The sequence below is a fragment of the Dipodomys spectabilis genome, unplaced genomic scaffold (genome assembly GCF_019054845.1).
Source record: "Dipodomys spectabilis isolate Male_0828 unplaced genomic scaffold, ASM1905484v1 ptg000163l, whole genome shotgun sequence".
Classification (NCBI taxonomy): domain Eukaryota; kingdom Metazoa; phylum Chordata; class Mammalia; order Rodentia; family Heteromyidae; genus Dipodomys; species Dipodomys spectabilis.
The window spans coordinates 19,357,316-19,636,818 of NW_024870840.1; the positions used below are offsets into that span (position 1 = coordinate 19,357,316).

General features: G+C 49.1%; 6 protein-coding genes, 2 long non-coding RNA genes and 1 other non-coding gene across 13 annotated transcripts; 3 read left to right on the forward strand and 6 right to left on the reverse strand.

Annotated features, from left to right (window-relative positions):
• Positions 1 to 8,386: 8,386 nt before the first annotated feature.
• On the forward strand, positions 8,387 to 39,100 carry LOC122119266 (apolipoprotein L3-like). 3 transcript variants are annotated; one of them, XM_042693301.1, is made up of 6 exons: positions 19,666 to 19,744; positions 20,401 to 20,512; positions 22,556 to 22,633; positions 24,275 to 24,401; positions 25,843 to 25,935; positions 38,068 to 39,100. In XM_042693301.1, exons 3-6 carry the CDS (start codon positions 22,570 to 22,572, stop codon positions 38,825 to 38,827), a joined length of 1,044 nt encoding a protein of 347 aa, XP_042549235.1. In that variant the 5' UTR covers positions 19,666 to 19,744; positions 20,401 to 20,512; positions 22,556 to 22,569; the 3' UTR covers positions 38,828 to 39,100. The 3 variants fall into 3 exon arrangements, with proteins under 3 accessions (XP_042549237.1, XP_042549235.1, XP_042549236.1); XM_042693303.1 differs by lacking the exons at positions 19,666 to 19,744; positions 20,401 to 20,512; positions 22,556 to 22,633 and adding exons at positions 8,387 to 8,392; positions 19,262 to 19,270 and having other exon boundaries at positions 24,273 to 24,401; XM_042693302.1 differs by lacking the exons at positions 19,666 to 19,744; positions 20,401 to 20,512; positions 24,275 to 24,401 and having other exon boundaries at positions 22,555 to 22,633.
• On the forward strand, positions 32,574 to 38,061 carry LOC122119267. The gene is made up of 4 exons (XR_006149525.1): positions 32,574 to 32,676; positions 34,490 to 34,567; positions 36,167 to 36,293; positions 37,978 to 38,061. It is a non-coding gene; the product is annotated as an uncharacterized LOC122119267 (long non-coding RNA).
• A 1,969-nt stretch (positions 39,101 to 41,069) lies between the features above and the next one.
• Positions 41,070 to 45,194, reverse strand: LOC122119101 (apolipoprotein L3-like). Its single transcript, XM_042693043.1, is given in 4 exon segments — positions 41,070 to 41,134; positions 43,492 to 44,150; positions 44,152 to 44,382; positions 45,154 to 45,194. Coding segments are annotated over 4 exon segments (996 nt in total).
• A 324-nt stretch (positions 45,195 to 45,518) lies between these two features.
• LOC122119317 lies at positions 45,519 to 54,632 on the reverse strand. The gene is made up of 3 exons (XR_006149529.1): positions 54,547 to 54,632; positions 52,022 to 52,109; positions 45,519 to 45,638 (listed from the first exon to the last, which is right to left on the reverse strand). It is a non-coding gene; the product is annotated as an uncharacterized LOC122119317 (long non-coding RNA).
• Positions 54,633 to 60,413: 5,781 nt separating this feature from the next.
• LOC122119316 (apolipoprotein L2-like) lies at positions 60,414 to 75,766 on the reverse strand. Of its 2 annotated transcripts, XM_042693392.1 has the most exons (4): positions 68,134 to 68,287; positions 64,403 to 64,471; positions 62,622 to 62,748; positions 60,414 to 61,679 (listed from the first exon to the last, which is right to left on the reverse strand). In XM_042693392.1, exons 2-4 carry the CDS (start codon positions 64,455 to 64,457, stop codon positions 60,803 to 60,805), a joined length of 1,059 nt encoding a protein of 352 aa, XP_042549326.1. In that variant the 5' UTR covers positions 64,458 to 64,471; positions 68,134 to 68,287; the 3' UTR covers positions 60,414 to 60,802. The 2 variants fall into 2 exon arrangements, with proteins under 2 accessions (XP_042549326.1, XP_042549327.1); XM_042693393.1 differs by lacking the exons at positions 64,403 to 64,471; positions 68,134 to 68,287 and adding an exon at positions 75,762 to 75,766.
• LOC122119102 (apolipoprotein L2-like) lies at positions 71,189 to 88,971 on the reverse strand. The gene is made up of 3 exons (XM_042693044.1): positions 88,896 to 88,971; positions 72,990 to 73,116; positions 71,189 to 72,227 (listed from the first exon to the last, which is right to left on the reverse strand). Exons 1-3 carry the CDS (start codon positions 88,969 to 88,971, stop codon positions 71,360 to 71,362), a joined length of 1,071 nt encoding a protein of 356 aa, XP_042548978.1. The 3' UTR covers positions 71,189 to 71,359.
• A 5,857-nt stretch (positions 88,972 to 94,828) lies between these two features.
• Myh9 (myosin heavy chain 9) lies at positions 94,829 to 189,194 on the reverse strand. Its single transcript, XM_042693094.1, has 41 exons — positions 188,995 to 189,194; positions 154,602 to 154,953; positions 149,239 to 149,395; positions 136,531 to 136,558; positions 135,712 to 135,805; positions 131,722 to 131,814; positions 131,115 to 131,178; positions 129,996 to 130,094; positions 129,460 to 129,603; positions 128,572 to 128,667; positions 127,324 to 127,442; positions 124,868 to 125,020; positions 123,637 to 123,810; positions 122,348 to 122,521; positions 119,802 to 119,916; positions 117,306 to 117,499; positions 116,862 to 116,983; positions 116,067 to 116,136; positions 114,315 to 114,475; positions 113,475 to 113,583; positions 112,188 to 112,319; positions 111,167 to 111,373; positions 110,573 to 110,710; positions 109,483 to 109,606; positions 107,578 to 107,749; positions 106,095 to 106,307; positions 105,581 to 105,725; positions 104,249 to 104,455; positions 103,937 to 104,041; positions 103,545 to 103,697; positions 103,089 to 103,337; positions 101,922 to 102,134; positions 101,590 to 101,802; positions 100,895 to 101,056; positions 99,827 to 99,955; positions 98,861 to 98,949; positions 98,643 to 98,766; positions 98,156 to 98,364; positions 97,547 to 97,655; positions 97,289 to 97,461; positions 94,829 to 95,993 (listed from the first exon to the last, which is right to left on the reverse strand). The coding sequence occupies exons 2-41, from the start codon at positions 154,932 to 154,934 to the stop codon at positions 95,876 to 95,878; spliced, it is 5,883 nt and encodes a 1,960-aa protein (XP_042549028.1). The 5' UTR covers positions 154,935 to 154,953; positions 188,995 to 189,194; the 3' UTR covers positions 94,829 to 95,875.
• LOC122119335 lies at positions 181,717 to 181,821 on the forward strand. The gene has a single exon (XR_006149542.1). It is a non-coding gene; the product is annotated as a small nucleolar RNA U13 (small nucleolar RNA).
• A 66,911-nt stretch (positions 189,195 to 256,105) lies between the features above and the next one.
• On the reverse strand, positions 256,106 to 267,060 carry Txn2 (thioredoxin 2). 2 transcript variants are annotated; one of them, XM_042693203.1, is made up of 5 exons: positions 266,991 to 267,060; positions 266,116 to 266,375; positions 263,690 to 263,813; positions 256,779 to 256,895; positions 256,106 to 256,564 (listed from the first exon to the last, which is right to left on the reverse strand). In XM_042693203.1, the coding sequence occupies exons 2-4, from the start codon at positions 266,373 to 266,375 to the stop codon at positions 256,782 to 256,784; spliced, it is 498 nt and encodes a 165-aa protein (XP_042549137.1). In that variant the 5' UTR covers positions 266,991 to 267,060; the 3' UTR covers positions 256,106 to 256,564; positions 256,779 to 256,781. The 2 variants fall into 2 exon arrangements, with proteins under 2 accessions (XP_042549137.1, XP_042549136.1); XM_042693202.1 differs by having other exon boundaries at positions 256,106 to 256,895.
• Positions 267,061 to 279,503: the final 12,443 nt, after the last annotated feature.

Genomic DNA, 279,503 nt, shown 5'->3' on the forward strand with positions numbered 1-279,503 from the left:
CCTCAGAACCCTTCTGATTCTTGCTAGAGTTGCCAGGTAAAATACAGGATGCCCAGTTAGATTCAAATTTCAAGTAGCACTGGGAAGGTGGCTCAGTGGTAGAGCGCTTGCCTTGCATGCATGAGGCCCTGGGTTCAATTCCTCAGCACCACAGAAGCAGAAAAAGCTGGAAGTGGTGCTGTGGCTCAAGTGGTAGAGCGCTAGCCTTGAGCTGAAGAGCTGAGGGACTGCGCCCAGGCCCAGAGTTCAGGCGCCACAACTAACAACAACAACAACAACCACAAAAACAAAAACTAGCCAAATTTCAAGTAAATGACAAATTGTTTTTAGTGTTAATTTCTCTCTAATATTAAATCAGTAACAACTAGTAAATTAAATAATATGACCCCCTGGGTGAACTCCTCCTTGAATTTTGATCCTGATCCCAGGAACATTTGGTGGGATTTATGAAGGTTCAACAGAGAACACACAAATCCTTACCACTCAGTGGGATATGCTTGTGGACCTTGCTGGCAAATAAAGTCCGACCCAATGTACCTCACCAACATATTACCTTAAAAGGAAACACGCACCTGACACTCAGATTGGGTTTTGTTTGATTTTCTTTGAGTCAGAGTCTCACGATATAACCCACACTGGCCTTGAAGTTAAGAGCATCAGCCTTTCAAGTGTTGGGATTATAGTATTCTGTAATGTGGCTAACACTGACTCTTTACTTGGGACTCTTGAAAATTATCAGAGGGCAGTGATGATGGTAGTAGTGAAATATGGAATATTCAGCTATACTTCTTAAAATTCTCTGTTGGGGGTTGGGTCAAAATGGCAGGCTGAGCACATGTTGTTACAACTATCTCGAATCCTCAGCAATGACAGAAGAGATACTTTTTTTTGGTCAGTCACACATCTTGAACTCAGGGCTTGGGTGCTGTCTCTGAGCTTTTTTGCTGAAGGGTTAGCACTCTACCACTTTGATCCACAATTCCACTTCTAGTTTTCTGGTGGTTAATTGGCAATAAGAGTCTCATGGATTTTCCTGCCTGGACTGGCTTTGAACTGAAATCCTCCAATCTCAGCCTTCTGAGCAGCTAGGATTATAGAGGTAAGCTACCAGTACTTGTTAAGAGGCACATTTTAAAATAACGAACCCATGATAGGTCTGGAAGAGAGGCAGTCATAAGCTAGTAATATTGCCAAAGGACAAAAAACATAAAGAATCAATCTGGTGGAGGAAATCACAGCCTAAACTTTATGCAGAAGGAGATGGCTATGGGTAATAGAAGTTCTTGAAAAATGAGGGTCACAACAAGGCTTTGGGCCCCCCATGAAGGTGGTTATTTAACAATTCACATCTAACGGGTCACTAGTGGCTCATGCCATGATAGGTCTGGAAGAGAGGCAGTCATAAGCTAGTAATATTGCCAAAGGACAAAAAACATAAAGAATCAATCTGGTGGAGGAAATCACAGCCTAAACTTTATGCAGAAGGAGATGGCTATGGGTAATAGAAGTTCTTGAAAAATGAGGGTCACAACAAGGCTTTGGGCCCCCCATGAAGGTGGTTATTTAACAATTCACATCTAACGGGTCACTAGTGGCTCATGCCTACAATCTTAGCTACTCAGGAGGCTGAGATCTGAGGACTGCAGTTCAAAACCAGCTCAGGCAGCAAAGTCTGGGAGACTCTTATCTTCAATTACCTACCAAAAAGCTGGAAATGGAGCTGTGGCTCAAAGTGGTAGAGCACTAGCCTTGAGCACAAAAGCAGGGACCTCACCCAGACCATGCGTTCAAGCCCCAGGACTGGCAACATACGCCAAAGAATTTATGTCGAGAACAATAAAACAGGTAGAGCCTTGCCTTCACATGGTGCTAAGCAAGTTGCAATGGTATTTGGCTCCAGGTCACAGTGGTGTGTCTTGAACTAGGGTGGGCAAAGCAAGAGATAAACTTAATGCCCCAGGCAGCTGATGAACCGCAGGAATAATGGGGGCCCGATGCACTCCAAAGACAACTTCTAGAACATATTCCCACACATTTTCTCATCACCATCACTGGCCCCAGTCATGCAACAAGTTTCCCTCAAGTCAATAAAACCAAAACCATTAAAGAGAGGCACTAAGTCCCACAGAAGACAGACCAGCATTTAAGGAAACAGAAGGGAGGTTTCATGGAAGATGATATGGCTTCAAAGGAATATGAGATGAATAATGAAGTCATAAAACGAATTGTAGTAGATGGCCTGTCCACATCTCCTCACCCTTCCCTCTTCAGGGACTTGATTTCAGCCATCAGCACCCCAACTCCCTCTGCCCCATCCCCAGAGCTCTCCGATAGCCTCCAACAGGATCTGGTATAAATACTCATGTTCTACTCTGTCTTCCAGAGTACCCAATATGATTGATTATGGCTGCTGGTGTGGCAATTTATCTGCCATCAGCTGCCTTCTTTCTCCATCTTACTGCATCATTCCCCTTCTCTAGTGCCTGGTATCATGTCCCAAACAAGGTGCAGGGTTGAACGGAAGACCTTGTAAGGCAAGCATTCTACCACCAAGCCACCCCCTCAGCTCAAATTCAATTTAAGAGTTTATTAGAGAACTCAAACTAAGCCTAAGCAACATTCAGCTAGGAGAGTGGGTGGATAACTGAACAGCGCAGGGAACACAGACAGAAAGAACACCCAAATATGGAAAATATAAAGGAAAAGTTGAGTGACATGAATGATAAATCCACAGACTCCATTACCTAACTTAAGAACAAATTATTCAGAGATAGAAATAACACAAGAAATAATAGTAGAAAATCCCCCCAGGATAAACAAACACATAAATTTTTATAGGGTATTGATGACAAATAGCTGCTCCTGATGAAATTCGTCAGTGTCAAGAGTGAGAAAGAACCTCAGTGTTATTTTTACAGGTTACAAACAAATCACCCACAAAGAAAACAAGTTTTGATAGGGTCCGAAATGGCATTAGCCACTCCAAATGCCACAAGACAATGAAACAATCTGTTCAAATCTCTGTGGGAAAGATTTTGGAAGTTAAAATTCAATGTCAAGCTAAAAAACAATAGATAAGAGGGGGAAATTAAAGGTATTTATAAGCACCTGACAGCCTAGGTCTAAATTCTCTCTCAAAATGAATCTAAGAATAAAGCTTAGCAGTACCCAAAGCGGGAATCCAAATCTTACCCATTCTCCAGGTCTCTGTTTAACATCTATTCCTATGTGTCAGTGACTCTCACAGAATCCATGAAGTTTCTTCTCGAATTATTTTGCTTTTATTTTCTGTTATGTCAACTGGACATTCAATCATGCAGTGCCTGGAGAGCTCACATTACTGTGATTGAAATCATTTTCCTCTTGTTTCACTGCTTTGCTATTCATGTGTCTGCATTCCTTTCTGCCCAGATTATAACAATCCTTCAATAACAAGGACCACATCTTAAACGTCAACAAATATTCACTGAGCTTTAAAACAAATCAATCACCTTCTTATCCCACATAGCTGAGCATCCCTGCTGCTCCCATTTTCCTCTTTCCCCATCAAAATTGCCCTAAATGCCTTCTCAAACACAGTCTGCTGATTCTCCCCTCCCTTCTTCTCCCAGTTCTATTTCTTTTCTCTCCCTCACCCCCTCAGTTTCACACCATTGTAGGCAGTAGCTCAGTGACACAGATGATAGACACATCTCTCTCCCTGGGGCACTGAAATAGGAGGTAAACATTGCCACAGAATGATGAAATACTATTAAAGTTCTGCAAATGTTTACTTATAATGTTTTATTGCAGGCACCCCTTTTAATTTTTTTAAGCATGTTGAGATGGTGGGGACCTCGGGTAATTTGTCTGCCTATTTGACTGCTCTTAGAACCTTCCCTGATACCCTGGCTGCCTTAAATGAAGGACCATCAGCCAACCAGCCCTTGGAACTGCTTGCTCCTCCCTTAGAGGAGTCTACATGTCAGAGCATAACTCTGCTCCTCCTAATGGCACTGTCACTGTCCCAGCAAACAACTGAGGCACAGGACTTTTCGCATTACATGTCTAGACGAATGCATCTGAATACATCTCCACCCAGGCCAGAGGAACAGAATTTCCTCTGATACTGCAACTGAAGACTTGTGATTGGTGTAAACACAGTCCTTCATTTGCATAAGGGGCTACCTTGATTGGTGCAGACAGAATTCTTCATTTGCATAAGGGCCCTGACCCAATTAATGCTGTCACCCTTCTCTCACCCTTGGAGCCTAGCTGGAGAAAGTTTAGGACCCTGGGAATATCACCTTGGCTCTGGTCCATTTGTTTTGCCTCCTGGCCATTGTGGAAGTGAACAGCTCTGCTCTACCACGTCCTTCTGCCGTGGTGCCCTGCCGACACCACAGGCCCAGGAACCTAAAACCAACCAAACACGGACTGAAACCTCTGAGATCATGAGCCCAAATGAATCCATCCTCTCATAAGTTGTTTTTCTCAGGTATTTGTCACAAGGACAGAACAATGGCCCACCAGCTACTAGTGTCCCCTCTTGTCAACCAGTACTGCCCAGACATCAGAACCTGAGTAGGAGATATTCAGAAGACAGAAGGGGAGGACACCAGAGCTGAACTGGAGCTAATAGGACACAGATGATGATTAGTTTGGAAGGCTGGGTGTATCATCAACCAGGAACACTTGACCAGCAGCCAGCTGTAGAGTCTCCACATCTTAGCTTCTGTATGTTCACTTTAACATCGCTTTGTTCTGATAGCAATACTGAGGGAGGGTTGAAGGAAATCACTGCCCCTGCCCCATTTTACAGATGAGGCATTTGAGGCTCAGAGAAGTTAAGCGACTCACTCAGGTCACACAGCTCACTAGGGCTGCCTCATTCTAGGCAGGCATACCTGGAATGGAGCAGCAGTGTTTCAGTAATAGCTGCTAACTGAGTCTGTGCCATAACAAAACCTGCCATTTCTATTAATACCTGGGCTGTTTGCCTTCTAGACAGAGACTCACTGTATATTTGGCCAGGGTTTACCGGGGAGGGATTTCCAATCTGCGCAGGTCCATGTTTGGAATAGGTGCTAGGCAAGAAAGGAGATGAAGGAAGGAAGGAAGGGCAGAGAGGCCTGGACACTATTTTCCTGGGCCCAGGTGCTGTGGTCCCACCCACTGGACCTGGAGGCCCTGCAATATGTTTCTTTTTCCGGGTGGTTGGGGCCAGAGGTCAGGAGGAGACTGAGGATTGGGATCCAGGCCAGCGCCCACCCCACGCTGCGAACCTGTGCAGGAGGCTTGTGTTTTCAGAGAGGCTTTTGGAAAACAATGGCCTGCAGCCCACTGGAACCGGGAGGCAAGACTCCGAGGGCACCCTTGCCATCATTCCCCTGCCTCTGCGTGGGATAGGGGGCGGCGGCCCCCTGTGCCAGGTCACGGGAGGCTATGTAGCTAGTGCAGCTGCCCAGCTTCCCTGACCCACTTCCTTTCCAGCCACCCCGGAAGTTCCTTCTGGCAGGGTTTCCTGAGTGTCCAGGCCTTGCCTGACCCCAGGGAGGCCCAGAGGAATGGGCCTGGTCCTCGGTGAGGGAGGAATGCATGCATCTCACTCCTGGAGCGTGGCCGGAAGCAGGGCATGAAACAGTAAAGGCCTCTGGGACCGAGTCATAGCTCTGCAGCGTCCTACTTCGGTTTTGTTTCTTTGTTTTGGTGCCAGTCTTTGGGCTTGAATTCAGGGTGTGGGGACTGGCCCCTACCTTCTTTTTGTTCAAGGTTAGTGCTCTACCACTTGAGCCACAGCTCCACTTCTGGCTTTTTTTTTGTGGTAATTTATTGGAGATAAGAGTCTCACAGACTTCCCTGCTCAGGCTGGCTTTGAACTGCAATCCTCAGATCTCAGTCTCCTGAGTTGTGAGAATTACAAGTGTGAGGCCAGCTTAGCTTCCTAGTTCTGAGCTTAAGCAAACAATTTGATTTCTCTAGGTCTTGCCTTCCCTGCTGTGGAATGGGGAAGCTAATAAGACTCACCTTAAGGGGAGGGGGGCTTGGAGAAGACAGAGACACTTTGAAGATGGGACAGCTGTCTACCCATTCGCTGTGGCAATATGATCACTGCCCAGACCAGTGGCCAAACTGGACGGGGAGCCTGGGAAGGCAGCAATGCGGAGAAGAGAGTAAAGGGTTAAGGGAACAGAAGGTCCCCTCTCCACACCTCCCTGAGTGGCTGGGAGCCAGAGAAAAGGAAAGATCTGGAAGGGAAGGGAGGTAGGACAGGCCCAGAGGGAGAGAGATTGGGGTCAAGACTCCCTGGGCTAGACAGCCTGTGGACCCTTCTTTGGGCCCAAGCTGCCCTCCCACCTCTGCCGGGTTGACAGCCTCCTGCCAGGTTCAGAAATTGTTTTGGACTGGAATTTTTCTACTTGGGGGATGTGTTTGTAGATCCAGGCTCTCTGTGAAGAACCTGCAGTCACTGACATTCCTGAAAAAGACCCAAAGAGGCTGGCCTGACTACAGAGCAAGGGGCTGGAGGAGACGGCTGCGTCAGGCAGCCCGGTCAGCAGTGCGGCCTTCTCTGTGGTCCTGCAGCCAGTCTTGAGGACAAGACTGAAGCAGATAAGGTCACAATGTACCAGCCTTCATGTGAGCCTGGCCCTAGGGTGCCATGTTGACAGGGACCCCCCGGGGGCTTCCCCTGCCCACTCATTTCACAGCTGAAGAGGAGCAAAAGATCCACCTGCACGTGACAAGCGGCACAGAGACCCCCATCTTACCCTGGGGTTCTGCCACAGATCGGAGAGAGCCAGCCGTCCGCCACCGGCCTCCACGGTGCCCATGATTTCATCTTCAGAGAATTTTCTAGAACGATGCTGACCTCAAGGGCAGGGGATATTATGGCCGCCATTTTCCCAGTGAAAATATGAGTGGTCAGAGAAACCAGGTATCCTCACCAACCTGCCAGCTGCGGCTGACTGAGTTCTGGTCATTTGACTTGAGGATCCTGTTCCTCTCCCAGCTCTGAGGAGAGTCTCTGAGGAGTCTTAACCAGGCTCTGATCTTACAGATTTGGGGTCCCTCTGAAAGCAGCTCAGCTCCCAGCAGGCTGCTGAGGGCCTGTGGCCTGGGAGTGGCAGGTGTGAGAGGCACGTTGTCCCTGGGGATTCCAGATCCTTCTTTTATGGCTCAGCTGTGTCCGAGGGGGTTGATGTGGGTTACATTGGTGGATTTACGCCACCTCTGGTGAGGTGGGGAATGAGGTTCAGGTGCTGCAGATCTGGATTTGAGTCCTGTCATTGCTTCCTATCACTGAGTGACCTCATTAGAGCAGTTAAAACAAAACAAAAAACCCCAAGTCATAAAAGCGCACACACTTGGTATGTAAAATGGGAAAGAAATTCTTCTCCCAACCCTATTCCCCAATCTCCCAGTTTCCCTTCCTGGAGGAATGACTTATCCTGCCCAGTGTTTTCTGCAGGTATTCATTGAGTTTGCAGGTGTACTATGCAGGGCTGGTCACATGCCTCAAATGGACCAATCAGATGTAGCGAATGTTTCCGCGCCGTTTCTAGGTTGATACTTAAGGAGCTGGCAATCTCTGTCTCTACCCTTGTAGAGGGGCCTGGGTGAAGAAATCCAGGCTACTCAGATGAGAGATGTCACAGGTGGAAAGAGAGGCCCTGTCCAGCCAGCCAGCGCTAACCCAGCCCCCATGAGAGATACCTTCCTGAGCCTTCCTGCTTTAACCAGCCCAGCCTCTTTTGGAACATGGTAGCATGACCGCCCAGCTGAGTTCTGGTCTGAATTCCCACCCACAAAATCCTGAGAAAGTACAAATCATTGTTGGCTTAGGCCACTGAGTTTGGGGATGGTTTGTTATGCAATAGATAACAGACACACAGTTATCTATGGGGAAAACACAACTATGCCCACCTTGACAGCTACTCCACTACACAGTCAGCTTGAGACATGATTTTTTTTTAAATGAAGCCAAGCACTGGTGGCTCATGCCTGTAGTTCTAGCTACTCAGGAGGTTGAGATCTGAGCATCATGGTTCAAAGCCTTGTCAGGAAAGTCCGAGAAACTCTTATCTCCAAAGAACCACCAAAAAAGCCAAAAGTGTAGTTGTAGTTCAAGTGGTAGAGTTCTAGCCTTGTGCAAAAAGAAGCTAAAAGGCAGTGGCCAGGCCCTGAGTTCAAGCTCCAAAAGAAAATTAAAAAACAAATAACAAGGCTTCAATTTGATTCAAAAGCCAGGCTCCTGGTGTGCTTCAGAGAACATAGACTGCGGGCATCAGTTCACCATAGCTCTGGGACATGCAAGGGATATAAACTACACAAATCACAGTAAGACACTTTCTGAGGATTAGTCTACAAAAGGACACGCAACCAAGTTATGTAAATGAGACATGAATCTGGTGTGTGTGTGTGTGTGTGTGTGTGTGTGTGTGTGTGTGTGTGTGTGACTTCAGGAATGGCTTCTTAGTTAAGAGAGACAGCAAAGCTGTTTGCTGCCCCTGGACATAGATCTGTGAAACTGACAATTGGTTAAATAACGGGAATGTAGATGCTGCTGTTGCAGAAAACTGACTCCCCAGTGGGGCTTGCGAATGTCTGAGAATAACTAAAAGCCAGATAAAAGCCTGGCATCCCTGCCTCCGTTTTGGATCTATCCTGGCTCTGGGCCATTCTCTCCTGCAGCTACCTTGCAGCCTCCCCAGTTTCCAGGAAGGGCAGGACTGAAGGACGCCATGTTCTGACAGGAGTTGAAGTAACAATGACTTTCTTTTTTTGTGTTGTCAGTTGTGGGGTTTGAACTTGGGGCCTGGGCACTCTTCCTGAGCCTTTTCACTCAAATCTAGTGCTCTACCACTTTGAGCCACAGCACTACTTCTGGTTTTCTGGTGGACCATTGGAGATAAGAGTTTCACAGGCTTTCCTGCCCAGGCTGTCTATGAACGCGATCCTCAGAACTCAGCCTCCTGAGTAGCTAGAATGACAGACATGAGTCATTGTCATCTGGCTGGACTTAATTTTTGCTGGCCTGTGGGAGGTAGTTTCATATTACCTGACTTGACCCTGTTCTTGGTGCTCTTCTTCGATGGGACCGGCCTGCGTTAACACAGACTCCAGCAGGATAGTGTACGCTGGAAAGAGCCGCCATGTGGGTGCAGAGAGTGTGTTTATTCACTTTAAATGGACAGTTTCTCTGTTCTTCCCTGAAATGGTGCCTGGGGGGAGGAGTTGCCCCTGCAGCTGTGGTCCCTAGGGAAGGGTCAGTCTGATGGAGGAAGGGAGGGATTGGCTGTAGGGCTGTGAGGTAGCAGGCTTTCCTCACAGTGCAGTGCAGACGTCATCCAGGTCCAAAGCACCATTTCCCTGACTGGGATTGAAACTCAGGCAGGGGAGGTTTGCTGTAGTTACTAGGTGACACTGTCTCTCAACATATTTTTTGTCATCTATTTAAACACAGATTAAAGGCCATTCCTTTTACTTTGTTATAGCTGTCTTACAAATGGCCTGTATGCAATGGTTCCATTGCCTGCGATTCTTAATTGTTCATTGTTGGCTTCCATCCCTCCCTGACCACAGGCTCAAAGGAGGATCACTTGAGAGGAGCCACATTGCTTTAGATATCGAGGGACCCCCCTCCCGTTCTCACATAGGTCTCCCCAGAAGGACAGCATGACCTTGGCAGGTACCTCCTCTGTCCTGGCCTTGGCCTTCAAGTGGGGAGCCAGGACGATGCTGGAGCCGATGACCTCCACGGGTCCCCGTACAAGGATTCTCTGACTCGCTCTGATCTATTTTTACCTGACACTGTTCCCAGGGGCCTGTGGGCCTGAGCTAATTTCCCTGGCTGGCCTGGATCCAGGCAGCTCAGGTGAAGAGTGCTGAGCTAATGAGGCCAAGGTCATGGGCCAGTTAGAATCCCTGGGAGGAAAGTGTGGCTTTGTAGCCGGACTCTGAGCTCCTCCATCAGCCACTGGACCCAGGCACAGGCAGGCCCCGAGGAAAGCGAGGACAGCAGGGCTGATTCCTGCAAGTCATCTCTGTCACTAGGAGTTGCTGGGAACCCCGGGCTCCAATGTCCCCCCACACACACCATGACTCCAGGGTATACCAGAGTGACTGGCCCTTAGGTGGAGATGAAGAAAAGAAGGATCACCCTCCAGCCTGCAGGTTGACACTTCCTTGGTCAAGCAGGGAAGATGAGAACCAATCCTGACATGTCTGCCTCCTCCCAAGGCCATCTGCTTCTGACACCAGACCCTCCTCTTTCTAGGAGTCATCTCCACCACCTTGTCATCAGAGGTGGGAGAGCCTAGGGTTTCTTCTTTTACACCATTACCTGCCACTAGGGCACAGGGTTGTCTACGTTCTTTTCTTCTGTATGTCCCTGACCCTCAGACCAATGTCTAGTAAATATACACTAGGCACAGTAAACACTGTTGGAACGAATCCCAGCTCTATGCACCACTGTCTCGAGTGAGATGGTAGCTGCATTTGAATGGATACAGCATCGTCAATGGGTTCTGCTGGGCTGTTTTCAAATATTTTTATTTCAAAGAGTCTTGGAAGCTCAGTGTTTAGAGGGAAATTGTGTGCAGGCTCTGGAAAAATAGCAGGATAACGCCTTTTTGTAATGTGTTTTCAATTCAGTTCAGTGAATGTATATTATTATTATTGTTATTGTTATTATTATTCTAGTCTATGATTGTCAATTCCGTTCTTACTATCAGCTAGTTGTGGACAAAACACATGCAACTGATGGATTAATTTCATTTTCAAAATAATCACACAAAGGGATGGAAGGGGAAAAACAAAGGAGAGGGTAACACTGCTCCATAGGCAATGTCCTCATTACCTTCCTCATGTCATTGTAACCCCTCTGTACAGTATCTTTACAATAAAAATATATTTTAAAAAGTCACACAAGATGGCCAGTACCACTAGTCCCACATTACATATGCAGAGACTGAGGCAGATGGGGGTGAAGACATTTGCTCAACCTCCTCTCTGCCCACAGAATCATCACTCTTTTGTGTGCCATGTACAAGGCACTGGTGAAAAATGAAGGGGGCTGAGTTAAGCAAATGAGAACATCTGCAAATTTACTGGTGCATGAAATAGCCTGAATGACTCTCCAGAAAATCATGCTGAGTATAAAAAGGCAATCCCCCAAAGCAATGGGCTGTGTGATTTCCTTCATGTGACCTTATGGAAAAATAAAATTATAGAAACGAAGACTACACTGGCAGTGGCCGGCAGTTCAGGAGAGTGGGGTAGGAAGGAAGTGGGTGTGCCTATTGAAAGGCAACACCAAGGATTTTTGATGGCAATTATCTATATACCACCTTTATCAATTGTCGATATCCTGCCTGTAGTAGTGGAGAGGCAGTGTTTGGTGTAATCACATGCAATTACTAGAAAATGGGCCGGTCATATATGCATTTAGATAAACGCTCTGAAGAATCTAGGAACAAAAGGAATGTATTTCAACATCATATTAAATGGAGTAAAACTGAAATCATTTCCTTTAAAGCCAGGAATGAGACAAAAGTATTCCCTCTTTTCACTTCTATTCAATAAAATATTAGAATTCCTAGTCAGAGCAATAAAACAAGAGGAAGAAAGAAAAAAGAGAACCAAATAGAGAAGGAAGAAAACAAATTATTTCTATTTGCAGATAATACAATTCTTTACCTAAAGGACCCTAAAGATTCAACCTCAAAACTTACAGATCTGATAAATACCTTTAGCAAAGTATCAGAATAAAAAATCAGCATACACAAATCTCTAGTTTTTCTATACATTGACAAATGAACAGGCTAGTAAATTAGGAGAATCATTTCATCCACATTAGCCTCAAAATATCTAGGAATAAACTTAACAAAGGAAGTGAACACCCTTGCAATGAAAACTATTAAAAAAAGTTGAAGAAGAAAATTGAAGAAGACATCAGAAGAGAAAAAGACTTTCCATGTTTATGGACTGCAGAATTAATATGATAAAAATGATTCAGGGAGGCTGGGAAGGGAGGTGAAGGGTAAACAAAGGAGGAGGTTGCAATGCTTGGTAAGAAATGTATGCATTATCCTGCCCATGTAATTGTAACCCCTCTGTACAGTATGTTCACAAATAAAATTAAAAAAATAAAATAAAATAAAATGATTCAATGCAATCGCCATCAAAATCTCAATGCCATTCTTCACAGAAATAGAAAAAACAATTCTAGAAATCATATGGAAGCACAAAAAAGCCTAAATAGCCAAGGCAATATTGAGAAGAAAAAAAAAAAGTAATACTGGAGGTATCACAATGCTAAACTTCAGACATGAAGACCAATAGGTCAGAACAGAAGACTCAGAAATAAATTCACACAAGCAATAAATGATGCTGGGAAAACTGGATTTCCATATACAGAAAACTGAAGCTAGGTACTTTTTTTTCCTTCCAGTTATGGGGCTTGGACTCAGGGCCTCAGTGCTGTCTGTCCCTGAGCTCTTTTTGCTCAAGGCTTATGCTCTACCACTTTGAGCCATGGTGCTACCTCTGGTTTTCTGGTGGTTAATTGAAGATAAGAATCTCACAGACTTTCCTGCCTGGGCTGCCTTTGAGCCATGATCCTTGGATCTCAGCCTCCTGAGTAGCTAGGTTTACAGACATGAGCCACCATTGCCCAGCTAGATTCTTATTCTGCCCCCTTTCCCCCCGCCACACACACCCCTCTACTAATATAGATTTAAAGTGGATCAAGGACCTTAATGGAAGACATGAAAATTTGAAATTACTACTAGAAAGACTAGAGAATACACTAGAACATATTGGCATGGGCCATATCTGTCTGAATTGAATTTTAATAGCTCAACAAATGCTCAACAAATAGCTCAAGCATGGCTTGAATCAAACTAAAAAGCTTTTGCACAGCAAAGGAAATTGTTAGTAGGTTGAAAGACAACCTAGAGAATGGGAGAAAATCTTTGCCAGCTACACATTTGTCCAAGGATTAATAATCAGGTTATTCAGGGAGCTCAAAAAAACTAAACACCAAAAGAATCAACAACCCAGTTAATATAAGGGGCAAAATGAATTCAACAGACAAGTCCTGCAAGAAGAAATACAAATAGCCATTAAATACATGATGAAATGTACAACATCCCTGGTCCCTGTAAATCAAAATACATTGAGTCTTTATCTTATTCCAGACTAGCCAGCATCAAAAACACAAACAACAAATGCTGGTGAAGATGAAGGAAAGAGAAGATCTTATACACCATTGGTAGGAATGTAAGCTAGTGTAGCTACTATTGAAGTCAGTCTGGAGGTTTCTCAAACAACCAAAAGCAGAACTACCAGATGATCCATTAATCCTATCGTTTTTTGGGCCTATATCTGAAGGAATGTAACTCAGGATAGAGTAGAGGCACCTGCACATCATGTTTATTACAGCACTGTCCACAATAGCCAAAGCTGCAGAAACAGCCCAGATGTCCTAACTGATGAATAGAGCAAGAAATGGTGATATCTATCTATCTATCTATCTATCTATCTATCTATCTATCTATCTATCTATCTATCTGTGTGTATGTGTGTATAATATATATATATATATATATATATATACACATACACATACAATGGAGTATAATTGAGCTATATATAAGAATTAAATGGGTGAAACTGAAAACCATGATATTAAGTGAAGGAAGCCAGGTCTAGAAGGACAAAGTGCATATATTTTTTTCTCATATGTAAATGTTAGACCTAAAAGATACACTTATTTGTGTGGTGTGTGTGTGTGTGTGTGTGTGTGTGTGTGTGTGTGTGTGTGTGTGTGTGTGTGCATATGTAATGCGTGCTTCTAATTGTGGGACTGTTTGAAGAGATTAGATTGTGGAAGAAAGAGAGAAGGTTAGAAAGTGAAGAATACAGAAATACGTTGCATGTATGAATGCAGGTGACAGGATGAAGTTCACCAAAACTTATTGAATAACAGGGAATAGGGAGGATGGGGAAAGGAAGAGAGGATGAGAGGATCAAGTTGATACAAGTACAGTATATATGTTAAACACCACAGTGGAAACTCTTTGAACCATTCACATACATTTAAGAAAGAGGAACTGGTAGGAGAGAGGAGTGAGAATGGAGAGGGTGAATGTGATCTCAATACTTGATGCCCATGGGTGAAAATGGAAGAATAAAGCTTGTGGAGCTGGGCCTGGGAAGGGGGGAGAAGGCGTGGGGAAGGGAGACAGTGGGAATGTGTGTACAGAGTCTGAGCAAGGTACACACTGTATGCACATATAGACATGCCAAGCAAGGGACGGGGACTTTTCATCAGGCTCTCCTCTCCCTTGAAGCTCCCACCTCCTGCCAGCACTGCCAAGGCTCGGGAACCACACCCTTGGCTCACGAACAGTTCATTCTCCAAGTGTATTAAAATTTTAACCCATTAACCAATGTTGAAAACTTGTGCAATACGGTGAATCTAGGTAAAGGGTATTTGGGATTACTTCATGTCATTTGTACAACTGAAAAATAAAATGTTTAACTTTAAGCAAGAAGATGGTGCTCCAGCTCTCAGGAAGCTCTCATGTGAGTGAAGGAGCTCTGCAGCCTTTCCATGGGTCACGGCGGTGGTGACAGAGGTCATCAGGGTGGGCAGGGAGGGCATCCAACGGAGCAAGGCTGGGGCCCAGTCCCCCAAGTGGGCAGGCAAGGGAGGAGGAAGAGGGAGGAGGAGGAGGAAGATGCCCGAGGCACAGTGGGAGATCTAAAGCCATTCCTTCCACTATGCAAAGATGTGCAATGCAATTATTTCCCAGCTTGCTCACAAATATGTCAAGTGACAGACAAAGTGATCTGTCTGAATTTTTCTTAAACCTTTCACGTTTGCTGGTAAAGCACCTAATCAGAGGAGACAATGAATGGTCCATGGACAGATCTCACGCTGGAGAGCAAGCGTCTGTTCAGTGAATCAGTGTCATCTTCACGTTCAGTCGAGTCAAAAGCAGATGTGAATGTTTTTCCCATTAAGAAATCATTTCTTCTCTTAGGGGAGGAACCCAAAGGCGTAATTCCTCCGAACATCTAAAATACTATTTATCAAAACAAATCCCAGGAAATGGAAATGTGGGTTTGTGGTTGGTGGTGTTTGTTTTTGCTTTTTTGTTTTCTTTTTTTGGGGGGGTGGTGATGAAGGAGGGGCACAGAAACGGAGGGATGGAGGGCAAACAAAATGGACAGTAAACAAAGGCAGGCATGGTACTCAGGAAATACGGTGTGGAAAATGAGCTATGCAATTTGTGGGCAGGCAGGGGAGGAGAAAACTATGGGAAAGCGAAGGGAGGGGTGACATTATCCAAAAGAAATGCATTCATTACCTGACTCACGGAATGGTAACCTCTTTGTACAACACCTTAATGATAACAATAAAGTTACATTTTAAAAGTCATTTCTTTTATTTTAAAAAATCACTTCTTTTTTTCTTGGAATGCCTAGTCCCACTTTATATAAACCATCCAGCTGGGGGAAGCTTCTAATATGAATATTAATTTTACCACACATTAGTTATGGTTGGGGACTTTGGCATATCTCTGCAATGAGATTAATAATAGTGAACAAAGCCGGGCACCAGTGGCTCATGCCTGTAATCCCAGCAACTCGGGAGGCTGAGATCAGAATTTTGTGGTTCAAAGCCAGCTCAGGCAAGAAGGTCAATGAGAGTCTTATATCCAATTAATGATCCAAAGAACTGGAAGTGGAGCTATGGCTCAAGTGGTAGAGCACTAGTCTTGCGGGGGGAAAGCTCAAGGACAGCACTCAGGCTCTGGGTTCAAGCCCTAGAACCAGCAACACTCTCTCTCTCTCTCTCTCTCTCTCTCTCTCTCTCTCTCTCTCTCTCTCTCTCTCTCTCTCTCTCTCCTGAACAAGAAAATACCAAGTCCATAGGCTGTGATGTGAATTAATGACAAAACATCCACAATTCCCAACTACTTGTAGCTGCTTCATAAATGATCATTTCTGTTAATAATTGTCTGCCAAGACTTTGCTTGTATCAGCTAGGAGAGTCTAGTTTATGTGACAATAACAATTATGCCCAAATTTTTGTCGTTTACAACAACAGAGGTGGCTATTTCTTGCACATGCTGCATATCCATCGTGGATCAGGCGCAGCTTTGTTCCTGATTCTTCTCTCCTAGACCCACAGCTGTGAAGGACCAAGTCCCTGGGACACTGCTGGCTGCCATGATAGAGGAAGGTCTCCTATCTCATCGAATATTATGGCTCATACATGAAATATATTATTGACATTCAGAGCTCATTGGCCAGAGTCTATTATACATTCTCTAGAGAAGCTCAGGAAGAATAAACACACCAGGTACCTAGAAAAGAAAAGAGCTGGGAAAATGTGGGCAGCATCCCTGTGAATCTCACAATGCATTTAAAAATCCATGGCCCAGACCAGAGGGATAGAGGCTCAGCAAGAGAATGGGAAGAAGGGAGGAGGCAGTGGGAGCAAGGAGGGCCAGGGGGACTCAGTGTGGGGGACGATCTGAGCTGAGGTACGGGACTGGAACACGGGGCACCTTTCTTAGCACGACCTGAGCTCACACAGCCCTTAGGCCATTCTGTGCCACAGGCAAATGAGCTGGTCCTGTTGGAATAGGGCACCGTGGGCTGTCAATCAACATGGATGAAAAGCTGCATGAAGCTCGTGTTTTCTTGGTTCTCCGGCTATGGGCAGAACAGGCACCCAGCACTGTTTCCCTGGCTTTGTCTTTCCTACTCCATTGGCTTCCAGAATCTATTCAGTTCCTGTCATGGTTTGGGAGAGAAGCTAGTGAGTGTTCTGGGGTGTTTTTAGCTAACCCTCTTCTGCTCCTGCCTTGGAGACCAGGCATTTATTCCTCCCTGCTTCAGGCCTCGCACGCACATCCTTTGTTACCACTGACGTAAGAAGCAGCTGCTTTGCTGGCTGCAGCCTCCGAGGGTCCCCTGGGGCCGCAGATGCTCAGCTCTAAGGTGGATACCTGTGCCAACAGTGCCACCTTCTGTCCGGGATGAGGCTGCTGGCAATGAGCAAGGCTTAGTTCCCACTGGGGGATCCTTCTGGTGGTTTGAACCTGGTGTGGGGACTGGGTGAGGCTTCTCCCTGTGTTCCCCAGGGCCCGGACCACTGACTCCATACAGCCAGGTGACAATCAGTTATCTAGACCACCCTCCTGCTAGAACAGTGAATTAGAAGGCAAGGGAATTGGAGGGAAGAAGGGAGTCTAGGGTAAGGATGAGAGAAGGAAGGAAGAAGCTTGATGTAAGATTTTAGGCAAGAAAAGGACGAGTAGAATTACATTTAGATTTAGAATGGCTAAGAGGTGGACACAGCAATGATAAACAATAATGAAGCTAATTAAAGCCTTTCCCCTCATAAATCGCTGACTTTGGAGTTCACAGAGCTGGCAGATGCCTGCCTGAGTTTACCCACTCCCTTACGGCAAGTGACACTTCTGCCACAGGTTTCATGATGGCAGCACTTGACAAGGTTACTTTCCAGGGACACAGAGGACACTTCAGCTGAACATACTGGCTGCTGAGCCTGAAGATGTCCCCTCGGGTCACTGGATCCGGATGAAAATCATGGCATGAGTCTTCATATTGGTCTGTCTCCTTTGCTTTGCGTCAGACCCTCCTCAACTCTGCATGCAGACACGCAGGGCATTTGAGAAAGGTTTTCTCTGGACTACAATTCAAAGTGGACATGACCTAGACTGGTCTAGCTGCTCTCTTCCTCCTTCAAGACTATCAGCACTGGCCCACCACTGCGGCAGGAAACACCAAGCCTTCAAGGAGCAAAAAGACGCGACACCCATGTTCCTACAAGACCCCAGTCTCTTCTCCAAAAGAATATGAGTATTTCTCCCTCCTATTAGCCTATATTACCCATTATTCCTGTTCTATATCTGACTCCTTGGCCCTTGTGGGGTTGAGACATTGATTTCCTTCTCCATTCTTTGATTTTTGAATAAAGCCTTTCTTTCCTACAACACGCTGATCTCTGACATTGGATTTTCCAGGGAAAGAACTTCCTAAACTGAATTCAGTAACAGAGCAACCATATGACCCAGTCCTGACCAATGAGAGACAAGAGAATTTCTGTCTGGAAGTCCCCTGAGTTTGTGATAGGCTTCTTCCGGCTGATGTGGGATGGGGTTCCTTCCTGCTTGATTTGCACACGGTGACCTCGGGACTCTCAATTCCTGGAAAAGCTGTCAGTGGAGAGAAGAGGTGGGTGCTGGGTGGTACCCCAAATGGCTCCTAGCTGGCTCTGCTCATAGCCAAGTGCACAGCTCATGTTAACAACTTCCTTCTCCCTTTCTTGCTGGTTAAATCAGAGGAGCTGAAAACAGAGATGAGATCTTTCTAACAGGTGTGATAGTAGCAGAGTAGCACCAACAATATGATATTAAGTGCAAGACTTGAACTGGAATTTCTGTGTGAAGACTGCAAGTCAAGGTCTAACCACAAACCCAGTGAAATGCATGAGCCTACTGGCACTGCAGCCGCAGGCCTGGCTCACTGGGAGAGCACATGCACCTACTGCAGGATGCGGCCTGGCAGCTGAGGGGAACGGACTGATGGGACTTAGCCTTGAATTCACTGCTGTGGCCACCTTCAGTCAACATCGACTGATCGAGAGCAGGTGACTGTGCCCAGAGTGAGCTCTGCTCTCCTCAAGGGTAGGAGGGAAGGATGCTGAGCCTCCATCTTCCACCAGGTGCTACTACTCTCTTCTAGAACCTTCCAAAGCAGTTTCAGGGCTGCTTTCCTACGGATTAGGATCCCCTAGTCAGGAAATCAACATGGCCCATGATCAGAGACTTTGGTCAAGACCCAATATGGAGCTGCAGACATCCTTGTGACTTGCGATGTTGTAGGCAGGCTGAGCTGTTCTAGAACAAGCCATCCGATCTCCTGGGGGACCATCTGTGCTGGCATCTGTGCTCAGAGTCCTCACTTCCATCCTCAGGTCCAGTCTGCAGCCCTGTTCCCTGGGTTGCTGCTCCTGACACTGTGCTCAAGAGTCTCTGAATGTTCCAGGGATTCAGCATTCAGGGATTGAGCACGGGGTCCTCACTCTGCAGAAGGGCGGCTCCTGTGCACAATCACCCGATCTGCATCTCAGCATGGCTCTCTGGCTGTGCAGAAAAACCCATGCTGATCCCAGGGGGAAGAATGGAGGAGGGAAGTCCAGGAGGAAAAATGACCAAACAGTAGCCTTAGCAAGGACCCACCCGTGGTCTGGGTATCAAAAGCTCAAACTGGAGACTTGGCTCCTCCTGTGAGTTTTCAGGTGAAGGCCTCTGGCCCTGCCATGGCCTCGGCTTCCTCACCTGGAGCATCAGAGCTCACACTCCACAGATATGTACAGTGTTTTATGGCAGTGTGAAAAACAGGGAGAAAAGGTGATAGTTAGGAAATGATTATGAAACGCCAATCAAGTAGGGAAGGAGGTCCACCGAGAACTTTGAGAGTTCTAGGCCACCCACCATCTTACCTCAGAGCTCCAAGCAGGTGACAGTGCCATACAGCCTTGTCTAAGATGGCGATCTCAAGATGGAAAAGGCCCAATCAGAGGCGTCAGGCTGACATCCGGAGTCCAGCCCCAACTGCAGCTCCTCTGCCAGGAAGGCAGCTGTGGGGCTCAGAAGTTTTGGAGCTGCTGTGGACTTTGTCCCCTCTTGACAAGGTGCCAAGGAGGCCAAGCAAGGTTGGTGGCCTCGGGTGACCTGGGGGGGGGGGGTGAGTGGGGGTGGATTTGGTGGGGTTCAGCCAGGAAGCAAGGCATGATGTTTCCAGGTGGCAGGACCTGGAGATCCTGGCAGAGGAAGCCATGCAGGCCACTGTCTAAAAGCTGTGTGGACAGGACGCCCAGCCACAGCCCAGCAAAGAGCCTGCAGTGAACTTGCAGGATGCGGGGAGAGGGGGGAAGAATAGGGAGGGGGTTGTGCAGGGGTGAGGGGCTGAATCTAAGCCCAGTTCCCATGGGGAAGTCCATTGTATTTCTGTGGCACAGCTTTTCTCCTAAAGACCATGGAGACACACTAGGGAGATGGTCTCTCTCTGTCTCTATCTCTCTCTGTCTCTCTGTCTCTGTCTCTGTCTGTCTCTGTCTCTGTCTCTCTGTCTCTGTCTCTGTCTCTCTCTCTCTCTCTCTCTCTGTCAGGTGGTATTGGAGTTTGAATTTAGGGCTTTGTGCTTGGAAGTCAGAGGCTTTACCAAGGAAGCCAGTTCTCTAGTCTAAAATCATTCCTCTGAGAGAGTTAACAGGAAAGGTGATCGGACCTTAAGCACATATTTGGTATGCTGTCTGATTAATCATGCTTCCTGGAAGCCAGAACTTTCAATTTCATTTTCCTTTGCTAGTGCCTGAATATATATAGCCCGAGTCTGCATTCTTGTGTCTGAGAGGCACTACTGGATACACACAGTCAAGGACCACGGGTCACCAGCAAACCCACCAGAGGAAGATTCTGTGGTGAGTTGGGCGTGACCTGCTCTCCCCATCCAATTCCTCACCATCTCCAAAAGGGCTCTCCATTTTATAGATGAGCTCAGAGACGTCAGGCAGTCAGCCCCAGGTCACACTGTGGGGCAACAGCAAAGTCCAGATCCACCCACAGGGTTGTGTCTGCCTGCTCCTCCCTCCCCATGGTTTCTTAAACAGAGCATCAGCAGGAACTGCTCAGGTGAGTTCACAAAGGTCCCCAGGATGAGAGGGCTGCAGGCGAGCTGGCACATGGCCAGCAGGACTGAGAGGAAAGGTAACTGTTGTGGTGCTGCCATTTTGGAAAATGGAGGACACAGAGGAGGTAGAGAAGATCAGGGCACCCAGCACCTAGTAGTCCTGGTGTCCTGGCCACCCTGGAGCTGGCCATGGGTACTGCTGTTAAGCCCTGAGGGAGGTGAACATTTGCTTATGAGAATCAAGAAACCCAGAACTTTTCCACTCAACCTGCCCTTGAACACGGAGACTGTGCCAGGACCTGTGGGGAAACTGAGGCCCCAGGAAGGGACTGGCTGGCCCAGAGTCCTGGGAAGGAGGCAGAGCGGGCAGATGGCCTGGCTCTGCCTGTGGGAGATGGAGGAAGAGGATGGGGTATCCGTGTGTCCAGATGCCAAGGTGACCAGGTCTGGGGACAGCATGCCCAGCACCATCCTGGTTTGCAGTCTTACAATCAAAGGCCTGGCTCTGGCTCTGTGCAGTGGACCTCTGTGTGTGTAGAGGCAGAGGAAAAATCCTAGAAACTTCTGGATTTCCTCCCCCCCCCCCCCCCCCACAGTCCTGGGCTTGAATTCAGGGCCTGGGATCTATCCCTGAGCCTCTCTGTGCTCCAGGCTAGCACTCTACCACTTGAGCCACAGCACCACTTCCCGCTTTTTCTGTGTATGTGGTTCTGCGGAATCAAACCTAGGGTTTCATGCATGCTAGGCGAGCACTCTACCATTAAGCCACCTTCCCAGCCCTGAACCTTCTGGATGTTTATAGTCACACATTTTGCTTCAATTCAGAATGAGAGGCCGGTGCTAAACTCCACTCTGCTCTCCAGAGCTGTGTCTCACTAGGGAAGTCACTTCCCTTCTTGAGCCGCTTTGTGTCATCACTGGTGGATGGAGTGAGGATCTTGCCATGTTTGGTCCATCTCTGGGGTGGTGGGAGGTGGGGAGAGGCAGTTCCAGTAAGCAGGGGAGTGGGGGGAGAGGTAGGAAGAATGGGGGCTGGGCTGAGCTCTGGCCCTGGTGTTGGCCTGGGGAGTGGGGGGAAGGCTTTTTCCTAGCTAAAACCCTCATCAGACTAGCTGGATCCTATGGTCTGGGAAATGTTCTCTTGTGCTTTGTCTCTTTTCTTCTCACATGAAAAGGGTCAGGGCTGTAGGATGCACTTGGGCCAAGCCCTGTCTCAGCACAGTGGAGAAGTCGGGTGCCTCCCCTAGGAACTTACACACACATATAAAACACGCCCATCTAGATCTACACTGAAGAGGCCAGAGCACAGGCTGCACAACAGAGGACTTGTGTCAGAACCACCGGGTGCGGGTTCAGCCTTGTGCACCTGGGGGAGGTGGGGGGAGGGGAGGCATTGTGCTCCTTCCCTCCACACTGCAAGGAACCCCAGGTCCTCATCTCTGTCTGTGTGGTCGCCTCAGGTGGGGCAAGGAAGAGGCCTGTGTGACAGCCACACCCAGTCCATGCTAGCTACTGTCATGGCTTCCCATGCATGCTCCCTGCCCCGGTGTCTGCTGGCCATTCCTCCACCCTTCCTTCTGTGCAGATTCTGTCTTTCTCCATGGCTGTGTCCTCGTCCATTGTCTCTAGGAGGACAGGAGGCCTCTGCCTTGGCTGTGCTCAGGGCAGAGGGAGCTGGAACAAGATGACTAACTTTCTATCCATAGCCACGGAGCACAGGGGAAGAGGGCCAGGGTGGGTTGTGTCCTGGTACCCTGGAGGGAAGCCAAGGAGACTGGCCCCTGCTGCCACCTTGTCTGGAGCTTCCATCCAAACTGTGTTTTCCCTCCTGCAGCTTGGAAAACAACCATGAGTAGAAGAAGTTTTTTGAGAAACATCTTCGGTGGTGCGAAGCATCTGGCCACCTCCCCAGGTAATCATGGTCCTCTTCTCTGTCTGCCTCATACTAGAGGCCTGCCCTGAGGGGCAGCTCCAACCAGAGCTGGCCTGCAGAGGAGTCAGGGCTGGAGGAGGGAGCCTCAAGAATCTACATCAAAGTTTACATCCACCAGTGGGCTTCCTGGCCCTCCCAGAGAGCGGGGCCCTGCTATTCACTTCCTCCTGACTGTGCCTCCCTAGATGAGGCCAGGAGAGGCCTGCAGATGGGGAGGACAGCAGGGGAGAGGATGAAAGGAAGAAGAGGACAGAGGGCAGCAAGAGATCTATACAACCTATATATGTCCCTTGTTCTCCACCTCCCCTACTTCTAAGGTAACTTCATGGGTGGCTCAGGATCTCTGAAGGGCTCAGAGCAAGAGTGACTCAGAATGGCACTGGACTGGGCCCCAGTGTGACCTTGGTGCCCCTGCCCCCACCGGTGACATGAGAGCAGCTTTTGCCCATGTTGCTCTGAGGGTCAGAGGTGATGCGCCTAGGTCCCCAGGCCAGGACCTGCCACACCCCAGCGCCCCTAGTGCCAGTTCCCTCCCTGCACCTGCACCTGCTCCTGTCCCATGCAGCCTCCCCATCCCGCCTGAAGCTGTGGCAGGTGCCCGCCACACTGCAGGGACAAGCACCTGCTTACAGCGGTGACGGCCCCAAAAGGGCTGGGTCTACTGACCATGTGGAAGAAGAGCCTGAAAGGGACAGAGAGGGCAGAGGCCTCCTCCCAGGACCGCACCCACCCACCCACCCACCCCACATCCCTCAGGCCTGCTTGCTCCCCTTGCCTCCCCTCCCCCACCTGCCTTCAACCAGGTCAGTCCTTCCCAGGAGCCAGCCCTGCAGAGCAAGGAAGGAGAGAGGGGGAAGATTCCAGGCCCCACTCCCCGCAGGGCCTGGGATCCTAGAGGGAAGCCTGGGTGATGGAGTCGTCAGGATAAATCTCCCTCCTTTGAGAACTGCTCCGGAGCCAGGTCCTTTGAGCCGTGGAGAGTCATAGGACTGAGCCGAGGCCCAGCAGTGCCACCTCCATCTCCACCGCTGTCCCAGAGCCTCCGCCCTCCGCAGGAGGCTGCTCTCTGCACCACCAGATCACTCCACAGCTCCCACTCATGATCCTCACCTCATCCAGCCCCTCGGGCTCGGGGAGCGTTCCAATGCAGACTTCACAGCAACGTGAAGTGTCCCATCGGCGATGTCAAAACTGATGTCCAGCTGTCCATTCCTGCACAGGGTCTCCTGCTTCTTTCAGAGACCAGCGTGAGACCATGGCCTTCTGCCTGTGTCCCAGTGGAGCTCAGGTCTGCACCACTAGGCCTCATGTGTTTGTTGAGATGAGGTCTGGCTGATTTCTTGTTCAGGCTGACCTCACACTGTGATTCTGTCTCAGACTCCAAAGCAGCTTTGTTACAGACGTGTGCCACCAGGCTCAGCTTTGATTCGTCTTAATTCCTGTACTTCCTTAAGGGACCTGTGTCCACACACAGTCACTGGGGTTAGGACTTTTCCTGTGAACTGGAGGGCGGGCTCAGTTCCACGCATAGTCTCCCATGGGACAGGTCCACACAGGGTGACTTCCTACACCCCTGAACTCCACCCTGCCTCTGACCTTCCCTTTATCCTCCTCAAATAGATGCCAGACAATTCATTGGGAAAGTCACTGATTTTCTTGTGGACCAACTGGGCCCAGAGTATGCCAGCCTCCTGGTGACTGAAGACCAAATCTGGGAGGTGTTTGTGGCTGAGGCTGGACTGTCCAGGTGACCTGCAGTAGGACTTCCCTCTTCTCCCCCTTGTCTTCTCCCCGCCCTCCTCCCCATCTTCCCTACCTCCCTCTCCCCCACCCGCACCCATTGCATGGTGTCCAGCTCCTCCCGTGTGGCCCTCCTCCCCCAGGTCACTGGCCCAGAGGCCAGTCATCTCTGGAGACTCGCCGTGGGGCACAGGCATACTGTGCTTTATCATCAAGTTCCCAGGCGCATCTCCAGCCAGTCAGGATGACAACCAGATTCCATCAAGAGGCTTAATCACACCCTCCTCCTGTCTACCCTGCAGCCTCGCTCCCTCCCAGAGCTCAGTGCCTTTAGTCTCTAGTGCCTCTAGAGGTCAGAAATGGTGTCAAAGCACCCACCCCACATCACCCTTACACTGCCAGGGCCTGGCATTCTTTACCCAGAATCAGTGAGGCCAAATGGGTTCTGGTTATTTTCTTTTGGATTTTGACACATGTACAGGTATGTAATGAAATACCTCGGGGATAGGGTCTGCACTTGATGTGAAATTCATAAAAGATTTATTTTTTGTACATGACACACAACCTGCAGGTGATTCCATAGGCTATTTTACGGCAATCTCTCTGCTGAGGTCATGTGTAGGACTTGCCATGTCTGGCTCCATGGTAGTCCTGAGAGGATTTCAGATTTGGGGTCAGGCGATGGCAGCCCATCCCAGTTTCTGGAGAAGAGGATGTAGGCGATCAGCAGTAATAACAGGCCCTCAGCACACATTCAGGACTGAGCTGGGGTAGGACAAAGTTTGTACAGGGTCTCACCTGAAGCAAAAAACAAAAGGCTAAAGGACCGGAGCTTGCAAGGTTCATGTGGGAGAGGATTTGACCTGCAAGGCCTGAGTCCAATCCCCAGAACTCAGAAATTACGGGTTCACCTTTGGAGGCATTTTGGAATTGGGGATTTTGAATCAGAAATGTTCCACCTGTATGGCCTTGTAGCCAAAGTCTGCAGGATAACACAGCCACTCCTGGCTGGCAGGACTTCCCAGGAGTCTGCAGATCCTTTTCCAGACACTGAGCAGCCAAGGAAGGCTTTGGTAAGGCTGGTGGTTTAACACACTGGTCTTCTAGGATGTAAGGCTCTTTGTTCAATGTCAGAGCCTCCTACTGGCAGAGGCCTTGGCTGTCAAGCATTTATCTTGAGAGGGAGGTTTCTCTCAAATGCCCTTCATGAAAGAACATTCTAAGTTGCCTTTTACTCTTTGACCCTTATTGAGTATGGACCACAGAGCATCTGGGACCTACTAAACTCGTTCATCTTTGAAAGAGCAATACTGAATATCTGTTCCATCCTAGTGAGCCTTGTTTCAGTCTAGTGAAAGCATTGTGACTTGTGCAGGAAAGAAGTTACGGAATCCATTTTGCAGCAAAACAAACTGATGCTCTCCATCCTGTGACATTGACTTTTGCAGGGAGGAGGCAGGGGCAATGAGAGAGGATCTGAAGAACGTTACAGCAGACATGATCTGGAAAGACCAGCAGGATAAGAAGATCTTCTTGCAGAAGTTTCCTGAGATGAAAACAGAGGTTGAGGGGCACATCAGGAGGCTCCGGGCCCTGGCAGATGAGGTCAGCAAGGTGCACAAGGACTGCACCATCTCCCACGTGGTGGCCGACTCCACTGGTGTTATCTCTGGGATCATGGCCCTCTGTGGCCTTCTTCTGACACCTTGCACAGGAGGACTCAGTATGGCACTCGTGGCAGGTGGGATCGGGCTGGGAACAGCATCTTCTGTGACCAGTGCTGCCACCAGCATTGTAGATGGGAGTAAAATGTCTTCAGCCAAAGATGAAGCCATGAAGCTGTTGTCCACAAGCAAGGATAGATTAAAGGAATTAATAGGGATGTGTGTTAGGTTTGCACTTAAAGGTTCATTGGCAATGGATGAGTTCATCCAGTGCCTGAGAGAGCTGGGGCCATATGTCTCTACCTTAAGAGGGGCCAGAACCAACCCTCATCTACCACATGAGTTGGAGGGCCGATTGAACAGGGTGGGATCTTCAAACACCTTTGAGAATGTGGAGAGAGCCTTTCAGGGCCCTGCACAGTCAATGAGCAGAATAACCCGAATCTTGGGGGGAGTCTCCACAGGGATCTTACTTGGGTTAGATTTTACCAGTCTAGTGCAAGATTCACAGCATTTATCTCAGGGGGCAGAGTCAGAGTTGGCCAAAGAGTTGCGCAGGGTAGCTCAGGAGCTGGAGAATAAGTTGATGTTGCTTGTCAGGGTCTACAAGGCTCAGTAGGAGATGCCACCTTCCTAAGCCCTGTCACCACAGAGCCACACCCAGGGAGACTTCCTTCACCTCTCTGCCCCAGCCTTTGTGTGCTCCACAAACCTTCACACAACCTCCTCGGGGGATTCCTGAGACGTAGCATCTGGCTATTTCTATGCCTCCAAACTCCATTCTAAAATGCTCTGCTGGACTTTCTCTTTGCAACTCTCATGAAAACACAGACTGCCTTTACCCTATATGTGTACTGTGGGGCTCTGGGGGCCTCAGGGGCATGATCGCAATCAATAAACTCATCATATGCTACCAGTTGTTGGATGCACGTAAACTTCTCCATGCTGGGTTCTGGAAAGGCATAGCTGGATAACCTTTAGGAGTTAGTAATCTCTAGAGCAGAACTATTCTTTGTCTATCACTGGGACTCTGCTCAACAGCTCCCTATTCAAGTTAACTGCCGCCAGAGCTGTGTTAAAGCAGACTTTCCTACACTTGTGGGAAATAGGTGAAGCTCCACTGTGCGTCAAAGTTGAGTGCCCCTCTGGACTTGGGTGGGAAAATCTTACCCAATAATCCTGATACTGTGACTGTAATGATGGAGGATGAACGTCCAGAATTCCTCATCCCCACCCCCACAGCTTCCAACTATGGCGGTGGGGTTCTTTTCTACTCCCGACCTCATCTGTCACCTTCCACAGGCAGAAGTCAGGAAGAAGGGCACAGGAGCTGGGCAGCCTCCAGCCCACACCAAAACTCAGAAGATGCTCCTGTGACCAAGAAGGAGGAGGAGAGGTTGGAAGCGTGGTTCAGGTGGTAGAGCACCAGTTAATGAGCAAAAATATCAGATAGCAAGTTTGAGTCCTGGTCTTGGACAAAAAGAGAAAAAGGAGGAGCATAATAGAAAGAAGTAGCTGTTTAGAAACTTCTAGTTTTATTGTTTTACTGCATTGAAAAAAATTTAAGTGCACAAAAGTACAGACTTAGGCTCTCAGTCTTTCCTGGGTCACTAATGCAGAATATCCAAGGCAGCATTTGGGGGAGCAGCACAAATTGGCCGGTGTTTATTCTTTAAGCATTATAAACCAAGCGCAGCCCCTGGTGGTCATCTCTCAGATCTCTTTCCCCTGCAGCAGAGTTTAAACCTTTAACCAGAAGCCAAGTCCTTGAGGTTTCCCAGCACCTTGCTAGGCCATCAGAGCTCCCGGGCCAGGCCGCACCATCTCCCTTTCTCTGAGTGTCCTTCCGCTCACACGTGGAAAGACAATGGTGTGACATCGGCACAGATGCGACTCCATACTTTTCATTCTTCAGGGGTGCTTCCTGAGCATCTCCCCAAGAGCCTTCCATCTCAAGGAACCAGAGCTGAGGACAAAGAGATCCCTTTGACTTTGGGTTCACAGCCATGGCCTGGCTTCAAGACTTGGGATTATTTGGGGAAAGAAAAGTTGAGCCTAGAGAGGAAGAGGTCTCTAATGCCACCAATGAAAGAAGGCCAGCGGGAAAGCTAATGCTGACAGCCCAGTGCAGGCAGGGTGGAGCGGAGCCTATGCTGGCTCCACAGTGGCTGGAACATCCAGGGGCTTAGATATGGCCGCAGGGTGGTCACCCAGGATGCACTGGAAGCTTAGTCTGTCCTGCTCCATTGGTTTCCAGAACCTATACAATTCATGTCATGGTTTGGGGAGAAGCAAGGTAGTGTTTCTGGGGTGTTTTTAGCTAACCCCTCTTCTGCTCCTGCCTTGGAGACCAGTCATTTATTCCTCCCTGCTTCAGGCCTCGCACGCACATCCTTCGTTACCGCTGATGTCAAAGCAGCTGCTTTGCTGGCTGCAGCCTCTGAGGGTCCCCGGGGGCTGCAGATGCTCAGCCTTACCTTCCTTCCCGGATGAGGCTGCTGGCAATGAGCAAGGCTTCCAGATCTCCTCCTGCAGTCCCCACTGGGGGATCCAGCACACATTTGGACCTGGGACCTGCGAGTGACTGGCGCTGAAGACAGATTATTTTCTATTCTGCCTCCAACTGGTCTGTGTCCACATTCTGTTCCTGTCTCCTTCTGGCCTCCCCAATCACAGGCCGTTCTTATGCTGCCTGGAACAGCTTGGGCCATTTTCTGCTCCAATCTCCTTCGGTCCTTAGTGGACCTTCAAGTCCTAGCTTGAATGTCTCTTCTGCAGAGAGTTTTCTCACCCTTTTTCCTTTTCTTTCTTCTTTCTTTCCTTCTTTCCTTCTTTCTTTTTTTTTGTCATTTGTGAGGCTTGAACTGGAGGCCTGGGTGCTGTCCCTTAGCTTTTTTGCTCAAGGTTAGTACCCTACCACTTGAGCCACAGTTCCACTTCTGGCTTTTTGGTGGTCAACTGGAGATAAGAGTGTCACAGACTCTCTTGCCCAGACTGGGTTCAAGCCAAGCCTTCAAGGAGCAAAAAGACGTGACACTCATGTTCCTGCAAGACCCCCGTCTCTTCTCAGAAAGAACGTGAATATTTCTCCCTCCTATTAGCCCATATTTCTCCCTCATTATTCCTGTTCTATATCTGACCCCTTGGCCCTTGTGGGGTTGAGACATTCATTTCCTTCTCCACTCTTTGACTTTTGAATAAAGCCCTTCATCCCCAAAATACTCTTATCACGGACGCTGGATTTTCCAGGAAAAGAACTTGTTAACTGGATTCAGTAACATAGCGACCATGTGACCCAGTCCTGACCAATGAAAGACAAGGGCACCATGCCAATGGGCTTCTAGGGGCTTTTGCTATTCAAGACAGGTGTGACAGGAGAGTTGTTTCTCCTTGTTTCTTGCTTTGAAGGAGGCATGAATCCTGAGACAGAGTGACATTTTGAGATTCTGAGACATGAGGACCATGAGCCAACTCGGAGAGGAAGGAGGGCGGACAGACAGAAAGAGCAGGGGCCCAGGGTAACTCCATATATGGGTTAAAGGGCTTCGCCCCAGACCTATCCTTCCTTGTCACCCTTGGTCTCACTCTGAGCTACTCCTTCCTTCCTTCTGTCCTTCCTCCCTCCCTCCTTCCCTTCTCCTTCCTTCCTTCTGTCCTTCCTCCCTCACTCCTCCCCTTCTCCTTCCTTCCTCCCTCCCTCCTGCCCTTCTCCTTCCTTCCTTCTGTCCTTCCTCCCTCCCTCCTTCTCTTCTCCTTCCTTCCTTCTTTTCTTCCTCCCTCCCTACATCCGTCTTTCTTTCTTTCTTTCTTTCTTTCTTTCTTTCTTTCTTTCTTTCTTTCTTTCTTTCTTTCTCTCTTTCTTTCTTTCTTTCTTTCTTTCTTTCATTTACTAGATTGAAAAAAAGGGGGAAAGGAAGTAAAGAATAGTTTTAAAAAAAAAAGGAAGGAAGGAATAGTTGGAGGGAGCAAGCTTCCTAAAAAAGAAGAGAAGCTCTGATTGGGCGTCCCCTGAGTTTTTCAAGGACTTCCTCTGGGGCTGATGTGGGTTGGGGCTCCTTCTTGCTTGACTTGCACAGTGTGAGCTGTTGGGATGACATCTGGGCCTCAATTCCTGGAAAGGCTGTCAGTGGAGAGAAGAGGGTGTGTGCTGGCTCCTATCCCAAACGGCACCTGTCTGTCTCTGCTCATGGCCAAATACACAGCTTGTATACAGAACTTCTCTTCCCACTTGGGGCCTGAGCTCTGCAGGTGCAGCAGAGCAGAGGCTCTCAAACTGTGCCTGAGTTACAACCAGAGCCATCATCCAGGCTATGATCATCATCCTATCGACCTACACACCCAGTGCTGTGGGACACTACCCTCAACCTCACCTTTCTTGCTGAACAATTCAGAGGAGCTGATCATGGAGATGGGTTCTTTCCAATGGGTGTGAGAGTAGCAGAGTAGTGCCAACAATAGGATATTAAGTGCAAGACTTGAACTGGAATTTCAGTGTGAAGACTGGTGTCCAACCCCAACCACAGAGGGAAATGCAGATTAGGCTGCACTGCAGCCTACTGGCACCACAGCCGCAGGCCTGGCTCACTGGGAGAGCACATGCACCTACTGCAGGATGCGGCCTGGCAGCTGAGGGGAACGGACTGATGGGACTTAGCCTTGAATTCACTGCGGTGACCACCTTCAGTCGACATCGACTGATCGAGAGCAGGCGACTGTGCCCAGAGTGAGCTCTGCAGTCCTTAGGAGATGCTGGTCACCTCCTGGTCCTCACTAAGAGTCAGTCTGAGGGACTTGGCCAGGTGTGGAAAAGAAGAAGATGGGGAAGCAGGACAGGAGGGAAGGATGCTGAGCCTCCATCTTCCACCAGGTGCTGCTGCTCTCTTCTAGAACCTTCCAAAGCAGTTTCGGGGCTGCTTTCCTACGGATTAGGATCCCCTAGTCAGGAAATCAACATGGCCCATGATCAGAGACTTTGGTCAAGACCCAATATGGAGCTGCAGACATCCTTGTGACTTGCGATGTTGTAGGCAGGCTGAGCTGTTCTAGAACAAGCCATCCGATCTCCTGGGAGACCATCTGTGCTGGCATCTGTGCTCAGAGTCCTCACTTCCATCCTCAGGTCCAGTCTGCAGCCCTGTTCCCTGGGTTGCTGCTCCTGACACTGTGCTCAAGAGTCTCTGAATGTTCCAGGGATTCAGCATTCAGGGATTGAGCACGGGGTCCTCACTCTGCAGAAGGGCGGCTCCTGTGCACAATCACCCGATCTGCATCTCAGCATGGCTCTCTGGCTGTGCAGAAAAACCCATGCTGATCCCAGGGGGAAGAATGGAGGAGGGAAGTCCAGGAGGAAAAATGACCAAACAGTAGCCTTAGCAAGGACCCACCCGTGGTCTGGGTATCAAAAGCTCAAACTGGAGACTTGGCTCCTCCTGTGAGTTTTCAGGTGAAGGCCTCTGGCCCTGCCATGGCCTCAGCTTCCTCACCTGGAGCATCAGAGCTCACACTCCACAGGTATGTACAGTGTTTATGGCAGTGTGAAAAACAGGGAGAAAAGGTGATAGTTAGGAAATGATTATGAAACGCCAATCAAGTAGGGAAGGAGGTCCACCGAGAACTTTGAGAGTTCTAGGCCACCCACCATCTTACCTCAGAGCTCCAAGCAGGTGACAGTGCCATACAGCCTTGTCTAAGATGGCGATCTCAAGATGGAAAAGGCCTCATCAGAGGGGTCAGGCTGACCTCTGGAGTCCAGCCCCAACTGCAGCTCCTCTGCCAGGAAGGCAGCTGTGGGGCTCAGAAGTTTTGGAGCTGCTGTGGACTTTGTCCCCTCTTGACAAGGTGCCAAGGAGGCCAAACAAGGTTGGTGGCCTCGGGTGACCTGGGGTGGGCGGGTGGGAGTGGAGATGGTGGGGTTCTGCCAGGAAGCAAGGCATGATGTTTCCAAGTGGCAGAAGCTGGAGATCCTGGCAGAGGAAGCCATGCAGGCTACTGTCTAAAAGCTGTGTGGACAGGACGCCCAGCCACAGCCCAGCAATGAGCCTACAGTGAACTTGCAGGATGCGGGGAGGGGGGGGAAGAATGGGGAGGGGGTTGTGCAGGGGTGAGGGGCTGAATCTAAGCCCAGTTCCCATGGGGAAGTTCATTGTATTTCTGTGGCACAGCTTTTCTCCTAAAGACCATGGAGACACACTAGGGAGATGTTCTCTCTCTGTCTCATTGTCTCTCTCTCTCTGTCTCTCTCTCTCTGTCTCTCTCTCTGTCTCTCTGTCTCTGTCTCTGTCTCTGTCTCTCTCTCTCTCTGTCAGGTGGTATTAGAGTTTGAATTTAGGGCTTTGTACTTGGAAGTCAGAGGCTTTACCAAGGAAGCCAGTTCTCTAGTCTAAAGTCATTCCTCTGAGAGAGTCAATAAGGAAAGGTCATCAGACCTTAAGCACATATTTGGTATGCTGTCTGATTAATCATGCTTCCTGGAAGCCAGAACTTTCAATTTCATTTTCCTTTTCTAGTACCTGAATATATATAGCCCGAGTCTGCATTCTTGTGTCTGAGAGGCACTACTGGATACACACAGTCAAGGACCACGGGTCACCAGCAAACCCACCAGAGGAAGATTCTGTGGTGAGTTGGGCGTGACCTGCTCTCCCCATCCAATTCCTCACCATCTCCAAAAGGGCTCTCCATTTTATAGATGAGCTCAGAGAGGTCAGGCAGTCAGCCCCAGGTCACACTGTGGGGCAATATCAGAGCCCAGATCCATACGCAGGGTTGTGTCTGCCTGCTCCTCCCTCCCCATGGTTTCCTAAACAGAGCATCAGCAGGAACTGCTCAGGTGAGTCCACAAAGGTCCCCAGGATGAGAGGGCTGCAGGCGAGCTGGCACATGGCCAGCAGGGCTGAGAGGAAAGGTGACTGCTGTGGTGCTGCCATTTTGGAAAATGGAGGACACAGAGGAGGTAGAGAAGATCAGGGGACCCAGCACCTAGTAGTCCTGGTGTCCTGGCCACCCTGGAGCTGGCCGTGGGTGCTGCTGTTGAGCCCTTTGGCTTATGAGAATCAAGGAACCCAGAGGTTTTCCACTCAACCTGCCCTTGAACACGGAGACTATGCCAGGACCTGTGGGGAGACTGAGGCCCCAGGAAGGGACTGGCTGGCCCAGAGTCCTGGGAATGGGCAGAGCGGGCAGAAGGCCTGGCTCTGCCGGTGGGAGATGGAGGAAGAGGATGGGGCATCCCGTGTGTCCAGATGCCAAGGTGACCAGGTCTGGGGACAGCATGGCCAGCACCATCCTGGTTTGCAGTCTTATAATCGAAGGCCTAGCTCCGGCTCTGTACAGTGGACCCCTGAGTGTGTGGAGGCAGAGGGAAAATTCTAGAAACTTCTGGATGTTTATAGTCACACATTTTGCTTCAATTCAGAGTGAGAGGCCGGTGCTGAACTCCACTCTGCTCTCCAGAGCTGTGTCTCACTAGGGAAGTCACTTCCCTTCTTGAGCTGCTTTGTGTTTTCACTGGTGGATGGAGTGAGGATCTTGCCATGTTTGGTCCATCTCTTGGGTGGTGGGAGGTGGGGAGAGGCAGTTCCAGTAAGCAGGGGAGTGGGGGGAGAGGTAGGAAGGATGGGGGCTGGGCTGAGCTCTGGCCCTGGTGTTGGCCTGGGGAGTGGGGGGAAGGCTTTTTCCTAGCTAAAACCCTCATCAGATTAGCTGGATCCTATGGTCTGGGAAATGTTCTCTTGTGCTTTGTCTCTTTTCTTCTCACATGAAAAGGGTCAGGGCTGTAGGATGCACTTGGGCCAAGCCCTGTCTCAGCACAGTGGAGAAGTCGGGTGCCTCCCCTAGGAACTTACACACACATATAAAACACGCCCATCTAGATCTACACTGAAGAGGCCAGAGCACAGGCTGCACAACAGAGGACTTGTGTCAGAACCACCGGGTGCGGGTTCAGCCTTGTGCACCTGGGGGAGGTGGGGGGAGGGGAGGCATTGTGCTCCTTCCCTCCACACTGCAAGCAACCCCAGGTCCTCATCTCTGTCTGTGTGGTCGCCTCAGGTGGGGCAAGGAAGAGGCCTGTGTGACAGCCACACCCAGTCCATGCTAGCTACTGTCATGGCTTCCCATGCATGCTCCCTGCCCCGGTGTCTGCTGGCCATTCCTCCACCCTTCCTTCTGTGCAGATTCTGTCTTTCTCCATGGCTGTGTCCTCGTCCATTGTCTCTAGGAGGACAGGAGGCCTCTGCCTTGGCTGTGCTCAGGGCAGAGGGAGCTGGAACAAGATGACTAACTTTCTATCCATAGCCACGGAGCACAGGGGAAGAGGGCCAGGGTGGGTTGTGTCCTGGTACCCTGGAGGGAAGCCAAGGAGACTGGCCCCTGCTGCCACCTTGTCTGGAGCTTCCTCAGTCCATCCACACTGTGTTTTCTCCTCCTGCAGCTTGGAAAACAACCATGAGTGCAAGAAATCTTTTCAGAGTCACCTCAGCTGGTGCGAAGCATCTGGCCACCTCCCCAGGTAATCATGGTCCTCTTCTCTGTCTGCCTCATACTAGAGGCCTGCCCTGAGGGGCAGCTCCAACCAGAGCTGGCCTGCAGAGGAGTCAGGGCTGGAGGAGGGAGCCTCAAGAATCTACATCAAAGTTTACATCCACCAGTGGGCTTCCTGGCCCTCCCAGAGAGCGGGGCCCTGCTATTCACTTCCTCCTGACTGTGCCTCCCTAGATGAGGCCAGGAGAGGCCTGCAGATGGGGAGGACAGCAGGGGAGAGGATGAAAGGAAGAAGAGGACAGAGGGCAGCAAGAGATCTATACAACCTATATATGTCCCTTGTTCTCCACCTCCCCTACTTCTAAGGTAACTTCATGGGTGGCTCAGGATCTCTGAAGGGCTCAGAGCAAGAGTGACTCAGAATGGCACTGGACTGGGCCCCAGTGTGACCTTGGTGCCCCTGTCCCCACCGGTGACATGAGAGCAGCTTTTGCCCATGTTGCTCTGAGGGTCAGAGGTGATGCGCCTAGGTCCCCAGGCCAGGACCTGCCACATCCCAGCGCCCCTAGTGCCAGTTCCCTCCCTGCACCTGCACCTGCTCCTGTGCCATGCAGCCTCCCCATCCCGCCTGAAGCTGTGGCAGGTGCCCGCCACACTGCAGGGACAAGCACCTGCTTACAGCGGTGACGGCCCCAAAAAGGGCTGGGTCTCCTGACCATGTGGAAGAAGAGCCTGAAAGGGACAGAGAGGGCAGAGGCCTCCTCCCAGGACCGCACCCACCCACCCACCCACCCCACATCCCTCAGGCCTGCTTGCTCCCCTTGCCTCCCCTCCCCCACCTGCCTTCAAGGTCAGTCCTTCCCAGGAGCCAGCCCTGCAGAGCAAGGAAGGAGAGAGGGGGAAGATTCCAGGCCCCACTCCCCGCAGGGCGTGGGATCCTGGAGGGAAGCCTGGGTGATGGAGTCGTCAGGATAAATCTCCCTCCTTTGAGAACTGCTCCGGAGCCAGGTCCCCTGAGTCGTGGAGAGTCACAGGACTGAGCCGAGGCGCAGCAGTGCCACCTCCATCTCCACCGCTGTCCCAGAGCCTCCGCCCTCTGCAGGAGGCTGCTCTCTGCACCACCAGATCACTCCACAGCTCCCACTCGTGATCCTCACCTCATCCAGCCCCTCGGGCTCGGGGAGCGTTCCAATGCAGACTTCACAGCAACGTGAAGTGTCCCATCGGCGATGTCAAAACTGATGTCCAGCTGTCCATTCCTGCACAGGGTCTCCTGCTTCTTCCAGAGACCAGCGTGAGACCATGGCCTTCTGCCTGTGTCCCAGTGGAGCTCAGGCCTGCACCACTAGGCCTCATGTGTTTGTTGAGATGAGGTCTGGCTGATTTTCTTGCTCAGGCTGACCTCACACTGTGATTCTGTCTCAGACTCCAAAGCAGCTGGGTTACAGACGTGTGCCACCAGGCTCTGTGTCCACACACAGTCACTGGGGTTAGGACTTTTCCTGTGAACTGGAGGGCGGGCTCAGTTCCACGCATAGTCTCCCATGGGACAGGTCCACACAGGGTGACTTCCTACACCCCTGAACTCCACCCTGCCTCTGACCTTCCCTTTATCCTCCTCAAATAGATGCCAGACAATTCATTGGGAATGTCACTGATTTTCTTGTGGACCAACTGGGCCCAGAGTATGCCAGCCTCCTGGTGACTGAAGACCAAATCTGGGAGGTGTTTGTGGCTGAGGCTGGACTGTCCAGGTGACCTGCAGTAGGACTTCCCTCTTCTCCCCCTTGTCTTCTCCTCACCCTCCTCCCCATCTTCCCTACCTCCCTCTCCCCCACCCGCACACATTGCATGGTGTCCAGCTCCTCCGTGTGGCCCTCCTCCCCCAGGTCACTGGCCCAGAGGCCAGTCATCTCTGGAGACTCGCCGTGGGGCACAGGCATAGCTGTGCTTTATCATCAAGAAGGCAAGACTATTCGTAATAACCCCACAAAAAATACCTAGGAATTAACTTAACCCAAGAAGTGAAGGACCTGTATGATGAAAACTTTAAAAATTTGAAAAAAGAAATCAAAATAGAACTTAGGATGCAGAAAAACCTCCCATGCTCCTGGATTGGAAGAATCAACATCGTGAAAATGGCAATACTTCCCAAGGCTATCTACAAATTCAGTGTAATACATATCAGTATTCCCACCTCATTCCCAGGCGCATCTCCAGCCAGTCAGGATGACAACCCAGATTCCATCATGAGGCTTAATCACACCCTCCTCCTGTCTACCCTGCAGCCTCGCTCCCTCCCAGAGCTCAGTGCCTTTATCCTTTATTGCTTGTAGTGGTCAGAAATGATGCCAAAGCACCCACCACACATCACCATCACTTGGCTAGGACTGGAGGTCCTTTACTTGGAAACAGTAAGGCCAGAATGGTTTGTGTTCTTGTTTTGTTTTTCTCTGATTTTGACACATATGCAGGTATGTAATGAAATTCCTTGGCAATAAGATCAGTGTTTGACATGAAATTCAGAAAAAGTTTTATTTTCTATACATTACACATGCATCCTGCATCCTGCAGGTGAGTCCACACTCTATTTTAGAACAATCTGTCTGCTAAGGTCAGTTGTAGGGCTTGATATGTCTGTCTCCACACCAGTGCTGAGAGGATTTCAATTTGGGATCAGGCAATGGCAGCACACACCTGCCATCCCAGCTACCGGACAGGAGGATGTGGGTGATCAGCAGTGATACCAAAGTGCCCAGCACAGGTGCAAGTCTAGAGCAGGGTGGGCAAAGTTTGCATATTGTCTCATTTGGAATACAAAAGCCAAAATGACTGGGAGCTTGCATGGTTCATAGGGGAGAGCACTTGATTGCAAAGCCTGAGTCTAATTCCCAGTACTCAGAAAATCCAGGTTCACATTTGGGGGCATTTCAGAGTTGGGAATTTTGAATCAAAGATACTCAACCTGTATGGTCTCAAAGCCAAAGTGTATAGGCTAACTCAGCCACTCCTGGCTGGCAAGACTTCCCAGGAGTCTGCAGATCCCTTCCCAGCCACTGAAGACCCAGGGAAGCCTTTGGGGCAGGCTGCTGGTTTAACACACTGACCTTCTCTGACCTAAAGCAGAGCTTCCTATTGGCCAATGCCCTGGCAGCCATGGATGAATCTTGAGAAGGAGGTGTCCTTCAAATGCCTTTCATGAAAGAACTTCTTAGGCTGACTCTCCTTCCTTGCCCTTTCTTCAATATGGGCCACAGAGCATCTGTGATGTACTAAACCTATTCACCTTGAATAGAATAATGTTGAATATCTGTTCCATTCTAGTAACTCCTGTTCCATGTTAGTGAAAGCTCTGTGACTTGTGCAGCAAAGAATTTATGGAATCCATTTTTTTTTTTTTTTTGGAAAAAACAAACTGAATGACATTTACTGTTGCAGGGATGAAGCTGGGGCCCTGAAGAAAGCGCTGAAGAATGGCACCGCAGACACGGTCCAGCAAGGCCAGCTGCAGAGGAAGATCTTGCAGAGGTTTCCTCAGGTGAAAACAGAGGTTGAGGGGTACATCAGGAGGCTCCGCGCCCTTGCAGATGAGGTCAGCAGGGTGCACAGGAACTGTACCATCTCCCACGTGGTGGCCGACTCCACCGGTGTTGCCTCAAGACTCATGACCCTCGGCGGTCTCGCTCTGGCACCATGCACCGCAGGACTCAGTCTGGGGCTGTCTGCAGGTGGGATTGGGCTGGGAGCAGCAGCTTCTGTGACCAGTGCTGCCACTAGCATTGTAGAAGGAAAAAACATGTCTTCGGCCAAAGATGAAGTCACAAAGCTATTGTCCGTAAGCACGGAGAGGTTGAAAGAGTTATCAGAGATGGCGGGTAGTTTATCACTCAAAGCCGTGTTGGCATCTGATGAGTTCATCCAGTGCCTGAGAGAGCTGGGGAAACATGTCCGTGCCTTCAGACAGGCCAGAGCCAACCCTCAGGTTCTGCGACAGGCGAGGGGCCTAATGAACACTTGGAGATCTTCGAGAGGCTTTGAGAGTGTGGAGAGAGCCTTCGGTGGCACTGCACTGGCGATGACCAGAGGAGCCCGAATCTTGGGGGCCGTCCCCACTGGTGTCTTCCTTGGGATGGATGTGGTCAGCCTCGTGCAAGATTCACAGCATTTGTCTAAGGGAGCAGAGTCAGAGTTGGCCACAGAGCTGCACCGGGTGGCCCAGGAGCTGGAGAGCAAGTTGGAGTTGCTTGTCAAGATCCACAGGAAATTGTCATCAGGCCAGGCTCGGTGAGGTGACCCCCACCTTCTCAAGCAGTGCAGAGGTTAGCGGAGACCAGTGGAGCAGAAGTGTGGGCAAATATTGCAATGTGTTTGAAGATGAGTCTATGCAGTGAGGTGGAAATGAATTAAGGATTTGTGGGAATAGCCACGAGAAGAAGGTCAGGAAATTGAAGAGCTGAAGGAGAGAAAGCCAGAGCTGGAAGTTGTTAGAATAAGGAGAAAGAGATGGGGTCCCCACGGTCTGATGTCCCAGCAAGAATAAAGTCTTTCTCTGGTTTCTCCAGTCCTGTTTCTCTAATACTGATTCATCTTCGTCTTGTTCAGGAAATGATATCTTGGCAACAGTAATGACAATGACAATGAGGATGGTGGTGGTGGTGGTAGCAGTAAAGATGAGGAGGAGGAGGGTGAAGGTAGTGGCATGAGTGAGTAGAGCACTGGCTGGTGGCCATTCCTCTTGGGGCAGAGGACCTCCGAGGGATCACTATAGCCCCACTGACCCTCAGATGCTGTGTTGAACAGTGGTTGATTCATGGCATGGGTGGGGGTGCTGACAGATTCAAAGAACAGGTGAAAGAACTTTGTCGTGGTCGACCTGATGGGAGTGAACAGATGCACCTCTCAGAGCCTGTTTCTCATTAGCCTGGAAGGGGTGCTGGCCTCAAGGGTATCCGAGATCCATCGGGTTATTCCCCTTTGATCATCTAAGGACTTTTTCTCAGTAACTATTAACTGACTACTCTGGGGAAATTGGGCTGTAAAAGAATCTAGTACCATAGTCAGAAGATGACCTGAGATGAAAGAGCCAGAGAGATCTAGCAGTACACAGAAGGTGTGTGGACATCTACATCTACATTAATGTATGTGTATATTTATGTATATATGTATCTATATATGTATGTATGTATGTATCTATCTGTGTGAATCTATCTCTGTCTAGCTAGCTATCATCTATCTATATCTATTGGAACTAGAGATACATGGGGAAGGGAAGAAGGAAGGCTAGTGGCTGTCTACCATCAAGTCACAAGCAGGGGCTAATAAAGTCTCAGAAGCACTTCTATCCTAGCTGAGATGGACTTGGTTATATATTTCTGGCATGAACGGTACCGACTCAGTTTAAGGACTGCATGTCACTTTCACAGTTCATCCAGAGTCAACTGGCAAATGAATCAGGGGAACACACCAGGGTCTCTCAGGGGCCTTCATGGAGGGTGTGATCAAGATGGCCCCAGCCAGGCCAAGTGGGGTCCTGACACACAGAGCCTTTGCTGTGCTGACTGACCAGCTCACAGGATTGGGCACAGGAGCCTTCTGCATCCAGCAGTTGGGGCCCAGGATAGATGAGGGTCAGAAGGCCTGAGGGCATCTCTAAGACCTAGAGTCCAATGCATTTCCTCCTGCCATTAGTGCAGCAACATCGGTGAATTTCTCTTACTACTAAGATGGATTAGCACTTCTAACCCAGCATCCTCCTTGTTATCCCTACATCCAGTAACCCAGGTACATAATACTATCTTTTCAGAGAGCAGTTTTGGTGAGCTCTGCGAAGCATTCCAGCTTAGAAACATCAAGTCCTGAAGTTTGTAAAACCATGAGCAGGGAGAGCAAAGTGTTTGAAGGAGGTGCATTATGTGAGATCGTCAATACGCTGGACAATTGCCTTCCAAATGGAGAGGTGGGACAAGACCACCTGTGAGGTTCTATGGCTCTGTGGGAAAACATCTGAATTCCCTTGCTGGTAGGGAACTTCTCCAGTTCTGACAAGCAGATGGGCCATCTCCATGCTTCCTGCATCTCCCGCCACTGTTGCGATGTACAGCAGGTGATGGAGATTTTTCTATGTAACCTTTTATAAACCCTGTGCCCGTGAGTCACCGCTTCCTGATCTCTCCAAGTCTCAGATTCGTGCCTTTATCCTAGATCTTTTTCTACAAGGTAACTTCTCTGACTTTCCAGGACATGAGCTCCTTCCCTTCCTCCTCCAGCCAGAGATTCTTTAGCTTTTTCTGTCACCATGGGGCCACACCCAGGGAGACTCCCTTCATCCCGCTGCCTCAGTACTTGTGGGCTCCGATCCTTCACACATCCTCCTTGGGGGATTCCTGAGACGTAGCATCTGGCTATTTCTATGCCCAAACTCCATTCTAAAATGCTCTGCTAGACTTTCTCTTTGCAACTTTTATGAAAACACAGACTGCCTTTACCCCACATGCATATCATGGGACTCCGGGGGCCGAAGGGGCATGATCTTAATCAATAAACTCATCATATGCTACCAGTTGTTGGATGCACGTGAACTTCTCCATGCTGGATTCTGGAAAGGCATAGATGGTTAACCTTTAGGAGTTAGCAATCTCTAGAGAAGAATCATTCGTTGTCTATCACTGGGCCCCTCTGCCCAACTGCTCCCTATTCAAGTTAACCGCTGCTGTAGCTGAGTTAAACCAGCCTTTCCTACTTACTGGAAATTTCCCTTATGTGAAACCCTCTATTTCACTTGTGGAAACTATAGGTGAAGGTGCACTGTGCATCAAGGCTGAGTCTTGTACTGAGTCCAGATACTGAGTCTTGGTACTGCGACAGTAATGATGGAGGATGAACGTCCAGAATTCCTCATCCCCACCCCCACAGCTTCCAACTATGGCAGTGGGGTTCTCTTCTACTCCCGACCTCATCTGTCACCATCCACAGGCAGAAGTCAGGAAGAAGGGCACAGGAGCTGGGAAGCCACCAGCCACACCAAAACTCAGAAGATGCTCCTGTGACCAAGAAGGAGGAGGAGAGGTTGGAAGCGTGGTTCAGGTGGTAGAGCACGAGCTAATGAGCAAAAATATCAGATAGCAAGTTTGAGTCCTGGTCTTGGACAAAAAGAGAGAAAGGATGAGGATAACAGAAAGAAGCACAACAGTAGCTGTTTAGAAACTTCTAGTTTTATTGCTTTACTGCATTGAAAAGAATTTTTTTAAATTGTATTGTAAAGATACTCTACAGAGGGGTTACAGTTGCATGAGTAGCATGTAACTGTACATGAGTACATTTCCTATTGAGCATTGTTACTCCGTCCTTTGTTTTTCCTCTACCATCCCTTCCCTCCCCACCTCTCCTATCCTTCCTCTTCCCCCCACCCCCTCACTCTGAAGTTGTAAGGTTTGTTTTCAACATAGTATCTTGTACATCCCATTGTTACAATGGGTCAACCTGTATCCTTGTCTCAGCATTTTATTATTTCCCTTCTCCTCCTCAAATTAGCGAAGTGTCTATACAAGATTCAGGGCACCGAAATCAAGTACAGTGACAACAGGGGTTATACCATGGGGGAAGAACATACCAAAGGAACAAAAAAAATCACATAGTACATTAAAAACAACAGCAACAAAGAAAAAAACCTCATGTCCATTTTTTGGGGTTCATTTCACTTAGCATCATCTTATATGGTCATCTGGACATAGCTTTTGACCTTTTCTGCTTGTCTGGTAGGATTATCCTAGCTATATATGAGTTATTGCAAATAAGGGGAACCATGGGACCTATCTTTGGGTCTGGCTTAATATAGTTTTTTCCAAGTCTTTCCATTTCCTAAGAAAAGAATTTTTTAATTATGTAAAAGTACAGACTTAGGCTCTCAGTCTTTCCTGGAGTCACCAGTATAGAAAATCCCATGGCAGCATTTGGGGGAGCAGCACAAATTGGCCGGTGTTTATTCTTTAAGCATTATAAACCAAGCGCAGCCCCTGGTGGTCATCTCTCAGATCTCTTTCCCCTGCAGCAGAGTTTAAACCTTTAACCAGAAGCCAAGTCCTTGAGGTTTCCCAGCACCTTGCTAGGCCATCAGAGCTCCCGGGCCAGGCCACACCATCTCCCTTTCTCTGAGTGTCCTTCCGCTCACACGTGGAAAGACAATGGTGTGACATCGGCACAGATGCGACTCCATACTTTTCATTCTTCAGGGGTGCTTCCTGAGCATCTCCCCAAGAGCCTTCCATATCAAGGAACCAGAGCTGAGGACAAAGAGATCCCTTTGACTTTGGGTTCACAGCCATGGCCTGGCTTCAAGACTTGGGATTATTTGGGGAAAGAAAAGTTGAGCCTATGGGCTGGGAAGGTGGCTCAATGGTAGAGTGCTTGCCTTGCATGCCTGAGTCCCTGGGTTCGATTCCTCAGCACCACATAAGCAAAAAATAAAAAAAGCCAGAAGTGGCGCTGTGCTTCAAGTGGTAGAGCGCTAGCCTTGAGCTGAAGTGCTGAGGGACAGCGCCCAGGCCCAGAGTTCAAGTCCTATGACCTGACCCCGCCCCCCCCCCAAAAAAAAGAGAAGTTGAGCCTACAGAGGAAGAGGTCTCTAATGCCACCAATGAAAGAAGGCCACGGGAAAGCTAATGCTGACAGCCCAGTGAAGACAGTGAGGAGCAGAGCCTATGCTGGCTCCACAGTGGCTGGGACGCCCAGGGGCTTAGATATGGTCCAGGGTTGGTCCCCAGGACGCACTGGAAGCTTGGTCCTTAGTGTGGCATAGTGGGAGGGGTGGGACCTTTAAGAAGAGGAGCCTAGTGACCGTCGGAAGTATAGGCCCTCCCCTGCTCTGCCTTCATTTGTCCCAGATCATAACGTGGTGAGTGTATGTTGGGAGGGGTCCTCATTTGTCCACACAGTCACCAGCCCATCTCTCCTGACCTCTCTGCTGCTCTAAAGAGGACATCCAACTCACATCCGACAGCACTCTCTCGTGAATCTGCATGAGCTCCTCCAACTTCTTCTCCAGCTCCAGAGCCTCCTGCCGCAGCTTTTCAGCGGACTCCGCCTTTGGGCCCTGGAACAAACGCTTTGACTCTTTCACGAGGTTGACGACATCCATCAGAAGGAAGACACCTGCAGTGGTGGCACCCATCCTCCGGGCTCCTTTGGTCATTGCCAGAATGGTGCCTCCAAAGGCTTTCTGCACCTGCTTAGTGCTTCGGGCTGAGATGGTCCCCGTGGTCATGAGAGTCCGGGCACTGGCTGCTAAGCGAGGGTTGGCTTTGGCCAGCCTTATGGCTTCCATGTTCTTCTGAAGGTGTGGCAGGTCTTGGAAGTACTTCTTGCCTAAAGCAGCAACTTTGGGTGTGGTCTCGGTCAAAACCTCCTTCACTGTCTTCCCTTTGACCATGCTGGTTGACAGCAGGTGAGTGGCTTCCGCTTCCACAGACCACTTCCTCACGCCTCCCACAAGGCTAGAGGCAGCACTGGTCAGAGCGGACACCGCCTCCAGCCCCAGCCCCGAGACGAGGAGCGTCGCAACGCCCCCTAGTGTCACCGGGGCCACAGCCAGGCCGAGGATCCTCAGGACTCCAGAGGGTGGAGCTGGCCACCACACGGGAGATGGCGCAGTCCCTCTGTACCTTGTCCGCCTTGTCTGCAAGCTCACGAAGCTTTCTTATTTGCTCCTCGAGCTCCATTTTCACCTGAGGAAATGTGTCCAGAAAGCTTTTCCTATCCTGCAGCTCTGTGCACAGCCTGTCCGTGTCCTCCATGGCTGCATCTGCCGCCAGCTGCTCCAGAGCTTTGCGGAGCGCAACACCTTCATACCTGTAACAGCGAAGCCCACAGAATCAAGAAAGATGGTGTGCGTATCTGTAAAACAGGCTTCTTAAGATCCACCACCCTGTCCCAATCATGGAGCATTTTTTTTTTAAATTTCACCAAGAATCAAATACCAAAGAATTTTGCTAATATGTAAATTTTTTCATCCGATACTGAACACCTTTGGGAAAGCCACGGTTGCTCTGTGGTCCTTATGCAATTAAAGGGGCAATGCATACAAGTCAATGTGCTTTCGAATTGTAGACAGTTGATAAAGGTGACTTCTTACTCAAGGTCGATGCCAGTATCACCACGCTATATAGAGCAGGAGTGCTGTAGGTGAACAAAAGACATTCAAGATTGGGAGCACACAAACCTTTTAATTTAGAGAATAGCAGCATGTCGTAAGAAAATAACTTCAAAGCCTTCAGGGAGAAGCCTTCTTTTTGGCCAGCATCCTAGACCCACTCCTGTTACTGTTCTTGATTTTTTGTGGGTTTTGTTGTTGCTGTTGGTGGTGGTGGTGGTCCTGGGGCTTGACCTCTGGGCTTGGACTCTGTCCCTGAGCTTCTTTTTGCTGAAGGCTAGCTCTCTACCACTTGAACAATAGAGCCACTTCTGGCTTTTTTTTTTTTTTAGTAGTTTATTGGAGATAAGTATCTCGTAGACTTTCCTGCTCGAGCTAGCATTGAACTGTGATCCTCAGATCTCAGCAATAGGCGTGAGCCACCAGTGCCCAGCTCCTGTTCCTCCATGACCCTTGGTTCTGACCCTCACCTCAATCTCTGGGTTTTGGAAAGGTGCTGGGTGTCCACCATACACCCAGCACGTTGCTGACCTATCTTATGTTTCTCACCATAAAGTACAATGGATGAGGGAACGAAGACACAGTAATTAAGTTGCCAAAGTACAAAACTAGAAGATGGTAGAAATGATTCTGGCCCCTAGGTGGACTGTCTGCCTTTACTCTGAGATTAGTCTCTGTCAGGGAATAACCTTGAGAAAACACTAGTGAGTTGTTTACAAGGGACGTCCTCAACTCCAACCACAGGGCCTGTCTGGGAGGTGGGCCTCCTGAGCAAACGAGCCCAGCAGGAGCGAGGCACACCCACCCTCAGGGACTTCCCCTGAAGGTCACCTGGACAACACAGCCCCGGCCATAAATTCCCAGGCATCATCTTCAGTCAGCAGGAGCTGCAGGTAGTCCCAGTTTGCTGGATCCTGGAGATTGTCAATGACAAACTTAAAGAAGTCTTTGTTTTCTAGGTAGGAAGAGAAAAGAAGAAGGTTAGGAAAGGGTATGGTAAAGCGTGAATGGTATCAAGGACAAAGGAGTTAACTATGTTGCTGAACATCTGTTGCTGAACACACACACATACACACACACCTGGTCATTCCTTGATCATGAAATGGAAGTTGGTTGCAGAACTGTAAGGAAACAATTTGGTTCATAGTGTTGTATTTTGTGATGGCATCTGGAAATTAATGCACCAAGGAAGTGTGCCATGGAGGTTGTCAGAGAAATCAGTCATTCTGACTTTCAACTTGCCTGAAGTGAGAAATGTATAGATGAATAAAATACACATACGCACACGCCTAAATGTGTCCATGAATGTATTTCCAAAGAGAATTAGATCAAAGGGTTTCTGACCTAATGAGTGGGTTCAGCCATTGATGGAGTCAAACCTTGAGTAAGCTGTTGGAATGTGACTGAAGTTGGAAGGCTGGGCCTAGTTGCAGGAAATGGGTCACAGGGGATGAATGTCCCAAGGCTGCATCTTGCCCCGCCCCTTCCTGCTACTCCTTACATTGTTTCCTGACAACTATGTGCGATTGTGCCATGTGCACAGCTTCTCAACAGCTTCTTCACACATGATGGGGGCCAGCATCTCAAACTGATCAAAATTAATCTCTCCTCCCTTTAGTTGTTTGGGTCAAGTATTGGGTCACAAAGATGATAATACTAACTAACACAAGTGTGTTTGGCACTAGTTTATTGGAGGAAAGAGAGAGAGAAAGAAAGAGAGAAAGAGAGAGAGAAAGAGAGAAAGAGAGAAAGAAAGAAAGAAGGAAGGAAGGAAGGAAGGAAGGAAGGAAGGAAGGAAGGAAGGAAGGAAGGAAGGAAGGAAGGAAGGAAAGGAAAGGAAGGAAGGTAGGTACCAGCCAGGTACCAATGGCTCACATCTATAATCCTAGCTATTCAGGAGGCTGATATGTAGAACTCAAGTTCAAAGGCAGCCAAGGCAGATAAATTGGTAAGCTTATCTTCAATTAAGTAGCAAAAAATGGGAACTGGAAGCATGGCTCAATTGGGAGAGTGCCAACCTTGAGCAAAACAAAACAAAACTGAGCCCTTGAATTCAAGCCTTGTACTAGCACACACAAAGAAAGGAAGGAGGGGGGGAAGGAATTACTACAATGCCAAAGTGAAATTAATATAATGTTGACTACACTTGAATTATTACATATGTACAGTTGTACATATTCCATATGTACATGTGTGCATGTGTGTGTGTTTAGTTAAATTCCTGGGACCTAGATATGATTTGGAATTTGGATCTTTTTAATATTTTGAAAAGACTCCTTGATATCTTTTTCATTGACTTACTATAATTGCGTATCTTTATGGGGTACAGTATGATATTTCAAGGTAATTGGTATCACATCATCTTAAGCATTTATCATTTCTTTGGCCAGGGACATTCAAAATCTTCGTTACTAGCTATTTTGGAATATGCAATTAGGTTTTTCAATGTTTTAGAAAATGAAGCCTAGAGTGATAGTTGTAGCTCCTGGTAAGCTAAGGCAGGAAGATTGTGACTTCAAAGCCAGGCTAGGTTGCACAGTGAGTCACAGGCCAGACTGTGACTACAAGAGAGAGGGTGGGGAGAAATGGAGAGGAAGGAAGGAAGGAAGGAAGGAAGGAAGGAAGGAAGGAAGGAAGGAAGAAAGGAAGGAGGGAGGGAGGGAGGGAGGGAGGGAGGGAGGGAGGGAGGGAGGGAGGGAGGAAGGAAGAGAGGGAGGGAGGAAGGAAGAGAGGGAGGAAGGGAGGAAGGGAGGGAGAGAGAGAGGGAGAGAGGGAAGGAAAGAGGGGGAGGAGAAGGGAGGGAAGAGAGAAGGGGGGAGGAAAAGAGGGAGGGAGGGAGGAAATGAATACCAGACTCATAAAGTGTTGCTTGCCCACCCAAGTAACCCGAGTAACTAAAAATATTAATGCTTGACCCTGAAGCAAATGGATATTCATATCAATGAGATAAATAGTATAATAACTCCACATAGCATGAGCCCAGCGGTGGTCAGGACAGTGCTTGCCTATGTAGTTTGCAGTGACGTGGAGATGATGGGATGGCAGGGCAGGAACTGAGACCAGGACATGCTTATGGACATGGTCTGGAATGTGCTTCCTGGTGGGTACAGGCAAGGGAGGCAGTGTGGCCTCCTTCCACAGGAGACCAGGAGTCTCGGAAAGGAAGGGGGTGGCTTCACAGCAGAGCCTAGAAAATCCCAAGATACGAACCCAAGACCGACTAGACAACAATTTTTAACATTACTTTCAAGGCTCATGTTTTCTAAATTCCAGTGGTTCCTGAATTGTGTTCTATAATATCAGCATGGGAATTTTAAATTTGATTGGAAAAAAAAAGACATTTCAAGTTTACACTCTGGAGAAAACTGGTCACATAGAAAGGCTCCTCCTGCTAACGATGGAGACAGAGGCGGGCAGTGGAAGGGGGAATCTTCATGTGGTGGTGATGGTGGGGCCCAGACCCTCCTCTCAGGGCCTGCAACCTCTCCGTGTCTTAGACACCTGGCTTCCAGTAGCTCCTGTGACCCCCATGCTGGCCCACTTACTAAATGAGGAAGAATATATCCTGAGGACTCCATCACCCAGGCCTCCCTCTGGGATCCCGGGACCCGCAGAGAGCTACCAGTGTCAAATCTTGCCCTTTCTCTTATTCTTCTGCATGACAACTGAAGGCACATTTTGCTCTCCAGGACCAGCTCCTGGGAAGAACTGACTTGCTTCAAGGTAAATAGAGGAGGAAAAGTACGCGGGGCAGAGAAAGCAGGACTGAGAGGACATAGTCCTATGTGTTAGGTTTTTAAAAAGAGGTAACCGAGTAAAAACTGCACCAGCACGCAAGTGGTATTCAGGTAAGGGGTAGGTTTATTCAGTAGACCTGCTGGGACCAGGCAAGGTTGGCACTCCACGTGGCTGGGAAAGAGAGAGGAAAGAGCTAGAGCAGAGAGAGAGCAGAGAGAGCTAGAAAAGAAGAGCAAGAGCAAGAGAGCTAGAAAAGAAGAGCAAGAGCAAGAGAGCTAGAAAAGAAGAGCAAGAGCAAGAGCTAGAAACGAACAGAGAGAGAGAGAGAGAGTCTGGGCCTGGGCTAGGCCTTATGTAGGGTATGGGTGGGGAAAGGTGTGGCCACATCAAATTCAGATGTGACCTCAGCGGATGCAGATGTGACCTCTTCCAGGTGTCCCAGTTGCCTAGGTAACGCAGGTACTGGGTGGAGACTTTGCTGCGAGGAGGGTGGAGTCTGCTCGCCATCCAGGAGGGAACCTTACATTCCAGCCTTTTAATAATCATGAAATAGGGCGAGGATTCTCTCTGGCTACTTCCTGCTGACAAGGGGCGTCGACAATAGGGGTAAAAGGCTGGAATTTGGTCTCCTCCCAGAGAAGGCAGCGAGCAGCAGCTGTCCCTTGGTGGCGTGAGTCCTTAGGTGAAGTATGGAGAAGTCTCATGAGCATTGAGGGGCTGGAAAAAAAAATACTAAGCAGCAAATAAATGACAAGAGGAAGGACTTGGGGCTGAAAATGTTGGTAGAAATGTCCCTAGATACTTCTGACATCTGGCGACTAGGTAGAGAAGTCAGGGGACAAAGGCAAGAATATAAATTCCTGTTCCATTAATAGGTAGACAGGTATAGACATTGGCTGGGTAGGCTTCTTACTTCCACTGACCTCCCGGCTCTGGTTAATTTTGAAAGGGCAGGCACAAAGTAGCTGATGTGACATTATCTCCTCTTACTCTTCTCCATGTTCCCTTGTTCCCCAGACTGGCTGAGTCTAGGTGCTCATTGCTGGGATGGCTTGTCCCAGTTGGTATTCAAGATTTGAACTCAAGGCCTGGGCACTGTCCCAGAGCACTTCTGCTCAAGGCTAGCACTGAAACACTTTGAGTTATAGTACCACTAGTATTTAAGGAGGTTTGAACTCAAGGCCTGGGCACTGTCCCTGAGCACTTCTGCTCAAGGCTAGCACTGAACCACTTTGAGTTATAGTACCACTTGCAGAGTTTAGCTGGGAGATGGAGTCTTAGGGATTTTTCAGCCTGGGCTGGCTTTGAACTGCAGTCTTTGCCTCAAAAGCCCTTTATTATTTCCAATTAAAGCAACAAGGAGATCAAGTAGAATAAGTAGAGCTTACCTGGTCCTTAACAAGAATTGCCAACAAATATTCTGAAATGACAAAACTCATTAGATGTGATGATAATTTTAGCACAGATATGCCCAGTATTTTAGAACCATGTAGTCAGTAGTAGAATACACAACACAAAACACAAAAGGCAAAACTCAAAACCTAAAATTTTGACAACGTTTAGACATCTTTGCTAACAAAGCACATCAGATGGTTGGGCCTCAGTTACCAGGGCCTGTGAAAAGAGCAACTTGTTAGCAAGGCACCTTAGAATAGATGGATGGAGTAGTAAACTTAGTGGAAGGTTAAGGGTCAGATGGGGCCAAACCCTTAACCTACCACGTGGCCAAGATGGCGAATTCAAGATGGCGAATTTCTGAAAAAATGCAAAGAAAGCCTGAACAAATAGATCAAGCCTACATTGGCTAGCCTTTGAGAGGGAACCTAGAGGGGGGTCCCTGGGACCCAGCCTGCGTCACACTCTTCAAGGCACAAGCCAAAAAGTTGTAGAAAAAAAAGGGTAGAAACTTGCCCATGAATGGCAGAGAGAGAGCAAAGAGAGCCCGAAAGTAAACAGACTTCTGATCATTTACCATTGCAGTAGCAAAAACTGTACTTCTGAGAATGGCATAAAAATGAGGCTCTCTGGCTTTCCAGGGAGCGCAGGAGACATTTCAAAGGGGTTTCACGGCTCAGGCATGATTCGTAGCACCCCATTAAATGAGTAGAGTCAGTCTGGTGAGTGAGGGAGAGCTGACCAGGCAGAAGCGGCGTCCCAACTTCCCCCAGAGCCCTCTAGAGAGAAATGGCCAAGCCCCCAAAACCAAGCGTCCTCGGCTTCTGAGGTGACCGGCCTTTCAGCTAAAGGCCGTAGGAGCTCTCTGGCGTGGCACCACGTCTGGACAGAGACTGAGTAACAGAGAGCCGTAGAGTAGTTTCACTCACCAGAGTAGAGAAGTGGTGTGGACGTGGATGTGAAGGCAGCAATGGTATCGATGCGCTGATTCCGCCGCAGACAGACTGGTTCGCAAAAGGCCGTCAGAACTGTGGGTATTCCTCAGAGCAAAAAGGGAAGAACAAAAAAAGAAAAAAGAGGAAAAAAACAGAGAGGAATCCCAGCTATTCTGACTTTAAGCCTTTATCCGAGTCACGGCACCATTTATGTTAGGTTTTTAAAAAGAGGTAACCGAGTAAAAACTGCACCAGCACGCACGTGGTATTCAGGTAAGGGGTAGGTTTATTCAGTAGACCTGCTGGGACCAGGCAAGGTTGGCACTCCCCGTGGCTGGGAAAGGCCTGGAAAGGAGAGAGAGCTGAGAAAGAGAGGAAAGAGCTAGAAAAGAGCAGAGAGAGGGGTAAGAACAGTAGCACTCACGTGGTATTCAGGTAAAGGGTAGGTTTATTCAGTAGACCTGCTGGGACCAGGCAAGGTTGGCACTCCCCGTGGCTGGGAAAGAGAGAGGAAAGAGCTAGAGCAGAGAGAGAGCAGAGAGAGCTAGAAAAGAAGAGCAAGAGTTAGAAACGAACAGAGAGAGAAAGAGAGAGTCTGGGCCTGGGCTAGGCCTTATGTAGGGTATGGGCGGGGAAAGGTGTGGCCACATCAAATTCAGATGTGACCTCTTCCAGGTGTCTCAGTTGCCTAGGTAACGCAGGTACTGGGTGGAGACTTTGCTGCGAGGAGGGTGGAGTCTGCTTGCCATCCAGGAGGGAACCTTACACTATGGACTGGGTGAGTGAAGGAATAGAGCTGTTTCCCTTTGTGTCATGTTCAGACTTTTCTTCCACATGAGGTAAGTAGAATCGTCACACCTCTGAGCCACTCAGAGATGCCGGGACACCAAGCTAAAGGTGTCCTGGGGACTTCTTCAGGGTCAACCCAGAGAAGAGGGGAAGGTGGGAGGAGAGGAGCAGCCACAGTGCTGTCTCCTGAATCCTCCACTCCTGATCCCTGCTCCCGCTTCATTTCCCCATTGCGTCGCTGGTGTCCTCTCCCTGGCCCTACCTTTGGACTAGCTCCACCAGAGGAGACAGAGGAGACAGTGAACACCTGGGCCATGACTGTAAACAAAGGTCAGATGGGAAGCCCCACAGACAAGGGTTTAGGGAACGCCTCTTGTTCCCTCATGGGGCTCCCCTTCTGCTTTTCTGACTCCTCTGAAGGGTGACTCGCCTTGGAGCTAAGCATTGAACAGAACTCAGTCAGAGAAGAAGATGTGACTACCTGGGAAGGCCTCAAAGAATTCTGGTTCCATGGGTCCAGCGGTGCAATCGCTGAGAGGTTTGCCTTCTCGTCTCGGGCGGTGTCCAGGCTGTAGGAAGAAAGGACACATCATGAACGCATCATGTGAGGCACATCATGTGAGGCAGGTCCAGCCACAGACTTCTTGCGCCTCGGGGTGTTCGCATCCGCTCTATGAGATGAGGACCCCTGCTGGCTCCTGCTTCCCTGCAGAAGGCATGACCACAGTGTCCGAAGACAAGAATGAAAGAGCCAGACTTGAATTCAACTCCTTCTGATTGAAATCCCATGATCTCAACGACTATACTCTGCTTCTTCAAATATACAAAAAGTAATTACTCACATCTGCATGTGTATAGCAAAGAACTCTCTCTTTCCAAAAGGTGTACAGGACCCGTTTCCCAAGCCACTATCATAGAACATTCATTAGTGTGCCTGTGTTTCCCCAAACCCTGAATCTTCCTTCAGCAGGATCCTTTCTTCCACCAGGGCCTCGAAACAGACCCTGTCCCCTGCTCTGAACTGCCCCTTTCTTCTGCGGTCCTGCCCTAATGGTCAGCTCATACTTGCTTCTAATCCCTTCAGGAGTAGAAAAACTTTTTCCTGCGACAGTCCATTTGTATACTTCTAACATCATTTTTGGACCATACACAATGATCAATACAGGCAGAGCAGTTACAGGCAGCAAACAAGAATGCACGTCTGTCCTGTTTACGCAAAAATGAGTTTGCAGGCCCTCTATGGCCCATAGGTCAGAAGTTCCCCACCCTTGATTATAAATAGTAGTGCAATTTACAAAACTGACTGAGAGAAATGTGGGGAGCAGGGCAGGTGTGGGGGCGGGGGAGAGGCAATCCAGCCGTGGCAAAAGGCAACAAGTCCATAATAATAGGTCTAATGGCTGAGAAGCAGAATTTCTTGGGGAATTCAAAAGAATGACCAATAAAATGATCAATGAACAGGAGGAATAAACGTCCTCTCGAATGAATTCTGAGAAACAAAAAAACTGAATGAAATAAGAAAGACGATGGAGGAGCTGAAGAGGAGTTCAGTTGAGATAGAGGATCTTGAAAAAAAAAACATTAAAATTCTGGAAAAGATTAACTCAGTAAGTCAAATAGAAACTCAGTCTTGGAACTGCTGTGGAGAGCAGAGTCTGAGGACTCTGCTTGCCGGGGATGGGGGTGGAGGGAAGCTGGGCGGATTCTGCCAGGAAGCAAGGCATGGTGTGTCCAGGTTTTAGCCAGGAGGTCCAAAGTCCCTTCTGCCCCAGGAGACACCCCAGGCCCTGTCTCAGGCTCCACCCCTGTGAACCTCACTCCACTGGGATCACAAATACAGGAAAGGGTGGAGGGTGGAATGTCCTCACTGCCCCGGCTGCTCCCTTCTCCCCACCCCTCACACAAAAGCAGGAAATGTAGGTTAATACTGAGAGGTGTAATTTGAAAACTTGCACATTGGCCAGACTTTAAATGACCAAATGCCGCCATGTCTGGCAAGCCGTGGACAGCGCATCAGGTCTGCTGTCAAGTTTCCAGAGTTTTAAAGAATAATCACCAATGCCCAGCTACCCTGGCAATGTGCTCCAGACATGGCCAAGCACCCTCCCCTGCAGGTCTCTAGTACACACAAAGTAGCACACAGGCAAATAAGAAACCATGAGTGAGTAACTGGGCATAGCAGACCACCCTTCAACACAGGAGGAGAAGCAGCCTGGGGGAAGAGACCCAGGAGGCCGGCGCAGTACGGATTGGGCATGCATGGAGCCCCGTCTGCAGCAGGAGTGTGTAGACCTGCATGAGCATGTGTATATGTGCGTATGTGTTCTGTTGGCGTATATGTGAGGTTTAGATCTTCCCCAGATACCGTAATTTAAATGTAATTATTGACCATTTAACACCAAACACCCAGTAACACTTGCTCTGGCAATCTAGGCTTAGTCTATTACCACAGCACATCACCAGCATCTGAGAAAGGGACCCAGGCCTCCTGCTCCCCTGGCATCCCACAGCTCCTGCGGCTCCGGTGTTCCCAATGCCTGATCCATCCTCACTGCCCCTGCACCTCCCACCCACCCTAGAGATGGGCAGAAGCCTGCTAGGGCTTCAACAGGGCTGGGTCCTAACTCCATCCATCCACCAAAGTAGCTCAGAGAAGGGAAGTGACTTGCTTAGTGAGACACAGCTCTGGAGAGCAGAGTGGAGTTCCACACTGGCCCTCTGACTCTGAATTGAAGCAAAATGTGTGACTGTAAAAATCCAGAAGTTTCTAGGTTTTTTCCTCTGCTTCCACACACACAGAGCCAGAGCTAGGCCTTTGATTGTAAGACTGCAAACCAGGATGGTGCTGGGCATGCTGTCCCCAGACCTGGTCACCTTGGCATCTGGACACACGGGTGCCCCATCCTCTTCCTCCATCTCCCACAGGCAGAGCCAGGCCATCTGCCCACTCTGCCTCCTCCCCAGGCAGGGAATTGGGGGGGGGAGAGCGGGTCATGCCCAACTCACCACAGACTCTCCCCCTGATGGGCTTGCTGGCGACCCAGTGGTCTGTGGCTGTGTGCGATGTGTGGTCAGCTGTTCCTCGGTCACAATAACGTAGACCCAGGCTAGATATGCACAGGGAAGGGAAAGGGAAATTGAAAGTTCTCAATTCTGCGATGACTCACCCAAACGATCCACTCAGCCTGACTTTCTGGGCCCTTCACAACCCAAATCATCCTCCCAGGGTCTCCTTAGTCTTTAGGAGGAAAGCCTTGCCATACCACCTAGACTTGGTTCAGACCCTCGCCCCTGCACAATCCCTCCACCCCTCTCCATCCTCCCCACCTCTCCCTGCACCCTGCATGCTCACTGCAGGCTCTTTGCTGGGCTGTGGCTGGGCGTCCTGTCCATACAGCTTTTAGACAGTGGCCTGCATGGCTTCCTCTGCCAGGATCTCCAGCTTCTGCCACCTGGAAACATCATGCCTTGCTTCCTGGCTGAACCCCACCAGCTTCGCCCCCCCCCCCCCCAGGTCACCAGAGGCCACTGACCCTGCTCAGCCTCTATGGCACCTGGTCAAGAGGGGACAAAGTCCACAGCAGCTCTAAAACTTCTGAGCCTCATAGCTGCCTTCCTGGCAGAGGAGCTGCAGTTGGGGCTGGACTCCGGAGGTCAGCCTGACCCCTCAGATGGGGCCTTTCTCACCCTGAGATCGCCATCCTAGACAAGGCTGCAGGGCTGTGCTATCACCTGCTCAGTGCTCTGAGGCGGGATGGTGGGTGGCCTAGAACTCTCACACTAAGTTCTCAGTGGACCTCCTTCCCTACTTGGCTGGAGTTTTAGAACCATTTCCTAAAAAATCAATATTTCTCCCTGTTTTTCACGCTGACATAAAATACTGTACATATTTGTGGAGCTGTACATATTTGTGGAGTGTGAGCTCTGATGCTCCAGGTGAGGAAACTGAGGCCAAGGCAAGGTCCGGTGACCTGCCTTACTTTTCACAGTAGTGCTGGTGCCAAGACTTGAACCAAGTCCTTCTGATTGAAGTCTCATTTTCTTGATGACTATGTTTTGTTCCCCTAAATAGATGAAACTATGCATTCATGTATATATGTTGATTATAACAACTCCCTCCTTCCAAATCAATGTCTTATACCTGATTCCCGGGTCTCTGTCTTGTTATATTTGCTGGTGACACTGTCTTCCCCAAATCTGCACATTCCTTGCTTCTACAGGATCCTTCCTCCCAGCTAGAGTGGGCTGCCCAGGCCCCTTAGCTGTCTTCCTGTAATTGTTGGGTATTAGATTGTTTCTAGTCCTTGAGAGAAAATGTAAACTTTCTCATATCTAAGCACACTGTTATACAACAAATTGTACCAATTTACATCCACTCAGGCAGTATATGAGTGTGTCTATCTTTTGTTATTGTTGGTGGTGGTTGTGGGGCTTGAACTCAGGGCCTGGGCACTGTCTCTGAGCAATTTTGCTCAAGGCTAGCATCCTACCACTTTGAGCCACAGCTTAACTTCTGGTTTTTGAGTGATTAATTGGAGATAAGAGTCTCACAGGAACTTCTCTGACCAGGCTGGCTTTGAGCCACAATCCTCAAACCTAAGCCTCCTGAGTAGCTAAGATTACAGGTGTGAACCACCAGCGCCCAGCTTCCTTCTCCTTCCTTTGTTTCCTCCATTTAGGGGCCACCTAAGAAATCTGTCTGCCTCCAGGATGCCTTGTCTTAGCATGGCACTGGAACTGCACCCCAGGCAGCCTTGTGAACCACTTGAGTGGTTTCTCCACCTTCTTTTCTGTACAGGGAGATGGAGGAACAATCAGACTCAAACCTAGCTATAAATCCAAGTTCTCCTACTGCCTAGCACTATGGCCAAGAAGCCGATTGCCTCACTTATCTGAGTTCATCTATAAGATGAGAACAAATCCTTCTCTGTCAGAGCGCTAGTGGGGATGAGGAGGGTGGGGATGAGGAGGGTGGATCATACCATCTCCAACTTACCACAGAATCTTCTCCTGGCTGAGTTTGGATATAGCCCAGCTCTCCTTAACTGTTTGGGTCCAGTTACAAGCTCTATGTCTGAGTTGGGAGCTTCATCTATCCTCTGTGGTACCCCAAAATGAAAATCTCAGCTTGTAGGATGCCACCCTCAGCCTCACCCACTTTGCTCATCTACTCACAGGAGTGACTCGGGCCCTGCATTTCAAGTCCTTCTCAGTCTATTTCTTAAAGATCTAATTTTTCCATTAAAAAATCATTTGGTTTTTTTTGTTTGTTGTTTCTCAGATCCAAGATTGACCTCAGGCCTTTGAGCTCTGCTTGGCTTTCTTGCTCATGGCTGACCCACTACCACTTGAGCCATGCCTCTAACCTAGATTTTTCTGCTATTTAGGTGGAGGTAGCATCTCAGGACGTATTGCCCAAGCCTGGCTTTGAACAGTGATCCTTCAGATCTCAGCTTCATGAGTACCCAGGATGACAGGTATAAACCACTATCTCTCAGAATACTTCATTGCTCTGTGTGTGTGAGTGTGTGTGTGTGTGTGTGTGTGTGTGTGTGTGTGTGTGTGTGTGTGTACATGCCATTCCTGGGGCTTGAACTCAGGACCTTGGTGCTGTCTCTGAGCTTTTTGCTCAAGGCTAGCAGTCTATCACTTGAGCCACAGCTCTACTTCTGGATATTTTGGTGGTTACTTGGAGAGAAGAGTCTCATGGACCTTCCTGCCTGGGTTGGCTTTGAACCACAACTTCAGATCTCAGCCTCTTGAGTAGCTAGGATTACAGGCATGAGCCACTGTGCTTTTTGAGACAAGAGCTTGCTATGTATACTAGGCTGCCCATAACTCCATGTCCTCCGGCCTAAGCCTCTGATGTCCTAGGAGTCCAGATGTGTGCCACCATGATGAGCAAAACAGTCTACATATTTTTGAAATTAACTTGTAAAAATTGGTCATACATTTGGGGTATGTGCTCTGATTTTCCAGATGAGGAAACTAAAGAAACTAAGAAGGGAAACTTCCACAGGGAAATCATCCCAGAATGGACAATGGACTGTTGACCAGGCCTGCCCTTAACCTACATACAGCACCAACCCATACTTCAGGAATAACTTTTCCTCTCTCTGAGCAGTGCATGGAAGCAGACCTGATGCCCTGAGAACATAAGCAGATGTCTGGCTACTGAGATAGATACCCCCCTGGTCCAGTAGGAGAAACCGCACTTCAATCATGTCACTACTCAGTCCTGTCTGAACACTGAGAATAATTCAACTAAAGGAATACCAGTAACTGAAACGTCTATGACATGGATACAGACGTAGAAATTCCAATGCAGAAACAAGAAATAGAAAAAGCAGTGCAATATGACTCCTCCAAAAGTTAATGCTTTCACAGTGATGATATCCCAGTGATAATGGAGAAGATGAGATCAGAGACAAAGAACTCAGAAAAAATGATGACGAGAATAATCAACAAATGTAAAGAGGACAGAAGTGGCGCTGTGGCTCAAGCGGTAGAGCGCCCGCCTTGAGCTGAAGAGCGCGGGTACAGAGCCCGAGCCCAGAGTTCAAGCCCCACGACTGACAAAATAAAAACAACAACAAAAACAAACAAATTCAAAGAGGACATACATACACTTGAATGAATCCTAAGAGAAGAAAAAGACTACAAATAAAGCATGGAATGAAATAAAGAAGATAATGCATGGGGCTGGGAAGGTGGCTCAGTGGTAGAGCACTTGCCTTGCATGCCTGAGGCCCTGGGTTCGATTCCTCAGCACCACATAAGAAAAAAGAAAAAAGCCGGAAGTGGTGCTGTGGCTCAAGCAGTAGAGCGCTAGCCTTGAGCTCAAGAGCTGAGGGACAGTGCCCAGGCCCAGAGTTCAGGCCCCATGACCAGGCCCAAAAAAAAAAAAAAGAAGATAATGCAGGATATGAAAGAGAATGTCAATAATAATATAAGAATCCTGGGGTGGGAAGTGAAATTCTAGAAATGAAAAGCTCAGTATCTCAAATTAACATCAATTTGAAAATCTAAACAATACAGTGCATCAAACTGAATATAGATTATCAGAGCTTAATAACAAGGTAGATGAATTGCACCATTCAGAAAAAAAAGAAAAAAATGAAGTATGAATAAACATACAAGATCCCTGTTACACCAACAGTTAAAAGACAAAAATTATAAATCATGGGCAGAAAGAGAAGAGGTGAAAGCTAAGGTATAGAAAAATATATATTTGGCAAATTCATAGCAGAAAATGTCTCAAATCTTGAGAGAAAACCAATTATCCAGGTACAGGAGACTTTTAAAACACCAAACACGCAAGAACAAAAAAAGAACTCTCCAAAGCAGATTGTATTTAAAACATCAACTATAAAGAAGGAAATAAACTAGAAAGCTCCAAGAGGAAAGTGAGGGCTTACATACATAAAAACAACAGGACATGCATCAACACAAACTCTAAACATACGGAGTAGGATCTACTTCAAGGCCTGAAAGGAAATACCTACCAACGCAAACTACTGAACCCAGCAAAGCTATACAACTGAGGATGAACTAAAAATGGTCCACAATAAAGAAAGATGTTTTAACCACTAAGCCAGAACTGAAGAAGATTCTTAAAGGAATCCTACACACAGAAAAGGAAGATAAAATTGACAGAATACAGGAAAAAATAAATACACTTGGGTGCATTGTTAAACAAATGAGGAGTAAGGCAGCATCAAATACAACAAAAATAGCAAAATAACAGGTATTACAACAAACCTTTCGACAACAGCTGAATGCTAACAGTGCATATCTTTCAGGTTCCCGGTAGTCAACTGAAATGTGTCTTCTCAGAAGTTGAAGGTCATCAGCCAGGCTACTCTAGTAAGATTGTCTAAGAGAGGCCACTGGATATTATGTCTTTACCAAAACATCAAAATAAAAGTCAACACTTGTTTTAGGAGGACTTAGAGATCAGTACCTATCACCGGGGGCTCACCGGGGTCTGAGTATGGACAGCCCTGGCCCACAGTTTTACTGCTCCAATCTGTCCAATGGCCAACAGTCAAACACTCTTCTTAATTCTGCATCTTTCCATCTCTTTCCTTGGCCTCAGCTGGTGCCTGCCTGTGGGGATAGATTCTTTCCTGATCATTTTCCTGACATCATCAGTTACTACTTATTGAAATGGGGTTTCCAGAAAACAAGATGGAAGGAAGCAGATGTATTTCTGATGTCCAGCATCCCTTCCCTAGATGAAGAGAAAATTGTAGCTCTGAATGGTGCATCGACTCACCCCAAGCTGTCCATCTCTAGAGTCCACAAAGTTCTCTGACATTTCCTCAAATCTGGCGTCACTAACCACCTCAACCAAACACTGTTCAACACAGCATCTGGACTTTCAAGAGGGATGGCCGCATGCCTGAGCCCCACCCACGTTACTGACAGCACCCTCATCATCATGATCATCATCATGATCATCATCTCCACTCCATCATCTCCATCATCATCACTTTTGCTGTCACCAAGAAGTCACGGCCTGAGCCAGAACGAAGATGAGTTGATATTGAAGAAACAGGATGAGACCCCAAGGCAAGCCTTTATTATTGCTGGGACATCAGACAATGGGACTGTCCTCATGGAACCACGGTGTCTTCCTCCTTATTCCAGCAATTCTTTTTTGTTGTTGTTGTTGGTCATGGGGCTTAAACTCTGAGCCTGGGCACTGTCCCTCAGCTCTTCAGCTCAAGGCTAGCACTCTTATTGCTTGAGCCACAGCGCCACTTTTGGTTTTCTGGTGGTTTATTGGAGATAAGAGTTTCACAGACTTTCCTGCCCAGACTGGCTTTGGACTGTGATCCTCAGATCTCAGCCTCCTGAGCAGCTAGGATGACAGGCGTGAGCTACCGGTGCCCAGCTTATTCTAGCAATTCTAACTCTTGACTTTCTCTCCTTTCAGCTCTTCAATTTCCTGACCTTCTTTTCATGGCTATTCCTATGAATCCTCCATCTATCCATGCTCCTGTGTGTTCTTCCATCCCCAGTAAACCATTCCTCCTGTTCCCCATGCTCTTGGGGCCTATTTTGTCCCCATCTTAGGCTCCAGGCTCTCTTCCACCCACTTGCTAGCTGCACTCCCTTCACTGTGCTCAGCCCCCGTGTTGTCCAACTCCTTTCCACCTCATCCCATAGACCCGTCTTACTCCCATTCTCCCTCTAACACGGTGCCTGTATTCGCCCATACCTCTGCCCTGCACTTCTCCCTTGACCTCTGGGCTGCTCAGGAAGGTGGGATCATGCCACTGAGCTGGTCCTGGACCTTGACAAGGAACTCCAACTTGCTCTCCAGCTCCTGGGCCACCCGGCGCAGCTCTTTGGCCAACTCTAACTCTGCCCCCTTAGACAAATGCTGTGAATCTTGCACGAGGCTGGTCACATCCATCCCAAGCAAGACACCTGTGGTGACGGCCCCCAAGATTCGGGCTCCTCTGGTCATCACCTGTGCAGTGCCCCCAGAGGCTCTCTCCACACTCTCAAAGCCTCTCGAAGATCTCCAAGTGTTCGTTAGGCCCCTCGCCTGTCGCAGTACCTGAGGGTTGGCTCTGGCCTGTCTGAAGGCACGGACATGTTTCCCCAGCTTTGTCAGGCTCTGGAGAAACTCATCAGATGCCAATACAACTTTAGGTGTGGTCTTAGCCGCAGCCACTAAATAATCATTCAGTGTCTCCAGGCTGACTGACACCAGGTTGCTGGCTTCATCTCTGACGGATAATATATTTGTTGCTTCCACAGTGCTGGTGGCAGCACTGGTCACCGAAGCTGCTGCTCCCAGCCCTATCCCACCCAGAGACAGCCCCAGACTGAGTCCTGCTGTGAAAGGTGCCAGAGCAAGACCACTGAGGGTCATGAGTCCAGAGGCAACAGCTGTGAAGTTGGCCACAATGCTGGAGATGGTGCAGTCCTTGTGCACCTTGCTGACCTCCTCTGCAAGGGCCCGGAGCCTCCTGATGCACCCCTCAACTTCTGATTTCACCTGAGGAAACCTCCCCGCAAAGATCTTCATATCCTTCAGGTCTTTCTGGAGCCTGTCTTTGTTGTCCATGGCCATGGATTCTGGAAGCTTCCTCAGAGCTTCTCGTAGCTCATCTTCTTCATCCCTGTAAAAGTTAAGGTAATATAATTAAGAGCATTTGCAACTGGGTGCCAGCGGCTCACACATTAACCCTACTGCTAAGGAAGCTAAGACCTGGAGGACCATGATTTTAACCAGCCTGCAGCAGAAAACTCTGTGATGCAGTATTGTCAATTAACCGGCAAAATGTCAGACTAGAGGCAGAACACCAGCCCAGAGCAAGAAAGCTGAGCGGAAGCACAAGGCCCTGAGATCAAATCCTGATAGTGGCGTGCGCGCACCCACGCACGAACACGCACACACACACACAAACACACACACACACACGGACCATTTGCTTATCTGTAAAATGGACATACACAAGTCACAACACTTTTTACTAGGATGGAAAAGGAGTCTATAGATTTCCAGCATCATTCTTTCAAAGGTGAATATGTTTAGCATGTCACAGATGCTTTGTGGCCATACTCAAGGTATTTTATTACATACCTACACAAGTGTCAAAATCAAGAAGAAGAAAACAACCCGAACCCAAACCATTCTGGCTTCACAGTTTCCAGACAATAGACATCCAGTCCTAGCAGTGTGATGTGGTGCGTGCTTTGGCATCATTTCTAACATACAGAGGCACTAGAGACTAAAGGCACTGAGCTCTGGGAGGGAGCGAGGCTGCAGGGTAGACAGGAGGAGGGTGTGATTAAGCCTCATGATGGAATCTGGGTTGTCATCCTGACTGGCTGGAGATGCGCCTGGGAACTTGATGATAAAGCACAGTATGCCTGTGCCCCACGGCGAGTCTCCAGAGATGACTGGCCTCTGGGCCAGTGACCTGGGGGAGGAGGGCCACACGGGAGGAGCTGGACACCATGCAATGTGTGCGGGTGGGGGAGAGGGAGGTAGGGAAGATGGGGAGGAGGGTGAGGAGAAGACAAGGGGGAGAAGAGGGAAGTCCTACTTAGCAGGTCACCTGGACAGTCCAGCCGCAGCCACAAACACCTCCCAGATTTGGTCTTCAGTCACCAGGAGGCTGGCATACTCTGGGCCCAGTTGGTCCACAAGAAAATCAGTGACATGCTCAACAAATAGTCTGCCATCTATTTGGGGGGAATAAAGAGGTCAGAGGACAGGGCAGAGTTCAGGGGTGTAGGAAGACATGCTATGTGGACCTGTCCCATGGGATGCTATCTAGCTTGGTACTGAGCCTCACCCTCCAGTTCACAGGAAAAGTCCTAACCCCAGTGACTGTGTGTGGACACAGGTCCCTTAACGAAGTGCAGGAATTAAGATGAATCAAAGCTGAGCCTGGTGGCACACGTCTGTAACCCAGCTACTTTGGAGTCTGAGACAGAATCACAGTGTGAGGTCAGCCTGAGCAAGAAATCAGCCAGACCTCATCTCAACAAACACATGAGGCCTAGTGGTGCAGGCCTGAGCTCCACTGGGACACAGGCAGAAGGCCATGGTCTCACGCTGGTCTCTGGAAGAAGCAGGAGACCCTGTGCAGGAATGGACAGCTGGACATCAGTTTTGACATCGCCGATGGGACACTTCACATTGCTGTGAAGTCTGCATTGGAACGCTCCCCGAGCCCGAGGGGCTGGATGAGGTGAGGATCACGAGTGGGAGCTGTGGAGTGATCTGGTGGTGCAGAGAGCAGCCTCCTGCGGAGGGCGGAGGCTCTGGGACAGCGGTGGGGGTGGAGGTGGCACTGCTGCGCCTCGGCTCAGTCCTGTGACTCTCCAGGGCTCAGGGGACCTGGCTCCGGAGCAGTTCTCAAAGGAGGGAGATTTATCCTGACGACTCCATCACCCAGGCCTCCCTCCAGGATCCCAGGCCCTGCGGGGAGTGGGGCCTGGAATCTTCCCCCTCTCTCCTTCCTTGCTCTGCAGGGCTGGCTCCTGGGAAGGACTGACCTGGTTGAAGGCAGGTGGGGGAGGGGAGGCAAGGGGAGCAAGCAGGCCTGAGGGATGTGGGGTGGGTGGGTGGGTGGATGGGGTCCTGGGAGGAGGCCTCTGCCCTCTCTGTCCCTTTCAGGCTCTTCTTCCACATGGTCAGGAGACCCAGCCCTTTTGGGGCCGTCACCGCTGTAAGCAGGTGCTTGTCCCTGCAGTGTGGCGGGCACCTGCCACAGCTTCAGGCGGGATGGGGAGGCTGCATGGCACAGGAGCAGGTGCAGGTGCAGGGAGGGAACTGGCACTAGGGGCGCTGGGGTGTGGCAGGTCCTGGCCTGGGGACCTAGGCGCATCACCTCTGACCCTCAGAGCAACATGGGCAAAAGCTGCTCTCATGTCACCGGTGGGGGCAGGGGCACCAAGGTCACACTGGGGCCCAGTCCAGTGACATTCTGAGTCACTCTTGCTCTGAGCCCTTCAGAGATCCTGAGCCACCCATGAAGTTACCTTAGAAGTAGGGGAGGTGGAGAACAAGGGACATATATAGGTTGGGGTAGATCTCCTGTCTCTGTCCCCTTCTGTCCTCCTGTTCCCCTCTTCCTCTCTTCTCTGTCCTCCCCATCAGCAGGGCTCTCCTGGCCCCATCTAGGGAGACACAGTCAGCAGGAAGTGAGCACCCGGGGCCCAGCCCTCCAGGAGAGGGCCAGGAAGCCCAATGATGGATGTAAACTTTGATGTTCACTCTTGGGGTGCCCCTCCTCCAGCTCTGATTCCTCTGCAGGCCAACTGCACTTGGAGCTGCCCCTCAGGGCCAGGCCTGCAGCAGGAGGCAGACAGAGAAGAGGACCGTGATTACCTGGGGAGGTCACCAGCTTCATGGCGGTGTCTATGAAAAGACTTCTTGTACTCATGGTTGCTTTCCAAGCTGCAGAAGGAGAGAAGAACACAGTGCGGATGGACTGGGGCAGCTCCAGCTGGGACCAGGCAGCAGGGGCCAGGTCCCCTCGCTTCCCTCCAGGGTGCCAGGGCCCAAGCCACCCTGGCCCTCTTCCCCTGTGCTCCGTGGCTATGGATAGAAAGTTAGTCACCTTGCTCCAGCTCCCTCTGCCCTCAGCACAGCCAAGGCAGAGGCCTCTTGGTCTTTTAGATCCAACAAAAAAGAACATATAGGACTATATACACATATACATTTTTATGGTGCTTGGGTCAAACCCAGGGCTCCATGAAAGTTAGATAAGCATTCTATCACTGAGCTATACCCCAAGTCCCAATCGTGGTCTTAAACTATACCAGTATATTCTAAATAAAAAACTATGAAAAAAACTATGAATTAAGAAAGGTAAATGTAGTAGAGGATTTTAGAAAGATGTAAGTATATTATTTACAATTACAAAGTCCATAAATAATATATAGATTATGATTTTATGGTACTAGAAAAACATATACACCAAGCACCGACTGCTCATGCCTATAGTTCTAGTTATTCAAGAGGCTAAGATTGTGGTTTGAAGCTAGCCTGGGCAGGACAGTCTGTGAGACTGGTCTTCACTAAAGTACCAAAAAAGCTGGAAGTGGAGCTATGGCTCAAGTGGTAGAATGCTAGCCCTGAGCACAAAGAAGCAGTTAAAGGCTGGTGCCTAGGTCCTGAGTTCAAGCCCACAGACCAGCATATTGAAAAAAAAAAAAAAAGAGGGAGAAAAAGAGAGAGAGAAAGAAAGAAAGAGAAAGAAAGAAAGAGAAAGAGAGAAAGGAAGGAAAACATATGAGAAGAAATGAAATCCTTATCTGTCATAGTAGTAAATAAAATAACAGCAAAGCATCAGAATCAAGAAAAAGAAACATGGAAGAGCTGCTATATCTCATCCACCGACTTCACACAGGCACCATTGTAAGAGCTTTGAAGGCCCTGACTAATCTTTACTTCTCGCATGAATCCTGTTAGAAAAGCACAATAGTAGACAATAACTTCCCCAGTAGAGCTTCAGTAGCTCAGGAAATAAGCCAGAATTGACAAATGGGATCACATCAAACTAAAAGGCTTCTACACAACCAAGAAAGCAATTATTAGAATGAAGTGACAGCCTACAAAATGGGAGAAAATCTTTGCCAGCTACTGATTTCACAATGGATCAATAACCAAAATATAGAGGGAGATAAGGAAAAACGAAAACTCCAAAAGAACCAAAAAGCCAAGGAATAAGTAGACAAATAAATTGAACAGACAGTTCTCAAAATAAGTACAAATGGATAGTAACTGTGAAGAGATATTCCACATCCTTAGCCAGGAAGGAATCACAAAGCAAAACAAGAGAGCAACTTTGAGATTCCATCTCAGCACAGAATGGCCACCATCAAGGATACAAATGACAATCAGTATTGGTGAGGATGTTGAGATGGAAAGGAATCAGTGCAGTCACTATGTAAATAAGTATGGAGGCTCCCCAAAATATCCAAAAGAGCTACCCTATAATCCTGTGATATCCCTCTTAGACATATAAAAGTCAGGGCAACATCCATGTTTATTTCAGCACTAATCATAATAATAGGCCTAGGTACCTGTGAACAGATGAGTGAATAAAGAAAATGTGGGATACATACATATATACACATATATATGTTATACATACATACATATGTGTGTATATACACATATATATACAGTGATTGAGTGACCCAGCCCTGACTAGGGAGATCTGCTGAGGAACTTAGGGGTGGGGGGAGGTTGTTGCTATAGAGACAAGTTCAACAGGAGAGCCTGCAGCCCCTCCCTCTCCATTCCTGCTCCAGTCTACATGACCCCACACCAGGGCACCATTTTGAGATCATAAGATGCAAGAAACATGAGCCCACCCAGAGAGTAGAAATGGGTGGTCAGGAAAAAAACACTATGGCCTTGGGCAATGCACCCCACACATTGGGAAGTGTCTGTTCCCTGCTTCTCAGCCTTCCTTGCCATGCTGGTATCTGTCTGGTATCTCTGTCTCTCTGTCTCTGTCTCTCTGTCTCTGTCTCTCTCTCTCTGTCTCTCTGTCTCTCTCTCTCTCTCTCTCTCTGAGCTTTTCTTGGGTCTCAACTGAGTGCTGAGGTAGGCTAGTCCTCCTTCCAGCTCAGTGACAGACTTGCTTAGTCCCAACTGGGAGAGAAGAGGGTGTGGGTTGGGAGGAGGCACTGAGGGCTCCTGCCCCACCCTGCTTCTAGACAACTGTGCAGCCCGGATAAGGATCTGTGGTCCCCAGCTGGGCCCCAGCTCTCCGCCTGCAGCTGCCAAGAGGTGTCCTGAAAGGCCTCTCCCTCCCAGAGCTGCAGGATGTCCTTCCTGGGGCAGGAACACAGGGTTAGAGCTGCACGTGCCTCCTGAGGAATCCTTGATGAACTCCCAGGGCTAAGTGCAAGCCTGTCACCTAGCACACCTGCTCTCTTCCTTGCTACAGCTCCTGCTCTGCACCCTCCCTCCCCCCAGCTCCCCTGCCCTGTGTGCACCTTCATTCCAGGCAGCTTGGAAGCCTGGATATCTCCTGCTCACCTCTTCCTGAGGCTGCTTAAATGCCTCCCCACCATGTGAAATGTTTCCATGCTGCTCCTTCACATTGCCATGGCTCCTGCGGCATCTGGGTTCCCAATACCTGCTGTCCCCTGGTTCTCAGAGCACTGCCTTCCGCCCAAGCCCAGAGGTGCGGCAGCTTCTGCCTGGGGCTCAGCAGATGAGCAAATCCTAACTCCATCTATCAGATGATAAGGCAGAAGCTCAGAGAAGGGACGTTGTCTGGACAACGTCCAGACATAGCCTTGGTGGGCAGTTTGGAGGCCGACACTGGCTCCCTGAGTCTGAGGCTGAAATGAAACAAGTGGGATTTGAATACCACAGGTTCTAGGTTGGCCTTTACTTGTATACATGGAGTTCTCCCATGACACCCCCAAGTCAGGCTGGTGAGCAGAGCTGGGGGCAGCAGCCTGCAGCTTGACCTTCTCAGGGCCACCCTCTGGCCACCCTTCACACCAGACACCCAGGACCACCCCCACTTCACCCTCCATCTCCTGCAGGTTGAGCCAAGGCCGGCTGAGGACAAGGAGTACAAGCCTACCTTTTACCTGCTCAGCCACTTTCCAAAGACTCTGGGAAAGCCACTCCTGACCTAGGACCTCATTTTTCCACAGAGAAGGTGCTCAGAGACAGTCTGGGTGAGAAACTGCTGGCTTTCTTATACACACTCAACCTTTGCCCCCAGCAGGCCTCCACATCTCAGGACCACAAGGACTGCTGGATTCTGAGTGCCCTGCCCTCCTCTACCCATTTCCCAAAGAGGTGGTACCCCTGACAGCCACCTTCCCTCTGAGATCACTTGACCATGTTTTGGGCAACCTGACACCTGAGCGGTGAACTCATATGCTTCTGTACTAGGATACTAGGGGGGGAACAGTGAGATATAGCCTGGGTTCTGGCCCTGATTCTGTTGCTGCTTAATATCAGGACCCAGGGCAGATTGGCTGAGCACCCTTGAGCTCCTCTATAGTACAGAGGGAATAATCCTTCTCTTCCAGAGCCCTCTGAGGATGAAGAAGCAGGTGAGTCAGACCACCCCAACTTACCTTGATCTTCCCCTGGCTGAGTTTGGTGTGGTCTGCCTGTCTTGGCTGTGTGGATCCTGTCACCACCTGCACATCTGAGCCACGACCAGACACATCCTCTGGGGTAGATACAACCAAGCAGGAGAGTGAAAGCCCTGGGTTTGGACCAGCTTGCTATCAAACCGCCACTCTAGATAGGGTGCTCCTTGGGAGTCTCCCTCTGCCCACCCTCTGACCCACCCTCCCCGCTGAGTGGTTCACAAGTGTAACCTTAGCCTGACATTCCAGATCCTCAGATAAACCAAACCAAACAAACATCTGAACATTTTGGGAGAGAGAGGAGTCTTCAGGAAGAAAAATCCACCACCTATAGACTGTGGGGTGGAACTCTACAGATCATTCCCTGCACCCCCTGGACTTGAACCCAGCCCCCTGGGACAGCTCAGCCAACTTTCCACCATCAACAACAGTCTCCCCCGCATCCTAGGCACTCACTGTAGGTTCACTGCTATGCTGTGGCTGAATGTCCTGTCCACAGGCCTTCTAGACAGGTGCGTGCATGGTTCCTCAGCCAGGATCTCCAGCTCCTGCCACCTGGAAATATCATGCCATCTTCCCACCCACCGGCATCCCTCCAGGAGAGTATAAAGCTATATGCCCTGCATCCATGGCCCCTTAGGCCGCCTTTGGTCTACAGTCCCACAGCTAGTAAGTCACACAGTTGAGTTGCTGTCAGAATTCTCAGCTTGGTCCCAGGAAGAAGGGGAGCAAGCAGGGCTGGACTGCAGAAGCTAATATGGGCCTAGTGTCTCCTGGCCAAACAGCCATGGGACTTTACGGCCTAATGCTTGCTTCCTGTTTGGGAAACACAACACTGCTCAGTGCATTTATGTCTTCATTTGATTAGAATTTTATGATCATCCTTGGAAGAGCAACACTTTTCCTCTATACTTATTTGTTTATTGTGTTGGTTTGCTGGGTCTTCTTTTGAGACAAGTTCTTTCTATGAAGTCCAGACTAGTGTGTTTATGGAGCTCCTGTGGCCTCAAGAGGAAGAGCCAGAATGTTGTCCTTTGGATATTTTACCCTGCTTAAGGTTCATTTTGGGTCATTTTTCTTCTATAATTCTACCCCTCCAATAATTGTTTTTTGGCAGTCCTAAGGCTTGAACTCTGGGCCTGGGCACTGTCCCTGAGCCTCTTTTGCTCAAGGCTAGTGCTCTACCACTTGAACCACAGCACCACTTCTGGTTTTTCCTGAGTAGTTTATTGGAGATAAGAGTCTCACAGACATTCCTGCTTGGGCTGGCATCAAACTGCAATCTTCAGATCTCAGCCTCCTGAGTAGCTAGGATTACACGTGAGAGCCACCAGTGCCCAGCTTCCATTGATTCTTTCCCCCTTTTCCTAGTAAGTATGCATCAGATTGACAGCCATACAAAGCCACAGCAAGATGCAGAACTATGTCAATGTATTTGCTAGAGTGCCACCCTGTGGTGATGTGGATCCTCTGGTGACAGAATGGACTGGGACATTCATAAACTCTTGAACACGGCCTCAAGCTACAGCAACCAGGTTAGAGTTGCAGATTCACCTTAAGAGTAGAAATTTGGGTCTTAAAGATTCCATCACCTCAATCTGCTATAAAGCTGTTCCATGACCACAAGAAAAGCCAGGGAAGGTAAGCTAATGCAGTCATGGTTTTCAATATACATGGTGTGAAAAATGAACTAGGTAACTTGTGGGCAGGGGCAGGAGGGGGAAACTGGGGGAAAGTATAGGAAGGGGTGACATTATCCAGGAAACATTGTATTTATTACCTGACTTAAGGAATTGTAACCCCTCCATACAACTCCTTCAGAATAACAATAAAGGCCAGGAGTTGGTGGCTCACGCCTGTAATCCTAGCTACTCAGGAGGCTGAGATCTGAGGATTTCAGTTCAAAGCCAGCCCAGGCAGAAAGTCCATGAGACTCTTATCTCCAGTTAACCACCAGAAAACTGGAAGTGGCTCTGTGGTTCAAATGGTAGAATGCTTGCCTTGTGCTTAAGAGTTAAGGAACAGTGCCCAGGCCTAGGGTTCAAACCCAAAGCCCAACAAAAAAAAAAAAAAAAGGAATTACATACATATGTGTGTGTGTGTGTGTGTGTGTGTGTATTAGAAAAGATGACAATTGGGCAGTGGGAGGATTCTCAGTCTCTCCTAAAGATATGGATGTACAAAAGCCATGGCAGCACTTGGGGGAAAGCACAAAATACGACAGGATCACTGTTTTAAAGTTTATTTTTTTTTAAATTACAGAATAGGGCTGGGAAGGTGGCTCAGTGGTAGAGCACTTGCCTTGCATACATGAGGCCCTGGGTTCTATTCCTCAGCACCACATAAGCAAAAAAGAAAAAAGCCGGAATGGCGCTGTGGCTCAAGTGGCAGGGCACTAGCCTTGAGCTGAAGAGCTGAGGGACAGCACCCAGGCCCAGAGTTCAGGCCCCACGACCAGACCCAAAAAAAAAAAAAATAAATTACAGAATAAGCGCAGCCTGTGGTGGTCATCTCTCACATCTCTTTCCACGGCAGCAGAGTTTAAAACTTTAATAGGAAGCCAAGTTCTTTTTATTTACCAACAAGCCTGCTAGGGGAGCAGAACTCACGGGTCAGGCCCTGCTGCTCCCTCAGCTGACAACTGAGGCAAGTCTCGAGGCCTGCGCAGAGGTGACCCTGCCATCTGTACTTCAGTGGAGCTCTGCAGCATTACACTGAAGACCCCTGTCACCCCAAGGAAGCAGGAATAGACAGTGACAACAGAAAAGCTTGGCTTTTAGGTTCACAGTCATAATCTGGCTGAAAGATCTGGAATCATTTGGGAGAAGAAAAATTAGGCATTATCAGAGAGGAAGAGAGAGATCCCTTATGCTACCTATCAAAGACTAGTGACACAGCCCAGAGACAACAAGGAAGGGGATTCTATGCTGGGACCAAGGTGGAGGGTGTGTCTAGGGGCCAGCAGTGCTGTGGCTTAGATAAGGCCACAGGGTGCCCTTTCCCCTGGGCATGTGTGCTGGAAGTCTGGTCCTCAGCATGGCGTAGTTGGAGGGGTGGGACCTTTAAGAGGTGGAGCCTAGTGGGGGTCAGAAGAATGGCCCCTCCCATGTCCTGGCTTCACTTAGAATGGATGATGAAGAGTGGACTCGTTTGTCACACTGCCACCCAGGGCATCTCTCTTGACCTCTCTGCTGCTCCAAAGAGGGCCTCACCAACTCACATCCGACAGCAAACTCTCATGGACCTGCATGAGCTCCTCCAACTTCTTCTCCAGCTCCAGAGCCTGCCGCCGCAGCTCTTCTGCAGACTCTGTCTTCACCCCCAGGTGCAAATGTGTGGACTCATTCACAAGGTTGACGACATCCATCAGAAGGAAGACACCTGCAGTGGCCGCACCCATTATCCGGGCTCCTTTGGTCATTGCCAGGGCGGTGCCTCCAAAGGCTTTCTGCACCTTCCTAGTGTTTCTGACTGAGATTCTCCCCGCGGTCATGAGACGGTTGGCACTGGCCGCTAAGCCAGGGTTGGCTTTGGCCAGCCTTATGGCTTCGATGTTCTTCTGAAGGCGTGACAGGTCTTGGAAGCATTTCTTGGTTATGGAAACAACTCTGGGCTTAACCTCAGCAAGAACATCATTAGACACCTTCTCCATGTCCATTTTGGTGGACAGCAGAGAACTGGCTTCCGCTTCAGCTGACCGCTTGGTTGATGTATCCACAAGGCTCGTGGCAACACTCGTCACAGCTGCTGCGGTTCCCAACCCCATCCCAGTGGCAGAGAGCGCCAGACTGACCCCTGCCGTCACAGGGGCAAGAGCCAAGCCAAGGATGGTCAGCACCCCAGAGACCACGCCTGTGGAGCCGGCCACTACGTGGGAGATGGTGCAGTCCCTGTGCACCTTGTCAACCTTGTCAGCAAGGGCGCGGAGCTTTTTTATGCGCTCTTCAAGCTCCTCTTTAACCCGGGGAAATTCATCCAAAAACCTCTTCCTATCCTGCAGATCCTGGAGCTCATCTTCCTCCTCCATGTCTTCTGTGAGCATCTTCAGAGTGTCACGAAGCTCATCAGCTTCCTCCCTGGAACATTAAAGAGCAAATTTTTTCAGTTTGCTTCTTGGCACAAAGGGACCTGTAATCTCTATCCTGCCCAGATCACAGAGCTGCTACCGGAAATCAGATGTAGAAGGATTTTACAAAGGTACAGAGTAGTTCTTCCCATGGTGACCATGTCTAGTACATCACAGAGGGCCTGTGGTCCTCAGTCAATACGAGAACAGTGAGGAAAAGTCATCTTCAGGTGTTCCTTAGTGATTAAAAAGTTCTTTTTGAAGGCACCGGGGACTCACACCTGTCATCCTAGCTACACAGGAGACTGAGATTTGAGGATCGCAGTTTAAAGCCAGCTAAGGCAGAAAAGTCCCTGTGAGACTTTTATCTCCATTTAACCACTCAAAAAACCAGAAATGGTAGCCTGCTAGCCTTGAGTAAAAGATCTCAGGGAAAGAGCCCAGGCCCTGAGTTTAAGCCCCAGGACCAACAAAAAAAGGAAAGAAATTTTTGATTGGGATCTCTGTAGAGGAACAAAGAGATAGAGAATTCTCAGGGGCAGGAACAACAAAAACAACAACCCTCAGTGACTGCCTGCTCTCACCAGCCTGTTGGACACCTTACCTGGTGCCAGTTTTGCCTTTGCACACATAAAGACCCTGTGTACAAAGACCTCAAGAAATTTCTTAAGAAGGACATCCTTACCCCTCCCTGGACTGCCTGAGAAACAGCCCTGTCATGAGAAAACCCAGGGGACTGGGAATCCATCCTGTGGCTCCCCATGGAGGTCACCTGGACAACTTAGCCTTGGCCACAACTGCCTCCCATGCGTCATCATCCATCAGCAGGAGCTGCAGTTCCTCCCTGCTCACTGTGTCCTGGAGATACTCAGTGACCAGCTCAGTGAAGGTTTGGTTCTCTAGTTGGTTGGAAAGAAAAAGAATAAGGTTAGAGGTCGGCGAGGTGGAGCTTGAATGGTATCAAGAACAAAGGAGTTCAGGATCATGTTGTTGAGCATCTGTCACTTTGGATGGACCCCAGTGTTATGGACTGAATCACGGTCCCCAAATACACGTGTAAAAGTCCTAACCTCCTGTGACTGTGTTTGGAGACAGCTTCTTTAAGAAAGTGAAATAAATAAGACTAAATGAGGCCATGCATGTCATCCTTAGGACTTCTCACCTATTAAGAAGAGGGGCTGGGAAGGTGGCTTAGTGGTAGAGCGCTTGCCTAGCATGCATGAAGCCCTGGGTTTGATTCCTCAGTACCACATACATAGAAAAAGCCAGAAATGGTGCTGTGGCTCATGTGGTAGAGTGCTAGCCTTGAGCAAAAACTAGCTCAGGAACAGTGCTCAGCCCCTGAGTTCAATCCCCAGAACTGGCAAAAATAAATAAATAAATAAAATAAAAATAAAAATAAATTTAAAAAAGATGAAACACCAAATATCTGTGTCTCTGTCTGCCCTCCTTCCCCCCTGCCCCCGTCTCTCCATGTACAGGGGAAAGGCCATGTGCCCACATGCAGTGAGGAGCTCTCTCCACATGCCGGGAACACAGTCTTCATCAGAACCAACCTTGCCACTCAGGCTGTGGCATTGACTTGCAGAGCTGTAAGGAAAAAAAGGATATTTGTTTAAGCCACTGTACTGTGGCATTTATGATAGCAGTATGAGATTAGCAATACAAAACAGAAAGAATATGGTGCTTTGCAGATATAAATAGATCTTTGTCAACTCATAGCAGTCAGAAAGTGAGCCTTTATGCCCCAGGGAAGTGGGAAATTTTCAATGATGGTTTCCATCTACCATGTGCCTGTTGGATGGGAAACACTCTGTGCCTGCCAATGGGACTTTCAACCCATCAGCAGTTTAGCGGTCAATCTTGATTTTTTTTCAATTTTGGTTGGGCTGAGAAACACCTAGGCGGTTAATAAAGTACCACCCTGGACTGGGAGGTTGGGTGCTCCTGAGAGGTTTAGGCCACAAGGGTTCTGACCTAATAAATGGATTCATGCATTGGTGAATTCAAAATTGGAACAGACTCTTGAGAGGCGATGCAATTTGGAAGGCCCAGCCTGGTTGGAGGAAGTAGGTCACTGGGTTTGTCCCCAGAGGCTCCATCTCGCCCTCGCCTCTTCCTGTTACTGCTCAGCTCTGCTTCCTGTCCACCATGATACAAGCTACCTCTCCATACCTTCCCAGCATGATGGAATGCAACTTCTCACACTGTGAACCAAGTAAGTCTTTCTTCCCTTAGGTTGTCAAGTATTTGCTCAAGTATGATAACAGTAACACAAAATGAGCTTCACCTCAGTGAAGCTTCATTAGGAGCAAATCCAGTATTCCAAAAAGGAAATGGAATTGACAATCATCAAATGACTTAAACACAGGAAAGGTAAACATTGCTTTGGGAATTTTTATACATGCACATATTTATATACAAATATACGTGTGTTGGGGCTGGGAAGGTGGCTCAGTGGTAGAGCGCTTGCCTCGCATGCATGAGGCCCTGGGTTCGATTCCTCAGCACCACATAAGCAGAAAAAAGCCAGAAGTGGCGCTGTGGCTCAAGTGATAGAGCGCTAGCCTTAAGCTGAAGAGCTGAGGGACAGCACCCAGGCCCAGAGTTCAGACCCTACGACTGGACCCAAAAAACAACAACAACAACAAAAAACAAATAAAAATATACGTGTGTTTACATATCCATATATTGTGTGTAGACAGATAGATAGATAGATAGAAAGATAGATAGAAAGATAGATAGAAAGATAGATAGATAGATAGATAGATAGATAGATAGATAGATAGATAGATAGATAGATAGATAGATAGAGATATCACCATTTGCTCTCCAGGCCAGATCCTGGGAAGAATTGACTTGGCTGCAAGGCAATTGGGGGAGGAAAAAAACAGAGCCCTAAGAAAGCAGGACTGATGGAAGGTAGCATGTATCCAGTGGGTGGGGGTTGTTCCTGGGAGGAGGGCTGTTTTCTTGTGTGTCACCTTCATGTTACGTGTAAGTTCTCATGTTACATTGTCAGGTCACAGGTCACAGAGATAGGGGCAGAGAAGCTCGCACTGGGTGTCTAATCCAATGGCATTCAAGATACTCTTCTTCTAAGCCACTCAAAGATGCTGGGCACAGACCTGGCGGTATAGCGCCCTCATGAGAGCCACTCAGGGTTGCCTCAGGAAGAAAGGAGGTAGGAGGAGAGGGGAAGCAGGCAAGGTGCTTTTGACCTTTGTCTCTGCCTTTGCTACCTCCTGTCTTCTCTCCCCTGCTCTGCTTCCCTGCTGTTCTCCACATTCTCAAGGCTCTCCTGGTCCCTGCTAAGGAGGAATACTACAGTTGAGGCTAGCCCTTGCGCCACGCCTCACTCCAGGACAGGGCCAGGGAGGAGGGCCCCACAGGCCCACAGGTTGGAAGATGGATACGGTCCCTCTTAGGGCTCCTCCTAGCTGCCCACCCACTGCTCTACAGCCTCAGTTTGGAGGTGACAAACTTGAGGCCCCACATGTAGGCCTCAAGCAGAAACCGGACAGAAAGGATCAAGAGTGGTCACCTGGGGAGGCCATGCCGTCCTCTAGTCCAAGGCAGCAGCAATGATATCTCTGCGATGTTTTCGTTCCAGGTCACCTATATCATCCGGGCTGCAGGAGGAGAGAAAAACCCAGTGTGGATGGACTGGGGCAGCTCCAGCCAAGGTAGCAGCAGGGGCCCGGTCCCCCTCGCTTCCCTCCAGGGTGCCAGGGCCCAAGCCACCCTGGCCCTCTTCCCCTGTGCTCCATGGCTATGGATAGAAAGTTAGTCATCTTGTTCCAGCTCCCTCTGCCCTGAGCACAGCCAAGGCAGAGGCCTCCTGTCCTCCTAGAGACAATGGATGAGGGTGCTGGGAAGGTGGCTCAGTGGTAGAGTGCTTGTCTTGCATGCATGAGGCCCTGGGTTCGATTCCTCAGCACCACTTAAGCAAAAAGAAAAAATCTGCAAATGGTGCTGTGGCTCAAGTGGTAGAGCGCTAGCCTTGCACCCAGGTCCAGAGTTCAGGCCCCACGACTGGACCAAAAAAAAAAAAAAAGAAAGAGACAATGGATGAGGACACAGCCATGTAGAAAGGATAGAATCTGCACAGAAGGAAGGGTGGAGGAATGGCCAGCAGACACCCAGGGCTGGGCACACTTGTGGGAAGCAATGACAGTAGCTAGTATGGACTGGGTGTGGCTGTCACACAGGCCTCTTCCTTGCCCCACTTAAAGTGACGACACAGAGAGGAGAAGAGGACCTGGGATCCCTTCCAGTATGGAGGGAAGGAGCACAATGCCCACCTCCCCCAGGTGCACAAGGCTGAACCCGCACCCGGTGGTTCTGACACAAGTCCTGTGTTGTGCAGCCTGTGCTCTGGCCTCTTCAGTGTAGATCTAGGTGGGCGTGTTTTGCATGTGTGTGTAAGTTCCTAGGGGAGGTGCCCGACTTCTCCACGGTGCTGAGATAGGGCTTGGCCCAAATCCTTCTGACTCAAGTACTACAGGCTTGATGATTGCCTTCTGTTTTGCTCACTTAAATAGACCAAACTATTCACTCATGCACATGAGTCTATAATGAAGAACTCATCTTGTTCTGCATCAGTGTCCCGTACTTGGTGCTCAGGTCCTTGAGTTGGTAGATTGACTGGTGGTCCCTGTGGTTTCCATGAGTGCCCCCCACCCCCGCATCTATTCTTCAGGAGGATCTTTTATCTTACCAGGGCCTGAAGTCCCACAGACTGTGTTCCCATCCCTGCTCTGGGCTGCCCAGGCCTCTCTGCTGCCCTCCCCTAACTGCTGGACCTTAGGCTGTTTCCACTATTTACAATGTACAACGTACATGTTTCTTACATAAACCTGAGCCTATACTTGAGATTGTTTATTAAAAAAAAATTATAGAAGTAAAATGACTGTTTAAGAGGTATCCACATTAATTTTTTTACTCACAGAATAGAGGTGCACACCTGTAATCCAGATATTTGGGGTGGGGGGCAGGGGGAGGCCTAAAATATGGAGGATCATAGTTCAAAGTCTCCCTGGGGAAAAAAAAAAAGCTAGTAAAATCCTATGTCAGCCAACAAGGACAGTATAGTAGCATGAAACTAGAATCCCAGTTACTCAAGAAATATAGGTAAGAGCACCATCACCTAAGACTGGTACTAAGGGAAAACTATGAAACCCTATCTGAAAAAATAACTAAGGAAAAAAAAAAGCCAGGGACCTGGCTCAAGTGGTAGGACATATGTCTAGCAAGTACAAAGTCTTGAGTTTACAATAATATGCAAAGAGAAGAACTGAGAAAAAGTACACAAATGATAACAATAGCCAGGCACTAGTGGCTCAACCTGCAATCTTAGCTATTCCAGAAGCTGAGATCTGAGGATTGAGGTTCAAAGCCCGCTGGGGCAGGTAAGTCCATGAGACTCTTACCTCCAATAAACTATTTTTTTTAAACCAACAACACCTGGAAGTGGTGTAGCTCAAATAGTAGAGCACTAGTCTTCAGCCAAAAACAACTAAGGGACAGCGCCCAAACTCTGAGTTCAAGCTCCAGGATCAGCACATGTGTGTGTGTGAGTACATGCACACTTGCACGCGCGCGCGCGCGCACACACACACTCACACACACACACACACATACACACACACACACCGGCAATAACATCTGAAAAGTTAGTTGTGATGTAAAAAGTAGCTATTCTCATTGGGTTTGATAAATGCCAATAATTTTAAGAAGCATATGTGTGTGTGTGTGTGTGTGTGTGTGTGTGTGTGTGTGTGTGCGTGCGCGTGCGCGCTTCCTTTTATTCAGATGCCTGTTAGCATATCACCCCCAGACAAAGTTGCCTTGAAATCCCAATAAGAGACAACAGGGCCGCTTCCTAATGGCTTCTAAGTACACATGACAGCAGGTCTCCATACCACCCACAAAATACCAAACATTCCTCTGAGTGTGGATTGAATGTGCCACCCAAATTGATATGTGGCATTTGGGGTGGGGACTTTAAGATAGAATTAAGGTTAGATGAGGTCATGGGAGGGCCCTCCTTGATGGAACTGAGGGCTTTATAAGAAGAGGAATAGAAACCAAAGCTAGCTGCTTGCTGTGTCTTGCCATGTGATGTCCTTTGCTATGTTTTGATGCCTGCCAGAGGCCCAGGCAGCTGCCTGTGCTATGCTTTTAGACTATAAACCTTGCTTGGCACCAGTGGCTCACATTTGTAATCCTAGCTATTCAGAGGCTAAGATCTGAGGATCATGGTTCAAAGCGAGCCTGGGCAGGAAAGTGCCATGCCACCTCCTGCGGAGTCTGCATGAGAGATCACGCCAGGTAAAGCATAAGCTTCGAGGAAGCATGCCTGCAGGAAGGGGGTGTTGCTTCAAGGCTTCCTATATACTTGGCTGCACCTTTACTGCCTCTATCTTTATCCTTATTGTTCTCTTCTTGGTCCATGGCAAAGGCACAATGTTCCTTTCCAGTCCAGTAACTAAGCCTTCTTCTAGTAACAAAGAACAAAAACAAAGACTGGATGTAAACAAAGTTGCTGAAACAATGTTGCCTGACGTGACTCTGCCACCAGATGCCCCTCCATTTTTGAAAGCAATTATGAGACTTACTCATAGCAAACATAAAGGTTTAAAATTTCTAAATATGTTACAACAGGCAGAATTAATGATTCAAACTAAACCAGAAGGAGTTATCCCAAAAGCACAGAGAGTTCTAGGAAAAGGGACTTGGAAATCTATGGAGAAAATAGAAAGGGTACAATATAAGTACAGTCCTGTCTTAGGTTTATTAATTTTTAAACATAAAAGCCTGAGTAGATGACGCATTGCATTAAACAATATGTTAGACTTGTTTTGCACCATTTAGCTTAAACAGTTGGTGGGATAGTCATCAGTTTCCATGTAACCCATTAATGCTTTGCTTTTCTTAGATATTGATTACATGCTCAAATAAAGAATCTATGTCACAATCACATACTGTATAAAAACGTTAATTCTTCTCAATAAAGATACACCCAGAGGCAACTCCTTTGAGTCTGTGTCTGTTTGTCACTTGGCCGACTCCTTGCCTACCTATTCCGAGATCCCTGTCCCGTCGGTCCCAGTGCTCTGGCTGAGCTGGTCCTGCGCAGGTGACACCCAACGTAGGGCCCGAAAACACACGCAGCTTGAAGCTGTACAGACAGTTCTCGGGAAGGTAAGCTGTTTCTTCTCTTTCTCTCATTATTTTCAGGCAAAGGATAGGACCTCATCAGAGCGCTTCAGGCTCCCTGATAAAGGCTGATCAGAATAAGACGACAAGCAGGTATTTAAAATCATGGGGCATTCCCAGTCAAGAAATAAGGATTATTTCTCTCTGTGTTAAAACACATGTTGGAAAGTAGAGATAATCATGTTTCTAAGAAAGCTCTTGTGGAGTTTTATGAGTTCATCTTAAGGGTTTCGCCCTGGTTTCCTAAGGAGGGAAGCTTATCTCTGCAAGACTGGAAGAAGGTTGGTGTAGAAATAAGAAGATACTATGAAAAACATGGCCCCAAGGAAGTCCCCCCCACCTGCTTTTTCAGTCTGGGTACAAGTAAGGGACCTGCTTACAGATAAGACCGAGATGGAATTCTTAGCTGAACAAGCTCCATCTGAAAATAATGATGAGACTGTCCCTTTAACATCTGGTAAAGGCAAAAATGACAGAAAATATAATACTATAAATAAGGATGAGGTAGGAAGTCATGTCAATCTGTTAGAAGCTTTACCTGATGATGATTGGTATGCAGATAAAGATACTTGTTGGAAAACATATGAGGCAAATTGATTATGATGAAGAAGAAGAGGATTGTTCTAGGAAAAATAAAATAAAAAGAGGTCCTATGGTATTCCCTTCTGCTCCTCCAGTTCCTCCTTCCTTTGATAAGGAAATAAAAAGGAGAGCTCACCCCAGAGCTTTAGCTCCAGGATTTATGGGAGCAATACCAGAGGCCTGTCAGCAAGGTGATTCCTCTTTTTGCTTGCCAGTAGTTTTGTAGGATGATGGTCTTCCTGATTGGGAGCCTCTTCCGCTAAAGACTCTTAAGGAGCTTCAAACAGCTGTCAGGACTATGGGACCATCTTCTCCTTATACTCTTCAAATTTTAGACATGGTAGGAAGCATGTGGTTAACACCTTATGATTGGTTCCAAACTACAAAATCTGTCCTCAGTTCAGGACAACATATTTTGTGGAAAACTGATTATGAGGATGGAGCTAGAGAATTAGTACAAAAATCAAATGTTAAAAGGAGAGGTACTAAAACAACCACGGGCATGTTGAAGGGAAGAGGTGAATATACTACTCACTCTAGTCAAACAGATATACCTAAAGAAATGCTTATTGAAATATCAAAATTAGCAGTATCAGCCTGGAGAAAGTTGCCACCAGCTGAAGGTAAAACCGCAGTTTTAGCTAGTATTCAGCAAGAACAAGATGAGCCATATGAAGAATTTGTGGCTAGATTAGAAGAGGCCTTGCAGAGAATGCTTTCCCCTCTCTGAAGGAACAGAGCTATTACTCAAACAATTGGCATGGGAAAATGTAAGTTCACTATGTAAAGAACTCATAAGACCCATAAGAAAGGGGATCATTGCAAGATTATGTTAAAGCATGCATAGATGCTTCACCAGCAGTCATTCAAGGAATGGCATATATTGCAGCAATGAAAACTATGAGAACTATTCAGTGCTTATGTACAAAAATTACATAAGACAGTACCTCAGGCCGGAAATGGGATCTGTTTCTCATGTGGCCAGTCAGGACACATGAGTAAAGATTGTCAACAAAAGCAAAATAAACTTAGTAACAGTAAGAAGGGTAAAGTGCCTGGACTTTGTCCACGATGTAAGAAAGGCAATCATTGGAAAAATGAGTGTAGATCAAAATATCATAAGGATGGAACTCCCCTAACAGCAGAAGAAAAGGAGACAAAGAACGAGAAAGGGGGCATTCCCTCAGCTCTGTAAAGGAAAGAGGGGAAATACCTACTGTTACACAAAAATCCCCTAAGGGATCTGTTCCATTAAATCCCTTGGCTCCTTCATTTACAGTATGGGATTTGCCAAGAGCTACTCCAGGAAGTGTAGGGTTAGATCTGGCAGCAAAAGGAGATTACATTATTTCTATCATGGATGGTATTCAGCTAATAGACACTCAAGTTCATGATCCTTTAATTGAAGGAACTGTGGGCTTGATAATTGGTAGAAGCTCAAATCATAAGAAAAACTTTGAAGTATTACCGGGAGTAGTTGATGCAGATTATCAAGGGGAAATTAAACTAATGGTAAGGTCTTTAAAAGAAAACATACAAATACACAAAGATCAAAGAATAGCTCAAATCTTTTTTTTTTTTTGTCGGTCGTGGGGCTTGAACTCTGGGCTTGGGCACTGTCCTTGTACTCTTCAGCTCAAGGCTAGTGCTTTACCACTTGAGCCACAACACCACTTCTGGTTTTCTAGGAGTTTATTGGAGATAAGAATCTCATGAACTTTCCTGCCCGGGCTGGCTTTGAACCTCGATCCTCAGATCTCAGCCTCCTGAGTAGCTAGGATTACAGGCGTGAGCCACCGGCGCCTGGCTAGAATAGCTCAAATCTTAATTTTAAATTATGTCCATCTTCCAAATCAAATCCCAAAACAAGATCGAGGCACAGGAGATTTCGGTTCCACAGAAACTGTGGCCTGGGTACAATCTATTTCCAAAGATCGATCCATGAAAATCATAAAAGTGGATGGAAAGCCTATTAAAGGTCTCTTGGCTACAGGGGCAGACCAAACATATCTCTCATGATATGGAAGCCTTACAGGACAAAATTACAGCAGTTAGTAAAGCTCATTTAGATGTAGAATATTTACAATCTTTGGCAGAGTCACTTAAGCATAACTTGGAGGCCCTCAATCCTCTGGATTGGATTCATGTAATACTTATAATCGCCATGTTGGATCAATTCTCCTAATTCTTATTCTTTTTTTTTCTTTTTTCTTTTCTTTTTTTTTTTGGTCAGTCATGGGGCTTGAACTCTGGGCCTGAGTGCTGTCCCTCAGCTCTTCAGCTCAAGGCGAGCGCTCTACCACTTGAGCTACAGCGCCACTTCCCCTAATTCTTATTCTTATATTTCCAGTCATTTTCTGACTGATCTTCAGATCTGTCTCTTCTGTGTGCTAAGACATTCACAAGCTTCAATTAAAAAATAAAAAAAAGGAAGAATGCCACATCTACGTGAGAGATCGCGCCAGGCAAAGCAAAAGCTTCAAGGAAGCATGCCTGCAGGAAGGGGGTGTTGCTTCAAGGCTTCCTAGATACTTGGCTGCACCTTTATTGCCTCTATCTTTATCTTTATTGTTCTCTTCTTGGCTGTACATTCATTGCCTTTATTCTTGTTCTGGCTATTCTTCTATTGATCCGCGAACAGGGCACGTTGTTCCTTTCCAGTCCAATAGAGCCAGCTTCTCTGAATAATAAAGACTAGGACCGAAGATTAGATGTGGACAATGCCCCAATCACTATATCACCTGATATGACGCTGCCTCCAGAAGCTCCTGCAACTTCACAAGCAGTTTTGTGGCTCACTCATAGTAAATACAGAAATTTGAAATTTCCAGATATGCTGCAACAGGCAGAATTAATGATTTAAACTAAACCAGAAGGAGTTATCCCAGAAGCACAGAGAGTTCTAGAAAAAGGGACCCCTGATAATAAAAGGAAAAGAAAGATTTCCCCCAACAGTTATGACTAAGTTTGGTCCAGCTTCCGTTATAGGGAATAGATGGTAGTTTCCCACAAAATATAAAGTTAGTGACATCACATTTCCTGAACTGATCGATGAACCATTGCCTTATACAGGAGTTTATAAAGAAGGAAATAGATGGATTAATGTAAAAGGAAAAAGAGTATCTTGGTACTCATTAGATTTTATGCAAAGAGTAGTAGATCTAGACCATTGTGGTGTTTATTAGCAAAACAACAACAAGATAGTTTAAAATAACAATCAGAAATTCATGTGAAAAAATATTGCGATCAAAATCATAGAAAACGGAGAATGCTTGACTCAACCTGGGAGTGGTTTTTAGGATGGTTTCAAAGGGACTTAAAAATTTATGAGAAAAAATAGAAAGAGTACAATATAAGTACATCCCTGTCTTAGGTTTGTTAATTATTAAACATAAAAGGCTGAATAGATGATGCATTGTATTAAACAACGTGCTAGACTTGTCTCGTACCACTTAGCTTAAATAATTGGTGGGATAGTCATCAATTTCCATGTAACCCATTAATGCTTTTCTTAAAAATTGATTACATGCTTAAATAAAGAATATGTCGCAATCACAGATTGTATAAAAATGCTAATTCTCCTCAATAAAGATACACCCAGATGCAACTCTTTTGAGTCTGTGTCTGTTGGTCCTTGCCCACCTATCCCGAGATCCCTGTCCCGTCGGTCCCAGTGCTCTAACTGAACTGGTCCGTCGCAGGAAAGTCCATGAGATTCTAATCTCTAATAAGCCACCAGAAAACCTGAAGGGGCTCTGTGGTTCAAGTAGTAGAGACACTCACCTTGAGCTGAAGAGCTCAAGGATAGCACCCAAGCCCAGACTTAAAACCTCATGACCAACAACAACAACAACAACAAAAAAAAACACATACACAAAACTTTATTCTTTCTTTATAAATGACCTGCCCTTGAATATTTTATTCAAATCACAGAAATGGAGATACCTTGTCTTGGCTACAAAGAATGAGTGCTGATTCTTTACCAAGCCCAGCTTTACCCCCATTCTGATCTTTTCTATCTTTAAGTAGGATTGATAGAAATATTCATGGGTAGAATTTATTATCTACAATACAGAACCCTTCTAAATCACACAACTACACCTTCATCCTATAAACAATTCTTTCTAGCACCCTCCCATGAGGGCCCTAGAGCCGCACAACGCACCTTCTTCCTCCTTAAGAATAAGCAACTCGACTGGTTCCACTGAGAACTCTGAAGATGCCTGGCTGGGTAGAGGTGCACACAGCTGCTGTCATGTGGGGAAGAAGGAAGGAACCAGGCAGCTGTGAGATGTCCCTGAAAGTCCCCAGGAGGGGACTGCTGGGCTCCCAGCAGGCTCCTTTCTCCTTTTCAGCCTCAGCATCTCTGGTCATTCCTGGGTATATCCATATCCATCTCCCTGACCTTACAGCAAAGCATAGTGGTGTCCAGGGCCCCAGTGTCTTAACCATTCACCTCCCCTTTCTCTATAGCTGCCACCTGTCTTAGGCTTCGAATATCCAAGTAGCTAGATCTGGAGCCTGGTCTTCACCAGTAAGCACTGCTACTAGGGCTTCAGGGGACAGGGGAGGCAGGGGAGCTGGCTATCCACCCCTTTGCTTCCTGCTTCAAAGGCTGCAGGAAATGCATTTTGAAATCACGAGACATTAGGACTATGAGCCAACCCAGACAACTGGAAGGGTGGGAAGGCAGAAAGAGCAGGGGTCTTGGATGAAACCACTTTCATAAATGGGTCTGCACCCTAGGTCTCATCCTTCCTGGTCACCCTAGTTCTTCCTCTGACTCTGCCCAGGCCCTGACACAGAGCGAGCCCTCCTTACATCCCAACCTCATTTCCCCCAAAGTTTGTTGGTGAAAAGGCAAATAGGTGCTGAAAGAATGGATGGTACCTGATCTGCCCTGCTTCTGACCAATTACCAAGCCCGGAGGGGAGCTCCACCTTCTCCTAGGCCGGCCCCAGTTCTCCAAATGTGGAAGCACAGGGATTCTTGGCAAGGCCTCTCCCTCCCTGTGGATATAGGACTTCTTCCTTGAGCAGAGAAGGGAAGGGTTCAGACAGCATGAACAATGTCTCATGACTTCCACAGCCAAGTTCAAGTCCCTTGCCCAGCACCCAGGCTGATCTTCACTGCAGCCTAACACTGCTGCCCATTCCCAACCAGGACAGTTTGGCCCTCCCAGCACAACCAGACATTGGTCTGAGGAATCAAGAACTACTCACACCCTCCCCTGGCCAAAGACATAGCCCAACGTCACCCTTACTGCTAGCTCAGCCATTCCATTTGGTTTGTTTTCTGTTGGAGGAACAACCAATAGGACCAAGGCTGCCCTATCACCTTAATGACTGCTGATTCATGTGCTTCTGACATGTGCTGATTCATGTGCTTCAGACAATTCTGCCAGATAGCTGGGCATTTCCATTCTTTTCCTCCTAGCTCCTTCCTGCAGCCCTGAGAAGATATCTAAAACCATAGGATCCAGCTACAGTCTGATGAACTGCAGGGCTTGAGCTAGGCTCTCTGAAAAACCCCTCCTTCAGGTTTACCAGGGCCAGGGCACAAACCTGTCCCTTGTGGCCTCATCCTCCTTGTGCTCCTAACGCTGTCTGGGGCCTCTTGGGGGTAGTGGGGAAACTGGAATCATGTCCTCACCGCCCTGGCTGCTGCAGGAAACGCAAACTTTTCCTTTTTACAAAAATGCATGTTAAGAACTAGCAGGTTGGCCAGACTTAAAATTATCATGGAGGGCCAGCAGTGGCTAGTACTCCATCTATGCAGCCTATCTGGGTGCAAAGGTTCCAGAAGTCTAGAAAATAATCAGCGATGCCAGCCAGCTTGTCAACATGGCCTAGGTGTGGCCCAACAACTCCCCCAAAGTCTCCAGTCCATAGATAACCAAGCAAAAGTCTGCAAGGAAAAGCAGTATGTAAGGTGAGAATTCAGGACAGAGTTGCTTTTGACCCCAAAAAGTGGGGAAGGACTGGCATCCAACCATAAAGGAACACACAGGAAACGAGAATCTGGAGTGCCTGGGCACAGCGCACTGCCCTTCAACACAAGGAGGAGAAGCAGCCTGCGGGAAGCCCTGGGGAGGCCTGGGTGACATGACAGAGGCACGCTTGGATTCCTGGAGCCCTGTCTGTAGCAGGAGTGTGTACACCTGCATGAGTGTATATGTACATGTGCATCTGTGTGTCCTGTTGGCCTATATATAAGGTTAAAACATTCCCAAGTGGCCATCATTTAATGTAATTATTTACCAGTTGACACAAAATATCAGTACCCTTGGAACTGGCAAGCTGGGACCTCCTTCTCCCCATAAAGCCTTACCAGGACCTAAGAAAGAACCCCCACCTTCCAGTTCCCCCACTTCCCAAGGCCTGATCCCCCTTACTGCTTCTCCACACACACCCCCAACAGACCCCAGAAATGAGCAACAGCTGCCCAGGGGCCCCACAGGGTCCTAACTCCATCTGTGAGGTGCGGAATCCCAGGTTCAGAGAGGGGACATGATCTGCACAGCACCCCTCAGTTCCACTCCTCTCCACTAAAATGGATGCATAGTGATCCCAATGATCCAGAAGCTCCAGACACAGATTTCCACCCCACACCTCACATACAGTTTGGCCTTTTGAGCTTAAGATTGCAAACAAGGGTAGTGCCAGACACACTGTCCTGAAATGTGTCCTTCTTTGTCCTCAGACCAGGTCACTCTCCCATCTGGGCCTACAGGACAGCCCCGTCTTGTTCCTTCATCTCCCACAGGCTCAGCAGATGCCAGAGGTGGACAGGAGGCTCAGGTCTGCCCACTATCTGCTGAGATCCTAGGACACCAGCAGCTCACCCCCTTCCTCAGGCCTTGGTTTTTTCCACAGGGCCTGGCACCGAGCAGGTGCTCAGCCTGGTTGGATGAGAACCTCTGGGTTCCTTAGCTCTTTTTTTTTTGGGGGGGGGGGGGTCGGGGGCGGCATCCGGTCATGGGGCCTGAACTCTGGGCCTGGGTGCTGTCCCTCAGCTCTTCAGCTCAAGGCTAGCACTCTACCACTTGAGACACAGCACCACTTCCGGCTTTTTTCTTTTTGCTTATGTGGTGCTGAGGAATCGAACCCAGGGCCTCAGGCATGCAAGGCAAGCGCTCTACCACTGAGCCGCCTTCCCAGCCCTTCTTAGATCTTAAAAGTACTACTTTGCCCCCATCGGGACTCAGCAGCAGCACCAGGCCAAAGGACTGTTGGGTTCTAGGGCTTGTGCCTTCCCTCACATCCTTCATTCCCCCATGGTGTGACAGCAACCTCCCCTGCTTCCTCTGGGGTCACCTGGCCCTGCCCCTGAGCTGCTTCCTGGGGCCTTCTGTGACCCGGTTTCCCTTGCCTTTGTAGGTACAGAGGGAAGACCTGAGAAGACATCTGGAACAGGAAGACAGAAATAAGAAACCAATCTGGGTGCAATTCAGGCCTGTTTTTGCTGATTGCCTAATCTCTCTAAGCTCTTCTATAAAATGGGACAATGACCCTTCTCTTCTAGAAGCCTTAAGAGACTGAAGAGACAGGTGAGTCACACCATCCCCAACTTACCACCGGATCTTTCCCAAGCTGAGTGTGGATGTGACCTGCCGTCCTAGGCTGTGCGCAGCCAGTCCTCCGCTGTGCGCCTGAGTTAGGACCAAAGGCCTCCTCCAGGTCAGCGATGCTCAGGAACTGGAAATCGAAAGCCCTGAGTACTGAGTACTAAGGAAACCAGCACAACAAATAGTAGTGTTAATTGGCTCCACCCTCAGCCCCCGCCCTCCTCCCTATTCAGGTAGGACCTTGACCTGACATTTCAGGTGCTTCAGCCCAACCCATGTTGGTTGGGAGATATCTGATCTTGTACCCACCAACAGACCACGGGGCCCTCTACAGATCACTCCCACAGCTCCTAGACTTGAAGCCCCTGTCACCCTTCCCCTGGGGAAAATCTACTTCACCCACCTCCCCACCACCAGCAGCAGCCCAGTCTCCCATAGCCTGGGTGCATACTTCAGGTTCATGATGGTGCTGTGGATGAACGTTCTACCATGCAGCCTGAAACTTCCTCTCAGAAGCCCTCCATGGCACCTCCAGGGAAGGGGACAAAGTCTACTACAGGCTTCAGTCCCATGGTGATAAGTCACACAGCTGAATTGCTGTCCACCTACAGCGCAGAAAGGGTTCCAAGTGGGACTGGACCCCAGAAACCCAGGTGTCCCTTCCAAGAGGACAGATATCCAGAGGGCTTCATGGCCACCACCTGGTTTTTGAGGTAGGGACAGTGGGTGACCACACAGTGCCCACATGCTACAATCTGCAATGCACATACACATCTCCATTTCTTGGGGTTGTATTATCAATCACTTCCTAAAGATCTAAATGCATTTCCTGGTTCACAAACTGATATCAAATAGGGCACACACTGGTGGAATGTGAGCAATGATTTTTCAGTTGGAGAAACTGAGGAGAGAGGAGAGTCAGGAGACTCAAACCAGTTTGCCCTGCTGACATTCGACACCAAAGAGGAAAGCTCTTGGTTTAGTCTTGTTCCTGTTTTCTTTTGTACACTCCCTTCCTCCTAATTCTTCCCTCTTTTGGCTGGTCAATCTGAACACTTACAGTGTGACGCAGAACCATCAATGTGACCCTGCCTGCCAGGATGAGGACCTGGTGTTCAGAAAGCAGAATCACTGGAAGAGGAGCTCTGCGACATCTGACCACAGTCCACAGTCTCAGGGCGCATCAGCCAGGATGGGGCTGTAGACTCCACACAAGGGAGGGCAGTAGAGGTCGGTGACTCCAGGAATGCCAGCAGAGACCATCCTTCCAGAGAGCCTACAGATCAGCTATAGAACAGCTCAGCTCACCATGCAACACCACAGAAAAGGCACCCAGCATGTCTGCAGCTCCATATTGGATCTTGATCAAAGTCTTCTGATCCATGGGCCATAATGGTTTCCTGACTAGGGGATCCTAATCCATGGAAAAGCAGCTCTGGAACTGCTTTGGAAGGTTCTAGAGGAGAGCAGCAGCATCTGGTGGAAGGCAGAGGCTCAGCATCCTTCTCCTCCTGGCCCTTTCCCCTCCTACCCTGCTTCTCCCTCTTCTTTTCCACACCTGACCAAGTCCTTTAGGACTGACTCTTAGGGATGACTAGGAGGTGACCAGCATCTACTCAAAGATTGCTCGACCCACCCAGACCCAGTCAGATTCACCTTCTCGGTCAAACAGAGACAGCTGAAGATGATCACGGCTGTGAACGTAAGGGGTCCCATCCTGCTGGTCCAGCGCGGTCTATTTGATGGTGTGTTGTTCATCTACAGAGAGCTGGAAAAATAAGCAGGGAAAACAAGGCAGGCTCTTGGGCAATCACAGAAGTTATGATCAAGATGGCCACAGTTAGCCGGGTGCCGGCGGCTCACACTTGTAATCCTAACTACTCAGAAGGCTGAAATCTAAGGACTGTGGTTCAAAGCCAGCCCAGGCAGGAAAAGTCTGTGAAAATCTTATTTCCAAAAAAGTACCAGAAAACTGGAAGTGGCGCTGTGGCTCAAGTGGTAGAAAACTAGCCTTGAGCTGAAGAGCTGAGAGACAGAGCCTAGGCCCAGAGTTCAAGCCCCATGACCGACCACTAGGCCACAGTTGCTGGGTCCTGATGGCTCACACCTTGTAATACTAGTTACTCAGGAGGCTGAGAGCTGAGGATCATGGTTTCAAGCCAGCCTGCACAGTTAAGCCTGTAGAGACTTTTATATCCAATTAAGCTTCAAAAAAACAAAAGTCAAAAGTGGAGCTATGGCTCAGTGGTCCAGTGTTCAGGGACAGTGACTAGGCTCTGAGTTCAAGTCCGAGGGACTAGAACAAAGAAGAAGAAAAGATGGCCAAAGTCAGGTTAAGCTTTATCTAAACCCTGACACATAGCTATGTTGATTTGCTCAGCTGGGCACCATGTACCCCACTTGCCTTCCTTGTGAATCCTCTCCCAGGGTCTAATGATTGGGTGGGTCGTCCATCACCTTCCTGTCTCCCCGTCATTTTCCTCAGACTCTAGCATCTTCAAGCCACCCTGGGGAACTAGTCAATACACCATTTATGACCTCCAGAGGCACTAGCAACCGAAGGCATCCATCTCTGGGAGGAAAGGAGACAGCAGGTCAGCCACGAGCAGGATGTCATTAAGGCCTGTGACAGTTCATCTGAGTTGTCATCTTGACTGTTGGAGATGCACCTGGAGACTTGGTAAGAGTAATTATGTGTGTGCCTCACAGAGTTTTACCAGAGATGACTGGCATTTCGGTCAGTGAACTGAGGAAGAAGGTGCACACTAACTGAGGGTAGCACTATCTAATAGGGTAGGAGTGAAAGAACAAAAAGCAGGCAGGTTAAGTCCCAGGTAACTGGGGTTACCTGGACAACTTAGCCTCAACCATGAACACCTCTCATGCTGCACATTCTCTGGGCTCAGGCTGTCCATGATATGCACAATGTCACACTCAGTGAGTCTTCTGTCCTCTATTTAAAGGTCAGTGTGATAAAGAATAGAAGGCACGGAGTAAAGGGGGTAGGGACAGATGGTAAGTTCTGAACATTTATTTTATGGGGTACTTTTGATGGACTAATCATTGTATGGCCTGAATTGTGTCCCTTAAATCAACGTGTGAAATTACAGCAGGCAGATAGAACAAAGACTATGGTTTCAGTAGCCACTTATGAGACAGCCCATAGATCTTGCTTGAGGACCACTCCAAGACCCTACCTAATTCCCTACCTTGTGACCATCAAAAACTACTGATACATATTCCACCTGCCAGATTAATGGATATCATATCCTGATAAGCTATTCAGTTTGCTCAGCAAGATAAAATTCCTTTGGGGGGGAGGGATGTTTGTCATGGGTTGAACTCAGGGCCTGGGTGCTGTCCCTGAGCTCTTTTTTTTTTTTTTTTGGTCGGTCGTGGGGCTTGAACTCTGGGCCTGGGCGCTGTCCCTCAGCTCTTCAGCTCAAGGTGAGTGCTCTACCACTTGAGCTACAGCGCCACTTCCGGTTTTCTAGTGGTTTATTGGAGATAGGAGTCTCACGGTCTTTCCTGCCCGGGCTGGCTTTGAACCGCGATCCTCAGATCTCAGCCTCCTGAGTAGCTAGGATTACAGGCGTGAGCCACCAGCGCCCGACTTCCCTGAGCTCTTTTGCTCAAGGCTAGTGCTCTACCACTTTGCACCACAGCACCACTTTTGGTTTTCTGGTGATTAACTGGAGATGAGTCTCATGGAATTTCCTGCCTGGGCTGGCTTTGGACCACAATCCTTGATCTCAGCCTCCAGAGTAGCTAGGATTACAGGCATGAGCCACCTGTATCAGGCTTAATTAAATTCCCCTTAATGGTACCTATGGAGTTATGCATTTATCTGCCCCTAAGTGCATTTATGGAAGAAATCAAGGCTTCATGTTTACTGTCCTGTAGCAAAAGCACTTACCCCCAGTGACTATATTTGGAGATAAGCCTTTGAGGAAGTGGGTTACATGTATAGGGCCCTTATCCAAAGGACTGGTGTCTTCAGAAGACACACCAACCCCTCTACCACCCAGATCAGGGGATGGAACCTGAGGCCATGCGCATGCTAAACAAGCATTCTATCACTAAGCTACATCCCCAGGCCTACCCATCTCTCCTGTATTCACCAATCCAGAAAACCCATGGCATCATCTGAAAGTACAAAATAAAACATGGTTTCTGCTTAAAGCTTATTCTCCAAAAATTATAGCCTTTTGGTGCTCATCTCTCAGATCTCCACTGCAGCAGACTTACTAGGAAACTAAAGCCTTCTTATTATCCAAAACTTCCGCTACAGACTGCAGAGCTCATAGGCCAGGTCCTACAACCGTCTTGTCTCTTAAGTGCCCACAGCTGGCACACTGATTCTGTCATCTGTACTTTTTACCTGCCATGGTGCTGTTCACTGAACATTTTGCCAAAGGTCTTTGTCACTCCCAGAGTCAAAGATAAAGAATGGAGAAAATTTGCATTTGGGGTTCACAACTATAATCTGACTGCAGGATTCTGAATTATTTGGGATTGGAGAAAAGACATAGTAGAGGATGCTTGTAATACCTCCAATCAAAGACCAGTGTCACTGTTTAGTGGGCAAGTGAAGAGGAGCAGAGTGGAGCATGTAGTGGGTAGCAGGGCTGTGGTTTATGACATGTGTTTTGGAAACTTGGTCCTCAGTGTGGCCAAGTTGTGAGGTGGTGGGACCTTTAAGAGGTGGAGCCATGCCGGGCGCTCACACCTGTAATCCTAGCTACTCAGGAGGCTGAGATCTGAGGATCTCGGTTCAAAGCCAGCCCAGGCAAGAATGTCTGTCTCCAATAAACCACCAGAAAACCAGAAGTGGCGCTGTGGCTCAAGTGGTAGAGCGCTAGCCTTGAGCTGAAGAGCTGAGGGGCAGCGCCCAGGCCCAGAGTTCAGAGGTGGGGCCTAGTGGGAGGTCAGAAGCTGCCTCCTCCCTCCATGGTGCTCCAGCTTCTGGTTCCTCTGTGACCACTCCTTCACACGCACACTGTTGCTGTGGTACCAGTCTCACCTTGATGCTTTCAGGGAGCCTCACCAGAACACACACTGTGTCCTTTGGGTTTTCGGCTTCCAAAACTACAAGCTACACAACTGTCTTTGCTTTGTAATTTTCCTATCCTTAAATATTTTGATATATGACAGAACACGAACTACACAAGCAGTATAGGAAAGACTAATTCAGACAAATGGTGGGGATGTGGGGGGGGGAAAGAACCCTCTTGCACGATCGGTGGGAATGTAAACTTGTACAATAACCACTCTGGACAGCAGTCTGGAGGTTCCTCAAAAAAAAATGAACAAAGACCTTCCCTACAATCCAACCATACCACTCCTGGGCATCTACCCACATCACAAGCCAGGATACTGTAAAGACACTTGTACATACATGTTCACTGCTGCACTATTCACAATAGCCAAGTTATGCAAACAGCTTGATGCCCTGTAATAGATGAGTGAATCCAAAAAATGTTGTACGTATACACAATGGAATTTACACAGCCATTACAAAGAACAGTATGTCATTTGCAGGGAAATGGATGGATCTAGAACAAACATGTTAAATGAGGTGAGCCAAGCTCAAAATAACTAGCTTGTTTTCTCTCATACAAAGGCACTAGACCTAAAGTATCCTGGAACATGATAAATTACACAGGACTCTAGACATTCATACAGTGAGACCAAAGGAGGATATTCTTAGGGGAGGATCACAAAGGAGCCTATGATCATATAAAAAAAATATCAAAATGAACTCCAGGAAATTAAGAGGTTTTGTTATTTTTTATCTTTTTTTTTTTTTGGCATTTATCTGTCTCTGGGAGGGTTGAGGGAGGCACAGAAATGAAGGGACAAAGGGTGAACAAATGCAGCAGTGTACTTACTAGGTGATATGTTGAAAATGAACTATACAACTTGTGGGTGGAAGGTGGGAGGAAAAACTGTGAATGAGGGAAGGGGTGACATTGTCCCAAAAGTAATGTACTCATTACCTGACTTATGTAACTGTAACTCCTCCATACATAACCTTATAATAATTTGTCAGTCATGGGGCTTAACTCTGGGCCTGGGCGCTGTCCCTCAGCTCATTAGCTCAAGGCTAGCACTCTACCATTAAAGCCACAGTGCCACTTCCAGTTTTCTGGTGGTTTATTGGAGATAAGAGTCTCACAGATAGACATTCCTGCCCGAGCTGGCTTTGAACCATGATCCTCAGATCTCAGCCTCCTGAGTAGCTAGGATTACAGGAGTGAGCCACCGGCACCCAGCTTAATTTTTAAAAAATAAAAAAGAAAGATGCCTAGGAGACAGGAGAGATCCACAGGAGGAAGCTGTGACCGTCGGAGGACGGCGAGGGAGCAGGACAACGGTGACAGGCGAGGACTCTGGACCTTGGGTTTTCAGTTAGGGCTCCCCAGCTTCTGCATGGAGGGGGAGGCAGTCAGGCAGCTCTGGGCACTGCCAACTCCCGAGGGGCCAATGTGGACACCCAGTCCAGTACCGAAATCTGAAAATACCAGGGATGAAGGTTCATGTCAGAAAGACTCAAATGATGCAGAGGGGGAAAGAGGAAAGAAACACAGACTTGTGGCTTCAAGACACATATACTTAATGTTTACCCTGCTTCTCCTCACTGGGCTCCATCCACCACCATGCTGACATTTAGTGAACAAAGAGCTGTGTGCACAGAGCCCCCTCCTTTAAGTCTTACTGCTGCCCCTTGGTGCTGCTGCCTTTCCAGAAATGAAGCCTTCCCTACTTCTATCAGCTCCATATCCTAAGATGATCCTGCGTGGGGAAGGAGAGGTTATGACCACTCCATCTAGACACCTCCCTGCCCTGGCCAGCATGGAGTGGGGGCCGAGAGCCCTGGGGACTTCAGGGCAATGACTCAGCCCTCACCATTCAAACTCTGATACAGAAAATTAAGTTCAAGTCCCCCGGGGTGTGCGGCGCGGCAGATGGACACAGACACGGATCCAGTTCCTAACACATAGTACTGTTTATTGTGACGCTCAGTGGAAACATCTGTAAACCAGCTTATGTAGTGGTGACAGCTGCAGCACACGCTAAGGCACTTTCTTATATAAAAAGGGGGCGGGTGGGAGGTCCATGCGCTCCTTCGTGACAGCAACTGAGACCTGAATTCAGAGCTCTTTAGGCGTGCAGCTTTTATATAGCTCAGGATTTGCTGAGTTTGTTTCTGTTTTTTGTAAAAAAAAAAAAAAAAAAAAAAAAGCAAAAATGCCTTCTTGCCAGGAGTAAGTCTAAATGCAGCATATACAAAACAGTTAGGAACAGAAGTCAATTCAGAACCAGTGTGCACCAGTGTAGGACAACCACTCTTCTAACATGTTCCAAAGGAAAGGCAGTGATAGAGACTCAGAAATGCATCATTTATTACAAGAGGGAAGAAAAGAAAACTTTGTTTTTCTCTCAAAAGTTATCGGTGCTTATGACAGGTTTTAAACCGCACTGAGATAGGCTGCAGATCAGATGCCCTGGGCCCTGTCCTGGAAGAGGCACAAGATCGCATGGAGGGCCACCAGCCCTCTGATGCTCTGGCTGCTAGACTTGGGACAAGTCCCTTAACCATTAAATATATTTGGTCCCCAAGAGTATTGGGAGAGGCCCTGTTGGCCTATCAGCGTGGCCTCGAAGCCTTGCTATGGCAGGGCAGGCTGGCAAGCGGGAGGCATTGCACTTGAGACGTTGTAGAATCGGGAAGGGCAGAGGCACGGCGCTGCACTGCACAGCACAGCACAGAGGCGGTGAGCGCCCCTCCTGCTTGCCCCCAGCCTTCTGTGCCCTGCACAGAGGTGGAGTCCTGGGCCTGCTCCTTCCTGACCACTCAGGGCCAGGGGTGTGAGGTCACCATGTGTGATTGCCGACAGCAGAGGAGGGAGGAGGAGGGGGGAGCTGATGGCAGAGGTGGGGGAAGGTGACAACTTCAGGGGGGTTGGGCTATGAAAACTCCTTAGTCTGAAGAAAAATAGATTCATAGAAAACTCTCGTGCCCGCCCCGGTGGCCGCCCTCCTTGCCCACCACCTGTGCGTTCAGACAGAGGGGTGAGACCTGCTGGTCACTCTTTCCCTGGGCCTGGCCCAGACTCTTTGGTATCAGATTTTTGGAGGGTAGGAAGGGAGCTGGGGGGCTGCGTAGGGAAGCCAATGCCTGGACAAGGCCTGGGGGAGGGGAGGTGAAGGTACCAGGGGGCGGAGGGGGAAGGGGAGGTGGCGACATCTGTCCGTCCATCTTGGGCAACAGGAGGAGAACTGGCCTACTCAGCAGGCTTTGCCTCAGCCCCATCTGCTTTGCCGTCCACCTCCTCGTCCGAGCAGTCACCAGTGCCTTTCCTGGCCAGCCGTCGAGGCACAACAAAGGGCAAGTCGCCACGCCTGGGGGCAGAGGCAGAGCGTCAGCGAGGCCAGTGGAAGGAGGGCAGCAGCGCATGCACACATTACAAGGCAATCTTTAGATGGAAACCTGCACCAACTCGCTCTGCCAGGGAGAAGTGATAAGGGGCTCAGGAGCCCCCACGTAGGTACACAGGAGGACTAGAAGCTGGTATGCAAAGCAACCTTTGACCATTTACACGTCTGCCATCTTAATGCACAGCAGTGGGGCAAGATGGGGTCAGGAAAGCTGGTCTGACTAAAAACAGAGGATTGGGCATGGCCTGACCAGTTATGCAAGAAAAAAATCGGGGCTCTATCCCCAGAATATAAAACCAACCAAACAACCAACCCAGGTGGACCAAGAGAGAAGGAGCAGTTTACACATGCCATTTTCTGAACATATAGAAGAAAACAGACATGAAATACTAAAGTCTAACCTTGTTGCTTTTATGCTTTAATATATATATCTCCTTCTTGACAGGAGGGAAAAAAATATGTGAATCTCACGTAAGACCTCAGCTATAACACAAAACATTATTGTTTTTGTTTTTGTTTCTGTCCCAAGCTTGAACTCAGGGCCTGGGTGCTGTTGCTGAGCTTCTTTTGCTCAAGGTTCTACCAACTGAATCACAGCTCCATTTCCAACTTTTTTTGGTTAGTTTAATGGAGGTAAGAGTCATATGGACTTTCTTGCTTGGGTTGGCTTCAAACTGCAATCCTCAGATCTCAGCTTCCTGAGTAGCTAGGATAACAGGTACCCAGCTTTTGGATTGTTTTCTAAGACAGGACACCTCACTATGTAGGTCAGGCTAGACTTGAACTTGTCCTCCTTCTTCTTATCACTGAAGTGCTGGGACTACAGAAGTGAAACCACCACACCCAGCTCACTTGATACTTTTGAATGAAGTCCTCCTGAGGACTGTACATGGGCCCTAAGGTTCACAGGTACAGTATGGTGATACTAGCTTTCACTCCACAGGTATTTCCTAGGTATCTAACATGTGCGGGGATTCAGACCAAGTAGCCTCTGGCAACTTCTAGTCCAAAAATCCCACCAAACAGGCTAGGAATTCCCAGTTTCTGTGTATTCCCAACACCCCAGAGGCAAGAGGCCCATGAAGGACCAGATGGGTCACTCTGTGATAGGTCCTTCTTATTCTGTTACCTCACACCACTACACCTTGTGAAAAACAGGACCAAGTAAGTAAGGAGGGAGATGGTGCTCCTCAGACCACGGCACTCCTCAGAACAAACTAGCTTCGGAAAGGAGAAAGAGGCAGGGTCTGGGGGCTCACCTCAACTTGTTCTTCAGGGAGCTGACCTCACGGTTCATGGCATCGGCAGTCTCGGTGGCATCCTCCAGCTCACGCTGCAGCTTCCGGCGAGAGGCATTGGCCCTCTGGGCCTCCTCCTCTGCCTCCTCCAGCTGCCGCTTGAGCTGCTTCAGCCGGGTGGATGCCTTGTCAGCCTGTGGGGACACGTGGGCAGTGGCCCTGGTTAGGGGCCTTCGGCGCATGGCCTTCCCAGCCACAGGGCTCTGCCCGGGCACAAACCTGGTCCTTGTACTGCTCTGCGTTCCTCCGCTCATCATCCACCTGCAGCAACACATCCTTTAGCCTCTTCTCCGCCCGACGCACCTGCTTGGAGGCTGCCTGGCGCTCCCTGTATGAGATGGACACGGTGGCTCAGCAGGGACCTTTTCCACCAGACCCAATGGAGGAGGGTACATACCACTCCTGGACCTTCCTGAGCCCCACTGGCATCTATCCCCCCAAGAGGCCCTTGCTAAGGTACCCATCTTTCCTGGAGACCTACTAGGTGCTTGGGTCTTAGGATACATATTCAAAGAGTGTACAAGTAGCCTAGAAGTGGAGACACTGAGGCTTGGAGCACTATGTTATCTCCCACTATCTCCAAAGAGGCTTCAGTCTTGCTGAGCCCACAGACAACTGACCCCACACTCATCTACTTCAACGCTCAAGGACAAATGCCAAAGGAGCCTTAATATATGGGCCCTGGGAGAAAAGAAAGAGAACCCTGCAAGAAGGTGGCCTTTGGGACCTAGGGAGACAGAGATGGTTCCAACTCAACCTGTGATTATTCTCAGGAGCACACAAGCCACTGTGCACCTGCTCGCTGTGGGGTGAGGGGTGCACACATACTTGGTCTCATTGTCCAGCTGCTCTTCCAGCTGTGCGATCTTGGCCTCGAGGGCAGTGATGGACGCCTTGTACTTGGACTTGACAGTGCTCTCCATCTCTTGCAGCTTGACCTTGAGCTCCTTGTTCTGACGCTCCAGCTGTTGCCTTGCATTCTCGTTCTTTTGGGCATGGCTGCGCTCCAGGTTCAGGTCAGTGTTGATCTGGTCGATCTGCAGGAAAGAGAGCCAGTGAACCCAAGGAAGGCAGGCCCCAGGATCCCAGGCCCTGTGGTCCAAGATCTCAGCTCTTCCGGGAAGGGAACTACACATGAACAGAATCCACATACTTCCTGATACCCAACAGAGAAATCACAAGGAGACCCAGGCACTGGGACATTTCCCAGGAGCAGTCTGGGGCTCAAACTGGAAGCTCTGCCAGCTGCCACCTCCCTCCTCACAGGGAGCTCAGAGCCCAGTGATGGTGGATGGCTGGTAGTCCTGGCACCCACCTGCAGGTTGGCCTTCTTCAGACGGTCGTTGAGCAGCTCTGTGTTGCCCTGCTCCTCCTCCAGCTCCTCCTCCAGCTGGGCAATGCGGGCCTCTAGCCGCCGTTTCTCCTCTACCGCTAAGGCTCTGTGGAGGGCAAGGGAAGTGAGGGCCTGTGGGCAGCATGGGGGACACCCTCCCGGACTCTCTTCTCAATCTGTGCCAATCTCCCCTGGCTCACCCTTTGCCACTGCTGTTGGCAATCTCGTCAGCCAGCTCATCCCGCTCCTGCTGGGCCTGGCGCTTGGCACGCTCGGCAGCTGCCAGTTCCTATCACAAGGACCAGAGTGTGACCATCCAGTGACACCAAAGCCTTCAACACATACCCTCCCAGAGCTCCCGGCACTCTCCTTTCCTCTTCTGCAGGGCAGGCTCCTCTCTCTGAGGAACTAGCTTAACACTATGTGTACACAAAACTCCTACATGTAAAGTGCTGGGAATAGAGCCAGGTGCCCAGGATAAAAATAAAGAGTGTGGTCTAGCAGGGGAGGCCACGTGGACACGTACTCAGTGCTGGTCCTGAGCATGCTGGGTAGACCAGAGGTTGGGAGGGGATGAGACGGATGTGAGGATGGGCACATGTGACAGTGGAGGGTGAGATCACCCCAGGCTATGGCAGGAGAACAGAGGAGGCTGGCTATAAAAATGAGCAAAGTGGAGTCAGTAACGGCACACTGCAGGACGCCCTCTGGGCATGGTGCACGCATGTGTGAACAACACAGCAGCCAAGGGGACATTCAAGTCCCTCTTGCCAGACACAATCCACAGCAGGAGGGGGTGATCAGCACCAAGCCTCAGACTGCACAAGGTTACAGGACCAAATGGACACCATTTCACTTAGGAGGCAAGAGCTAGTTAAAGAGCTATATCTCGTCTCTAGCCTCTCCTCCTTTCCTCTCTGTTCTGACTCACCAAGCCATACACACACAGCACATCGCACCACTGTATACCATACCAGGAAGGTTGGCTCTAGTCGGGAACCCTTCTATAAAACAGGGACCACACCAAGCTCATCCTGTAATTTTCTCAGTCTGTTTCCAGTGCTCCCTTCCCCCTCCCTGCTAGCTGGCTGGCAAGTGAAGATGCTGGGCTGCCCTCTGCAGGCCAGACGGCAGTCACCGCACATGTCCCCTCAGGGCCAGCCCACCTCCTGCAGCTGCATCATCTCGGCCTCCATGCTCTTGAGTTTCTTCTCATTCTCCTTGGCCTGCGCCAGGATCTCCTCACGAGAGGCCCGGGTGTCCTCGAGCTCCCTCATGCAGTCCTTCATCTGGGCCTGGGAGGGGAGGAGAGATTGACGTGACCCCCCTCAGTCTGCCTGCTCACCCCTACATTTCTTACAGGGACCATGTTCAATTAACCAACTAACTGTAAGAGAGCAGAAGAGTATCTAAGAAAAAAATAGCACTATACCCCTCATCAACTTCACATGCCTTTGCTTGCTAGGATCCTTTGCTAGGTGTTGGGATACACAAAGCCTGCTGCTTCCCACAGCGGTGCCTCACTGTGTACTAGCCCGAGCTACAGTCCCGTCTTACGTCCTATAACTTTGTTGACTTGGGTCTGGTGCTCGAGCACCACCCAATGTACACCCATGACTCAGAGCCAGCACCCAAGTGTGCCCAGTTACAAGGCAGAAATATGTTTCACTGTCATTCTCCTGCTCTGTCAAATAGCATTTTTTAAAACTCTTCTACAAATCACTCCCACACTGGGATGCCCCAACCCCATGGGTGTGGTCCTGGCACACAGTCAGATCATACTGGCGATCACAGGATCTGTGTCCCAGTCTCACCAACAGTGCATTTTAAATGTATTCTTTTGGTTGTCATACCAGGCAACTCAGAGTTGTTTTGCTCTCTAATTATTGGTGAGATGAAAATTCCCCACATACGTGCCCCGCACTCTGGTCTGTACCAGGTCAGACCGTTTTCCTGCCCTGCACGGGGTCTTCAAAGAGTCTGATTAACTGACCTCCCATGACCCTCCTGCAAGTCTCCACTTGTACTTTGTCTACTATACTCCATTACTGATCTCACTTGAGTTTTGCTTTTGGACTATTTTCACGCTTCTAGTTTCCATTTGTGAGATGGGCTACAAGCACCTGTGACCTTGCTCAGGCAGGAAAGGTCAGAATCCCCAGCCTTCAGCGGCCTCCCCAGTGTCCAGCCAGCAGCCTCAGTACTGAGCCCTGACTGGCCCAGCCTGGCCTCACCTGCAGCTTCCGCAGTTGCTTGATGGCTTCTTCCCGGTTCTTGTTGGCTGTGTCGATATGAGCCTCTAGATCCTTCAAGTCCATCTCCAGCTTCTTCCGAGCGGCCACTGCCATGGAGCGCTGCTTCTTCTCATCCTCCAGCTCAGCCTCCATCTCCCGCACCTGGGAAACAGTGACAGGTCCAGAGGCTGGCCACATGTGGAGCTCACTTCAGCCATGAGCCCAGGTCGGCCCTGTGGGAGCATTAAGCCTCCAAGGCCATTGAGGATTACTATCAAAACTCAGAATGAGTCACTGGGCCCCGAGGTAGGAAGGGGAAGACTGGGAAGCAAGGGCACAGAAGGGAATCCAGGAGCCTATACAACCTGGGTGGAGCAAGGAAAGAGTTCTGTTAGAAGCTCAATGTGGGGGCTGGGAAGGTGGCTCAGTGGTAGAGCGCTTGCTTTGTATGCCTGAGGCCCTGGGTTTGATTCCTCAGCACCACATAAGCAAAAAGAAAAAAGCAGGAAGTGGCGCCGTGGCTCAAGTGGTAGAGCACTAGCCTTGAGCTGAAGAGCTGAGGGACAGTGCCCAGGACCAGAGTTCAGGCCCCACGACTGTACCCCGCCCCCCCAAAAAAAAAGAAAGAAAAAAAAAGAAACTGAATGGGGTAGGAGGACTGTGAGAGGGACAGGACAGGGATAGGACATACACACCTGTCTGACCAGCTGCTTCTTCTTTTCCTCGCTCTGCTCATCGCGGCCCTGCAGATCCCTCTCAAACTGGGCCTTCATGGCCTGCAGGTTCACTTCCAGCCGCAGTTTGGCATCCTCTGTGGCCTGCAGCTCGTCCTCCAGTTCCTCAAGCTGGGTCTTCATCTCCTCCACCTGCTGCTCCAGGGCTCTCTTGGATTTCTCCAGCTCATGGACCTGCACCCGAGAGCCTGAGTCAGCCAGACACCCGAGGCTCTGGACTCATTGCACACACACTCCCACATGATATCCACACTCAAGGTCTTCTCGAGGCATGCCACAGGCCCAGCACTCACGCTCTTGCCCACGTCATCCTTGGAGCTCATGAGATCCTCCATCTCTGTGCGGAACTGCTTGTTGAGCCGCTCCAGCTCTGCCTTCTGCTCCATGGCCTCCTCCAGAGCCCGGGCCAAAGACAGTGCCTTAGTCTCCTTCTCTCGGGCCTCTGCCTCAGCCCGGTCACGCTCCTCTGCATACTTGGCAGAGATGGTCTTCTCCTCAGCCAGGAGCTGGGAAAGAGGAGGGTACCATGGGGTGAAGGCTGAGAACTACCACAAGCACCAAGACAAGCAGACCCAGAGCTGCACCGTCCAGTGTCTCCAGCCAGACAAAGGCATTGCTTTGCCATTATGTTTGAGCATCAGTTTAATTTTTATCACTGATTGGTAACAATCCTTTATATTATACAATGCCCCTTTGAGAACTCAGGAAACAAGCATACCCAACCAAACACTCAGAACCTAGAAACACTCTGGTTCTCCAGGACAATCAACAGTTAATCCTTCTTCATAAAAGCACTGCTTAGGAGTCTGAATCCTGTGTGCAGTCTTCCTCCAAGGATGGCTTCCACCCTTATGGGTCTGCTCTTCGCATGGACCATGCTGGCTCTACGCTCTCCTACTTCCTACTTGCTTTGCCCCACTCCTCACTACTCTTTGGGGTGGGAACCTTTTTCATAAAGGGCCAGAGAGTATGTTGCTTGGTGCTTGTAGATCATACAGTCTTTAGCAATCATTCAGCAAGGCTCCTACAACACAGAGTGACTATGTTTACATGCCAGAGGCACATGCAAGTGAACGAGTATGACTGAATTCAACAAAACCTTATCTACAAAAAGGTGCTGTGCAGGATTTGACAGTCACTTGCCGATTACTGAATTTCTTACTGTATTACTCTGTCTGCACGTAGAGTCTGTATTTCCTTAACTGCCTCAGATAGTTGGAACGAGGGACAGAGCTGGATGCATCAAAAAACACAAAACCCACTTCTACAACCATCACATGAAGCACCCTCCTTCTGTCACTTTCTTCCCAGGCCCCTTGCAAGCTGGAGACTGAGGGCCACACACACGCGCCTCCAGCCCACAAAGCTTCCTGGCAGGCTTTGCTGGTGTCACTGCAGCCTCTGTCCTAAGCTGGGGTGCTGGGAGGAGGGTGGTGAAGAGGCTGAGCTGATGCACCAACCTGGTCAAACTTCTTCTGCTTCTTCTCCAGGTTAGACACACTCTGTCGTTGGTGGTCCAGGTCCACAAGCAGGTCGTCCAGCTCCTGCTGCAGCCGTGTCTTGGTCTTCTCCAACTTGTCATAGGCGGCCACCTTCTCCTCGTGCCGCTGGCTCAGACCTTCCAGGTCCTTCTGAAGCTTCCGTTTAGCTTCCTCTGCAGTTTCCAGGCACCCCACACCATCCTCCATCCTCTTCTTCATGTCAGTCACCTAGGTAGGAGCAGGGAATAAGGACACACTGTATGCTGGACATGCGGGGCTGGCTTGCTACACATGATGGGGGACTATGGAGGCAACTCCTCTGTTATGGACAAATCACACACAAACTCAGACAGACACACACACACACAGACATACGTACAGCTTCCCTCTTCCACACAAGAACAAGAAAATGCTTCTGTGCAGAGGGCATCATACCTGGGCATGGAGGGTGGCAATCTGCTTTTCCAGGTTGTGCTTGGCTTCTTCTTCCTCCTCTAGCTGCTCCTTGAAGGAGTTCTTCTCATCCTCCATCTGCTTCAGCTTGGTGCTCAGACTCAGCTTCTGCCGGGTCTCCTCCTGCAGCAGCTCCTACTCCAGACAAGGATGCAGTGCAATGCTCAGGAGAGCAGGGCCAGACCTTAGAGCCGCAGCCCTGGCTCAGTGGACGGTCCCATATAGACTAGTGGGAGCTGGGAGGATCTTGGGAGAGGTAGGAGTGGGATGGATGAAGAGATGCACTATATGATGGAGGCCCAGATATCTGTCAGCTAAGGCCTAGTGGGCCTGCCACGGGCCCTCCTAGGAGGAGCCAACTTCACCGTTCTTACCTGAGTGTCCTGCAGCTGGGACTCCAGAGCAGAGAAGTCCTTAGTGAGCTTGCTGGACTTGCTGTCAGACTGGTTGAGGAGTCCGGTCACATTGTCCAGTTCAACCTACATGGGGAAGGGAGCAGCAAGGATCGTGAGCCCAGCCATTACTGCTGTCACAGAATGGTCCTGAGTCACAAGCCGAACCACAAGAGCTGGGCTGAGGAGCTAGCATGGGGGGAGGGCGTGGGGTAACACACCTGGATCTGGGCCATGACTCAGTTTGTGGTGAAGACCCCCATGTCTAGGCCAGGGCTCCAGCAGTAGCCTTACCTGCAGCTTGGTGACCTTGTCAGCCAGCTCCGTGCGCACACGCTCTCCCTCGTTGAACTTGACCTGCAGCTCCTGCAGCTGGGCCTCCACCTTCTTGCGCTTGTGCTCCGAGTCACCCTTGCCCTGCAGCAGGGCCTTCACTTCGTTGGCCAACTCTCCCCGCTCGCTCTCCAGGGTCTGCTTTGCCTTCTCAACGGTGGCTTTCGCCTGGGGGAGGCAGCAAGAAGGTAAGTGGGCATCTGGACCCTGGTATGCACCTAGTCTCCCGAACCATGGTGGAAGAGTCCCACCCCTAGCTCCAGAAATACTGCCTTACAGCAAAAGCAACAGTTGAGTAAGGCACTTGTCTCTCTCTGAGGGAGGTGAGAGATAAATCCTCCTATCTTCAGGAATAATCCAGCCCAACCTCCCTCCCTGGATGGAAGGAATATTTTAGTATGATGTTCTGTTGTAATGGTCCGAGTTTAGCAGTATTTAAAGACAAGTGCAATTCTAACAGAACATTATTTAAAAGAATATGGAAGCGGATCCTACAAAATAAATGCAACAATCCTTCTACACCAAATGAGCTTAGCTAGAGCTAGTTCCAGAGTAAGCTAGACCCCAAGACAGTGAAGATGGATGCTGAGAGACTGCAAACAAAGCCACTCTGGGTGACAGCAACACTAAGGAACAGGCCAGACTCTATACACTGCATGGGCAAAGGCCACAGGGAGACAAATGGACAGGGTATGTTTCTACACATGTTTTACAGGCACCACATGCAAGAACCCTTGAGGGCTCTAAGAGGCCACCAACAGTGACGGTGAGCCCGAGGCCAGCAGGCAGAAGCTGTCCTGTAAAGATGCTGTCCAGCCACACTGTCTGGCCAAGAGGCCAGCTGGAGGGACAGTCCTGCCTGCATTTTCAGTAAGATGCCAGCTGATGACAAGCTATGAGTGTTCAAGAGAGCCCTCCTACATCAGGAAAGGGACCCACTAAGGCCCTCCGACAGTTCTGGGTCAGCTCAGTTCCTGGAAGCTTTCTATTCTGGCAGACTGGTGAATAGACAACAGTATTTCAGCAACAATGACTTATTAAGGCCTTATTATCTAAATGCTTTACATGCAACATCAAGTCAAGTTCACAGAATCAGATGAGTCAACCTATCATTTTTCTTTACAGACAGGAAACGGTGGCATGAGGGTACTTATTTGCACAGGTTTCTCTAGCTACCAGCTGGAGTGCTGTTTTGCAGGCTTAGATTAGAGGCAGCAAGGTCCAGAGTGGGGGTCAGTCACTGCGAGGCCCCCAGGGCAGAAGCAGCCCAACTCCCGACACTGGGGAATTTACCCGCTTTGTCTGCTCCAGCTGCTCAGCCAGCTCCTCCACGGCCTGCGAGTGCTTCTGCCTCATCTCCTGTATCTGGGCCTCATGGGTCTTTGCCTCTTCCTCAAGGGTCTTCTTCAGGATGTTCACTTCCTGCTCGCGTTTGGACCTAGACAGAGAAATGTCTTTGGAATGGAGGCTGAGGACCCTGGAGCGACGCTGACCCCGGACCCTGGGTTCTGTGCTGACCAGGCATAGACAGCTTCTCTACCACTACCTCCTTCCTCGGGCCCTGTAGCCCAAGCAGGCAGAGGCTTATCAAGTCCTCTATGCCTTGCAGCCATACAGCCCAAGTGTCTCACCCCAGACATGGAACTGGGTTCTTCAACAGAAGGTGCTGAGGAGCCACAACGTCCACATTCTCTGAGGCAGCCATGTGTCTGTTCCCCATCTAGCGGTGTTTGACCCCGTCTAGGGATCCCCTACCACATGTCCTCCCCCCATCCTTGGTGACTCAGCCGGTCAGCCCCGGGCACACCTCAACTCCTGCTGGGCAGCTGTGGAGTCCAGAGTGTCCTCCAGCTCAGTTTTCAGGGCCTCCAGCTCTTCTCCAAGATCCCGCTTCAGTTTCTCAGCCTTGTTCCTAGAAGCTCGCTCAGATTCTAGATCTTCCTGGAGTTCAGAAATCTGGGATTCCAGTTCCCGAATCTTCTTGAGGGCAATATTCTTCTGGGCAGCTTCTTCTTCCACTCTGCCAGAGACCAATACCAATAGTATGAAAATATTTTCACCTTCAAGCCACAGAGTGTACAGAGGAGGCTTAGGGAAGTGCAGCCAAAGCTGCATTTGGTAGTCAAAAGCATTGAACTTAGGATCTGTTTCAGAAAAATGAACACCTGAGAGAAGATTTAAGAGCAAATACTACACTAAAAGAGAAAATTAAGAGCAAATTACTACTTTAAGAATCGCAAAGTATCAATTACTTCTTTTTCCAAATTGAGACTCATAACCTTAAATGTTATTTTAAATGTTTAGCCAAGTGCCGGCAGCTATGTCTGTAATACTAGTTACTTAGGAGGTTGATAGCCATAAGGAAAGTACATGAAATTCGATCTCCAAAATAACCAGAAAAAAAAAAAACAGGGCTGGAGGTACAGTTCAAGGAAAGAGTGCCAGACAAGAAAGTGTGAGGCACCAAGTTCAAACTACAGTAAGACAAAAATGATACAAGATAAATTCAAATGCTCAATAAAAAAAATAATAAAAAGGAAACAAGATATTACAGTCTATGAAGATGTCCTCCTGATTTAGATGATTAGTAATAATTAATCATCAATTGTATCAAATGGACCACTCCAGAGGAGGCTAAGGTTCAGGGGCAAACCCTGTGGCTTCAATCTTGTGAATTTAAATATGCTGTTTTTAAAAGATCTATTTTAAAAATAAATTTTATAAACCAGGATTGAGTGAGGGCAAGGGTGACACTGTAACCCTTCTGTACGTGGCCTTTATAATAACAATTTAAAAAATTAAACAGGTAAATATTATACTTACAATGAATAAGTTTTAAAAGGAAAGGAAAAGGAGAAGAAAACTGGGGTTGGTGACCAAGTTGTGAATAACTTTTTTATGCTGGTCCTGGGACTTGAACTCAGGGCCTGGGAACTGCCCCTAAGCTTCTGTGCTCAAGGCTAACGCTCTACCACTTGAGCCACAGCTCTAACTCCGGCTTTTTGGGTGCTAAATTAGAAATGGCTTCAAACCATGATCCTCAGATCTCAGCCTCCTCAGTAGGTACAATTACAGGTGTGAGCCACTGGTGCCTGGCTCTGGATAACTTTTAGGAATACAAATGAAAGACAAAGACATGCTACATCATACTGTGTTAACAAACAGGAAGTGTTCTGCTGTGATCTGGCTCTTGTAAGACAGCAGAAAGCTTGCTCGTGGCTTGCTGGTACACTGAGAACAGCAGGAAGCTAGACGCAAGCACTGACACTGGGAAGTGGCCAGGATCTCACCTGGCCAGAGCAGCCTGCAGCTCCTCCTCCTTCTTGGCCAGCTGCATCTTGAGCTCAGCTATCTGTGCCTGGAGCTCGGCAATCTGGTCACTGAGGTCCGTGGAGTCTCCCTCCAGCTTGCGGCGGGTCTTCTCCAGTTCCTGCCGCTGCTTCTCCTCCCTGCGGAGGCGCTCTGCCAGGGAGGGACCACAGCGCTCTCAGTGGCTGCTGGCTTCATTCATACTTTCAGTCACTTACGTTGCATATCGAGCATTTGTAAAACACACTGAAGGTTTAAAGGGTCCTCACTCACAACACCCATTGTGGAGACTACAGGGATACAAGTTGGAGCTTTGTCACAGGCTGCCAAGGCTTCTGCATCTCTAAAGGCCATGTCCCATCCTTCCTGTCAGGGTGACTCCTCAAAGTTTGTTTCTTATTCCTTTGTTTCCATTTACGGCTATACCACATTCTTCATGAATCTAAACTTATATAAAAGAACTCAGGAGAGCAGATCAGGGTTCAGTGTCTGGTTCAAAATTCTGTGATGTCATGGAACGTCACTTGACCCTCTGGCACCTCATATGAATAACGAGACAACCTGCTTAGTGAGGCTGCACTGAGGCTCCGTGAGTCAACAACTTAAAAGCACACAGAAGGGGACCCAGACCTTCAAAAGTGCTTACTTAATAAGGGTGATTTCTCTCCCTAGACCTGCTCTTGAGGCTGAGACCCCTGATTAATCAGTATCATTGAAGACATTCATTGGACTCTGATCTTGAATGGCATTGTACTGAGTTACCCATTCTATAACTGGTAAGTTTTTGGGTTGTGCTGATCATATTCTCCATGAACAACATCACTGAGTATTTGTGCCTGTGACTCTCAAAGCGCATGCCCAAAGGGGTCCAAGCGAACTTCCAGGCCAAGGTATGCAGGGCCCCTACCTCACCAGACAGTGACAGATTTTTCTTTTTTTATTTTGGGGGGGGGGGGGGGGGGGGCGGGTCCGGTCGTGGGGCCTGAACTCTGGGCCTGAGTGCTGTCCCTCAGCTCTTCAGCTCAAGGCTAGCGCTCTACCACTTGAGCCACAGCACCACTTCCGGCTTTTTTCTTTTTGCTTATGTGGTGCTAAGGAATCGAACCCAGGGCCTCAGGCATGCAAGGCAAGCGCTCTACCACTGAGCCACCTTCCCAGCCCCATGACTGATTTTTCTTAAGCCCACGCAGTGCACATGTTTTCTGATGGCTCTTTAGATTCACAAACACTAATAGCATCCTCTTAAGTCTGTTAAACTAGCAAGTATGCCGCTCCTAGACCTCTCAATGGTCAATACCTTCAGTCCCTCCTGGGTGAGGGAGCTATCTGTGGAAGAAGGGGCCTCCCTATGTCCGAATCTGTTCCCCATGGCAGCTGACTCATCCTGTCCAGATGAGGAGTGGGCAGGGCCAGGCATGACACCACACTAGAAGTCCTCCTAGCACCCCGTGTCAGCTGACCCTATGCCATCAGGCCTGAGATGGAAGCTCCCATAGTGGTGTGGGCTTCACAGTATATACACATACTCTCACCATGAGCCTTTGGAGGCAAGAATATCTAAGGCTCAGAGATTAAACACTAAGTGAGAACTGACCTAGCTGGTAGATGATAGAGCCAGTCAGCCAGGGGTCACCTGGAACTCCCTTGGGAAATCTCAAGTTTCTGAAATAGTGATAGCTGACAACAGAGGAAGCAAAGCTTCACAATGAACGTTGCTCTAGCAGGGCCTGTCTAGCCCACACCAATGGAAGCCTGTAGCCTGTGGCAATAGACATTGTCCCCTAAAGCCTAGCAGCCAGGGGTCCTGAGGCAGCAGGGTGGGGGGCGGAGGGGGCTGTTCTGTGAGCCAGGGATGCCTCGGGGCTGCTCCTCCTGGTACACCTCACCTTCCAGGTCTGTGATCATTGCCTCATGCTTATTCTTCAGCTTGGCCAGGCTCTTGGATTTCTCCTCCTCTTCCATAAGGTTTGAAGTGAATTCAGCTATTCTGTCTTCTAGCAGTTTCTTCTCCTATGGGGAGAGAGGGGCAGAGGCAGGGGGCAGGTCAGAGTTCAATGTCAGCTGAAGACAGATGCCTAAACTCTCCCAAAGCATGACTTGCCCAGATATTTGGAATTGGAGACAAAAGCAGAAAACTTAGCCACTATATCCAGTTCATCAGTATTTACTAGGTCAATAGACAACTTCAAAAGTTGATTAGCTCTCCAGAAATAGCTTGATAAGCTTCCCTAGGAACTAAAACTGTGGATGTCCAAGCCCCTCTTGGCCCTACATGCCCCCTTTAGTTTCAGGTAAGACAGTTTCTGGGTTTCAACTGGTAGAGGAACAGCTGGCCCTCCCCAATGAGAAGAAGCCGTCTAGGACTTACTATGTCACCATGCCAGCTTCTCTGTTGCCTCAATCAGTGCCAGAGCTGCATCTTCAGCTGCTTTGTGCAGCTGTCTCTGGGGTCTTATTCTTTTCATGTTCCCCAACCAGCCATCATGATCTCACTCCTGACCCCCACATAGTTAGCTGTCAGGCAAGCATCCTGTCACCTCCCTTGCTGGCCCTCTGGGAATTCAGTGTTTTGTTTGGTTCTGTCCTCCTAACATATTCCTGCTTTGCTCACTGGGACAGACACTTACAGGGACATTCACAGAAGACACAATTGCCTCCTCAGGAACGGCAGTGCTTGCACCGAGCCACAAGTGCCCTATTCCCACCAGTGACTGACACATGCTATGCCACCAAGGTCCAACTCTTAGAAGTGGGTGAAGAGCTTCACTATGGGGAAATAGCAAATCTTTCTCTAGGTTCCTCACTCATTAGAAAACTCGTTTAGGACCTCAGCAGCCAGAGGTCACAGGTACCACAGGAGAAGCAACTCCTGCTAAGCAGAGCCACAGTGCTGTGTGTATGTGTATGTTGTATGTGGGGGGAGGGGAGGGATGACAGATGGGCAGGAATGGGTCATCTTGCCCTGCCCTTCCCCACCTTAGCCAGTTTGCAGTTCTGGTCTTCCATGATGATCTGGTCCTCCTCCAGCTTCTTCAGCTTGGCCTCGGTGGTCACCTTCTCTAGCTGTAGCTTTTGCCGAGCACTCTCCTCTTCCTCAAGCTGCTCCTCAAGTTCCTGCCAGGGTGGAGAGACCATGAGAAGATGGGCACACTTCACAATGATCAACTCAGAACTACTCATGGGGCCTGCATGTGAACTGGGAGTGTGAGACAAACACTGATGCAGAATGACAGGGTTCCCCAAGCCAGCTCTACATCAGTGGGACAGGCACGGGGGGGGGGGGGGGGGGGGCAGAGCCCAGGGGCCCCCGTGCCTTGGGCTGGTAGAGCAAAAACAAGAGAGGAAGTCCACAGGTTTCAATGCTCCACTGGGCAACACTCAAGACCTGAGGGGCTCCTGAGACTGCAGGGGCATGTGTTGGGAGAAAAATCTCTGCAGGCCTGCCAAGTGGACAGTGAGGATGGGTTCTGTGTGCCCCAGGCTTGTCCATGTTGCTGCTTCCCCCAAAGACTCTAAACTCTGCCACCCCTCAGCACCCTGCTCTCCCTCTCCCCACAGGAGATACGATACCTGGATATTCTGCTGCATCTTCTTCTTCTCTGCCTGTAGGTGCTGGCAGCGCTCCTCCTCCTCCTCCACTCTAGCCTCCAGGTCATGGCAGATCTCCTCCAGCTCCTGCTTCTTGGCAGTGAGGCGGGCTCGGAGCTCCTCAGCCTCAGCACACAGCTCGGTTTCTGCTTGAAGCTGCTCCTGCAGCTGCAGCTTCTCTGCCATGAGCTGCAAAGAACACATGGAGAACTTAAGTTCTTTGAGATGGTTCACACTGGCCAGGTACTAAAGGCTTGGTGGCAGTAAGATGGCAGTACTGGGAGGTGGAAGAAACTTCAGGAGATAGGTAGGGCCTAGATGGAGGAAGAAGGTCACTGGGTGGCATGCCCAGAAAGGATACAATGGGACCTTGGTCCCATCGTCTCTGTCTTCTCTTCTGTGTCTCAGCCACCAGGAGGTGAGTGGCTCTGTTCTCCTAGGCCCTATACACCGTGACCTTCTGCCTTGCCATGGGCCTAGGAACAATGAGGCCAAGCAACCATGGAACAACCCTCTGAAACCATAAGCCCAAACAAAACCCTTCCTCCTGCTAAGTTGTTCATCTCAGGTACTTTGTTACAGTAATGGAAAGCAGATGAGTAAATTCCTCAAGCAGAGCCTGGATGGATGTTCTGCACTCAGGCTCACAGCTGGCAAGGAATGCACAAACAAGAAAGAGTAGCTTCCATGAGAGAGTGCTTAACCTCCCAGGCAGCCATTGATAATATGTCCTCAGTCCTTGCCATTCCCTAAGACCTTCAAACCAAGACCCCTAGGAAGGGGTTAAGAGTGACATGGTGAGCTGGGCTTGAAGTTGGTCCTTGAACATTTATATTGAGCAGAGTGGCTTCCCTCCTGCCCAAACCTCCAAGGCTCTGCTGAGACTCTGACTGCAGTTTTCCCACAGAATATGAACCACTGCCTAAGCAGCCAACCTGCTTTCCTACTGGTAGACAGCAGATGGCAGCACTAGGAGCAGCTGCTGCCGCTGGCTTACACTCACCTGAGACTGCAATGTCTCCATCTCTGTGAGCCTGTTCTCGGCAGCCACCTGCTTCTCCCGCACCTTCACCAGCTCTTCCTCTTTCGCCATCATCTCCTCCTCCTGCCGGCTCACCTGTAGCAGGGGCTTAACCTAGGAGAGGGGAGGTGGAGGAGGCGGAGTCAAGCTCTACTAGAAGATGCCCACTCCTGCCAACCATAACAAAGCCGTTCTCAACTCTGGGACAAAAGCAAGGGGCAACCAGATGGGCTGGGGGAGGAGGCCTAACAAGATAACCTTTCTAGAAGTCAGAAAGGCCTCTTCTGACTCACTAACTACACTGCCAGGTACACACAACAATGTTCACATAGCATTGTCATTAATAGCAAGACTTAGGAATGGCATTGAGACCCGTCACTGGACAAGTAGCCAGATGATTATGGTATGTTCTCTGGGGAATAGCACATGGACTTCTAAAAACTGACAGTGACAAGGAACTCTAAATACAAAGTGCAAAATATGAGACTGTTTATACAAGTCAAAGCTTAGCTATGTAAGAATGTGTACAGCTTATTATACAGAGCTAAGATTTATTGGGAGTGAGAAAAATGTAATAATAAGTCAGAATCCACTATGTTTGTTGGAGTGAAAGGATTATGGGAGAATTTTTTCTTCTTGATGCTTTCTGCTTGTTAACTTCTTAAATGACTGTAAGTCATCTATTATAAATAAAAACAGCCACGAGGTACCAGTGGCCCACGCCTATAATCCTAGCTATTCAGGAGGCTGAGATCTGAGGATTGCTGTTCAAAGACAGCCCGGGTAGGAAAGTCCATGAGACTTTAAGTCCATACCACCAGAAAGTCCATGAGACAATATACCACCAGAAAACAGGAAGTGGTGCTGTGGCCCAAGAGGCAGAGCGCTTGCCTTGAGCTGAAGAGCTGAGAGACAGAGCCCAGGTCCAGAGTTCAAGCCACAACAAAAAAGAAACAGCCTAAACAGTTCTAAAAGTGGTGGGAGAGCCAGTCTACTTTGAGTGAAGCTGGATCAGGAGACAATACCTCCTGTACTGTGGGCCACTATGCATGGATCCTTACATGTGGGGAGTGGCTCTGGGCTAACCTAGCCCTGCCATGGCCACTCATATAAATGCCTTGGCTTATATACTTCTGGATCCAACAGGATAGGACGTTCTGGGAGGGTGCTGCCGGGCATAGGGGAGCTAGAGGTATGTCTCACACAATGGGCAAGTGAGCCCCCCACAAGGCCTACAGTGGAGCACCTAGCTGCAGCCCTGGAACCCACCTTTGTGAAGAGCCTCCACCATTGCCAGTTGCGCAGCTTGAGGTAGGCGGCACAGTTCCGCTGCAGGACCTTCATGGCTGTCAGCTGCTGCTGCCGCTTGGCAAAAGCCCTATGGGGGAGGGACACAGTCACAACCTGACGGCCCTGACCACAGATCACTGGTCACAACAGTGGGTGACAAGAGCTTCCCCGCCACTCAGCTGCTCACAGGGTAAAGGCCTCATATGAACCAACACAGACTACTCAGCACAATGTGTCATGCTATCATCCTGGCCGTTAACCCACCCATTCCTGGGGGGGTCTTTAACTTTACCAGCCAACAGGGTCTGTGTCTGAGCTGTTGTGGGGGGAGGAAGATGTTGTACAAAGACAGGTTTGAAAGACATTAGCTGCAGAGCTCAGGATAAATGAGGTTCCACTTATTCTACCACCACAAACTATACCCCCCTTCCCAGGGCTGAGATCACAATGGGACAAGTCCTGGCATAGGGAGCCAGGACGCAGACCTGTGTGCAGCTGCCACGCCTGCAGTGAGGAGGCTGGGCTTCCTTAAGTGCTACTCAGGACCCAAGGGAACCTCTTCCTCAGAAACACAGGGATCCTTGGGGACAGGTGGGGAATAGCGCTGTCCCCCTCATAGGGTGACACAGGATCACAGAGCACAGAAGCTTTGGGGACAGCAAACGTAAGCAGTCACCACTTCCCTTCAGGTCCTCTAACCTCACTGGGACAGGAAAAGCCCATGGCCCTTGACCACTGCTGGCTAGATGCTGCTCAATAGCAGGAGGGCAGGCAGGGGGGACCTGAGAGAAGGGGAGTATAGGAGACCCCAGAACATACTTTCTGGCCAGGTAGCCTCTGCAGCAAGCCTGGAAGCCTATGATGACGTCGGTGATCTTCAGGTCCCGCTCCTCCTCCAAGTGGGCCAGTACACCAGCCCGGAAGAACACTTTGCTCTGGCCAATGCGGTACAGGTTGCTGTCAAGCTCCAAGGCTTTGATCTGCATGGGAGGAAAGCATGCTGCTGACTCGGTGTCACTCTGGACGCCAGGAGGAAACAGCTGAGAACAGTCTCAGGGATTCTGGAGAGAGACCAGGGCTGAGGAACACTGAGAAGAGGAGAAGGTGGGCTCCAGCACAGTGACAAGCCCGACTTTCAGAGGAAACAAACACAGGACCTCAGGGTGGAAGGCAATGTTGAGGTTTTCTCTTCCATCTCCTGCCTCTGCACCCCGGAATCATGCTCCACCGAAGTGTACTTGGGCCACCCTCCCACAGGAGGCAGCCAGGTACCACGAACATTTAGATGAAAGGGCATGCCACACTGCGTCTCAGGATCTAACACTAGCTAGGGGACACCATGAGGCACATTCCCCAGCTGTAAAATGGGAAGCACATTTTCTTAAAGCAAAACAAGGAAAGACACACAAAGCAAATAATGGTAGCAGGGCTGTGGAACCCAGAATGCAAAGAAGTTGGCACAGTCAAGCCCCTGCCAGTACCATGTCCAAATAAACATGAATCACTCCAGTGACTGCGACAACTCTCTTGTGAGCCCTAGTGGAAGGGCACGTGTGCCAGCACCTGCCGCCCCAGCCTACCTACGAGAGGAAGGACTGAGAGCAAGCTCCCATTGGCAGAACCTGGAGTACTTAAGGAGGACTGGGGGGGGATCCTTGCCCACAAATGGCTCTGGAAGTCCAGGGAGAAGCCCTGGACAAAGAAGGAGCCAACATGGGTCTATCGCACTTTGCCACACAAAGAGAGCATGCCTCATCTTCCCTGCAAAGCAAGGGAGGGGCCTTCCACACCACAGGAGGAACACACAGGCCACCCCACGAGCAAGTGGCTGAGGCTGGGCAGAGAAGGCGGTCCAGACACAGGCTGCAAACCCTCCCTGCACTAGCTGATACCTGTCTGAAAGCAACGGGCCAATTTCCTTGCTTCCATCCTTTCCCTGATCTCCCAGTCACTCAACATAGGCTCCTGCACATTGTACATGTTGAGGGTTTTTTCCCTGTCTTTTCCTTACCAGCTCCTTACACTACCAGCCCATGCCTCTGATTCTTTAGAAAGCTTGCTTAAGCACTCTAAGACAACAGGCAGTGGCTGCTACCATAGCCAAGCCAGGAATGACAGGATGCCTGAGAAGTAGAAAAAAGGGCCAGATAGGACTCAGGCCTGGCTTGGCCAATATACACCACGGGGCTATCAGTTAGCCAGAAGTCAGATACATGCTGCACTGGGGGGCTGAAGAAAGGAGGGAAGGAAGGAGAAAAATCAAGATACAGACTCCAGAGGCTTTAGGTTGGCCAGTGTCCAGGCCTACTGCCCTGGCTAGGAGCTGTCCACCCACTCACTGGGTATAAAGGTCAGAGGAGATATGAGCAAGACAACAGGATACTGTTCCCCAAATAAAACAGACTGTCTAAAAGTCCTGTCTGCTATGGCCAGGGTATCCAGCAGAGTCTGAACTCAAACACTGGCAGGGACCACACAACACATCTGATCAAAAGGGCGACAGCCTCTCAGGATGGTCACCTGCCATGAAAATATAGGTCAGAGTCCATGAGAGACACCAGCAGGACTCACCATAAGCACGCACGCCTGCTTCCCATCCATGAAGCCCTTAGGAATGGAGTTGGGTGTGAGGATCTCGTATCTGAGGAAGGAAAGATAAATTTGGTCATCCTACCCCTTGTTTCAGTACAGCATGGCCTGCAAGTCTCCTATGGAAGAAAACACTTGGCAAATCCACCCTGCTTTCGTTCAGCTGAACACCACCATTTAAGAACGAACAGAAACTTGCACTGGACTATTGCAGTCATTGAGGGTGGGCGTTCAGGCTGGGCTAACTCACTACTAACTGACCAGAATCCTGATTTGGGCCTCTGGGACAACCACACTAGCAGCTTCCCTGGGATGCTGCAGGATGGCCCAAGAAATAAAGAATCAGATCACAGTAATTGCAGTCAGCATTAAACACAGGCACTGGGCAAACAGGACAATGTTGCTAACATCTGCACAAACTGCAAGCTGCAGTGTTTATGACTGCCACCCCCATGAAGTTCCTTCAGTGCCATGCGCCTGGCTGATCCTTTGAATCATATTTCATAGCTTCTCTGGCTACAACACATAGCAGCAAGTCCTGGCAGTCACTAAGAGTAAGGGCTTAGCACACTGACTTTCCTGCCAGGACTAAGATGGGATCATTTATCTCTTCTTACAGAAAGGGTGGTGCAGGGAAAGGATGCTCTGGAGAGTTGGTTAGACCTTGATCTTTAAGGATGGGGACATCTCTACCCAAGGTCCTTGCCTGGAGCAGCCCCTCACCAATGCTCACTACACCGACAGCCTGGCCCGGGAAAGGGCCTTGTGCCTGCTCACCTCTGCCGGAACTCCTGGAAGACCACCCTGTTGGGGAAGCCCTGGCGACAGATGCGGATGCCCTCAAGGACGCCATTGCAGCGCAGCTGGTCCAACACCAGGTGCGGGTCCAGTTTGCCAGCCTGGAGAAGAAAGTACACACTGCTGCAACCAAGAACTGATGAGAAAAGGTAGGGTAGGCAGGCCCTCTGAACTCAAAGGGGGAAAAGCTCTAAGAACTCACTACACCCATCAGGTTCTGACAGCCAAGTACAATAATCCAGTCCAAGACAGGGCACAATCAAACAGTGTAACCAACAAGAAAGGCATCCTACATATATGGCACATCTCCTCGGCCTCCAGAGCCAGCCTGTAAGATTAGTGAGGCCCCATGGCCCTACTCTGTGGCTAGAGGAATTGCTGCTGCCGCTTAGTAGTCCCACCAATGCCACTGAGTGGCTGTACCTTTTTCTCATGGTTAGGGATGATGCAGCGGACAAAGTTGGGGTTGGTGTTCCTCAGCGTGGCCATCAGCTTGGCCAGCTGCTCCTTGTACAGCTGCCCCACAGTACGGAACATGCCCTTCCTCGTCTTGAAGGCACCAGGCAGTGCTGTCTCAGACATGCCAGCCACCTGGTCCAGGCCGATGATGCGGTCCACTGTGGAGAACACAAAGCACATGAGTGCCTGGGAATGTTGGCTGAGGGGCATGGTGCACAGAGATAGACATCGGGACAGAAAAGAAGGAGAGACGGTACGGAATAGCAAGGCCCTGTGTGGGGCAGACCTAACCTGGGCAGGATACCCAGGGGAGAAAGGCTCCTAGGCTCTTGGGGAGCAGCACCCCAAAAAAGCAAACTTGACATTTATGTTTCCAACCTTAGCCTGCTCTGGAAGCTCCTAATCCCGAGGAGACATAAGCTGGCAATGTACTGTGGAAAAGACAGAATTCCAGGTTTGCAGGAGACTGCCTTTGAAGAGGTGTTAAAACCTGGCTCAGCACAAGTAATCTCATGGTCCCAAGTGGAGAAGACTTGATAACTTTTAACCTTAGAGGACTGGGCTAGAAGCCAGACAGTGGGAGTTCCAAAGACACTCTGCATTGCCAGCAGGACTGGGGATGGCTCCCTGCCTACAGTCACCCTCTTCTCAACTGGGGACTCAACACAACACATGGTGGCATTAGAAGTGGACCCCAAAGAACCACTGTTAGCCCTAAATATTCCCAAAGGTTCCTAATGTCCCGTATTTCACCTGTCTCCTAGATCACAGGTCCCCTTCTTCTAAACCATCCTCTAAAGGGGTAGGAAACCTTTTTCTCTGCTAGGGGTCATTTGGACATTTGTAACATCATTCAAGTGCCAGGCCACAAGACAGCTGATGAAGACTCGTTTGTCCCCGCATGTACAAAATTATTTCCTTAACCTTGACACGGCCCGTGGGCCGGAGGTTCCACACTCCTGCCAAAGGAAGGGGCCATAACAGTACAACACCTGTCCCCCAGCCGCTTCCTCCCAGGTAACCAAAATCAAACAAACTGAAGAGGCTAGCCACAGGAGATCAGTTTTAAGCAAGAGCTGATGTTACATTTGAAGCCTTCCATGGCTGAATGTAAAAGTTAAGAATTCCTGCACAAAGCCTATTTCCTGTTCCCCTGTGGCCAGATCTCTCTTATTAATTAGAAAACAGATGGACACTTGCTTAGCACAGAAGCCAGTCAGTTGGACTCCAAGGCAGTCCACCCCATTGCCTGCTGTGGGGGCTATTTTACTGGTCACCACAGGCTTCCTGTGGGTGAGTGGCTGGTAAAAGCTGCTCGGGCTCTACAAGAGAAGGTCGACACTGTTCCTTTTAAGGTATTCTTTCCCCCTGGCTCACTTGACACGACCCAGGCTGACTGGCTGCTGGACAACATGGATGCCATTCAGGAGCACGGGCACACGGGAGTATGTGGGATGCCTCACACAAGAAACTTGTAGCCACTCAAGCAGTCAGACAGAGCTCTAAAGAGATGAATTTTTAACATCTTGTTTTTCCCTCACACATAACATGACAGCCCCAAATATGCCAACACAGCCTGTCATTTGCCAAATTCTCTACTGTAGGCCTGTGACGGGCACAGCTGGAAGTCTGCGGGAGCCCAGGGCATTGCAGGAGAACAGGCACAGCCAGGCGGGAGGAGCCAAGGGCGGGGAGAAGGCAGCAGAAGCACTTTTGCACAGTTCTGGGTGCACCACACACATAAGACCCCAGTCCGGGTGGCCAGTCACCTGATTCTAGGTGGAGAATGGGAAAGCGGTGATAGAAATAGGCTCTCTGAGTGCTCTGCATCTCTGCAACAGAGAGGTTAAAGCAAGACCCAGGCAGAGGGAAAAACAGCAAGAAAGTACAACTTCAACATAACCAGCTAACAAGAAATTGAGGCAGAAATGCAAGGGGGGCCGGGTGCTGGTGGCTCACACCTATAATCCTAGCTCCTCAGGAGGCTGAGATCTGAAGATTGCGGTTCAAAGCCAGCACAGGCAGGAAAGTCTTATCTCCAATAAGCCACCAGAAAAGTAGAAATGGCTCTATGGCTCAAGTGGTAGAGCGCTCACCTTGAGCTGAAGAGCTCAGGGACAGCGCCCAGGCCTAGAACTCAAGCCCCACACTGGGGGGAAAAATACAAGGAGGCAAGGGCCTGGAGACCTGTGCAGCAAGGCTGGAGCCACCGTGGACATTGCCACCTCTGGAAGGTGTCCTCACTGTCTGCAGCCCACAGGACCCACAGGAACCTCTGCTCCGGAGGAGCAAGCTTGGGGCAGCCTCTACCTTTTCACTGGAGGAGATCTTTCATATGGGAAAGCTAAGGAGGACAGACCCACATGGGTTCTGTTCAAATCCCACATTTGTCTGGGCCCGCTGCAGCAGTGGGAAGATGACTAGCCACACAGGGAGACAGGAGGCAGGCAAAGGGCGTACCATCCTTCCACAGCTCTGACACAAACTTGTCTGAAGACTGATGGAGAAGCGTGGCAATGTTGTCGTTCAGGGGGTCCATGTTCTTCATCAGCCACTCGTCAGCTTTGTAATCCACCTGGAAGAGTTGAGGATCGATCATGAGCTGCTGGGGGGACAAAGAACTTGCGCAACCTCCCCACCCAAGGACAGTCCTCTGCCTGGGGATTTCCATCATCAGGAAGGAAATGGCAAGTGCCAAGACAATGAGTACTGACAGAATGTTCTCCATGCTGCCAAAGGAAGAACAGATAACTTAAAAACAACATGGACAGCCAACTGAGGCTAAGGGACAACAGTGCAGCTTTCACAGCATGCTGTCTTCTTAGGACACATCCACTTTCTTTAAGTACACACATCTATCTTGCCATTTTTCACACGTAGTCTTAATAACATAGTATTGTATTTTCTTTTCCTTTTTTTTTGAGAAGTCCGAGACTGGTACTTGAACTCAGTATATTGCTCACTAGCTAACATTCTACCAACTGAGCTGTGCCTCTAACCCCACACTATCCTATTTTTATTGTAGAAAAATCCAAGAATGATACAAACAGAACAGCTAGTATCGTGGCCTCCTTCCTAATTATACAGCAGCCCTGACGTGCACAGAACATGGACACTGCTGGGACATGGGGTCAACCCAGGAGGTGCAATCAACACAGGTTTGCTGCAAGGTAACAAAGCCCCAGAGCCAGCCAGGCACCAGTGGCTCACTCAAAAGGCTAAGATTTGAGGATCGTGGTTCAATACCAGCCCAGGCAGAAAACTCCATGAGACTCTTATCTCCAAAAAGCCAAAAATGAAGCTGTATATGGCTCAAGTAGGAGAGTATTAGTCTGAAGAACAAAAGCTCAGCCAGGTGCTGGTGGCTCACGCCTGTAATCCTAGCCACTCAGGAGACTGAGATCTAAGGAGCACGGCTGAAAGCCAGCCCAGGCAGGAAACCCATGAGACTCTTCTCCAATAAACCACCAGAAAACCTGAAGTGGTGCTATGGCTCAAGTGATAGAGTGCTAGCCTTGAGCTGAAGAGCTGAGAGACAGCGCCCAAGCCCAGAGTTCAAGCCCCACGACCAAAAACAACAACAACAGAAAGAACAAAAACTCAGAGACAGTGCCCAGGTCCTGAGTTCAAGCCCCAGGACTAGCACCAAAAAAAAAACAAAACAAAACAAAACCATACACACACAAAATAAAACTCCCCAGAACCAGTCCATGTCCTCAGAATAGCCTGGAAACACTGTGGCTGATTTCATCATCGAGGCCTGGGACAGTGGGTAGAGAGCGAGTCCCCTGTCCAGTACCACATATAACTGGGCAGCAAGAGTGTCTTATGAACTTCCACAGGAGAACATGTGCATTTCTCGTAAGTGGGAGCGGGCATAAGGCTTGGAACAGCTGTGGGCGATTGTACTCAGCATTCTGGATTTTGTTAATTTTTAGCTACAAGAACATAAGCACTACAGGAGAGACCAGGAGTAATGGGCCACAAATCAGAGTGTGGGCTGGGCTCAGGATCTCCACTGAGGGGCAGACGCAGCCCCTCTAACTGTATGTTCAGGCTGCAACTAATAGCAAAATGACCACAGAACTCACTGAGAAAAACCAGCATTCATCTTAAGACTGAACCGCTGTGGCTACCTTAGACCTAATCCCCTGAGCACTCAGACTGGGAAGATGAATATCAGCTAAGGGTCATGACAAGCCCACTGCAGACCAGCTATGCAGCCCTGGCAGTGACAGCAGCTGTAATCTACAGCAGTCAGTGGTCCAGAGCAGGGCCTCTGAAACAGGGGCATCCCTCCTTGTCACAGGACATGTGTGCAGTCTGGATTGTTGCTACTAGGAAGGCTGCCAACTTCAGGAAGAAGCAGCCACACTGCAACACTCCAGCACACCTAGGGCAGTTCCCAGAATAACGAAAGACCCAGCCTGCATATCACACTGCCAAGGCTTGGCTCTGGAACACTGACCCAGGCCATACCCCTCAAGCTCATTTCAACCGTTAACCCAGTATGGGGGGTAGCCACTCCCATTTTCCAGATGAAGAAATCAAAGCTACAAAGATGAACTATTTGGCCCAAAGTCATCCAATTTATAAGCAGTAGTGCTCTAATTTCAGCTCCAGATTGTGGCTCAGCTTCTCTCCCTGGAAGACGGGCCTGACAGTAGCATAGTAGCCTCCAGTCTCAGTACATAATGGAACGCTGCAAACTCCATACAAGCAGAATACAAGAAGGTGCTTCATGGGCTGTGTGAAAGCTGACCAGTCACCAGCCACGCTATCTGATGAGTCACAGGCAAAAATTGCTAGGAGCACGCACTCCCCACCCCCTTTGACAGACTACCTAGCTTCTTCTCCAAGAGAAAATGAACCCCATCCACCTGACTGGCCCTCACTGCTGGGCCCAGCGCGCACGTACATGCGTACACACGCACTCACGCACGCGTGCAGACACACACACACACACACACACACACACACACACACCACACACACACACGCCTCACCTTGCCGGCATAGTGGATGATGCAGAAGTCAGCCTTGTCTTTCAGCTGCTTGGGCTTCTGGAACTTGGGGTGGGTACCCTGCTCCTGCACCACCTTCTCCACAAAGCTCTTATCGGTGGCTTTGGGGAACCAGCACTCCTCATCCAGCAGGGCCAGGATGCCAGGAGGACCAGCCTGAAGAAAACATAGCACCAGCCCCGGTGAGCAGGATGTGGAGCCACAAGAGGCCAGAACCCAGTGTGGGAATCTCAGGACTACCAAGTGGCCATCACGTGAGACAGTACAACTGAAGAGTTCCTGTCTAAAAAGAGACCTCTGTGGTCTAGGCTGCCACTAAGAGACCCTTACCCAATGATCTACTGTAGTTCTGTAGCACTAGTGAAGCCCTGAAAAGCACAACTCAATCACCCTGCACACCCAAAGTATCTGGTCGCCACATGTCTGAGGCTTGTCCTGGTGGCTATCACTAGACTCAAGGCACCTCTCCCAGAGCAGCACCCCAGTGCCCCGTCTATGCAGCTACAATGATGAGGTGACAGTAAAAGAGTACCCCCAAAACCCAACAGCTTTCTGAACGGTGAACTTAGAAGAAGGAAGCATTCTACCATTACTAAGACACTGTCAGATAAGACTTAAATTTTGATTGATTAGGAAAAGTAAGTAGTTTCATGTGAAAATGGTGGCGAGTGCCAGCCCCCTGCCCCTAGATGTGCTTTCAAAGTGAAAAGACTTCCTCCAGAGCCTCCAGACTAACTAATGGGATAAAAGCTGTTGAACTGTTAGTGTTCCATGGACCTAGGCCAATCTCCATACATGCAGCCAGGGAGAGCGTCCGACCCTGTAGTCTATGGTTCTGTGCTGCAGCAGAAGTGTCTGGGACAGGACCTTCCTCAACAAAAGCATAGCTGTTTCCTTAAAACAATAAAAAGCATGTAGGCCTTGTGAGTGTACTGGCCAGGACACTTGGCCATGTCCCCACCTGGCCACAGGATCTTCTCAGAGGGAAGCACTCAGGGGGCCTCTAGACTTAACTCTCTAAGTAGCATCGACAGCCAAAGGAACCAGACATTCTTTTTGTTGTTGGTGGTGGTGGTGGTCATGGGGCTTGAACTCTGGGCCTGGGTGCTGTCCCTCAGCTCTTCAGCTCAAGGCTAGCGCTCTACCACTTGAACTACAGCACCACTTCCAGAACCAGACATTCTTTAACCAGCAAGGGGCTGGGGTGTAGAGTGGGCATCACAAAGGAACATAGAAAGGAGTTCTGTAATAAAGACCAGCTTGGCCCTTACTGGCTTCTCAATAAGGTCAATGCAGGGCTGCAGGTCCAGGCCAAAGTCAATGAAGTTCCACTCGATGCCCTCACGCTGGTACTCCTCTTGCTCCAGGATGAACATGGTGTGGTTGAAGAGCTGTTGCAGCTTCTCGTTGGTGTAGTTGATGCACAGCTGCTCGAAGGAGTTGAGCTGCAAGGAGAAAGCATCGTCAGAGAGGCCTCACCCAAAAGCCCAGGAGTGTGGGGAGCCAAGGGAGAGGACAGCGGGATGCTGCAGGCTCCACATCTGCAGTCTGCACTCCGTGGGCTCCAGTCCTACACCAGCCCAACAACCAGAAGTCTTCACCCTCTGGGGCCTGTGGACCGCTACAGCAGCCTGGCAAAGCCCATCTCTGAATGATGCTTTAAAATGCATAAACTGAAGTACTAAGGAAAGACATTATGTTGAATATAACTAACACTGCACCATAAGTGAAAAATATCTGATTTGCATTAGTGACAGGCATTGCTAATACAATAGTGGTTTGCGTAACTTTGTTCGATTCACAGTTGACAAAACTGCATGAACTGAGTACCGGTGGCTCATGCCTATAATTCTAGCTACTCAGGAGGCTGAGATCTGAGGACTGGGGTTCAAAGCCAGTCCAGGCAAGCAAGTCTGTAAGACTCTTATCTCCAATTAAAGTACCAAAAACAAAAGCTGAAAGTGGAGCTATGACTGAAGTGGTAAAGTGCTAACCTTAAGCAAAAAAGCTCAGGGACAGTGTCCATGTCCTGAGTTCAAGCCCCAGAACTGGTGTACATGCATACTCGCATGTGTACACGTGCATACACACATACACACACTCAAACCCACCTGCACGATTTCAAAGAAAGGTCAGAGAAAAATGACAATACTGCTTTCCCCAAATCTGAGGTCCTGTTTCCCCTGAAACCTATTGTGCATCACAGATTAAAAACTTCTAATCTACTTTATTTAATCAGTTTTTCCCACTAGATTTCAAAGCTTTCATGGGCAAGGACAATGTCTTACACCAGCGAAGAATCAAAAACAAGTAGGGGCACCATCCATGAAGTCTCCAAGAGTATACCTACTTTCTGAGTGGTGGTGGGCAGTCTTGTGGAAGTTAAAGGAGCTGGCCCGTGCAGAGAGCCATGGGACCAGGGAAGAGAACTATCAACCCCAGCAGAGGGGAACTAAGAGGAGGCAGCATGGTGGGTAGACATAAAGGGTAAAGGAAGCTTACATCAAAGATCTCAAAGCCAGCAATGTCCAGGATCCCAATGAACGATGCACCCTGCCTCTTGGTCTTGTCCAGAGCTTTATTGATACGTAGCACCAGCCAGCGGAACATCCGCTCATAGGTGGCCTTGGCCAAGGCTTCAATGGCAAAGTCAGCCTGGGGACAACATTCGGTGAAACAGGGTGTCAGGTATGAAGTTTTAAAACCCCCATGCCCTTTGCCCCAGTAATTTCCCTGTGATGACCTTCCTCATTGGAAAACAGTACTAAATATACAATAGTGAAGAAGACTCATGCATATGTTCACTACAGTATCATGACAACAGTTTCAACAACCCACAGCCAGGCGCTGGTCACTCCCGCCTGTAATCCTAGCTACTCAGGAGGCTGAGATCTGAGGAACACGGTTCAAAGGCAGCCCAGGCAAGGAAAGTCCGTGAGATTCTTATCCCCAATAAACCATTAGAAAACCGGAAGTGGCACTGTGGCTCAAGCGGTAGAGCGCTTGCCTTGAGTGAAGAGCGCAGGGACAGCACCTAAGCCCAGAGTTCAAGCCCCATGACCGACTCCCCCCCCCCCCCAAAAAAAAAAAACACACAACCCACAAATCCAATAATACAGGAACAGAAACTTAGGTATTTGCAAAGACGTTTTGAAATAAAATGGTGACATAGGAAGGTAGTTATAGAAATAACCGAATGCCTGAGACTTGATTTAAAATAATGTAGTGAAGATTAATGATGAACCAAGATGGGCCTTCAGATTCTGCTGAAGTTGACAGCTCCCTCAACATGACAGGCCCACAGGGGCCTTTCCATTATTCTCTCATTGGGCATATATTTGAAAAGTTCCATAATAAAAGTCAGAGTGATAACTAACTTAAAAAAAAAAAAAAAAACTTTACAAGAAATAGCTGCCCAAACCCATCAGCCGCACTGGACATTGATCAAATGCAACTAAGCAACTCAATGGCAGCAATGGGAGGGAGGGAATGAATGGGAAAGAAGGAACAGCTGAAGCTATGCGAAAGGAAAGGAATGTACATATCACCCAATGTGGAAGAAATAACTATTGCAAAGCTCATAGAACTCATAAACTTTATAGACCACGATAGACAATTTGTCCCATGAAAGTTAGAATGTGTGACTTTAACTAAGCATCACTATCCCACAATACTGTGAAATGTGTGAAATTATGTAATCGCTTAATCACAATAAAGAATTTGCAAAAATAAATAAAAATAATTAAAATAAAAAATAATACTTAAAAAAAAAAAAAGAAATAGCTGCCCAATAACAATTATCACTGGTTAGGACTATGACAACATTTTTCCTTCTCTTGACATTTGTCTATTGCCAATGTAGTACTTCTAATTTAAAAAGACTTAAGGTTGCTCCTTAATTACCAGGGATATAAAAAGCAATAATTGTGTATACTGCCGGAAAAGAACAATGCTCTTGTCTTTTATGCAATGGCTCTGCACAGAAGAGCCACAGGCTGTCAGCAGTCTAACATGGGGTCCTTAAAAAAAAAAAATTGTCGGGCACCGGTGGCTCACAGCTGTAATCATAGCTACTTAGGAGGCTGGGATCTGAGGATCGTGGTTCAAAGCCAGCCCGGGCAGGAAAATCCATGAGACTCATCGCTAATAAACCACCAAAAACCAGAAGTGGTGCTGTGGCTCAAGTGGTAGAACACTAACCTTGAGCAAAAGAGGCTCAGAGAAGCCAGGCACGGGTGGCTCACGCCTGTAATCCTAGCTATTCAGGAGGCTGAGATCTGAGGATCACGGTTCAAAGCCAGCCGGGTCAGGAAAGTCTGTGAGACTTTCAATTAACCACCAGAAAACCAGAAGTGGTACTGTGGCTCAAGTGATAGAGTGCTAGCCTTGAGCTGAAGAGCTGAGGGACAGCGCCCAAGCCCAGACCAAAAATAATGATGATGATGATGATGATGATGATGATGATGATGATGATGATGATGATGATGATGTCATCTTCCAAGCACTAAGAGATAGGATGGGCACCATGACTAAAACCAGAAACCCCAACAAAAAAGCAGTCTGGCCTAGAAGGGATCTGGACTCCAGGGGTGGCAAGTACTTTGGCCAGGCATGGACAGGAAAGCCTCTAGCACACGTAACAAAGCAGGTGGAGGAGAAACGGCCAGCTGGCTTAGGCTCTCAAGAGTGGCGAAGGCTGCCACCCTGGCACCAGAAGCCATTCTACAGAAACATCGGGTCCTTATTTCATAGAAACACATGCCAATGTCCTCAACTGCTGTGCAGACTCAGGACAGAACATCCCAGGCATGAGGCTTTGGTAAGGCCACTCCCCAAGCTCTCTGTGGTACTGCAGACTGAGTAAGGAAATCCCATGCAGCGAATCCACACATAGGCCTCACATCTGACCTAGCCCCAGCACCAAACCCAGCCCCAGCCCCAGTCCCGGGCAGCCATACCTGCTCTTTAGTCTGTGCCTTCTGCACGTAATCTCTTCCCACCTTGATGCGTGGGGTGAGGATGCCTCTGGTGAAATCAGTCACGTTGATCCCCAGAAGGTGGGACACCTTTTGGGCAGCTGATATTTTCAGAATAAGGGAGGAGGGGTTAGATACAAGGCTTAATTAGACCCAAGAGAACAAGCCCTCTACTCAGACTAGAAGGAAAGGAAGGGAAGCAGCCATTATTGCTACCAGAACAACCGAACCTGGGCAGCCTTCATCTCCTAAGTAGACACCTCATATCACTAGCAAAATGGGTCCTTACCCCAAAATAGGACCAAGGGGAGAAAGGTCCTCCCTTGTGCCAGAGGCATGGTAACATGTGGCACCACAATAGCATCTTGTACAAACCACAACCCAGTACTAAGGGAGAGACCCTAAGAATGATCAACATGGACAATCACACGGAGCTGTATCAGCCCCGAGGGAAGAGCAGCAGCTGAGCGAGCATGCTTCATCACATCACATCCTGACATGCTCCTAGGCAAGGCTCGGGTTTCTTTCACACAGCGAAGGAAAGCACTATTTCAGTATTCAGGCTTGGCCTCAGGAAGCAATGAGAAAAGCCCTGGTCGATGTGATCGGTAATTTCTCTAGCTCATTCTGATGCTTATGGTATGAGAAAAAAAAGCAGGGTCATGTTCCGGTATATTTTTACATCTGCATGAAAAATAAAGGAAAATGGGCACAGTGGCAAACACAGTGGCAAATCCCAACCACTTGAAAGGCTAAGACTGGAGGATCACAAGTTTAAGGACAATCTGGGCAACACAGTATGACCACCCTCTACCTTCTCCCCATCTCAAATAAAAAAAATCAGAATAGACCAGGTGCTGGTGGCTCACACTTGTAATCCTAGCTACTCAGAAAGCTGAGATCTGAGGATCTGAGTTCAAAGCCAGATTGGGCAGGCAAGTCCATGAGACTTATCTCCAATGAACCACCAAAACACAGGAAGCGTGGCTCACAGAGGTAGAACGTTAGCCTTGAGCAAAAAAGCTCAGGGGCAGTGCTCAGGACCTGAGTTCAAGCCCAACTGACCCACCCCCGCCCCCACCAAATCCAAAAAGAAAGGCACACATAGCTATAAAAACACAAAAATGAATAAAGACAGACAGACAGGAATTTCAACATGACTTCTGAACAATCCCACCCCACCCCCTTGCCCCAGACAGCTGGCCTATGGTGCGGATGTGTTAACGTCACCTGTGTTGTCAGGCATGGAGGCCTGGTCGGTGTTGCGTTCCTTCTTGAAGACGATGTTGCCGAGCTGAAGAACCCCTGAGATGACCCGCAGCAAGCCTTCAGGGTACAGCAAAGGGGGGTCAGAAGCAGACAGGAGGTCAAAGGGAACTCCTCTGTGTGGAGGTAGCACTCTCCAAGGATAGGCAAGTTAAGACAAGCCCCACTTCCTGGGGCTCTAGGGTGACTGGCTGGTACTCTGGAATGTAGAAGTCTCACCTCCACCTGCCACTATGGCCTCTGTCTCCCCGGTTTCCCTCAGACCCATTTATGGGCAGCCCTATTCTGACAGGAACCGCAATAATATGCCAATGTTTCTAAATCTGGACTGAGGACATGCTTCTAGCTCAGGACCCACTACTTGCTTTATATAAAGTTTTATTGGAACATAGTCATGACCATTTATTTACACATTGTCTGTGGCTCTTGTTCACTCTCTCGATACATACTCTGTTCCAAAGTAGACATAGCCAGAAAATGGGGCACACTCCTCAACTCCATCATTCCCTAGACTATAGCCCCTCCCAGTCCACACTGATGGTCATCTGGGTGTCACTAACATAGGGCCCTGGCTGGCCGGCCACAGAGCCACACTCCAGCCAGCCACTCGGCAGAGACGGAACAAAAACATCCCAGTCAGCACTGGCAAAGGCTGCCTCAGTGGACCCACAGCACACAAGCAGATACTTGTGGCACCAGCAGAAACAAAACCCTTAAGACCTAAGCCCACCCCCTCAGGGCCTTCCTCTAGCTTCTACAGTGTTCTCTAAGCATCAAGTACCCCTCAGGGTTCCTTCCCAGGACACGGGGCCAGCCTCTCCTACCGCTAACTATAAGAGGAACAGTCTGTACCCATTTGCTCCTCTTCTGGGATGCCCATAATCCTCATGGCCTCCATAGTCTCCTGGAACATGTCCTTGTCCTGCTGCCCGGGGATGGTAACGTGCCCATTGGACAAGAAGCGGTATTTGTTGTATGGCTCCAACAGAAGGTCAGCTGCAAGGGGTGAAGAGCAAGGGCTGATCAGCAAGTGTTGAAAGCAGAAGCCTTGCCAATCTAGTGCCTCCAAGATTTAGAGACATGGCAACAGCCTCAAGAGCCCAGGGATGTTCTGGGATCTGTGGTCCCATCCCTGTGGACTCCTCAGGTATGAGGCTGACAGGTACATAGCACAGAAGAGCATCAGGCCCTGGACTCAAGATCCTGCCTGTGACCCATTCTAGCCTCTCTCCTGAATGCTCAGAAACTGTCCTTGGATGGCCTAAGGACAGGAGTCAGAATTATTTCTCTTCCCCAAACCATGCTGATCTTTCAATACCCGCAATGGTACACAGCTCCGCACACCAGGAGGGGCCTAAGTGCTTCAACCCAACAGAGCTATGACTCACTCTTCAAGTGCTCGCCAGCCCCGGAAAGCAGGTAGTAGAAGATGTGGAAGGTCCGTTCCTCCTTGGCTTGGCGGATGGCACGAGACTTCTCCAAGAGATCTTGACAGGCATTAAGGAGCAATATAATACGAGGTGGAGGGAAGGTAAGGCCTTGGTTTTCCTCTTATCCCCACCTAAAAGGAACTAAATATCACCAGGAAGAAAAATGGCACAAAATGGCAAAACAAAAGCAAACTATATTGGTCCCATACTTCCAGCAGAGTTACTTATCCAAAGTGTCAGCTGATAGTGCACGCCTGTGATCCTAACCTGAAGAGGCTAAGATCTGAGGATTGCGGTCCAAAGCCAGACTCCAATAAACCATCAGAAAACCAGAAGCAAAGCTGTGGCTCCAAGTGGTAAAGCACTAGCCTTAAGCAAAAGGAGCTCGGGGACAGAACCCAGAATCTGAGTTCAAGCCCCATGACTGACCAAAAAGAAAGCTAAAGGACAGCAAGCCATAGTACTAAACCACCCTAAGACTGGGCACTGGTGGCTCATACCTGTAATCCTAACTACTCAGGAGGCTGAGATGGAGGATCACAGTTCAAAAAGTCTGCCAGAACGATAAAGTCCATGACACTTATCTCCAGTGAACCACAAGAAAACTGGAAGTGGCGCTATGGTTCAAAGTGGTAGAGAACTAGGCTTGACCAAAAAAAAAACTCATATTCAAGCACCATGATTGACCCCCCCCTCCTCAAAAAAGGCGTGGGTTATACCTTAGAGAGTCTATTGCCTTCTGACCAGTAACAGGAGACTGGAGTACTTTACAAGCAAAGGCCATAAGCATGAGACACATAGATAGCATCCACAAAGACATCAATGCCCTTGGGAATGTGCTTATGGTTTTCAGTAGTTCACCCCTAATAGGCACAGAACTGTACCCTGCCATAAAACCCAAGCTCTCTGTTGGGTTTATAATGCCCTCATCCTGGTAACTCCCCCAACTCTACAAAGTAGTGTCACAATGAGCCCTGAAACAAGGAAGATGCTTCTCCTCTGGGAAGACACCTCTCCTCTGGGAAGACACCTTTTCCTTCCAGACCCCACCTCTTATTCAATCAGCCATAAGGATACAAGTCTCAATGTTGGCACCCACGATGTAGCCATTGACATCAAAGTTGATGCGAATGAATTTTCCCTGAGAAAAAGCAAATAAAATGATGAGATACTCCTGATTACAGAGTTGGGGAGCAAGGAGTAAGCCAGAGACCCAACACCTTGTCTCACATCTAGAAGGAGAAAGCCAAGGGATCATGGGTACCCGTTTGTCAAGGCAATACAACAAGCAGGATACAAAGGCATCATGTTGTCTGTCCAAAGCCAGGAGCCTGGGTCTAGCCCAGCCTGGGCTGGGCTCCTGGCACAGAAGGGAGGCAAGGAGGCTCACTAGTACCACCCTTGGCCCTGGGAACTTTTGGACACTGCTATAGTACAGCACTCTGCTCACTCCCTCACTGGCTCTTCCACCTTAGGTGAAGTTGGTTAAAGATGCTGTTTATGGCCATCTTAATTAAGAGAGAGAGGGCAACACCACACTGGCAGGAACCATCTAGACCAGGGAGCACCAAGTTTGAACCCTTCTCACTCTGAGATGAGAGCCCAGGTGGAAAGTCATGTGGAACATCACAAAACTGTCTCAATATCTGTACCAAGAACTGGGGTACCACTGGCTGCTACTCACAAATCGTGAGGAGTTGTCATTCTTCACTGTCTTGGCATTTCCAAAGGCCTCCAGGATGGGGTTGGCCTGCAGCAGCTGCCGCTCCAGCTCCCCCTGTGAAGAAACCCAGAGACTTGTGAAGGCCAAGTAGTAGTTGGGCCTGCCAGGCCTGCTCTACCTCAATGGCAGACACAAGCCTGCAGGCCCAATGTGCTAGCAACAGAGGCTTCTAGAAGCTGCGGCTCCAGCTTCAACTAGGCTCCTGATCATTCCAAGGCCACCTTCCCACTGGGCCTTTGGAGAGTGTACTGGTTTTAATGCCCATGGACTGACCAGAGGAGAAAGCAAACGCTCCTGTGGCTCCAAGAACCCAGACATGGAGGAACCTATTTGAGAGCAATGAATGAACTAAGAGAGGTGGCATGGCCCTTCCCTGGGACAGACCCATCCGGTGTACACTGGCTTTTGGCCCCCTCCCTGTCTCTAATCCTCACTTTTTTTCCTTTTCACAAGACAAGAAAAGGGTGTCAGATCTTCACAAGACACACTGTGGCCTAGTCAACTTTTCATTATCCTTTTTGGCCCCTGTCCTGACACCCCCAAACCTAATCCTACCATAGCAGAGTCTAGTATAAAATCACTAAGCCATTTATGGGGTCTGAGCTATTCATCAATAATGTCAACCAATCCTACTTGTGGGCTGCTGGTGCTGTGTGGCTAGAGAAAGGTACCCGATGCCTTCTCATCCCTCACAATTCTGGGGGTGGGCAAGATGAGGCATACCCACATCACAAAAGAAGAAGCTGAGGTTGAAGGAGAAGGAATGATTTGCCCAAGGTCATCCAGAAACCAATAGGCAAAGCAGTAGTCAAATTCAAGGCTGCTGCCTCATCTATTAGCTGCTATGACATCCGCCCAAGCCCCATGTCAGGGTTCTGCCCGGTCAGGCCTTCTTGATAGCAGCTATCATCCACCTGACTGGCCAGGTAACATCCAGGGCTGGCTGAGGAAAACAGGATCTCATTCCCTGTCACAGCTGGACCATCAAGGGGAAAGAACTCACACAGGGCCAGGCGGAGTTTGTCTTTATTAGCAAAGCTGGAGGTCAGCCAGAGCTTTACGGGAACAGCAGCTGCCTCTGAATGATGAAAGGAAAGCTGGCAGCAGCTACAGGAGCTCCCAGGAGACGGAGATGCCAGCCCTCCAGCACACCTTCCACAGACACAACCTATCTCTGCAGGGTACCAAGGATGTTCTATAGTCCAGTTCAAGCTGGCTGAAGACCCACCAAGGCCAGATGGGGACTAGGCAAAGCCTCCCTCCCCCACTCCGCCATCTTCAGACAGGGCTCCTCCCAGACTGGGAAAGTACAGGTAGAGTCCATCCGGTGCCTTGCTCCTGAAGGGAGGTCAACAAGGCCGGGCCAAGGGGCAAGCTGGAGCAGGATGCACATGTTCGCCTGTATTCAGCAGACATGGACACCAACTCCCACCCACGAGTCTCAGGCGGGTCTGGAAGCCGGCCCCGGGGAAGTCAGCCGAGGCGGCCCACGGAGCCAGATTTGGATAGGGCCACTCCCCACCCACTGAAGCTCCTCACCCAGTCCAGGCCTGGCTGCCAGACTGGCCGAGCCACTCCCCTTCCCGCAGACATACACAGTGCATGTCTGTGTCCCACCAGAGCCTGCGCCCGCCTGGCTTGAAGGCAAAGCTGAGGCCTCTGTTCCGAACCACATGAGAGTTACCATGGAAAGTGGGACCAACAGGCTGACTGGGAAAAGTCACTGAATACAAGGCATTCCCTGCCAACTGTGAAGATGGCTAACCTATACAATTTCCTCTATCGATATCTAATTAGGCACAGCAGACCTTGATTTTTTTTTTGGTGGGGGGGAGGGTATGAAATCTGCATGATACGAACTGATCCTTCTAAGTTTGGAACTGCCAATTTAGTTTCCGAAAGGTTTCACTGGGTAGTGTTTCTGACAGTGGACTCCAGCTAGTGCATTAAAAACACCGAGAGGATGGAGGCCACAGAGCACTGACAGGACTGGAAGTCTGAACAGTCCCTTCCTCCAAGCCCAGCTTTGCCAACCTGCAGACCTGGCCAAAGCCCAACATTGTGCTTGACTTCCATGTCTTAGGATGACCAAGCAGACACTCCAAGTACAAGAAAAAGAACTCACTTCCAGAGATGCCACTACAGGCCTCTCAATACAAGACTGGCCAGCCAAGTTTGAGAGTGCTTCACATGGAAAATTCAGGCATGGAAATAAACTACCACTGGCCAGTGGCCTTTTACACTGAGGGCCCAGTCAGTGACTGGACCTTAGGTAGACACAGAGCCAGGGATAGGTGCCTTCCATGTCTGGACAGCTTTGCTCTCACTGCCAATCCCCCTAAGCCCTCACAATCTGCCATCTTCACTGAGTGCTGGAAGCTAGCCTTCCCCTAGACACCTGGGTTCAGACGTAAGCATCTGGGGCCCTTTTACTGCTCATGGTGGTCCTGCCTCCTCTCCTTCACAGGGAATCCAGTGGCACACTCCTGAGAGCCAGTCACAGACCAGGCATTTGATAAATAGTTGGGAGATAGATTGTACTGAAAATGCAGAGACAGAAAACCACAGCTAGAGAACTCCAAACCTCGCAGATCTGCTTTAAAACAGATCTCCTCAAAGAGTGGAAAATTGGAGGGGAGAAAGAGAGAGAGAAAAAAAAAAAAAAAACACCTTTATTAGTTTCTAAATATAACTCCTGACACCCATGGAAAAAAGCTCAGAGCCTTGAGAGGCTTGGCACATGAAAAGTTGCTTCTGGGTCAGTTCCAGAAGACTACACATGAGGACATTCTGCAGGACGCACCCCAGATCTGCATGCACAGACACACGCCCCGACTTACTGATGAATGCTGTACACAGCAAGCCAGTAAGGATGGAGCCACCAAGGGTGACAGAACTCCCCTGATGGCCTCAGGGGACATTGCTGGTACTTAGATTTCACAGTGCAGTCTAAGTATGCTTGAGGAAAGAGAAAGCACCCCATGATCATGCTTAAGACTAACCACCCAACCCCTAGAAACTCCAGTGGGACCTCCTGACATTGCTTAGCAGCAGATGAGGGACAAGCCACCTGTATCTGATGAGGACCACCAAGGCTATGGGGCTCCAGGAGAGCAGATGCCCATGCCACAGTGCCACGGTCAGGTTCTGCCTGGAACATGACAGCTGCTAGCACTGTTGGGAGTCTGAGCAGTACTGCAGTTGTGAGAACAGCTAGGTCATGAGATGAACCCATTCTGCAAGGGTCATTGGTTCAGAGTGCACAAGAAGTTACTGTGTGTCATACCAGCCCCCTCCTCCCAAAACAGTGAGCCGAGCCTACAAGAAGAGTTCTAGCTGCAGAAAGTGACAATGTGTGGAGTGAAAAGCTGCTCAGGAAAAAAAAAATACAGAATCCAAGGGCACACGATGGCAGAACACGCATTCCCGGTGCAGAACGTGCAGTAAACGTGCAGCTCACCTAGCCAGGACACTGCTGAATTCCACCAAAATCCATCAAGAGGGAGAGGGAGAAAAAGGGAAGTGAGATGACTTTCCAGTTACCCTTTCTCTCTCTGTGGGGGGCTGTCCTCCCAGAGGCATTTCCACAGCAAGGAAAAGAAATAGATTTCCCAAGTAGGCCTGCCCAAGACCCTAAGTCTTGGGCTTTCTCTCCAGCCTTCGCACAGAAGACATCCAGCAACTGGGTACCTACACCAAGGATGCTGCTAGGCAAACCCTGGGCTGGCTCCAGTCTCCCTGGATACTTGGAAAGTTGCAAGGCTGAGAGCAGAATGGGATGGCCACCACCCGACCACTCCCAAGACTCTGCCATCTACAAAAATGGGTAGGCCTCTGCTGCTTTCCCCAGAGCATTCTTAATTACATCAAGGCCGTGATCTTTAGGTTCTCCTCTAGCACCCCATGGAAGGTCCCACAAGCTGTGGCAGGATGGATGTGCAGTACACTCACCTGGTCTTTCTTGCTCTTGTGTGAGGAAGCCACATGAGCCAGGTACTGGATGACTTTCTTGGTGTTCTCTGTCTTCCCCGCTCCAGACTCTCCCCTGCCAAGAATCAAGCAGGTCCTCAGAGAGCCATGGCCCTGGCCTCCGACCCTCTCTACCAAATGCTCTGCTGCCTATCATTCTGCTTTTCAGGGAGCCAACACCTGCTAGCAGAAAAAGGGACAGCGAGGTTCTGGAATCCTCCCTTAGTCTGTTTCCCATGGCCCTAGGCTAGGCCAAAGTCAGCTCACATGTACTCCTTGCCTGCCCACTTGGCAGCCTTTGCAGACAAATGTTTTAGGAATCAGTGGGAGGCAGCTGTTGACTTCGGGGTCAAAGGCACTTAATATGAGTCCCTTTGAAACTTCACTTAGGGGTGTGGTCTATACGTTAACTCCTGCTGTGGTAGAACTTATCTGTCTCCCTATTAAAATCAAATGGAAACCAGTGTAGCCAGAACCATCTGCTCAGGAGCTGTGACCTGGGTAAGGAGACTCCTGTTCCTCCTGTTAGAACCCCTTGCCTGCTCACCACTCCCCTGAGAAAGGCAATAAAGCCTCTTGCTCATTATCAAGCTGGGGGGGGGGGGGGGGGGTCGGCAATCAGGCAGCAAACACATCATCCCAAGCCCTGTCCCCAGAGGAAGTGGCAGGGGTGTGAACTTCTCAAGGAGCTTACCGACCTGAGCCTTAGCAGGCCAAGAACATTCTTTCCTCCAGAATTAAAACAGGGCTGGGCTCCAGCACCACAAAACAGAAACAAAAACAGGTCAGAAAAACACTTACGTGCACAAAATGGACTGATCCTCCCGATCTGAAACAAAAGAGACATCAGGTTAACTTTGGCCAGACAGAGACAAGACTCCCCACTTGGCTTCTGAGAGCTGGCCATGTCCTAGACAAGGAGCACAAAGCCACAAACTCTGCCCATGAGGGATCGCACACCCCTCCAAGCACAGGCTGACCAAGGGCCTCAGGAAGGAAGGAATATTCGAGGTGGCAGAGCTCTGGGCAGCTGCCTGCCCCCTGGGAAATCTAGTGTCCACCCACACTATTCTTTCTCCCTCCTTGGAGAGCTGGCCTCTGGAATGCTCCCTAGAGGCTCCTTCAGGGTACACTAAGATGGGCCCTGCCTTCGTGTGCCCTTAGCTGGGGTAGTAGCTGAAAACACTATGTAACATTGCTGCCAGCTGGCATGGTAGTGTACACCTGTAATCCCAGCACTCAGGAAGCAGAAGAGGATATTGAGTACATGGTAGGTATTTTAAATGCTATGCCTATTTAAGTAAGGAGGCCAGAGAATGGCGGGGGGGGGGGGGGGGTGCGAATAATGATATCATGTCTCAAAAGACTGAAATATGGGAACTGTAGCTCAGTGGTAAACATTTACCTAACATATACGAGGCTGTGGGTTCAATTCCCAGCACCTCAGAAAATAAAATATTCCCACCTTCCTTGAAGTTAAAGCAGCCTAAACCCAGCATCAGGCTGTTTCCTGTGTTTCTGAGTTGTGGTGAGATAGTTAAGCCTGTGTCTGATTCCATAACACAAAGTAGATACAGTACTGACTCTCCTTCAGGATTATGTTGAGAACTAGAAATACTAGAGTGGACCTTGAGTGGAGATCCCCAAGGGCAACTGTTTACTGCCCCCCTACATCCCTTCCTGCAGAGAGAGAGAGAGAGAGAGAGAGAGAGAGAGAGTGTGTGTGTGTGCGCGCGCGCGCGCGCGCTCAAGCGAGCAAGCATGCCTAGGGCCAGGCACCAGGAGAATGACTCAGGGTTTTCTGTGCACATGGCCTCAGGAGATGGATTTAGCTGATCAAGACCGTCAGCCACTGACCAGCTAGGTCACCTGTCCCTCCCCTAGGTGCTTTCTGGTGAGCCTGCACTCAGCAATGCAGGGGCTGAGCATTGACTACCATACCTCCTCCATCATCTGCTGTTCACGTAGGAGGGAAAGGGGGGAGAAAGTCCAAGCAGGAAGGAGAAAAATATGCAAGGCCTCCACCCCACACAAGCAGTAGCTGCCCCTGCCTTTAACTGCAGCCCAGCCCCCTAAGAATGCCCACAATTTTAACAGCACAGGGGAAGCTAAGATCACTCCTATTCACACACAAAAACATCTCACCTCTTGCTCCAATCTAAGATCAGTTCTGGGAGCAGACTCTGGGGAGTCAGGGCAACATTTCTCCTCACCTTTCCCCCAAAAAACAGTCCTGCAAGGCTGCTCAGCCAGGATGGAGACAACAATGACACCAGGGAAGTGGCGCTATGGTTCAAATTGTAGGCACAAGCCTTGAGCTCAGAAACAGCACTCAGGCCCTGAGGTCAAGCCCTCTGACCAAAAAGAATGCCACCTGGCCTTGATAAGATAGGTGGGAGAGAGAAGGAAACAAAGGAGGACGAGGGGGGAAGGCTGTCAGACAACAGCACCACCACCCAACTGATAAGGGCTGTGGCAAACATTTTTGTCTCCCAGGCCCAGCCCTCCCCTGCAGCGCCCTGTGGTTTGCCCCAGCTGTGGCTGCCGGCATGTTTAGTCACCACTCTACAAGCAGGCAAGAATGTACCTGTGCGTGCTGGCAAGGCCTAGGCAGCAAGGGCCAAGCGCTACCATAAAAGGAAACATTCTCCAGCCCTCCCAGAAGGAAGCGTCTCCCAGCGCAGTCCATGCCCCTTCCATTCCGGGATGGCTGGAATTCCTCTGGCTGTGAGGAGGAGTCAGGCTCCCGCTCAACAGGAAGCAGAGGCTGCATACTCACAGAACATGCACATGCTCACACATGCACAGAGGCACACACAAGACAGCTGCACCTGGACACTATCCCACATGGGCACAGATGGAAGGCACGTGAACAGACACACATACAGTCATATGAACAGGCACGTGTAACATGGCTACACATTACATACACACTGAGGACATTTGCCTGCCTGTGCGTACAGGCACACGTTTGGACCACATGTGTGTAGACACATGGCTTACACATATACCTAACAGTTTACATGTACACATGGGCCTGCCCACACTCCAAACACCAAAGTCCACAGCAGGCTCATCCCTATACCTCCATCCAGCCCACATCGCCAGCTCCCCCCCCCCCGCCCCCAGCACCCAAACACCCCAGGAGCCAGTGACCCCTGTCCACAGAACCCGAACTTCAGAGACACCATAATGTGCTTTCCCAGTACCCACCTAGGTAAATGCTCTCAGAATGCAACAGTGATAGGAGGCCTGCTCGTTGCCTCTGGTCTCACCACTCAGCGCCCCAAGTCAGTGACTTGCATGGCCACTTAAATCCAGAAAGGTCCCTGGACCACCTCACAAACCTTTGCAAACCCTTCCAGTAGTTCAGTCCATCACCCTGTGTGACAAGGCAGGTGTGACTGCCCCTGTTTACACGCTCTTCACACGAAGTTTAGGAAGTGCCCGCTGCTGGACGCTGGGATGGCTAGAATTCCCAGCAAGCAGTGGGCTCCTGGCCAGGCCTCATTCACCTTACCTCTCTCTCCTCCCCCCTTCGCTCCCCCCATCCTGTCCTGTGCATTCTGGCAGACTCTCCTTGGCACTGAGGTCTTGCCCAGCACCGCCATCTCACTGATCCAGCCTGATCGATTTGTTTTGGCTCCAGTACTTAGACCGGTACAGACTGAAGGCTTACTTGAAAACAGCCTTCCTTCCTCTTCCCTCAGAGGCCTGGAACTTAGGCGACATACAACCCCCTCAGGACAACCCTGTTCTGATATATAGGCGCCCTGAACCACCTGGCCCCAGCCATATCTCACAGGGCATGAGGGAGGGGAGAGGAAGGACCCAGCCTTCTGCCTTGGTTTCCGGACTTATGAAAAGCAATAGCTTTCCTTGGACAAAATCTTCCCAAAGCCTTGAACAGAGGACAGCAGGTGTTGGAGAGAGTTTCTCAGAGCACAGTTTAACCACATTGGTCCACACCCATCCACAGCAGCTAAACTCACTGGCAGCAAGCTTGGACACAGGGCTCTGCGCTCTGCTCTGTACTTCCCCCTCGGGGCTAACCCCTTCAACCTCTGAGAGTAGAGCTGCTTTAGGGACCAAAGGAAATGAAATGTGTGCCTAAGCCTGCTCAGAAAGCCATCCTTAACCACTCCAGCTCCCTTCGCTGCCAAGCTCCTCGTTGAGACCCTCCAGCACCACAAGAAAGGCTTTCATGAGTTACACATCCAGTGACCAAGCCATCCAGCCTGTTTTACTTTAAACCTGAAAAGCCCTGAGGCTGAGCCTAGACAATAAAGTACCCTTAAGCCAACTCACAAGGCTGGCTATAGGCTAGAAGGAGAACTGGGCTGTAGGTATTCTATCTCAGACATTTCAACCTGGTACAGGCATCTGGGGGGGCCTTACTGCTCACTTCCTCCAGGAGAGGAGCTGTAGTTGATTCTTGTCCATAAAAGGCCATAAGACCTACACAGCAGTGACATCAGCCCGACAGGAAGCACAGGAGGAAGGGAGCGGGGCCTGCTTCACCAGCAGCCACTGCTCAGAACCGACTCATGGCCAGCCTCAGATGCCTCCTCCCTCCCAAGGGGTCCTGCAGCTGGGAGAGTACCCTGTCCACGGGTACTCTTGTCTCGAAGCCCAATGGGCTCTCAGGACCTGACTGAAAAGTAGGTATGGCCAAGACAGGAAGGACAGGAAAGCAATTTCAGGATAGGTGTCAGGCATGCATGGTAGGAACCAACTGGATAATCTGTAACTAATGGGTCAAAGCCTCTCGCCTTCCGTGCATCTTCTGCTCTCAGGAAAATTCCAGAGTAGAGCCTTAGATGGCACACCGAAAGTATGCTCAGGATGACCCCTGTAATTCTACACTGTGTCACCCAGGATGGGCAGGCTGTCTCCAAATCACTTTTCTGTGGCTGTTATACAGTCTTTTTCTGGGGGGGGAGAGGGGCGGTCCAGTCATGGGGCCTGAACTCTGGGCCTGAGCACTATCCCTCAGCTCTTCAGCTCAAGGCTAGTGCTCTACCACTTGAGCCACAGCGCCACTTCCAGCTTTTTTCTTTTTGCTTATGTTGTGCTGAGGAATCGAACCCAGGGCCTCAGGCATGCAAGGCAAGCCCTCTACCACTAAGCCACCTTCCCAGCCCCGTCTTGGGAAGTCTTACAAAGCACTTTGCAAAAGCACAAAGCCTGGGAAGCTCCAGCTCAGAACTTTGGACTGGAGAAGCCTCCAATACCACCTGGTTCAGCTGTCACAGCTTAGAGGCCAAGCCTAGACTCTTGAGAACCCCGTGATCTGATCAAACTTATAGAGCTGCACAAAGAACAAAGGCTTCTGGATTGAAGTTCCTCTCCAACCCTTCTCCATCACTAAGAATACCCACACATTGGAAACTTGATGCCCCACGGTCCTACCTCAGTGCTGCAGATGAAGGGCCAGCCTTGTCTGCAGCCAGACCAATAGGTTATAAGCTCTTAAGAACTAGAAAAGGGGAGAGAAGAGTGAGGGGGGAGAGCAGGTGCAAATACTGCTTCATACTAACAGAGGTTACGGATGGGTCAAGCAGAGACTATCTTGGAGCCTCCTAACAGCCTGCTTACCCAGCAGTCACAGGTGAAGAAAGCCCTATTAGTGGTCCCCAAGTACTCAATGTGTCTCCAGGGCACACAGGCAAGCCCAGGTCAGAGAACTCCACTCAGCAGCAATCCAAGCCAGAGACATTATTAGAGGCACTGTGGCTTGAACCTGCCCAGGAGGCCTAAGTTCCCAGATACAGAAGGAAAAAGACAGCCTTCCCACCAGTCCCTTGAATGATTAACTTGCATTGCGTCCAGAGTGAGCTAAGCCTGAAACTAGCCTTCTCTTGGTTAAAATGCACCAGCAGAACACAATAGCTGGTGCGCAGGCAAACCTGGCAAAAAGGAGAGGGCTGGCTGTGTTTCTGCCTTTGTCCGCTGGGCCGGCTCTATGGGGGCAGCTCTAACAGGTTTGTCAGGTTAGAAGAAAATACAAAAGCTACATATGAATGCCTCCTGCCCATAGCATGTGTTCCCTGAAGGTCAGCTCTGCCTCACTTTACCCAACATTCCCTCTTTCTGGGAAAAAGGAAAAACAGACGTCCTAGACAGAGAGAACTAAGCCACAACAGAGAGCTGGGTTCTCACAAAACAAACAAAGAAAGGACAACAGAACAAGCACAGAGAGCAAGATTTAGCCAGGCAATGCTGTCACCATCTTGGTCACCAGCTGGACCACAAACAGCTCAGCAAAGAGAAAGCTCAACTCTCCTCTCATAAGCTGAGCCAAACTTGCTTGAGGACACAGGATCAGAGAAGTAAGCAGTAACATGGACAAGACACTTTCTGAAGAAGCCAGGAGGACAGCCAGTGTCATCAAAGGTAGGTGGCAAGGCAGAACATGCCCTTGAAGCAGAGCCACACTTCCTGTCCTTTTGGCTCAGACCTGTGCTCTAGCTCATGTTAGACAAACAAGACTACCGGGTGGGACAATTCCCCGGGCCCCAATCAGCACATTTCAGGTGCTCACAAGTTTTACAAAGGTCAACAACAGTCCAACAACACCCTGGGTCAAACCAGAGGAATTTTTACAACTACAGACTTTCAGCTTCTATGTCCCCATAAGCTTTCAGGAATTACTTTGGCTCTCAACTGTTTACTTAATTCCAGAAATGCCATAGAGAAAGGAAAGCTCTTTTCTCCAAGCACATCTGGAACACTGGAGTCACAGGGCCAGCACTTCAGGCCAGGGAGTAGCAAGCTAGTGAGCAGCAACAACACAGGTAGCAAGAGCACATGCCTCAGAGAGGTTGAAGCACAACCCAGCTCAGCCATTAGGGATTTTCAGGTAGATTTTTTTTGGGGGGTGGGGGAGGAGGGTGAAGACTAACAAAATCATCACTGAATCAAGCTCTTCACTACCCCCAAAGCTCTAGGTTCCAAGATCACTATTTTTTTTTCTGTCCCTTAGCAGACCCAGAGTAACATGGTGGGCCGACTGGATTGGATGAAAAGCAGAAGTCTAAAGCTGAATCATTGCAAAGGACCTATTAGCCACAGATTCCTCTTCTAGAAAGGTTTAGAAATGAGACAGCTTGACCATATTGTAATTAGGCACCTCATTCCTGGCCAGGTTCTCCCTCTGAGGGCAGGACCCACAGCTTCCTTGCCCTAGACCCTGGGGCAGGCCGGTGGCTCTGGAGCCTGTCTCTCAGCACTTCTACCAGTGGACCAAAGAGTAGTTCAGGGCTGCACGAGAGTGAACTCCAGCACACAATGATATTCTCCTGAAGCACTGTGAAGAGACTGACACCTCTCAACAAGGTGGAGGCCTGTGTGGAGGTGCTGGCCAGCCTGGAAGAATCACCTGGTGATGACCTTTGCTAAGCAAGCCAAGTATAGTATCAGAACTGAGTGGCAGGAAGTTCCATGGAGACCATTTCTGTCTCCACCTGCCCCTCTTCAATCACCATGACAATTTCTCCTTGAATGTTTTAGCCCCACTAGCTGCCTCATCCTGCCTCACTAAACACAGAAGGTTCCATCACAGTAAGCCAGGCCAGTTACGAAGCAATATCTTATGACATCCAGTCCAAACCCATGGCCTCCCCCAGCATTACTCCCTCCTCTGTTCACAAGCTGGGCTTCTCCCTAAAGCTAAGGCTGAAGGACCCATCAGACCTTCCCTACAGCCTACAGACATGCTATATGGTTCTCTCATTTCTACCCCTACACCTCAGCGGCCCTCGGGGTTCATCGGGACACCTTTCCTCGAGGCTGGGATGCTCACTGTGATGGTTTGTGCATCTCATACCTCCAGGCACCAGACAGCAACTTCTCCAAGGCAGGTCCCACAGCCTACATTGTGTGTACTCTCTGCAGTGCCTGGCACACAGAAGGCTAGCCCAGTACCCAGCACTCCTTGGTGAGCCCAGACTGCCTCATGAGACACATGGAGATGCACAGGGCTCAGCTCTAGGCCTCTGGCAGACAGCAGAACCTGTGCGCTGACGGCTGGCAGGGCTTACACTTCCTGACCAGTACATTCCTGTTAAGTGGAATCATTGCATCTGAGGCTTCTCACTGCTCCTGCTCCCAGCCATCTGTCCTGGGGAGCCATGCATAATCCTGCTGACTGTACCCCAAAGCTATTCACTGGTCTTGGACAAGCATAAACTTTTCCTCAAGAAGACCTTGGAAGGTAGACTGCTCAACCAGGAGGATGTAAAAAGAGGAAGGGAGGGTTTGCTTCCTGTTAACCCCCAACTAAGTGCCAAGCCAGTGAAGAATTCCTTCAAGAAGCCAGAAGAAGAGGAAGAGGAGGGGCAGCAGTGACCATAGCCCACATTCAGGGAATCAGGAGACCCCTGATTCCTAGGTCTGACTTGGCAAAATATGGGACACATACCTGAGCCCATGCCTTTACCTGCAAGTGGGATGGGGCATGCTCAGACAGGAAGCCAGCACAGAACTACTCTTTACTATACCCAGAGTTCAGCCAACCACCAAGATGAGAATGCAGGTGTCCAGGTGGCCAAGCTCTGCAGGAGTGGCTTCTGCTGAAAAACCAAGGCGGATGGGGAGGGGAGGAGGGCTGCACAGGACAAAGGGTTAAACTGCTCAGAGTGGTTTAGGCCTGGAATGAAAGCTGACCCTCCCCCATGAACAGTGGGTGCTCATTAAAATACCAGAGTCACTGAAAGTGAACCAACCCTGGCATTGGAGCTAATTAACACAGAAGAGGCCTTTTCTACTTGTGTTGGGGAGACAACTAGGCTCACATCAAATTCTGACCACTTAACACATGTGACTTTACCCATAGGGGAACCTGGGAGCAGAAATGTCATTTCCTGACCAGCCAGCCTTTTCTACAGGTCATGTGCTGCCATTGCCCAAATCCACCTCAGCCTCTGTATCAGCCAACGGATCCACCATGCACCCAATGGCACTGGTGTCCGCCCAGCCAGGGGCAACCCAAGCTTGTGCTCTCTCATCCTCAAGCCTCACATAGTCCAAGCTCGGTACCATTCCAGAGGAGCACAGTCTAATCCCAAGGCTGGGAGGCCCGTTACTAACGGGCAAGGCACCAAAAGAATCAAAGGGAGAGCCAAGGTTCGGAGGGTGAGCTGGCCATGCCACAACTTTAATTAAACCCAAGACTGGGGATTAAAATAATAAACAAAACTCTGCAGGCACGTCTGGGCTGCACCCCAACTGCTTACTGACACAAACCTGGCCAGGCTTTCCACAGGACTGACCTCCGTGAGGCCCTCCTGACGACCCCGGCCTCAAAAGCCACAATTTCCTCGAACTCCAAAATACTCCACACCTTTCTAAGTTACACCCTGGCACCAGGTAGGGATAGCAGCTTGTCTGGCTATGCAGCTATTGCCCCAGATCTAACTACAAACATGTCTTGTCTCTCCCTCTGGACTGCCAGGGCCTCTAGGGACAAGATAATGTACTAATGAACTTCTTGCTGTTCTGGTATTTCTATCGCCTATATTCATGACCTAACCCAAGGCACCACAGGTTACCATGCCCTACCCTATGCCCATGACAGATGGCACTAATCTATCCTAGCATTCCTTGGCAGTAAGTCTCAAATCCTTACCACCATGAGATCATTTGGGAATTGACACTCAGAGTAAAACCAATCTGTAAAGATTGGTCCAGTGGTTTTCAACTAGGGGAAATTCTGTCCCCCAGGAAACATTTGGTGTCAGTGTTAGAATACTACTTATTGTCTCAACTGGACAGAGAAAGTAGAATCTACTCTCCAGGATCCTGCTAATAACCTGCAGTGTTCAGGACAAGGCCCTCCCCTCCCCAACAGAATTACCCGATCCCAATGCCACTAATGCCAGGTTTGAGAATCCTTGGCTTACTCTAACAAATAGGTAGAGTGGCATATAATTTATCGTCTAAACCAGATGCTTTAGGGTACTATTAATAATAACTGAAGATCAACTAGCAAATATCAGGAATATCCCAGCAAACGCAGGCATCTAAGGGATGAAGGACAGGGGGAAGTGCCTGGGAAGGGTCGGAGAGCTTGTCTCATAAGGTCCTCAGACAAAGCCACCAACTACCCTATTTGGCAGAATAAATGACTATGTCATAAGCCACAGGCAGCTCAGGAAGGAAATTTTTGTCTAGTTCTTTTTTGTTTGTTTCCTTTAAAGCAGAAAAGCTATGATCTGGCCAGCCTTCTAAGATGTAAAGGCCAGAAAGCAAATCAGCTTCCCTCCCCAAAGCCAGTGGGCAGCATGCACAAAGACTTCACCTCAAACTGGACAGACAGTGACCTCACCAGCATGCAAACTCAAGGCTCCACGGAATCACGATACCTGACTTAGAGCAAAACCCAAAGCAAAGGCCCCTTTGGAAACATTCTTGATTAGTGAGCTACATTTTCTTGACATCCCTTCCCCAGTACAAGAAACCTGTTGCTAAAAAGGCTTTGCTGCTTGGTTTACTTTGGAAATGTCCTTGTCAGTCAACATGGGTAAAGAGTGAGCCCAACACAAAGCAGCAAGCAGACAAGGCAGAGACCTCTCAGAGTAAGGGTTACAAACACATGAACTCAATACCAGCAGAGACTGTTAAAAAGAAGCCTGGGACTTTAGGTTCCCTAGCCTGTACATCCCAGCTCTCGGCTCTACAAGATGAAAGCACACATCCACTTGACCTCACAGCTTGATGAAGCAGCTCCTTATTCCCACTGAGGCCACTGTGTTACAGACGAGACAAAGGAAAGCTCCATGTTCCTTTTTCTCCCCCATAATTGTGTTCAACCTAATGGGAGTTTCAGAACCCCTCACCCCTCAAATGTTTATGTCACTGAATCAATAAAAACGGATCAATCTTTGGGGAAGAATCCCACAGGTTATCTGAAGAATGTCTGGAAGCCCAGTTCCGATGACTCCTGGAGCCACAGTCTACATTATGTTGTTGCTATCATCCTGGTCTAAAAGGGCACCAAGCCCCCTTGGTGCCAGAGCCCTTGAATCCAGATCTAAGTGTGGGAACATGCCCTATGCAGTCATTCAGATCTCAGGAAGACCCAAGAGTGCACTTCTCGCATTCAGCCAGGAGAAAAGTGACTCATAACCTCTAGAGACAGAGACTCAGCTTTTTCTAGGATCTCACAAAACGTTCTTCCACCAGCTTGTTCTCATTAGCACTTTCAAGCAGACATCCTACTTTAAAACTAAAAGCTGGCTTCTGCAAGAAATTTTGGTAGATGTGAATATAAGCCAAAGGCCAGGCCAAATTCCTACATCTGACAGTGAAGAACTTCTCCACGGCACATATATGTTGCCACTCTCAACTACTACCCTAGGGCCAAGTTGTGAATACAAGATTCCTTACCACCACTGCCTAGACAGACTACAACGCTTAAGAAAAGAACACATAAAAGACCACTGTCAATGCAAGATAAGGAAATACACTCATACCTGCCTAACTTCTGAGAATATAAAGGCAACACAGGCCCTATCCATATCAAGGAGGAAAAAAATATGAACACTCATGTCCAATAATGCATTAGCAGACTCTGATAAAAATCTAGTATGGATTTTCTCCCTGGAGGGCATAAAACTCCAGTCCCATTCTTAGAAAAGAGTAGGGACCTGCCAGGCAGTAGAGGCAGAAGCGACAGGATCAGGAAAGGAACATTCAAGCAGAGACATCTACTAGGCACATGCCAGGAGGTGCCAGAGGTTGGGAGGCTGACATAGACGGGGCAACTACAAAGAGCTCTACATGCTGCTCAAGTCTTAAGTGCTGTCTCTGGGCAATGAGTCATCAAGTTTAGAACCCTAGAAAAGTGACCCACTGGCAGAGGGAGAGGGAGGGCTGGCTCTATCAGAGTGAAGGTCACAGCAAGCTGTGGAAGCCTGAACTAAGGCCAGGGCCACGACGGTAAGTAAAGTGGGTGGCATCAGAAATACTGAAAGAAAAAAATCTATGGAGACTGTTGGTAAAAACCAGAAATGGTGGCTCATGCCTGTAACCCCAGAAACTCAGGAAGCTGAGCAGGAGGACTGAGACTTGAGGCTAGCCAAAAAGGAGAAAGAAGGAGAGAAGGAGGGGGAGGAAGGAAGATGGGGGAGGGGGGACGGGAGGAAGAGAGGGGGAAGAAGGATAGAAAGGAGAAGAGGAGGTAAAGAAAGGGTGGGGGAAGGGAGGGGAAAGGGAAGAGGAAAAGAAGACTTGTGTAACAAAAGAACCAGGCTTGGACAGGGTCAGCAAGGAAGACCAGTGACTAGTGGTGATCAGGTCTTCAACCACTGCAGTGGATGAGGCCACCACTCAGAGGATCATTTGTAGGGTAGGGGAGGTAAGAGACTGAAAGCACTGCAAAGAGGTCAGGCCTACTCAGGGAGTAAGTAAAACTGTCTAAGCCGGGTGCCGCTGGCTCATGCCTGTAATCCTAGCTACTCAGGAGGCTGAGATCTGAGGATCGCGGTTCAAAGCCAGCCCAGGCAGGAAAAGTCCATGAGACTTATCTCCAATAAACCACTAGAAAACCGGAAGTGGCGCCATGGCTCAAGCAGAAGAGAGCTTACCTTGAGCTGAAGAGCTGAGGGACAGCACCCAAGCCCAGAGTTCAAGCCCCAAGATCCACCAAAAAAAAAAAAAACAACTACCTAATGCTGGAGAAGGCCTCGTGAGAGGTGAGAGCACAGATTTAGCAACCTACAAGTAATAGATGACCTCTGTCAGACAGTCTGACCAAGTGGTGGGTGGGAGGCATGTCATGAGAGGGAGGGAATACACACACTTCCTCTAAAATGCTTCACTAGGATGGGACCAAAAGCCAGAGCCAGGCAGAGGCAGGAAAGACTTTTCATCTGTTTATTTATTTATCTATTGTGGTCGGTGGTGGGGCTTGAACTCTAGACTTGGGTACTGTCCCTCAGCTCTTCAGCTCAGGGCTAGCACTCTACCACTTGAGCTACAGTGCCACGGCCGGTTTTCTGGTGGTTAATTGGAGTAAGAGTTTCACAGACTTTCCTGGGCTGGCTTTGAACCACAATCCTCAGATCTCAGTTTCCTGAGTAGCTAGGATTATAGGCATGAGCCACGGGCACCTAGTGCATCTGTTTTTTAAAGACAGAAAATTCTCTAACATGTTTCCAGAAATGGGTAAGGAGCAAGAGAGAATAAAGAAATCCCGGAGAAAAGGGAGTAATTCATGAAAGGAGGACTGATCTTGAAAAGAATGAGAAACTAGGGAAATAATTAGGAAATGTACTCTTTAAAAGCTTCTACACATTCATTCAACATTTAAACAGGTCCTCTGATAAGACACTGGCCTTGGCTCTCATATGATGCACATAGACCTAAATGAAGCACTGCCACCCCCCCACCCCCCAGCCCATATCAACAGGATATGCATGGGATTTGGTACCCACGAAGGAAACAAAGAGGCCACAGGGGGGATGGACCCTGGAAGTCCAGGTGAGGACCTTGTCTCCAGGCACTCACCTTGCATCATACTCCTGTAAGCAGTATCAGTGATGGCATAGATGTGAGGTGGCATTTCATGCCTCTTCTTGCCCTTATACATGTCCACAATCTCTTCAGAGTAGATTGGCAGGTTCTTATAAGGATTGATGACCACACAGAAAAGGCCTGAATAGGTCTGCAGAAGAGAATAGCAAAGGATGAGTTAACAAGCTTACTCTATTCTCAACACTGTACAAAGTTGGCAGCAAAGTATCTACTCCCTCCAAGACTCCCAAGTCATCCTGATATGAAAACATTGGGTGGAGCTGCTGCGCCTCCTTCAGGTTAAGGGTGCCCAGCCATCCTCTATCTGCTCTCTCTCAAATGCCGATGGCTCCTACCCTGCAAACTAACCGTGCATATTAGACAAGACTACAGCAAAGCAGACAGAAATCCAAGCACAAAACTCAGATCCTAGGAATAAGAGAGATATTTGTTATCATGAGAGAAGTACAGAAAAAAGGGTTTGGCTGTAGCCTAGAAAACAGCATATCACACTACAGTGAAGGAGTCTCAGGTATATTTAAGCTGAAACATTTTTAGCACTGGAAAAACTCACATTCCTAAATCAATCAGATCCCCTGCAGACTAGTGGATCAGTGAGAGCTTTCTCTCATCCTAGAACTTTCTAAACATTCACTTACAAATCTCTCAAAACCTTAAATGACCACCTTTGTGTCCCCTATGAGCTTTCTCTAAGGCTCAGATCTTCAATAGAGGGGATCAATTCACCCACACTATAATGCAAGGAACCAAAAATACACCCATTACTCCAAGTCAAACTAGTCAAAACCAGACCCCTGAAGTCACATAACGCGGAGTTCAAGATTTTGTGGGGGTTTTTTTGTTTTTCTTTTGGGAGCCAGACTGGGACTTGAACTCAGGGTCTCACATTCTTTTTTGTTTTTTTTTTTTGGGGGGGGGGGGGGTCCAGTCGTGGGGCCTGAACTCTGGGCCTGAGCGCTGTTCCTCAGCTCTTCAGCTCAAGGCTAGTGGTCTACCACTTGAGCCACAGCGCCACTTCTGGCTTTTTTCTTTTTGCTTATGTGGTGCTGAGGAATCGAACCCAGGGCCTCAGGCATGCAAGGCAAGCACTCTTACCACTGAACCACCTTCCCAGCCCCATGGGTCTCACATTCTTACTTGGCTTTTTCCACTCAAGATTGGTGCTTTATCACTTGAGTCACACCTTCATTTCTAGTTTTTTGCTAGTTACCTGGAGATAAAGAGTCCTACACACTTTCCAGCTAGGATTGGCTTCAAACCTCAATCCTCAGATCTCAGTTTCCTTGTAGCTAGGATTATAAGGGTAAGGCACCAGTGCCCTTCTTAATCCCTCTCTCCCTCTACTTCACTGTGTATAAAAGAGCACAGGTATAGACCTGTGTCTGCACCTCACTGGGTGGTTGTGAGGATTAGTACAACACCCAGTGCAACCATGGAGAGTAACTGAATGTTATCAGAAATGCCATTTCCCATGACAACTGCCTACACAAATCTGTCTTTCCTTGATGTCTTCAGCTAAACCCATGTCACCTTGTGGCTGCTAACCCTTTTTCTAATATATTTCCCATTACCTTTTCTCCCCAGGACATACACAAAATGACAAACCTTGAATGGCTACATGCAACACCCAAAATGACCAGGTGGCAACCACTAGTTCGGACACAGCTCTTTTTAGGTAGCTGAAGCAACCCAAGCAACTCCTTTCCTAGGAAAGGGGACCACAAGCCAGAAGTCTGGTGAAGTGGGGCCAGACACTTTTTTTTTTTTTTTTTTTGGGGGGGGGGGGGTCCGGCCATGGGGCCTGAACTCTGGGCCTGGGCGCTGTCCCTCAGCTCTTCAGCTCAAGGCTAGCACTCTACCACCTGAGCCACAGAGCCACTTCCAGCTTTTTTTCTTTTTGCTTATCTGGTGCTGGGGAATCGAACCCAGGGCCTCATGCATGCAAGACAAGCGCTCTACCACTGAGCCACCTTCCCAGCCCCTGACACTTCTTATAAGAAGCATCTATCTACAGCCCTGACTGCCAAAGGCTAACAGAAAGCAGACCACAGACATTAGGCCAAACAGTGAGCATGCTGAAGCCTCAGGATCCCAATGCCAACCTCCATGGTCACAAGTGCCAGCGGAGTGCCTTGCATCCTTTTACTTTCCTCGTCCCACACTGCCTATACCTTCACTGTTCAGTTTCTCTCCTTATCTGAGAGCAGCCAAGGGATGTGGGACTGTGCTATCATATCAATCCAGCCCCCCCCCCATTTATGCCCTCTCTACTCCCCCTAAAAACAGGGTCTACACAGAAGTAAGGCACACAAACAGAAACTCTTCCTTGACATAGCCAAAGGAATTCCCAAGCTGAAGTCCGACTGATAGCAGACCCTGGAGGAGAGCATCAATCATGAACTCATCTGCACTGAAGACAGCAGCTGAGCTCAGATGCAAACAAGAGGGTCTGACTCTCCCTTTGCAGAAAAGACACGGGGCTCTCGACTCCTTTCTCCCTGGGAGAGTCACCCAGGAGTAGTCATCCCTCTGATTATTTTCTTCATAAGGGACCAGAAGATCCTGAAGCAAAGAAGTCCAAACATGATGTAAGCTTGGATATTGCAGGAAAGAGTGAGCAGGGATAAGAGTGGCATCATGTGGAGACAAGATAGAAGTCTAGGGAGTAGGGAGGTCATCCCAGGAGCTTCAAACAATCGAGCTCTGTTCCTAGGCTTTGAGAAAACCCACACTCTAGGAAAGCCAAAGCAATAAAAGCTAAGCAAGCATGGCCACACATGTAGGAGTGCCATGGAGCCAGATGTTTGGAAACAGCTGGCAGCATCAACAGAAGCATGCAGAGGGTCACTAGGACAAGTCTTTCTGACAGCTGGATGGGGCAGGCAGTCCTGCAGAGGGGTCTCGAGAGTGTGGGTACTCAGGGATAAATCCCACCACCCCGTGAATACTATACACTGCAACCTTGCAGAATGAACGCGCTGCTCAGGTGGGAGGGAGGGCCCACAGCAGGCGCTCAGAGGCACAGACACTGAGCAAGGGCTTTGCTCCCACACAGCCACTCCAGGGAGCTGCTCCATTCACAGGCCACAGAGGCTCTTTGTGTCCAGCCGCCCCCTGTCCCAGAGTCTCACCCCCCCAAAGGAAAAGAGAAAGCAGCTGTGGCACAGAATTAGCCATGCCGCCCACAATGCCAGGCAAACAGGCAGCAGGAAGGCTCATGAGGTCATAGCGCAAAACCCAGCGTGCAGAGAGGAAGACTATCCTACCCAGGAACCCTGGATGGCTTTGATCACCCTCTAGCCATGAACCTGCTAGAGTATCCACCTTGATGACTTCAGGGACAATCAAAGTTCTTCTGATGTTGCTCAAAAGAAGCTGGTCTACAGCAGGAGGAACTGCCCAGAAAAGTGACAGTTAAGCCAGAGTTCTGGGAAGGACTCTCTTTCTACCCACCACATCCACCTACAGAGCAAAGCCTTGCATGTCTCTTGCAGAACAAAGACTCAGCAATCAATACTGAAAGCACTTTAATAACTAATATTCCCCAGGTAGAAGGGAACTTTGCAGTGAGCTGACAAAAGGCAAGCGCAGGCGGCTGGCCTGTTTCACACCAAGCAAATCTCAGCGGGACCCAAATTCAGAGACACCAGTAGGAGGCCAGCAGAGGAACAGGAGTTACCTTCCCTTAGAAGGCACAGTGGCAGCCAGAATCTGTGCTCTGCTGCAAGCCCGGGGCTGGCTGGGAGCTTTCAAGTTCTCACAGAATTCTCTCAGATATTGACCATGGTTCCATGGTCAATAAGGGGAAAGTCCTAGAGGCTGAGTGCTTGGCTGTGCTGGGCAGAGGCCATCCTGGCTTCATGGCAAAGCACAGTGGGCATGATGTGAGCTACAAAGCCTGCCAAGAAGAGCGCCCTGCTCTGTAACAATGGGACTGCGGCTCCCATGACATCCCTGCAGATGGACAAGGCTTCCTGCTCTGGCTTTGCTTCAGGTCACTAATTCTGAACATCAGTGCCTGATGCTTCTGAAGGACAGAGGCTTTGCATCTGATCTGATCAAGAAAGCCCCAAGAGTTAAGTGGTGGGCTGAGAGTTAGGAAACCCTGAGTTACAGTCTCAGCCCTGTCAACACCTCACTATATGGTCCCACACACATCCTTTCCTAGCTCCAGGTCTTGGTCCATCCTTCCTACCTGCCATGAGAAGGTTGGGCTTAAGCTGGTCCGTAAAGTAGTACTTTTCAATGCGATTTTGCATATCTGCTTGTTGATAGGTCCTCACTAATGGGACCCATGATCTGGGCTGACTTAGCAATCAGTAAGGCAACACAGTTCTTGCACATGGCCAGGCCCAGTAGGGATTTCTGGGTAGCTCAAAAGGGACCACAACTCAACTGAGAGCTTGAGCACATTGCAGGACCCTCAGAAGTGCCAGGGCCAGGGCTGGGGAGCATCTTGTGGACACATGTGCTGAAGTGGTCCTGAGAAGATGATTAAGGGGTTGGCCCAGTGGAACCCTTTGGTGCTGTATAAAAGAAGGAGCCCGGTACCTTCTCCTACTATGTATGGGAGACCATGATCAAGCCTCCTCATCAGAACTTAGGATGAAGAATTTAGGATGGATACTAGAAATAATCCCAAAGCCAGGAGAGCTCAGAAATTGTTTGCACTAGGCTGGAGAATGCACATTCCTGATACATGGTGATGACGTCCATCTGTAAACAACGCTGCCAGAAGAGAAGACACATTCCCAGTCCTCCGCATGCTCTGGACCTTTGCACATGCTCTTCTCTAGTCCCTAACTATACTTCCCCTTTGTTAAGCCTGGCATGGAACAGCACAGATGTGCCAGACAGAATTGTGATTCCACTCTGGATGGCTCATGCCTGCTCTAAACAAGTCCCAGGGAAGGAAGCCACCCAGCAGACCTCTACAAGAAACACAGGTACCAAAATGAGCTTGGGCTGAACTGGGTTCAGAATGACCAGGTGGTACAGGAGAAACAAGATGGGAACCTGGAGGTGGTTCCTGCAGTAGAAGGAATCTAGCACATTGACCTAAACCTATGTATCTCCACCAGGATTTGAGGTCCAAGGTCAGCAAACAGGCCATTCTGAGACCTGGCATGTTGCTCCTTCCTACATGTGGCTAAAACAGGCTTCCTATGTGTAGTGTGCATGACTACACAGGAGAAAGAAGCAATGCTAGCAGAATGTCCCATGAGGATGTCCAGACACCAAGGCCCAGGCCTGTCAGTGGCACTCCAAGACCCCCTTTTCTTGACCACAGAGCTGGCATCCAGGCAGGCGGCAGCCCGCCTTCGGGAAGCACTTACATAGATGAGCCCTGAGTAGTAACGTTCCTTGAGGTTGTGCAGCACTGATGCTTCATTGAGGCACGTGAGCTCCGCCATGTCCTCCACCTTGGAGAACTTGGGCGGGTTCATCTTCTGGATGTCATCTTTGTTCACCTTCACCTTCTTCCCGTTCTCCACCAGCTCTACGATGGCCTCCTCGCCCACCTCCTCCTTGAGGCTGGCTGGCTCAAAGCCACTCTTGTCGGAAGGCACCCATACCAACTTCTTGGCAGCCCAGTCGGCCTGTGCCAGAGGGTTATTGATGAAGTTTTTGTCCACATAGAGATATTTATCTGCCGCTTGCTGTGCCATGGTGACTCACAGCCAGGACCTGAAAGAGAAAAAAGAACAAAATGTTAGATACAAACACGTCGGCCACTCAAAGACTATTTTCCTTTTTCCCTTCTCTCCTCACTGCAAACTCTAGCACAGTATAATTCTGCATAACTGCACAATTTGCAAGAATTTTGTTGCTCTACATTTTGAGGAGAAAAACGTGCATCATGATTGACACAAGCTAACAGTGAGGATTTTGTGGGAAATTAATGGTGAGGTGTACTATTCTGGGGCAAGCAGACAATCAAGCAAACCCATAAAACAATCCTATGAGCCAACCACCAGTGGCTCACGCCTGTAACCCTAGCCACTCCGAAGGCTGAGATCTGAGGATCGGGGTTCAAAGCCAGTCCAGGCAGGAAAGTCCAAGGGAGTCTTACCTCCAATTAATCAGCAAAAAGATGGAAATGGAACTGTGCCTCAAGTGCAAGTGCCAGCCTTGAGCAAAAAGGCTAATGGACAGTGTTCAGACCCTGAGTTCAAGCCCCAGTACCAACACAGAAGAAGGGAAAGAAGGAGGAAGAAGAAAGAAAAAAAGAGGAAGAGGAGCAGGAAGAGGAGGAAAAGGAGAAGGAAAAAGAGGAGAAGAAAGAAGATTCTCCGTGCGAAATGATGAGTGCAAGAGTCTCAAAGGTGGATGTGAGGGGCTGGGAAGGTGGCTCAGTGGTAAGAATGCTTGCCTTGCATGCATGAGGACCTGGGTTCGATTCCTCAGCACCACATAATCAGAAAAAGCCGGAAGTGGCACTGTGTCTCAAGTGGTAGAGCGCTAACCTTGAGCTGAAGAGCTCAGGGATGGTGCCCAGACCCAGAGTTCAGGCCCCACGACCGACAAAAAAAAAAAAAAAAAAAAGGTGGATGTGACTGCATTACTACACTACACCCTGCCAGGGTAGCAGTGACCGCATCACTGCACTACACCCTGCTAGGGTAGCAGTGACCGCATCACTGCACTACACCCTGCCAGGGTAGCAGTGACCGCATCACTGCACTACACCCTGCCAGGGTAGCAGTGACCGCATCACTGCACTACACCCTGCTAGGGTAGCAGTGACCGCATTACTACACTACACCCTGCTAGGGTAGCAGTGACCGCACAATTTAGGATTGCCAAGTAAACCAGGTTTCTAATTAGCTAAGAAAGGCAGTTCACTGCACCCACACAATGGTAGACGTTGCCAGTTAAATAGGTTTTTTTTCCCCCTTATTTACAGAGTCCACAAAGACAATCAATAAAAGAAAGCTAATACCAATATATACCATGGCAAACTTTAATTCCATCTTGATAACACTACACAAAGAAAAAAAGAACAAAAGTCAGGCTCCAGGATGCGCCATCAAGATAAAAATGTAACCTGCACAATTTGTAGGTCAGAAAAACATTCACATTTTTCTGAACTCAGATGGCAAGGTGAAGTGGAAGGGCCAGTAACCCCTCATATCTACGGGGTTTCACAGTTTGTGCCACATGCATAGACCACCTAGTGCTAACTACGTAAGATGCCATATTTTACATACACTGTATCTTGTCCCTAAGACACACACATTGTAGCTTACCAAACAAAAGCTCCCTGGGATGAAGGGGCTTGTCCAGAGTCACCAGGAAGGGCTGACTCCATGCCTCTACTCACCCCAGCTCAGAGACCCAGGACCCCGAGATAACTGTGGCTTTGAGTGAACCAAAACCAGGATCTGAAACCTTGTCTGAGACACTGAGCCTGGGCCAATAGAGGAAGCAACCAGAGCTCCCTGCCTGGACTCCCAACCTAGACAGTCTTCCTCTGTAATAATACCAAGGCCCCCACCCTGGAAATCCAGGATGGCTCCAGACCCCAAACTAGAGTACCATAGCTTAGAAGTTTCTAGATCCACAGAGACTTTGAACGCCAAGAATGCTGGTAGGCATTGCATAAAAGGAAAAATCAGCCGCCCAGGCCTCCTTCTCTGCTGCCCTGGCCTCCCTCCATGAGAGGCTGGTTTCCTGGAAACCCGGTGCTCACAAGCTCCTCCAGACAGGAGGCTGACATCAGCAGCCTCACCAGCTCCATCAACTGGTAGTTTTCTTTTTATCTCTCCCCCCACAACCCCCCCCATACTAGCAGACCCCAAAGTCCCCTCAGGAAATCTTTCAAGGACCACCACAGAAAGGTAAGGCCCAGCATAGTGGGCAGTAATAAGGCAAGACTGGATGGCCAAAGTACCGGCAGCCTTCATCTTCCCTGGTGAGCCAGGGAGCAGTGCCCAGGCACTGCCAGCTGAAGTCCAACACAAAGCCAAGGTGCTCTCTGCCACAGAAAATCCCAGTTGTGCTCTGCTTTCCTACAGACCTGAGTACCAGCCAGGTGTGTCCCCATGGCCTCCCATCATGTCCCCGCATCATGTCCCTGCCACAAGCTGGTATCCTGCTGCTGCTGGTTCTCAATTCTTTTACAGACCTCAAACTCATACAGGGGTGGGCAATATCTTGTCTGTGGCTTTGAAATCATTTGGTACATGGTATCAGTCGCCATCTGCCTGTGCAGACAATTTTGTTTTGCCCCAAAATGATGTTATAAATATCCAAATGGGTCTTGGCAGACAAAGTGTCCCCACCTCTGTAAGAGAACCTTAATGTCACCATATAAAATCCTAAGTCTGTTGCTAGTTGAGAGTTTCACTGAGAGCTGGGCATGGTGATCTACATCTGTAATCCCAGCACTCAGGAGGCCGAGGAGCATGGATCCTGTGAGCTCAGCAGTTTGAGCCCAGCCTGGGCAACATAGAGAGTCCATCTCAGAAAGAGAAGATTTAGTGAAAACAAGTAGGGCATCACCGCCTTTCACAAGATGCCTACCAGGAGGAGGGGGACGGTGTCAGTCACTAAGCGTCACCCAACCAACACCAAGTTCAGTTTGCTCACCACTTCCCTAAAACATCAGTCAGCTCCATCACCTTCAATTTATCAATGAAGAAACGGGCTCAGAGATAGGTAATCCTGATGTGAAGTAGGATTTGAACCCAGATCTGCCTGGCCCTGTGCCTGCAGTCCTGTGGATAAGCTGAGTGGGACATGAGGAAAGGAGAGAAATGAATTCAACAAATACTGGGCCTTATCGGGCAGGCTGAGGGCCAGCCTTCCCAGGGGAGCCACTGGCCAAAAAGTGTGGTGGCACACTTCAGCTTCTCCCACTGTGCGGGTGACAGTCCTCGGCAGAGTCTACTCCCCACAGCCATGGCAGCCCAGGTCCAACCAATAGCAAAGACTCCACGTGGGGAGGCAAGCTTCTGGCAGGCTCTGGGCTCCTCCAAACTGTAGTCCTGGTGCCCCTGGCTTATCCTGGCAATTTGGGGGAACCTTTGGCTTGCCTTTTGTATTGGTGGATCTGTCCTGGGGACCCCGGGGGGAGGGGGAGAGGGTTGTCTCACCCAAGTAACTCCTCTGTGCTGCTCTCCCCACCCACCCAACTTTAGACTTTAGTGATACAATACAGTGGAATAGCACTGTCCACACAATGGTTTGTGGAGGTCTGGAAACCAAGCCATGCTTCCTACAAAGGGAGGGGCACAAAGCATCCCTCAGGCTGACAAAAGAGGGCTGCCCCCTACCGACAAACCGCCCCCCATGCTAGGGGGCATCATGGAGGGCCAGCCTGCAGTCCCATTTCCTCTCACGTCTTTCCCAGAAGGTTTTGCTAAATGACCCTGGGCTCTGTTGCGGGCCAAGGACCAAGTTCTTTGGTTTCAACAACTTTGCTGGAATGACGTAGGTGAGCTGCATTGCCAAGATCAATAAATGGGCTAGATGGGTGGGGAGGGCCTCAGAGGTCACAGCATATTGCGTGTTTTCAGGAAAAGCCCCTGGCCAGCCTGAGCAGGAGCCTCCTCTCTAAGTCCCATGTTGGCAGAGGGTCTTGCGAGCCCGCCCCCACCTGGGGCAAGTGAAGAAGCTCCGTGATTCCTGTGTGCCCATACTAACACTCACCTCTCCAGGAGGCGGGGAGATGGAGCCACCTCAGCAATGATCCATATCCTCATTTCTAAGCTGGGCTGGAAAGAGCTGCTCACCATGAAACAGGAGCACTGGAGGGAGGGGGCGCCGGCCCAGTCGAGAGCCCACATGCAGCCACTCCCCCTCCCTGTCCTAGGACTGCTAAATAGCCTCTTGGAAACTTGTCTGTAAAGTGCACATTCTATAAAAATAGCCCCAAAGCCCTAAAACATCCCTTCTTGCTCCCTTGCCCCCCTCCTCCCAATAGTCCCTTCTATCCTGGCTCATAGACCTTTATCAAAGGCAGAGGAAAGAGTTTCAGTTTTTTATCTTCCCTACTTCATTTGCTAGAATTTGCTCTCTGATCATTTTTCATCCCAGAGCTTTTTTGGCCACACAAGCTGGGGGAACAAGGACTCAAACCCAGAACACCTGCCTCCAAATGACCTCCTGGGTCATTTGGTAACTGTATAATATTCCTAAGGAGATTTTTAACTACCACACTGAGGGCTTTTTCCCTCTTACCCACTGCACCTTCCTGAAATGCAGACACTGGTGGAAAGGAACATGTTCATGGCTCCGAGGTGTGCTGTCTGATCAGCTGCCAAGTGGGTTGATTAGAAGCATGCTGCTACTTGGGCAGAGTGTACATGGAAGAGCCAACCACACCAGCAGTCTGCCACTTAAATCACCATTCACAGGCAAGTTGTGTGCTAGATCACATGCCTCGGGGAAGGCTAAGCTTCTGCTGGAGGGATGGTAGGCACGCAAAGAGTTAAGGGGAGCAGCAGCCCTGGCCCACTGGAGTCGGTTCAGGCTGGGCTGCCCTTCCCCAGTGGCTTCCTGTGGGTCCCAATCCAACTCCAGAAACCCAAGCAGTTGCCTTTTTAGGCCATAATCGAGCAGGACACACCAGAGGCTAAATTAGGACTCTCAGGAAATGATGAAACTGAAAGTAAATTTGACCAAAAACCTCTTCTTTCAACCCAAAATGCAATTCCTTGATTATCTGCCTTCCACACCTCTCCCTAAGCATCCACTCAGGTTTTCTATTCCTCCCAGTGCTCCCTAAGAACTCCCTCTTCCCTTCCTCTGTTTCTGCCTTTACTTTATTTGTGTTTATACAGAAAACAAGCTGCTGGCATGCTGAAGACTATGTATACTGCTAAGTCAAGTGTCTAGTGGAGACACTAAGAGCCTTTCTATTCCTAGACAACCACAACTAATATAAAATCCTCCAAGGCCAAGTTCAAGGCTGAGAGCCTTCAAGGCATCATACTTGTCATGAAGCTACAGCCTAACAAAGCACTCTGTTCTCTCACTCCTGGTAATAATTTCATATTCACTTTACAAATGAGAAAAATGAGGCTCACACAGGTCATAAAACCCAGCTTCAAAGTCAGCCACGTAGCATCGATGTGCGGTGCAGTTTCCACTTGAACTGCCTTTCCAGTGAGGTCACCAGGGTTAAGAGAAGAAAACATGGATCTCTCCAGTTAGGCAGACAGTAGCTTGTCTCCTCCAAGCTGTGAACGTATCACCCTATGATGGCTTGCAACTTAACTTACTGAACTGAAGTAAGAAGATGGTGGTATAACTCTGGGTCTGATTTTAGTGTTCTGTAATCCTGGTGCTCCAGAAGTTGGACTAACCTGTTACCAATGGCCTGAACATGCCAAGACTTGAATTCAGAGACCCCCAGCCACCTCCACCCATACACTGTTTCTGTATGGATGCTCTATCTTATACCATCTCTCAGCTTTACAACTGCTATGGAGAAAACAGCTTTCCTCACTTCCACCACAATGCTCTATCCCAACTAGCAGCCCAGAGAGACATGGAGCCAGTAGACCATGAGCCAAAATAAATCTTAGTCCTTTAAGATGTTTATATCAAGTATCAGTCTCAGGATGAAGAGCTGACTAACACAGACCAGAAGGCCAAGTCCAGCTGAATCACTGGATATGTGTGAGCAGACCCCATTTCTGTTTCATTCCCACCCTTATCCATGAGAACATAGATGAACGGGTGTCTCTTCCTTGCAGCTGTTGGTTTTGAGTTGAGTGAAATCGGGGCCTAAATCCCGCTTTAAGGAAAGTTAAGCAGTGGCTGCGACAATCTTCAAACCCATCGGCTTCAATTATGTGATCAACTAAACCATACTGAGGATCACCATACAAAAACCATTTAAAAGATACCAAGGTGCCAAGGGATTTATTATGTAGAGAAACAACAGCACCCACTAGCAGATGTGTTCATCTAGACCACACAGTACAGCGTCAACAGAAAGCAATTTCACTGTGTGCTTCTGTCCCTAGGTGCTGTCCCAATACCAAGTGCAAAAGGCACCCATTATATAGATATGCTGCTGTATGGGTCAATGTGATCTTTGACCTGGGCCAAAGTCTCTAGACTCCGCTGTAAAGGCAAATAAAATCTATGCTGTCTTCGCTATTTCAAGGCTGTTTGACTGAACATGCACACAGCCATGAGACAGGTAACCTGTCACTATGAATACTAGCTCCACTAAGGAAGAGCCCTGTCCACCAGCCCTGTCAATAACTGCTCTCACACAGACTCGGTGAGGAGAGAAGAGGAACCAAGCAACTTACAAAGGGAACAAAGAGAAAAAGGAACTCAAGTGAAAATGTGGAGACTCAGAGGAGAGGAGTATCATGGAGTATCTCCCGAAGGCTGTGACTTTTAAGCTGAGTTTTTAAAGCTGGGTAGAATACTGACAGGAGAGGGGTAAAGATGGTTGGAAAGGATTCTAGGCCAGGGAAGGGCAGTGAGATTCAACATGTAGAAACAGAGCATAGAGGTTTGTAAATTACACAGAAAATGATGACAGTTAGAGTGCTGTTTTTCACCATCAGCACTGTGAACACTTGGGGGTCAGTAAGGCTGTTGTATGGAGCTCTCCTGCACATTGTAAGACGTTTAGCAGCATGGTACCACTCTGCCCCCAGCATGACATACCAAAGGGGGACTGAGGGGCAAAAGTGCCCCAGGCGAGTTGGATACTTGTGCTTTGGTAAACCTTTTCCCAGTTCTAAAACATCCAGGCCAACCAAATCTCTCTAATAAAACAGAAATCTGACTGGTGGTGTAGCTCAGCTGTAGAATGCTACCTAGAATATGGGAGGTCCTGGGTTCAATCCACAACACACACACACACACACACACACACACACACACACACACACACACACACACACACGGGGATACACAACTCTCTACTTGAAGGGTCATTTAAAATTATCTGCCAACGAAAACATTTTACAATCGCTATGAATGTAATCTTTGAATAAGTTAATAAACACAGGCACAGTGGTACACACCTGTAAATCTTGAGGCAATCTGGGCTATGCTTGTCTCCAAAAAAAGGGGGGAAGGGAGAAGAAGGAAGTCCTCAGGAGAAAATTATTCCAGGACCAAAACAATAACCAATATAGATGACACTGTACCCAAGAAATAAGTACCATTTGTAATAAGACTGAATCTTAAGGGCTCTGACCTAGATCTGACCAGCTGGATTGTACTTTAAAGATCTAGTAGTACTAGGCGTATCTAGTACGCACCTGTGTTTGGTCCCTAGCACCACAAATGAATAGGTGGATAAATACCCTAAAAATCCTGATTTAAAAGACAACCTGGGCCAAAAAAAAAAAAAAAAAAGGCTGATATGGTGATATGGCACCATAGACAGAAATGGAGATCTTTCAGGACCTCCAACGCTCAGAACTTCCACAGCTCAACCTGTAGTTCAAAATCAAAAGGCTCAGCAACATCACACAGTGATGACAAGTAATAGAAAGCAGACAAAGTCAGGTTTGGGGATGAGGGTGGATCAGAGCTGCTCTTATGACTGTGCTAGCTCACCCCATCCTGGGAAATCCACCAAGTAGCATATTTTTGTCTTCCTCCCCCAGGATACCAGCTGACTATTCCCCGCCCAGCCTTCTCCTCCACACTCTCCCCAGCATTTCTAAGCATCTTTCAGAAAGCCATCTATATACACCTGCAGTAGCAGGAGCAGCTTTCTTGGAAAATAAACTGCTTATCTAGCTACTTGGGAGACCTCTTGGAGGCTTCCAAAAGGCCAGGACCCTAACAAGAGGAAGAAGCCCTTACATCTCAGCTCAAATGGTCCCTAATGCAGCAAAAAGATGCCTGGATCCATGTTCCTCCCCTCTGGTCTCTGTACTCATCTTTACAACAGTGACCAAACAGCAGAACTGTAATTACTTGAACTTTTATTTGATAACAGCAATCTGCCTCCATCATCTTGATTCCAAAAGTCTACACAGGATGCCTGTCCCAGAGCAGATGCTCAGGTACAGTTTTGTAAAGAAGCAAAGATAAGGAAGGAGTAAATGGGGAAGATTTCTAAAAGGCTGAAAAATCCCCTCCAGCTGTGCAAAGAGGGCCTGAGGGGCAGAGCCATCTATTAGGAAAATTAAACTATTCGTGGGCTGATTTTTATACCCTCAAAACAAAAAGGAGGGCTGGGAAGGTGGCTCAGTGGTAGAGTGCTTGCCTTGCATGAATGAGGCCCTGGGTTCGATTCCTCAGCACCACATAAGCAAAAGGAAAAAAGCCGGAAGTGGTGCTGTGGCTCGAGTGGTAGAGCGCTAGCCTTGAGCTGAAGAGCTGAGGACAGCGCCCAAGCCCAAAGCTCAGGCCCCACGACCAGACCCAAAAAAAAAAAAAAACAAAAATAAAAATAAAAAAAGGAAAATAGAGAGGCTTCAGCATGTAAGGAGATATAAGATTGAAGGTAGGGGGAGGTGGGGGGGTGGGAGATGGGAAGGGATGGGAAGCAGAAACAAAGGAGGAGGCAACAATGCTTGATAAGAATTGTGCTCATGCCGGGCGCCGGTGGCTCACGCCTGTAATCCTAGCTACTCAGGAGGCTGAGATCTGAGAATCGCGGTTCAAAGCCAGCCCGAGCAGAAAAGACCGTGAGACTCCTATCTCCAATAAACCACTAGAAAACCGGAAGTGGCGCTGTAGCTCAAGTGGTAGAGCGCTCGCCTTGAGCTGAAGAGCTGAGGGACAGCGCCCAGGCCCAGAGTTCAAGCCCCATGACCGACAAAAAAAAAAAAAAAAAAGAATTGTGCTCATTATCTTGCCCATGTAATTGTAACCCCTCTGTACAGTATTCTCACAATTAAAAAAACAAAACAAAAAAGTGAAGGTAATTCATTAGCCCCCAAGAAGCTGTGCATAGGATTTAACCAATTCAGCTTTATAGAAGCTTTTGGTTCCCCCAACTTATCAAAGTGTTAGCATCTACCACTTATTACCAGGCCAACATAAAAGAAAGGACAGCTAATAGCCTCTACTCTCCTTGGAGTGCCAAAAGACATGGAGCGTGGCTTACACCTGCTGAACAGCACTGCAGCCACTGGCCTTTGATAGTAACTTTCAACAAGAAGGTAGTACTCGAAAATCCCACCATGGGGACACTTGCAAATCACAAGATAAATGCTTCTAAGACACTGATGGGGTGGAATGGGAATAGATCTGGGGCCAGACAGACCTGGGCTTGAGTTCTACCATCTCACATCCCTGCTTAGAGTTCCTGGGATTTTGAACAAGTTGTTCAATTTAGATGAGGGGGAAAAAAATACTTGCTATTAGAAGAGCTACAACTCAGGTTCTGAAATATAACATGATACTTCCCATCCCTCTACCTTGCCTGCCTGACCTAGTGAGCCCCATCCTTTCCAGGAATAACATCTGGGGCCAGGCCCCAACCCCTGCTCCCTACCCTCCTGCAGCCACCATGCACACTAAGGCAGTGAGAGCCTACAAAGGAAAACCTGCAAATGTTCACCCAATCCAGCCTGACGCTCAGGTATATAACTTAGGAAAAAGACTGGTCTGGGAAAATTCTGGTCTGACAGGATGTACCCAAGGGATGTGGCAGCAGAGCTAGACTGGCCTGATGTGAGCTAACCTCCCAGGCTTCCACTTGCCCACCTGCAAGATGTCCTTTGTGGGCCAGAGCTGCTCCCAAGACTCTAGGAAGACAATGAACTTCGCAGCATACACACCAGAGCTGCACAGCAGCTATCCACAGGTAGGGTCTGTGAAGGAGGTCCTTCTGACCCAGGACCAGCCTTACGGAAGCCCCTCTACCCTCCACAGGCACTCACTGTCCCCAGGCTGGGATGAGGTGGCTGCCCAAAGCCCAGAAGGAAGAAGCTGCTGAGGAATGGGAGGGCAGCACGCAGACCCCTTTCCTCCCTACCTCAGGAATGTTGTTTGCTTACAGAAGAAGCTGGGGCTTGTTTCCATTAGCAGTATTCCAACCCAAGCCCAAGCTGATGCTCAGCAGATAAGGAAACCAGACCAAAGACAGGCCAGAGAGGAATTTAGCCTTTAGCACCAAAGCCCAGGCCCTCTCCTCTGCTGCCCTTCCCTCCTCAGAGGCCGCAGGGAACTGTCTTGTGACTTGAGGGACTACAGAAGGGGTGCACGTGTGAGTATCTGCCTGAAAGGCTCAAAGCTGGGCCTGTGGTGATAAACATATACCATTTTTCCTGCCAATAAAAAAAAATGTTTTTTTAAGCCATCAGAATTTCATGTGTAGATTCCCATCTCCTACACAAGAACCAAAGCCCCGGATCTTATCAGCCATTTAGGAATTCGGACTTTATTCTAGGGGGCAGCGACATCATCAAATGTGTATTTTAAAGAAAGCACCCTCACTGATCTCACTAAAGGGGGTGGTGGGCAGCCAGCAGTTGGAAAGTACCAGAGAGGAGGATGATGACAGAAAGAGGCAGCTAGCTGCCTATTCAGACCAAGTAGAAAGAGACTGCCTTAGAGACAAATACAGCCAGGCTTCACCCTCTGACCTCTGACCAAAAAGAGCCTCAGTCATTGCATCCCAAGGAAGAAACAGAAGCATTTCAGGGCTCCAGGGCCACTACTTCTACAGCATCAGGCACAGACCTCACGCAGCATCTGTCTTCTCCACTCCCAAATCAGTCTATTAGATTCAGAGGCTCAACAGACAGCATTTCTAAACAAATCAACCAATTAATCAGCAGAAGTCAGCCCTGCCACTCACACTAGCAAGACAACCTGCCCTAAAGACAAGCTGCTGACTATTTGGGAAGTACAGCCAGGCCATGCACCATCTTCCCAGGAACCCTCCTCTGCCAGAGGTGCTCCACCCCAGCCAGCAGAGCTGCCTCCCTCAAGTGTAGCCTTTGATCAGGCTGCCCCAGAGAATAGCTAGACGTCCCTTCTCAAGTTATCCACTGCCAGATTCTCCAAGCCAGAGGCACCAAATGCCACCTCACCCAGAGGCTTTCCCTAACACTGTGGTGCAGAATGCTCACCTCTGGCCTCTTCCCTCTAAGCCAGTACAATCTGCCTCATGCTAGGACATCTGCTTCTCTGCCTGTCTCCCCATGTCCCCTTAGAACTCCTGGACTATACACCTGCCCCTCTGGCTGGAGTGTTGCCTGAGCTCCAGGCCCTGCATAGAACCATACACACCACCTCCAATTCCATCGATGCTATTGGAAGGACATAAACTGTTCAAAATGCTTGTAAGTGTCTTCTGGGAAAGAATCTGGGCTTTGGAGGGAGAGGGAGAATGACTTTCCAAGGGTAACCCACACACACACATAATATCCTCAGGTCTAATGTCTCCAGGAAGAAAGGAGGAAAGGGGAGAGGTGGGGGGGCGGGGAGGGGGGAGCCTAAACAACAGGTTGGGCAGCTTTCATCCAAAGCTAAGAGGCCAGACAGGCAGGCAGACCTGGGACTGGATCTGCAGATAAGTCATCTACAGTGGACCCTGGCTTTGCTTTTAATTGGTTCAATATTTGCACAGTGAGATCACTCAAGAGCCTCACCTGGCTGGTAATGAGCTTCCACTCAGCTTCCACTGCGGAGAGAAGCAAGTTATCCCAGACAGGAGTAGCGCCCCTCCCAAGCTATCCACTGTGAGGGGCAGCCATCCCTCCCTCAGCTCCCAACTTAGACTCACCCGGTCTCCCTCCCGTCACATGTGGAGCTGCTCACCAACCATGCCCTTCTGCAGACAGCCTCCCCCCAGCCTGCCAGGCACTGCCCACACAGTGCGGGGGCAACTCAGCCCTTCAGACTCCCGCAGCGTGCCTGTTCCTTCCCTCTGGTTCTGCTGATAGAATGGTTTTTCCCTCCTTAGGCATGTGAGCACAGTTTGCTGAAACTCAATGCAGAAAAATAACCATACTCAAAAGATTTAATTATATGTCCGCCATCTAACTGCAAAAAGGAAAGATGCCGGTGTTCGGCATCCTAGTGAAGGCTGCTGAGAAATGCAACCCATGATCAGAAATTAGACAATTTCAGAAATCAGACTCTTCCTAAAGGCCACTCAGCCCAAAACCTGCCAGAATGACCAGCAGCATGTTATTCTCTTAGTGATATACAAATCATGTTTCTTTTCCTTTTCTTTTCTGGCTATACTGGGAACTCAAATCTAGAGCGTTGTACATGCTGGCCTAGTCAACTGTCCACCACTAAGCTGCATGCGCCAGCCCCTAAGTAATTGTTTTTCTTTTTTCTTTTTTTTTGGGTCCGGTCGTGGGGCCTGAACTCTGGGCCTGGGCGCTGTCCCTCAGCTCTTCAGCTCAAGGCTAGCTCTCTACCACTTGAGCCACAGCACCACTTCCGGCTTTTTTCTTTTTGCTTATGTGGTGCTGAGGAATCGAACCCAGGGCCTCAGGCATGCAAGGCAAGCGCTCTACCACTGAGCCACCTCCCCAGTCCTTTTTTTTCATTTTTTAACTGAATCACATAGCCACTGTCCTTATAAATAACCTTGCTGCCTCTGCTCCTAAAGGGCTGAGAGCCATAAAGCAGGGTAGGCTCTGACCATAGTGACCCAGAGCAATAAGGAGTGTCCAATTTTCTCAAAGCGAGAACTCCAGTGATAGAGTCCAACAAATTCTCTCCACTTGTTAAGTGACTAATATTAAACCTAGTAATCTATATCTTACAGTCCAGACATCAGCATGACTGTCTGGTGGTTCATTCTTCCCTAGCAAGCCAGATGTCAAAGGTCAAAATGGGCCAAAGTCCCCCTGTGACCACCCAGAATCCCCGTCACTATCTTCAGACTCCTCCACCTTACTGCTGGCTCTGCCCACTGCACACTAATCTAGTTCTGTTTCTAGAAGACACATGACTGGCCAGGAGTCAACAACCATCTTTCTGAATTGACCCAGCCATCAGTCATTTGGGTGGACTCTGGTAAGCAGTTTCATCCCTGAGAAGGTGAGACCTTGCAAGTGGGAATTGGCCCTTGGCCTTTCTTCTCAGAGATGTCTTACAAAGAACCAGACCCGAGGTCCAATCCTCCACTTAATAAAACACACTTTACCAGGCTGACCTGGCCCTGTGGATCTCAGTTTCTCCCTTGTAAAAGGAAGACAATCCCAGCTACCCCAGAACAGCTGTGAAGAACACTAGCTAGACAAGGACTAGCGCATGGTGGCCCTGGCTGACAGCACTGTCCCTGCCCCCTTCCCTGAAAGGCCATTGTGAGGATTCAGGCCACTAGAGCAGTGCTTGGTGGCGCCCCGGGCAGGCAAGCCCTCCCCCAATCTTGGCCCCTTGTCTTAAGATGTCTGTGTCATGGCTGAGCTCACAATGAGTCAGTCAGACGCTGCCCTCACGGCCCACTTCAGAACCTTGAAGTCACATCCTGCCTAACCCAACAACTCAAGAAGATTTATTCCACCTCAGGAATGCAGCTATTTCCCAGAATGTTCTGGGAAGGGCCCCATTTATAGGCTAGGATGCAGTGGTGGAAGATGGAGAAACCTCAGCTCAGCTCAGACCTGCAGGAAGAAACTGCACGGAGCCAGCGCTGCAAGAGGCACGAGAGAGCCTCATCCTGGGCATTCCTATGCTGTTTAATGTCAAAGCACAGAAGAAAAATACAAGCAGGGGCTGGTGGTTCACACATGTCATCCTTGCTACTCAGGAGGCTGAGATCTGAGGAGCACAGTTTAAAGCCAGCCAGGAAAGTCCATGAGGCACCAAAATGCTGGAAGTAGAGCTGTTATTGCTTAAGAGGTAGAGCACTAGACAAGCAAAAAAGCCAAGATTGGGCTAAGGAAGGTGGCTCAATGGTAGAGTGCTTTTCTTGCATGCATGAGACCCTCAGTTTGATTCCTCAGCACCACATAAGCAGAAAAAGCCAGAAGTGGTGCTGTGGCTTAAGTGATAGAGCGCTAGCCTTGAGCTGAAGAGCTGAGGAATAGCACTCAGGCCCAGAGTTCAGGCCCCATGACTAACCAAAAAAAAAAAAAAAAAGTGGGGCGCCGGTGGTTCACGCCTGTAATCCTAGCTACTGAGGAGGCTGAGATCTGAGGATCATGGTTCAAAGCCAGCCCAGGCAAGAAAGTCCATGAAACTCTTATCTCCAATAAACCACCAGAGAACCGGAAGTGGCATTATAGCTCAAGTGGTAGAGCTCTAGCCTTGAGCTGAAGAGTTGAGGAACAGTGCTCAGGCCCAGAGTTCAAGCCCCATGACTGACAAAAAAATAAAGCCAAGACAGATCCAAAGTTTAATGTTTAGTCTCAGCACCAGAAAAAGTGTGTGTGTGCATGTATATACATACATATTACATACATACGTCTCATATATATAATTTAATTTTAAAATTTTTATCACAGTGTGGACATATCAAACAAAGGCTTCAGGAAAGGATGTCTACAATGCTAGGCATTGATATTTTCCATCCAACTGTAATTTCATTTCTTAAAATGCTGGTTGTTACTCACTGAAGTAACTTCATAGCCTACCAAGTCTCAGCTAACAATCTGAAAAACACCCACCAACCTGTCTTCACTGGGCAGGAGACCCTAACTAGTCAAGGGACAGGCCTGAAGTCATACCTTGAGTTAGGCCAAGCCAGAACTCAAGCCCAAAGCCAAAGGGGTGGTCTCTGTGGATCCAACCTGCAGCAGTAACCTGACACCTGCTAGACACATGTGTCTCACTCACATGTCAAGCGGTGGAGTCCAAGGAGTCAAGTTGTTAGATCTTGCTGACTTTGAAAGCCAAGGCAGGTGTCACAGGGCACCTTAAGTGAGAGACTCAGAGGCTCAGGGAGGTAAACTTGTCTAGATATGGGGGCTTCTGCAACATCCTTTATAAGTCAGGAAGAAGTCCAGATGGAAGAAAACATGACAAAAAGAAGAGTCTAAAATAACAACAGACTAAATCTAGCTATAATAAGAACATCAGTGCTTCAATCTCCAGCCCAGCCTCATGCTGATGAGACATCCAGAAGTGATAGGATAGTGAAGGCTAATTCTAGAGATCAGATGAAGCCAAATGCTGGTGGTTCACACCTGTACAACTCAGGAGGCTGAGATCTGAGGATTGCAGTTCAAAGCCAACCCAGACAGGAAAGTCTCTGTCTCTGTCTCTGTCTCTCTCTGTGTCTCTGTCTGTCCCTCTCTCTCTCTGTCTGTGTGTCTCTCACATGCACATACACACGCATGCGAGCACACGCACGCACACACATGTACACACACACACACACACATGCACATGCACGCACACACACACACATACACACACAAAGTTAAAGTCCTCTAGAATTTTAGCCGGGTGCTGGTGGTTTATACCTGTAATCCTAGCTATTCAAGAGGCTGAGATCTGAAGATCATGGTTCAAAGCCAGCCCAGGGAGGAAAGTGCATGAGACTCTTATCTCCAATTAACCACTAGAAAACCAGAAGTGGCACTGTGGCTCAAAGACATAAAGTCTTAGCCTTGAGCAAAAGAGCTCAGGGACAGCACCCAGGCCCCGAATTCAAGCCCCATCCAACCACAAAAAAATAACAAGAGAGAAAGATCAGGTAGGAGGGAGACACTATCCTTGGGTATGCTCCAGGAGGGACTCCATATTTTTATATCCCAGGAGTGGCAGAACCTAATTCTGCAATGAACAGGCACAATAGGAATGTCCGCATCCCCAAATTCCACGTTAATACACACAACCTTCGTCAGGAAAGTCTAGGCATCATTTCTCTAAGTCAGTGAACAAGGCCCTCTTTGAGAATGTGCCTACCACTTTAGAAGGCTAATGGAGATCCTGAAGTACATACAGTCCACAGACTGAGGAGCCCAGAGGGACAAGTAGGGTCTCACCAAGAAGCCTTTAGAGGCATGGGACACAGAGGTAAGCATTTTTTCCTGGCTGCTGTAGCAGCCTCTACTCTATGTCCCAGGGGAGGGGGGTGGGGGGAACTGTTCTGTTTGCTCTCTCCCATCATTACCATCTGTTGGTTCTGTTCTCACCTGAGCTGGCACAGTGTACAGAAGGCACAGAGAACACAGCTAAACTTTGTGGAGAAGCTGAGATGGGTGAGCTGCATCCCAAACCCTTTGCCTCTGGGAAAGGTAATCAAATAGAGGCCATGAGGTGAAGATGAAATGCATGTTTCAGGCTGGGAATGTGGCTTAGTAGAACATAGCTTGCCTAGCATGCATGAAGCCATGGGTTCGATTCCTCAGTACCACATATACAGAAAGAGCCAGAAGTGGCACTGTGGCTCAAGTGGTAGATTGCTAGCCTTGAGCAAAAGCAGCTCAGAGACAGTGCCTAGGCCCTGCGTTCAAGCCTCAGGACTGAAAAATATAAATAACTTTTTTAAATGCATGTTTCAAACTTTCAAAAAAAATGAACTTACAGTTCCTAGAGAGGGTTGCATAGCACCCTTGTTTGAAAGCAGGCCAACCCTAGATGTCCTTGAGCAGGGAGCCTGGCTGGCAAGGATGACCTCACCATGTCCTTCACCAGAACCTACCTGCTGCTGATTTTACCACCTGTAGGAGTTGTTCCTCAGTCAGAACCAAAGTCTAGATCCAAAGTGACCAAGGCTATACCAGAGAGAAAGAAGAAGCAGTGGCCTAACCAGGATGAGTGTTAGATTCTCATTGGATAAGGGACTCTGGGTGAGTTATATAATCATTCTGAACCTCCCTTTCTCTAAGCTGTAAAATGAATGTTAGGAAGCTCACTTCATGGGGCAATGTGGCCATTAAGAACCACTCATGCTTAGTTCTTGGTACTTTTCAGAGTGATGACCCTTAAACAAAGAAGCCAGGTAGGTGAAGCAGAGGAAACTAAAATCCAGGATGTGTGCACAACTTGGTGCCAGTGTCTGCACTCTGCGATCTCATCCAGGGCTGTGGGACTTACATATAACCATCCTGCTCCCTGCCTGAGGATGAATGAGGCAGCAGATGCTCATAGAGCATCCAGCAAGGCTCCAGGGAAACAGCAGCTGTGATGTGGTCCGGGAAGGTACAAGAACAGAGGTGCACACCCCCTACCAGCCCCTATGCCCCACAGTCAAAGTAGAACTGTCTTCCGGGTTGATTCTCACCACCTCCCCACCCACCTCCAAACACACATACTTCCACTCTTCCAAGATGAAGTGTGTAGGGAGGGAAGGAAGGTCATCTCCCTAACAGCTGCCCCTCCCAGCAGTCTCAGGAAGAATCACAGAGAGCAGTCAGGAATTTAATGAGCCTGTGACTCTCAGCCAACCACAACCAATCCGGAATGTCCCAGGTTCTCAGGCACAATAAAGCTGACAGGGTAAAGCCAGGAAGAGCCTTTGAGTCTTTGAGTTCAGGCCCCCATCCCTGATCTCTGCTCGGGTCCTCAACAGAGGATCACATTCTTCAAATTCTTGTCTGAAAGCCAGAAGAAAGCGGGTGGGCGGTCTTGAGAAAGGGGGCTCCAGAATTCCAACCTAAAGGTAATTAAAGCCTGGGACTTGTTTAAAGAGGAAAAGATACAGCTCTCTTTCACACACTGCTCTTCCACGAGTATGAGACTGCAGGTCTGCACACACAGGGCCTGGACCACAGTCCCCAGTGTCCTCACAAGGAAGACAGTAGGACTTCAGGACAAACCATCCCTGCACCTCAGGACAGTCCAGTGCTTCCTGTGACATGAGGTCTGAGGTTCTAGCCAGACAAGCCCAGAACTACCTACAGTAGAGCTGAAGGAAGATGTAGAAGATGTGGCGGCAACGGCGGGGAGCAACATGAAAGTGATGAGGCCCTGGCAGCAAGAAACTTACCAAAATGACACATTTTCCCTGAACACTTGGCGCCATACAGCCTTCTCCTCCTCCTCACCACCCAGGGACAGGGAAGGGGGGGGGGGGGGAGGCAGGTCTGCCGCGGGCAGAAGGCAGGCTGAGAACAGCAGACTGATAGGCTTGGAGGGAGATGGCATGGGAAGACTGAGGAAGAACAGCAAAAGCCAGGTTTCCCACCAGATTCAAGCTGACCACACCTCCTCCTGTGGGGTGCTTGACAAGACTCAAAAGCAACAGAGAGGGCTGGAGCTTACACCTGGCAGCCAGCAATAACTGTGACTGGGACGGCCACTGCTGAAGCTGTATATAAGAACACAAACATGCACAAAAGCCCAGTCTCACATATGCTACCCCTGGACTGGCCAAAGTGATTCGAGAAGGCAGGAGAGAAAGTAAGAAAAGATGAAGAGAGTAACTGAAAAGAGCTGAATGGGCAGGACCTGAGATCTTTCCCTCGCTGGCTGGGGTTCTTGGGAGTCTCAACATTCCTGCTCTAAAATGGGAGCGTGACACTGCCACCCTCTTAAGGGTATAGATGTAACTTATTTATAATAATCCTGGATTCTGGGGCTGGGAAGGTGGCTCAGTGGTAGAGCGCTTGCCTTGCATGCCTGAGACCCTGGGTACGATTCCTCAGCACCACATAAGCAAAAAGAAAAAAGCCGGAAGTGGTAGAGCGCTAGCCTTGAGCTGAAGAGCTGAGGGACAGCGCCCAGGCCCAGAGTTCAGGCCCCACGACTGGACCCCCCCCCAAAAAAATCCTGGATTCTTTATACATAAAGTGACATAAAAAATAGATTAAAATTGGTTTTACTAGGTAAAAATAGATAACTTCTCACTGTGCTGGGCAAATTACATAACTAAAATGGACAATGAATAATAAACGTCAAGCTTCTCAGAGCATCAATACCACATCTGATATTTCTTCTCATCCTATAGATGAGGAAAACTAAAGCTCAAAACTTGGGAGGAAGAAGATCAGGACAGAGTGCCTGCCTATTTAAATAAATAGTAGACCATGTACTACATGGTGGCTAAGGCTCAGAAACCATCTACCCAAGTGACCGAGTTAAGAGGGAAGGGCTGTTGCCCATGACAGAGGGCCCACCATGGAGTGAGAGTCATGGAGGCCACATGTGAGCAAGATGGAGGCCAGTACTAGGATATTACTATGGCATCACAGAGGATTGGGAAGGGAGTGGTGGCTCAGGTGAAGCACTCACCAAAGGGAGCTTTCAGCTTTAACTACAGCCAGCTACGCTTTGGCCAGCCACAGGGATTTTAAGTTCATAGTCTTGCACCAGTTTTCTGCTCTTGACAAATATGTTTGTGGCTCACCAGAGGAGAGACCATCTCTAAGAACACTTGGCCCGGGAGTACTGGGCAAACAGCAAAGCCACTGGCAGCTCCACCATTAATGTGCTATGATCAAGCCAGGTGATGGGCTCACACCTGTAATTCTAGCTACTCAGGAGGCTGAGATCTGAGGACCAAGGCTGGAAGCCAACCCAGCCAGGGACATGAGACTCTCTATCTCCAATTAACCACCAAAAGCTGGAAGTGGAACTGTGGCTCAAAGCACTAGCCTTGAGCACTAAAGCTCAGGGACATCACTCAGGCCCTGAGTTCAAGTACCAGGACCAGCACACACACACACGCACGCACGCACGCACGCACGCACGCACACACACACAAATCAAAGTACTATGATCAGAAGTGGACCCAAGGGGAGGACCTGGCAGTGACTGGAGTCCTCCATGACACTGGGCAGAGATCCATCCTCCAGCTCCCTAGAGAACACAGAACCATGGGATAGAGTTTTATATGAGACAGAGGAGAGAGTAGATGGTGTCCCCATGTACCCCAGCTGGCCTCCAATTCCCAGTCTTTCTGTCTTTTGAATCCTAGGGATTACAGGCTCATGACAGCTGCCCAGCTAAAGACATAGAGTTTATTAAGAGTTTACAGGCGTTTAAAAACAAAGAAAAAAAAAGTACACCAGTGGCTCATGCCTATAATCCTAGCTACTCTGGAAGCTAGAATCTGAGGATTATGGTTCAAAGCCAGCTTGCACAGGAAAGTCCATGAGACTCTTATTGCCAATTAACAACCAAACACCCAGAAGTAGAGTTGTGGCTCAAGTGGTAGAGCACTAGCCTTGAACAAAAAAAGCTTAGGGACAGTGTTCAGGCCCTGAGTTCAAGCCCCAGAACAGGAAGAAACAACAACAATAATAACAAAACCTAAGGATCAAAGCAGTTAAGTAAACAACTAGTAAGAAGTATATAGGAGCCAGGCACCAGTGGCTCATTCCTGTAACCTTAGCTACTCAGGAGGCAGACATGAAGATCGTGGTTCAAAGCCAGCCCTGGCAGGAAAGTCCATAAGACTCTTATCTCCAATTAACCACCAGAAAGTGGTGCTGAGGCTCAGGTGGTAGAGCACTCACCTTGAGCTGAAGAGCTAAGGGACTGCGCTTAGGCTGAGATCAAGCCCACGACAGACCAAAAAAAGAAAAAGAAGAAGTAAACAAGAGGAACTGGGAATGTGGCTTAGTGGTAGAGTGTTTGCCTAGCATACATGAAGCCCTGAGTTTGATTCCTCAGTACCACATAATCGGAAAAAGCCAAAGTGGTGCTGTGGCTAGCCTTGAGCAACAGAGAGGCTCAGAGACAGAGCCCAGCCCCTGAGTTCAAGCCCCAGGACCAGCAAAAAAAAGAAAAGAAAAAAGTATGCAGGAGGGGCTGGGAATGTGGCTTAAGTGGTAGACTGCTTACCTAGCAGGCATGAAGCTCTAGGTTTGATTCCTCAGTACTACATAAAACAGAAAAGGCCAGAGGTGCACTGTGGCTAAGTGGTGGAGTGCTAACCTTGAGCAAAAGAAGCTCAGAGATAGAGCCCAGGCCCTGAGTTCAAGGCTCAGAACTGGCAAAAAAAAAAAAAAAAAAAAGAATATACAGGAGGGCTCATTCTCCCAGACCTAGAATACCCCTGGGGATTATAGCATCCTCCACCCCTAATTTCTCTGTTATGGCCTGAATTATGCTCCTACATACACAAACTGACGTCTTAACTCCCAATGTGACCACAAAAGAACCTAATTAAGGCCATGGTGAAGTCTTTGGAGTAGGTCCTTCAATGATGGGTGTTCAGGACCCAGTCAAGAACAGAGGAAAACCAGCAGGGGACAAAGAGAAGATGGCCACCAAGGAGACTTCATTCAGGACACCAACATCATTTTGAGCATCCATCTGTGCTGAGCTACCAGTCTGTGGCACTTTGTTATGGTAGCAGACTTACCACACTGTTACCGGAGTTTAGATCTCTTCAGCACATAATTAAAGCGTGACCTGCCACGGTGAGCAGGTCCACTGGCTTATACGCTGCAGAGACTTCAGGGGTTTTACTCAACGCTATATCCCCAGAACCTTACAAATAAACTGGATAAAAATGGAATTTCCATTCAATTGCTGCCTCTAAAACCATCCATCCCCCTACACATCCCACCTCCTCCATTCTCTCCATTCTATCTCTCCCTCCTCCAATAAAATAGCCAGTATAAATGCAAAGATAATCTTTAGCCTATCGTCACCAAACAGTAGTGTAAACAAGGTGACAGGAAATAGAAAGATACACAGACATCCTAACCTTAACTAACCTTAACTAAAGGGAGCATCACAACCCACTGAGTGCTGAAATCCTCACATTAAGAATTCTTAGTACTGATTTTTAAATCAGTGTGTGAAAAATAAAGTTGTGTTATATTTGGCTTTTGTTATTGTTTGTGACAAACTTCAAACCCTAGAGACCTGGTACTGACCCAAATCCACACTGCAGATCAGAGAGGGGCACTGTCAGTGAGCATTGCCCACAGCACCCACAGCCCTTGATAACGTCTGGGCAGCCTCAGCCCCTTCATCCCTCCATGGGGCAGGTGGTAACAAGCTTTGGGATTGTTACCAAGCAACTACAGGTTCCACTCACTCCTGCTCTCTAAGGCAGTGGGGCAGACTGCACGCAGATTGACTTGAGTTGGAGCTGGGACCGGGGAAAAGGGTTGTAGAAGGCCAGAGAGAAGGAAGCCATTTCTCTGGAATGAAAGAAAACACCTGAGCACGCCAATTCTTGCATTCCAGTCTCTAGCCCCTTGGCATCCGTCTCTCCCCTATGCCTAGCCCACCCCACCTGCAAATTTACTCCTTTGCTGCAAACGTTGACTGCTCAAAGAAGCCACTACGACTCTGATGCTTCCTTTTTACAACAAAACCAATATGTTGCAACTTATTGCTACATTTCTTATACAATATGGAGGAGGTAGAAGCTACAGGAGAGCCCAAGTGGCCTAGCAGTGATAGCTGGGTGTTTGAGAACCCTCTCTACCTCCTTTTCCCCTCTCCCTTTCTCCCTCCAGCTCTTTCACCTGCTCAGACCCTCAGCTCCCTCCTACTTCTGTGGCACTCAGTGCGGATGAGAGCTATTTCCTGAGCCTCCCTGTAGACAGGTCCTTTGAGAACTTTCTCCTCCCTCATCTCCTCCAGATGGCGTTTCTGGCCCAGGCCTTGTAACTGCACCGACACAATTAGGGGCTTGGTGGGGGTGGAAGGCAGCAGGTTGAAAAGCCTTCCTCCACAAAGCCCAGAAAACCTCCTAGTTCCGGGTTCCTAAGCTTTCTCACCACTAATGAATGACAGAGTGGTTTTACCTGTTTTCCACTGACTCAACTGGGTAAGAAGGCTGCCCATGTCTCCTGTCTCCTTGGCCGGATCTCACAGCCATAACACCAGGAGGGCAGCCCTGTGTCCCTGGTCCCAGACAGGAGCCCCTAGAAGACAGGGCCAGGCCATCTCAGGCCTGGACCAACAGGCTATCTCTGGCCAAGACCTCCCACCGATGCTCAGGAGACACTTGTTGAATGAGTGAATGGCCACGAGTCAATAAAACCGATGAAACTTTCTGGAAATGTAAACAATGGTTCTTCTCCTCTGTGGACCATAACATGACCATTAAACCACCCATTGTGGAGATTGTTGCGACACAGGAAACTTCAGATTACAGTACTACACGAATAAATCAGAACACAGTTTCCAACTTACAATTTTGTAAAATAAGTGAATATGGGCAGAAAACCTAGAAAAATGCAGACAGTGGATGGGGTGAGGGGCAACTTGCTTCTGACCAACTTTGTGGTTATAGTTGTATTATAAACAACTCACCCCTTGTCTTTTCATTTTGCTTTGTTTTACTTTAAAAAGAGAACTGATTCCCCTAACAATCACGCCTCTCTTGATATTCCACAGAAAATTTCATCCCAACTCCTTGACTGGGAATATGTCTGGTTACAGCAGGGTGCAGGCAGAATTCCCAGTTAAAGACCTGGGAGTGGAGTCCCCCATCTCCATACTTCCCAGGAAATGGCGCCAGGAAGCAAGCCTCAAAGGGCTACTTGGGCTGTGCAGGGGCCAGAGTGCTAGGGAAAAGACCTTTCACCAACCCCAGGTTGTTTCACGGGGGCTTGGTCAACCTGAATCACCCTTGAACAAAGCTTCACCAGAGTCTGAATGACTGAACAAGGTCCCAGCCCTGCTCCTTAAACATGCCATATGGGGGCTGGGAAGGTGGCTCAGTGGTAGAATGCTTGCCTTGAATGCAAGAGGCTCTGGGTTCAACTCCTCAGCACCATATAAACCGAAAAAGCCGGAAGTGGTTCTGTGGCTCAAGTGGTAGAACACTAGCCTTGAGCTGAAGAGCTGAGGGACAAGGCCTAGGCCCAGAGTTCAAGATCCACAATTGACAAAAAAACATTCCATATATGATCTCCACTTTGCAATCAGAAGCCCCTCCTCTAAGCAGCCCTCCTAAGACTCCCAAGACCTCCAGCTCCCCACATCTGTACCTGTTGGGAGACTGTCAACTCGTATAAACAAGGCCCCATCCCCTAACCTTGATACTCCTAGCACCTAAACCTGGCACTTGGTCTTGTGCACGGAGAAAGTTTTAAGGAGTGCTCACTGAATGACCAAGGGTTTGACAGGAGGACAGATAGGAAAAGCAGGAATGCGCCAGGCACTGGTGGCCCACACCTGTAATCCTAGCTAGTCAGGATGAGTATCAAGGTTCAAAGGCAGCCCAGGCAGGAAAACTCATAAGACTCTTATTTCCAATTAATACCCAGAAAACTGGAAGTGGCTCAAAGCGATAGAGTGCTAGCCTTGAGTGGAAAAAGCTCAGGGGCAGCACCCAGGCCCTGAGTTCAAGCCCCACAACCAACAGTAAAAAGAAAAGAAAAAAAAAAAAGACAAAGATGAAGAAGAAAGAAAAGAAACGCCAAAGGAGGAGGCTCAATGCTTGATAAGAAATGTACGCATTATCCTGCCCATGTAATTGTAACCCCTCTGTACAGTATGTTCACAAAAAATTAAATTTAATTTAATTTAAAAAAAAGAAAAGAAACGAAGAATGCAAGAATTGTCAAGTGCACAGACAGGGAGGAGAGCCTGCTAGTCAAGATGGTGACAGTTCCCAAAGGACACCATCAGGGGCTCAATAGCAAACAAGTCATTCTGGGCCCAAATTCATGCCACCACCAAGATCTTTCACCTGTCCTCTCAGAACCAGCTGCACTGGGTAGCCAGCCAACAATGGACTGGGAGGCCCCATTCTGCCACAACCCAAAGCATGGCCCCTTTAAGGAATTCTCAGCCACTAGACAGGAAGAAGGCCACAGGGACCACTCCACCCTCACTACAGGTGAGGAAATGCAAGTATAGTGGGGGTGTTTGCAAGGCCACACTGGGGATGGACAGAGACCCCAAGTCTGAATCTATACACACTAACCTTGTCAGCAAAATGAGATGAGTTCCCAACTTGTGGGAAGGAGGAAAGATGTCTATGAGACGGCCCACATGAAAGCATTAGCATGGGCCAGGCATATAGAGGCATTTGATAAAACTTAATTTTTTATTGTTATTATAAAGGTATTGTGGGGGGGGGGGGAAATTAACAGTTAAAAACGTAACTGTTATTTGCAGAACTAGACCTTCACCCAGCTCTCCTCCTTCCTTCCTCCAGCCCTTTTCTGCTTCTCCCTGGGCAGGAAGAGCCTCTAAGATGCAGGTTCAAGATTCTAGGAAGCTCCCAAAAACATGGACCTGCCTTGTGTCACCAATGTCACAGGGTAAGCTCCTTGGTGACAGGGCAAGGATGGGGTCTAAGCCCTTCACCACCGATGAAATCCCACGAGGGCAGGGCAAAAAACAGGAACTCAGCGAGTCCCCTGTGTTCACTACATGATCTAGAAATTTGAGGGTCACATCCCTTATACTCAACAGTTGGCTCTGAAATATTCAACATCAGGACGAGGATGTAGCTCAGTCTGAATGCTTTGGCATACTATAGCCTGGGTTGAAAACTAAAAGTTCAAAATCTTTAAAAACTTTGAAACATCTCCCTACTAGCAACTTTGTCACCCCAGATTCCCAAGCAAGGCGACACCTGTGATTTGGTAAAAGGGAGCAAGGCACTCACCAGCCCTTGGCTGCCAGGGCCTCTCACTCCACACAAGCTTAAGCAAAAATACCAGGGGACTTCAGCCCCTTCATGCAACAAGGACGAAGGGCCAACTCTGTGCCAGAGCCCAGGTGGCAGCCAGGGAGAGGTCATAAAAAGGATAGCTTTTGACTCCCAGGTCTCATGCTCCAGTGAGCCCTAATACTGCCCCCCTTTCCAGTCTGGTTAGATTAAGTCACTCAGACTGTTCCAATGCCCTGTTCTTCGTGTTTATCAGACAGGAAGCTGCCTTCTCCAGCCCAGTGACTTCATGTGCAACACAGGAAACACAGCCCCTTTTGAACATAGACGACTAAATAAGGGTGCCTCTACCGCTTTGTAACCTTTTTGCTTTCTTTCTTTTTCTTCTTTCCAGCTGGTCCTGGGGCTTGAATAAAGGGCCTGGGCATTTTTTGCTCAAGGCTACTAGCACTCTACCACCTAAGCCACAGCTCCACTTCTGGTTTTTTTGGTGGTTAACTAGAGGCAGAGTCCCATGGACTTTCAAGCCAGGCTGGTTTTAAACCTTGATACTCAGATCCTCTGCCTCCTGAATAATTAGGATTCCAGGCTTGAACCACCAGTGCCCAGCTCCATTTTTTTTTAATGCTTTAACTAGCTCAGAACAGAGCCAACAAGTTGAGTGGTATTGTACAGCAGGAAGAATGTCTCTGACCTCAAAACTCAGCACTGGTGCTCAGAAAGCTCCTGACAGATTCAGGTTCCTTCCTACAGCATCTTAGCCACAACACCTTGTTAAAAAGACAACTTTGCTAGAGAAATGTAAAATCTTTACAATCAAACATGCATTTCCTCCCTACTGCCTCAGAATTTATATATTTATATTAATATATGTTATATATTATATATTTATATAAATATATATTATATATTATATATTTATAAAAATATATATTATATATTTATATTTCTTTATATTGATAACAATATAAAGAAAAAAAGGCCAGGTGCCGGTGGCTCACTGTATAATCCTAGCTACTCGGGAGGCTGCTCTCTGACAACTATGGTTCAAAGCCAGCCCTGGCAGAAAAGTCCCAGTGAGACTCCAATTATCCACTCAAAAACTGGAAGTGGCAATCCTTTTCTGGTTCATAAGCATGATGATTGGGCTCTCACGTGCTTGCGTGATATGTGCCTCCATCTAAACCTTGTTATGACGTGGGCACATTACCCATCTGACATGGCAAAAAAAAAACAAAAACTGGAAGTGGCACTAGGGCTCAAGTGGTAGAGCGCTAGCCTTGAGCACAAAGAGATTCAAGGACAGCTCCCAGGCCCTGAGTTCAAGCCCCACAACCTAAAGAAAAGAAAAAGGGACAGAACACAAGGACTGGACCGTATCACACACATTCATACTCCTAAGAAAGTGTCCATATTGTTCATGGGGACACTGAGGCTCACAGTACGAAAAAAGCAGTCTATCTAATCCTAAAATCCTGTTTTGGTCCCTCTACCACAGGTTTTACATGGAAAAATACAACAAATTCATCATCCAAGACTCTAAATTGAGTTAAAATTACTAGAAATCCAGACCAGCTGAAGGACAGCAGATGCCAGTGTGGCTTTCTGAATGGCCCACCCTGCCGCCTGGCAATACCCCATGGGAAATACTGACTTTCTGAGCTGTGGGAACCTTCAGCCCAAGGGCCCCACCCTACTGGAAGAAGTTCAGAGAAACTCAAACACCTCCCCCATTCTTTAAACTAGTGCTCCTCCCCGCCCCCCCAAAGAATAAGAGAATGGAAGGACATTTCTGAGTAAAGATTAAAAGAGCTGAGTTTGTGTTGCTTGGCTAACTAAGCCATGCATGAAGGCAGAACAAAGGGGGTAAGCGCCCAAGTTTAAACTCACGTCTTAAATGAAGTCTCCTGACTTGGAGGGAAAGGCTCCAGGCTGAGTGAGCCAGGAGCCCAGGTTTTCTACTAACTCATGGAATAAGCCTGAGCTAAGCACCGCACCACGTGGAGAAACAACTTCTCTTATTTTTTCTTTCTTCTTTCCAGGTGGGAGACTGGGACATTGGCTCACTGGTTAGCACTCTACCAACTGAGCCATGCCTCCAACTCCTCCAGCTCAGACACTCCACAATTCTGACCATATTCAGTAGGGAGGATTTTTATTGTTGTTGATGGACAGCTGGAAAGGAAACCTAGGGCTGTGGCTCGGTGGCACAGTGGTAGAAAACCTGTCTAACATGTGCAATGTCCTAGTTCTATCCCCTGAACAAAAAAGGATGGAAGAGAGGGAGAAAAGAAAAGGAGGGCAGAGAGGAAGGGAAAAGAAAAAAAGAGAAGAGAAAATTTTAAGGCTTAACTTCCAAAAACATGTCCTTTTGGTCAGTGACAACCTACAGCTGCCTCACACATAAACCATCATGCAGAGGTTACAGGGTAAGAGTTACCTTCCTGGGTGGCTCTCATTTTTCCTCTCCCATCTCACATCAGGACCTTGAGGTCCTCTGAGAGACCACAGGGGAAGAACTACCTTCACCCTCTACATAGGCTGCAGTTCAACATGTCCCACAGGAAACCACCTCCTTTGTAGCAATGGTAACTTCCTTCCGGAAGGCTCTGCGAGCTCCAGAATCCCTCCACCACAGCAGCAAGGTTCCTGGGGATTGGGGCTGAGATGAAGATAGCAGCAGAGGACGCCAGTAGCCTAACACGGCCCACGTGCCTGTGCTTAATCACCTCAGGCTTGACAGCTCTCAAGTCTCAAAATCTTCTTCCAGCAGAAGCCAGCCTTGGTTCCAAGATTCTTATCAGACCAAGTGAGCAGCATCCTTGGGCCCATCAGGTGGACACTGGAGCGCATATATGCCCTCAGCCTTCATACCACCTGCCCAGGTGGTAGTAGATCCATTTGAGAGGCAGGCTCATTGTGTGTTCTGATGTGACTCTTCATGCAGCCTGGCCAGGGGGAGGACCTGCTCAGGACCCTGCTGGGTCTTCCATTGGCCTCGCTGGGGAAAGGGGCCAAGAGAACCAGGAGAAGAGCCATGGGCACAGACAGCAGGCCGCTACCCCAGGACCTGAGCCAGCCAAAGCTAACCCACTTCTTGGAGGATGGGGTTAAGGTCTTCAAGTCACAACAATGCCTCTCCAATCATATTTTCTCAGGAATTTGGGTTTTTCCACTGTTAATACATAAAAACCACAGGCTGGATGTCTGAATGGAGTGGGAAGGAGCAAGAACGGGAGAGTAAGCACAATGATCTTAAGCAAAAAGCAAAGCGACCCAAGGGAAGGTCTAGCTTAGCCTCTGGTCAGGCTGGGCTCCCCAGGACAGAAAAACACATGGTCTGGACACAAGCAAACTGTGGGAACTCTGGCCAGAGGGCATCCTGACACATCTTCCAGGAGTGAGACTGAGCTCCTGCACCCACAAAGCAGTCAGCCGCCATTTCCCAGGAAAACAGAGTGGACCAGAGTAGACATTTGTCTAAGGGATTACTCTTTTTTTTTTTTTTGGTATTGGGGATCGAACCCAGGACGTTGCACTTGCTAGGCAAGCGCTTTGCCACTGAGCTACATCCCAACCCAAGGGATTTCTCTTGTGACAATGTGACATTATGAAGAAAACAGCACCCAGAGCTTTCAAGCACAAAGAGCAAGTTAGCCCTTTTTTAAGACTTTTGTCCTAAGTAAACTGTACAGGATGGTACATCTATATCCCAGCACTCAGGAGACAGAGACAGGAGAGTGGAAGGTTCCAGCCAGTCTGAGTTATATAGCAATATCCTATCTAAAAAAAGAAAAAAAAGCAAAAGGGACATCAGGTTTTGGAAAATAAAAGGGGGGATGGTAGCAACATACATACTACTTTGTGTCTAATTTTGTTTTTCCCTTTTCTCCTTAAAACTACCTTGGCAAACATGATAGATGACAGGCAGGCAGGCAGATAAGCAGATAGATAGATGAGCCTCAGTTTTTAAAGGCTGGTGAGGACTTCCACTGTACAGCCTTAGGGCGATTAATTTGACCTTTGAATGGACAGTTAGCTTGTTTCCTGCCGTTTCTTTGACAATGAATATTCTCAGATATTTCCTTTTCCACAGTTGAGTTTATCTGTAGGATACATTCCTAGAATGCAGTCAGGAACTGTGCTTTGACAGATACTGCTAAACTGCCTTTTTTCTTTTTGTTTGTTTGTTTGCTAGTCCTGGGGGTTGAACTCAGGGCCTCAGCATTGTCCCTGAGCCTCTCTCTGCTCAAAGCTAGTGTTTTACCGCTTGAGCCACAGCACCACTTCCGGCTTTTTCTGTTTATGTGGTACTCAGGGCTTCATGCATGCTAGGCAAGCAGTCTACCACTAAGCCACATCCCCAGCCCAACTGCCTTCTTTTAAAAGGAGTTATACAATACACATTCCCATCAATAAGGTCTAAGAAACAGGCATTTGGAAGGAATTTTAATTTCTTCATTTTTCAGTTTCCCACCTTGTCTTTTGTGAGGTGATACAGCTTTCTATCAAAACCAAACCAACTCTCAATCAGAGTCAGCGCTAGAAGTAAGGTCTTCAACACACAAGCCCATGGCTCTTTCCACATCACCCACGCTCATCACTTAAAAGAGTCTAGACAATGGGAAACCATGTTTTACAACTGAACCATGTGAGAATCTTCCACTTAGGGCCAAGGCTATGTGTACCAAAAGCATCAGCAGAGGGACCAGCCACACAGCCCACAAAAGCTCGGTTCATGCCCCCCTTTAAGAACACTGAGCTAGGAGCCAGGGACAACACCCTACTACCCATTCTTACCCACTGCTTACAACCCAGGGAGCAATGACAGCATTTACATGCTAGAGATTTAACCCACGACTTGAAAAAAAAACCTAGCTAAATAGCCACTATCAGCCCCCCCTCCTCCCCGCCATACACCTTCTGCCTTTTTTTAAACATGGCCTAGGGCTTGAGCTCTCACATCCAACCCTGTGTGGAACAGACCTCAACTCCACAGAGGAATAACTCGGGAAAAGCTATGTAACTCGCCCAAGGTCACAAAGTTTCTAGGCAGGGTCAGGATTTTAACTCTGCCAATTTCCAAAGCTCTAGTTCTTCCTGAGACCCCATCCCAACTCTTCCCAGCCTTAAGAATAGGGTTCTGGGGGGGAGGGGGGAGGCTGGGAAGGGAGGTGAAGGGTAAACAAAGGAGGAGGCTGCAATGCTTGGTAAGAAATGTATGCATTTTCCTGCCCACGTAATTGTAACCCCTCTGTACAGTATGTTCTCAAATAAAATAAAATTAAATTAAAAAAAAAAAAAAACGAATAGGGTTCTGGCTGGGTACTGGTGGCTCATGACTGTAATCCTAGCTACTCAGGAGGCTGAGATCTGAGGATCACGGTTCAAAGCCAGACAGGGCAGGAAAGTCCGTGAGACTCCTATCTCCAATAAACCACAAGAAAACCGGAAGAACGGGGTTCTGTGAATTGCAGGAACCCTGCTGCCCAGAGGGACTGCCCAGATTCTAGTCTGTAGCCAGCAGTGGACCCTGAGCCCAAGGGCTCAGCACACCAAGGGTTAAAAGCCAAGAGGCACAGTCTCTCTAAGGCTGCACAAAGGGAAAATGTACTTCCTGCCCCTGCGGGTAGAGATGCTTGTTTTATGCTCAGTAAATTAGGACGTTTGTTTAATTAAGAGGACACACAGATTTTGTTATTCTAAATATTTTTGGAACATGATGCTTGGGAGGAAGCTGTCAAGGCAAGTGATTTTTTTTCCCTCTGCTTCGGGTTTCTATTTCTTTCTCCCCAGCAAGAGAAGGAAAACAACAGCCAACCCCTCCTCTCCCTTTGAAATAAAGATGTCAAGCTGGTAAGGGCTGTCTTAAGTACTTTATTGAAGGATTAGGGAGAAGAGGAAGTTGAAGAAAGCTCCCAGCCGGGTTTCTAGCCGTACCCTACCAGGCTGCAAACAATGCTGCGTTTTTAGAGTGTGCTTTCCTTCTTTTAAAGAGCTAACAGATCCTTGTTTTGTTTTTTCAGGAGCCAGAACAGGCAAAAGGCAGACTGCGATTAACATGTGTCCCTCATCCTACAAGAGAGAAGCTGTCCCATCTCCAACCCCTTGGGTTAAAAAGTTTAAAAATAAAACAAGGACACCCCCCCCCTTTTCTCTCTCCGGTGCCCTTCAGACAAGCAGCCCCACAGAGAACACCTCTCATCTGCCCTTCCCCCAGGGCTGGATTTAACTCCCCAGGCAGAGCCTGCCAACCTGGCTGGCAGGGTACCTGGATCTGCCCACCTGCACTGCCCAGACTTGCTGAGTTTGAAGAGTGAAGTTCTTTGGTGTCACCCCGTAGCCATCTGGGGGCACGCTGGCTCTCAAATTACCCTGCGCAATCTCTTGACGTTTTTTAATTACCCCCCAATTATCCATTAAATGACTCCTCACTTTCCAACACCACATGCTTGCCTCAGTGGGCCAAACCTGCAACATGCTCCTTCCTTGCCACAACAGCAGTGGCCTCCTCAACCTCAGAAATCCTCCAGTCCTTTGTCTGTGGCATCTTGGGACACACATCACAGGTTGCCTTTGTATCTCAGGCACCCTGCCTTTGTCACCCCTTCAAGCCTGCAAACTTCCTGGGGGCAGAGGCCTCCAGGATCTCCCAGGAGAGGCTGGCTCCTTCCTTCAGTCCTGTGACTCACAGTGCCTTTCTGGGGTCCCTGTCATCTCCACCTCACATTACAGGCATCTGCAGATTTGTCTCCACTCTCCCCTAAGTGCCCATGGCAAGGCCTAGGTCTTACTCAACTCACACCCCACTCCACCCCCCCCCCCTCCCCACACACCACCTGGCAAAGTCCCTGGCACAGAGAAGCCAGTTAAATATTTGCTCAATTACACATCTGTATGCCCTCCTCCCCCCACCCATAGCAATCTTGTATATTAATTGGCTAATATTAATTGAGTGATTGTCTAAACAAGCCCTCAAGCAGCTGCCCTCCTTTCCCAAAAGGGACTACAGCCATTAGGTGAATTTATCCGGTCCGACTCCAGACAGTGGAATCAGAAATGACCACAATGTTGCACCACGCAAGAAGGAGCTAAGACGTTTCCACTTGAAGTTACTCAACAGTTACTTTGAAATCCACGTAAACCCAGAAAAGCGCGCAGCGAACAGAGAAGTGCGGGGCCAGGGGCCGGCGGAGGGAACCGCCCCGTCTCTGGGACCTGGGACTTCCCAGGAACCTTCTCCCCACAACGCTGGGCGGGGCTGCAGGCAGCACCCCGGCATTCACCCTGGCCCCAGCTCTGGGACAGCCCGCCAGCTCGTCCTGGAGGGCACAGACTCCGTTTCTGTTTGAAACTGCGGCGCCCCGAGGTGTGTGTCGGGGGGGGGGGGGGGTGGTAGGAGGGAGGAGAGTGCAGTTCTGCCCTAGGCGTGGCTCCGGGACGGGATGGAGTGCGGACCCTTGCACAAGGGAAGTGAGGGGTGTAGAAGAATCCTGCCTGTGGCCCAAACAGGAAAGAGGCAATAGCCCAGGAGGTCAGGTCCTAAAGGCAGGGCCAGCTCTCCTCCGAGCCGGGCGGCCGAGGGTGCGGTGGAATCAGGTGCACACCCGAGCGGGCCCAGGTACACGCGCCCCCGGCCTCCCTCCTGCGGGGACCCGAGAGGAAGGGGTGCGGGGGTAGGAGCGGGTCTCTCCATCGCTCCGCGCGACCCGGATCTCGCCAGGTCCCCCTTCCCCAGGCACCTACCACACCTCTCCCCGCCCCCTGCGCCCCGACAGAGGGCGGCCGGGAGAACGAGGAAGTCGCCGGCGGAGGGCGGAAACCCAGCCGGGCGCAATGTCTGCGGCGGATGGTCGGATTCTGACTCAGGAGGACGCCCTGACAGCTGCCAAACGGTCCCCGGTTACCCGTTACCTCTGCTTCCAAAACGCCCGGACACTCACGAAGGGGCTGCTACCCCGACCTCCCGATTTTTATCCTCGCCGGTTCGCTTGGGTCCCGAGGACCGCGGCTCCCCGGAAGGGGTTAAAAAGTTTGCCCAACTCGGCCCCGGCCGGGGCGGGCGTCCCCGGCTGCAGAGGGAGGCCGGGCTCCCCGGTGCCCGGCCGGCGGAATGCGCCCGGGCGCGGGGTGGGGGTGGCGTCCGGGGCTGCCCGAGGCCTCGCTCCCGGCTGCGCCTGCCCCGAGCGCCGGCGCCGGGTCCCAGGACTCCGGGGTGAAAGGTTGCGGCGCTCGGGCTGCAGCGGCCGGCGTTCGCGCCCGCCCGCCCGCGCCCCGGCCCGACGCGCCGAGGCGGGCGGACACTTGTCGGCCCGCCGGCCCCCGACGCCGAGCGTCGCCGCCGCGGCCGGCCCCCGCTCCGGGCGGGACCTGCGCCGGTGGGGCTCGCTCACCTGAACCTGGATCTGCCCGGGAAAAGAGGCGCTGCTGCTCCAAAAGAAAAGAACAAGAAGAAGACGGTTTCTCGAACGCTCGGGCGGCGGCGGGGTGGGGCGAGCACGCGAGGCGGGAGCCGCAGCAGGTCAGCCTCGCTCAGCCTTCCGTGCCCTGCCCAGGAACCGCGGTGATCTGCGCGCCTCACCGCACCCAGCTCCGCGGCTCGCTGCCTTCCCGCCCCGCCCTTACCAGAGGCGGGCCGGATTCAAGCCGGGGGGGGGGGGGGCGGTGAAGGGGGAGCCTAACTCTAACACCCGCCCTCTATTCTGCCTTTACCCAATCACTTTTCTGGTATCCTTGACTGACGGACACCTTATCCTGTGGTAATGCTGAGAGGCGGAGCCTCTGAAGCCAAAAGGGTGGGATTCGCCATCCCCACCCGCCCCCACCCTCCACCCACCCCACCTTCCCCCGCGCTTCCTAGGCGGGAGCTCCGCCTACTAGGGCGGGTCCAACGGACACCCAGGTTCCAGGACGAGAATTGACGTAAGCAGTCGCCAATCCTGAGTGGACAGTTTGGGGTGCGACGGGCTCTGAGTCCGGGTGGCGGTGCTTTGCCAGGATGCGAGCGAGGCCGGCGGGAGCCGACTGGGAAGGTCCCGGGGCACCGACACTCCGCCCCGCGAGCTGTGTTTTCCCTACGCCCTGTCCTACCAGAAGAACAGACATTAAGTACCATATATGGGAAAAGTGGTATTTTACAAAATTCTGCGGCTGTGGGGGCGGGCACGGCCTCAGCCCTGCATTCCGTGTAGGCGTCCTGCGCTGGTTTTGGACCCTGTCTCTTCCGAGGGTGCTCCCGGCTGTCTTGCAGCAGCCTCCGGGCCTTTGCTCTGGCTGTGCCCACTGCCTCACATTTCAGACACTCATTTATATAAGATTCCTTTTTTTTAGGTAGGCAGATTGCACCTATTTAGGTTACTGTCTACAAGAGGATAGAATTCGTTTGGTTTGGTTTGGGTTTTTTTTTCTTCATATATATAATCCTTTCATCCATCAGTAAATTTGGGTGTGAAGCTAGCAAGAAATCTAAAACTTGCAAAAGTCAGCTGTCCACCCAATTTTCTCTGCTGCTAGCAGATACTATCTCATCATTATATATTGAAGTATCATATATATTGAATTCCTTTCCATTATATCCATTGATCTTTCATTCAGGCTGGAGGTGAGGCTCCAGGGCTAGAAAACTTGTCTAGCAAGAGAAAGGCCCTGAGTTCAAATTCCTAAAGCACCACCAAAGAGAAAGGAACCAATTGGTCTTTTTGTGTGTTCCTGTGCCAATTGCACAATGCTTCAACAATGGTAGCTTTATTTTAGTTCTCTGAAGGCAAATTTCTCATTACCCTCCTGTATCCTAACATTGTTAACTAAAACTATCCTTCTAAATGAACTTCAGAAAACATGTAGAGTCTTAAGACAAAAGACATAGAAAACAGATTTTTGCAGCCCCAGTAACAGTATCAAAAATGTATAAAGATCAAAATGTATAAAGCTCCAAATCTTCAAAACTAAAATGACTCAGACTTGTGGCTAATGCCTAAAAGCCAGATCTGGGGAAACTGAGGCAGGAGAATCAAAAGTTCAATAGCTTGGCCTACACGTGACTTTCCATTTTAATTAAAATTAAATTTTTAAATAACTCTAGGAAACAGTAATTCAAAAAGACAAAATATAAATAACCAATAATTAGGAAAAAATGGTTATCAGAAGAGCAAACAAAACATGGAATGCCATTTTTGACCAAAGAAGTTCACAAGTAATAATAAGAATGTTCAGTCCTAGCAGGGCTCACACAACCCCAGCTACTCAAGGATGAGATCTGAAGACAGAAGTTAGAGCTAGACTGAGCAGACAAATCCAAGAGACTCTTACCTCCAATTAACCAGCAGCAAAAAGCCAAAATGAACATATTTGGTAGAATACCAGCTAGTAGAGAAAAAGCCAAGCAAGCCAGATGCCAGTGGCTCACATCTGTACTCCTAGGTACTTAGGAAGCTGAGCTCCAAGGATTAGGGTTCCAACCAGCCCAGGCAGGAAAATGTATGAGGCTCTAACCTCCAATTAATTACCCAAAACCTGGAAATGGCACTGTGATTCAAAGTGGTAGAACAGGGGCTGGGAAGGTGGCTCAGTGGTAGAGTGCTTGCCTTGCATGCATGGGGTCCTGGGTTTGATTCTCAGCACCACGTAAGTAAAAAAAAAAGCCGGAAGTGGTGCTGTGGCTCAAATGGTAGAGCACTAGCCTTGAGCTGAAGAGCTGAGGGACAGCGCCCAGGCCCAGAGTTCAGGCCCCACGACCTGACATCCCCCCCCAAAAAAAAAAAGTGGTAGAACACTAGCCCTTAGCACCAAAGCTTGGGAACAGTGCCCAGGCCTTAAGTTCAAGCCACATTACTGACACAAAAAGAAAAGGCCCAAGGAAGAGCTCAAGTACCTGAGTTCTGAGTTCAAGTCCCATTACTGGAACAGAGAGAGAGAGCGCAAACCTAGTCTTTGCCAGACTTGATCAATTCTGAGAATTTATCCTTAAAAAGTAATTGGAAACATACACAGTCATGAATTTGGACATTTTCTTTGCATCATTGCCTATAGTCACTAAACACTGGAAATACACCACAAATTATCAGAGACTGAATGAATAAATTTTGATAGATCTGTATATTGAAAAATAGCTATACGATTTTTATATATGTATGTATTTATACGCTTAAAGTATTTTAAATGTTCTGGGGATGTAGCTCAAGTGATAGTGTGCTTACCACACATGAAGTTCTGTTTCTATTCACTGATGGTTTTATCTTTGCTTGTCTGTTTCTAACACATTTATCACTTGTATGGTATTTTCCAAATAGAAGAAAAATATCCCTATGTTTTCTTGCCCCTCTAGGCCCCTGCTTCCATACCATCTTGGGTTATTTCTGTCTCACTAAGCTCACATGCTAGGTTTTATTGGTTTGAGTGTTTTGGGTTTTGCCAGTCTTGGGGCTTGAATGCAGGGCCTAGGCCCTGTCCTTCTGCTTTTTTCTTTCTTTCTTTCTTTGTTCAACTATAGCACTCTACCAGTTGAGCCACAGCTCTACTTCTGACTTTTTGGTTATTCATAGGATATAAGTGTCTCACAGACTTCTTTGCCCAGGCTGCCTTCAAATTGGGATCCTCATATCTCAGCCTCCTGAATAGCCACTGGCTCATGATGTTGACTGTTCTGCTCAAGGTTGGTACTCTACCACTTGAGGAAGGATTACAGGCATGAGCCATTGGTACCCAGTTTGGTTGGTATTGAAAGAACTAGATAGTTCAGAAATAGGGATAGGAGAGAGAGATTATACTGAAAGAAAAAGTTACATCTCCTCAACTTCGGCTCATGTAACTGTACATGAATTCAAGTGGATAAATTTTAAATAGGAAACTATATGCTACAAATTCAAATACAAATAAAAAAATTAACACATATATTCTTTTTATTTTTTTGGTCGTGTTGGGGGAGGAACCCAGGGCCTCCTTCATGCTGGGCAAAGACTCTATCAATTGCCACACTCTAAACTCTAATTTTTTTTTTTTTTTTTGGTTGTGGGGCTTGAACTCTGGGCCTGACGCTGTCCCTACGCTCTTCAGCTCAAGGTGAGTGCTCTACCTCTTGAGCCACAGCACCACTTCCAGTTTCCTAGTGGCTTATTGGAAATCAGAGTCGCACAGACTTTTCTGCCCGGGCTGGCTTTGAACCAGGATCCGCAGATCTCAGCCTCCTGAGTAGCTAGGATTACAGGCATGAGCCACAGGTGCCCGGCTAAACTCTAATTTTTTTTTAATTTAATTTTATTTTATTTGTGAACATACTGTACAGAGGGGTTACAATTACATGGGCAGGATAATGCGTACATTTCTTACCAAGCATTGCAGCCTCCTCCTTTGGTTTACCCTTCACATCCCTTCCCAGCCTCCCCCCTCCCCCCCAATCCCAATCCTTCTCCTTCCCCCCCTTCCCCCCCCCCCACCCCGCACCGACGTTGTAAAGCTCGTTTTGGACATGACAACTTGTACTTCTAAACTCTAATTTTTAACTTAGAAAAAAAATGGATAAGGAAAAACATCTGAACTGCCCATAATTCTGTGACCCAGGCCCAAGGTTCTTGGCCTATTTGCTGTTGTTCAACTCCCTTCTCAAGTGCAGGGCACTCTGCCTACACCAAGCCCCCACCATCCTGCTTGTTTTCAGAACCGTTCTGTCTGCACACCTGACTTCCTGCTCTGCTCAGGTTTCCACTCAATGCTAATGGTCTCCCTTCTCCACCCTCGCACCCTCACCCCTATCCCCCCACTCCTTCCTCAAGCCATACCTCCTTTCACACCCCCTTTTCCATCCATCCTCTATTCTCTCCAGCTCTTGGTGTGTATGCCTCTGTGTATGTGTGCGCAAACATGCACACATACCCAGGGCCTGGGTATCCCTGAGCTTTTCAAGGCTGGCAGTCTACCACTTGAGCCATACCTCCACTTCTGGCTTTTTGCTGATTAATTACTGATGAGTCTCACGTACTTTACTGCCCAGGCTGTCTTTAAAGCATGATCCTCCCCATCTGACCTGCCCCCCTCCTCGGTGAAACTTCAGCAACCTGGGCTGCTTCTGTCAGCATTGCCTCTTGCCATCAGCTTCTAAGGACATCAGTACTTTGTTGTGTTTGTAATGCTAGTACAGGGAATCTGGCACCTGGCAGACCCTCAATAAATGTCCATAGGGTAAATTCACAAATAAACTAATACAAATTAAAATAGGAATGTAAAGTCCAGTGCCAGTGGCTCACACCTGTAATCCTAGCTACTCAAGTGGCTGAGATCTTAGGATCACAGTTCAAAGCCAGCCCAGATAGGAAAGGCCATGAGACTCTTATGTCCAATTAACTAACAAAAAGCTGGAGCTGGAGCTCAAGTGCTAAAGCATTTGAGCAGATAAAGCTCAGAGACAACACTAAACCCTGAGTTCAGGACCCAGGAATGGCATTAAAAATAATATTAAAATAGAACCAGGTGCCCGTGGCTCATGCATGTAATCCTAGCTACTCAGAAGGCTGAGATCTGAGGATCTGAGGTCAACCTGGGCAGGAAAGTCTCCATGAGATTCTCATCTCCAATTAACCACTCAAAAATGGGAAGTGGTACTGTGGCTCAAGTGGAAGAGCGCTATCCTTGATCACAAAGAGGCTCAGGAACAGCGCCCAGGCCCTGAGTTCAAGCCCCACAACTGACCAAAAAAAAAAAAAAGGACTATAAGTGAAAGCTTGACAATTATTCATTTGTGATCCCCCATGAATACCATAGTAGGTATTGGTAAACATGTTTATGAGGCTGGTAGAACCTGCCTAGCAAGCTCCAGGCCTTGAATTCAAACCTCTGTACTTCCAAAAGAAACACACACACACACACACACACACACACACACACACACACACCAATCAACTTCTGAATTAAAAAACAAACAAACAGATTTATTGGGATATAGTTCATATATCATGCATTTCACCCATTTAAAGACAATTCAAGTTGAGCACTGGTTGTTCATGCCTGTAATTCTAGCTGCTCAAGAGGCTGAGATTTAAGGAGCTAGGCTGGAATCCAATCCAGGCAGGAAAGTATGTGAAACCCTTATCTCTAGTTAACCAGCAAAAAGCTGAAAATGAAGCTGTGGTTCAAGTAGTAATGCACTAACCTTGAACAAAAAAAAAAACAACTAAAGGACAAGGCCCAGGCTCCTAATACATACATACAAGGCCCAGTACACACAAACATATACACACACATACACACACACACACACACACACACACACACACCTCTCTAGGATAATTCAGTTGTTTTAAGTATATTCTGAGTTGTGCAACCACTTCCCCTAATTCCAGAACATTTTCATCATCCCTAAAGAAACCCCTTATCCATCAGCAGTCATCCCTCATTTTCCCATTCTCCCCAGCTGTAGACAACCATTGATCTACTTTCTCTATAGACTTGCCGATTCTGGACATTCCACAGAAAGGGAGTCATACCCTGTGTGGTCTTTTGTGTCTGGCTCTGTTCATTTAGCGTGATGTTTTCGGAATGCATTCACGTTGTACAAGCTAGGGTTATGGCATTTGTTTATCTTGCCGAAGGAGAACTTTTAAACACATTTCATTGACCCACCAGTCTTCAGATCCAGTAATAACCAGCCTTCACAAGGCTTATAGCATTTAGATTTCACAACAGCATTTTCCCTACCACCTTACTTTGTCTTGTTTGTGGAGGGCTGTGTGTATCCCCATTTTGCAGATGAGTTAAACTGAGGCCAGGGTGAGCTGTTGAGACTTGCCTGAGATCATAAGCTATTAAATGGCAGAGTCAGCACTTGAAGCCCTTTTCTCTGTTCCATTCTGCCTCCCTCCCCAGTCCAATGTTTCCTCTCTCTTCAAACCATTCCTGGTGGTGTTCACATGCCAGGTGGTAACCTGGCTTTAAACATATATACAGTGGCAAGGGTGTGGCCAGCCTGTATCTGATCTGAATTTATACACCAGAGGTCCTTCCCCTTTGAGCCACAGGGGTCATTTTCTGGGGCACAGGTGTATGTAATTGAGGTGCACCCAAGAGAAGACCCACACTCTAGGGGTCTTGGGCCACACCATCCACCTGCCCCAGCTTTGCCCAGCTCCACCCATCACCACTTCCTTCAGCCTGACCCAACTTGCCACGCCCTTCCTCTCCAGCCACAAAGAACTTTAGACACATCTCTTTTATAGCACATGTCTCAAGGGGGTAAGGAGGGGGGGGACACACTTTTTTTTGTTCTGTGTCTTATCTCCCCAAATGTTTTGAGCTACACACATGAAAGTGTTAATCCCCTTCACAGAAGAGAAACTTGCCCTTCTCAGGACCCCAGTAGTGAAGTGAATGAATCTCGCTGTTTTTGGTTTGGTTTTGGTGCTGGAAATCAGGGCCTCTTGCCCTTGCTTGGCTTTTTCACTCAAAGTTGGTGCTCTACCACTTGCTACTTCTGGCATTTTGTTGCTTAATTGAAGATAAGAATCTCACAGATATTTTCTCCTGCTTGGGCTGGCTTCAAACCCCAATCCTCAGATCTCAGCTTCCTGAGTAGCTAGGATTACAGGCACGAGCTACCAGCACCCAGCTTCCTCCTGTGTTTCATACATGAGTCTAACCTTTATTGCGGGTTTGCCAGGGCCATTCACACCTAATGGCAGCCCTGGCATGCGGCTTGATCTAGTCTCAGCTTTACAGAAGGAGAATGAGAGACTCAGCAGGGCAAAGTTTACAAGCCCAGGGCCTCATAGTACCATCGGGATGCTAACCTGCATCTATTTGCTTCCACAGGCTGCTCTTTCCCTCTAGGAGCAATGAATGTTCCCAATAAGCAGCAAGTGTCAAATTTCCAATTGGTGCTTTGAGAACTTAGAGCCTCGCCAGCTTCACTGCCCTATGATGTCATTATTAGAGCCCACCTTATGCTTAGTGGTAGTGTGTGTGTGTGTGTATGTGTGTGTGTGTGTGTGTGTAAGTGCATGCACTTAGCATGTACTAGGCTCATTCCCAGCACCAGAGAGAGAGCATGCAACTATGAAAGTAGAACAATGAAACTTGTTGAAATTGTCTTGGGAAGGAGAGAAGAGGAGAAGAGAGAGTAGTAGAGAGGGTGAGCCTGATTGGAAGATATTGTAAATGTATGGAAACATAACAAGGAAATGGCCCCCTATATAACTAGTGTACGCTAAAAAAAAAAAAAAAAAAAAAGGATTAGGTCATGAGGCCCTACCCACACCATGGATTAAAGCCATTGTTTGGGGATTAAGTTAGTTCTCTGAGAGTGGGTTGTAGTAAAAGGGAGTTTGGCTTCTTCAGCTCTTCTTCCTCCTACCCTCTTGCCCACTTGCCCCATGATGCCCTCCTCCACATCGTGACCCTCAAAGATGACCAGCACTTTCATATGGCAACTTCCCAGCTTCTAGATCTATCTATGACACATGAATCTCTTTTCATCATAAATTAGCCAGTCTGTGGTATTATATTCTAGCAGCAAAAACAGGCTTAAGACATATAATGATGTAGTATTCTTTTTTCTTTTTTTCTTGTCAGTTGTGGATCTTGAACTCTAGGCCTGGGCGCTGTCCCTGAGCTCTTCATCTCAAGGTTAGCACTCTACCACTTGAGCCACAGAGCCACTTCTGGCTTTTGCTGTTTATGTGGTGCTCAGGAATCGAACCCAGGGCCTCATGCATTCAAGGAAAGCACTCTATCACTAAGTCACCTTCCCAGCCCCTATGACGTAGAATTCTAAAAAGATAGAAGGCTTTTAAAACCACACAAGGAAGTGTATACAACCTGAATATTCATAGCAGCATTATTTATAATAGACAAAAAAACACATGTAAACAAACTCAGATGTTCATAAACTGATGGATACAGGCAAAATGTGGCACACAATGGAATACTATTTGATAGTAAAAAGGAATGAAGTAGTGGGAGATGCTACAACATAACAAATCTTGAAAGGACCATGCTATATGGAAGAAGTCACCACAAAAGACCATGTATGTCCATATGTAGTATAAGATTACACTTAGCAGCCGGGCGCTGGTGGCTCACGCCTGTAATCCTAGCTACTCAGGAGGCTGAGATCTGAGGATCGTGGTTCAAAGCCAGCCCGGGCAGGAGAGACCATGAGACTCCTATCTCCAATAAACCACCAGAAAACCGGAAGTGGCGCTGTAGCTCAAGTGGTAGAGCGCTCGCCTTGAGCTGAAGAGCTGAGGGACAGCACCCAGGCCCAGAGTTCAAGCCCCACGACCGACAAAAAAAAAAAAAGAAAGATTACACTTAGCTGAAATATCCAGAAGAGACAGAACTACAGAGACAAAAAGCAAATTAGTAACTGCCACCAGCTGAGGGAGACAGGAATGAGGACCGACTGCTACAGGATACTGAAGATTCTTTCTTGGGCGATAAGAATGTTTTAGAATTAGATCATGATGGTGGTTGCACAACTTTGAATCTACTAAAATCCACTGAAGGGTGACTTTTACGATATGTGAATGCCATCTCAGTAAAGTTGTTATAAAAAGGAAAGAAAACAAATAAAGAGGGGATGAACTTTGCCTCCTCCCGCTCCAAGGCAACAGGAATTTATTTGAAGGTGAGAGCCACTAACCACCCCCACCCCACCCCCAACCCCCAAGGTGAGGGCCCAGAGCAGAAACATCTCCCAGCCCTGCTAAGCATGTTTGACTTGGCATGAAAGGGGCTCTCTTACCCTCTGCCCTTCAAAGCTGTTGTGTTTTTTTTTTTCTTCTTTTTTTAACACTGGGCCTCCTATTACTCCTATGTAACCAAGGATTTTACAGTCACAATGTATCCCTTGCTGAGTGACCAGGCTAGGTGGTACAAAGCCTATTCCAAAATGGCAAAGCCAACATCTATAGGCAACTTATCAGGAACGTTCAGCAGGGGTGATATCAAGGAAATAATTTAAAGAAAACGCAACTTGACTCCAGTACAAAACAATTGGGATATTAAGGTATGCACTCTACGTCTGGCATCGAACACCTGGGTTTGAATTCTATCACCACTACTTATGAACTAGGTGAAAAATCAAATAAAATCACAGTGGTAAAATGCTTGCATCATGCTTGGTGCCCATGGATGTTATGGTATTTTATCATTAGACAGAAAAGGGGCTGAGTGGGGTCTCAATTCTGCCATGCCCTTACTGTATGATTTTATGCTAGTCACCATATGACCATTCAGGGACTTAGCATTTCTTGATCTATTGGTAATAATGGACTATGCCTCATCTACTTAGCAGGATTAATTTGATGAAGCTGGGCACCAGTAGCTCACACCTGTAATCCTAGCTACTCAGGAGGCTGAGATCTGAGCATAAAGGTTTGAAGACAGCCTGGACAGCAAAAAGCCAGAAGTTGAGCAATGGCTCAGGTGGTAGAACATTTTCTCTTTGAGAGAAAAAGACCCATATCAGCACACATACACATACACAAATGGTTGATGATCTTCTAAATCATGTGGACGGCATAGACCACATACACTTGAGAGGCCTGCATGTATGGAGAACTGTGTTAGCTAATGCACACAGTGACTTGCAGGATTCTGGAGATAAAAGTTGGTGCTGAGCAATGCCAGGACCCTAGTAAGCCGAGGAATTGAGGAAGCACTGCTTCCCACAAGAGAAGCCCCTCTACTTCTAAGGCACCAAGTCATTCAACCACGGAAATGGAGACAAACCCACAAAGGATTGTTGGGCAAGATGGAGAGGCTTGAGGGGGCCTGGCTGAGGCTTCTTGTGAACAGAGGCAGGAAGGAAGAGCTCAGGGGCAGAGGCAGCCCTTCTATAAATGCCAGTCTCTGGATCCAAGGTGCCTCTGGGACCTGGAGATTCCTTCTCTGCCTACCCTTCCCCCCCCCCCCCCCCAAGGGCTTCTCATGGCTTTGGAAGGACAATGGCAGCTGACATTCATAGAGCACAAAGGACATGCCAAGCATTTGCTGAGAACATTTCAGTATACAGTCAGCCCTCCCATTCTGTGGGGTTGGCCTCCATGGATTCAACCAAGTGAGGACCAAATATAGCTTCAAAAAACCTGTGCTTATGATGAGTTTGTATAGACATTTCTTATCATGCCCTAAACAAATAGTAAAGAACTACCCACACAATGTTGACTTTATCTTGGGTATAAGTAATATAGAGGTACTTTAAAGTATATGGAGGGCCAAGTACCAGTGGCTCACGCCTGTAATCCTAGCTACTTGGGAGGCTGAGATCTGAAGACTGAAGTTCCAAAGCCAGCCTGGGCTGAAAAGTTGATGATGGTAGTATCTCTAACTAGCCATCAAAAAGCCAGAAGTGGAGCTGTAGCTCTAGTGCTAGCATGCCAGCCTTGAGCTAAGAGAGAGCACTCTGGCCCTGTGTTCAAGCCCCAGTAGCAGCACAACAAAAAAAATAAAAATAAAGTAATAAAGTTTATAAGAGATATGCATCGGCTACATGTAAATACTATATCATTTAAGGGATGTGTACCACCAAAGATTTCATTGTCTGAGGGGACCCAGGACACCATTCTCCATGTATGCCAAGGGACTACTACTCACTCCTGTAATCCTCTTAATAGCCATAGGTGCTGCAAATGAGATGACTGAAACAGAGAGGTTTCCAGTCTCTGGCACATATCTGAAGGAATGCAAGTCAGCCTATAATAAAGATAACTGCACATTATGTTTATTGCAGTATTATTCACAATAGTCATGCCATGGAATCCACCTAAATGTCCAACAAATGATTAAAGGATGAAGAAAGTATAGTATATACATAACATGGAATATTATTCAGTCATAAAGAATGAAATTATGTTGATCACAGGAAAATGGATGGAACCAGAAATTATCATGTTGACCAGAGTACATTATACACATGCATGGAAATACCACAATTAAACTCCTTTGCACAATTAATTTGTGCTATGTCTGGTGCTGGTGGCTCACGCTTGTAATCCTAGCTACTCAGGAGGCTGAAATCTGAGGATCATGATTCAAAGCCAGCCCAGGCAGGAAAAGTCTGTGTGACTCTTTTCTCCAATAAACCACCAGAAAACCAGAAGTGGTGCTATGGTTCAAGTGGTAGAGCCTTCACCTTGAGCTGAAGAGCTGAGGGACAGTGCCCAGGCCCAGAGTTCAAGTCCCACAACCAGCAAAAACAAAAAACAATTAATTTGTGCTAACAAAAAATTCTCAGGAGGCTGGGATCTGGAGAATGGTGGTTCAAAACCAGAAGCTAGCCAGAAAAGTCTGCAAGACTCCATTTCTAAAATAATCAGCAAAAAATCAGGGCTGAAGGAATGGCTCAAGTGGTAAAAGAATCCGCTGAGTGAGCAAGCCAACTAAACATGTAAGCCCTGAATTCAAACCCCAGTACCCCTGCCAAAATATTTTTTTTTTTTTTGCAACAAGAAGAACAACAAGAGCAAGAAGAAGAACAAAAAATCAGGAAAAGAAAAGGGAAAAATAGGAAGAGAAGGGAAGGGAAGGAAAAAAAAGGAAAGGAGGACTTGGAAGGTGGCTCAGTGGTAGAGTGCTTGCCTTGCATGCCTGAGGCCCTGGGTTCGATTCCTCAGCACCATATAAGCAAAAAGAAAAAAGCTGGAAGTGGCACTGTGGTTCAAAGTGGTAGAGCGCTAGCCTTGAGCTGAGGAGCTGAGGGACAGGGCCCAGGCCCAGAGTTCAGGCCCCACAACTGGACCCCCCCTCAAAAAAAAAAAAAAAAAAAGATACGAAAGGAAAGGAAAAAAAAGGAAAGGAAAGGAAAGGAAGGATTAGGTTTGGTTTTGTCACTCACCCAACATCACACTGCTACTAAGTAGTGGGGCCAGGATATGGGCCAGGCCCTCTGGCTGCAGGGTCCACCTTCCTAGAAATTCTTCCATTGTTTCTTAGGGTGAAGATAGGTCTGATGGATTGGAGCCTGACTTGGCAGAGGAACCAGGGATGTGCATGACTTTTCTAAAGGAGAAGGAAGGGAAGGAGGAGGGAGAAGAATAATCACTAATTACCTGTCCTAGTTCACCTGAGTCCAGCAAGGACATTGGAGGGTCAAGGGCTGAAGGATCGCTTAACTGACTCGCTTCTCCCTTTGCCTGGAGAGCAAATTTTGCTATGCCAGCCTCTCAAGGTGTCCAAAATATCATTTCTTCAGTTTTGGTTTTTTTTTTTTTTTTTTGGTCCAGTCGTGGGGCCTGAACTCTGGGCCTGGGCACTGTCCCTCAGCTCTTCAGCTCAAGGCCAGTGCTCTACCACTTGAGCCACAGCACCACTTCTGGCTTTTTTCTTTTTGCTTATGTGGTGCTGAGGAATCGAACCCAGGGCCTTGAGCATGCGAGGCAAGCGCTCTACCACTGAGCCACCTTCCCAGCCCCAGTTTTGGTTTTTTTACTACCAACTTACCGTAAGCAATATATTTACACCTAAAAATACATTTGTCGCAGTGCAAGTGATCATACAAAATAATATTTATTGAAATGAACTCCAGGAAATGGAAACGAGGGTTTTTTTTTCTTTTTGCTGTTTTTGTTTTCTTTTGTTCTGTTTGTTCATTTATATGTCTTTGGGAGTGTAAGGGGAGGCAGAGAAATGGAGGGACACAGGGTAAAAAAATACAGCAGTGATACTCACTAGACACTATGTTGAAAATGAACTATACAATGTGTGGGTGGGGGGATGGGAGGTAAAAACTGGGAGAGGAGGGAAGGGGTAACATTGTCCAAAAAGAAATGTACTCTTCACCTGACTTATGTAACTGTAACCCCTCTGTACATCACCTTTATAATAACAATAAAAATAATTTTAAAAAATTACACTTGTGGGGCTGGGAAGGTGACTCAGGGGTAGACGCTTTCCTTGCATGCATGAGGCCCTGGGTTCCATTCCTCAGCACCACATAAGCAAAAAAGCCAGAAGTGGTGCTGTGGCTCAAGTGGTAGAGTGCTGGCCTTGAGCTGAAGAGCTGAGGGACAGTGCCCAGGCCCAGAGTTCAGGCCCACAAACGGACCCCCCCCAAAAAAATTACCCTTGTATACACATTAAAAGTTCCCCACCCCCCAAATCCTCAGTCTTCAAATCTGTTTCACCTTAACTGTATAGCTAATGGGGTTCTGTGGACTGCAGTTTTAGGTGAGTTCTTGGACCTCTATTTGACACTAGATATAACACAAAACGTTGATTTTAGAAATGAGATCCAGTACATGAAAAGCTTAGCACAGCTTCTTCATGGCTAAGAAGCTTAATATTGGGCTGGGAATATGGCTTAGTGCTTGCCTAACATGCATGAAGCCCTGGGTTCAATTCCTCAGTACCACATATACAGAAAAAGCCAAAAGTGGTGCTGTGGCTGAAATGGTAGAGTGCCAGTCTTGAGCAAACAAAGCTCAGGGACAGTGCCCAGGCCCAGAGTTCAAGCCCCAGGACTGGGAAAAACAAACAAACAAGAAGCTTAATATTATGACTTAAAGATAATAATAATAAAAGAACAAGCTTAATATTATGGTCCCTAAGATATCCCAGCAAGGGGGACATTGTTACTCTAAGACTAAGGGAGACCAAGTGGCTCCTCAGGTCACCCCCAAAGGCCTAGAACCCAGAACTAGGTCCCTGTGACCCTGAGTTGCCTCCCTAGGGAAGTCTAGTCTGCTAGGTGTGGCTTTGCAACACTGTGTGACTGATGATGGCTTAGTCACTGGGTAGAGGCCAGGCCAGTCACCCCTGGAGAATATAAGAAGCCACCTTCACTCTCTTGGGCCAGTGCCCATTTCCTTTCTCGCCTTCTTCTGTCCACCTTCTGGGCACCCAGGGGGCACACAGCCATTTCCTCTTGCTGTCTCTCGGTCAGGAACACTCTTGTCCAAGTATGGCACGGCACCATCTCATATTTTGTTCAAGTCACTCCTAAAACACCACCTCCACACACAAGCCATCTCTGAACACCTAATCCAGACAGGAACCACCAGCCCCCTCTAGGGTAGACCCCTGTTGTGATTTAATCATGCTGTAGGGGTTTATTCACACTTGCTGTCTTCATCAAAACAAAAACTCCAGGAGGGCAGGAATTAAGGGTTTTAACTGCCTGTTTTATCCTAGTGCCTAGAACAGTGGCTGGCACAAAGCAGGTGCTCCTGGAATGCTGCTGAATCAATACAAGACACAAGGCCAAAGATGTGGATCTGGGCCAATGGACAAATAGGGCCCGTGGGTTGGTCACTGTGAGAAGGGTCCTCACCGGAGTACAGCCACGTCCTGAAAGCGCAGGGGAGGCGGGGACAGGGAGGGCTCTGAGGGATCTCTGGAGAGTGGGCAGAACTTTGAAGGTAGAGTCGTTGGGAGAGAGAGGGAACCCCAGGTGGAAGAAGCCGGCAAGGGCAAAGTCAAGGGTAAAGCTATGGAGGAGAATGGGCACAGACTAATCTACGCGCCAGTGGCTTTGGGCTGAGGGTCGGTGGACAGGTGGGAAGGAGGTTAGAGCAGATTACAGAGGGCCAGTCTAAGTTTTGAGTTTATAAGTCTGATAGTATCCCAAGAATACACACGTGTACACACACACACACACACACACACACACACACACACACACGTTTCAATAGGTCCCCCATGATTCCGTCTGGGCACAATGAAAATTTTCCTCCTGTGCCTTCCCTGCCTGCCCTGGGGGCACCTGCCCGCCCCCTCCAGGCGTAACCCGTGTCTCAGGTTTGTGAGTTACTCCCGCTGACTCATATTCACTACCGGGTCCGAGCAACCGAGCGGCACGAAGCTTGCTCCTGAGCGAAGACGCAGCCCAGGTGAGGGGCGCCAGGTAGCTTTACCACCTTCCCAGCCGGAAGTCCTGCTCGCTCCACCCGCTGACTAATAATTTGGTTGTGCCCGCCCACTTCCGTTCCATGAGCCAATCGAACACACGTATACAAATTGGCATGTTTCCCCGCCCTCCCTAAGGCAACCAATGGCTGCAGAGACGCGACAGGTCGGCTAGGCTCCCGTTCTGAGCCAGCTGCCCTGCAAAAATAACTTTGGAACTGGAGGAGCTGGAGAAATGCAGGCGGCCCTAAACCACTGCTAAAGGGAGGCAGATGCACTGGAATCAATCAACCAATCCGGAGGTTGACAACATGACCGGAGGCCATTTTACCTGTCTGAACCCTCTACCCGTCCCTTCCTCTCCTACAGTCTTCCTGGTGCTGGTCGTGGTCTTTGGTGAGTGGAGAGAAATCACTGCCAGCGGAAAAAGCATGCGGCTTCATCAGGAGGAGAGCCAAGGTCTAGCTCCTGGGTGTGAAAAAAGCCTCTTGGAGAATCAAACGGGTTCAAATCCTGCTTTTGCCATCTGTTAGCTATGTGGGTTTCAGAAGCCTCAGTTTTCCCACCTGGAAAATGGCAGTGATAATACCACCCTCCTAGCTCCAATGTGTGGATAGGCAGGCTAGTAAATGAGGAATTACAGACATGCTTACTTTGCAAGCCATTATGCTTGATAGTTAAGGAAAGTATCTCTGACCTGGGAATGTAGCTCGGCGGTAAGGAATGGTTGCCTACCCTGGGTTCAAGATCCAGTACCACACACAAAGAGAGAAACCTTTCAGAAACTGGGTACTGGTAGCTCATGTCTGTAATCTTAGGTTATAAGAAGCTGAGACCAGAGGATTGTGGTTCAAAACCAGCCCAGGCTGCAAAGTAGATGAGATTCCATCTCAAAAGTCCCTGGTGGGGGCGCTGGAAGGTGGCTCAGTGGCAGAGCGCTTGCCTTGCATGCCTGAGGCCCTGGGTTCGATTCCTCAGCACCACATAAGAAAAAAGAAAAAAGCCGGGGGTGGCACTGTGGCTCAAGTGTTAGAGTGCTAGCCTTGAGCTGAAGAGCTGAGGGACAGTGCCCAGGCCCAGAGTTCAGGCCCCGCAACCGGACCCCCCCCCAAAAAAAAGTCCCTGGTGGGGAGGCATGGCTCAAGAGATAAGGTCCCAGCTCTGAGCAAGTAAGAGTAGGAGGTCCTGAGTTCAAGCTCTGAAACAGCCCTCCCCCTCCAAAAACAAAAATCACCTCTTTAGAGTTAGATAAAATAGGATTTGAATGATGCTTTTTAAAGTTGCACGTGATTGGAGCTTAGGCAAATCATTTCACCCTCTGAGTCTTGCTTTCCTCGATGCTAAAATAAGAATTACACAGTCTTATTAGGATTAAATGAGTTCAGCTTCATAAGGCTCAGGGCCAGCCCACGAGTGTTCACTAGGACCAAGGGACCTCCTGGAACCTCATTTCATCATCCATCTTCTAGATGCCTAGCAAGCTGGTCATGAGTCTCAGATGACTTGTGGCACATGTTTATAAACAGAAAGCATGACACCAATGTTAATTAGTGGTATGGTGACGAAGCTAGCACGCTGGGAATGGTATGACTTTGATCCTGGCTCTGCCTTTGATTTGCTATGACCTTGGACAAATGAGTTCACCTGAAGAAGGGTCAGTATCTCCTCCTGTAATTACTACCTTTATAGGTGTATCATAGGCCAATGTGGTGATTGGTTAAAGCATTTACTCTCTGACAAGGATACAACAAACTTTCCACTTGAGCCACACCTCCACTTTCTTTCTTTTTTTTTTAAACTGGTAAATTGGAGATAAGAGTCTCAAGGACTTTTTTTTCTGCCCAGGCTGGCTTCTACCTATGATCCTCAAATCTCAGCCTCCTAACTAGCTAGAATTACAAGCAACTGGTGCCAGCTTAGAATTTATGTATTTATTTACTTATTTGTTTTTATTTTTGCCAGTTCTGGGGCTTGAACTCTGGGCTTAGGCACTGTCTCTGAGCTCCTTTTGCTCAAGGCTAGCATTCTACCACTTGAGCCACAGTACTACTTCCAGCTTTTTCTTTTTTTTTTTATTGTGAAAATACTCTACAGAGGGGTTACAATTACATGGGCAAGATACTTCCAGCTTTCTCTATGATTAATTGGAGATAAGAGTCTCATGAGTTTTCCTGTCTGGGTTGGCTTTGAACTCAATCATCAGATCTCAGCCTCTTAAGTAGGTAGAATTACAAGCATGAGCAGCTGGTGCTAGCTTAGAATTTAATTTGTATGTGTGTGTGTGTGTATGTGCGTGTGTGTGTGGGCGAGTATGTCTGTGTGTCTGTACATATATGTTGGGGCTTGAACTCAGGGCCTGGGCACTGTCTCTTAGCTTTTCCTTTTGTCTTTTTTTTTTTCAAATTCTTTTTTTCACAGTATTGTGGGATAGTGATACTTAAAAGTCACAAACACATTCTAATGGGGAAAATTGTCTATCGTGGTCTATAAAGTTTATGAGTTCTATGAGCTTTGACAATACAGTTATTTCTTCCACATTGGGTGATATGTACATTCCTTTCCTTTTGCTTAGTGTCAGCTGTTCCCTCTTTCCCACTCATTCCCTCCCTCCCATTGCTGCCATTGAGCTGCTTAGTTCGTTTTGATCAATGTCCTTAGCTTTTTCTTCAAGGCTGGTGCTTTACCATTTGAGTCACAGCTCTACTTCCTGCTTTTCATTGGTTAATTGGAGCTGAGAGTCTAACAGACACCAGGTGTCAGTGGCTTATGCCTGTAGTCCTAGCTATTCAGGAGGATAAGACTTGAAGATTGCAGTTTGAAGCCAAGCTGAGTAGGAAAGTCCTCAAGGCTCTTATCTCCAATTAACCACCAAAAAGACAGAAGTGGAGCTGTGGCTCAAATGGTAAGTGCTAGCCTTGAGCAAAAAAGCTCAGGGACAGGCCCTGAGTTCAAGCCCTAGGAAGAAAGGGAGGGAAGAAGGAAGGAAAGAAAGAAGACAGGCAGGCAGTCTAACAGCCTTTCCTATCCAGGCTGGCTTTCCTTTGAAACTAAATCCTCAGATCTCAGCTTCCTATGTGGCTAGGATTACAGGTGTGAGCCATCAGCACCTGGCAGAATTTTATTCTTTAAATCATCATGGTTTCTGTTTCCTTGTCCTACCCATTGGTATTAAGATTCTATTTCAAGTTATGTTAGAACAATGAAGAAAAACTTTTCCTTCACCCAATATTCATTACCTAAAAATACTCACTGAGCACCACTATATACCAAACTCTTTGTCCTAAGCAAAAGAAAAAATGTCTAGGCGCTAGTGGCTCATACCTGTAATTCTTACTATTCATGAGGCTGAAATCTGAGAATTGCAGTTCAAAGCTAGGCTGAGCAGGAAAGTCCATGAGACTCTTATCTCCAATTAACCACCAGAAAACCAGAAGAGAAGCTGTACTCAAAGTGGTAGAGTGCTAGTCTTGAGCAAAAGAGCTTAAGGACAGCACCCAGGCCACAAATTCAAGTTCAACTGACCAAAAAGAAAAAAAAAAGCTTAAAGCACTGTAACTTCAATTGTATATTTCAATAACTGAGAGGAAACATCCCAACTAACCTTTTCTTTCTGGCAAATAAACTTCAGGATCATATTGTCAAGTCTTGTAGACATAAAAATTGGAGGAAAATGTATGATAGAGATTTTTCTTTTTTGGTCGGTCGTGGGTCTTGAACTCTGGGCCTGGGTGCTGTCCCTGAGCTCTTCAGCTCAAGGCTAGCGCTCTACCACTTGAGCCACAGCACCATTTTCAGTTTTCTGGTGATTAATTGGAGATAAGTCTCTCAGTTTTTTCTGCCTGAACTGGCTTTGAACCATGATTCTCAGATCTCAGCCTCCTGAGTAGCTAGGATTATAAGTGTGAGCCACTGGTGCCTGGCTATATGCTAGAGATTTTTAAAAAAATCAAAAGAGGGCTGGGAAGGTGGCTCAGTGATAGAGCGCTTGCCTTGCATGCATGAGGCCCTGGGTTCGATTCCCCAGCACCACATAAGCAAAAAGAAAAAACGCCGGAAGTGGTGCTGTGGCTCAAGTGGTAGAGTGCTAGCCTTGAGCTAAAGAGCTGAGAGACAGCGCCCAGGCCCAGCATTCAGGCCCCATGACCGGACCCAGAAAAAAAAAATCAAAAGAAGCCTGTAGAAGTTCAAAAGTTAGTGTTTGTGAGTAAAGTTTTACAGGAACACAGCCATGCTTGGTAGTTTACATGATGTCTTTGAAGTACAAAAGCAAAAGATAAGCACTTGCAACAAAGCTGAGGGCTCTAGGGGAAAGCTCACCCACTCCTGGCATACACATCCCTAGAAAGACATATAAAAAATGGGAGAAGCTAGACACCAGTGACTCATGCCTATAATTCCAGCTATTTGGGAGGCTGAGAGCTGAGGATCCCAGTTTGAAGCCAGCCAGAGCAGAGAAAGTGTAAAAGACTCTCATCTCCAATTAACCACCAAAAAGCTGAGGTGTGGCTCATTGTGGTAGAGTACCAGCCTTAGCTAAACAAGAGCTGGAGGCCTTGAGTTTAAGCCCCAGTACTGACACAAAAATAAAAATAAAGAAAGAACAAAAGAAATGGGAGGAAGAGTGAACTTTGGGAAGGAAATTGATGCTCTGTAGATGGAAGGGCTCTGTGTGTATTCTTCTACACCTTTGAATTTTTATCTGAATTCTGTAAAATATGACTAAATAACACCAAATGTCAAGTTAATTTTTAAGCACCTGAGTGAAAACTTGCCTAGGAGGAGAAGAAGCCACAGACAGGGTGTAATCTGTCTGACATGCTGGAATTTACCGTGGAAAGCTACAGTCTTTTTTTTCCCCCTTTCAGATCTACAGGGCAAGTTTCCAAACCCCAGCAAAGGTCACCTCTGAACTGAGTGGCCATGCATTGGTGTAAACATTCTCAAAGCCTCTGAAGTCATGATCTATGGAAGGAAATGACTTCCATTTGGAAGTTCTGGGGATGGATTTCCTTCAGCATCAGATGTATTTAGGGACTCAGGGTGAGTCACTCCTCCTCATTGAGCTTGCCCTGCCCCCACCCCCCACCAGGACAAATACCTCAGTTAGGAACCATTAACTCTCTTCACCCTTTCAGGCCTTACATGGACATCCGCTGCTCTGGGTCAGCCAGCCAGTCACTCCCAGACTTCTCCAGCTGTCCCAGGACCTTGGACAACCTTCCTGTTTCTCCGCCTCTGGGGCCCGCATGTCACACTGGAGACCCCCTTCCCCTGGACGAGAGAGGGAGGAAAGCCAAGGTCCAAGTCCCCTTTATGAGATCTTTATCATGCAGGAGACAGAGTGTAACATGGCTGTTACCTGCCTCTCTGGAGAGGAACAGAGTCCCATTAGCCAGGACTCCATCCAAATACTTTACTTCCTTCCTTCCTTCCTTCCTTCCTTCCTTCCTTCCTTCCTTCCTTCCTTCCTTCCTTCCTTCCTTCCTTCTTTCCTTCCTTCCCTCCATCCCTTCTTTCCCTCTCTTTTTCTTTCTTTCTTTCTTTCTCTCTCTCTCTCTCTTTCTTTCTTTCTTTCTTTCTTTTGTGGGGCTTGAACTTAGGGCTTGGATGCTCTCCCTGAGCTCGTATGCTCAAGGCTAGTGTTCTACCACTTTGAGCCACAGTACCACTTCCCATTTTCTGGTGGCTAATTGGAGATAAAGGTCTCATGGACTTTACTTCCCCAGGCTGTGATCCTCAGAGCTCAGCCTCCTGAGCAGCTAGGATGACAAGTATGAGCCACCAGCACCCAGCAACTCACCATATTTCTATGATGAGAAAACAAATTCCCTTTTGGTTCCTGAATTCCCTTGCAATGGATATGGCTGTGGCCAGCATACGGGGTCCAGTCACTACTGGTTAGGGACTATAAGTGTCTCTTAAGGGGGGTAGGGAAGTCTCCAATGTCAGATGGCGACATAGTCCTTCACCAACCAAGGACACAGGCAATAAGAGGTACCCAACACATTCAGAGTCTCATCCCCGCACGATGAGGAAACATAGGCTCAGGAAGGGAGGTCACTTTCCCCCAAGGGCTTCCAGGAAGTGGTAGAGACAAGATGAGATCTAACCCAGGTATTTCCTCTTAGCCATAGTGCCTGGAGCTCTTCTTTCTACACCTCATGAGGCTCTGCCCTGCCTGGAACATAGTGAGTGTATGCCAGCCTAGAGATATACATGGTTTGCTCATGTATCCCACACCACACAATACAAGGTGCCTATCATGATGATGACTACGTTGTGGCAGAGGTGAGCAAATAAAACACGAGGAGCTACGTGCCAGAGCTAAGGCCACAAGGCCAGGCAGCACCCAGGCCAGGGACTCTGGCCTGAGCTCTATGGCTGAAATCCACTCACTCACACTAACTGCGTCACAGCAAGGAGATGATGAGGGTTCTAGCTCCTCCTTGGCACAGTGTGTGTAGCTGATCAGAAACCAACCTCAGAACTGGGCTGCTGGATCACCCCTATAATTCTAGCTAATCAGGAAGCTAAGATCTGAAGATCAAGTTTCAAAGCCAGTCCAGACAGACATATCTGAGAGACTCTTATCTCCAATTAAGTAGCAAAAAGATATAGGTGGAGGTATAGCTCAAGTGGTTAAGTGCCAGCCTTGGGCAAAACAAGGCTACGGGAAATTACATACAAGGCCCTGAGTTCAAGCTTCAATACTAAAAAAAAAAGTGGAGCCTATCAAGTCCCAATTCTGCCACTCATAAGCTGTGTTATAGGGGTCAAGTTGCTTTCCCTTTCTCTGTCCCATTGCCTCACTTATAAAACAAGCATGCATGAAGCCCTGAGTTTGGTTCCTCAGTACCACATAAACAGAAAAAGCCAGAAGTGGTGCTTTGGCTCAAGGTTCAGCAACAGAGCCTAGGCCCTAAATTCAAGCCCCACGACCAGATAAACAAAAACAAAAACAAAACAAAACAAGGATAGTGATAGCACCTACCTCATTGGAATTGGGAGTTGGAACTTCGCAGGCCTTCTGTCCAGCTAGCGAGCATCCTTCCCATCCTAGGTACCTTGGAGCCAGGCTGGATGAAATCTGAAAGCAATCAAGCTCTCACCTCTGAGTTCTCAAGCCTCTTTCTCCTGGTTCCACCAACTTAAAGGCCCTGGACGGTTTGCTTCGCTGAGGATGAGCTAGGAGAAAGGACCAGAGAGCCCACCAGCTTGCAATTGTGTGCATGTGTGTGTGTTTGTGTGCGTACGCACACCAATACTAGGACTTGAACTCAGGACCTATATGCTGTCCTTTAGCTTTTTCTCACAAGGTTAGCACTCTACCATTTGAGCCAGAGCTCCACTTCTGGCTTCTTACTGGTTAATTGGAAATAAGAGTCCATGGACTTTCAGGTGTGAGCCAGTGATGCCCAGCAAACTTGTAGTCCAGGTATGTGCCATCATAGTTAGCAACTTGCACTTTTTTTGTTGTTGGTGGTGGTGGTCGTAAGGCTTGAACTCTGGGCCTGGGCACTGTCCCTCAGCTTTTCAGCTCAAGGCTAGTACTCTACCACTTGAGCCACAGCACTACTTCTGGCTTTTTCTGCTTATATGATGCTGAGGCATCGAACTCAGGGCCTCATGCATGCAAGGCGAGCGCTCTACCACTGAGCCACCTACCCAGCCCAGCAACTTGCACTTTTTAACCCAGATCCCACATGCTGCTGGGCAACATTGGGCCAGTTAGTTTACACGCCTCTGTGCAAGTTTGCGCAGCCTAGGTAAATGCCTGCTTACCTCACAGGTCGCAGTGAGGATTAGGAGGGAGAAAGGACGTGAGAGGTAGGAATACCCCACACAGCTACCGACTCCTTTCTTCTTCCTTGGCCAGGGGCTGGGAGCTCTGGCTCCCTTCCCAGGCAGTGACTAGTTTGTGAAGGACCAGAGAACGTTTTCTACAAGGACTGCCCGCTTTGGACAAATCCTTCACAAAGCCCCGCCCTCTCCCCCGCCCCCCATGCTCTGTGTCAGGGGAAGAACCTTTGCCCTGCTTTCAGAGCCTCAGCTGGGGGTCAGGAAGCTGTCCAGAGTAATAAATAAAGAGACAGCAAAAATAAAACCAAAAGCGTGTTTACTCCGAGATGAGAGCACATTGGTACATGCTAACCACAAAGATATGTGTATAGAAACCACATGTCTGGGATGTTCTAGGAGGTCACAAGTGGCAAGGGCAGGCAGGAGTTCCTGGGGCTCAGTGGGCCAGGCTGGGGCCCTGGGAGCAGGATCAGAACTTAGCCCTCGGGAGACTCTCTGGTGCCCCGACAGGATCCTGGCTGTGAGGCCTTGGTCTCTCACAGTCTGGGTCACCCACCTGGCCCCTGCCCATCATCTGTTTATCCTTGTGCTGGTACTGGGGCTTGAACTCAGGACTTTGGCCTTGTTCCTTAGTTTTAGGACTCAGGCTGGTGCTCTATCACTTGAGCAGCATCTCCACTTCTGGCTTTTTTTTTTTTTTTTTTTTGGTGGTTAATTGAAGATAAAGAGTCCCACAAACTTTCTTGCCGGCTCTCAGGCCTCAAGCTATAATCCTCAGAGCTCAGCCTCCTAAGTAGCTAGGATTACAGGCATGAACTGCCCACTCAGCCTACCTTAACCTCTTCCCCCCCCCCCCCCCGCCCCTCCCGCAGTCCTAGAGCTTGAACTCAGGGCTTGGGCACTGTCTCTGAGCGTCTATTTGCTCAAGGCTAGCACTCTACCACTTGAACCACAATGCCACTTCTGGGATTTTTCAGTTTATGTGCAACTGAGGACTCAAACCCAAAGCTTCATGAATGCTAGTCTGCACTCTACCACTAAGCCACCTTCCCAGCCCTGGGCTTCACCTCCTCCATCCCCTGCTCCTCTGTCATCTGCACCCCTTTACCCACTCCACCCACCCACCTCAGTCTCACAGCCTCTTTCCAACTCCTTTACTTTTCTAGAACTCCTGGGGTTTGAACTCAGAGGCTTGAGTTCGGGATGCTATGCGGACACTCTACCATCTCCTTCTCAGTCTCCTTCTCAGCCCTTTATTTGTTGTATTTTTTCAGAGAGAGCCAAGGCTGACTTCAGATCACACAATCCTCCTACCTAGGCCTCTGCATAGCTAGGATCACAAGTAAGTGCTCCACAGACCCTGCTCAATGGTTGGGATAAGGTCTTTGCTAATGTTGCCTGAGCTGGTCTTGAACTTTAATTCCCCCTGCCCCAGTAGCTGGGATTACAGAAGTGAGTCACTGTATGCAGGAAGGTCCGTTTTAAAATCTCTTAGGCAACACCTATGCTGAGAAACCCACTCTGATCTCACCCACCCGCAGCCTCTATCTGTCCCCTGCCTTCACCTCCTTCATTGCAGTTTTCTGATCAGTGGGTCTACCCATCCTCCCCCCCCCCCCCGCCCCCGCACCATCCTCCTCTCCCCCTGAGCTGCAAGTACTTCAGGCCAGGATCATGAACCTATCAGGGACCTGGACACTGGAGCCAAGCTGTTGGGTTCAAATCAGATTCCCAGCTGTGTGACCCTCGGTGACAGCCCTCCTCTTCTATGTGGCTGGGCTCTCTAGGAGATGGAGATGAAACAAAAACAGCCTCTGCTTCCAAAGATTCTGCTTGGTGATGCGTGGGCCTTTCCAGCAGCAAACTCTGGAAAGAACTGGGCAAATACCCCTGGATGATGGCTTGAGGGAACCCAAGTGACCAAGTACAGAATCTCACCTGAAAGGCTACCAGTCACCTGATCCACAAGCCTCTCTTGTGATGATCACCTGGACATGTTGGTCTTGTTAGCTCAGAGCTAGAAGGGTCTAGAGATCCCATGAGGGAAGATTGGGGGAAAAGACTGAAGAGTTTTTAGGGTAACAGGCTTGCCCTCAAAACAACCCTAGTGCCTCTTTGATCAAGATGTCTGGTCTATAAACTGGGCCAATTCTAGGAATCATCAAAAGGCTGAGACTCTGTTTTGGTGACTCAGAAAGACTACTCATTTGACCTGGAATTCTTCCACGTATATGGCCCAAGTAAGAAGTTAGATTTCCTAGCTACTTATTCCTATGCACTCCGTGATCAACACACCGATTCACACTCCTCTGAAACCTCATATGGATTTAACAGGTTGATCTGCAGGGCAGTGCCTGACACACTGTCACAGCTCCATGACAGTTTTCTTCTATCCCTAGCACCTGGCAGGCGGCGGCCACGAATGGACTTCAGCCTGGCCAAATGGAAGATCTATGAAGTAGCAGCAGCTGAGGTCTCTGGAGACACAGTCACCTTATGACTCAACATGACTGGAGCTAGGGCCTCCAACACGAGCCCACTCATGTGAGAACAAGGGCACTCCTGGAAGAGAACAAACTCACCAGAAGGTAAACAGAGTCCAGACATGGAAGCTTGCTATGCAGCCATTAAGCAAGAGCCAGAAAGACCAGGTTGGAGGCCCATGCCTGTAATCTTAGCTACCCAAGAGGCTGAGATCTGAGGATCGGAGTTTGAAGTCCGCCATCTAGGCAGGAAAGTCCATGAGATTCTTATCTTCAATTAACCACCAGAAAACCAGAAGTAAAGCTGTGGCTCAAAGTTGTAGAATGCTAGCCTTGAGCAGAAAAGCTCAGGAGTACCCAGGCCGAGTTGAAGCCCCACGATTGACTTTGAGAGAAAGAGAGAGAGAGAGAGAGAGAAAGGAAACTTGGGATCTATGAAAACAACACGCACACACACACACACACACACACACACACACACGCACACATGCATGCACGCACGCACGCGCGTGCTGGCACTGAGGCCTGAACTCTAGACTTCATGTTCTTGCTTGACTAATTTTGCTCAAAACTGGCACTCTACCACTTAGCCACACCTCTACTTCCGGCACTTTGGTTGGTGAGTTAGAAGACGCGTTTGCCTAGGCTGGCTTCAAACCTCCATCTGCTGCCTGGCAGCATCTCACTGTTTTAATCATTGCTAGATTTGCCTCCGTTTTCCCTTCCAGGTTGAAAGTGTATAATTGACTGGTCCACTGCCCACAGAAGACACACCGGGTTCCCAGCAACCTCCGCGGTGCCCACACTGAGCAAATGTATCCTTTCAGCCTTCTATCCAACCTTTGAATGAGTTGTTCACATGAGCAGCCCTGCAAGCTTGAACTTGACCCTGGGAGACAAGATGCCATCAGGAGTGAGAAAAGACAGACACAGAGGATCCACTAGAGTCCCCGAAAGCCACAGGCCAGAGGAAATTCCTGAGCAACTCCCAGGAACAGCTGGAGGGAATGATGAGGGCTCAATGTTCCCACAGAGCCCAGAAAAGCCATTCCATTGTAGAGACGGGAGACTGTGTCTTCTAGAAGACCTGGGCTCTACTGAGACCAGGGAGCCTGAAAATATAGGTAATATGTTCCCAGGAATATATGTATTCAGAAGTGGCTAGAAAGAAGAGATTTAGGACTAAGGTTATAGCTCAGTGGTAGAACACTTGCCTGGCACACATGAGGCCCTAAATTCAATTCCCCAGCACCTCAGAGGGGAAGAAGTCTTTCTTGTCTTATGACAGTTTCATGAAAAACTTAGACATTGATAAAATTGTACATATACAGGGAGAGACAGAGACAGAGCGAGAGAAATGCATGTTTGGACAAGAAGTGAACTTCTTGTATTCTCTGTCTTCCTGTGCTCATGAAAGAGGGGGAAAACAGGGGAAGCTGGGTGAAGAAACACTGGGTCTCCCTGCATGTTGTAACTCCCTGCATCAAAAAGTAAGTCAAAGTTAAAATTTTAAAAAGAAAAGCATGACTAGTAGCTCATGCCTGTAATCCTAGCTATTCAAGAGGCTGAGATCAGAGGGTTGCAGTCTGAAGTTACTGAGTTCAAGCTCCAGTACCAACACACACACACACACACACACACACACACACACACACACACACACACACACACGGTGGGAACTGAACTCCCAGACCAGAGACTAGATTCTAGTCCTGATTTTTTTTCTCCTCCTGTTACTGAACCCATGGCCTACGACTTGCTCTACCACTTGAGCAAGACTCACAGACCTTTTGTTTTGTTAGTTGTGATGCTCGAATTCAGGGCTGTCCCTGAGCCTCTTTGTGCTCAAGGCTAGTGTTTTACCACTTGAGCCAAGCACCACTTCCAGTTTTTAATTGGTTTATTGGAGATAAAAGTCTTTTGGGGACTTTTCTGCCAGGGCTGTCTTGGAACCACGATCCTCAAATCTCAGCCTCCTGAGTAGATAGGATTACAGGCATGAGCCACCAGTGCCCAGCTCTGTGTGTGTGTGTGTGTGTGTGTGTGTGTGTGTGTGTGTGTGTGTGTTGCCAGTCCTGGGGCTTGAACTCAGCACCTGGGTTCTGTCCCTGAGCCTCTCTGTGTTCAAGGCTAGCACTGTACCACTTGAGCCGCAGGGCCATGTCTGGTTTTTTCTGTTTATGTGGTATTGAGGAATCGAACCCACGGCTTCAAACATGCTAGGCAAGCACTCAACCACTAAGCCACATTCTGAGCCCCATCAGGTGTTTATGTTTAATAGTGACAATTTTTGTTCAAAAACATCTCACACTGACACAAGTCCTGTTAGTACCCTGGTGGAGACCCCCAGTTAGACTTCCTACTGCCAGCACCCATGATCCTTTGCTGGACTTTCCCTGAGCTCAGAGAGGCTGATGTGCTGAGGTCCATGCTCTCAACAGTCCAGCCAGAGCCCAAATCCAGTGCCTAGAGCTTTGCCCCCAGGGTTGATCACCAAAACTCCCAGCAGCAGGACGGCTCACAAGCCAAACAATCCACTTGCATTCAAAGCAGCATCTCCAGCTTGGCTCCCCTGAAAACCAACTAATCATCTCCAAATGCAAAACAAAGAACAGCTGTGGCACCAGGGCCAGGTGGGTGAAAGCTATACCATCGGGAGGCCTTCCAGGAAGGGGCCTGCCCTGACATCGGGCCAGGGGAGGGCTGGGCAGGAAAGGGGGCCTCCAGGCCCAGGTGTCAGTGGCAAAACACTGAAGCCACATTTCTCCAGACCATCCTTCATGGGGACCAACTCTATATCTTCCCCTTTCACCTAAAACCATGTTCCTCTTTTGATCAAGAAAGTGATCCGGAATAAACTGTGGTCATTGTCTTATTAGCTTGGGGGGGGGGGGGTGAAGGGGTGGGGACAGGCAATGGACACATGCAAGGCCCTTCAAGTTCCCTGGCCCCCAAGTGACTCTTCTATCCCTGCTCCTCTGAGAGCCACTGTAGGCTCCCCCCAAAACTCTGGGCCCCAGTGGTGTCTTGAGACTAGGGCTTGATGCATGATGGCAGTACAGCCCTTGGAAAGGGGGTACAGGTGCCAGATCCATTTCTGGGCCCACTGTAGAGCTTTCTTTTCAGTTTTTCGGCATCATTCTGCACCCGGCTCACAGGACAGGCTGTGTAAAAGAGTTGCACAGACCATAAACAACTGGGCTGCTCAGCTGCAAGTTGTTTATTCCCATAGTTCATTCCCATGACTTCTCCAGGCCAAGCCATCCTATCCCTACTCCTGCTAGAGGTAAACTATTGCTTGCTAGATGCATTAAGGAATGAGTGAATGAATGAGATTTGGATACATTGTTGAATGTAACCAAGCTGCATGGTAGAGAAGCAACCTTTCCCAGGTAGCCCTCCTTTCCAGGCCATCTATCTACTCCTGACTATTCTCTGCCCCTTCTAGATCGAATCTCTTTTCCAAGTCACTGCTCTCCGGTTTGCTGTAGCTGAGAAATAAGGTGGCCTCCACTATCCCACCATCTGAAGGGCCCTCTCCTTGAGCTGGACAGAGCCATCACATGCTTCTAAGCAGCCAATCATATTCTTCCAACTGAAGGTGATAGCATGTATGTGCAGACATTCTATAGAATGGGAGCTCCTCCTTCTTGGGAGGATCTCTTGCTGGCCTTCAGGAGGCAGACACCTCCGCAAAGGAGGTGGGGAGGGGCAGGGTTTAGAGGCCAACGACATGAAGGGGGCCTCTGGCTAACAACCAGCAAAGAACTGAATATTCCCAATAAACCGTGTGAACATGGATGTGGGACCTCTTCCCTGGTGTACCTCAGATGAGACTGCAGCCCCAGCCAACATTTGGTTCACCACCTTGTGACACCCTGAAGCAGAGCTCCCACCTGAACTGTGCCTCACAATACCTTCCTGGCCCTCAGAAGCTGTGAGTGAGTAGATGTGTCTTGGTTTAAGCCATTGGAATGATTTGTTCTGCATTAACACATAACAGTGTCCCTCCCTTTCCTCCTGAAGTGTCCTCTTCCCAGCCTTTTTCCCTGGAACAGTCTTCTTTTGTAGCACAGGCCCATTGTTCTCTGCCTTTCCTGCATCCCTTTCTTCCTCCTTCAGTAACAAAACCCAGTTTCCATCTGGTGAACCACTTTTTTCCCCATCTTGACCCATTTAGTTCTATGAAGCCATCATTCCCCTGGGTCCCCAGGAGTTGACATAGGATCCTAGATTCAGCCAATCAGAACTCTTTATTCATTTGCTGTCTGATCGGTTCAGAGATGAGAGTGTAGCCCAAGGTGGTGCCTTTGGAGTTTGCTGAACGAGTGCAATAGAGAGTACCATAGCTCAGGGGCCATCGGTGGCACTGTGCAGAAAGAATTCACTTTAGCATGGGATCAAGAAAAGGAAAACCCAGTGGACATAAGAATGGAGACAGAGATGAGCGCTGGTGGCTCATACCTGTAAACTTAGCTACTCAGGAGGCTGAGATCTGAGGATTGCGGTTCAAAGCCAGCCCTGGCAAGAAACTCCATGAGACTGTTATCTCTAATAAATCACTCAGAAAACCAAAAGTGGGGCTGTGGCTCAAGTGGTAGAGCACTAGCCTTGAGCTGAAGAGCTGAGGGACAGCGCCCAGGCCCAGAGTTCAAGCCCCACAACCCACAAAATACAAACAAACAAAAAAGAATGGAGACAGAAGCCTCACGAGACTGTTCTCATGAGCACCTGGATGCAGTCATGCCTGAAATGAGAGCTCTACCCTAGATGTTAACATGATGTGAGTCAATATATTCCCCTGGTTCTTTTACCCTACTGAGTCAAATTTTCATCAGTGGTTAACAGAAGTTCCTGACTGATGTGCTCATTTCTACAGCTGTGATCCAATCACACACAGCAATTCCTCCCATGCTAGCACATCCTCTCAGTATCTGCTTGTGTCCTCGCCTCCAGGTCTTCAGGGTCTTGTGTAAGGCTTGTCCACTCCAACAGGAGTCAAATTACTTTTTAAAACCTTTTTTTTTTTTTTTTTTTTTTTGGGTCCGGTCATGGGGCCTGAACTCTGGGCCTGGGCTCTGTCCCTCAGCTCTTCAGCTCAAGGCTAGCGCTCTACCACTTGAGCCACAGCGCCACTTCCAGCTTTTTTCTTTTTGCTTATGTGGTGCTGGGGAATCGAACCCAGGGCCTCAGGCAAGCAAGGCAAGCGCTCTACCACTGAGCCACCTTCCCAGCCCTTTAAAACCTTTTCTTTTGGGTCAGGCGTGCAGCATGTACCAAAATAAAGCCAAATCAAAATATACCTTTTGAGTTAAAATATAACTGTTGTAAAGAGATGACATTTAAGCCAGGTGAAGGTGGCTTACACCTGTAATCCTAGCTACCCAAGAGGCTGAGATCTGAGGATCATGGTTCAAAACCAGTTGAGAGACTTATCTCTAATCAGGAAAAAGCTAAATACAAAGGCACAATGCTGTGTGCATCTGATCATACAAAATAATATTTATCAAAATGAACTCCAGGTAATGGAAACAAGAAGTGTTTGCTTCTTTGCTGTTTTTATTTTTTATTTTTTTGTCTTGTTTCTTTATCTGTCTTTGGGAGGGTAAGAGGGGGTGCAGAAATGGAGGGATAAAGGGTGAACAAATGCAGCAGTGGTACTCACTGGACACTATGTTGAAAGTGAACTGTACAATTTATAGGTGGGGGATGGGAGGGAAAAACTGAGAGAGAGTGAGGGAAAGGGTGACATTGTCCAAAAAGAAACGTACTCTTTACCTGACTTATGTGACTATAACTCCTCTGTACATCACCTTTATAATAACAATTTTAAAAGTTAAAAAAACGCTACTAAGGGGCTGGGAAGGTGGCTCAGTGGTAGAGCGCTTGCCTTGCATGCATGAGGCCCTGGGTTCGATTCCTCAGCACCACATAAGCAAAAAGAAAAAAAACAGAAGTGGCGCTGTGGCTCCAGTGGTAGAGCACTAGCCTTGAGCTGAAGAGCTGAGGGACAGCGCCCAGGCCCAGAGTTCAGGCCCCACGACCGGACCCAAAAAAAACGCTACTAAGCAAGAACAAAGGCCCTGAATTCAAGTCTCAGTACCAGCACAAATAAATAAGTAAATAAACAAGATGGTATTTTTCAAAAGGAAATTGACAATGGAGCACTGGAAACCAGCGCGTTGGGAGCTTCTATATATCCTCTTATGACACCCTCCCCACCTCCCGCCACGGAGAGTATCAAATACACAGTCCCCACTGCTGAGTGTTACCAGGGAGAAAATTTACTAGAACTGTACTTCTCTCAAACTGGAAAGAGCATCCATATCACCTGGCTTATAGGACACCAAGGCGCTGCCACCTCTCCAAGTGTTTTATCCACTAGGTGCTGTGGCCTGTGTATAAACCTCTTAAGAGTTCATGCACGGAGCTGAGCACCGGTGTCTCACTGTAATCCTTGCTACCCGGAGGCTGAGACATAGAGGACTGAGTTTCAAAACCAACCTGGGCAGGAAATGCTATGAAACTCCATCTCCAAGCAGGATGTTCGACTTCAGGTAGAGCACCATTCTTGAGTAAGAAAGGCCAGCAAGAATGTGAGGCCCTGAGCTCAAGACCCATTCCTGGCACTCTATCCGTAGGGCTCCTGAAAACTTCCACCTCCGCCATCAGTCTAGCTAGCAGAGTCCTTGCATTTGCATCTAGGTCTCCTGAAGCCTGTCACTGCAGAGTGGCAGTTCCTGTGTCTCTATCTGCTCCTTCGCCACAAAAGCCAGGGAGGAAGAAAGATGGGAATTAGCTAGGCACCAGTGGCTTACATCTGTAATCCTAGCTACTCACAGGGCTGGGATCTGAGGATCGCGATTCCAAGCCAACCCGGGCAGGAAAGTCCGTGACACTCTTATCTCCAATTAAACTACTCAAAAACTAAGCTGGAAGTAGTACTGTGGCTCAAGTGGTAGAACTAAGCTGGAAATAATACTGTGGCTCAAGTGGTAGAATACTAACCTTGAGCAAAAGAGGCTCAGGGACAGTGCCCAGGCCCAAAGTTCAAGCCCCAGGACCAGTAAAAAGAAAGAGGGGTTTTGGGGGGAAAGGGGGATTGTGCTGTGGGAAATCCACAAATATCAGAAAGGTATTCAAAAAATGTCAGGTGGCCACAGAGCAGAAGCAACATCAAATTAATATGCTTGTTTGACATGTGACAGGAAAAACTACTTGTGCTGAGGGAAGAAATGTTATTTCTAGCCCCTGGATGCCAGCTCTGAGGGTAGACCTTAAGGAGGTCCTTTGTTGACTTACTCTGAGAGCAAACAGTTCTTTTTCCCTTCTAGGCAGTGTAGATGAATGCTGTACACATATTGACTCATTTAATTCTCTCAACAGCTCTTCCCAGCAAACATTGTTGGCTGTTTTTGGTTTTTTGTTTGTTTTTTTGTGGTACTGGATTTTGAACTGAGAATGTCACTCAATCACTTGAATCATATCCTTAGTCCTTTTGCTTTTAGATTTTTTTGGGGGGGTCCGGTCATGGGGCCTGAACTCTGGGCCTGGGCACTGTCCCTCAGCTCTTCAGCTCAAGGCTAGCGCTCTACCACTTGAGCCACAGCGCCACTGCTGGCTTTTTTCTTTTTTCTTATGTGGTGCTGAGGAATCAAACCCAGGGCCTCAGGCATGCAAGGCAAGTGCTCTACCACTGAGCCACCTTCCTAGCCCTTGCTTTTAGATTTGTTTGTTTGTTTCCAGATAGGGTCTCATGCTTTTGCCTGGACCATGATTCTTCTATCTCAACCTTCTGAGTAGCTGAGATTACAGGTATGTACCCATCTTGCAGAAGAAGCTAAGGCCTGCTGCTTCCTGCAGGCCCTATAGCCAATAGGAAGCAGAGCTCAGAAGTGAGTGCAGCTTCTCTGGCTCAATGGCTTTGCTTTAAGCAAGGATGCCAAATACCTTTGGGAAGGTTGAAGGGTGGGGGAGGCACAGGATCCCAGGAGTCCACAGCTCTTCTTTCCTGTGGAAGAGAATGGAAGACAATAGGAAGACCAAATGTCGGAGCCAGAGGGATGGGAATGGCTGCCGGAAGAAAGGGGGGTGAGAGACTGGGAGGGAGGCCTGCAGAGAATGCTGATGAGTGGGGACTCTTCTCTTGCACTGGACAATGTACACTCCTTAATCTCTCCACAGGACCTTCTAGAAAAATCTCACCTCCCACAAAGTACTTGTGAGGTTGCTCTTGCCTGTAGAAGGATGTATAAACCCCTTAGATTTCTCCTTCTAGCTGAGTGCTGGGATGGAAACAGAAGCTCAATTATATTTCAAATGTGTCCTAATGTGTGCATTAGCACAAGGCCACCCAGAAAGATATTAGAGTCTGGATTTAAAGTCCTTTTTACCTGTGGTCCAAGCCCAGCTCTTTCCACTAGAAAGCCTGAATGGCTGATGTAATGGCTCTACTATCCCCTTGAGAAATCTGCTGGTTCCAGAAGCATCCGTTTAGAGCCTTAAGAATGTCTGGAAATGAGGCCATGTGCTGATGGCTCACGCCTGTAATCCTAGCTACTCAGGAGGCTGAGATCTGAGGATCACAGTTTAAAGCCAGAGGAGCAGGCAGGAAAGGCTGTGAGACTCTTATCGCCAATTAACCACCAAAAATGCCGGAGAAGTGAATGTGTGGCTCAAGCAGTAGAGCACCAGCCTTAAGCAGAAAATATCTAAGGGACAACATCCAGGCTCTGAGTTCAAAATCTAGTACTATTTCTCTCTCTCTCTCTCTCTCTCTCTCTCTCTCTCTCTCTCTGTCATTCTCTCTCCCCTCCCCCCCCCCCACAAATTCTGGGGAAATGGGTTTGGGCTTTCCCAAGATTCTGTCACAAGTCATGGTCCCAGGAGAATCTGTCCCCATGAAGAGGCTGATGACTCTCTCCTTCCCTTCCTCCCTCAGCTCAGCCAGCTTCCCAGAGCTCTCGTGGCCAAGCTATACCAGCTATACCAGCTCCTAGGTGGCCGTGATGGTAAGGGTTGACCAGATACTGTTCAGGCTGGCAACATCCGGGCTCCCAGGACCCCCAAGAAAACCTTTGAGGTAGAAGAGGCTCTGGGTTTATTCTGTGTTCCTTCCTCTCTGGTCTCTGTTGGGTTTATTCTGTGCTCCTTCCTCTCTGGTCTCTGTTACTCTCAAAGTGCCTGATTCCCCTTATCTGGGCCTCTCATATTCTAACCACTTTTCCCCCAGAACTAAGGACAGAACTCAGGCAAGTGCTATTATCTAAATGCTCTCTGTCTCTGTCTTTGTCTCTGTCTGTCTCTGTCTCTTTCTTGCTCTCCTCCTCGCTCTCTCTCTGGTTTCTTAGACTCTTTTTTTTTTTCTTCTTTTTTTGTTGGTCATGGGGCTTGAACTCTGGATCTGGGCGCTGTCTCTAAGCTCTTCAACTCAAGGCTCGTGCTCTACCACTTGAGCCACAGCACCATTACAGGTTTTCTGAGTGGTTTGTTGGAGATAAGAGTCTCACAGCCTTTCCTGCATGAGCTGGCTTTGAACAGCGATCCTCAGATCTCAGCCTCCTGAGTAGCTAGGATTACAGGCCTGAGCCGTCGGTGCCAGGCTGGTTTCTTAGACTTTCGCATCTTCCTCTGTGCTGCTGATCTCCATTTTTCTTTTACCTTCCATCCTTGCTTTTGTCTTCTCTCTCATTGCTTCTGTCTTCATTTCTTCGTCTTTTCTAACTCCTCCGCCCTCCCTGCCCCTTTGCTCAGTTCTTTCCTATTTCCCCCCACTTATAGCTCCTGAAAAGGGACCCAGTTGGATTCACTGGAGGACAAGACTCTCCAAGTTCACAGCAAGTACAGCTCCTCTGAGGCTATCAGCTGGCCCTAAGGTGCTGCCCTTTTCAGGGCTCCGGGATGCTGGGGAGGAGGGTGGGGAGGAGGGGGCTGGTGAATAGGGGTGATGCCCATTTTCCTTGAGTGCTAGGTCTTGGGGACAAGTTACTGGGGGGAAAAAAAAGGAGACATTGGTAAAGTGCTGGGGTGGGGCCTCAAGAACTGAAGCTTGGGGAAAAACAAGGCCCTGCAAGGGTTGTAGGGTACGCGATTCTAGGAGGAAAGAAGAGGAGGTGGAGGAAGAGGACCATGAGTCCAAGTATAGTCTGGGCTGCATAGCAAGAGTGTCTCAAATTAACACCAAGGTACTCACTCACAGGTGTACTTGTACTGGGACTTGAACTCAAGCCCTCCTGTTCTTGCTTGACTTTTTCACCCAAGGCTGGAGCTCTACCACTTAAGCCACAGCTCTACTTCTTGTTTTTTTTGCTGGTTAATTGGAGTTAAGAGTCTTATAGATTTTTTTTCTGCCTGCACTGGTTTTGAACCAATATCCTCAGATCTCAGCCTCCTGAGTAGCTAGGATGACAGACTTGAACTGCCAATGCCCCCGGCTTTTAAGTACTTGTTGCACCATAGCTGCTGTTAGGATTCAATGGAGACTGGGAAAAGAAAGCAAGCTGAATGGTGCTGGCAGTAGTGCTTCCTTTGGAGGGGGTGAGGAGCTCTGAGCAGGAGCAGGAAGACCAGCCTTGAGTGCCTTGGCTAGTCTCCAAGGGCTGGTGAGCCCTAGGCGGCTGTTCCTCTACCTGGTGCCTGTTTCTCTATCTTGAAACAGGATGATCAAACGAGCCCGCCTAGCTGCTGGATCAAACTAAATTAGGTTTGTAATTGTATTTTGCTGGCTATAAAGAGCCACTTAGGTAGCAAGGTGGGGTTCTTCCTTTTCCCAGGATCCCTTCGCAAAAGGGTGTGACCAGGGAGTCAGGGCTGAGTCACCAAGGTAATCCACCTGGGTGCTCAGTTCACAGTCACTGTCCTGGAGAGCCTCTAACACGCCTGCCAGACAGGGGAGGGGGACCCTGGGGTGAGGCTGGGGTCTCACCGCTTGCAGTGGGAGCCCAGAGTCCGGGGTGGAGACAGGGATCCCCAACCCTGACGCAGTGTTTCTGTTGTTCCTCCTTCCTCTGTATCCCACTTCCAGAGTAAACTGAGCAAGTGGTTCTCCACCCATGGCCCTCTCTCCCTGCCTCCCTCCCTCCCTGCCTCCCTCCCTGCCTCCCTCCCTGCCTCCCTCCCTCCCTCCCTCCCTCCTTCCTTCCTTCCTTCCTTTCTCCTCTCCCTCCCTTCTCTCTCTCCTTCCTTCCTTCCCTCCCTCCCCCTCCTCTCTTTTCTTTCTTTCAGTGGTACTGGGGCTTGAACTCATAACCTCACATTTTTTTGCTTAGCTCTTTTGCTCAAGGCTGGTGCTCCACCACTTGAGCCACAGCTCTACTTCTGGTTTTTTGCTGGTTAACTGGAGATAAGAATTTCATGGACTGCCTAAGCTGGCTTTGAACCATGATCCTCAGATCTTAGCCTTCTGAGTAGCTAGGATGACAGGTATAAGCCCCAGCACCTGGTAGGGTCCTTCGTCTTGAGCAGGCCTGAGCCCGAGCCCTCGCTGACCCCAGGTTGAACTCAGGGACCATCATAAAGTCTTACTCAGAAGAGCCTTACAGGTTGGCCTGCAAACCTAGGAGCATTCAGTGACTATCAGCAGCAAGCCATTTCTCCAAATGTGTTCTAGTTGGAGAGCCAACAGATAGGACACATTGTGGCCTCCAGGGTGCCACCTCCCCTAGCACTGTCTACCTACTCAGCCTCCTGTCTTCCCATGGCCCACACCTCACCACTACGGCAGCCCCAGGGCCTCGGGCCTTCTGTTCTCCCTGGGGTTTCTCCCATTCTTGACCCCCAACCAGGCGATTACTTCTCCTCGCCCTCCCTGGTGGCATCATGCTGCCTGCTTAAAAGTAATGGCTCCCCAGGTGAACATGACTCATGCCTGTAGTCCTAGTTACTCAAGAGGCTGACATCTGCAGATCCAGGTTGGTCAAAGCCAGCCCAGGCAGAAAAGGCTGTGAGATTCTTATCTCTAATTAACCACCAGAAAATGAGAAGTGTGTCTGTGGATCAAAATGGTAGAGCGCTAGCCTTGAGTAAAAGAACTCAGGGACAGCACCCAGGCCCTGAGTTCAAGCCCCACGACCCACAAAAACTAAATTAATTTTAAAGTAAGGGCTCTGTACTGATTCTGTATCCACTGCTGTGCGCCCCTGGGCAAGTTGCTGCTCATCTCTGACTCAGCCTTTTCATCCATGACATCTGTGACCAGCCTCTCCCGGAGGCCCTCTCTAATCCCTCACCTCCAGCCCCCCCATACTATCCTCATTTATTCCCTCTGTAAACTTTTTTCAAGTATAGGAAGTGGAAAGTGTCTTTTTTTTTTTTTTGTCAGTCATGGGGCTTGAACTCAGGGCCTGGGTGCTGTCCCTGAGCGTTTTCATTCTAGTCCTCTACAGCTTTGAGCAACAGTGCCGCTTCCTGTTTTCTGGTGGTAAGAGTCTCATGGACTTTTCCTACCTGGGCTAGCTTTGAACTGCTATCTTTATATCTCAGCCTCTGAGTAGCTAGGATTATAGGTGTGAGCTACTGGTGCCCTTGGAAAGTGTCTTTTTAAAACATTATTAGCGGGGTGCTGGTGGCTCATGTCTATAATCCTAGCTACTCAGGAGGCTGAGATCTGAGGATCAGGTTTCAAAGCCAGCCCAGGCAGGAAAGTCCATGAAACTCTTATCTCCAATAAACCACCAGAAAACCGGAAGTGGTGCTGTGGCTCAAGTGGTAGAGCACTCGCCTTGAGCTGAAGAGCTGAGGGACAGCGCCCAGGCCCAGAGTTCAAGCCCCACCACCACCACCACCACCACAATAATAATAATAACAATAAAATCACATATTGTTATATTAAGGAGTTTGCAGATGGGTTACAATTCCATATGACAGGTAAACGTCTTGGACAATGTCACCCCTCCCTTCGCTTTCCCCCATTTCCCCCTCCTGTTCCTGCCCAGGAGTTGCTTAGTTCATTTTTTACACAGTGTACATTGAATACTATTGACTGCATTTGTTCACCCTTCCTCCCTCCATTCCTGTGCCCCACACTCTGTAAACTCTTATGGTGCATCTCCCTGGTGCCAGGCTGTGTGAGACTGACAGAAATCAAGCCCAACTGGGCAGCCCTGGAGATGGAGCCCAGCAGGAAGCTCCAGAAATGTCTTAGGACTTCAGGCCTTCATTGGCAACCTGGTGAAATCTACTTCCTGTGCCAGGGCCTAGCCCGCCTCCCTCCATGCCCTGAGGAGCCGTTCATCAGCAAGCTGTAGTGGGTGGGGGGGCGCCTGGGAGAGGCGCGAGGCTCTCACTTTAGGCTGCTCCTCTGGGACCCTGTGCAGAGGGAGAGGAAGCCGGGAATGTGCAGCATTTCTCAAGCCCAAGAGGAAGGAAGGGCAGAGGCCTCCTCTTCCAAGTGCAAAAGGTCCGAATTGCTTGCTAACATCACAGTCCTGGAGAGGTCATTGCAGGGGGACGAGAGGGTGTGGGGAGTTGGGCAGAGATCCTGGCTTGGATTACTGCGGGGAGGCGGGCAGTGGGAAAGAGGGGAACTCTAAAAATGAAGTTTTCCATGAAGTGGATGGACACAGGGGACCCCCGACTCCCACGGCCACAGTGCTGGACACGTGTAGGTGTCAAGCCTTCCCTTCTCTTCCCAGCTCCTCAGGCCCCCAGCCCCTACCAACCCCTGAGTCTCTGTCTCCAGGCCTGATAGGCCCCAGGCCTCAGTCTAGGACCCAGCTGGCTGCCTCAAGCTGTGCTTGGTAGGTGGACTGGCAATTTGGGGAGCAAATAGCATGCCCAAGGAGGAAAGGGGCTGTATCTTGTCTTTGTGGGTTCCCCCCCCCCCAGGGCCCAGCCTGTCCTCTGGGCTCTGCTTTCTTCCCCAGAGACTTCTCCCCATGCCTCCCACGCTCCTGGCCTTCCCCCGCTCCCCCAGGTCTGCTCCCCACTCCCCCAGGTCTGCTCCCCACTCCGGGTATTTGCTCAGCTGCCTGGGGGGGGGGGTGGGGGTGGGAGGGGGGAGCTGCACTGCACTGCTACTGGCCCACAGCCAGGGTCAGCAGGCCCAGCCTCCTGTCCCTGGGGACATGAGTGCGCCACTGGTCCTGCCTGATGGGTCTCTACCTTCTGGACTATTCCTGGGCTGGCTTTCTTTTACTCACCTCAGTCATGTTCTGAGTAGTCTCCAAATATGAACCCCAGAGGCCAAAATCTCCAGGCTAGTATCTGAATCACAGTTGGTTCACAGAGGAATAGAAGCAAGTTCTGGAGATACAGATAAGGAGAGGGCTAAAGATAGGCATGGGGTAAAGTCCAAAAGAGACAGATACATGACTGTGTTGCAGGGAATTGGGACTTATGATTGTGGGGGTGGTGAGGGACATCCCCTCAGAGCTCTCAGGCCTAGAAGGAAGCTGCTGGTCACCTCTGGAATTTTCTCCTGATCTATCACTCAATCTCATCTGCAAAGTCCCTTTTGCATTAGAAGGTAACAACTCAGGGCTGGGAAGGTGGCTCAGTGGTAGAGCGCTTGCCTTGCATGCATGAGGCCCTGGGTTTGATTCCTCAGCACCACATAAGCAGAAAAAGCAGGAAATGGCGCTGTAACTCAAGTGGTAGGGTGCTAGCCTTGAGCTGAAGAGCTGAGGGACAGTGCCCAGGCCCAGAGTTCAAGTCCCAGAACCAAAAAAATTAGATAGATAGATAGATAGATAGAAAGAAACACCACACCGTCCTGGGTATGGACATGGCTGACAACTAGGGCCGAGTACTCTACCATCCCTGGACTTTATGGTGAAAAAGTAGGTTGGGGTGTGTTTCACACTTACCCCAAGATAAGCACTCCCCTTTAATCTGACACCTGGAACCTTCCTTCATTCTTTTTTTTATCATAAAAGATCTATTTATTATCTTATGCATGAAACATGATCTACAAATTTTGAACCATAAAATAGGCATTTACTTGCCTCCCACCTAACAGAACATTCCTCTATCCTTCCTGTTCCACTTCTATCAGCAGGTCCAGACACTTCAAGGTTGGCCTGCTTAGTAAACTTGGGTCCTTGATGTCTGTGCCTCCTTTCTAACAAAGCATGAATTCTATCCCGGGCTCCCTTCAAGACAGGTGTCCGTCCTTGAGATAAGTGTTTAAACATACTTTGTGCCAAGAGGAGTCATTTTCCCAAGAGCCCACCCCCAACACACACACAAGAATAAATTTCTGTAAGATATCCTTGCTTTCTGGATGCTGATAGCTCACCCCTGAAATCTTAGCTATTCAGGAGGCTGAGATCAGGATTTGCAGTTCAAAGCCATCTAAGGCAGAAGAATCCATGAGATTTTTTATCTTCGATTAGCCAGCAGAGAACCAGAAGTGGGGCTAGGGCTCAAAGTGGTAGAATGCTAAATAGGAGCAGAAAAGCTCAAGGACAGTGCCCAGGCCCTGAGTTCAAGCCCCATGACTAACAAAAAATATCTTGCTTAGTTTTCAGATCACACTAATTTGCACAAGTGGATGTGATCGGAGGTAGAGAGTTGCTGTTTCCGTCTTTTTACTTTTTTCTGAACAACACAGCTTATGAGGAGTGTTAAGACTTAAAGCAAAGAAAATACAGTACCTATGTGATTTTAATCAAGCTAGTTGTTAACAGAGTTTAGATCCATATTCCTAACTGCAGTTTTCCATGCTTCATTTTCCTGGATCTATCCTGAAAACCTGGCACCCTTTATGCCTGCCTGGGCACCTTGAGTGCTGGCTGTCAGTTTCTTCCAGCCCAGTATTGACAGTTGGCTGGGAATCAGGCAAAGTTAACTCCAACATGTCTAGGTGCAAAATTCACAACGTGTCCTAAGAAAACAATGAAGTCCAGAAGGCATGGTGGAGTGGGCCACTTCTCCTCCCCTCCCTGCCCTTCCCCTGCTTTCTCCTTCCTTCCCCTCCTCACCCACTGGCTCCTTTTACAATTGGCTGCATGGGTTTGTGAAGCACTGGAAGGGGCCAAGCTCAGGCTGGACCAGAAGGACAAGGGCTTTTGCTTAGTTCCTCCACACACAGACAGCTGAGGATGAGACCCAACCAGGTCTCCATGCCACGAGGACATGAGAGTATGGGACCAGGCCTCGCTGGTGGGGGCATTCAGAAGTTCCTTTCCTTTATCTGCCGTGTGTGTGTGTGTGTGTGTGTGTGTGTGTGTGTGTGTGTGTGTGTGTGTGTGTGTGTGTGTGTGTGTGTGTGTGTGTGTGTGTGTGTGTGTGTGTGTGTGTGTGAAGGGTCTGAGGCCTAGTGAGAGGACTTAAACTTAGGGCGTAGGCATTGCCCCTTAGCTTTTGCTTTCAAAGCTGGCAGCTAGCATTCTACCATTTGAACCACAGATCCACTTCCAGCTTTTTGGTAGGTTTTTTTGTTCATTTGTTTTTTGAGATAAGAGTCTTACAGACTTTCCTGCCCCGGCTGGCTTTGAACCACAATCTTCAGCTCTCAGCCTTCTGAGTAGCTAGGATGACAGTCCTGAGCCACCTGTTCCTACCTTCCAACTTTTACTTACCTTGACATTGCTGGAGATGGAGCCGAGGACCTGGCATACAGAAAGCAGGTGCTCTGTCACTGAGCTTTGCCCCCAGCCTCAGCTTTTGCTGTGGACAGTACTAAGGTTTCTTTGATCTACTGTGGGCCAGGTGCCAAAACAGTGCTGGTGCTATAGGAAAGAATCTGGGCAGCCCTGGCTTCCAATTCCAATTCCACCACTTAAAGCTGAGTGAAGCCTGGCACTGGTAGCTCATGCCTGTAATCCTAGCTACTCAGAAGGCTGAGATTTGAGGATTGTAGTTCAAAGCCAGCCCGGGCAGGAAGGCCGTGTAACTTACCTCCAATTAACTGCCAGAAGGTGAGTGAGAAGTGAGTGGACACTGTGGCTTTGTCTCCCACCCTCATTCCTGTTCCATAGCATCTTCTGCTGTCTCTGCCAAAACCCAGTTACTCAACCTCTGCCTGCAGTTAGCTACACCCTCCAGTGCCCTGAAACTCTCTACTCATTGGGGGACCTGGCTTACGTCAGAGACACAATACCTGGCCCCTCACCTTCCTCTAGCTGGGACAGTCAGTCTGCAGCACTAGATTGGGGCAGGCCCATCTTTCAGAGATGGACTGTGTACTTCGATCCTATGTTTTGTTTTGCTTTTCCCCCACTTGATCCAAACATCTCACTGTGGTTGGGAGGGTGGGGTGGGGGCCGGAGGTGGGGGTGGGGGGGCAGAGAGAAGGGGTGGCTCCCGGAGAGAAAGGCAGATGGCAGGAGCCAAATGTGATGGGGGGCTGACTGGGGCAGTCGCTGTGGGCACTGATGGTCAAGCGAGCTGAGGAGGAATGGAGGTAACAGTGGTCTGGCTTTGACCTTCATCCTGTGGTTCTCGGGAACACACAGTGTTCCTGCTTTGGGTCTTTGTGACTCAGAAGTAGTCACAGGTAGAGCGCTGATCACAAATAGTTTTCTCAGCTGAGAAAAACAATGGATACAGATATACTGCAAGGAGTTAATCTGAGTGGACAGGAAATAATCCTCAGAGTGCAGCTGGGAGATGGGACGGACCAGAGGTCACTGCAGGGCATTGAGGGGGCTCAAAGGAACAAATTCCATAAAGCCCCTCACTGGGTCACAGTGGCGGCTGCTATTGACGCTGCCACCATTAGTCTGGAGGTCAGGCCCAGGCCTATGAACCAGAGCTAGGGTACAGGGCCAGGGCTGGGGTGCAGGGCCCCAGGTGCTCACCCCCACAGGAGAACTCGAAGCCCTTTGTTCTGGTTCCAGGCCCTTCCTGAAACTAAAGCTGCACAGAAGGTGCTGTGACCTCTCAGCTCTGCTCCTGACTTCAGGGTGACCTCACAGGGCTCCTTCTCCCGTCTGCACTTCAGAAAGGGGAGTGGGCTTGGGTGCCAAGTGCCTTTCATTTCGCATCCCCAAAACTGGGGACCCAAACTCTGGCATGCCAGGTTCCAAGTAAGTATTAGACCTCATGGATACCATTGTAGCTCACACCTATAATCCTGGCTACGTAGGGGGCTGAGATCCAGAGGATCTTAGTTTACAGCCAACCCATGTGGAAAAATCCATGAGACTTCAGCTCTAATTAACTAGCAAAAAGCCACACTGGAAGCGTGGTTCAAGTGGTAGGGTGCCAGCAGAGCATAGCAGGGGGCATAGGGCCCACCTGCTCCCACAGGCCTCTTTTAATGGGGCACAAACCCTGCTCACAAGGACAGAGCCCTCATGACCTGGTCCAAGAGCCACACCTCCTAATATTAGCACATTGTAGATTAAATTTCAACATGTAAATTTAGGGTGGAGGGGGGCAATCTCAATGGTTTATCCAACAGCACTCTCAAAGATCTGCGCCTGCAATCCTAGTTATTCAGGAGGCCAAGATCTGAAGATAGAGGGTCAAAGCCAGCTGGGGCAGGAAGTCCCTGAGACTCTTATCTCCAATTAAACACCAAAAAAAGCCAGAAATGGAGCTGTGGCTTAATGGTGGAGGCACTAGCCTTGAGTAATAAAGCTAAGGGACAGTGCCCAAGCCCTGAGTTCAAGTCCAAGGACTGGCACCCAAGAAAATCTGAAAAGAGAAAAGTCAGAGTGGAGATCAGCCTGAATAACAGGCTCCTAATGGTTGGAAAAGTAGAGAAAGGGGTGCAGGAAGCAAGTTAGGGTGAGCACATATAAGGACCAGGGGAGGCTGAAGAATGTCCCTACCATGCCCCCCTTCAAGGCCTTTCAGGTTTTGAATCCTGAGGCTATTTCATCCAGGCAGAAGGAAGGAAGGAAGGAAGGAAGGAAGGAAGGAAGGAAGGAAGGAAGGAAGGAAGGAAGGAAGGAAGGAAGGAAGGAAGAAAGGAAGGGAGGGAAGGAGGGAAGGAAGGAAGGAAGGGAGGGAGGGAGGGAGGGAAGGAGGGAAGGAAGGAAGAAAGGGAGGGAGGGAAGGAGGGAAGGAAGGAGGGAGGGAGGGAGAGAAAGAAGTAACATAAACAGGAAGCTTGTCCTGACCCAGCTCTCTGTTCCCTCACCTCCTGCATTCTAGAAATACCCCAATGATGGCTTTAGCCTTATCAAAATTCCTGGAGGCCTCTGACTCCTGGCAGCCTGTCTGCAGCAGCCCCGGCCTGCAGGCTGGGTGGGTGAGTCACAGCCACCACCGCCACCAGCTGTCAGCCAGCCATCTGCAGGCCTTCCTGGGGAAGAGCCCCTTCCAGTTGTGGTCCTTCCTCCCCTCTTCTTCCTTCCCTCTGTCTCTCAAACTGTAATGAATTTATTGGATGTGCCAGACACTGGACAAAGAACAATGAAGACAACATGGCAGATCTGAAAGGGAGAGCTCATTGGACCAAAGAGAGAACTGGTCCTAGTTGGGGTTTTTTGTTTGTTTGTTTTTGCCAGTTCTGGGGCTTGAACTCAGGACCTGGGCACTGTCCCTGAGCTTCTTTTGCTCAAGGCTAGCACTCTACCATTTGAGCCACAGCACCACTTCTGGCTTTTTCTGTTTATGTGGTACTGTGGAACAGAACCCAGGGCTTCATGCATGTAAGGCGAGCACTCTACCACTAAGCCACGTTCCCAGCCCACATGGACCTGGTTTTAGAGGGAGGGTTGCACTAAAGTACATTCTAGAAAGTCCAATTGGTAGTCAGGAACTGGTGGGTCATATCTATAATCCTGGCTACTTGGAGGTTGAGAACTCAGGACCAGGGTTCTAAACCATCCCAGGCAGGCAGGTCTGTGTGACTCTTATCTCCAATCAACCACCAGAAAACTAGAAGCAGCACTAAGGTGCAAAGTGGTAGAGTGCTAGCTTTGAGCAAAAGAGCTCAGGGACAGCGCCCAGACCCTGATTTCAAGCCCCATGACCCACAAAAAGAAAAAAAGAAAGAGAGAAAGAAAAACAGGAAGAGAAAGAGAGAGAGAGAGAGAGAGTCGGGTGCTGGTGGCTCACGCCTGTCATCCTAGCTACTCAGGGCTGAGATCTGAGGATCATGGTTCAAAGCTAGCCTGGGCAAGAAAGTCCATGAGACTCTTATCTCCAATAAACCACCAGAAAACTGTAAGTGGTGCTGTGGCTCAATTGGTAGAATGCTCACCTTGAGCTGAAGAGCTCAGGACAGAGCCCAGGCCCAGAGTTCAAGTCCCACAACTGACAGAGAAAAAGAAAGAAAGGAAAGGGAAAGAGAGAAAGAGAGAGAGAGAAAGTCCAGTTAGTGGGCTCCCAAGTATCTTTTGCTGGGCTTGGGCTTTTGAGGCTTGGGTTCTCATCAACAGTGCTTGAATATGAGTTAGTTATCTCACCTGAGGCTGCCAACAGTATGGAGGGCCCTGCCCAGAATGACAGGACAGTGAGGAGAGGGAGGTCCTAAGGCTTGGGCTGAAGCCCAGGAAAGGCTGTGGGGGGCTCCCTGCAGCTCACAGCCCTGGGCCCTGTGTCCACATGGTGCCTGAGCCTAGGCGGAGCGCGCCAGCAATGTGAAAATCACTGCTTTGGCCCAGATTCTAATTCCAACTCCAACTCCCGTCTCCTACCTGCATGGCCTCAGGCAAAGCACTGTCTCAGCTGAGATCTGAGGATCCAGGTTGGAAGCAAGCAGGGGCAGAAAAGTCTATGAGACTCTTATCTCCAATTAACTGCCAAAAAAGCCGGAAATGGAGCTGTGGCTCAAGTAGTAGTGCACCAGTCTGGAATAAAAAAGCTAAGGGTTAGCACCCAGGTTCTGAGTTCAAGCCCCAGGACCAGCCTTCATGTGTAAAAAGAATCTCCTAGTGGATTCAAACGCAGATCACCACTGGACCCCACGACCAGGGTTTCTGCTGTGCCCTGTCTGGGGAGGGGATGAGACCATGCATCTACACCGACCCCACAAACAAGCCCCCATGTGGTCCAGCATCTGGGCATCCCGGGACCACTCCTCTCAATGTATGAGGGGATGGATTGCTGTAAGAACCAGGAGGTATGGAGCACCCGTGGCTCACGCCTGTAATCCTAGTTACTCAGGAGGCTGAGAACTGAGGATTGCAGTTCAAAGCCAGCCAGGGCAGGAAAGTCCATGAGACTCTTATCTCCAATAAACCACCAGAAAACCAAAAATGCAGCTGTGCTGCTAATGGCAGAGCGCTAGCCTTGAGTGTAAAAGCTCAGAGACAGCATCTACCCCCTGAATTCAAGCACCATGGCTGACCAAAATAATAACAACAAAAGAACCAGGAGGTTTTGGGGAGGCATGGAAAAGTCTAGAAAGGACTCTGAGTGCAGAGTTCACCTTCTTAGCATTCATTAACTCCATCACCACAGCTGGACCGGTTGCCTCTAGAAGAAAGAGAAGAGCTGGCCAGAGAAGAGAAGGGCCGAGGGCTCTCCAAGAATGGTGCCAGTCTCCAGAGTCACAGTGCTGAGGGCTTCCCTGTACCAGCCCTGGGGGACAGCTCGATGGCAATGTCTTGCCTGCTGATCTTCTCCATAAGTCAATGAAGTAACATCCCATGTTACAGCTACGAAAGAATAATGGACCCTAGAGATGTCCAGCTCTCAATTCTGGGAGCCTTGATTTCTACCTTACAAGGCAAAAGGAACTTGGCAGAAGGGATTTTTCACTAAACATCTGGAGGTGGACCATGGTCCTGCCAGGAGGACCCGCCAGTGCCACACTGGGAGGAGAGGGGGGTGAAAGATCAGAGGGTCAGGGGTCAGAACCGAAGCAGATATTGTGGAAAAGCATGGGGCTCCCTCCAATCAGGAAATGTTGGTGCCTCTAGAAGCTGGAAAAGACAGGAAACCGATTCCCACCGGGAGCCTCCAGAAAGAGCACAGCCCTGGAGACACCCTGATTTTAGTCTTGGAAACCTTCGGACATTTGGTCCTTCAGCACTGTGAGACTTTAGCCACTTAAATTATTAATAAATTAAAAATAACTTAAGCCGGGCGCTGGTGGCTCACGCCTGTAATCCTAGCTACTCAGGAGGCTGAGATCTGAGGATCTGGGTTCAAAGCCAGCCCGGGCAGGAGAGACCATGAGACTCCTATCTCCAATAAACCACCAGAAAAACAGAAGTGGCGCTGTAGCTCAAGTGGTAGAGCGCTCGCCTTGAGCTGAAGAGCTGAGGGACAGCGCCCAGACCCAGAGGTCAAGCCCCACAACCGACAAAAAAAAGAAAAAAAAAAAAATAACTTAAGCCACTAAATTTATTGTGATTTCTCCAGTGACCAGAGAAAATTCATGTCTGGTAGAGGTGTAGCGGTGGAGGTGGAACTCCAAAGTAGAGATGTGTGTGTGTGTGTGTGTGTGTGTGTGTTAGCATGCGCGCACGCTGCTCCTGGTGCTTGAACTCAGGGCCTGGGCACTCTACTTTAGCTTTTTTTGCTCAAGGCTAATGCTCTAGTATTCGAGCCACTGTCCACTTCCAGCCTTTTGCTAGTTAATTGGAGATGAGAGTCTTACAGACATTTCTGCCTGAGCTGGCTTTAAACTGAGATCCTCACAATAGGAAGTGTACTCATTACCTTACTCATGTAACTGTAACCCTCTGTATAGTATCTTTACAATAAAAAATAAAAAAATATTTTAAAAAAACTGAGATCCTCAGATCTCAGCTTCCTAAGTAGCTCACAACTGTGAGCCACTATTTTCTGACTCAATGTGGTTTTTCTGCTTACTGAAACTAAGGCGTCTTCACTGCAAATTTACTCAACAGTCAGGCAGGGTCAGGAGTTGAGAGAACCAAGACCATTTATCCCAAGAAGCAATTTCCCTGGGGGAAGGAAGCAGGGGGAATTTTGCTTTTTAAATGCCAGAAAAATTACTATGAGGAGTCCCAGCAGAGAGTTTCCATATTTGGATGAACTCCATCTGATGAGAACTGGCTGCTCCAAGCTGTGTGAATACCCAGCAGATTCTGGGGGCTGAGTCCAGGCTCAAAGGGAAGTGTGCAGCCATCGACTGGCAATGCCTGTTCTGCTGTGATCAGTTAGCAACACCTACTCTAGGCCAGCTTTGGATTAGATGAGATAGTGAATTAGATCTGACTCATTCCCAGGGTCTAGCAGTGTGCCTAGAACAGAGCAATGTTGAAGGGTAGAAAAGGGAAAGGAGGAAAAGCAAGACAAATAAAATTCATTTTTATGGAGCCCAGGCTAGGGCCACTGGGTCGATTCTCAGAGGGATGGATTCTAATTTGCCTTCTCAACATCTCTCATGCCTCTTTTCTGATCAAAGCAACCTCTTCCTTTGGGGGTTGCCTTAATCCATTCAAACTGCCATAACAAATTACCGTAGACCCAGTGGCTTCCAAGCAACAGATGTTGATTTCTCACAGTTCATGGTTCTAGAGGCTGGAAGTCCAAGATCAAGGTGCTGGCCGATCCAGCCTCTTCTTCAGAGACAATGGTCCTCATACCGGGTCCTCCCATGTCTCCTCTCTGGGCACTAATCTCACTGATGAGGGGTCTACCCTCACGACCTAACCACCTCCCAACTGTCCCATCTCCTACTGCCATAACTTTTAGGGTTGGAGGTCAATCTGGGGGAGACACATATTGTGAATTGCAGGCACCTCCCCTACCCACGTTCCCTTTGGTGATAGAGGGGCTGCCAGTCACAGGGTCCTGCTTCTCCTGTCCATGGCAGGCCTGAGACTCACAGCAACCCAACCCTTTCCCTGAAACTTAACTCTGATGAGAGATGCAGAGTGGGGGGACAGCAAGGATGAAAGCATCGGGCAGCCACGTCCTGAAACGCAGACGTGGTGGTGCTGGCGCTGGAATCCTCGGCCGGGCATCACAGCATGAGCTCAGGGATCCTAACTCTAAAGCCATCTTTCAGCATCAGCCGCCAATGGCACAGAAACCACTTAGCCCCGGGGAGAAGGGAGCAGGCCCCTAAAGGCAAAAAGTTTAGGGCCCTTTCTCACTTCTATCATCCTGGCCCAGGGAATTCCCAGCAATACTGAGGCTTCCTTTTTTTGGGGGGTGGAGGTGGGGTTGGGGGGCACTCTGGGGCTTGAACTCAAGAGTCTGGGTTTTGACCCTGAGCTTCTTTTGCTCAAGGCTGACACTCTACAACTACTTGAGTCACAGCTCTACTTCCCCAGCTTTTTTGGTAGTTTATTAGAGATGAACTAGACAGCAGTAGTGCTGTGGCTCAAAGTGATAGAGCGCTATCCTTGAGCAAAAGAGCTCAGGGACAGGGCCCCAGCCCTTAGTTCAAGTCCCATGACCAACACACACACACACACACACACACACACACACACACACACACACACACACACACACACACACACACACACACACACACACTCCTCCAGGATTTTGGCTGGGTGGTGGTGGCTCATGCCTGTAATCATTGCTACTCAGGAGGCTGAAATCTGAGGATCACAGTTTGAAGCCATCCCAGGAAGAAACTCCATGAGACCCCTATATCCAATTAACCCCAGAAAAGCAGAAGTGGTGCTGTGGCTCAAAGTGGTAAAGGACTAGCCTTGAGCAAAAGAGCTCAGGAACCCTGCTCAGGCCCTGAATCCAAGGCACATAACCACCACCACCAACAACAAAAAAGAGTCTCAGATTTTCCTGCCCAAGCTTGTTTTGAACCCTGATCCTTCCATTTGAGCTTCCTGAGTAGCTAGAATTAAAGACATGAGCCACTGGTGCCTGGCTTGCCTCCACTTTTTTTTTTTTTGGTCCTGGATTTTGAACTCTGGGCCTGGGCACTGTCCCTCAACTCTTCAGGTCAAGCTAGTGCTCTGCCACTTGAGCCACAGCACCACTTCCAGCTTTTTCTGCTTATGTGATGCTGAGGAATCAAACCCAGGGCCTCATACATGAGAGGCAAGCACTCTACCACTGAGCCACCTTCCCAGTCCCTTGCCTCCACTTTTATTTGGATTAAATATTCAGAGTCAATTTCCAAAGCTGAAAACCACCAAATGCCCACACTGATACAGCACAACACCTATCACAAGCAGGAAGCACAGGTCGGCTGCAGCGCTGGGTAAGTTCACAGACTCTGCTTAGCTGGGATGGCCCACCTGGTAGGGAATGGAGGGAGAGTCGAGGACCTTGTGAACACGGAGGCCTGAATTTGTTTCCCTCTTCTCTTGCTGTGTGGTCCCAGTCAATTCTTTCACGCTGGGCCGCACCGTGTTGTCTGTGAAACAGAGATCCTGCAAGGCACCTTCATGTAATATAGGGAAGGTATTTAGCACAGTTCCAGACAGAAGAATGGGACTTCTTCCTCTTCTGGGCTGCACACACCATGTGGAAGAAAACCAGATTTAATAGATCTTGGCGGGAACAGTCACCGGGGCCTGCTGCATGCTACCATAGCACTCGGAGCACTCCATGTACTCCCTCATTTAATGTTCAAATTGCTGATAACCGAAGGGGGAGGGCACGCATGCACAGAATACTGAGGCTCGAATCAGGGTCTGGCGCACTTGCTTAGTTTTTTGCAACACTGACCATTTGAGCCATGCCTCGAAGGCCTTTTGTTGGTTAGCTGGAGATAAGCGTCTCTTGGATTTGTCTGCTGGGGCTGCCTTTGAACCTAGATCCTCAGATCTCAGCCTCCTGAGTAGCTAGGACTACAGGCCTGAGGCACCAGTCCCTGGCTGGCTATTGACCTTCCCTGTACAGAAGAGAATTCCGAGCACACAGAGCCGTGCAGCAAGCCATTCCCAAGGTCCCCAGCACACCAACAGTTACTCCACAGACACTGCAGTTTTTAGCTGGGCGTGGTGGTACACACCTGTAATCCAAGCATTTAGGAGGAAAGGCCAGCCTGAGGTACATTATGAGAGCCTGCCTGAAAATAATAGAAGGAGGAGGGAAAGAAGAGAAGGAGCGTAGGAGGGAAGGAAGTAGAGAAAGATCTCAGAACAGATCAACCCGGGACTCGGTTTCCTCTCCATTGGCGGCTCCCTGACTCCAAACACAGGCTTCTGCCCTAAGTAGCATCAGTCCAGATGGGGACACACACCATCACAGACAGGAAATCAGATTGAGAAGGCAGAGTGTCACAGGGTCCCAGGCAGCCAGGGCAGCTCTGGAGAGAGGGAGGGCCTGGCTGTCAGGCCCTGTGTATCTGGTGTCTCCAGAAAGAGAGGGCTGGAAGCCACCATCCTAATCCCAAGGTCCTGGGGAGGCAGCAGGAGAAAGAGGTTCCCACAGTTCTCATCTTCCTCCTGTCCATCTTTCAGGATGGGGAGGGACCAGCCTCAGAGCCGAAGGGCTCCAGAGGCCACTGCCAACATCTGCTTCTATAGTCTAAACGGACCTGGAAAAGGGAAAGAGGGGGGAAGAGTGCAGACGGGGTACAGGCTTCCCAGAATGGGGTAATCACAACACCTTGTTTCTCTCAGGCAGGACATTTCTCTAAGCCAGTTTCTTAGCTGCCCACGCCCCACCCCCTCCAGTCTGCCCTTCCACAGAACAGGAAAGCAGAGGGAGAGGGGGAAGTGCAGAGCCAGACACTGGTGGCTTGTACCTGTAATCCTGGCAACTCTGGAGGCTGAGATCTGAAGGACTGGGGTTTGAGGTTAGCTCAGGAAGAAAAATTTGCTAGGATCTACCTCTAAAATGACTTCAGGGGCTGGGAAGGTGGCTCAGTAGTAGAGTGCTTGCCTTGCATGCATGAGGCCCTGGGTGAGATTCCTCAGCACCATATAAGCAGAAAAAGCTGGAAGTGGCGCTCTGGCTCAAGTGGTAAAGTGCTAGCCTTGAGCTGAAGAGCTGAGGGACAGCGCCCAGGCCCAGAGTTCAGGCCCCACGACTGGCAAAGATAAAATAAAATAAAATAACATGACTGCAAAAAGCCAGGTAGAGGTGTGGCTCAAGTGGAATAGGACCAGCCAGGCAAGCATGAGACCCTGAGTTCAAATCACAGTACTTGGGAAAGAAAAAAGGAGGAAGGGAACACTGGGTTTATAACCAAGAGACCCAGGGCGCCAGTGTGTTCTGGGTAATCTGGGGGACTTCTTTCCCCCTCAGGGCTTCAGTTTCCATGACAACAACGTGGGGAAGCTGGATCCATTTCTTAGGTCCCTCTGGTTCCCAAGTCTGGAGAAGCAAAGGTCATGGACTGGTCCCATCCTCCCACCCCAATCTCTCCAGGAACCTCCAACCCTGATGGAAGAAAAATCTGGACCTGGATTGGATGTGGTGAGGGTAGGGACTCTGACCCCTGTATGCACCCTCTGCTAAGCCAAGACACCCGGCCTGCAAGTGAGGTAGCTAGTACTGGCCAGAGCCAGCCCCTCTTCAGGGAGGAATGGCCCCTGGGAATGGGCCAGACCCCAAAATACAGCTGGGCTTCAACCTCTTCCACCCCACCCCACTCTCAGGGCCTGTGCCTTCCCAGCCAGCCTGGCAGGGAACTGGTGCAGAATGGAAGCTTCGTGGCACTGGGGTGGCGAACAGCAGGGAAGAAACGAGGTAGAAGATATGTCCTGAAAGCAGTGCACTGGTGGCTCACACCACCATCCTAGCTACTCAGGATGCTGAGTGCTGAAGATCACAGTTCAAAGCCAGCCTGGGCAGAAAACCTGAAGCGGAGCTGTGGCTCCAAGTGGTAGAGTACTAGCCTTGACCAAGAAAGCTCAAGAACAGTGCCCAGGCCCTGAATTCAAACCCCACAACTGACCAAAAGAAAAAAAAATGTCCTGAGTTAACCTCTTCCTAACCCACTGGGAACCAAGCCCACAGTGGGGTACAGGGGTGTCATCTGGTGAAGAGAGGTAAAGTGGAAAGTGTTCATTTAGGGGGGTCTGGCGAGCGCACCCCACCCTTGTAGGCTACTGTACAAATTAATATGTCTGTGGAGGGAAGGGCCACCCAACATCCTAAAAGAAATCTCTGGGTTTGCTGCATGGATGTTTCCATCAATGTTTTTAAATTGCAGATTACGGCTCACTGGAAAACCGTGCAATTAATTCCTCCCTGCCACACCCCCCTCCCTTTTTTTGCAGGCCTTGGGGCTTGAACTGAAGGCCTGGGCACTGTCCCTGAGCCTCATTGTGTTCAAGGATAGTGCTCTACCACTTGAGCCACAGCGCCACTTCTGGCTTTTTCTGAGTAGTTTTAGGAATCAACAGTGTAATGAAATGTTTTGATTTTCTGTCCTGTGCTGAACTGGACCTGGAACTCAGGGTCTCACATTCTCACTTGGCTTTTCAGCTGAAGTATGGCACTCTATCACTTGAGCCACACCTCTGCTTCTGGCATTTTTCTGGTTACCTGGAGTTAACTGAAAGATTTGTCTGCCTGCTCTGGCTTTGAGCTGCAGTCCTCAGATATCAGCTTTCTGAGTTGCTAGGATTATATGTGTGAACCACCAATAACTGACTGATGCGATGTATTCATTTTTACTTTATTGCTATTATTAAGTAGTTTTATAAAGGTGTGTGTGCGCACGCGCGGGCACCAGGTCCGGGACTTGAACTCAGGGCCTGGACACTGTCCCTGAACATTTTTTGCTCAAAGTTAGCATTCTACCACTTGAGCCACAGCACCACTTCTGGCCTTTTCTGTTTATGTGGTACTGAGGAATCCAACCCAGGGCTTCACGCATGCTAGGCAAGCACTCCAACACTAAGCCGCAATCTCAGCCCCATATAAAGGATTTTACAGTGTTGGGGTTTGTTTGCTTGCTTTTGTTTTTTGTCAGTCATGGGGCTTGAACTCAGGGCCTTGGTACAGTGGTATCTCAGCTTTTAAAGCTTCAAGGCTAGCTCTCTACCACTAAGCCACAGTTGCACTTCCAGTTTCTTGGTGGTTAATTGAAGATAAGAGTCTCACTCAGTTTTCTGCCCCAGCTGGTTTTAAACTGCCATCCTCAGATCTCAGCCTCCTTAGTAGGTAGGATTATGGGTGTGAGTCACCAGTGTCCAGCACAATGTATTTCTTACTACTGTCACAATAACAAACCCCTGAAAAGCCTCTGGCTTATACCATACGTCTGGGCCCTTTGTTCACCAGCAGAAGTGGGTGCAGTACCCCTTCCTGGGCAACATGCCCACATACTTGCTCGCCCCCTCAGCTCTGCACACCTGCCAGTTTCCTTCTAACTCCTCTTTCTCTCAGCCTTAGGCCAACTCTGCTGTCATCCAAGGAGTGAAGTCATTTGTCCAATGGTGGCACTCATCCTCTTCCCCCAGGTATCCAGGCAGGATGGCCCTTTTGTTGTGGGCAGATCTGCCCCAGCACAGGGCTCACAGGACTCTGTCAATAGACTGGTCCATACCAAAACATAGTGTTTGGAGTCAGGGTTGGCTACTCGGATTTATGGCTGAAGAACATGAATGATCTATGGCTTGGAGGCTGAATGCATTTGAGGGACTGATGTCCAAGCTTGCTTAACAAACAGTCGGCCATTGACAGCTCCTGCAGGCAGCAGACCACCAGAGGAAGTCCTCTTTCCTTGAGCTTATAGTCAGGTGTAGGAGACACAGTCAATCACTATTGACTGTGTTAAGCGCCCCAATAAAGGCATGTTTAGGGTGGTGGTGGAGCTGATGGCACCACAGAGGCATCTAAGAGGCAGACAATAGTCACAGGCAAGAAGCAAAAGCCATAAACTCTTGTGGTAATGGGTAGGTCTTTCACAAAAAAAGTGGCTCATGCTGACACCAGTAGCTCATGCCTGTAATCCCAGCTACTCAGGATGCTGAGATATAAGGATCATAGTTTGAAGGAAGCCCTGGCAGGAAAGTCCATGATACTCTACTATTCAGTTAACTACCCAAACAAAGCAAGAGGTGGAGCTCTGGCTCAAGTGGCACAGCATTAGCCTGAGTGAAAAAGCCCAGGGACAGTACCCAAGCACTGGGTTCTAGCCCCAGGATGAGAGAGAGAGAGAGAGAGAGAGAGAGAGAGAGAGAGAGAGAGAGGAGGAGGAGGGGAGAAGAAGAGAGGGGAAGAGAGGAGAAAGAGAGAGACAGAGACCATTTGTATTGCGAGAGAGAGAACATCTGTATTTTATTTTTTCTTGATTGTGAAGCTTGAACACAGGGCCCAGGCACTGACCCTGAGATTTTTCCCCTCAAGGCTAATGCTCTACCACTTTGAGCCACAGCACCATTTCCAGTTTTCTAGGAGTTTACTGGAGATGAGTCTCATGGACTTTCCTGACAGGGTTCCACTCAAATTGTGATCCTCAGATCTCAGCTTCCTGAGTAGCTAGGATTACAGGCGTGAGCCACTGGGACCAACTTTGTATTTGATTTTTAAAATCCTTTCTGGATGAAACTTCTCCACCGAGTTGTGGATTCCAGGAGAGGACATGGGCCTTCCTCCAGAGCCTGATACTCTGGGATGGCATCTTACCAAATTATTTACCGAGGGGGGAGGTGGGGATGATGAGAGTGACAAGTTACATTGTTCTCATAAATTGCCATGCTGAATTAAAACTTCTTTGTACAAGTGTACAAAAGGAAATGTACTCGTTACCTGACTCATGTAATTGTAATCCCTCTCTCTACATGACCTCTACAATCACAATAAAGTAAATTATATAAAAAAAGACAAACTCCTTTGTACAACCATTTAAAGATAATAAAAAATAAATTGGCAGGGCATCGGTGGCTCACACCTATAATCCTGACTACTCGGGAGGCCGAGGCCTGAGGATCGCAGATCTAAGTCAGCCCAGGCAGGAAAGCCTGCGAGACAAAGAACTACAAATCGGCTGGAAGTTGAAGCCTGGGGATTAACGGGGTCGAGCGCTAGCCTTGAACACGAAGGCCCAGGGGCAGCGCCCAGGCCCCAAACTCAAGCCCCAGAACTGGCGATAAACAAACAAACAACAAATATTTACTGAATGAACCACAGGGCTGGCACGGAGGAACGTCGGTGGAGAAACTGGTAGGGAATGCTGACCTTCCTCCCAGCTTCACTCCCTGCATCCCGCGGATGGCGCGGGCTTCAGATTCTCGCAGACGCGGCGGCGCAGGTGCGCAGGTGCGCAGGTGCGCAGGGCTGTGGGCGGGGCGGGGCGGGGCGGGGCGCAGGTGCGCAGGGCTGTGGGCGGGGCGGGGCGCAGGTGCGCAGGTGCGCAGGGCGGTGGGCGGGGCGGGGCGCAAGGCGGTGGGCGGGGCGCGCCCAGGCTGGAGCGGTACCCCAGGGCGCCAACACACGGTCGGCGGGCGGGGCAGCACTTCCGGTCTGCGCGGCGGGGTGCCCGGAGCAGATGGGAGGACCCAAGTGACTTCAGCCGCGGGAGGAGCGGGAGGTGCCGCGGTGTTTGCCGTATTTGGACAGGCGCGGCGCGAGGAGGCGGGGCCTGGGCGGGGGCGTGGCGTCTCGCCAGGCCCCACCTCCTGCCCCGCCCACCCCTGGGGAGGGCTCTCCACTTCTCCAGCGTCTTCAGACTGGGCCCGATTTGTAGAAACCAGGGGATCTACCTTCCTGACGAGGGCCCTCTTGAGACTAGCGTGCGTTTATCCTGCTAGAGGGGGAGACCATTAGGGGGACCCCGCCCTGGAGCGCGCCTGGTGAAAGGGTGAGCCTTCCCTAACCTCGTTGCTCCCCACGGGGGTCTTTTTCTAACTGGCACAAATAAGTCTGTGACCCCAGGCCAAGCGTAGGACCTTGCTAACCTTGCCCTTGGTTCATCGGAAGCATTTGCCTAACCCAACGCCTAATGCCTCCTCTCCGTGGGGCAAGATTTTAATCATAGGAAGAGGTCCCTCAGGAGGAAACGCACCGTCCCCGGCCTCCCGTGTTCAGGCTTTCCTTGCAGCCTAGGTCCTGAAAAATCCAGATCTGTGTCTTTGGTGACTCACACCCTCAATCTCAGATGCTCAGGAGGCTGAAATCTGAGGACCTTGGTTTGAAGACAGCCTGGGCAGGAAAGTCCATGTTCCTACCAATGAAGCACCACAAAAGCTGGAAGTGAATCTGTGGTTTAAGTGAGCAAAAAAGCTCAGGAACAGCACCTTGGCTCTGAGTTCAAGCCCCAGGACTGGCACAAAAAAGAAAAAGAAGGAAAGAAAGAAAGAAAGGAGGGAAGGAAGGAAGGAAGAAAGGAAGGAAGGAAGGAGACTGGTTCAGTTGCTACCCTGCTACCTTCACTCTACTCCTTCAAACCCTTCACAGTCTCAATGTCACCTCCTGGGTGTTGACAGGCCTCTGGTAACCTACTGTTCCCTGGATGTGCCATGCTGTTTTGTAGTGGCCACTTTGCACCTGCTGCTCGCTCCAGAAAGCCCTTCTCTTGCACACACTTTGACACGCGGACATCCTCTGAAAGGATCCTTGTTAGTGTCCTCTTCCTGTCCTACTGATTAACCTTTCTGATCAGCACAGGAGTTTTTGATCTGCTCTGTTTCTGACCCAGGCTGATTCACTACTCCTTAAGTAACCTGGAGTTTTCTGTTCCTAGGACCTTACCATATTGATGTCAAACTTCATATGGACACCTGGTGGACGTGGCACACTACAGCCCCAATTTAGACTCAATCAGTGCTCTTCCTTCCAAGTAGCTGGAACTATTGCTGTGTACCACTGTACTTGCCTGATTATTTCATCTTCAAAATAGGAATAAAATAATACCTACCTCATTGTGTTTTGGTGAAGAGCCAATGTAAAACGCTAAGACAGCACTTAGCATGTAGTAGCTGCTTGTGAAAAATCAGTTGTTGAACAAATGCATCTTACTGTTCTCCACTCCCCCCTGCAGGTGCTGTGAGATCCAGCAGGCCAGCACTCCTTTTCTGGCTAGGCCTTCTGGGGGTCTGATGCATAGCAGGTGGTGACCTGGTATCTGTGAGTGAGAGAATGAATTTCAGGCTATGGGGATGGGGAGAGAAAGGAGGTTCCTCACTGTGATAACCATCAGTCCTCACATCCTCGGGGCCAAAGCCCAGCTTAGCTCTCCTCCATAGTTTCCCAGAGCTTTCTGGCAAATGGCAGGGGCTTAGAGTAGCTATGAACCTCAATTATGGAGAAGCTGGATGACTCAGGAGATAAAGTTACTTACCTACAGTCACGCATAAATGGCAGGATCGACACCAGGTGACTAGTGTTACCATGCCCCAGTAATTCCTCTAGTTACAAACTAGGATGTCTGGCCAGCCTAGATTGGAACTGAGGACTGTCCTCTCCCCCACCCCCCCCCCCATCACTGTTCTTCACTGAGTCCCCTTCATGCCCGCCTACTGTGAAGGCCTAGTCAATTGGGAAATCACATGATCTCAGAGTTTCCAAAATACAGGGTAAAGGAGTGACAAGGAAAGTATAGTCTCCGCCCAGGTTGGGAGGAGCTCTGCTATCATAGAGACCCATGGGCCTCTCCTGGGCCAGGCCCCTCTGCCCAGCCCTAGTGGTTGAGAGAAGGAAGCAGCTATCTTCCTTGGGACCTGCAGTCTGGTGGGGACCGATGTCTGCACGAAATGCTGTTTCATGGGCCACTAGAGAAAGAAAGGCTTGGCTAAGGCACCCCTCCTTGACCCCGCCTCTCATCGGCCCGTCTCTTCCCCCAGCTGGGCGCTGATCTCCGAAGGCCTCCTGCTCTGAGGTTCATGACCCGGGGAGCTGGGTTCTGGGAAACACAGCCCGTAGGGAGGACTCGGAGTCCGAGCTGGCCTGAGGGGGTGGGAGCAGCGGGGACCTTCACACAAACAGCCTCATCTGAGCCACCCCACTGCTGCTGGCCGGCTGCCTCCTCCCGGGTCACTGTCCAGGGAGCCCGGGGCCTGGGTAGCAGAACCTCCTTTCCTCCCCTTTACTGAGGGAGGAGATTCCTGTTCCTAAGGCCTGAGACCCACAGCCATGCTTGACTGTGGCCCAGTAGTCAGGGCCAGGTACTAAGCCAACACTGAAGGATCTGCCTCTCCCCTCTAGGCTCAAACTTTTTATGTATCTAAAGATGGAATATGAAGGCAAACACCATGACCCCTGACATCCAGGGCCTGCAGCCACTGTAAAGTCATTCCCAGGTACAGAGGGCCTTAACGTGGGACTTGGCAGGCACGGGCACCTCCAACTTCCCTGACAGCCTTAGTCAAGAACAACCCCAAGGCCGGGCGCTGGTGGCTCACACCTGTCATCCTAGCTACTCAGGTCTGAGGATCACGGTTCAAAGCCAGGGAGGGCAATAAAGTCCATGAGACTCTTATCTCTAATAAACCATCAAAAAACCAGAAGTGGTGCTGTGGCTCAAGTGGTAGAGCACTCACCTTGAGCTGAAGAGCCCAGGGACAGTGCCCAGGTCCAGAGTTCAAAGCCCATGACCAAAAAATAGAAAAAGAAAAAAGGAAAAAAAAAAGAATAGCCCCCAAGACTGGGGGTGGATGCTCAGAACCACTCTGGGTGCTCCTCTTGGGTGCTGAGTAACTCAGGCAAGGCCCCTATCCTCTCTGGGCTTTCTTTTTCCTGGTCCATGCTCAGTGGCTTTGTTCCCAGCCTTCCTTTCTCAGTAGCACAGGGATCCCACAATGTGGGATCTGCTGGTGTTGGTGGCTCATACCTGTAATCCCGAGACTCTTATCTCCAATTAACCAGCAAAAAGCCAGAAGAGGTTGAGTGCTGGGGGCTCGCTCATTCCTGTAATCCTAGCTACTCAGGAGACTGAGATCTGAGGATCAGGGTTCAGAGCCAGCCCAGGCAGGAAAGTCCATGAGACTCTTACCTTCAATAAACCACACACACACACACACACACAGCCAGAAGCGGAGCTGTGGCACAAGTGGTACAGCACCAACTTTGAGCGAAGAAGCTCAGCAAGACTTTGAGGTACTTAGTCCAAGTTCCAGTACTAGCTTATACCACATGTGCATGCACACTCATGCACTTACAGAGGAAACTACTAATATGTCTGGCACAAACAGGATGTAACATCTAAAGTGGCAGAGGCACTGAGGCACAGGCAGACCCCATACTTGGCACAAGGGGACTCCTGGTGAGGTCACTCACTCCATTCACTGGGCCATCTTACAGACTGAGGCGGCTGCCGGGTGGGCAGGATGGAGACATGAAAGGCGCCCAAAGGGACAGGTGCACCAGGCCAGGCTGGCAGAGGCTGGGGCCTCTGGGTGTCATCCAGGGCTCTTAGCATGGAAATTGCATTCTCAGGCCTTACTCCAGACCCCAAACCCGAGATCAGATCCTTATATGGACTTTGACTGCAAACTGGAGGCTACAAAAGCCGAGAGAAGGAAAAGGCGGCTGTGGGTGGGGCCAGGCAGAGGTGAATGCCACAGGACACTCCAGCTGGCTGCCTCCCCTCCCCCAAAGTAAACCAGGTGCAGGTGGAGCCCAGCTCCGGTTGCCAGTTGGGCTTGGGAATGCTCCTGTCAGGCCTAAGGACAATAACACGCTCCCTTTGCCCTGAAACTCCCTTTCTATAAAAATCGAAAAGGGAAAGAAAAACAGCTCTAATGTCCAAACATGTTTGTTCCACCTCGTTTATGGTGGAAAAGTAATTAACTGGCAATACCTAAACCTGTAACAATAGGTTCAAGACTAACAATGAGACACTAGCAGAACAGTGCAAGCCCCACTGCAGGGCAGTTGGAGGGAAGCAGGGCCCGGCGCAGGGCTTGGGCGGAGGCATGGGAGAGAGCAGGGGCCCCTGTGTCCCGCAGGTACAGACTACTAGCTTTCTTTTTTCTTTCTTTCTTTTTTTTTTCTTGTCAGTCCTGGGGCTTGATCTCTGGGGCCTGGGTGCTGTCCTTGAGCTCTTTTGCTCAAGGCTAGTGCTCTACCACTTAGAGCCACAACTCCACTTCTGGTTTTCTGGAGGTTAATTAGAGATAAGACTCTCACAGACTTTTCTGCCTGGGCTGGCTTTGAACTGTGACCCTCAGAGCTCAGCTTCCTAAGTAGCTAGGATTGATTACTCGTGTGAGCCACCAGAGCCTGGCTAGATTGTTGGCTTTTAATCATGCTCTGCCTCCTCCTTGCTCTATGCCCTGGGACCACAACCCACAGCCCTGTGTGCCTTGCTGCTCTGCCCTCTGGGAGAAAGTGGCCTCCTCTGCTGACCAGAGCCCAATTGGAGGTTCATCACCACCACAGTGGTACGAGTAGGGTGGGAAGAATCTGATCTGAGTTCAAGTCCTCTTGGCTGGATGCTGGTAGTTCATGCCTGTAATCCTAGAGAGTTCAGTAACAATCATGGTTCAAAGCCAGGTGCTGGTGGCTCACACCTGTAATCCTAGCTACTCAAGAGGCTGAGATCTGAAGGTTGCAGTTTGAAGCCAGCCAGGGCAGGAAAGTCTGTGAGACTCTTCTCTCCAATAAAATACAAAAAGAAAGAAAGAGAGAGAGAGAGAGAGAGAGAGAGAGGGAGGGAGGGAGGGAGGGAAGGAAGGAAGGAAGGAAGGAAGGAAGGAAGGAAGGAAGGAAGGAAGGAAGCCAGAAAATGTAGTTTACACACACTCTGGGCATGGTTAGAAGTGTCTGGCAAGCCTTCATTGTTCAATTTTGGGATCTTCCCCCCTCCCTCAGAATAGGAATGTATTTGGTGACAGTACTTTGAGAGAGTGACTGTTAAAATGAGGACATTTCCCAGCATGGGTGGCTCCCTCCTGTAATCCTAGCTACCCAGGAGGAGGCTGAGATCTGAGGATCTGAGGTTTGAAGCCAGCCAGGGAAGGAAGGTCTGTGAGAACTTAGGGGAGCTAGAAAGGCACTGTTTCTTCTCCATAAGGAGGCAGGGGAAGGCAAGAATGGGAGAGAGACAGCGACCTCCCAGCATTCTCTATAGTTGGCTGCAGATGGGCCCCAGCTCAGCCCCAGTTAGTAAGCACAGGGTATAGCAGGGGTGTCTTAGCTCCCCAGAAACACTCCCATGGCTGCCGTGGGAAGGGCAGTCATAATGGCTGAGGTGGGGAGACGATTCAGGGCAAATTCCACTGGGCATTCTCCAGGGGTGAGGTCAGCCACTGTAGCTCCCCAGGGCTGTCTGACCTAGAGCAAGACTAGCCGGTAGCAGGGATCAGGGGAGATGCAGGGCCCCATGCAAGGTGCTCAGCTGGGACGGGGCTGACCCTCTCATGGGGGATTGAGAGCTTGATCTTGGACACTCCCTTCAGGGGCTGCAGCTTAGAGGAAGGGGGGGCCAAGGAGGAGGAAGAACCACTAACACTGCTGAGCAACTTGCCCTGAAGTGCTTCCATCTACTGTGACACTTGATTCCCCCCCAAGGACCTCATGAGCCCCAACTGCAGGAGTGCAGTGGGGGCCCATTATAGTGAACACCTTGCCCAGAGGAAAAGCAGACTAGCCAGAGGGTAAGAGCATCAACTTTGCCATCACACAGGTATGAGTTGGAATCTCAGCTCAGACACCTATCCATGCGACATGACTTATGCACACTGAGCTTCAATTTTCCTCATCTGTAAAATGGCAGCAGGAATTGTCTGCCTCTGGAGCTTGTTGTGAGGACTCAGGTGTTGGGGTGACGTGCACTGACCCCCATTTTACTTATGTGCAATAGCCTCAAATGGTGACTTGCACAAGGTCCCATAGCTAGCAGGTGCAAGGGCAGGAGGTGTGTATGTGTGTGTACTGGGGCTTGAACTTCTGGCTTTTTGTTCAATAATTGGAAATAAGTCTCATAGACTTTTCTGGCTTAGCTGGTGTGTGTGTGTGTGTGTGTGTGTGTGTGTGTGTGTGGTTCTAGGGCTTGAACACAGGGCCTGGGCACTGTCATCAAATTTCATTTTGCTCAAGCCTATCACTCTACCACTTGTGTGTCTTGTGTGTGTGTATGTAGTCCTGGGGCTTGAACACAGGGCCTGGGCACTGTCATTGAATTTCATTTTGCTCAAGCCTATCACTCTACCACTTGAGCCACATTTTTGGTGTTTTTTGGTAGCTAATTGGGGATAAAGAATCCCACAGACTTTCCTGCCCAGGCTGGCTTCAAACTGCGATCTTCACATCTCAGCCTCTTGAGTAGCTAGGATTATAGGTGTGAGCCACCAGCACCTGGCTTTGAACCATGATTCTTACTTAGATCTCTAGGATTACAGACATGAACTACCAGCATCCAGCCAAGAGGACTTGAACTCAGATCAGATTCTTCCCACCGGGGCTGGGAAGGTGGCTCAATGGTAGAGCACTTGCCTTGCTTGCCTGAGGCCCTGGGTTCGATTCCTCAGCACCGCATAAAGAAAAAAGCCAGAAGTGGTGCTGTGGCTCAAGTGGTAGAGCCTTAGCCTTGAGCTGAAGAGCTGAGGGACAGCACCCAGGCCCAGAGTTCAGGCCCCACGACCGGACCCCCAAAAAAAAGATTCTTCCCACCCTACTCATACCCTTAGCTTCCAAAAACTGGAGAGGTGAAGCTCCTGCCAACCAAAGGCCCTGATTTCCCAGAGACTCTGGGGTCAGGGTTCAAGGTCATGCTTGCTGCAGTGTTCCAGGCAGCAGGGAGGAAGCCATGGTGGCTGCCAGCATCCTGTCTACCGAGATTGCAGCCATGGCATTGTTTTCTAGGCCCTACCCAGCCCAGGGCCGCACATTAGGGATTTCCGCAGCCTGGCCAGAACTGCCTTCACTTTCTGGAAAAGCTTTCCCCAGGTGGCAGGGAAGGGGGCCAAGGTGACCCCTCGGCCCCTGGTTAGGCCAGGTCTGCTTGGAAGGGCCATGATGATGGCATTGACAGTGTCCTTTTGATCTGGACGTGGTGCCTATCTCCTCAGAGACACAGCCCCTCCTACTCATCTCCTGTAGCCCAAGGAGAAAGGGTGGGGCTTCACTGTTTTGGAGAGCTTGGGAGCCAATCCTAGCCCTACCCAAGGGCATGCCAAGTCTCCCTTTCCTGAGCCCTCATCTGAATCTCCTGCCACCAGCCTGGGGTCTTTGAAGCTAAGTTCCTTTATGGGCATGGTCAGATGCTTTACCAAAGATTTTCTATTCCAATCGCTCCTAAATGCAAATCTTTTTTTTTTTGCCAGTCCTGGGGCTTGAACTCAGGGGCTGGGCACAATCCCTGAGCTGCTTTTGCTCAAGTCTAGCACTCTACCACTTGAACCACAGTGCCATTTCTGGCATTTTCTGTTTATGTGGTATTAAGGAATCAAACCCAGGGCTTCACGTATGCTAGGCAAGCACTCTATCACTGAGCCACATTCCCAGCCTGCAAATCACTCTTGATGGGGAGCTGTTCCATCTGGAATGGGAACTCAGCCTCAGCCTTGCTTCTCCCTGCTCTGTCTCTTTTGTGACTGGGAGGCCAGCTGGAGACTCTACAGAGGAGAATAGACAGGCACTCAGGGCTGGGAAGGTGGCTCAGTGGTAGAGTGCTTGCCTAGCAGGCATGAGGCCCTGAGTTTGATTCATCAGTACCACACACACAGAAAAAGCTGGAAGTGGCACTGTGCTACAGTGCTAGCCTTGAGCAAAAAGAAGCCCAAGGACAGTGCCCAGACCCTGAGTTCTAGCTCTAGGACTGGAAAAAAAAAAAAGACAGGCACTCACAGTGGGTGACTTTGTCACCACATGCTACCTTTCCTGTGCCTCGCTACCTGGTTGTGGAGGTTGTCAGCAGCTAAACTCCTCCCTTCTGCTTCCTGCCTCTGGGGCCAAGGGGATATCCAGAGACCACACTGGGGCTGCTAGTGCCCCGCGGCCTATGCCTGAGGTCAGCACCTGGAATTAGACAAGCTCACCCTGAGAAAGGCTTCTGCTCACAGCCGGTGACTCACAGCCACCCCAGTTAACCAGCAGGCCAGAGGCTCGCCTTGCATGGTGAAGCCATGGGGAGGGGGTGGCATTGCTGGCCTCGCCCAGCTCACCTTTCCCACTCAGAGACAGGCCAGGTGTCCATTTGTCAACATTCCTTTTGAGACTAGACCTTGGGCAAGTCAATTTTTCTGGACGGTTATTTCACCTACAACGTGGAAATAATGCTTGCCTCACAAGAGTGGAATTAGATGAGGTAATGTGTGTAGAAAGTTCTGGGTGAAGGGCACCTTTTAAGGAGTAGCAGAGGTAGAGCAGGAAGCCCCACCCCCTGCTCATTGGGTGAGATTACTCAACCCTGGCTGTGTAAACAGCCCTGATGGTTTAGGAGATAAGGCCCAGCACAAGATGATCCAGGGAAGATGCTTTGGTTTGAAATCCCTGGTAAGACAGTCATGAGCCACATGACCTGGGCCATAAACTGGGTAACCTGTGGTTCACGCCTGTAATGCTAGCTCCTCAGTAGGCTGAGATGTGAAGATCTCAGTTCAAAGTCAGCCCATGTAGATAAATCCATGAGCTTCTAATCTCCAATTAACCAGCAAAAAGCCAGAAGTGGAGCTTGTGTGTGGAAGAATAGGCTGGGAATGTGGCTCAGTGGCAGAGTGCTCGCCTAGCGTGCAAAGCCCTGGGTTTGATTCCTCAGTACCACATAAACAGAAAAAGACGGAAGTGGTATTGTAGCTCAAGTGGTAGAGTGCTAGCCTTGAGTAAAAGCAGCTCAGGGACAGTGCCCAGGCCCTGAGTTCAAGCCCCAGGACTGGCAGACATATACACACACAACAACAAAACAAAAAAAACCCACTTAAACAAAAAAGAGGTAGAAAGCCAGGCACGGGTGGCCTACACCTATAATATTAGCTACTCAATAGGCTGAGATCTGAGGATCACAGTTCAAAGCCAGCCCAGGCAGGAAAGTCTGAGACTCTTATCCCCATTAAACCACTAGAAAACAGGAAGTGGAGCTGTGGCTCAAGTGGTAGAATGCTAGCCTTGAGCTGAAGAACTCAGAGACAGTGCCTAGGCCCAGAGTTCAAGCCTCATGACCGACTTAAAAAAAATAAAAGTGGTAGAATATCAGCCTTAACAGTGCCCAGACCCTGAGTTCCAGCCTCAGTGACGGTGCGTGCATACATGTGTACACACACGCACACACACCAACACGGGACTTGTGTGGAGCAGGAGCGCAAAACCCTAACACTCCCCTCAGGGCCGCCTCCTGAACATGCCTCCACTACTGCCAGCTGCTGCCAGATCTGGCCCTGGGGGTCATCCAGGGACCCGCAGCCTGCATCCCTCGAAGTACCCAATCTTGTGAGGAACAGGTCACTGAGCCAGAGCAGCAGTTCGGCACAGGGAGATGGAAGGGAAGTTGGCTTTCTTGGCAGACAAGCCTGGCTGGCCTGACACACTCCATGTCCAGGGACCTGGGATAGGATGGGTGAAATCTGGTCCCCAAACTTAGGACGTTCTCCACACATGCAAGTGTGGTAGACCCTGTTGGTCCAGCATGTAGAACATGTCCATGTGGAAACCCACCTCAGTCCCATGATGTCATGTCTGGGCAGTGGGGACACTGCCTCAGGAGGGCAGGACAGGTGGGCAGCTCCAGTACTGCAGGCACTGGGGACAAAGCACTATCAGGACAGGCCACCCAGGGAAGTGGACAGGCAGCGGTGCACAGTAGCCTGACAACACAAATGGCTGGCAGTACGAACCCTGGTTTTATTAGTCTAATTTGTTCACAGTCGGACCTCGTGCCTTGAGAACCAAAGGGCTGGCTAATGAGGGAGCCTGTAGCCCCATGCCCCCCTCTCTGCCCTGTGCCTGGAAGGCAGGGAGGGGAGCAGAGGTGGCTGCGGGGGGACAAGCGTGGGGCTCAGGGTCTGCCTTTCACAGTAGAAGGTTCGAAGGGGGTCATATAAAGTTCTTTATTACAGACCTACAAGAAATGAGAGAACTATATTGTACTCTCATTCATGTGGCTTCTTGTTTCCTTCTTATTTTCACAAAACAGCAGCAGGAGAGGAAAAGGCAGAGGCAGATGAGCCCAGCTGGGTATTTGGATCAGGACCGAGGGGAAGGAGGACTGAGCTGCCTCTGCCTGGACCGTCGGCTGCAGGCTGCCTGGGCTCTCGGGCTTCCTGGGGAACTGCAGCAGGCCCTAGAGGGAGCAGACAAAAGGAGATGGGCAGGAAGACGACGCCCCACATCTGCAGCAGCACCCCTCCTCTGCCGCTGCCCTGGCAGCTGGCCAGCTTGGGACCACTGGTCCACAGGGGCCAGAGGAGAGGGGCTGGCAGCAGGGCTGAGTTCTACTGGGCTCCTCCCTGGGACGGGGTCCCAGGTGGGCTAGGGCGGTCAGGATTCTGCCCTGCCTGTCAGCCAATCAGCTTCTTCAGGAAGGCCTCCAGTTGGTCCTCATCCTTGATGCCCACAAACTTGTCCACCACATCCCCGTTCTTGATGGCTAGCACGGTGGGCACAGCTGACACCTGGATGGGGGAGAAGATGGAGTTCAAGTCACCGGCAGATGAACGCATCTCTGGCATCATTCCCAAGCTTTTGTGGGGAAGGCTTGGCACATCCTGATCAGGGACAGCTGAGGCCAAAGGTAGGGCTGAGAGAGAGGGGGTCTTCCCTTGGTGCAGGGCCTTGGGGCCACCCGCTGGGGAAATGTGTTCCACAGCAAGCTCTCAACAGAACTCTCCTTCCCAACCACATATGACTGACTCACTGGCCCAGTGGTTTGGCCAGAATGCCAGGGGCTGAAAATACCCCATGCAGCTGTAGGCTGGGGCGGTCCTGGGGGAGCCCAAATCCCGCTGTGAGTCTCACAGCCACATCATGCTTCCCAGCCTCGCAGCGCTCCTCCAGAAACCCAGGATGATGACGTCTACTTTTAGTGTTTGGGACTGGGACTAAAGATTTGTGTGGGAAGCTGAGGGACTAGGCCTCAGGCTCTGGGGCTGGTGGACTTGCTCTACTTCACTACACGAAGTCTCTATCCACATCACAAGCCAAGACACAAGACTTCTGGTAGAGTGCAAGCATACTGCAGGTCAAGCCTCTGCACAGGACCTGGCAACAAGTGTCAGAACCTGGCAGTATGACTGGCATACAGTGGGCACTCAGTAAATGGTGGCACAGGGGGTCCAGGAGGAACACTTCAACATACTGCTGTGACTGCCCAGCACAGCCCGGAAACGTGGGCTCCAACCGTAGCCTCCGACTGGACTGGGTGGTATGGGAGGAAGGTGCAGCCATACACAACCTGAAGCCTGCTAGGCTGGAGGCAGATGGGCAAGGTAGAGGTCTTTCTAGTTTGTGATTGGGCCCCTAGAGATTCCACAGAATGCTGACCAGGCCAGACCCTGCTGTCTGGCATCTGAGAAAACATCAACAGAATGAGACAAACTCGGACTTTCTTTACATATAGGTTAGTCACGAAGCAATGAGGGAGCATCCACAACCCCACTGGGCCCTTGCCCAGCCTGAGGCTGGACTGGCCAGGGTTACCCCTGGGAGGTGAGATTTTCCATCAGGGTTCATAAGTTACCAAGGAGAGTGGAAAGCAGGTCTGGCTGCCCAGCCCCTCAGCCCTCGCTCCTCTGTGGGCACCGTTCCTAATGGGCGCACAGAGGACCACCAGCAGGCAGGAGGATGGTCTTGGCCCTTGTTAGGCCCCTTGGGCCCCTTTAAGGACTATCCTGGCACGGAGTGTCAGCTGAAACTTCTCAGAGGGCTTGTGCCAACAGAGGCCGACCACGGTGTCCCTGCTCATAGCCTCCCTGCTGGCTCCTGACTGGTTATACACCCTGGAATGGGTGGTGGCATTAAGACTGAAGGCCCTGCACAAGGCTTATCCATCTCCAGGCCACACTACTGGATGGCCTCTTGCGCCCTCTAGTGGCTCGCAGAGGAGCAGTGAAGTAGAAACTACTGCAGGCTTCGAACTTAGCACCTTGGTAGACATACCCTGTCTTGTCTCTAAAATAAACATTTCATAGTCTGTTTGCATGGATGAGACTGGAGCAATGAAACCTGCTGAAGGACTGTGAGACTGATCAGGATACACTGTATACTCTGTGGAATTTGTTGCAATGCATGCAAAAAAAAAAAAAAAAAAAAAGAAAGCCCACCCTATTCTATATGTAGCATTAAGTCATTAAGAAGAAGTACATAGGTGAGTGCTGGTGGGTTGGTGGCTCATGCCTGTAAGTCTAGTTACTCTGGAGGCTGAGACCAGGAGGATCAGAGTTTGAAGCCAGCCTGGGCCAAAAAAAGTCTCCGACTTCCTTTAGCTAGCAGAAATGCTGGACAGGAGACACACTCAGAGTTAAGTTCAATAGCAAACAAACCAGCAATAACAAACACTAAGATCCAAAATTCACAATGATACTTGATGTCATGGTTTATGGTGTGGTCTTTGGGCTGGGAATGGACTTCAGTGCATAGAACCTGCCTAGCATGTTCCATCCTCAGTTCTGGGAAATAAAAACAAAACAAAATGGACAGAATCTTTCTAATGAATTTAGTGCTGGAACTGGGGCTTGAATTCAGGGACTTATAATCGTTTGTCTTTCTCGCTTATGGCTAGCACTCTACCAGAACTATACCTCTAGTCCCTATAGAGAGGGACTTTTCTAGACCCTTGCACACTGTCTGGCTTCTAACAGTGATCCTCAGATCTCAGCTTCCTGAGTACCTAGGATTATAGGTGTGAAGCATCAGTGCCCAGCTGGGGAGAGGGTCTTTTTTTTTTTTTTTTTGCCAGTCATGGGGCTTGAACTCTGGGCCTGGGTGCTGTCCCTCAGCTCTTCAGCTCAAGGCTAGTGCAATACCAGTTGAGCCACAGCACCACTTCTGGCTTTTTTTCTGCTTATGTGGTGCTGAGGAATCGAACCCAGGGCCTCATGCATGCAAGGCAAGCGCTCTACCACTGAGCCACCTTCCCAGCCCCGAGAGGGTCTTTTTTTGTGTCCTCTAAGGAGGACTCTGCACTCAATGGGGTGGCTTGGAGAGGAGCTCCATCCAAAACACTACAGGCTATCTGGGCTGTGACTGGAGGCAATGGCTTTACTGCTCCTGGCTGGAGCCAGTGAACATGCTGCCAGTAAGTGCCCAGGTCCTTGGCATACTGTCCTGGAGCATTGGTAGGAGAGAAGCAAAACAGAGCAAGTTTATGACATGCATGGTGGCCATGCATATAATCCTAGCACTAGGGAGGCAGAGAGAGGAGAATCCAGAGTTTGACACTAGCTTAGACCACATATTGAGACACTATCTCAAACAACAAAAGACAGTTTCAGTCTCAGTTCTGGCTGGGTCAAGGGAACTGAGGGGCTGGTGAGAAGGTGTGCTGAAATGTGCTGTGTCTGTGGAGAACTCAGGGCAGGCATGTCTGCATATATGTGTACCAGCAACCCCGCAAGGCCACTGAGCTCAAGGTCCTTGCCAGGTTTTCTCCCCTAGTCACCCTTGCTAACTCGGCTAGGACACTATGACATGAGAAGCTGCTACCTGCAGGCGAGACACTAAGGCAAAAACCCTGTCACTCGGGGAGCTTTTTTTGGGGGGGGCGGGGGGTGGAGGGAGTCTTGGGGCTTGAACGCAGAGCCTGGGCACTATCCTTGAATTATTTTCTTGCAGTGTCCAAAGGGTACTAAGGCTTAGTGGCAACTTCTTGTTCATTGCTTAAGACTGTTCATATAGCACAGGTGTGAAGGAAGGAGAGAGAGGGGTAGGAGGAGCCTGCCATGCCACCGGTCCAGGACTTGGAGGTAACTCACACCCACAATCCCACTCAGAAAGCTGAGCTCTGAGGATCAAGGTTCAAAGCCAGCCTAGGCAGGAAAGTCCCTGAGGCTCCAAGTAACCACCGTAAGCCGATCTGTGGGCTGGGAATGAGGCTTACTGGTAGAGTGCTTGCCTAGCATGCACGAAGCCCTGGGTTTGATTCCTCAGTACCACATAAACAGAAAAGGCTGGAAGTGGCACTGTGGCTTGAGTGGTAGAGCGCTAGCCTTGAGCAAAAGAAGTTCAGAGACAGAGTCCAGGCCCTGTGTTCAAGCCCCAGGACTGGCAAAAAAACAAAAAACAAAAAAAAACAAAAAACCAACAACAGCGGAACCTGTGGAGGCCCCAGGACCTCTGGCCCTGGGTTCCTGCCAGAGGTTGCACCCCACGCTGGCAGCTACTAGAGGTCCAGGGTCAGGGACAGGCAAGCAGGCAAGCCAGGGGAATCCCAGAGGTCGAAGGCCCCATCTGACTGAGCCATCAATAGAAGTTTCTTAAATAACAGCCACCCCTCATCCCTCCCCCAGAGCCCTTGTTAGCTGCCTTGGCTAACAAGTCCAAGGACAGCCTTGGGTCAGTGGCCAGAAGCCAGGGCTATCTGTGGTTTTGCCTACCCAGCATCTACCTCCCCTGCTCTCACTGAAGGGGAAACTGTCAGGGTTCTTGTGCTGCCCCTGCCTCATTTGCTGAGGCAGGGATGGGGGTGGGCCAGGAGGGGTTGGCTGGAAGATAAGTACCTCTCCTTCAGATGGTGTGGTGGGAGTTGAGCCTGGGCCAGCAAACTGAAAGCTATTTCAAAATACCACAAGTCTGGAATGGGTACAGATACACATTCATATTCTTTTCTCTCTTCAAATTTGAGACGGGGCCTCACTGTGCAAACCAAGTTCAACTTGCCATCCTTCAGCTTCAATCCGGGGATTAGTGCTCCATGCCTGGATCCCATAAATGCTAATACAGAGTTCTGTGTGTGCGTGTTAGGTCAGCCATGGATCTTGAACCCAGAGCCTGAGTGCTTTCCTGGAGCTTCTTTGCTTAAGGCTAGCACTCTACTACTTTGAGTCATAGCTCCATTTTCAGCTTTTTTGGTAGTTTAGTGGAGATAAGAGCCAGCCTGGGCTGGCTTTGAACCATGGTCCTCATATCGTAGTCTCCTGAGTAGCTAGGATTACAGGTGTGAGACACCAGTGTCTGGCAAGTTCCTGTTTTCTTTTTAGCAAGAATTTATTTTAGCTGGAGGGGATGTGGAGAAAGAGGAACCCTATTACACTGCTGGTGGGAATGTACACTTATACAACCACTTTGGAAAGCAGTCTGGAGGGTCCTTAGAAAGCTAAAGATTGACCTCCCTTACGACCCAGTCATACCACTTCTAGGCATCTACCCTGAACAACAGGAACCAATATACAAGGACACGTGCACCTCCATGTTTATTGCAGCACTGTTCGCAATAGCTAGGATATGGAAACAACCTAGATGCCCCACCACAGATGAATGGATCCAAAAATTGTGGTATCTATACACAATGGAATATTATGCAGCCATTAGAAATGACAAAATAATGGCATTTGCAGGGAAATGGATGGAGCTAGAAGGAATCATGTTGAGCGAGGTAAGCCAAGAACGAAGAGACAAACGGTACATGGTCTCCCTGGTAAGTGGATGCTAAATCCAAAAGGTTAGGTGAAACGACAAAACTAACAGGACTTAAGAAACAAAGAACTCCCGCTCATCTGGTTGAACCACTACTAAATATCCCCATGCTGCTGATCACAAATATGGTATATAACATGTGAACACTGTTATATATTACAGACTGTGGTAGACAATTTGCTCCAGGGAAGTTAGAATGAACTTGTGATTTTGAAATTATGTAATCATTTAATCACAATCAAAAAAAAAAAAGAACCTCGGGGAAGGGAGGGAGGGAGGGGATGGTAGGGGGAAAACAATGGAGGGGGTAACAATGTTCAAGAGGAAGTGTACTCATAACCTCACTCATGTAACTGTAACCCTCTGTATAGTAGCTTTACAATAAAAAAAAAAAAAAAAGGAAAAAAAAAAAAGAATTTATTTTAGTACAAAAGGGTTAAAGCTGGGAGAAATGGAGGCGAGAGAGACATTTCCAGAGCAGGAAATGGGAGCTAAGGACTCTGTCTCTTCTTTCTTTAAAACATGGCGAGAGCCAGACCAAACACGTCTGTGAGCCAGAACTGGCCCATAGGCTGCCAGGTATGACCTTAGCTCTGTAAGGCTACCTTCAGCCAGGGTGTCTGACCAACCTTCCATCCCCATCCAGAGTGGGTATAGTCTGCTTCCTCTGCTGTCTGCCCTCTCATTCCAGACTGCACCGTTCACTCAGACACCTGGCCACACAGAGCTCCTTTCCTCCATTGGAGATGGTCTCTAGGGCCCAGAGGACATCTGCTGCAGGCACTCAGCTAGCTCATGGGTTTGGAATTTGATGTCTGCTCTGTCTGGTGGCTCTTTTAAAGCCCTCCCTCCCCTCAGTTCTTTGCTCTTATGTTCATTTCTCAGTGAGATCCTCTCCAGCCCCTACCACCCTCGGAAATGTTTCAGATTTCAGACTTTTTTTTGCTGGAATAGATAGATAGATAGATAGAGACTTTACTGGCTAAGTATCCTAATCCAAATCTGCTAAAATCTACAACTCTTTGAGCACCTGAACCTAAAACAGGGATCTGTACCCTGTGACCCACAGGCCAAAGCCTGGCTGCTGCCTGTTTTTATAAATGCTGTTTTAGGGGACAGACCATGCCACGCCCCCATCCCCTCTTCCAGTGTGCGGAATTAAACGGCAGGCCTCGTGCCTGCTAGACCCGTACTCTACGACTTGCCACACCCTTGGCTCAGCCACACCCTGCTGTTTTTGCAGACCTGTCTATGGCTGCTCTGGCTGCGAGGAGAGCCAGGGCACAGAGGCCACTGGCCTGCAGCGTCTACATTCCTCCCACTTACTCCATTAGGGAGAAAGTTGGTTGGCTCCTGAGTGTTGATTTTGTCAGTGTCTGCATGGCTAGATCCTGGGCATCAAGTAACAGGGCCTGACATCTGAAGGACTCTTACCCTTCTGAGCACACAGTGCAAAGCAACCTGTCTACTTAATATCCTGTGGCGACAGACTGAGAAACGTGTGGAGACAGGATCTCCTTGTTTGTGTCAGAATCCTGCATGCCTGACACATGGTAGAGCTCACAAACTGCTAAGTGAAGGTGAGGGGAAGGAGGAAGGGAAGGGGGAAGGAATGGGGGAAGGAAAGGGGGAAGAGGCAAGCAGCAAGGTCCCAATGCTAAGAGAGAACAGCCTGGTGCTCGAGATCATACTAGCCATCTCCTAAAAGTGGGAGAGACAAGGACTCCAGACTCCTGAAAACTCCAGAAAATCCCCCAGACATGCCCTTTACTGGCTACCTGGTAGTCCCTGTGCCCACCCATGCTGGCCTCTGTGGCAACCCCCTGTGTACCCATACCTCATACTCTATGGCAAGGTCTGTGTGGTCGTCGATGTCCACCTTGGCCATCACCACCTTCCCGTGCTGCTTGGCCACCATCTTCTCTAACCTGGGCCCCAGGATCTTACAGGGGCCACACCACCTTGGCAGGTGAGAAAGGACACATAGTCAGTTCAACGAATGCTCGCTCACCACTTCATTTATTTTCTCTCCAGAAGCCCCCCCTGACCTCAGCACTAAAGGAGGAAAGGTAAAATCTAGGAGTGCCTACAATATATCAGTCATCCTGCTGATACCATCTCAGCTCAGACTGGGCAGAGAGCCTTGAGAAAAGGCATCTTCCAAAGAAACTCAGGTCCACATGAGTTAGGGGACTTATGCAGATGACAAGGCTGGTAAGAAGCACAGCACAAGCCGGGCTTGGTTGTTTAAGCTTGTAAAGCCCAGCACTTAGGAAGCAGGATGACTGCAAGTTTGAGGCCTGCTAGGCAACACAGTGGACACCTGTGTTTAAAAAATAACCAACCACCAGGACTGTAGCCAAAGGTTGTTCAGTTCTCTTACCATCCCTAGGTGACTTCACTCCCTAAGCCCATGTCAATTACTCTAACTGCCCTGCACACACACACACACACACACACACACACACACACACACACACACACACACACACACACACACACACACACACACACACACACACACGTAACCTGTTGGCAGTGTTGGGGGGAAGGGGGTATATCTCTTCTAGAACACATTGCAGTGATCTCTACATACTAGGCACTAAGGCTATGCCTGGTAATAAATGGATAAATTCACGCCCTTTATCTGACTTCCTTGTTGAAGAAAATGAGACCTCATCAGTCATGTTACAGAAGATCCCTCTGAAACAGGGCAGAATACCTCTGTCTTCTGGCTGAAACTTTATGTCTTTATTTTTTTATTACTTTTTTCTTTGTGCTGGTCCTGAGGCTTGAACACAGGGCCTCGGTGCTGTCCTTGAGCTTTTCTTCTCATGGCTATCGTTCTAGTGCTCTACCACTTGAGCCACAGCTATTCTCAGCCTTTAAAAAATCCTTTCCATGAACCAGGTGTGGTGCTGCCTGCCTATAATCCAGCCTGGGTTATACAGTGAGATCTTGCTCCCGACCCCTCCACACCAAATTTCCATTCAGAGATTTCAATTAATGAATCTACAACAGCTAGAAGCCTAGTCTGTAACATCTTATCTCCCACTACAAGAACATCATCGGCCTGCCCCTGGCAACACAACAAGTCAAAAAAAGAACCAGAAGGAAACCAAACAGTATGCCAGAGACTGGCCCAGAAAACTTCCCAAGGTCTATCAGATGACCTTGGTTCTGCACAGAAGATACTATTCTAATGGGTGTCTATTTGTTTTTTGTTTTGTACATAAGATCTAGCCAGACCCCAAAGGTCTACAAATGAAGGCCAGACTAAAAATCAAGCCATAGTCATTCACAAACACCTACTGTTCTTGCCCATCCAGCACAATGCACAATGGACAATGCTAAGGTAGCATTGATAGTATTTTTTTGCCCATTTTCCTCACAGCTTTAGTGATGTTTAAAAAAAAAACAACTCATCTGCAGGGCCTGGAACTGCTTGGTATATGCTGCAAGCCAAGTACAGGATACATGTTTTTTTTTTTAACACTGATTCTAGTCAGTTTTGAAAACTTCACTGATCTGTCTCCTACCAAAGTACACACTTATTTTTTTTTTGTAAGTTTTACCAAGGATTTATTTTAGCATAGTACAGTTAAAAGTAGGGAGAAACAGATAAAAAGAGAAATATTTCCTGTTTTCCACAGAAGAAAGAAATGGGAGTTAAAGACTCAAAATGATGGCTCCTAACTGTGGCTTTTATGCTTTTTGAGCTGGAGAAAATAATGTAATCATGTCAAACTAGCAACTCCCAATCCTTAGACAATGGTTTTGGGTGGGTAATGAGGTTCACCCAAAACCCAGAACACTTCAGGTCCTTCCTTTCCCCAGATAATCCTTTCATTCTTTCTGCCTCTGCCAATTTATGGAGTTTTACCTTTAAAAGGAAAAGGCAAGCTAGGTACCACTGCCTCACATCTGTAATCCTAGCTACTCAAGAGGCTGAGATTTAAGAATCAAAGCCAGCCCAGATAGAAAAGTCTGTGAAACACCATCTGCAAATAGCCAGTAAAATGCTGAACTGGAGATATGGCTCAAGTGGTAGAGCACCATCTATTGAGTAAGCAAACAGAGTAAGAGCCTGAGATTGAGTTTAAGTCCTTGTCAGGGCATCAAAAAGGGTGGAAAAAATTAGAGAACCCCTCCCATTTCTCCTAATCTTATCAACTTAACTTAAAAAGGAAGGCTAGTGGTTTGATGAAAGGGGAACCTAGGGCAGGGTAGGCAAGAATTTTAAGATAAGACCCCATTACTCACTGTGCATGGAAATCCACAATCACTGGCGTCTCACTGTTCACGACTCGGTCCTGAAAGTCAGGTCCATCCTGGATATTGAAGGTGGTTAAACAGACTCTGGTGGTGGATATTGTCCGGGCTGGGCTGGGTGTTAGTGTCAGGCCCCCAGGACTGCACTGTGGGCTCTGCAGGGCTCCGGAGGGGAGAGCCCACCGACCCTGAGGGAGCTTCCTGGAGATGACAGAGGTCAGGCACCTCCTCAGGAGAAATCGTTGAGCCATCTGTGAGGGAAAGAGGCGGGAGAGCTGGGACACACAGTAACAGAATCCCATAAAGCAAACAAACGAACACAGTGGGAGTATGGGGAGGAAGCTCAATAACATGGAGAACTGGAAAGGCAGAATGTAAGGAAATAATATATGACTTCTGGGGTCAAAGAGGGGAATGAGGATGAAAGGAAAGAAGGGACACCAGCACAGAAAAAGTTGACAGCCAAGAAGAAATCAAGGTGTAGGTGGAATAAAAATTAAAAAAAAACAAACAGATTGACAGGCAACGCTGGAACCCAGGCCTGGCCCGTCCGCAAAGCCTTTATTCTATCGATTTTTTCCCTTTAAGTTAGGAGAGGGGAATGGGATCTATTGAAGGACGCAAGCTATTCCAAGAACACAGGGCCCGGAGCGAGGGGGAACCAAAGGAAAAGGGAGACGTCTGTGGGAGGAACCCAAAAGGAGGGCACCCGGAGCTCGGATGCCACCGGGGACTCGGGTTCTCCGGATGGGCAAGGTGCCCTCACCCGGGCTCCCCGCCCTTCCGTCCGCCAGCCCCCGAGGAGCGCGCCCCCGATATGCTCCCGCCCGCCCCGAGCCGCCCCCGAGCCTCCCGCGGCCTCCTACCTCCCAGCAGCGCGAGCGGAAGGATGCACGGCCCGCCCTCCCCGCCTGTCAAGGGCACCTCCTGCCGTCACTTCCTCGGGGGAGGGCCTTTCTAGCGTCACTTCCGGAAAGTGCTACCGGGGGGGCGTTTCTCCACAGCTTGAAAGGCGGCTCGGATTTTTTCCACCAATAGGGACTCGCTACGGGGTGGAGCCTCAGTGGGAACCGGAAGAACTTGCAGATCTGGAGGAGGGACCGAATGAGAAGGGAGGGGGGGGCAGGGGCGGGACCAGCGCCCGAGGGAATGTGAGGTAGAGAACCGCTGCCCCAAGGCCGGGTTCAAGGTTTGGTAACTTTGTGCTGCTTTTACACCGTCCATCCCTTGATCTTGTCGCCCAGCGACCCCCCCTCCCGCCCACAGGTGCTGCAAGGTTGTCTTCCTTACCTTACAAAGAAGCCAAGTCTCCCGTGTCCCGCACGCTGCAGCGGTCTGGGGGGTTGTGGAGCCAATCGGGTTCCCACGAAGCGGCATGAAGGGCTGAGCCGGGCCCTTCGAGCTTGAGCCCCTAGGTAAAGTGCAGGCACCATAAACCTGTCAGGGCCTAGGCCCTTCCCTGCCCCCGTCCCACCCCCATTGCAAGAGTAACGGAGGCCTAGCGCTGTGTGTCCCAGGCTGGTGTCAAGGCTACCTACTTGTACCTATGTGCCAACCTTTCAAGGCCTCACGGTTCCAAGAACACGATGCCTATGTCCTCTTCCGCGTCTTGTCTTAATTTTGAGGTGTTTCTTTCTCCACTCGGTAGAACCCCTCCTTACATCTCTGAGCAGCATTAATTGCATCCTCCTCGTTTCAGGGGTTTATTCACTACCCTTCATAACACGTTGCAGGGTCACTTTTCCAACAGGGATATGTGGTTCTTCATCTCTGAATGGTCAGTGCCAACCTGGTACAGTGCATTATGCACAGAAGGTGATTACTAGATAATTACTCCCTCAGGGATTCAGATAAACTCAATTCAGGGATTTGGTTGATAAGTATCTCAGGGATTGATTTACAGGCAGAAGGGTTAAGTCCTTTGCCCAGGTCAAGAAGCTCATTATCCAGACGTGGCATCTCTCGCCTGTAATCTCAGCCACTTGAGAGGCAGAGATTAGAGGATTGAGACTTGAGGCCAGCCAAAACAAAAGCTTTTTGAGACTATTGCAACAAAGAAATTAAGTGGGTGGTATGTATGTGTAATCCTATCTATGTGGGAGCTATGGATAGGAGGATTGTGGTCTGAAGCTGGCCAGAGCCAAAGCACCAGAACTTATCTGAAAAATAACAAAAAGGCTGGTGTCTTGGCTAAAGTGCTTGAGCATTTGCCTAGGAAGTGAGCATGTGCATAGGAAGCGTGAGGCCCAGAATTCAAACTCAGTGTTGACAAAGCTGAGTGCTAAAACTAGGCTCACCCCTGTAATCCTAGTTACTTGGGAAGCTGAGATCTGAGCTTCCTGGTTTGGATCCAGCCCAGGAAGACTAGTCAGTGAAATTCTCACCTCTAATTGACCAGCAAAAAGCCACAAGTGGATGTGTGGTTCAGGGGTTAGAATGCCAACTGCAAGGGAAAAAGCTAAGGAAGAGCTCCGGTTCCTGAGTTGAAGCCCCGGCTTACTGTCTGTTTCTTTTTTGGTTCCTCCTCACTCTACTGTCAGTGTCCCATAGCTTCCTCCAGGGCTTGACACTTCATTGGAGTTATTCAGTGACTGTTCCCATGAGCAAAGAGCTTTTACCCAAAACAACTTTTCTGGTTCCAAACCCCATTTCCTTCATCCCATTACACCAGCCCTATCTAAATGACTGCCACGCTTTCTTCCAGCTCATCTTGGCCACATTGTGCTAATATTATTTGTCCTCAGTCTATCTGCCAGGTTCAGTGCTGCCCAGGTGTGTTACTCCTGGCTACGGGGAGGGACTTCGTTGGAACAGGTCCACTTGCCCTGGCCAGCAGTTGCCATGGCAACTCTATTTAGTGGTGTCTTGTTCACTGATTAGGTCAGGTCTTCGCAGGCATGGTTTCTGTTCATGTTCTCTGACATTGCCTGGGCCTTTGGGCTCACCCAGGACAAAAACCCACAATGAAATCAGACTCCAGATCCCCTATCTCCTCCTGAGGTCAGACTTTCTCCCTGCAGCTGCTCCTGATCATGCCAACCACCATCTGGCAAGGATGCTCCTACCCTGGCCATTTTCATATCTGCTTTTTTTTTTTTTTAGTCTCCAGCACTTTCTCTTTCTCTTCTCCAGCCACCTGTCTGTCCTACTCAGCATTTTCACAGCAGTTTCTAGAGAGCCCATTTCCTTGCTCAGTTCACATTATGAATTCCAAAGCAGGACCTGTCCTGCTTATTCTTATCCCATAGTCTCTTTACCTCAATTGACCTCTGGTTTTTCACCTGTCAGATGCGAAGAATACCCCATAGAGGGGCTGAGAGAATGTGGAGAGTACTGAACACAGAGGCCAGCTCAGTGTTAGTTCTGATGTCCCCTGGGGTCCTCTCTTCCCCTGCAGGGACACACAGGGCAGGCTGAACTCTCAGCCCAGGGCCCCTCAGTGACATGGTAACTCCTGTCCTGGCGTGGGCATGGCTCAGTCATCAGGCAGGCATGAGGCCTAGGTGAAGAAGCCCAAGGGCTTTGGGGCCTGAGGAGGAAAAGCTGGACTAAGCCTATTGAAGTGTTTTTGGATTGTGGAATGTGAGCCATAGGTTGATATGTGAAATCAGTTTAATGGGTTATAATCCAGTACTGGTGTTTGAACTAAGAACCTGTGCTCTTACGTGGCTTTTTTTTTCCATTTAAGGCTGGTGTTCTACCACTTGAGCCACCCTCCACATCTGGCTTTTTGCTGGTTAACTAGATATAAGAGTCTTGGGGATTTTTCTGCCTGGACTAGCTTTGAATCTCGATCCTCAGATCTTAGCCTCTTAGCCTCCTGAATAGCCAGGAGTACTGATGTGAGCCCCAGTGCCTGGCTATAATCTGTTTTGTTTTTGTTTTTAGACAATAGAGTTCATAAGATCAGAGTGTGCCATGTGTTGTTGGTAGTACTTTATGAGACAATTGTTGCTGTCTGTCTACATGTCTGAGGGACCTTGGTTGTGATATTAAAATGCTTATCTTCCCGTGGATCACGGTCAAAGGCTTGGAAGCTCCTAATGTCCTAAAGCATTGCCAGATACGCGTGTCACTGTCAGCGTCTATGTGGGTCAACTCACCGAATATCCTCCAGCTCTGTGGGAGCAGCCTCTCTCCATCTCACAGAGTACACCTGGCACACAGAGCTTGAGGAGCTCGTGTAGGTCACCACAGAGGAGGAAGTAGAATCTGGAGGGTGCTATACAGCCCTGGAAGGATTCTGTCTCCTCTCTAGCCTGCTGCCTCCCTCACAGCCTCCTGGGAACCAGCCAGGCAGTGTAGGACATGGGAGGACAGGCGCCATGCTCAAGCCTCCAGGATGCTGCTGGTGGTTGGGGCGGGCAGCCGCAGCTGCACAAGCAGCCACACGATGGCGGTGTGGCTCGTGGTTCTCACTGCTGCCTCTGGGGGAGGTGGGAGCCCAGGCCCCCTTAGCCCTGCAGGCCTGGATCCCTGGGGACTGACTGGCAGGGCAGTGGAAGCTTAGTGTCTGTGTGTCCCCAGGCATCATTATGGCTAGAGTGAGGCGCCGTGAGAAAGAATCTCAGAGAGGGGGTGGCTGGCCACGCTTAAGGGATGTCCCTAAAAGACCTTTTGTTTTCTGAGTCCATTTTGATGGCAATTTCGTGACTTTTATGTTGTTACGAAACAATTCACATGGTGACTCACGTGTCAAGTCCCAGAAACCCACTTTGTGTTCAGATGTGATTCATGTTCTGTCCTGTTTCCAGCTACTGCACAATGTCCCCTTGAATGGCATGGCCACGGTGTAGGTGGGCACACACCCACTCTCCTGGATCCAAAAGGCTAGTGCCCTCCGTGGGCACCTGCAGTGTGGAATGCCACTGGCTGTGGGGTGTGGCTCCTTGTGGTTTCCTGGGCCAGAGCTGTCTCACATTTTGCTGGGCAGAGGTTGAGGAAGGAGGCACCAGCCCTCCAGATGTTGCCTCTCACCCTTTGATGCTGCTTCTTTGTCCTTCAGTAGGAGGCAGCCCAGGACAGAGAGATGAGCCTTGGGCTTGACTTGGAACCACTTCTTCCCCATGCTTTGCCCTGTCCCACTGGGTGACCCTGGGTGAGTCCAACACACTTTAGCAATGCTGACTGTTCAGACAGGTGAGGCCCTACAGAGTAACCAGATAATGTCCTGGATGTCTATAGTCCTTAGCACAGCCTTTCTACTTAACCTACTTTAACTTGGGGGGGAGGGGTCAGTACTGGGGCTTGAACTCAGTGCCTTGAGGACTCACTTGGCTTTTTTGCTCACAGCTGCCATTCTACTGCTTTGAGCTACCATGCCTTCCCTTTTGGCCCCTATGCTAATTAATTGGAAATGAGTTCTGTTTGGAGATTTGTCTGCCTACACTGGCTTTAAACCTCAATCCTCAGATCTCGGCTTCTTGAGTAGCTAGGATTATAGGGCCACCAGCACCTGGCATTTTTAACTCACTTTATTCTTATAATAAGTAAAATACTATTTTCAGCCTCTCTCCCTCTCTCTGTGTGTGCAAGTGTGCATGCGTGTGTGTGTGTGTGTGTGTGTGTGTGTGTGTGTGTGCTGGGGCTTGAATTCAGAGCCTGGGCTTTTTCCCATTGCTTTTTTTGCACGTTATCACTCAAGCCACAGTTCCACTTCCAGTTTTTTTGCTGGTTAATTTGAGGTAAGAGTCTCACAGAATGGACTTTCCTGACCAGGCTGGCTTTGAATCACAGTCCTCAGATCTCAGCCTCTTGAGTAGCTAGGATTACAGGCATGAGCCACCGGCACCCTGCTTCAGTCTCATTTTAATACCTGTGAGAATATGAGGGCTGAGAGTGCTCTTGATTATGATCAAGGCAGAATAGGGACTTTGGCTATAAAGGGTATAAACAAAAGTTTGTGTGTACACAGCTCTGAAAAGCTTCCCTTTGCTGTAAGTGTTGGATCTTATTATATAAGCTTCTTTTCAGGTACATTATCTAGACCCGTTATGAAAGATTAGGACTTAGACGTAAATGTGGGGTTTGGAGTCAAATGAACCTGGAGTGGATATAAACGGCAGCTCTGTTCCTTACAAGCCTTATGATGTGAACCCACTTGAGGCAATCTCTCTCTGGTCCATGAGGTAGGGTTGGCATTATGTACCTCAGGCACCATTTACCAAGGGAACACAGCTAGCTGGAGGCCTGGGCAACTCCCATTCAGGTCTTGGGAACATTAAGTTCTGCATTTTTCTACTAACGGACCAGGATGGTAGGGGTGGGGGAGGGGTGTACAAGGGTGATCATGCCTTGTTTAATTGGCTCAAATGTCACTGGCAGAAGTAACAGGGAATACAAGTATCCCACTCCTGTAATCCTAGCTACTCTGGAGGCTGAGATCTGAGGATCAAGGTTCTGGGCCAATAAATCCAGAGTCTTGTGTCCACTGAATCAACAAAAAGCTGGAAGTGGAGGCATGGCTCAAGTGGTAGAGTACCAGCCTTGAGTGAAAAACTCAAGTGAGAGGGCAGGGCCCTGAGTTCAAGTCCCAGTATCAGCATAAATACATGAAAATGTAGTTGATCTATTATATTTTAGGTACTTGCTGCATTTGTTTGTTTGTTTGGTTTGGTCATGGGGCTTAACTCTGGGTGCTATCCCCCAGCTCTTCAGTGCAAGGGAAGTACTCTACCACTTGAGCCATGGTGCCACTTCCGGTTTTCTAGTGGTTAAATGGAGATAAGATTTTCATGGACTTTCTTGCCCGGGCTGGCTTTGAACCATGATCCTCAGATCTCAGCCTCTTGAGTAGCTAGGATTACAAGTGTGAGCCACTGGCACCCAGCATTCACTGCATTTTTGAAGTAGTGACTCCAGGGATAGTGTGTGTGTGTGTGTGTGTGTGTGTGTGTGTGTGTGTGTGTGTGTGTGTGTGTGTGTGTGTGTGTGTGTGTGTGTGGCTCAATGTTCCACAGTCAAGTTAGAGGTAATACTATGCATGTAAAATGTAAGACCTATGCTTGATGCTGGTGGCTCATGCTTGTACTCTTAGCTACTCAGGAGGCCAAGACCTGAGGATCACAGTTCAAAGCAAGCCCAGCAGGAAAGTCTGTGAGACCCCTGTCTTCAACAAACCATCAGAAAACCAGAAGTGGTGCTATGGCTCAAAGTGGTAGAGCACTAGCCTTGAGCAAAAGAGGTCAGGAACAGTGCCCAGGCCCTGAGTTTAAGCCTAACAACTTACAAAAAAATAAATAAAAATAAAGTAATGAAAAGTCCCTTTCCTCTGTTCTCTTTTTTTCTGGAACTGCAGTTATATACATAATGGTCATAAAAATAGAGTCCAACAGATCATGACGCTCTTTGATTTCCTTCTATATTTTTCAGATTGGATCATTCCTGTTGATCAGTCTTCTGTCATCTCCCATGTGCTGCTAAATGCAGCCACTAAATTTTTAATTTCAGCCTATATTTTTTTCTGTCCTAAAGTTTCCATTTGATTCTACTCAAAATATTTATTTCTGTATTGAGATTTATCAATTATGAAATGTATTTTCCATTTTGTCCTTGAGTGTGAGTTCCATGAAACTCACAATTCTTTTTTTGTGCTTGAACTCAGTGCCTGGGTGTTGCTTCTAGCTTTTTCGTTCAAGGCTGGTACTCTACCACTTGAGCTATAGCTCTACTTCCAGCTTTGTTGTTGTTGGTCATGGGGCTTGAACTCAGGGCCTGGGCGCTGTCCCTCAGCTCTTTTGCCCAAGGCTAACACTCTACCACTTTGAGCCACTGCTCCACTTCTATTTTTCTAGTCGTTAACTGGAGATAAGGGACTTTTCTACCTGTGATCCTCAGAGCTCAGCCTCCTGAATAGCTGGTATTACAGGTATGAGCTACCAGCACCGAGCTTCACTGTTCTTTTTATTTGATCCCCTGTTGTAGGTGTACCAATGTGGCAAGAACACAGTGGTGTATCTTTTACTTTGGGTGTCTTAACCCTGTATGTTGTACTGTTGTCTGTCACTGCCTCATTATTAGCATTGCTGAACAAAAGCATTTTGTTTTTACTGTCCCTGTGCCCACCTCTGTATTAGCCCCACAATGCCTGTCCTTACTATCTGCTTTAACAAACTTACTGGCTTAGGACAGCCATCATTTATCTGCCCCTACATCTGAAGTTTGGGTAGTTCTTGGCAATTACAGCTTACTTCTTCTCCCCATGGTGTCTGCCAGGGAGTCTGTGTGGCTCAGTCAGGGCTGCAGTAGCATTGGCTCATGGCTGGTAGCTCATCTGGCTGCCATAGTTACATTCTCCATGCTGCTTCGTGTCAGGGCTCCTAGGACAGGTGGTATAAGCTGTTAGGATCAGGTCCCCAAACTGGCATGGCATCACTCCTGCTATTTTCTTTTTATTTCTTGTCAGCTGTGTGTCTTTAACTCAGGGCCTGGGTGCTGTCCCTGAGCTTTTTGCTCAATGCTAGTGCTCTACCACTTCGAACCACAGCATCACTTCTGGCTGTCTGGTGGGTAACTGGAGAGACTCATAGACTTTCCTGCCTGGTCTGTCTTTGAACTGTAATCCTTAGTTCTCAGCCCCCTGGATAGCTAGGATTACAGGTGTGAGCTACCAGCACGTAGCACTCCTGCCATTTTCTTTTGGTCCAAACAGTCCAAAGCCTACCTTGATTCAAGGAGAGGAGACATGGATCACACATCGCAAGTTGTCGTGGAAGTTTGCACTACCTTTAATCTCCCACAGTGCCCCATAATGGGAACTTCTTCTTTGATGGGGTTCAGGAATCTTTCATACATCTTAGTAGTTGCTTTATTTCTAAACTACAATGCCAGATGCTAACACACTGAATGCTTTGAGCTATTTCCTTGTCATCTATCTTCCTTGTCATCCTTGGTAGGATTTGTCTGCATCTGATTATTTTTTGCAGTCACTTGGAACACCTTGAGACTGGGTCTGACATGGTAGCATCTCACAGCAAGCGAGGAAGCAGGTGACAGACGTTTGGAAGGTTTTGCGGGGAGCACGTTGCTCAGGGCTTTCCCACAAATTCAGGCAAGTCTGTCCTGTTTATGCAGACCAGATAAAGGAGTGAGCCAGGGGAGCCTGTTGTTTCTTACCTAAGTATATCTGTTGCGTGCTTTTTTTTTTACACTTCACATCTGATGGCCTGGTCTTGAGATGCACTTGACTGAGAGCTTGAGCAGAAGCACCTCTCATTTGCCCATCAACCTCACTTTGTAGCAGATTTACATTCTCTCTGGGATGCCAGATTGAATTAAATGCTTTTTTAAAGCCTGCAGTCTGACAAAAATCTTTATACAGTCAGCATTTTCATCCCATTTTAAAAATAAGCATCTGCGGTGAAATGAGGCAGCCTATGGTTGATTTTTTTGGGGGAAGAATCCAATTTGGCTTTGGGGGCTGATGCTTTAATTGAGTACAGCGCTGCAGACCATGAGACTGATGCCCACACTCTAGGGCCGGCTCCTTCCCACATCCACATGGCTATCCTGCCTCTGTCACATCTTCCTCCATGGTACGGGGATTCTCTTTCTCTTTCTCTCTCACTTGGGATTGAACACAGGTTCCCACACTGGCATGGCTTGCTCACTCAGATGGTACTCTACCACTAGAACCATGCCTCCAGCCTCCAGCTCTAATTCTTTTGGAGGACTGTGGGATAATCTACATTTCCACTTCTCCGCCTTCCTATGGGAACCTCATGCATACCAGGAATTGTTTGGGGATCCCTTTACTTTTTTTTTTTTTGGTTATGAGGCTTGAACTCTGGGCCTGGGCACTGTCCCTGAGCTCTTCAGCTCAAGGAAAGCGCTTAATTGGAGCTGAGAGTCACATGGACTTTCCTGCCCGGGCTGGCTTTGAAGCACGATCTTCAGATTTCAGTCTTCTGAGTGGCTACGACTACAGGCAAGACCACTGGTGCCCAGCTTCCCTTTACTTCTTATTTGTCAGAGTCCATAGGGAGGAGGGTCACAGGGAGGGTGATGAGTAGCCAGGCACTGTGAGTGGACTGGTATTGCCTGTTTGGTGGCTTGAAGGAGACAGGAGTCTGCACTGGCTCTGGTCAGAGCCTCTCATGTGGTTGAGTTGAGGGTGGTGACTGGGGTTACAGGCATAGGGTTTGGCTGTAGTACAGCCAGGATCCTTTGTGGTTGTTGGCAGGCTTGTTTTGTGACACACAGGCCTTTTTATGGGCTTCCCAGAAGTCCTTGTGACAGGCTGTATGGCCTTCCTCAGAGTGAATGACTGGAGAGAGAGAAGGAGGGAAAAAGGGAGTAAGCAAGTGTGGAGTTGGAGGGAGAGGAAAAGGAGGGGAGGGGGAAGAGAGAGGGAAGGAGGGAGAAAAAGACAGAGCTGGGGTGGGGGTGGGGAAGGCTCTCTGGGCAAATGCGAGTCCTTTTATCACCGAATCTTGGAAAAGCCATGCTGGATGTGCATCACTAAGTCTGGCCCACACTCAGTAGGCAGGGTTTAGGCTCCTCCTCTTTGGATGTCGTGGTGTGTCCCTCAGGACTCCTGTGTTGGGGTCTTGATAGCCACAGTGGAGCTATTGGAAGGTGACATGGGATCTTATGTAAGAGAGGGGGTGGCTGGGTCACTGGGGGATGCGCTCATCAGGCACTGAAGAGCTCTGTAGGAGTCTGGTTGTTCTCACAGAGAGCACTGTAATAAAAGAGCCCCTGTGGCTCCCTGGTGCCCTGCCATATCATGCACTCTCTCCCTCTCACATGGGCTCCTGTGACGCCATTCACCTGCCCCATGGCTAAGGGAGCCCTTTTTCTTTATAAAGAACTCAGCCTCAGGTATTTTGTAATAGCCACAGAAAACAGACCAAAACAGCATAGAGAAGAATTGGTGGGAATAGCTTTTAAACATATACAACAGGATTCTCGGTACTTCCGATCAAAAGACTTTATTTTTATTTTTGGAAATGAGGTCTTGCTATTAGGCCAGTCAGACCTTAAACTCATCCTCCCGTCCTCTCCTCCTGAGTGCTGGGGTAGCAGGTGAGTACCACCATGCCAGCCCACATTCACTTCTGGGTGAGTTGGCTTCCAAGCAGACCGTAGGGATTCTCCCACTTATTAGGCAAAAGGAATTTGGAGCTCTGAAATGTCTTGGAGACTCCAGAAGGTCCTCACAAAAGCTGGAAGATCCTTGCACTGACCAAGTCTGCCAGCAGAGTGCATGGTCACACACACACACACACACACACACACATACACACACACACACAACGGCATCATTAGCTGAGTGTTTCCACCCCTACACTTGCTGGGGAGCAGAAAGTGCCGCCATCTGAGGGGATCCTGAGGCCAAGGAAGCAGAATAAGTCCTGCAGGGGCTGCCAGCCATCCTCAATTTCAAAAGCTAGTTATTTGTTTCACTAGAAAATAATCCCATGGGGGCTGGGAAGGTGGCTCAGTGGTAGAGCGCTTGCCTTGCATGCATGAGGCCCTGGGTTCGATTCCTCAGCACCACATAAGCAGAAAAAGCTGGAAGTGGTGCTATGGCTCAAGTGGTAGAGCCCTAGCCTTGAGCTAAAGAGCTGACAGACAGCGTCCAGGCCCAGAGTTCAGGCCCCACGACTGACAAAAAGAAAAAAGAAAAAAATATATAATCCCACATATGGGCAAAGGAGGGAAAAAAAAGAGAAAGAACTCTTCCCAGAATCCCAAGGGAACCACGGCTGCCATTCTGGTTCCTTTTCTATTTACAAGGTTCCAGGGGTGGGCTCAGATTTCCTATCCTGCATCTTTCTTGTTAACTGCCTTAGCACTTCTCCTTGTAAGAGCTGCAAGCAGGCCCTGTGGTGATGTTAACTGTTCTTCATAGTTCTCATTTCATTCAGTTCTTTATAGAATAAGTACATTCCCTTTCTCCACATTGTATTCCACTATGGTCCCTTTTGCCCAGGCTGTTTTGCCGCTGCCTTTTTTTTTTTTTTTTTTTTTGTCAGTTGTAGGGCTTGAACTCTGGGCCTGAGCACTGTCCCTGAGCTCTTTAGCTCAAGGCAAGTGCTCTACCACTTGAGCCACAGCGCCACTTCCAGTTTTCTGGTAGTTAACTGGAAATAAAGAGTCTTTTGGATTTTCCTGCTTGGACTGACTTCAAACCATGATTTCAGCCTCCTGAGTAGCTAGGATTACAGGCGTGAGCTACCAGCACCGGCTGAGGCTATTTTTCCTTCCTAACTTTTTCTTTCACATAATTAGTACAGGCTGGATGAGAGTCCTTACTGCTGATAAAACTTCCAGTGGAAAGCTTGGGCATTGGTAGCTCATGCCTGTAATCCTAGCTACTCAGGAGGCTGAGATCTGAGGATTGCAGTTCAAAGCCAGCCCAGGCAGGATAGTACGTGAGAGTCTTATCTCTAACCAAACAGAAGAATGCCAGAAGTGAAGCTAGGGTTCAAGTGGTAGCATGATAAATTTGAGCAAAAAAGCTCAGGGACAGCACCAAGGCCCTGAGTTCAAGCCCCAGGACCAACCGCAGATACAACCCTCCCTCCCCCCGACAAAATTCTCTTCCTGTGGAGAACCATTCTATTAATTGGAAAGTCCTTTTTCTGATTATAGTGCCTTTCTGATTATAGTACCTTTGATTAAAGTCCTTTCTCATTATATGTTATACACATACACACATACACACACACATATAGCTTCAAAAGCTCACCTTTATTTTTGAATTAGGGATCTGAGAATGAAGAAAGATTCCTCAAATTTCTTCCAAGATGTCTCCCACTATTTATGGCCTAATTCTGCAGTCTCTGGAGGACTGGGGGCTGCTGGGGATGAAATCCGGCACTTCGCACATGCTGGGTAAGTCCTCTGCCACAGAGCTGCACCCCAGCCCTGTGTTTCCCTCTAAAATCACTGCCTTTGCACTTACAATGGGGTCCCCTTCTGGCCAGTGGCCAGGCTGACTTGTGTATTGTGCACCAATAACTTTATAATATGAAAAAGAAAAGAAAAAAAGAAGGAATGACTGAAGCCAGGGCTCAGCTGAGAGGAATGAGGAACTGGGCCCAGCTGGAAGGGACTGGTTCTGCTACTGGGTGTGCAGATTCCCAAAAAAGGAAACAAGACAATCAAGTGCAAATGTGAACCCAGTACAACAGAGCGGGTGTGGCAGCCCCCAGAGGTGGTGAGCCCAAAGCAACGGGGGCCAGAGATGAGGGTTGCTCAAGGGAGGGGAACAGCTAGGAGGGGCTGTGCAGATGGAGACTTGGCAAATGAAGCCACGATGGCCACTGTTTGGAACCAACTCTTATAAAATGGAACAAAGGGTGACATCTCTAATCAACTGCACGAATGGAATTCTCTATATTAAAATCAGCTACTTGTTACCAGCTTTGAAT

Coding starts and splice junctions, on each gene's coding strand:
- LOC122119266 (XM_042693301.1), top strand. CDS start 22,570: ATGAGTAGAAGAAGTTTTTTGAGAAACATCTTCGGTGGTGCGAAGCAT. Junction 22,634..24,274: donor GCATCTGGCCACCTCCCCAG/GTAATCATGGTC, acceptor CTCCTCAAATAG/ATGCCAGACAATTCATTGGG. Junction 24,402..25,842: donor GCTGAGGCTGGACTGTCCAG/GTGACCTGCAGT, acceptor TGACTTTTGCAG/GGAGGAGGCAGGGGCAATGA.
- LOC122119316 (XM_042693392.1), bottom strand. CDS start 64,457: ATGAGTACAAGAAGTCTTTTCATAGACACCGCCATGAAGCTGGTGACC. Junction 62,749..64,402: donor GAAGCTGGTGACCTCCCCAG/GTAATCACGGTC, acceptor CCCCCCAAATAG/ATGGCAGACTATTTGTTGAG. Junction 61,680..62,621: donor GCTGCGGCTGGACTGTCCAG/GTGACCTGCTAA, acceptor TAACTTTTACAG/GGATGAAGAAGATGAGCTAC.
- LOC122119102 (XM_042693044.1), bottom strand. CDS start 88,971: ATGGATCAGAAGACTTTGATCAAGATCCAATATGGAGCTGCAGACATG. Junction 73,117..88,895: donor CTTTTCTGTGGTGTTGCATG/GTGAGCTGAGCT, acceptor CCAACCAACTAG/AGAACCAAACCTTCACTGAG. Junction 72,228..72,989: donor GCCAAGGCTAAGTTGTCCAG/GTGACCTCCATG, acceptor TTAATGTTCCAG/GGAGGAAGCTGATGAGCTTC.
- Myh9 (XM_042693094.1), bottom strand. CDS start 154,934: ATGGCACAGCAAGCGGCAGATAAATATCTCTATGTGGACAAAAACTTC. Junction 128,668..129,459: donor CCCAGAAGAGGAGCAAATGG/GTACAGACTGTT, acceptor TGTACCCTGAAG/GCTTGCTGCGGGTCATCTCA. Junction 105,726..106,094: donor GCTGCCCAGCAGGAGTTGAG/GTGTGCCCGGGG, acceptor TTCTCTGTCTAG/GTCCAAACGCGAGCAGGAAG.
- Txn2 (XM_042693203.1), bottom strand. CDS start 266,375: ATGGCTCAACGATTTCTCCTGAGGAGGTGCCTGACCTCTGTCATCTCC. Junction 263,814..266,115: donor ATTGTGGATTTCCATGCACA/GTGAGTAATGGG, acceptor TCACCTGCCAAG/GTGGTGTGGCCCCTGTAAGA. Junction 256,896..263,689: donor ACCTTGCCATAGAGTATGAG/GTATGGGTACAC, acceptor TCCCCCATCCAG/GTGTCAGCTGTGCCCACCGT.